This window comes from Sylvia atricapilla, chromosome 2, assembly GCF_009819655.1.
Source record: "Sylvia atricapilla isolate bSylAtr1 chromosome 2, bSylAtr1.pri, whole genome shotgun sequence".
NCBI lineage: Eukaryota > Metazoa > Chordata > Aves > Passeriformes > Sylviidae > Sylvia > Sylvia atricapilla.
Window position 1 is genome coordinate 52,036,799 of NC_089141.1, and position 259,847 is coordinate 52,296,645.

Sequence of the window (259,847 nt, forward strand, 5' to 3'; positions counted from 1 at the left end):
AAGTGCAAAGACTGAGGCACAGGGCTCTTGCTGGGTGAGCTGACACAGCCATATGTTCATCCCACGGGGTTTGTGACCCACATCTCACTACTTCAAGTTTCAGCTGATGTTTGCACAACCTCTGACAGAGAAGGGGATGCCTTGCTTCTTAGAACTAGCTAAAAGGTTACTCCTCATAATTTCAACACCTAAAGTCCACTTCTAAGACCCAGAGAGTTAGTGGACCTACGAAAAAGCATGAATACTCTCTGATTGTGTCCATATTGCGAAGATAACCACTGCCTGGAAGAAGTCCTGTGTCCTGGGAAGAGGGATCATCCTTACTGTTAAGCTGTGGAGTGACCCAATTACAGCACAGTTTGGGCCAGCACCGGTTAGAGTGTCCCCCTGCAGCTTCCAGGCACTGTTTGGAAGCCAGAGGGTGTCAAGGAGTGGGTGGTCCACAGGCAGCCACCCTGCTCTGAGTGCTGAGCTCCTCTGCCTGCCCATGCACTGTGTGTTTGGCCTCCTGAGGGTCAGACCCAAGCACATTTCATGGATTAACACAGACAGAGCTTCAACTGCCAGAAGAAAAAGCTGGCTTAAAGCTGTCAGAAGATATGAGAAAAGAGCAAACATGTTTAGTACTTGATGATTAAAAAAAAATAAAAAAGTTAAATAAAACACTTTCCAAAGCTAAAGAGTAGACTTCACTGAGAACAGAAAATTGTCTTTATTGAAATGCTACTAAATTATTTTTCTGTACAGATACGTAAAAGTAATTTTATCTTGATTTCAAAAGGATTTTTTTTTGGTTGGTTTGTTGGTTGATTGATTTTTGTTTTCAGAAGCAAGTATGGTTTTGCTTTCACATTCTCCATTTCTCTCTGCTCTGCCTTTCCCCATTGAAATAAAAAACAGGGAACTGGACTGAAGGGAAGGGGAGACCTTTGGGATTCTGCTGTAATTTGTTATTCTCCAGAAGATGGTAGGGAGGAATAAAGCACTTCTCCTGCCAAAGAATAAACAGCCACACAATCTAGCTGCTCAAAAGAAGATGGAAAATAAGAATGAGAATTTCTGGAAAAGAATTCTAATAGGCATAGGACATGGGCAGAGGGAGGTAAGGCATTGGAAGCAGGGTTGCATGTAATGGTTGACTGGAGATGAAATCCACCTGGAGCTGACCAGCTGCTTTGAGTGTTTGCTCAAGCTGTACCAACATGACTTGAACAATGAGTCTTCTGCTAGTGCAGGTCCAACATCCATTCTATAGCTCAGTCTGCATGCTCTGGACGTCTCCACCTTTAACAAAAAAATAATCATCAAGATGAAAAGAAAGGTTTAATTTGGCATATGGGACCTTCAAATGGGAAGCATGGAGACAGAGCCTTCTTTCTATAGCAAGGAGTTTTGTTTCATTTCCTTGGGTAAAAGACATGTGCACTGTATAGCAAAAAAAAAAATAGGAAATAATGTGATGTTGGTCAATAAAGCAAAGAGGAAAATCCTGACAGCCAAGAAAGGGAGGATAAATAGTACATGATACTAATCAAATCAATTAAGATCCATTGAATCAATGAAGTCACATGCTTGAGATTTATTTCATTTGCTAACTAAATCCTGGCACGATCAGGAGTGACCAAGTTTGTATACAGACAATTTTCTAGGGAAATCAGAAGTACTAAACACAGTCTCAGGCCAGTTCCTCTCTATTTGCATTTCATATGGGAGAAGATGCAACATAATATGTCACTTGCATAATTTGGTTCACTGGTAGAATTCTAGATCCCGTTTGTTCTGATCATTAACTAATTTCATTTGGTATTGCACTAATTTGACAAATTGAAGGGTAATTCACTTCAGAAAAAGAAAGAAATTTTTAAATGTAAAGATAACTGTTAAGTTCCCCAGGGCTTTGCAAAGCATAAAATTGAGTCCATTTCTCCCATTTGTAATTTGCAAATTCATCTCTGTATTTAGCCCAGCAGCATTGCTATGCAAACACTTACACAGGGGCACTAAAAGCCATAGGCCTGAACAAAAAGCCCTGGAGACAGTGCCCTGAAGCTGAGACATTGTTCAGCATTTTGCCATTTGTGGCTGGTTGTGCTCACATGGTGCACTGTTCCAGTTATTCAACTGGAATCACCAACTGAGACTGAAACCCTGGTTGCTATGTGGCCTGCATGCTGAGAGAATAGAGGATTTCATACCACACTGCATTTTGTAAACATTAATTTGTTGCATACAAAAAAAAAGCATTATTTTTCTTCATGTAGGTTTTAGAGTGTCAAAGAGCCAGAGCTAATTAAGGTTCAATGACAGATTTGATAATTTCAAGTTTGATTGTTTTTGTTTCTTTTTCTGTTGTACTTTAAAGAAGAAAAGCGATGGCCATTAGTTCCTAATTTGTAAACACTTTATTTGATGGTCGAGACTGGAAAGTATGTTAGTGTTGTTTGTCCTGTCAAAGGCTTTGGAATTGTTTGAAGTCTATTGAGTTACATCTGCTGCTATTTATCAGGGGTGGAGGAGTTACCCTGTTTCTAGCACAGTTTATAAAAGGAAGAAAAATTTTAAACTCTGCAGTAAGAATTTAATTAGGGGGCTTTTCCCTCCTAACAAAAATTATTTAAGCCTTTCTTTGAACTTCCAAAAAAAAATATGTATCTTCTAACCCAGAAACCCAAAGTGTTCTTTAGTCTTGCGTCTTGCTTGTGGCTGCAAATTCTTGCAGATGTTCAAGTTCAGAAGTGGACTAGCAGCAGGAAAGCTAAGCTTGGAGGCCACATTTCTGTCCTTTGCACGTTCTTGCACCATGTAGGCGCCCAAATGTCCTCTCAAGAACACCCACTGGGGCAGTGAGCTGCTTCCTATATCTGCTGCTCACAGGACAGCACCCAAACCCAACACACAGATCTGTTCTGTGGCAGTTTTAAGCACAGAGCTGGAAAACCACAGTCTGCCCATCACCCCACAGACGCCAGCAATCCACAATTATTAACTTGGTTTTACTCTCACAACACCTTAGAGAGGAAGGAAAATTTCATACCTGTTGTACTGGAAACTGAGCCAAGGATTGAAACCAGGTTTTCTGAATACCATCTTAATACTTTGCCCTGTCTGCTGTTTGTCAGCTTTGACGGCACACCTGCTGCTGTGCCAAAGCCAGGACTAAAGGGAAATTTTCTCCTCCCATCTTCCTTCCCTGCAGAACAGACACAAAAAGGGGGAACCCACCATCTGTGCTTGTGAGCTCTTCACAGGCCTGCCAGCACTGGAATTTTAGTGTGCAGTTAAATAAGATGGAGTCTTCTCAGGGAAAAAAAAAAAAAAAAAAAGAAAAAAAAAAAAAAAAGTGTTGGAAGTTACTCCATTCTTAAAGGATAACCAAGAAAGAGGCAGAGAAGACAGAGCACAAAGCAGGCACTGAAGAGACCACTGAGACTGGTACCAGCAGCAGAGCTGAAAGAGTTATAGGATGTATAAGGAGGAGAGCTTTTCTTCCAGTATTTAAAGAAAGCACGCCCTCAGAATAAAAATGACAATTTAACAGTCAGAGCCATAGGCAGGGGATATATACTAAGCAATCATGTGGGAACATCACACAAAGAGACTCAGGGATAAAGAAAACAGCAGTAGATGGTCATCACAAACCTTAATCTCTTTCCAAGTGGGAAAAACTTGGCTATAAAGGAAGGAGAGTGTCAGCTTAGGGAGGTGAGACACAAATTATGAAGTCATGTCTCTTCAGTGTCGCTGCCTCAGCTTCCTAAGATTATGGGGGAAAATTCTTCTGTGATATTCAGACTTTATTGAGAAACATAGAGCTGTGCTTTCATCACATCATTGTGAAACACCTCTTCTAAAATGTACAACAGTGCAGATAAATTTTAAAATTATCTGCAGCAAAATTCATGCAGATCACATATTTGTTGTCTTTGAAACCAGTAGGGATCCAGCCTCCTGATCAAACCTAGAAGTCAATATTTATAGCAATAACAGTACAAGTCAAATTCATTTTATTCTAGCAAAAAGCAAGTCCTGGGGGGGAAAAATAATTAAAGAAATCATGGGAAAAAATATGCTGTAGTAGTATTTTGTGGGAGCCATAATACAGGTCTTCTGTGACTCTTTCCTCTTCTGCACTCTGAATTCCCTTATTATTCTGCATTTCACATACACCAGAGAATTTGCTCTTGCAGATAGGAAAAGGAAATCCCCTGTGGTCCATTATACAGGAGGAAATTCTCCCTACTATTTTCATCTTTGATAGAACTAATTCAGAATACAATGAAAAATTATTTTTAAAAATTTGGTTTTACTAACCTGAATTACAGCAGTATTATTTTTTATCTGAAATCATGTCAGTCCTCATCAATGCACTTTGGCATTCTAACAGAATAATAAATAGGAAGTTCACATAGAAAACTGGTGTTTTCAAAAGAATGGATTCACTGAAACACCAGCATTATGGGAGTGGCCCTTGTGAAGTGCCAACAAACACTGGTAAGTATTTTTCTTTTAGCATTACTGTCAGATGAAGATATGTGAGAGGAATCCAGCCCACCACCTCTAAAAAACAACCTGAGCTGTCCTTAAAAACATTTTGTATTAGTTGTTATACCAATGGGCAATTTAGTTGTTACAGTATGAGAAGTGATTACAATTCAATTTCCTTTTAACATTGTTTTTGCCTCTTTTAGTTCAATTTATAATCATTGCAGCAGTAATGCTGGTCAGCACTCACACTGGTAATAGTTTAAAAAATATTCCCCTGTTTTCCAGATTCTCAGCCTTTCCTTGGTCTTTCCTTGGCCTTCATGCAATTGGTGGCATAAAAATCTCTAAAAACCTATTGCAAGAGCTACTACAAGCCATTCATCTTCCACGCCACATGAGAAATATCTGTAGGACACAGGAGGTAGGTGGGATGTGTCACAAAAATGAAGTTCAACTTCCAACAAGCTTTAGGAAGCCTTTAGGAAATTACAGACTCCAGGAAAAGCAATGGGTGGCATGAAGCCTTGCTTACCTCATTTCCTCACCTAGCCCCTGCATTACTTTGGGTAAAACCATAGTATCCACCAGCCACACTTGAAAACTCCTACATTAAACTCTTAACAGACTCAGAATTTTAAAGAGATTCCTCTTGAAGAGCTGCTGGGCACAGCCCAAACAGCCCAGGAAACCAAGTCAAAAATACATTTATTTCTTGCTGAAATTAGCATCCCTGATACGTTTTTAGGAACCATCAGAAAATACTGCTTTCTGAACGGCATTCCTTGAAAACAGTGCTTTATTTTTAGAGGGTTTTCAAATCTTAAATGTGCTCAAATATACCCAAACAGCTTGCAAAAATCAAGACAGAACATCACAGCAGTTTATTAGAGAAGGTGATGAGTGTTAGATAACAAGTGATCCATTAAATATTTTGGTCTTCAGTGTAATGAATACTTCAAAACAGTCACATGAAAGTTAACAGTCACCATAGAAAGTGGCATATGCTTACACAGGAGGAACAACAGGAAATACATTTAACACACTTTATTAGTAAAATCAAAAAGACATTGAAATTCCAGCATGTTAGCATACTCACAAACTGAGTGACTTTGCAAGAATCAAATGTCTTATTAAAAACTCAGCTCTTGCAGAAACAGCTCCTTCTTTAACCATTTGTGTTCTTTTTAGTTTTAAAAACCTTCTCATCCATGTAGTCTATATAACAACCTTGAAATCCCTTTTTCTCTTGAGCAATCCCAGATTTGCTTCATTTCTGCATCATAGTGTCATCTTAGCCACAGGCCTGCCAAGTGTTCCCTTTGTAAGGATCTCATAACTAATGGACTAACCAGAAGACTTGCAACTCCAGCATCTCATCCACTTCATTAGTGTACAAAATAATAAACTTGTGTGTTAAAGAATTAATGCACTCACCTTCACAAAGAGCCATGGACCTTCCTCTCAAAATTTATCATTAGAGCTTTGGCTCCAGAATCAGTCCTGTTATTCCAGATATACCTATGTCTGTTAAAGAAATTAAGAAATATTTTTTGACAGGCATCTCAGAATCATGTTCCTGGGTTAATAATTCAGCATTAAGTGTTGTGATGCAACACACACTGTCACATAATCGTCAAAGGTCATGGTCCCACGGTGATTTAGAGCCTTTAAGTGAGACAGGATATCACTTTTAGGAAACTTGCCGATATGCTTTGTTTCAGTTTTATGTAGAAACTCTCCAATCTGTGATGGCTGTGACAACTTATTTTGTACCAGTGGATGTAAGCTTTTCTCTCTCACCCATCCCTTCTGGAGATTGAGGATTCTTGTGATGTACATAAGGATAGCAATCATTAGCTCCACATTAGGATAACAACCACAACTAAATCTCCTCCTTCAAACTTCACTTGTATTTATCAAGTGCCTTCATAGGCTTTGGCTCAACAGCTTTGAGGACTGGACAGGATTTCCTCTGGCCATGCTGAGAGAAGTTTGCTCTCCCTGCTTCCCCTGGCGCAGTGCACCAATACCCATCAACCTTAAGCTGTACAATCACAGCAGACAAGAAGCTTCCCATTCTCTTCCAACAGCACTGAGTTTTGACAAGAGGACTATTCCTTCTCATCCTGGAAAGTGATTAAAATGTGTCAGTGATGAACAGGAGATTGAGCATAATCTCTGTGAAATCTATGAAAAGTGTCATGGCTCTGGAATCCAAGTGCATTTCTTTGAAGAGTTTGGTTACTGCCATCTCAGTCACTGATCACTAATTAACAGGGCAAATGTGACAATTGGCTCCTACTGCACTTGTTTGAAGACAACACCTCTTGGAAAGGATCAGTTACATTTATTACCAAGGGACAGTTGGATCAGGTACATTGGGTCTGGCTGAAATGGAGTGCATTTTCCCATGGTATCCTCACAGGGCTGTGCTTTCTATTTGTAACTGAAAAGGTGTTGATAACACACCAGTGTTTTGGCTTCTGCTGAGCAGTGCTGGCACAGCATCAGCGCTGTCTCTCCAACATTCTGCCTCCCATCAGTAGGCTGGGAGTGGCAAGATCTTGGGAACAGACACAGCCAGGACAGCTGACCCCAAACCACCAGAGATATTCTATATCATGTGACATTGGCTCGGCAATAAAAACTAAAAGAGAGGAGGAGAAGGAGGCAGGGCATTCATTATTACAGTGCTCTGTCTTACAGGGCAATCAGGGCACATGGTGAAGACCTACTTCCCAGGAAGTGGTTGGGCATCGCCTGCTTATTGGAAGCAGAGAATAAATCTCCTGTATTCCTTTGCTTCTGCATACAACCTTTGCTTTGGCTTTTATTAAACTGCCTTTATCTTAACCAATAAATTTTTTTCCATCTTACTTTCTTCCTTCTCCTCCTTCCTGCTAAGGGCAGAGTATGATAGAGCGACTTGGTGGTGTCCAGCCAAAGTCAGCCCACCGCATCAGGAAATCTGGTTTGCTTTGTGAGAGGTATGAGACTGTAGGCTGAGGAAGTTAGAGGCTGTTATACATCTCTCTTGGTTTAAACTAAAAGCTGAGTTTTTAGCCGTGTTTCTACAGTCTCATGTCACAGCATCATTCCTTTGAATCCATCATAGAAAATAAGGAAATATTGCCTCATACTGGATCTTTGTTGTAGGTGATAACACGGGATGAGGTAACATCACAGAATGGCACAGGCAATGGCACCTCTGCAAAGAAGCACTTCATTTGTGGGATTATGTAACAATAATTTAGGTCCTACTTGACTTTCTCTTTTCTCTATTTTTATTATGTCCTTATCCTCATAATTTCTTGCACTTCTAGTTTTCCTCCTACATTAATAAAACTGTGCTTTCAGTTTACTCATGACTTGTCAATTTTTCTAGGACCTAATGGACAAACATGACCAACCCAACACTTCCCCAAATATCTATGGCACTGTTCTAACATTTGAGGATTCAAATTCCCCAGAGAAATCATGGGTTCTGTGGGTACCTCCTTTTAGGTAGTTGTAGGGAGCAATATGGTCCTCCTGAGCCTTTTTTTCTCTCTAGGCTAAATAACCCCAGTTCCTTCAGTAGCTCCTCATCAGGCTTGTGCTCCGGACCCTTCCCCAACACCATTGCCCTTCTCAAGACATGCTCCAGCACCCCTATGTCCTTTTTTAGTGAGGGAGCCAAAACTGAACACGGTGCTCAAGGTGTGGCCTCACCAGTGCCATGTACAGCAGCCAATGCCTGCCTTGGTCACTCACGCATATAAGTACACAGAGCAGTTTTTCAAAGAAATACAAGGCCAGGTTCATAAAAAGCTGCCTTAATGCTCTTTCCGTCTCTGCAGTTATTTTACAGAAAAATGTATAAGGCTGAGGTATGGAAAAGATATTACAGAGTCCAGTAAAATTTTGGACAAGACATCCATTACATCTGAAATATATGTACTTCTATTCTGTTCTTTGTCATTTCACTGCTATCCATAGCGATGTGCTAAGCACAAGTTCAATGTTCATTGACATTCAACAATGAAAAACCATTAATCAAACCTTATAAAGAAATAGGGAAAATCTAGAAGACATTAAAAAGACAAGTTTGACTTCTCCAAATTTATTTTCTTCCTCTATATAAATCAGAGTTCCATTTACACTAATTGTTGTGGGCTGAATGTAAAAGGTATGGCTAAGCAGCCATTGAATGTTTGAGCTTATTTCAAATATTTGGACATATTTGGTAAGATTTTCAGACCCTGCTCATTCTCTGTCTCTTCTGCTCTGTGGGAAGGCTGTTTCTTAACAGCTTGACAGCCCTCTTCAGATTTCCCCTGCATTGAGTTGAAGTGGGTACAGGACACAGCTGGGGCTCTAAGCCAGCCTTACACTTTCAGGACTTCAGTTAATCATTTTCCTTCCCTTTCCTCTTATCCAGATGGCTCATAAATGACAGAGAAGTGATATTTAATATCTTATCTGCATTCTTTATAAGTAGTAGATTGGGAGTTCCTGGTGTCATTCCCAACAGAAGAAAGGAATCCACATAGTAAATCCTTTTCCATCACTAGGACTATATTTTTAAGTTGAAGAACATTGTGTTATCCACATCATCTCTAAGATATCTTTCATCAATATTTCTTCAGTTTTGCCCTCAGCTCAAGCTGACTTAATGCAGAAGTTAAGAAAGTTTCTTCTAGCCAGTGATATGTCTGCTAGGGGAAGACATGAAGGATTTTAATTTCCAATGCTATTAGAGCAACTTCTGAGGGGTGCTAGATGAGGTAACTAGGAAAGAAACAACAGGATTATCTTCACCCAGACAAAAACTATTGCCTAATCACAGGAAGGTCTAAATCCATCCCTGATGGACAGGCAGAAGGGAAGAGCATCTGATCCTCACGTCACAGAGGGTAGCCAGCTCAGTGGCTTCTTCCACAGAAACAAAAGATTATTTCACTGTGGCAATGTGTATCTTGCAATAAATGAATACACCAAAACAGAGGCAGCTTGGGTAGGGAAGGTTCCTGTGCCATATGAGACCATTTATTCATCCCTTCAGCTGGTGCCTTTTTTTGTTGCTGCCTTTCTTTCTGCGTCATCTCAGCCAGGGAATGGGTGTGGGTGAGGAGGATGGAAAGCCCCATGGATGTGCCATTGTCCAAAGGAAGTGAGAAGAAAGCAAAAAGGAAAACAGCTGAGCCTGGTGGACCTCTCCATCATCATTACATTTTGACTCAGAGGTCATCCACCCAAATGAACAAAGCCCAAAAAAATATATCTGAGGACCCCATTCCTGCAACTGCAAGTTCACTCCATGAACTTGTGCAATTTATTAAAATACTCTGTATCCAACACACTCTGTTTTTTAAAATGAAGCTAGGAGGTGCTGTCCTTTAGAAAGAATTTTCAAAACCTCATATGGAAAGTACTTAGCTGTATGTCTTATATTTCCCAGTGTAGCTGTCCTGCTCAATTTATTTCTTCCTGGAGAAAGTGGGCTCTACAAAACAAGATAATACATTTTTTGGCTGTGTTCCTCTAACACAGGGATACAGTCTCTAGCTCCACTGAACATTGTAGCAGACATGCAGAAGACATTGTTTGCAAAGTATTTTTGTCTTAGGCAAGCGAAGGAAATTAATTGTTATTCATACAGTCCTTTAGTCAACAGTGAGCTCATGCACAGTATTGAAACCACACCCCTTCATAATATACATATATCATACTTTATCTGTATTTTATCTATCTGCACTTCAGCAGCCCACTCTAAAGCCCTTCAAGAGTCACAGATTTTGACTGCCTTTGGATTAGAACATAGATATCTTAGCTATTATTGCTTAGTCACTCAACTGCATGAATTTCCATTATTATCTGAAAACAAGAGCTTCACTTGGAAATGGGAAAAAAATTCATACCTTATTCTCTAGCTCTGTTCTCCAGATCCATGCACATCTGCCCACAAAGAGCAGGTTACACATCTCACAGCGAATATACAGTGCCCACCTGAAGTTTTTGGCTTCTAGCAAAATATTGTTAAGAGACAACATAAAATGTAGTCAAGAAGAACTCTCTGCAGCTCACAGTGAACTCCACTGGTCTTACAAAATCCAGAGACCACTTTACTTGTACTTGACCACTCACATCTCGTACCTGACTGGCAATTCGAGTCTAGATCCGGCAGCTGAAAAATGGTAGATAATGATGGGCTGTTCCATATTGCCACAGAAGCATCCCAAGAGGGAAAAGGCAGAGAACAGAATGGGAGGGGGGGTTACAAAACCCATCCCTGGATCTCATAATGTAATGTGTTCTGGCTATCACAATCTTGATACAGAACTCTGCTATACCACAATGTCCACAGCACTGAATTCTCCTAAGCCTTCAGTCCCATCAACACGTGATGAAAGCAACAAATTTCCCTTGAAATCAATACACATAAATAGCTGCTTGTGGTTAACCATGCTGCCACAGTTTCTTGTACCTCAATGAGGAATTGCTTTTTCTGTAAGCATAGGAAAATACCAGGTGAAATTTTAAAACCTCGTGCCACAGTGAGATATGAGAGGTCTTTTCCAAAGAAACCAAACTTTTTCAGAGCTCATCAGCATTTCTGCAACCTGACACTGTCCAAGGGCACCAACTTGAAAAGCAGACTCCTCTTGGTAAAGTGGGATGCGTAGGGAGTGTTCAAAAAAGTAAGACTGCAGTCCAAGAATTAGGCACTAATTTAGGCTCTGCAATATTAATTAAATCCTTTTGTGACACAGGCAGTCACAGACACTGGAATTTGTCTAAGAAACCTCTCTTAAAGATGGTGCTAAAGTTTCTAGACTACTTTTGTTTGTGGAGGCTCCAGGTCCATGTAGTATTCCATGAGGATAGCTCCAATACTTTATTTAATGTGGATGCTGTGGCAGAACAGCTATTGCAAAGATGAATTATTTTTTTGTTCTTTTGGAGAGTGTTTGTGTTTCTTTTGAATGTGCCTTTGAATACTTGAGGTTCCTATGTCAATGCCAAACTTCAGCATACCCAGTACCAAAAGATTTACATAGACCTGGTACATAGTGGGAAAAGAAGGTGGACCTTTAAAGGCAATGGATTTTTGCCCTACTAGTAAAGGCAGAACAAACCACAGCCTGCTGTATGGAGCTGGTCTTTTGCATGCTGGCTTTGGGATTTTTTAGTGAATAAAATGGAATTTCTTTACATAAGACAAAAGCAGAGGGCATGATCTGGTAGCCACACAGTAAACGCAAAAGCAAATCACAGAGGAAACCCTATTCAAAACTGTTGGGCACATTACAAGGGCTGTGCCCTTTGCTTCCTTGCATCTCATCAATCTCTGAAGAAGCAGGCAGAGAAGGAAAACTGGGTGTGATATGCTCTTTCAGACAGAAGAGAAGAACTATCAGGATATGGAAGTGGAAAGTGACTGACCCACCATCCCAGCCCTCCAGCAGCTCCAACAGCTGATTACCTTCTTTGTGATGAAACAGCCACTGTGTGCACGGGAAGAACACCATGGCCCAGAAATGCCTGGCATACAGACCTGTGCATCACCCTTGCAGAACCACCCTGGCCCCATTCCCTAACCTCTCCTCAGCTCCCAGCACCAAAAAGATTGCATCATCACAGTTTGGTGCAAATCACACCTTCAATATTTTGGCCTGCTACTGAGGGATGTGTTACCATTAGTTTTCAGATACCAGGCATTGTGGGAGTAGTTATCAAGAAGCTGGCACAGTGGGAAAGCTGCCATTTTCCCTGGAGTTTAATGCAAGAAAGGATTTTCTGCTTTCACCTTTAACTTTTCTGCTTTTCTTTGCTTCACTGCAAAACCACGTGAATGCCAGACACAATAACCACAGTTTAAGCAGTACTTGCCAATCCAATTTCTCCTTCCAATTTTTCACTTGCCTTAAATTCTAGAGATTTTATCTAACCCTGATACAGGTTTAAACCATGGAGAGCAGTTCGGAGAGACACTTTGTTATTTGTTTTTCTTACTTCACCTCCCTCTGAAAGGGGAGGAAAGGGCATAGGAAAAGGATGGAACACTGTACAACTTTAACTATAGCTAAGGCAGATGCAGTCCGTCTCATATAGCTTATACACATGTAATTGGTAACAGTGCTTGGACCTTGGACTAAAACTACAAATTTCCTCTTATTTAGCCAGTCCTTTGCCCCCCCACACACACCCGCCCAAAAGGCCCTAATCTAAATCAGATCTGGGTATTCAGGAAACATACAGGCCACTACAATGAGCAAAGCATTTGCGAGTCATCCAGAAACTCAATTTCCTTCCTAAAGGAGTAGCACAACAGGGTTTATTTTGTAAGGAGAAAAAAATTCCTTTTTGGTTGCCTATACTAAGTTTTCTGTCTCTTTGGCTGAGCCCCTCTGAAGTGTCCAGGAGCTGAGGACAACCGGCTCATTTTTTAATGATTTTTTTATCACTACCTTGTTCACTTCCAAATGTGGAAAAAAATCTAGCATCACACTGCTAACACCAAATAAAAACTTTAGTCATTTCCACCCTCTCAACAATAAAGAGAGAAAAGTGATGATAGTAGAATTTTATTGGCTTTATTTAAACAGGCTTCTTCTCCCCCAACAATACTGTGCTGCTACTATAAAACTTTTCTGACACATTACTTTAAACATTAGCGCATGGACATGCCAGCTCTGCACTTCAGGAGCTACAGCTCAATGCCAAGAGCTATTAGTCACATTAAGAAGTCTCCTCACAATACGACAGACAGAGACAACAGTGTCTGAGTCGTCCTGCCTTTGGTGCCACCCTGTGCCCTGTCACCCCCCTGGCTGTGGCCAGCTTGTACAGGGCAGCTCAGAGAGGTTTTCTGCCAGCAGTTGGGAGCGTGAGAGGTTTTGGGGAGCAGGAACTTTCTTTCCCCTGGCCTCAAGGTAGATGCTGCTGCAGAGCTCCACAGGGATTGCTGCAGCCAGCTGAGGACAAGTGCTGAGAGAAGAGAAGAACAATGAAGCTAAGCAAACAAATGTCTCGTTTAGGTCTGGGGAACTTCTAGTCTAAATACATCACTATCCTCCTTCGGTATACATGTGTGTGCTGCTCCTAAGGACAAATGGGGCCTTTCTTTTCCAGCCCTTTGACTTCAGCAAGGATTGCACAGCTGGGATGATGACTTGTCTCCTCTTATTAAAACCACTTCTTACAAGTGTCGGCTGTGTCTCTGTGTTCCACTGAGTCACTTCTTCAGAGGAAAGAGAAAAACAGAAAATATTTTAAGACCTGATCTATCATCTTCATGCACTTTTATCTATATTTAACTGGGTATGGGGTGAGAAAAATATATCCAATGTTATTAAAAATTGTGATTTATTAAGTAACTATTCTGGGTGTTTATCATCTACATTTTTCCCCATGTATGGGTAAAAGCAGGAGAATCTGAAATGGCCAGAGCACTCCTAAGCAAAGACAAAGCAGAATATTCCAGAAAAGACAGAGAAGGAGGCAGCATCCAGAGGGAATCAAACAAACCACATATATGACTGAAGAGAAATCTTAATCATACCTATAAAAATAGTGATATCAGTGGGTTGATTTTTGTTTGTTTCTTTTACTTTTGCATTTAAAACAAGCACATTCTCCTGCTGATCTAAGGCAGTACCAGTGTGTAACACACACATGCTGAAATACAAGATGGAAAATGTGTGCACACACTGCATAAGAGAAGCTACAACCTGCAAAAGTGAATGTTGCATCCATATATCAATTGAAATGACCGACAATTCAGGGAGTAATTGTTTTGAAACAATCTCACATGAATTCACCTTCACAAGATTAGAGGCTGATGTCACCAGGAGGGTGAAGTCATCAGCAATGACTTAAGCTAATGGGATAATGCCAGAAAAACTCGATCAGTCTGTTGAGAACAGCTTAACTCCTTCCAAGCAACAAGGAATGCTGAGAACTATTTACCTCTTTTGTTTGCAGCATTTCCTGAGTAGGTTTTAGCACAGGAAAGCTCACGGTTGACTAATGGGGACAGGGAATGAAATCTCCTTCCTACAGTGTAGCTGGTGATCGCTGTTTGGAAATTTTAAAGCCATATGTCTGAATTCAAGTCAAACTTCAAGACAGAGAAAACTGGCAGTAAGCTGTGGGGATATATTTGTGATGTACAATCGATTCCAGCAACACTAACTCATGGGAGTAGTCCCTGCTCGTTTTAGGTCACCGACACAGCAGGATTCGGCAAGGGGACGTGGGCTCAGCTTTACACTCATTAGAGAAAAGGATTTAGAACAGAGACATGGCCTGTGGTGACCATGGCAAGCTTTTCCCAGGCATCACAAGCAAACCGAGCTGCCCATAGCTGCACGCGGCGTGGCTGACACCAGGTCATACCAGCCAGCAGTGCCAGCTCAACACGTGTTGGGTGTCTTCCTGAGGTAATAGCAGAGCACATGACTGAGAGTCAGTGGCATTAAAAACGATTGGAGTCATCGCGGAAAGTACAGATATTTTTGTTAGGCTGTGTAATGCGTGCCTGTGTGGGAGTGGTGTGAGCTTGTTCTATTTCCAGCCTGTGAATACCGAGGTGTGACAAGCCCGCTCCACTGCTCCTTCTGCAAATGGTGCCGGCAGTGCCACTCCCTGGCGACTGCAAGGAGCTCGGGCACAGCACAAACCATCTGAAAGGGTGCTGAAACCTGGAGGTGGGCCTGACCCTGGGTGCTGCAAAGCTCACTGGCTCCTTGCACTTGGATTCAGTGCCCCAAGCAGAGCATACAGGAGGGGTTTGCTGGTGTGGTCAAGTGGCCTTTGCCAAGCTGGTGTGAAGGCTGCCTTCACTCCTGATGTGGATATTCTCAATGCACGCAGTCGATGTGGCACAGGCAGCTCATTAACAGCATTTAAGAGAGCCCGCAAGTCCCACCTTGGCAAGCTACAGCTCCACACACAGCTGCAGAACCCAGGTGGGCTCCAACTCTAATGAAGCAAACTCTGCTCTGCTCTTCTCTGATTCCCTGGAAATAAGACTAGAGCTTGGCCCTCTGTCTATCTGAGATGTTTTTCATGTTTTAAAGCCAAATGTTTTCTTTAACCCTGTATTACTCTGCAGGACTCTTATACCTCTTTTACTTTATAAAGCTTGAAAGAGAAAAGCATTCTTTTACAAAACAAGTCTACACTTTGAGTTGAAATGCTGAAGGTTAAATGTTGAAAAGTCCTCTAACAATACATGCTGATTGAATTATAAATATGGAGATGCACAAGTCCAGCCAATATGACATATTAATCCTAAAAGAACTTAAGTTATGATATTTCCAGAATGGTTCAGCTGGTAGCCTGTAGGCCAGATGTTGTTAAGTAGGTTAGCCCATCATCTTTTTCCACAAAAGGGTTAAAGGGCGGCTAGCTGGACAACAGGCAGAGGCAAATGCCCCCTGTGCCTGCCCAGCTCTCAGATCTGCCACCGACACAGATACGTGGGACTCCAGCCTGCTCCTGAAGACAGGCAGAGAAGACAGGCCCGCCAGTCCCTCTGGCCAGGTCACTTTAGCTTGGAAGGAGAAGGAGATCCCAGAAATAATTTGCAGCCCTTTTTGCTGGCACTTAAAAGATCTATGCTTTTGCTTCAAATGGCCTCATGTTTAACAGCATGTTTTCCCAAGCAGCAAGTATTTGTTCAAGAAAAAAATCTACAACTGCAGACAAAAAGGACTCTACAGGATTTTAGGGCCAGGTTATTGTTTTTTCACACGACCCACACTGCACCAGACAGAGAAATACTGAGTGGTTCAGCAGCATACAGCAGACAAATATAATATCCTTCCTCTTTTCCTTTTCCACTTCACTCTCCATCCTGGCAGATCAGTTTCAAAGCAATCTCTCCACCCTGAAAATGGTTGACTATGTATGAACTGGCCATAGTCATTTGCGCAGTAGTAGAAGACATCTTCCACACACATAATTCATGCCTGTTTTAAAGAAATTAAGAATCCATGGACTGGGGTGTAGCTCAGTTTTTGCACTTTCTATTTTGGCCTTACATTGTCTACATTTGCTTCTTACCCAGGCAAAGAATATGTTTTCCTGGTGGCACTGATGGGAAGACAAATTACTTAGTGTCCGAGAGGCAAATTTTGAGCTGCATAACATGCTTACAGTGAAACAGATCAGGGCAGAGCTAAGAGTACTGCTGAGGTTTCCAAGGAGCAGGAACTACTATGCCTTCATCCCAAACCCATCCTGACTCCTGATCCAAAGGAAACGGTTCCTGAACTGACACAGTTGGATGCTTCATCTACCAATCTCTTCTTAGGACCCCACTTGATTAGGGCAAAGCAGCTAGCACACACTGTACTCGCACAGACTGGGTCAAGGGAGTGTGATTGCCAGTTCCTCAGGAGACACTCTGAGCTTTCCCTTCTGATAGAGAACTCTGTTGGGACAATCTACCTCCTGGGGTGAAGGGAAGAGAGGAGGTAATTCTACCTCTCTCATTTACCCTGCTGTGCCTTATGTAGTGAACCATACTGGAAGCTTATAAAAAATATCAAGACCTTATATTCTGTAAACCAAGCCCCAAAAAGGGAAATTTCTACAATCTTAATTACAATTTGCTGCAGGAGGTCCAATTCCAGCCAGTTTTCCAAAGCTTGTGGCAGCTGACTTATTATTCTAGCACGCTTGATGGAAATACAAAATTGCAAATCCTTCTTTGTAAGATGACTTCTCGGGCTCTGGCGCTCACTGGCTGTCAGTGGATTATATATTGGATTTTTCTGTCAGCATGTAATAAAAAGGAAGTTTTAAAAAAAATTAAAGCAATACATGAAAATAATTCCATTCATATTAGGTATTTTAAAGACAGTTTTGGGCTGCCCATGTATGGATAACTGAATGAAAACTACGAAGTCTTCAGCCCCTCACAGAGCTATGCAAGAGCTGGCCATTAATTTCATTTTTATGCTACCAGGGAGAACTGGGGATTTCCTGCTACCAGCAGTGCTTACACTCTGTAAAGGATCGGCTCTAGATCTTGGCCACCTTAAATACACAGAGTTAGGGTAACTGGCAGGAGGAGCTTACACTGTGTTTTCTCCCACTGCATCCATCAGAAGGCTTTCCCCATTTTGACTGGATGAGATTAGCCAGAGAAGCACCAGGAAATTACTGTGGGGATGTCTTCGCCTTCCTCTTTCTTCTTCCCCACTACCTCAAGCTTCATGTAGCAGAGCAGAGCCATAAAAGTCTGTCCTAAATGCTTTGGCAGTGTCTTTCTCAGAGCTTTCTACCCACCACATCAGGCTATCTAACCTACCAATAGATGACACTATCACCTCTTTACCAAACAAAACCCCCATAAGCAAATCCAGCTATTCTGGTCTCTGATGGATCCAACAGGATGCAGTGCACATCGCTGCACATTATGCAGCACATAACATTTTTTTGACTACTGCAATCATCTCATTCCCAGTCCCCACATCATACAGGAAACAGCTTTCACACAACTAGTGGAACTGATAATTTATCTGCTTGAGAAGGCAGCACCAAAGTGGTTAAGCAAGTCAACAGAGCTACTCTGATGGTAGGATTTTAGAGAACTGGAAAGGGTAGAAGAGTTAGCCCAGCCAGATGTATCTATGCTCTGACTCAGGAGAAGATTTACAATTATATTACTAGAACAGGGCTGAATTAAGAGCTACTTAAAAATTATCCATAGCTCATATTGTATCTAGATCTGTACAAATAATCTGTTCTTCAGTCCATTGACAAATGACAATGAACAGGAACAAAATCATTTTGAGTGAAAAATTATTAATTTTAAAGTGCAATTTAATCCCTGTATTTAAAGTTAGATACTTTTATATGCAAAATACCATTTTGGAAACAAGAATACATTTTATTTAGAAAACAACCTTTCAATTTTTTTAAGGAATCAGCTGTTTTTTAGCCGAAATAATTTGATGAGTTCAAAACAAATTTTGCCGGCAGATTCAAGAACCCAAATCTGTTTTTTTCAGGGGGGGTGGTGTTGGTTTTTTGGTTTTCTGGGTTTTTTTGGGTTTTTTGCATATATATTGAATGGCCAAAACATTTCCCTCAACCCTGGTTGCAGCTTTAGTCCTAAAAGACATCCATTTCTCACTTCCCTGTGTTGGACGTGGCATATTTTTCTTTACTTGCTCTTTATATCTTTCATGATATTAGGGAATTTGAATGTAAACACTGAAAAGAAAAGCTTGCTATTTGTTATCTGATCTTTAATCCCAGCTTTCCCCTTTGTACATTTTGTCTAGGGAGCTATGTTTTTCAAAAACATAAGGGAAACTCATCTGCTAATCTGTCAACAAGCCATTCATCTGTAATGTCTGCTCTACATTTGTTTTGCTATGTCTCTATGCACCGAATGTTTGATGCAGATGTTTTGACACAAGTGATAGAGCAAAATGAAATTTGTTGTTTCCTGATGCCACCACCCTCAAAAGATTTTTTAAGGAACAAAATCTGTCCTATTTTTTAAAAATAACAGAGTACTCCATGATGATGTGTGGCTTCCCAATACCTCACATCAAGGTGTTGTCTTGCTTTTTCAAGGAAATTACACCAGCAAATCTTTTATACCTTCTAAAAAGATACAAAAGAATTATTTCACTCTGATTTCCACATATATGGTGGAATCCAATGCACAGCTTCTGTTAAAGAAAAGTAGAAAAGATAGTTTGCAACAGGCACCTCCCAGATGAGAACTAGTCCAAACACTCAAAGCCAGAACTGAAACGCTCCTGTCTGTTCCCATATGTTGCAGCAGTAATTGTGCCAGACATCTCACCACCTGAGAACGGATGGAAAGACATCTGCTTCCTTTCAGACAGCACCTTAACACCGAGCTCTGGGCTCCTGCTCACTCAGTCCACTTTCTTTAACTGCTTCCACTTCAGGAGAGAGGAAGGAAAAAAAAACAAATCCCTCTTTCCAGCAAATATTACATGGACAGTGTGACTCATGTAGGAATGGTTGGTGGGACACTCAAAACCAAAGTTTCAGATTCAGATTACATTTTCAACAGGTCAGTATATATTCTAAGGGATATGTAAAGGCACATAAAGCCAAATCACCCAGATTAGGCTGGGTGGCTGGGCAACCTGATGTGGATTTTATTTGAGACACCCTAATATATGTGTAAGAAATGGGCCATGGCCACATCACCTGCCAGTGGGTGAGATCGTGGCATTCACATGCACTGTGGAAGGGGTGGACGGGTGCATGTGCCTGACCCAAGACCCCAAGCCAGCCTGTCTTCTTTCCTTCCATGCAGTTCCCAGGGCAAAAGCCATGTCTGAGGGCTGTGCTCAGGAGCCCCCACTTACAGCAGGGCTGGCAGGTGAGTTTGGACTCAAATCTAACTCAACCCCCCTGCTTATATGTTTGCACAAGCACATCATAAGGTTAATTCACCCTGTTGGCTTTTACTTACAGGCCCCCTAAAGTCACTGGGTTGAGACAGGCTCCCCCTGGGAGCAATGCCTTGCCTTAGGGGCCTAATTTTAAAGTAGATCACATCCTAAAGGATCTCTTTCTCTGCAGGCTCTTGAAAACCCCTACCAACTGTCTTAGACCAGGTGTGAAGATGTAGATGGAATCAGCTCAACCGTAGTGCCAGCACTAGTAATATATATATGTGTGTGTGCATGCGTGTGTCTGTGTGTGTGTGTGCATCTCTGTGTGTGTGTGCATGTGCATTTCTAACCATCTTCACACAAAAGGATCCTCAAAAATATTTTGGTTTAAATTTGCAGTGGAGAGAACTATGTCACAGTCACACTACAAAGCCTGGATGAGGTGCCCTCAGAAGCCATAGAGGAAAGGGTCTCTAGGCATGAGAAAACCCTCAACCTGTAGAGGCATAAAATGAATTCACAACTGTGAAGATGATGCCACCTGGACTACTTCCAAAGGCATGAGGACCATTATAAATTACCATGTGGCTGCCAGCCAAGAGCTTGCAGCTGAAGCAGGTTTTCTGCTATCCAGCTGGGAGGATGAAGCACATCAGGAGAGGCAGACTGGGAGCCAGGGAAACAAGGAGAAAAAAACAGGAGAGCAAAGGACTAATATCTTCTAGCACTGAGTCTCATTGTATGACTAGATTCAGTAGCTAGAAAACGTAACAATACTTTTACCACTTTACACCACTTCATCCTCTGATTCAGTTCAGCTTTTCATTGCACCTCTGCATTTCTGTAAGCGTGACTATGCTTGACTCTGTTTCATATCCTATTTTTACATCCACATTTTCTTAGTGTGTTCATCACATGAAAAAAATAATATTAAGCCAAAAAGCCATTTTCTGGAACAACCATGTAAGAGTTGAGGAGAATGAGACTGCCTTTGTTTACTTCTTCTTGAGCTAGGTCACTACAAGGATAGAGAGCAATATGTCTCTTGAGAGGAACCACTTAAGAGGTTTTTACTCTAAAAATATATTATGAGACCTTGAAGGAAGAACTGTCAGCTTTCTAGCTGCCTTACCTGCTCTTGTGCCAGCTACTCTTGCGATTTATATGTATGATACACGAGTGGTGATGATATCAAATATGTCCATCCTCTTCATACAACTGTACTGATTGCAGCTTAGCCAAGAAGTGTACATGAACAGGGGAAGAAACCATGATTATCTGAAATGTGATAGCAAGCACACCTTTTCTGTTCAGGGATTTTTAGTTATTTCCCCATCCCTAAATCTGCTCATGTAATTTTGGAGAGCTCTGTGGATTTTCAGTTCCCTGCCATACTTGCACAGCCAGTTCAAGGTAGCAAAATTAAAGAAGTGCTCTGGCTGCTTCAGCCATTTCAGTCTGAGAAACATTTCGTTTCAAATCAGAAAAATCAACACAGATCCATTAAAGAGAACCCTCCATGTGACTGCTAAATAACTTAAAGAGGAAATTAAGAACTAGCAGATGGCACAAGAAGTTGTATATGGCTTCATAAGCACCAATTTAATCTGCCTAACTTTCCCCAAAATTTGTAAAGACACCAATCATGTAAATCAAGATTAAGTTGTTCTGCACTAATCAGCCCTTTCCTGGATGTGTTTTAAGTTTGAACTGTTTGAATTGCTTTGCATCTCTGGGACTTGTCTGGGAAGGAAGTATTAAGCCCCAGGAAAAAAAAAAAAAAGCAGTGTCCAGGTGCATTTTCAGCAGTCTAGAGATTGCTGTGCGTGGCACAATGTTTTTCTATGGGCCAAATAATGCTGATCTTTTTTCTTATTGCCATTGTGCATTGTAAACTCCTGTCTACTGTGTCGTTGTCTGACATGTCCTTCAGCACTTCACCTCACCATGGAAACCTGCATTTGCAGTCCTTTTTCAGTGGCTGCTGCCCAGAATTCATTCCATTTCAATATTCCCTCTCCATGCATCAGTGGATGCCAAGGATCATCCTTCTACATCCATGGGTCCAGGGAGTTTTTAATTCTTCTGACTGAATGGGTGTACGTCTAGGTTAGGGTTTCAGTTTGGACTGGGAGCAGGCTTTGAGGTGAATCTCCAGGCTGTCCCCACATGATGTGCCTTGGTTTGCATCACAGAATGGGCTCAGGGCACATGAACTGGATTCCTTTCAAACAAAGCTTGCTGAAATTGTGCCTATGGAGCTAACCTGCTCCATCAGCAAATGGATGTGCTGTGAATGGCCCAGACTAGAGCCAGCATGGAGTAAACTTCCCTGGAGCATGTCTGGTGTGGGTGTCAGAACCTCAGCCACAATTCTTTTGCTTTACAAACCTTGTTTTGGTCTGCACTGCCTGCTAATACAGATACAGTCAGCAAATGCTATAGGAAGTCTAGGCCAAATTCTGAGCCTAAAATCTATGAAATGAGTGAAAAAAACTTCCTTAAAGCAATAGAAAAGACATCTGGCTGTTGATAAATAAATCTTATCTTTGTGCGAATACAGTTAACCTGCAATAAAGCGTTCCCAGAAGTACAGCTTATTTCTGCTGTAACCTGAGTTTACATTTGGTCTTTTACTAGTATAAATATTTTAGTAAAACAGGCCAGATCACAACTGGCACAGTTCTTATGGTAAACTTTTAAGTCTAAACTGTTTTCAAAATGAGTGAGATTCAGTCCTTCATCCACAGTCCAAGTGACTGGCATGAGACTGCTGGAAAACTGGAGCCGGAGATCAAGGCTGGGCAGAACATCAGAAGGATGCTCCTCTCTGGAGGAGGGACAAATCTGTGACCTTTCCTCAGGACCTCTAAAACTATGGTGATTACAGAACAGGTGATTTTTATGGTAAATGTTTAAGTGTAAATGTTGCTCTCCTAGGAGCTAGCAGAAAACTCAGCACGAAGAAAATTTTCCCTTTGCCTTTGGGGAAACCAGTAAGTGTGATAATTCCACAAAATTAGCATGTAATGAAATATTTACTTGTAAGACACAAGAAACATTGTCATGTACAACATTTTGGGGTTAGGCTTGCTTACCTTTTCATTAGTTTTATGCTGATGTGATGCTAGCTTACTATAATAACAGCTACTTCTGATTTGCAGTACTTCAAGTGTTAAGTCTGGCTTCTTAGGTGTATGGATATTTCAAAAGGCATGAGGCCAGTGAGTAAACAGATTTACTCAAGGACAACACTGATCTCTTTGAAACATAGCGTGCTTCATCCCATTTCTGTTATAAAATGAAAGTTACAAAGAAAATAAAAGAAACAGCTCCATCTCCATTTACAGGAAAATATTTTACATGATGTGACACCACTGGGAACTGGCAACCCTCTCTGTTCAAATCCATCAATCTAATACCTTTTCAAAATCATTCCCTGTATTACTGCTACCACACCTTCTATTCCAAGCAACTAACGCTTTGATCTAAGAACAAATTCCTCTTGAAAAAGCCTGCTGTTAATGTGTAAGCTCATATGTTGATGTTGTGCTTAAACACTTTCTTAAACTGGTCCCTGGAACTGGTGAAACATGGCACAGAAAGTTCTGTGCATTAATTTCTAGAGCAGAAGTCCTCATTGCAGACATTAGCACACATAGTTCCCCATCAGCACCATTCACACAAATTAATTCCTTCAATTCGGTGTCATTATTTATGCCGGTGCTCCTACAAGCCCCTGGCCAGTTACCTTCCTTTGCTCTTCACCTCAGACCAGCTTCTTTGCCTCATATTTTTATTTGATAATCAGAGGACTGAAATAATAACTGATGGTCATCTGCACTGTACAAATGAAGAAGATCAAAATGCCACATAGAATAAAATTAATAGTGCATTCCTTGAAAGCAATACCCAAAACACTTGAAAGATGCTTGCTCTACTGAAAATTACTGTGAATTTCCAACGCATTTTCAAGCAGACAGAGGGTGTATGTAAATGTAATTTAGTGATGAAAAACCATTTAGCTGTTCTGCTAAGGATGAATTGCTGTGAATACTGCAGAAGACTTCTGAATTTTGAAACAACTTTCATATAACTTTGAGACTGCTGAGAGGGCCTTGTCTGCTGTAACAACTTTACACAGTGAGTTTGCATGTCCTTATATGACTTTTGTTTTGTATTATTATTATGAATTATTTGTGTTTTGGTGATTTCAGAAAGCCCCAGGAATGGTCTAAGACCCCATTATGTGAGGATTATACAGGCACAGAAGAACACGCACAGCAGTGTTAAAAGTAATCCACAAGTTGCACTTTGTCTGAATATGCTGTATTTGGAGATTACTTTGTAAGCATTTTTTCCAAGCATCTACCACTCGGATAATGCACTGAAATACCTTCAGGGAGTCTCTGCATGACAATATGCATTCGTGTTAGACACAGTAAATTTAAAGGTCTGTCTTATATTACACAATAGTATTAGGGCCTTTGGGTTCTGTTAAAATAAAAATATCTCAGGACTGTTGTACTTCCACTAAGCACATTTTAAAGCTAAATAAAATAAAATTATATAGTGAACTACATACTCTTATCATTTAATTATGTAGTTGTGTCATATTAAACTATGAGCAGGATTTCTGAAAAAATCAGACCGAAATAATTCTCCATTTATGATTCACACTAGCATGTTTTATCATTAGCAGTGCAGATCAAAGAAAGAACATGTAGAAAAGCTGGAGAGTGTTTCTTTGCCCACTAGAATGAGAGTTTTGTGAACATAAAGCACAGAGAAGCCTCTTTATTTAGATGCCTATTTAGTAGCTGAGTCACGTACATATTGTTGGACATGAAGGAAAGTTTTAGAACAGCCTCACAAAATCTTACCTCCCTGGGGTATTTTTCTAATTGAAAATATCAGCAGTGTTTTCATTATCATAGCAAAGGACAGGCAGTGAATTCTGTACCTTGGCCAGCTTATGACCATGATAATTTTGCAGAAATACTTTAAGATATCAAACAGAAAACAAGCAATTGACTAGCTCTTCCAATTTTTACTCAAGTATGTGCCTGCAGTGCTCTCTGCCAGCATGTCTGAGCCCCTCTCTGCCTCATATGTGCCTTTCCCCTGCACAAGAGGCAGCAGTGCTATTGCACACATCACCAGCACAGAGAGGCAGACAAAGCACAACAGCACGGGATGCCAAGAGCCATACCTGCATCCAGAACAAGGACAGGAGTCTCCACTCCTTCCACTGTCTCCCCCCTCTTCGCAGCTGTCATCCTCCTAGAAAAGCATGAATGTCCTCAATTCTGGGGACAATGCCTGTCTCCCCTCAATCTGTGAGAGGATGGGGCTGCAGCAGCAGGGAGGGAAACCAGCTCCAGCTCAAAATGTTGACACCTTCAGGAGCTCATGTCAGTGAGACATGGGGAATGAGGGGCCACTATGAGGTGAGGGCAGCTCTAGGATGCTGAACTTCCCAGGATCCTATCCCCACAGTGGGACCCATCCAAAAAGACCCTGACTCAACTGGGACAGATGCTGCCAGACTAATAAAAAAGAATTGTATTTGTAACAATTTCTTCTTACCTCTGTAGCATAAGAAGAGCTTCAAGGACTCAGGCCAACAGGAGCAGTGACTCCAGCACGGACAGGGTGAAACTTCCTTTGCCGTGGGACATCTGAGTCTGCAGCTTTCCCCATCCCATCTTGGTCACCAGGGGACTAGGTCTGCATGGACACCTCAAGATGTGGGAGCCCTGAGGGTTTATACAGGAGGACAATGACAGATTGACCTTTATTATGTACATCTTTTGAAATAACACTTAATGCACCCTTTGTCTTCCTGACCACTAATAAGCAGGGAGCTAATGTCAGCTTTCTCTGGAGAGGTAGAAGTTAAGTACAGACATTTTGTTGTGCACGTGTACATAGCTGACCTTATTTTTCCTCTTGTGCCTCACCTTGCAGTGAATTCCTGGTCCCTGTGTGTCTGATCTTCTGCAAGCATTGCCTTATTCATGTCTCAGTCCCCCACATTTTAAAATCTTCATGCAAGTCTCCTCAGCTTCCTTTAGTTTTACTATCTTATATAATCTTAATTCACTCATAAACGTTGATACCTTGTACCAGAACTTTTATTAGATCATCTATGAAGATGATGATTTACACAAGTGCCTATGGATACCTTCAGGTGGTCTTTCTCCCTCGTGTAAACAAATAACTTTTTCCTTGTCCCCTTTCTCAACTTTTAATCAAACTTCAACCTCGGTCCCCACTTGATTCCATTACAGCTCTGAGAGTTGTGAATTAAAGTTTTTGAAAAATTCAATCCACTATTTTAATCATACAGGATTTACCTGCTGCCTGCCTGTTGGCAAGAAACCCTAAATTTTAGGTTTGGCTCTAGCCAGAGTCTTGAAAGAAATTGCATATTTAAAGCAAATGTTTTTTTAAATTTTCTGTCTTCATATGGTCCCTGGGGGAATCATAACGATAAACAAGCAAAGCATAATTTTCACTTTGGCCTGAAGAATGACTTTCAACTTTACATGTGCCAAGCTTTGTGAACAAGTTTATTCTCCCAGTTATGTCAGCATGCAGCATAGATGTCTAGTTACCTGATTTGTGGGGGTAATCGGGTACTCAAATGACCTAAACTGTGCAATTGCTGGTGCTGGCAGATTACATATGGAAAACTAAGACCAGGCCATAAAAATTTAATCTATTGTGTCCATAGTCATAATAAAGCCGTTATGGTTGGTGATTGATTATAGGAATATTAAAATGCAGAAAAAGAGAAAAAAAAGCTGCTTTAAATTGCATTGTATTCTCGTGTTCAGGGAAAAAATGATTGCTGTTATCTTGACATGTTTATCACTTTGAGGCTGAGCCAGTCACTATCGTGTGAGTTCATTCTGTCCCAAAGCTGACAAATTCTATCATGTACTATAAAAATCATTATGGCTCACTTTTGCAGCTGCAATAAAACAGGAAAGCAAATGCAGTAATTATTTATGTTTAGGACTTTAGTTCTAATGCACATCCAGCAAAACTGACTTAAAAGTTTAGACAGAAAACAAAATAGATCCTCAACCTGGATTCACAGATTTTATTCCAGAACTGGTCTCAATGGCAATCATTGAAATTTCTGCAAGAAAAAGAGCAAACAGAAACAGAGGCAATATATTGACATCATGTATTGCTGATCTCATTTGTTTCCAGGGAATCCTCTGTATTTTTTAGCATTTTTGCTTCTTTCCTTTGGAGGGAGTTTGGAGGTATGAAAATGTCCCCTGGCTGCACCTCCTATGTGAATTTTCTCACCATCGCACATTTTGCAGTTACACTTTCTGCAGAGGTGTTCTTCCTCAGGGCCTTCTTCCCCAAGCACTGTTCTGTGGGTTACGTGCCGGTTGCTGCCCCACCACCAGTGCCATGCTCAAACCCCAACCCCTAGCTGTCCCCATAACCTGAGTTGTGCTCTACCACGCACCAGCTGCTCCCTCACCAGAGGATGCCAGGGTACATTTGGATACTTCAGCCAGGGGTAGGACATAGTGGTTTTGGAGATGCCCAGTCCTTGTACATTTTCCCTGGAGACATGCATCAATCCAGTGGTATGGTCAATCGTACCAACAACAACTCCCACTTTTGTGGAAGTGATGTGGGGTTTGTTATATACCTCAGTTATGCTCCTCAACCAGGACCAGATGTACATCATTTTGGTGCCAATTTGCACCTTCCCTTAGCAGCCTGCTGTCATACTCCCACCCTTTAGACTGAGGGACTGAAACAGTTGAGCAATCTCCCATACCCCACTTTTAGCTTTTTTCCTCCTTCATCGTGCTTTAAAGTGCTTGAAATATCTCTTGGGTTTGATCACAGAAACTAAATCAGGAATATTTCACACTCCTCATTTAGCTTTCTCAGAAAAAAAAGTCAGATCAAAACTGTAACGTGGCCATGGACACCTGCAGCATTAGAAGATGCAGATGGCCTTGCTTGCATTTATAAATACACAGGTGTGCTTCAAGAAGAACTATGGGTTTCATGTGTTTTTCTCAGTTCAGGATGTTGTAATTTCCAACCTCTAAAAGCATGCCAAGCAAACAGTGAAGATAAATACACAACATTGGACTACAACACGGGACTTCAGGGTCCATCTCAACACTTCACACCAGTGTCTTCATGGACTCACATCCCATCAAGGGTATATGTGAGGACTGGTTTGGTCAGATGACCAAATTCGGCACCATGCAATCAGGATCAGTCATGAGACACCATCTTTGGAAGACCCAACTTCATTTATGATGGGCTGGAAAATAAAAGATATATATTGTACCGAGGACACTTCTTCCATGCTTAAACACACCCTCCAGATGATTCACCGTAGCCTGTATCAGTCAAATTCTCTTAAAGCCACTATTCATGTTGATGTTAACAGTCCGTAAATATTACCAGTTCAGGAGCCTGAGTACTGAGATATGTGTAGGTAGGCTGAGTTAATACATTGCCACAAAGTACTGAAGGTTCATCTGAAAAACAGAAAAGAATCCCGCCTCAGGAGAAATAAAGACATTTATGGCCTAATCCATCAAGCAATACCAGAAAACCTAGCAAGGATCAACTCCCGGCATCTCATCCAGCAACCATTTTTTCAGAACAGCTTTTAACCAGAACAAAACAAAAAGTACTTCTATGCCCTTTTCCCTCTTTTTTTCTGGGAGCCTCAGGAATATAACTGCATGAAATGCTTCAGCATTGATTGGCAACTTTCTGTATTGATTGGCTTCAGAGGCTGATTAGATAAGACAGAGTCAACTAATGAGAGCCACTACAAATCTACTGGAGTGTTATCTACAGAGATAAACTCCCCAAACTCCCAAGCCAGTCTATTTTGTAGATCTTTTATCTAAACATATCCTGATATTGTTGACAGTATTATGCACAAACAAAACATGGGGCACTAACAAAAGGGCTTTGTTTAAAAAGGGTAACTACTATCCTGGAGAAAAAAGAAAGCAAATAGCCTGGATTTTAAACCCAGAAGTAAGAAGGAGGAGATTGGTATGAACACCTGCCATCCCTTATCTGTAATTCAAACTCTCCTTCACCCTCAAAACATAAAAAGTAAACTCTAGGATAGTTTTGTGAAATGCCTCACATCTCATCATACTGACCATGTTAGCCATAACCCCCTTCAGAGGAGCAGCTGGATACTGGATGCCCTGACTAGAAAAAAATGCTTTTCTTAAGCTCTGTGCGCTGCTTATCTTACTTCTTTTTACTTTGTCATGTTATTTTTTAGCTATTGTACTGGATCTGCCTGAAGCCCTCCCTCAGTTTTCACACAGCTCTTCTGGAAGTGAAAAATCTTGCTGACTCGGTAGGGGGTTTGACTGATTAAAACCCAAGTAAGGGAGGCAGGGCAAAGCCCAGACTTTGTCTTCAGCTTTCCCTGCTCAGTCCTGCTCAGCTTTGGGACCCACCGTTCCAAATCTCTGTATTTTCCATAGTGTGGAAACACCAGTTGTTGGAAGTGATTTGTGGGTATACAGGACATGAGGGGAACGTCCTGTGATACATGACCTGTTGGGATCTGTCAGATGCACAGCGCTCATTTAAGGCAGATGTCCAGGAAAGAATCCAGCCCAGCCTTGGGCTTTTGCATCAACCTGAAATAAATAATAAGTCTAAAGAGGAAAAAAGGAGTTTGAACACACTATGTGCTCTGAATTTCCTCAGAGGGGTTCGCCTGGGAAAAGCAAGGAGCATTCCTCACCCTGCTCTGGCTCACACTGACAGGAGGTTAAGCTGCAGGGATGTTCCAGTATACTGAACTAGGCAAGGGGTTTTCAGAGCTGTTATCTATTTTAAAATAAACATTCCAGTATGTATTGTTATCATATTTTGTCGTGCTCTCATAATTTAGGAAAAAATAAATAAAGGCTTCTGAATATCGATTTCAGGGTGTATTTGTATAGAATCTGGCTCACACACCAAAAAAATTCTTTTTCTGTTCACTCTTCTATTCAGCTTTTTATCTAAAAAAAAAATCTTTAGATCCCAAGAATACAGCTTCTTCTTGAGATTCATGCAAAAGGTTTATTATTAAGCATACTTGGTGAGGCAGATGGAAGCCACATCTAGTATTCTTCCTTTTAGGGTTGTCATTGCAAAAAATAAAGGTCTTTCACCTATTATCTTAAGTATAGAAAGTCCAAACTACACAAGAAAAATTTCAAATTGTTTCACGCAGTCTTTCCCTTCATTTATGGTACCGTTTGCCAAAAAATACAGTTTTCTGTGCATCCCAGAATCTGCTCACAGGCCTTATGGCACCAGATCTGGAATGCTGATGTTCCCTGCAGAGCTCACACGGTAGAGTCATGGTTTGGGTTTTTATGGAGATTAAGTAGTATATGAATTCCTTAGATAACAAAGCAGCAGCAAAGCCGACTGAACTTCAACTGTCTCGAAAGAAAAATGCCAGGAAACAACAAGCTGGCTGTGTAAGAGCTTCCTACCCTTGGCCACTGCAAAAATCCAGGTAGCTGAGCAGATTAGCAGAGTTTTGTTACTATTTAGCTCTTAGCAAAACAGCAGTACACATTCAAAGCTGTTGTTATCTCAACAATCCTATAATAGAAGTTCTGCCTTCCAAGGCAGTGCAAAGGTTATCAGCTTGTTTCTGAAACACAAATTTGCTATAAATCATCAAGAGACCTGGAACAACTGAAGTGTCACTTTCACAGGTGCCGAAGGGAGAGGAGGGCTAGGAGCTAGTGAAGGGGCCAAATTCCATCTTCATGTTCCCTTCAGAGGGAGAAACGTTGACTTACGTGTGCCATTTCACATAAGTTATCACATCAAAAGGAGAAAGCCTATTGGAAATCTCAGGGATTTGTGTCTTTGCTTGGATATTTCTCAGACTTAAAAATGGGAGCTCCTTTGGGGGTTCATGTATAGATAAGTCACTAATATAAATTTATCCTGGATTTTGGTCTTCATTTTGTCTTCTCCTGCCTAGAGGATGTGCAGGTTTTAAAGGGCTTAGTGCCTAGGTAGGGGTAAAGAAAAGGTGTATCCAAGAGCTAAGAGGACTTCACAAACCAGTATGTGGATTTGCCTACTAACTTTGGGGCTTTGGCAGGAGTTGGGCAATTCTGAATACCTGCAAACAGTTGTGTACTCTGAGTCCTTTAGGAAAACCTGTCCCTTAACACTTTGTGATTGCCGAATGTTTTATAATTATCCCCTGCTTTAAATTGTGATTAATGAATAAAACTAAGAATTTCCTGGGCTGCTGAACTTTGAAAGCTGCAATATTTTTTTTTCTAATTACTTATTTATATCCAAGTTGCAAGGTTCAGTTATCTGTGCATATGATTTATTATTGAGACAAAAAAATTTCAAATACAAATTTAAGTGAAACCCAAGAACATATAATATAGTTTTTCTAAAATTTAAAGCAATTGCTTAAGCACTCAAGGACTTTGCACCTTCGATATGGATTAGTCAGTTCTAACACAATGCATTAGCAAAGATTAGTTTCATATGCTAAAAGTGAGTCACACACTACAAAAATGAAAAACACCCTATATTTTGTGTCCAGGAGTGCTTCGCATCCTGAGTTGGACAGAACAAATGAAGATGAGAGTCTGTCTGCAATCTTTACTCAAAAGAAACAGAGCTGAAGTTGAAATTGGCTCAGCAGATAGCAGCTAGTAGTAGGAGAATGGGAATTACATCAGGTCATATTTAAACCATGTATCCCATGATGAATTTATTCACAGCCAACAAAAACAAGATTCTTACATTTTGTTCTCATATGGACTGTGTGCTTTAAGGGAGACTGAAAATCCATCTCTTGAAGAAGCAAGGCACCACTGGACTTTGTTTTCTTTCCAGACCTGCATTCTTGCCTTAAAGTAATTGTATTCATTAACCCATATTCATGAGTTGTTTCATTTGGGCATACTGAAAAAAATTAAATGAACACTTCTGCTACCGAGTGTGTCCTTTCTGTGTGGAAAATCATTAAAAGCTCAGAGACATTTCAGGCCTGATGGGATGTGTCTTTCACTAAGTTTAATCAAACCATACATATAAGGAAATGTTGACAGAATGTTTCTCAGCTGTAAATTACCTACAAATGTGAAATTGTGTTGTGTTTAAGGTGGTGCTGCTAAAAAAAGTTTTACTGATGATTTATCTCCTGATGTCACATAGATAATGATACTGTTTCCCTCATTTCTGCATCCTCTTTGTACAATAAATATTTTCCCCTAGAAATTTTGCTGTATTGCATCGTGTCTTTTCTTACAATACTGCTTATATCTCTGTTCATTGACGCACTAATTCTCATTGGAAACAATTAAATTAACATTTGATTATGAGTTCTCTTGGCATCTAGTATAGATCTCTTATATACATAAAAGATGCAACGAAGAGTGCATATTCACATGCTGCTTGCTGTATTCAAATACAATAATTAAGGTGCACTACCACTGTGACATGCAGTTGTGTGGATATCCATTGTAGGATATGATAGAACAGGGGGAGATGGCTTCAAACTGAAAGACAAAAGCATTAGATTAGATATTAGGAAGAAATTCTTAATTGTGCAGGTGATTGGGCACAGGCTGTCCAGAGAAGCTATGGGTGCTCCATCCCTGGCAGTATTAAAGGTCAGGTTGGATGAAGGTTGGAATTAGATAATCTTTAAGATTCCTTCCAACCTAAACCATTATATGATTCTACCTTTGCTCCTACACTGATTCTGGAGCTAAACTGCTCACATGAGAGGTAAAAGATGGGCCCTATATATTATAATGCTGTAAGGTGGAAAAAAGGAATAATCAGTGTGGACTTCAATTATGGTATGGAGGTTTTGATTGAGAATAATTTGTTTTGATAAGAAAGAAGGAATTTCTTAAGCATGCCCCATTCCATAATGGGCTTGCAAGATAGGAGTTAACCTGAATAAATTTGCTCAGCATGAGCAGCAATCCTCCTGGAACAACAGGAACACTTTTTGCACTAGAGGTTGTATAAAAGCACCCAACAATGAAAGGAAAAAGCAAGAATCACATCAGTGAGTCTCTTGCATTTAGACTGCTAGGGGTATGGAATATTTCCAGAACTCTGTCTGAATCTGAGAGTAGTTGCCTAATTTTTGCTGAGTTCTTGCTGAAGCAAATTCTGTTTGCACTAGAACAGAGTTCATTATGTCAGCTGTGCACATCACACACACAGCTGTGTATCCCACCTCTGCAGGGACAAGCTGTCAGCAAGCACCTGAAGATGAAGCTCTGTCTTTCTACACCTATTTCTGTATTTTATTAATAATGTTGTGCTGTGGCCAACAAAATGGGAAACAGACTGGAGGACAGCTTTGATGGCTAGTCATCTGGTGGAATTTGGGTTAAACCCTTTGCAGCTTCTGGAGGCAAGAGAAAAAAAAGATGGTCTCACAGCTCAGGCTATTAAACTCAGCTTTGAAAATCTATACCTATCCCTGCTGCTGCTGCAGGTTTTCTGTGCAATGTCAAATCAACAAGACCAAACCTGTCACTCGAGTTCACTAATGACTTGCACCTTTTTTTTCTGCAGACAGAGTTTGGTAATCAGAAGTCCAAAACATTAAGCACTCACAAATGCAAATGAAGCCAGCAGAAAGATGCCTGAATATACCTGCACAATGTAATGCTGGCCACAGCAAAGGTAGGCTGGAGCATACATTGCAGAAGACACAGAGTCACACCTCAATTGGTGGGGGTGAAACAGCTCACACAAAAGCAGTTGTTTCTTGAGGAAGGGGGCCAAAGAAGAGTCATCACCTGATCCAATGGGGGTCACCACCAGTGACCAACATTAGAGGCAGTGATTGTGCAAGAGCAGCAAAAGACCTTTTTATCTGCTTTTAATACACTATGGCCTCTGTGCATTTGAGTCCATCAGCTGAGTATTTCTCTCTCCTCAGCACAAAGACTGCCATAGAGACTGCAAAAAGCAACAGATGGAGAAGTTGTATTTTGCTATGTAAGGAAAATTCAGACTCCTTTATGACCCTTGCAAATACTGTCTATGTTAAACTCAAAATGCCCTTACCAAAGATCAAACTGAGCTCCTCTCATGCACTACCTCTGTTTTTTTCCTGAAGGAGCAAGCCATAGGAAAATCAGCTCAGGGCTCAGAAGAGGAATTCAAATTGTACTGGTGTAGGAGGGACCATTATTCATAAAGGCCCAGCATCTAATCAATATAGCAACAGTTGTCTCCAAGCTGTAATAGCTTATGTAGCATGGAAAAAAAGTAGTCAAATTCCCAAGGGATTCAGGCTTTGAGAGTGGCTTACACTGAACCTCCAGGGCTTCCACAGCTCTCAAATCTTTGCCAGTGCCTGATCAAGGCCTTTATCTTAATCAACAAAGCCACCAATGGATTAAAACCAAACATCTCCATGACAGGCTGAGGCAAGTCTCATTTACTTGGGCATGCAATAACAATGCCAAAACTTTTCTGCCATAACCAGAAGCAGGAAGCAGTACATAAAAGCTCAGATTTTAAAAGGATATTAGCATAAATATGGAAAATAAAATTTAAACACCCAATAAGAGCAGCTCCATAAGTCCCGAAGCAGTGAGAGCCACAGCTCCCTAGTCTGTGTGCACTGTCTCTGAAAGTAACATTGCCTCGTTCTCACTGAAAAACATCAAAGAAGGTCAGAACAGAAGAAAAGAAGATGCAAAGTTTACATTTTTCTAGTGAGTCAATTGATCAATAAAATCAAAATGTCACAAAAATACAATTCCCTAGGCTTCCCCAGCACAATTTCTGTGTTAGAGTCAAAGCAGGGTCTCATCTTGGCATTTAGGAAGACACTAAAAATGATAGTCCTGGTATCTACTCATACATCAAGGAGAACATCTAAAGGGTGTTTCAGCAGCACTTTGGTGAAACAGCCAGTACTTGACATCGCGCTGAGAACTCTCAGCTGCACTATTTAGCCCCAGGACTTTTTTAAAACTGCATAAATTAGCAGGGTGTAATTGCAAATATGATCCAAGAACAGTCTGAAATTAATTCTTGCTGAGTCTGAAGTGGGGTTAGGATGACATGTTTTCTTGACTTCTGGAAACAAGGAGAAAATTTAATCTTTTTTTCCCCTGGCCAGATTGTCCTAACCTAGGATTTAATAATTTTCCTACACTTCCCTGAGACCTGAAAATCTTTATGCAGAAAAACACTTCAATACACTTCTTTTGCTTTCTTTCAGAAGAATGTCTGTTCAGCCTCTAGCAGCCCATTAGAGAACCAGGCCCTGCACAGGGAAGGAAAGATTAGGCCTTTAATGAGTGCTTTGTCCCAGGGATTGATTTTTGGTAATGGAATCTCTTTTGGTTATTTTTTATTTCCTTTCCCTTGTTATTTCTGTATTTTTATCCTTTTTAATTTTTTTTTGCTCTTTTGGTATGTATTCCAGACCCTGGATCCCATATTTAGTTTGCTGAACTTCTCCAATATTTGTTCTAGCCATCCTGCTTGTCTGCCATGAGTATCAGTTTCCTTCCTCCTAGTTAAGAGGGCAAGGAGGGAGGAAAACTGTTCCCAGGCCAAGCAGCAGTGCCACTCTGGAGATCATTTGGTGGGTTGTGCAGCCTGAGAATGAATCATTGCTTGCAACACTTAAATCTTCCTCCATTTCTCACTTTCCCTTTCCTAGGGAGCAAGGAAGAGGTGATGCCAGAGGCTGCTACATTTAGTAATGCATGAAGTAGAAGCAAACAGTTAAGAATAAAATTGTCTTGATTGTTATTTAATACCCAGGAAGATGGTATGATATAATGCTGGTCAATTACAGGAATTACTCATTTTTAGCAGTACTTGCTAATTTTTAGTAGATTTGAAGTGAATCAAACCACCTAACCTATGAAGCAGCTGCAGCCTGCTTCCCACAAGGTGCCTCCACTTCTCTACTGTACCCCTAAATGACTAATGGTGATTACTGAGATTTCCTCTGTTAGTCCATACTTGCTCTAACTTCTTCATTCTCCATCTGCATCCACTGCTTGGTGTTTTTTCCCAAGAAGGTGTCTTTTCTGAAAATGGCTTAATAACCCCCTCTTCCAGCTTGAGTTTGTGCTCACAAGCTCATCAGTTTTCTTTCAGGTTATGCTCCCAATCTCACTGTAGACCCTTACACAACCACCTTAAATACATGGAAATCACAGGCAGCGCCTTAATATTTCACTTGGAGTTAGTCCTTCATAGGAACCCTTTCTTCACCCCTAAAGGTGTAAATTTAGGAACAGGGTGATGTAATGCTCACAGCCACTGCTGCAGAGGTACCACCAGAACACAGGCTTTCAGGCCAAGTACAGACAATGCTCATAGCCAGTTTGTCTGTGGTACCACTGCTCACAGGGCCTTTGCACTTCCCAGCACAGGCTCAGTCCTGCCCCCACTGACTCTTGGAGGAAGAGGGTAGAGTCCCAAAGGAAGCAAGTATGTTCCATGTCTCATCTTTCAAGGGTCAGCGCTTAAAACTCACAAATCCGTCCTCTCTGACATTCTAATCTCTGGTTGTAAAATGGATTTAGTGGTTTAACATTAAAATTTCAGGAGCAGTTAAGGAAGGGATTGCAAAAGAGTCAATAAGCAAAATAGTCTAACAAACTTTGGCAGAGAAAATTGAAAAGCTCAAACGTGTCCTGACCAAAAGAGTTTAGCCCTGGATTTACCAGTGCTTCCAGCCCAGCACCTGGACGCATCAAGCTATCATGAAGAAAGTGACACAAGGTTCCTCTTTTGTCCCTTGTCACTCTATTTTTTGTTAAATGTAATGAACAGGCCCATTACACCAAAAAAAGCTGTCGTTCATTACCACCTGTTGAGTGGGCACCTGGCCTCAACATCCCCCTGTTGCTCTGCAGTGACTGCTTGAAAGATTGTGTTTATTGTTCCACACCACCCTAGACCTACCTGCACGCATCCACACACCCTCTGCACATCATCATACTGCATTACAGGAAACAACAATAAAAGAGATAATGCCCTACCAAACCCCCTCCAAAGTGACTGGAGTCTTCACATACCACCAGGTGTACTTAGGTACGTGAAGAATGCCCATGCACGACCTTTGGCAACAGTTATAGATGGTTAACAAAACAAACAAAAGAATATGACCTCCTTCAGGAGATTGAAAACTTTAAATATTTTAAACTTACAGAAGTAAAACAAAATCTCATTTTTGAATGCAGAGATATTGCAGGTCGAACACTGCCAGCAAGGAGATTTTTTGATCTGGACAAACAGCAAGAAGTGGATGTGCATCTGCTCTATTAAGCAAGACAGTAGACGCATTGCTACATCCACCATTCACTTTTTTGGTTCCGAGGCACAGGAGATAATTTTGTTCTTGCAAGCACACACTCCCACAACTTGTTCACCCTAATAGCCATGTTCAGGATTGCAAGTGAGAGCACTGATTGAATCAGGTTGATTAACTCACTGGTGGCACAATGCTAAGTGTTGAAACCAGGCGACAAGTCACACATTCAGTGGCACAATGAGAGGGCAGTGTTACCCTGTACTCAGCTCATGCATGTTTGCACTAGGGTGACTCCTACTCCTCTGCTCCATTCTATGTCAATTAATAAAATAAAATAGGGGTGGGGAAAAGAAAAAAAAAAAAAAAAGGAAATATTATGGGAAAGAAAGAAGATACAATGGATAAAGACAACAATATTGTGCTAAGCCCAGGGCACTGCAGCACAGGTTGAGGTATACTTAAGACACAAAGACATGCCATGGAAGGAAGGAAAGCAGAAGGAAGGAAGGAAGCTAACACAGTTTGTGGCAAATACTGTTTCTGAATGACTCATCTTTCATGTCCAAATGTGAAGCCTCTTAAAAGGCCTCGCTTTCAAAATGCATGAAAAATTTCTTTTATTCAAAGCGTGTGTCATGATGGGCTCTTGGGTGTGGTAAGTTCTTAAATCACCAAACCATCCCATCTGAGAATCTTTTGTCTATATACTTTTCAACATCAGAAAGAGGCCACTCATTCCTGCTATGTCCCACAGTAAATAATTTCTCTTTTATTTTTTAAGGTTTTTTTCTAATGCTATGGAGTTTGAAGAAATTAAAATCCTGTTAAATAGCCTGCTCTCTGCCATGTATAATATCACTCATGCACTGGAAAAATAAAAATCCATCATCCTGTATCTACACCATATCCTGCCTTTCTTGGCAAAAGAAAAAATCTGACTGGCATGTATCTGCAGCCAAAGATGACAGACACCACTGCCACCCCATCCAATGTCAAGGGCCTGATGAAGCCTTGGGGAGACGGCAACCAGTAAATCAGATGGGCCTTTTCCAACAATTGGAGACAATTAAAGATGGAGGTGTTTTGGGGGAGGTGCGCAGAGTGAAGTGGGAAAGAGACAGGAAGGAATGAGAGCCAGAGTAATTGTTTAGGGAAAAAAAGAAGGAGAGAAAAATTATTATTTTACTGTTTCATGAGGTGAGTTGGTGGGTGTGAGTGCACATGTGCCTCTATCCACTCCTGGAAAGCGAAGGAACTGCTGACCTTGGCCTGCTACAGCAAGAGCAAAAAACAGCTCCTTACAATCAGCCCATTACACCGGGCAAACCAACAGACTGCTCAGCTGGTAGTGTGCAAGCTGGAACACCCACCTTCCTGTACTGCCTGGGTGCCAGCCTGTGGTGTGCTTTTGATGCCTCTGGGAAACCCTGTTTCCCAATTTTTTAGTCCCTTTTTTCCCAAGGTTCCCCTGGTCCTGTCCTAGTGCACTAGGCAGACACATAGAACTAGCAGTACCATCTCTCTGCCACGGGTCAAAAAGGAGGCATTTGAGGGGGATGAAAAGGGTGCTCATTACAGCAGGTTGTGCCTGTGCCCTTGTGCATCTCTGAAACTGTAAACCAGAGGGAAAGCAAAAAGGACTGTGATGTCAACTAAAAACCGTGTTCAGAAGGGCAAGGGGTAGAAGGGGCTCTCAGTGTCCTAAAGCAGTTCTGCACCTCTAAGGAGATGAACAGCCAAGACCTTCTCTCCCAGAGGACAAGAGCCACTGACAGCTCTTGTCTAGAATGCTGAATATCCAAATATCACCATGTAGTAGAAAATAAAGCTGTACATTATCTCAGTTTACACATGGGATGTTTCTGGAAGAAGTATGGCATCAGCCTTGCCTCACTGGGGGAGCAAGCACAGCAAGAAGAAGGGTGACAAATGTTACATGTGCAGGGAGAGGAGAAGACAAGAAAGAGTGAGCACAGTGAGTTTTAAATAGAATATTTGTGTCTGAGTTTCAGTTCTGAGGCGTATCCCTGGTAAGTGGCTGCCACACCAGTGTTTATACCAGTGGTTCATTTAGCCTCTGATCTAAATGCAGTGTGCTCTATTTTCTTAGTAAATATATCTTGCATTATGGCATATCTGCTTACATTTTAAAACTACCTAAGGAGTAAATAATTTGCTCTTTTCTACAGGCATTCTGGGAGTTTCAGTCTGTTACCCATTTGCTTTAAATATCAGGCTGTAAAACTGTGCTTGTGTTTTTGGCTGACATCATTGTTAATGATGCGCTGTGCCTATTCTCTGGTTATGGAGGAATTCTCACATTATTTCTGGGGTAAGCTAATAATGAATGTTACTCAGAACAAATCTTATGTTTGTGGTTGACTTGCTGCCAGTGTAGGAAATAACGTTACGACCATTATCTCACTCTACCTCCTCCCTCTAAAGTGCAAAGTTTTAATATTCTTTCCAATGCAATCTGTATCTAAAGAAGCAGTGCCTATTTGGTGTGCAGTATACTGCACCAATTCCATTCAATAGTGTAAATGTGTCATTCATACTGGGGGGAAACCATCCTGGCAACTCATCTTCCCAGGTTTTCTGGGGGCAGCACTTCATTTTTTATGTTCAGCTCTATACTCTTCTCTGCTTTGCAAAATTTCCTTCAGCAATTCGGATCCAATGAACATACCTTAAATGTGATCACTTAAGTTAGTTGCACCTATTTAGCATCAGAACAAGGAGAAAACAACATAGACATCACCTAGGTTATACTTGTCACGCTGCAAACACCGCAGTAGAGCAAAACAGAGCTGTTCACTTCCAAGTCTTTAAAAACAGAGCCTTCAGGAACAACAAAATATGTCTGGAATCGGAGTGTTGCAATTAAGGTCTTGTTCACACTAATGGTTGGAATGGCATTGAAAAACAGTCTACCAGACTGCATTCAAGCTCTGTTAAGTGGTTGCCTTCACATTTGGTATCCAACCCGCCAGGGCCTTCAGAGCTTGACTTTTCTCTGATGTGGTTGCTGAACAGTGGAACATTTCTAGCATGACCAAAACTTAGTCATGCCTCAGTAACTTAACTCAGATTCCACATCTTCAAGCCTGAAAGTAGTTTGAGGGGCACAGTTTCATCCATGCCATCCATAAAACGTAATCTAACCCTGCTTTCAGATTGCCTTGGATGTTGTGGTATGCATACATCACCTACCCTGCTTATGTGCACCGTGCTGTCAAAGAGGCCATAAATCCTGTGACTGCAGCCATCCAGTTATGGCATGTGAGAATTTTCCTTTAAAAAACCCTTTTTAGTGTTAGCACAGTCAAACTTGTATTCTCCCCGTTGTTAGGATCAAGGCTTTCAAACAGCTACATAATACAAGTAACAGGGGCAAAACCACTATCTACTTTTACGATGGAACGTGATCGGTGTGTGGAAGGTCTGTATGATGTGGTGACGACAGCAGAAGGAGACAGGACTGAGTGACTCAAGCTTTCCTTCCAGGTCCCTGTTAGTGTGAGGGTTCCCATGGGTTCTTCTCCTGCTATAAGATAGCACAGTTCTTTCCACTGACGTGTAGTTATATCCAGCTCAGTGAAAACTGAGCTTGTTCCTTGATTTGCTTCTCTCTGAACATCAGGTGAGTTATGGCAGGGGAAAAAAAAGACATTTCCTTTCCTCCTCATCTCATTGCCTACATGCCAGTGGCAATATTCAAGTCCAGAAAACTGTTTCTTGATGACTTAGAGTGGCAAGACCTCAAAAGAAAAAGACAGACAGTAAAAGAATATCTGTCCAAATATGATCCAAGGATTTTTTTTCCATCTACACTTTTCCCTTTCTCTAACTTAGGTCCAGGTTTCCCTCACACCTAAAATGGGTGTGCTGCTTGAGGGGGGTTGAAGCAACGTTTTTCTCTAGTTAGAAAACAGAGCAGGTCAAGAAGTAACAGACTTAAGTGAGAATCTTGTTGGCATCACAACACCTTCTCAACTAGCAGACCTCCTCCACGACTGTCGTTGGAGCCTCTTCATGTTTCTTCTTGGGTTTTAAAACCCTGGTCCCTGGTATACATCCAAAGAAAATAGGAGGCTAAACCAGATTCAAACGTGTTGGTTGAACTCTGCATCAGCACGTACAGAATCATGCTTTAAACAACTGTCACGGAGGTCACTGCCTACAAGTGGCACCATTCTGTCAGTAAAAAGCCAGTTCATTGTGACACAGTAGATGGCATAAAAGAAGGAAAAAAAAATTAAATTTTAAAAAACCCTTGAAGTCTTATTTTACAATTTCAGGCTGTTTCATGGACCACTGGTTTTAAAAAGTGTGTGATTGTGGGAAGTGAGGTGTGGAGAGGGATGACTGTTTTTATAGCCAAGCACAATGCAGAGTGGTCTTGAGAAACAGAAGATGTGATTCCACAATGGATTAAGCAGAGAAAATTTTACACACAGCAAGTTTTGGAGGGCTGAGCCATAAAAAGAGAGAATTTAGTGAGTTACAACATTTTCTTGAATATTAACTACTTACAGGCCAGTAATACACAAGCTTTCCTTTGGTATGTTAAAAGTGTACCACTTCCACATACAAGATGAACAGACATCAGAGAAGATATCCATGACCAGCCAGAGTAATTTCAGGGTTGGTTTTTTTTTAAATATGTGCACAGGAGAGGCCTCATTGAAGTTCTAGACAGTCCATTGGAGAAAAGATTTTTCTGGAGAGTAATACATTTTTGTGTGTGGCATGCCAGCACTTAATCCACTTTCTTTTCCTCAAAATGAGTGTTCTCTGGGAGTTTTCTCTTGGGATGTCTAGCAGCACAGAACCAGAAATCTCTTCTGTCTCAGCACCCTGATGCAGCTCCATGCTGCCCATCCTCCCTTACTGTGTTTCTCCAGCTCCTCATGCTCTTGTGCCTTTATCTCGTTATCCAACTTGCTCTATCTGCCCACGGAATTCTCTGCCTGATGAAAACCTCCTGCGTGCAGCTTTTCCTGGTCTTGACGCTTGTCTCCTCTCAGACATGTAGACATAATATGGTCTGAGGAGATCAATTTCTTCTTTGAGGTCCAGTCTTATCTCCCAGACAGTGGTTTATGCAGTGAGTTCCCTGGGGAACTTTCCTCTTTGCACATGGAGCCATTCCCTTGGCCAAAAGCTAATGAATGTGGCGCGTCTCCAGACCACACCGTGAAGACAGGCAGGAAGGATGCACAGCCAGGAGGGCTTCTTGTGCACTTAGGCATCTACTCTGAAGCATGGAGAGGCACTTCACTTCCCAAACTGGTGGAATATCCCAGTCCCTCAGCAAGGACCTCTCACGCAGACAGTTTGCCTCTCCCACATATCTTCAAGGTGCACTGGGGTGTTTCATGGCTCAAGTCCAAAGCCTGTATTTCTCCCTCATCAGCATCATGCTGCTATCACCAAACCCTCAGCACTGTTCCCGTTGTGGGTGGTGTTAATGACCCATTGACTGCAATTAAAAACCACCAACAATTTGTTCCTAGGTTTTCAGGGAAGGGAACCAGGCAGGAGATATTGTGCTTTGGCCTAGCTTGGGGTGGCTTGCTCCATTCTTCAGAGACATTGGCCCTTTTGTGCAAGTTTCCCATGGCTTTTGGAGGGCTCTGGGGGTAGTTTGGACTCCAGTTGTTCACAGCTTTTTTCTCCCACAGTTTTGTGAGATCAGTCTCTACAGTAGCTCTGAGGAAGCCAGCACCCTGTTTTTGCAGAAAGCAGCATGAGCTGGAAAGTTCAGGCCAGACATAAACCTCTTCCAGTTTGGAAACATCCACATATGGGGTTTGATTAAGGGCCATTTCCTGCTATTAGCTGCCCTTGGCTGTACTCATACAGGCTTGGCAACAAGCTGTCTCTGCCAGGGAAGCAGAGCAGCTCAGTGGTGGTTTCTGTGTGGACACAGGGACTGCTAGCGTAGGGTTGTCCTAGTGAGGACTGGATAGAATATCTGGAGACATCAGATGCTGCATGAAGAACCTTCAGGGTGTGGATCCAAAGCCAGCTGCATCAGTTTATCTTGCCTATTTACATATGTCCCAAGCCAAATAAATACCTTCCCTGTTGCACTCTCCTCTCACGCTGCCCAGCACAAGATCCTCCTTCTTGATACAGAATTATGTGGTGGCAGCAAGTCCCCTAAACCACCTGCTGGGTCATCTGGCCCTCTCTGGACAGAGACACTACACCCATGGCTCAGGACTCCAACTGCTCTTCAGGGTACTTCCTCCTGCTACCTGGCCCAGCAAGACGCATAAACTACGCACAAACCCCAAATTATTATCATCACCCTCCCCCTTTCCAGATAACATGCCTGTTTCCCCAGGAATTCAGCTGCAGAGTTATTATCTTTTCCTAGATTTCTTCTAGAGGGACCCTTACCTTGATTTTAATTTTATTAGCTCTGATTGAAACACATTTAATTATAAAGAAGCCTCACTAAAACCAAGTGCTAACCCTACAGAGGTGGCAGACTAACCATTCCTACCACAGGCTGTATTAAAACCAAGGGGAGTCCTGGGTGTGTGAGGAATCAAGACAGGACTGCTGCAGTGCAACTACTAAGTTTTAATGAACTATACAAAGCAAATATATTTGTGTGTTTAGTCTTAAATGTAATTAAATGTTTCAGTAGCAAATTAAGTGAAGAAAACAAATCAACCACATGTTTCCAGATAGTGGGTACATAAATATTAAATCATTATAAAAGGCATATGAAAAGGAAAATGCAAACATTATGCTGATTTTAATTTACTCAATTATTTCTAATTCCCCCAGAGCCCTACATTCATTCCCAGTGATTGCAGACAGACTAATCACTCAAAGCAGGACACCATTTAATTGGATGCAGCAGCTGAAACTCAGAGTTTGTCACCGGCCCATCTTGGCACTGTCAACACGGTGGCACTGTCGCCTTGATCAAGCTCCTCAGCCACAGGGGCCCATGGTTTGTGACTCCTGTGGCTGTAGGTATGTAGGTGATGTGCATTTCACACTGCTCTGCAGTCTATCTGGGGAGATCTATCCATCAGCATCTGCCTTCAAAAGCCTACAGAGATCTATTTATGTAACTCCCTCTCCGGAGGAAAGGTGCTGGGAAAGCAGCCAACAATAAATGGAGTGGGTGTGGGAAAACGAAAAATAAGCAAGCAGAAATACTACATAAAAGAATGACCATATGGCTTAAGCCACAAGCTATGTAAGTCACAACTATAAAATTGTGTCTGATAACAAATTCAGCAGAGACATGCATACAGCCAGAAGCTTTGCGACGAGGGTCCCTTTGGGGGGTCAGGTGTGGGAAACAGATGCAGGCTCAGAGACCTCTGAGAAGCACAAAAGAAGTCAGAGTGAGCCCAGAAGCAGCTCTGCCTTTTCCCAGGCAGTCATAGGCCTGCTTTACCCATCCACAGACACATCTGCCATGGCATCCAGTGTGGATGAAGAAAACAAACAACATTCAAACCTGTGTACTGCTCCTCTTCGAGGAGGGGTGTTGAGTAGACCAAAGTGTTGATTCTAGATCAAGAAAACCATGCACACTCTCCTGAATTCTTCCCAGTCTTGATAAGGTCATTCCAGTGATGTCCAAAGTGACTGTCCAGTCAGATGAAGATAAAGCCTTTTGTGTAACTCTGCTCTCTTTCAGTATAATGTAATGCACAGACTGGGACAGAATTTAATGGGCACCAACTGTATTGCAGAAAGCAAATTAAAGTCTTTGCTCTTCCAACTAATCTTTAAAACAACATCTCCAAAGCAGTTCACTGTTCTGCTGCATAACACTGGAACACAAGTGTGGGAAGGATTCCAGCTCACAGAACATACAGCCCCACTAGTAACTTGGTGTTCAGCACCCGGTGCCTATCAGGGCGCTGGAAATGCTCGCATAAACCAAAGCAGGAACATTTGAAATGGGTGAAGTAATCAGTTTCTGTGGAAAAAGGGAATTGGTTGTCCCTTCTTAGACTGCACTGAGATGAAACCATATGGATTAGCTCTCTGTTAAATCTGGCACCTTAATTAGTTCCAGCAAGCCAATCCTCCAACCTGGTGACAATAGGGACTCCAGAGATGGATGTCAGCAGTCACTTTCCAGTGGGAAGGTCAGCTGCTTCAAAGGAAAAGCTGCTTCTTTTTTCTCAAGACAAGGCACTGAAATACTATTAAAATACCACCTTAGAAAGCTACTGCAGGGTGAGATACACTGATCCAGAAGAGCCAGTTTCCCTCCACTGACTGTAAAAGGACCTCAGATTTTGACCTTACATTGGATCAAGGTAAAACCCACATCTTCACAGGAGAGCACAGCCCCAAAGCACTCATACTGTGCATGGAGTCCCACTGGCAGGAGGCTGTCTCTCATGTAAAGACACTTCTTTATGATCTCAAGCCATGTTTCAAAATCGACTCCTAATGTTGCCTTATTCCCCCAACCCACAGAGCTGAATCAGAATTCAAAAGGCCATTTCAAAAATCCTCATTTGCTTCCCACTCAGCTTAGACAGGCACATCTGCAGAGAGTCTTCTCCAACTCAGCAGTGGTGCTGGAGGTGAGAGCAAGGTGGGCAGACTTCATCTCACGTCCCAGCAGTTCTGTCAAGGAAGTGTGAAAAGGATGAAAAGGGAAACATTTTGTCTGTGTCTGTTTGCGTCCATGGGAACAGTGTGTATAAGCAAGTCATTTATCCTCTTCAAGCTTCCTGTGGCAACTAGCAACCAGAGAGTTTGGCAGATGACAACAAAATGAGCACAGGGCAGATCAGACTCCAGGGCACTGTTACGTGCACAGCACAGTCCAGCACAGTCTGCAAAGCAATACTACATTCAGAAGGAATAAAAAAAGCTGAAGAAATTGCTCATCAAGCTGAGAAAAGGGGTGACTGACAAAATGAATGTCACTTTGCAAAGGCCATTTCTTCTCCTGCCACCCCCACAAATGAGCTCCAAAACTGATGTAAGCAGTAGTAACAATTTCTAAAGCAGGCAGCAGCTCAGGCACTTGCAAAGATGGGTCAGAGAATGGAAATCTGACATTGATGCAACCATTATATACTCAATACTCCCCAGGGTGTTTGTGCAAGCATTTTTTTCTTTTGTATGTCCTCTTTTTTTGTCAGAGAAGAAGACTTCTTATTTTCAGGATTAAGTGCAATTCTTGTTGGATAGTTTTTCAGCAGGAAATGGAATTTTTAGTTGTGGTTGTTCAGTTCTATTTTTCCTCTAAAAGCGATTGTTTCCCAGACTAAATTTCAACTTTTCGTCTAAAAAAAATCCTTAAACCCATAGCATTTTAGTGGGTTTGGTCCAAATCCAGCTCAAATTCAGTATACTTTGAATATGATTCTCTCTGAGATGGGCTAACCTATTTCAAGCCACCTCTTACCCAGTGTAAGGTGACTTTTAATGTAGGGAGACACCAAGGCACCCTGGGATCTGTGGCATGGCAGGGTTGTCTGACCCTAATGGAAAAGTGATACATCATAGCTTCAGCACTATGTCTTTAACCACACCATAATTCCCAGGAGGCACCAACATGCTGTGCCACAAACCAGAGCTATCATTTGCAGCTGAAAATAGTCACATCTTGATTTTTCACACCTAGTGAGGTTCTCTAGAGGGAAGATGATGCAGCCCCATGTAAGGGAAGATGATGCAGCCCCATGTGTAATTCAGTGAAATGTTTGAGTTGGTCCAGCCAGAGTGACTTTGTTTAAGGTCACTGGTGGTGGGACAGAGAAGAGGAGGAAAACATATCTGCTCACAGTGGAGATCATCCCGGGACAGCTGCAGGGTCTTAGAGAGAAAAATGGGCAGGAAGTGGATGCTGACTGAGGAGGCTGCGGGGAAGTGCCTCACACGATGAAGATGTGGCCACCAGCGAGCAACTTGCATGATGAGCCATCAGACTTCTCCCTGTGGCAGGGCTGCTCTTCCTATCCTCTCTGTACTCCTGCAAGCATCCTGCTCTCCCAGTGGAGACCTTTGTCATCCATTTGGGGTTTCCATATAGATCATCACTGAAATCCCAGCATGCCATTCAGCTCAAGGGTAAAAGGCTGCACTCCACTCACTGCTCCTCAGAGGCCAGACACACACCCTGCCAAGTCAAAATCCAGAACACCAGGATTACTTCTGGCTCAAGGTCCTACACATGGCAGCAGAAAGTTTCACCTTTCCACTGCAAGATTTCTTTTCCTGTGCCAAGCCTGTGACAGACACCACATCAAACCTCTAAATTCTCCTTTAGGAGTTTCCCTTTTAAAAAAAAAAAAAAAGGTGCCATTTCTAGGAGGTAGGAAGCTACAGACTGTTGTCTGGTTTGCTCTGTGTATATTTTTTGAAACTGAATGAAAAATGTTCTGGATGGATACAGAGTAACAATATGTAAGCCTGAGGCATCAGATGGTTAGAAAGCTGTATTCTGTGTGTGTGCACAGATGTAATTCACTGCAAGGAATATGTGACACCACACAGCAGTTCAAAGTAGCAGGCTGGTACTAATTACCATGCTCTTAATGACTTCATCCATCAAACCGTAACATATTCTATAATTATACAACTCAGCCATATGACAACCAAATGCCCAGCCACTCTTTCATAGGAGATAGTTACACAGCAAAATTCTCTGTTGATTACAAGCAGAAAACTTCAAAAGTAAGTGCACTTGAAGTTATCTGAGACCTCAGAATTGTTTTATTATACCCTTTTGTGAGGGGAGGAAAAGGTAGAACATTGAAGGTTTGTGATGAGAGAGGTTACACAGATAAGACAGAGAGGCTCTGGGGGTTTTGCCATTTTTCATGCAGGTCTGGAATGTCCACAGACTGTGACTTGGCCCACTTAAGGGCAAGAAGTGGACCTTCCTTGGCCTAAGAGAATTGTGTTTCCCTACCAGGACAGCTCAGTGGTATGAGTAGCAGATGCTGCAGCCAGAACAGCTGTCCCACAGGCCAGCTGTGGCCTCAGCATCTTCAGAGGGCACAGTAGTGGAGAAGATGAAGTTTGTATATGACAGGTCCTGAAATTCCCTGCAGCTGTGTCAGGGTGCCCAGGGTCTGGGCACCATCGCTGTTCACACCAGCTCCACCTGCATGAATACATCCCATGTCTTGGCTCTTTCCCTCTCTAGTATGATCACATTTAGCACAGCTACTGTCAACAGCCACCCTCGTCCCCAGCAAAACAACACACTCCAGTGCACACGCTTCTCCCCTGGGCAGAGGGCATGAGATTAAGCTCTGCAACAGATCCTGTTCTCACTGCTGCCTGAACTATAAAAAGGTGCTCTGGTCCTTACAACAGAGGAAAGCAGGGCCTGGTCCCTAGTTTTCTGCAGTCTTTACTTCATTCCCTCACGAGATCCAGTCCCTTCATCACTTCTGCCCACACAGTAGCACCCTGCTCAATAGTGCAGAATAGATGGAGGTAAGTATAGTTCATCCACTCATTATTTGTGTAATGCTGATTTCACTCATTTCCTGTATGCATTTAAAAAATGAGTTTCCCATATTTTTGTTTGCTATTTCACCACTGCTTTTCTTCCAGAATTGCTGTGGAAGGTGTTATACACCAACATAAACAATAAAACTACAGATAATACGGAATTTATGAGGATGAACAACTTATTTCCAAGCTAACAAATGGTGAAGTTAACATGGCACAGATACCCTCCAACAGACACCCACAAGCCATAGAGTGGAGTGCTGGCTTGCTGATGGGCTGATGGAGGCTGTGGTGGGTCCAGATGCACTGAGCTCTCCTGTCCTCTGTCCATCAGAACAAAGCAGGCTTGTCCCCACTTTTCAAGCCAAACTTGCATGTCAGATCCAGTGGGCTAATGTCGCTAGAGCTTCTCTGTAGAGCTGAATGAGGGAAAATTGAATAGGTGACCCAGCTACCTCTCCTATGCAGCACTAAGCCATGGACTACGTGTGCTTATTTGCAAGATGTACTGGCACAGGGATGTAAAGCATCATATTTATTAATAGCATGAGAAAACAACAGGTTTAGAAAAATGTGGTCAGGAGAAGACCAGAATGCATCAGATCTGTTATGTCCCAGCTCAGCAAAAAATTACTGAACTTCAGTGGCCAGGTTTTGTCCCCAGCTTGAGAGATTCGGCTTCTGGGAAGGGCATGACAGCGACCAGTCAGGCAAGCTGAACAGGTAGTCTCCAGAAAGCATTAAAAAATACAGCTGTCTTGCAGGGTACTTCAGTCTTCAGCATGATCTATGCAACATATCATCAAGGTCATAGGCACAACACTAATTCAACAAACTTTATCAATCAATTGCTTACTTTTCCAATCCATGGGTTTTTACACAGATATTGATGTTTTTTCAGATACGTTACCCAATCTGCACTCCTGATTCAGAGATGCAATTTCCTCATCACACAGAAACAATCAAATGCCTGTATCAGTATAAAACAGAGCTTTATTCCAGGAAAAACAGAAATAATATTTTGTCCTAAAAGTGAACAAAATGTACAGCACTTGTTCCTGTAAGAGTTTCCTAAATCTTCAGAGTATTTCACAATTTAATTATTGGTATAAAACTTGTACTTTCTAAGTCTGGAAACAAAAATTTTAAGTGTCTTTATTTTAGCAGTAGATAGTGGGAGTGCTTACCTCTATAGGGCTTTTTTGCAAGATTAAGATAACTGCTGAGAAAGACCAACAAAAAAGAATTTTACTAAATCAGTTTTTACATTTTCTCTAAGTGTGACAAGGTCCAATACTCATCTTGGTGGCATTTCTGCAGTGATGTATGACACAAGGCCTTCAGAGTGCTGTCACTGTGCTTTCCTTTCCTATCTCCATGTGCCTTCTGGCAGCATTAACTGCAGACCCTCTTGGAGCTCCTTGAGCACAGCGACCATACCCTCTCCTCTTGTCTCCTGGCTGTCTGGAGCTTCATCAGGATGGTTGCATATCCCAGACATCCTCTCCTCCTTTTGACGGCCAGGTATTTTCTGTGGTTGTGGGGCACAAAGGCTGTTGGAGCGCTGTTACCGTAAGAGTCTTGTAGCACCTTGGGTTTGTCCACAGGGTCCAAGGCCACTGCATAGTTTGCTTATGGCTCTCCTGGTCAAAACATGTGGGGCAGCACAGGCATCTCACAGAGCTGTTGAAAAGGTCTGGTAATGAAACAACACATCAAAAATATTTCCTTTTCTCTTTATTTATTTTGCCCCCACCCCAAGCCATGCCCTACACAGAGCAGGGCACTTCTAGAGCCTCATCATTTGCTGTCTGTCAAGTGGCCATTTATTGCCACATGTCAATTTCCCTGTAGCAGCTTCTCACTCCTGTACCCACAGATCCTATGCGGGATTTTGTCAGAAGTTCAAATGACTGAAGTCAGCATATCTCTCCTCCTACGTACAGTCCTGTTGGTGTCACAGAGCAGATCAATTCATACAAGCTCAGGAAGAGCTGCTTGCACCTAAAGGAGTCAGCATGGTTAACCACAGTGACCTGTTTCTGCACAGGAACAAAGAGCTGCCGTCTCACACCAGGCCACCAGCCAGCCCGGCAAGGTGACACACTGCCACCCCAGACACTGCAGTCCAGGCAGTGCTGGCTCTGAAAGGAAGGAGAAAAGTTGCACTTGCAGTATATGGAGGCCACTGGCACCTGAAGAGACACTGCCAGGTGCCCCCAGCTTCCTCCTGCCTAACTGTAGATCTGAAGCCTCTGAGAAGGTTGCATCAATTGCTCTTCTCTGACATGAGGAATTTCACATTTGAATTGGATTTTTCCTAGGCTTACCCTGCATCTTGACTCTTTTTGCATTCTGTGCTTGAGCAGTAGCAAGCAGAACAGGGGTCTCTTAATACTGGGGTCTCTTCTGCCTGTGCCAACTCACTGGAGCTATGAGCTCTCTCTGACGATTTGCACCAGGCCAGCACAGCCAGGGGTTCACTGCTATGTGGTCTATGTGGTTTTTGACATGAAAGGAGATGGTTAAGGTCAAGATCTCCATCAGTCAGTGGTTTATATTTCATATTATGCCATGGGGTTGGTTTTTACTCCCTAAGGCCTTGTACACTGTTGAAAATTGTATTGTAGTGTCACCTCTTTAGCTGACTCTGGCAACAGGCTGGGCACAAATCACATTCAGCACCTCCCCAGACGTAGTCTGTGTCACTCAAAGCCTTACAGGTTGTTCTGCTCCCCCAGCATTTTCCTCTTGTCTCTGCCAATTGCTCATCTATGTCCTGTCTTTACCTCAAACAGTGCCGCTTGGCTCATTTACATCTACTCTCATTTTCTAATGAATAGATGAACAGAAAGAGGAAAGTGCTCATAGATGGTCCCTCTAGCTAAATATTCTTTATTGCTCCCATTCAGAAAAACCCAATTTACCCTGGAAGTTTTTCACAGCTTGCTTTGGTGGGGTTTGGTTTCATTTGTTTCATAAATCATTAATCCAAGGTAGTAAGTCTCTCCGTCTACAAGGAAAGCAGCAGATTTCTTTGTAGACCCCTGAGACTGCTGCCCTCCACCGTGGTTTTTTATCTGAAAAAAAGGAGGAAAAGAGTTTGAAGGAAGAGACTGCTACTGGGAAAGCACCAAGATAAAAAAGGAGGACCAAGGACAACTGGAAAGAATTACCTCATCCTGCATCCTGCATGTATCATCCCTCTCCACACCTCACCTCTTGTTGCAGGCTTCACACCAACCTTTTCCTCTTGCTCTCAGTACCAGTGACTGCCTCCACTCTGCTGACATGAACAAACCTTTCTATATTTTCCCTAAATCAACCAACAAAGCTTCCCCCTAAGAGCCCATGAGGACACACAGTGTTAAGGACATTTCTCAGTTCCCAATGTCTTCCTTCCCAAGGCACTCTCAAACACTTTCTGCCCAGGTTGATAGTGAGTAAGTGGTCAGAAGAGTACAGAAATTGTGAAGTAAGCTGGAAACCCATGAACTGGACCAGGAGGGTGAAAGATGACTCATTAGTGAAACTGGATATAGCTCTCCTTGTTTTTCAAAAAAGAGATTAGTGGGAGTGCTCTCAACACTTTCAGTCAGTCTTAAAGAAGGGCATCACAATATTACATCAGCCACATGTTTACTTTCTTTTCATTATCACTACCCAAAAAATAGTTAATCACACACGGGAAGACTGTGTCAGAGAGAAATCATCTTCTATAAAAAGCCTGTTTCATAATAGGTGACTGTATTATCTTTCCTGCCTTTGGAAGATGATGAAAAGGAGGCTCATCACCAGCCACACTGCCTCGAGCACGACAAGTCAATGTACAGGTGGTATTTCACTCCACTTAGGAAAAAAATCCACATTCCTCTCTAACATAGAAGGACATAAAAGAACTCTGGAGGAAGTTCATAGAATGCCAGGCAATGATATCATGGCCCCAAGGAAGGGGCATTTTTAAGACTAAAAGCAATAGACTCAAAGGATCAGAAAACACTTAGCAGTCTGCCCTGCTTCCTCACCTTGGAAGCTCTTGTTCTTGATCCACGGGCCATTCCTTCTTTCCTTGCCCTCATATCACAGTGGCATCTTCTCTCTGTCCTCTCCCATGAAGACACAAAGCCTCATTGGATTGTGCAGGACTAGAAGGAAGTGTATGATCTGTAATTAGTGCTCCCTGTTTTCAAAAGTTCAAAGGGTATTTTAAGGATCTTAGTGGGTGTCCTGCACTTTAGAAAATGGTTCCTTTCAGAGTAATTCAAACAGGAAATTGTATCATCCAATGGATCTGGACCGGAGACTAAGATTCAGCAGACCTGAACGTCATAATTAATTTACTAATTACCAAGCATCAACTCTGGAGCTCAGTTTCTTTGTCTAAAAACTGTGACTCATGACTATGTGTTCAAAATGTTTTGAGTACTGTTAATAAAAGGTTACATTAGGGAAGCATTTGCTGTTCTTAGATCCAAATCCATTTCCCCTCCTCACCCTTCCCCCTACCCCCAACATTTCTTTCAAATTAACACATTTTCCAGACTTCATTGAGTAACATTTTGGAGTGGGTTAGTAGGGAACTCGACAAGAAGGAAGCAGAGAACCTACTGCCATAAAACACAGCAGGAGAAAAGAGGATATGTGCTCTTTTTGGTCTCTTTCTTCCTGACTCAGTTACTTATGGAAAAATGTGATGTGGTTTGCAGGTGATCTGAAGAGAGAAAAAAGTCATCATGAAATGACAATACTCCTGAACAGGAATAGCACTGTGGTATTTTATTTAATCGAATCTGTAGGCAAATGCAGATTCTGAAGAAACAGGAACCACAGACTTGATGTGGTCTTGAAAATTTTAAAACTCTTGCTGGTAAATAAGTTTGAGGGATGGTTTGGGTTTTTTCATTTGGAGGGTTTTTTTTTTTAGCATTAACTTAGTCTCACAATCAGTGGTGTGGTAAAAATAATTGCTGAAGAATCTCAGTTTTGTCTTCTTTTGTTTTACATGCATAATGCAAAACGAGGAGCTGTGTGCTGTGATAAATGCCTCATGTATGCCAGCTGACTTAGAAAAGGTGACTTGGAATTTTTCAAGTTCAGTATTTTTATTCTTTTTACAGTTCTCTGTTCTTATCTCCTCCCCCTCAGCGTATTTCCTGTTTCCTCATCCTGTAATAGTTATGCACCCTCAAACGGTGGATCAAACACCTTTTGAGCTGTTGTTGTCAAGTTTCATTAACATTTCTCACATCATTTCCTGTTTTCATACTGATACCCTGGCAAAGTCTGCACAAGTGGGCAACGTGGCTGATCAATACCTTTTCTGAACTGCTGGCAGATCATTCTCTTCATAGAGCATCATCCATTCCCAAACCTATTAAAATGCTGGTGCTGCAGCCATAAACTCAGTAGACATTGGAGGAAGAATGTTCCCAACCAACAGAATTCAGACAGCTTTGAGAGAGATGCAATAAACTTTAAATATATAAATATTAAAAGACTGAACATGGACCTAGGCCAGGCAGTAGCAAAGAAAGTTGCATGTGCCTGAAAACACAGGGGATTTGTATGTTGGTAGAAAGATGCTTCTCATCCTGGTGTAGGCATGATGCCTCCCACTGAAAACAAAGACAAAAAAAATGCCATTATGCTGTGTAGGCTGCAGCACCTCAATACCAAGCCCCTTTTCTGAGGTTACACTTCTAGTAGTACTGTGTCCCAAAGAGCACTGAAGACAGGCACTAATAAATTTAAGAGAAAAAAATAAATTTTCCACTGACTTCAAAGCCACAACTGCAAAAACAAGCCTTTTGCTTGCAAGCATCAAGGTCTAGTAGCACAATACTTGGCATGCAAGATCCCCCAGTCTGTGAGCATGCAATGCCACAGTAAAACTGACTGACTAAGTCAGCACCAAGCAGTGGCTTTATGGAGGTTTTTACATTGCTCTTACATATAATCCCCCTGCAAAATACAGCAATATTTTACTACAGAAATAAAAAAATATGTGTGCCGGTAGGAGGAAACAAATCTGTGCTCTTTGTTAGCCAGCAATATTAAAAGCAGCGGACACATCAAGGCACATTCAGAATATGTCAGACAGTGACTGAAAGCAGTAGGGGAAAAAAGCTTGTGCTCTCCCACATCAAGCTTCAACAGGGTTTGAGGGAGGGGAGTGGAACTTTAAATGGTTTGAGGATTAAAAAGAAGCCAAATCACAAGAGAAAGCCATTTCAGATGCAGTATATTTGTGTTTCTAACCAAAAGTCTGTGTTAGAAAAAAGGAACAGAGAAGTGTGTTTTTCACAATTTTCTCTTTGGTGTTTTGCCAAGTCTGTTACTTCACAGGATGTTCTATTGTCTTCACTGCCACGATGCACAGAAATACTCTGCAAGCCACTGTGGGCTCTGATACAATGTCTGGGGACATGAAAGGAGTGCTTTGCTTTTAATACTGACAGACTAAAAATCAATATTTCAGAGCTTTGCCACTCACACCTGTCAGGCAACTTCCCCAGTTCAATCAGATTTAAACGTTAAGGAGAAAAGTCAGTAAGTCCTCTGCATCCAGCTGCAGGTTAGACTCCTGAAATCTGCTTCCTAAAGAAATTCTAAGATTCAACTGCAATTGTGCTCTTTTTTCGTTCTTTCTATGAACCTGAGGGGGTTGGAAGGACGGTCACTAACTTTTCATGCTTTTATTTACCCTGCTGGAGCCAATCTATTTTTCAAAAAATATTCACAGACAGGGTTACTGTGTAGTCAGCTTCTAGGACTACATGAAAAAGCAGTTAAGCTTTTTTTGAAAAGTTGTCAGCACATACCTGGGACTCAACCAAGATCCACAGCAATCATGTCTTGGCTCCAGTAACCTGAAATGAAGGCCCAGCATCAGAGAGAGGGAAGCCCAGACCCTGTACCATAGAAATCAAGATCTCTTTTTTCTCCTTAACTCAATAGGACCTGCATTTCCCCATTCCCACAGAAGCAAGGTCCTGAAGCAGTGGTAAGTAGGAATGGGAAAAAGTTGATGTCCAAAGATGTGGAACTAGGCTGCAAGAGAAGGAGCAGACTTAGGGTGACTTACCTCCATGGAGACCTTTGGCCACCATCTGTCTGCACATTTATAGCAAAGGGCACCTTAGATCAAAGTGGGCATTTCCACCTGGGTGGCTTTGGGAAGGTAAGAGCAGCAAATTCTGCTCATATAAGGTTCCCTCTGGAGCCAAAAGCAAAAGGCCCTTGTGAAGAATAACTTCAATAGCCCCTTGAAGATCCAAATCTATGTCCATGGACATGTCCTTTTCCCTTCCAACTGGCCCATGGGTCGGCTGGGATAAATCCTGCCCAGAGATTCCCCAAGGTGCAGGACCCTGAAAGGGCCCGGCTGGGCAGCCCAAGAGGAAGTTCAGGAACACCTTGGCTTCTTGGAGACACCAGGATGAAAATGAGACAGGGCGGGGGCTCCAGACCTCTGCACTAACAGCAGGGTCACCACACCTCAGTTTCACTGTGGAAAGGAGCCAGCCAGTCTGAAGAGGAAGTTCTGGAGAAGACCATCTGTCACCACCTCAACCCATCCATTACCATCATGCAAATGTGCTTCTCCTCACACAAATCTGTCCCAGAGCACACTTTCTCACGAGCCCAGAATCCCCATCAGTCCACTGACCCTAATTTCCACCTGCAGCAGACCCCATTGCAGAGCAGAGTGTGCAAATCTGTCCTTCCCCAGCATTTGAACCCAGTGTAGGGTTTGCCTCAGGTTTCAAAGGCCTGTGATGCTTAGTGTTTCGCAGATGATTTGTGGTGTGTATCCCAGAAGAGCTGTTGGACTTGTCTGCTTGCCCTCTTCCCTGGCCATGGCCATCTACACTACAGCACACTCCAGTTTGGAACACTGAAGGTACAACAAAATCCCTCAAAGAGAGGTGAACTGAGCCAAAGTGCCAAAATAAGATCTCTGTGTGAGCGTGATAGCACCCAGCTTTGAGGCAGTTAGGTTTGGCAAGGGAGGGTTAAAGGTATGGGAGGAGGTTAGTCCGTGTCATGAAATGTCAGTAAGCTTTTTATACAACCACCAGAAAAAGCCTTTTTGGGTTTGTTGTTTTTTTTTTTTTTTTTTTTACACCTACTGAGTCTTGTACATTGTCTTTCAGACACCCCAAAAATTCCCCTTAGCACTTTTATCATTCAACATCACTCCAGAGTTTAGTCAGCCAAACCATACTCTTTCCCAGTGTTAGATAAATTGCATCTTGAAAACAGCACAGACACTAATATCACATCATCCTAGAGCTGAGCCACATGTGAAATCTCTATCCTGTTTTTCTACAGAGATGAGTAAGATTTTCCTGTGTAATTAATATGTAATATCTTTCTGTGCATTTGTGTAAATATATAGAGCAAAGATACCACTGCAAAGATAACAATTTGCCAAGGCGCTTTTTGCATTCTTTCAAATGTTGTTATTTTACTTGCAGTTTACTGCATTTTAGTCATGTTTTGACATTTGAAGAATTTTCACTGAAAACAGACCTTTTACCAATAACAGAACCAGACATAAAACTCATAGTAATAAGGAGCAGCAGGAAACAACAGATGCATTATTTATTGCATGCATTTATTATGTATTAATGAAATAGAGTATTTAAGTAAAATTGTAATATTTCTAGTGTTGAATTAATGCGGCTAAAATACACTATTTAAGTAACTTGCACGTGTTTGACAGCGAGAGTAATCATTGATACATATTTTTGGTCGAATTTTGCCATTTTTAGACGTATCACCTTCTTAAAGACAAGACGCCTACTTCTCAAAGACCCTCATATTGTGAAGAAGACTGCAAATTCTCTAATAATATCAAGATACAAAAAAAAATTACAAAAACAAAAGAAAACAAAATCCAGATTGAAAGAAGCCCCTTGTTGTCAGAACTACAAAGAATTGGGAATTTTGGCATTTTGGGATTCAATCCTTATTTAATAATTTCACAATTATATTGAAATTATCAAGCAGATGAAAATATTCAATTTATCAAAGGTTTGTACAGAATAAGAGTTTCTTCATGATAAGCTCAGATATGGGGACTTATGAAACAGCATGTACTTGAGAAAAAGCAGGAAAAAATTCATGAGTCACTGATTCATGAGCAACAAACAGGGGGCATGGAAAGACCAGACTATGCCTAAGATGGACAACCAGCCCTACCTACACTTGTTGGATTTGGACAGAAATCAATTTTTCAAATGCATTCATGTTTAGTGGGAGGCTTTTCATGTTACTTTTCCTTGGACTCTCCCAGAAATGTGATGCTTCCAGTATTTTGCAGGGGTAGAAGTAGTTTTTATGCACCATCTGAAGCACTGGAGGAGGGAAGGTGACAAGGTGGCAGGGAGGCTGTTGGCTGCTTGACATGACCAAGCCATGCTCACACAGAAAAACATTAACTCAGCTCCACTTCTTTGAGCACACCTAACACAGGCCTTCCTCCTCTTCCTTCCCCCTTTTAGCTGCCCTTGTCCCTCCCAGCTTGAAGTTTTCATATTCAAAACAAGGCTGCTTGCAGTCGCAGCTGCATCTGCAGTAACCGTGACACCTGCTCGCAGCAGTGCCAGCCCTTTGCCTTCTGTCCTTTGGGTGGCCTTCTGCAAAGCTGTACAGCTCCAGCTTTTATTTACCACCATTTACATGCTAACTGTGGGGCACATTAAGGTGGTAGGATTTACAAAGCACAGCTTTCTGCTTTGCTCTAAAATCTGAGCAATTACAGCAAGGAAAAGAGTTCAGCAACGTACTATTGCCTTGGTTCTTGCCCTCTGTTCCCACCTTTTTAGGATTCTTTTAATTTCTGAACAGACTCAGGCACAAAACTGCCTATGTGCCCTATGGCTGCAACCCACATGTACCAGCAGGTCACCATGTCCCACGGCACACTGCGGCTGAGAATGCCCCAACAAGGGCATGTTCCGGCATGAAGTCTGACCAGATAGATTGGAGCAGGAAGATGTGGAAAAGAAAAGGGAAAAGGCATTTCCCAGGAAAGGCTTGGCAGTTTGACTTTTTGCCAGCTTTGCTTTGAAGAATTAGTAATGCTAGGGAATGCAGCCCTTGCCATCAGTCTGTAAGGCGTTGTCTGGTTATTCACTCTGAGGTTGTCTCCACATCTCCAGCATCATCCAAGATCCCAATGCAAAGTGCTGTTCTCTCACACAGCGTGGGGCTGTGGCTCCTCTGTGAGGCCAGGCCCTGCCCCGGGACTGGGCAAAAGTGCACAGCTCCCCAGGCAGGGCAGAGGGCAGGGAATAGGCAGGCACATGGAGTGCCACTGCCCTCATGGCACCGGCATCTGTTGTCTCATCTTACAAACTTTGCTGTGCAGAGAGGTTGAATTCAGAGGCTAAAGCAAAAACTACCCAATAACTTAATTCAGAAACACCTTTCTAAATGTTTCCTGTTCTCCTTCCCCACCTCAGTAGAGCCCCATCTTAAGAACACGGGTGTGAGGAAAGGTCCCGTTCAGTGGGATGTGCTGCAAACACAGGCACAACACAAACGTCTTCTCAATGAACAGCATCTGCCCTACTTGCACCACAATGTCACACAGTCAGAAGTGTCTGTGTCATACAGAAACTAGGTTAAATGGAAAGGGTGTAGCTTTGTGAACCTTAATTTCAGCATTGTTTTGTACCTTCTGGGTCAGGATCTGAAATTTTTTATCCGTTCTTGAACAGATAGGAGTAGATCTGTAGGAGGTTTGCCTGAGTAAGAGCTAAGGCAGGAAATAGGGATTTAAGCTGGCTGCTGTGAGGGGAAAAAGACACCATCCTGAAAAATAAGCCTCATCAGCCTCTGACCGCTACTGTGTGTGCATGTTTTATTGTGTTTTTAGCTGCCCCACTGAGCCCAGCCTTCCCAAAGGATGCATCGGAATGTCAAGCTGTGAAGCTGCCAATACCCCACCTTTCCAACTACTCCAAATCTCCCTGTCAAAATAATAAATACTTGAAATGATAACCAAGGTAGCACATTGTGCTGGGGGCAGGTAATTCCCCCGCTGGTATGGACACACTCCCCATCCCCTGTGCCCCAACTCTCATAAGCCCTCTCTGCCCAGGAACAGGGATCACCTTCCCAAAAGCTGCTATTCACAACCTCCAGGGACAAGACACACTGACAATAAAAAAAACCTGTTGTGTTAGAAGATGTGGGAGAGCCATGAGGAACTTGAAGCATAACTCTGGGCAGGTTACTCATGACTAACTCCTGCATGGGCCACATCTTACTCTGCAAACATGGGACAGAGACCCAGGCTGTGCTTTCACAAGCAGTTCAGCTCAGCAAGAGTGAGAAAGTCTGCTTTACTCCTCATGTCAACAAATCAGTGCACAGCTTTTCCAGGTAATGTCATACCACTCATGCTTTCAGCAATTGCCATTTACAGTGGGAGAGAAGGAAGAGGTGGCTCATGCAGTCCTGGGCTTGTCTTTAAAGGGGATATTGACCTCAAAAGGTGATCTAAAGTTTAGCTTTAATTTCATCTGTAAAGCATCTGGGACATACTCTCCCAAAGAACTTTCAGGTGGTGGATGTGAGTCAGGTCAGTAAGTTGGTTTACATTGTCTGTAAACTCAGGTTTTATTACAGGTAAGATATTTAAATGCTGCTTGTTCATGTTGAATGCCAATGATACTGTGCTGCAGTACTTGTTTTTCCATATGTATCCATAACGTGGCCATCAGCACCAATTGTGGTTTTCATGGCCTGGGTTACAGCTTGTCTTTCCTCCTCCAAACTGTACTCACTAGTACTGGCTACTGAAAAACAAGCCCATTAGCAGATTCAGAACATCCTCTCATCTCTGTACCTTCTTTTCCTTCCTGGAAACCTCCTGCTAAAATGTTGCTTAATAAATACATCTGGACAACAAGAGGAAATCAACATCGTACAATTGTGTTTTAAGCCCAAAGACCAACCAGAAAGATTCTGCAATATTAAAAACTATGTTTACAATGTGATAACAGCATTTTCTCAGAGTGAATGGTACAGGCAATCATAAAAGCAAACACCTTAGACCATGTCTACTGAGCGCAGCTTAAGGTATTGGTCCTGGGGGAGCACAAGTCATCCTATGCTCAGCAGAGGAGCTCCGGTATAACATATCCACTGACCTGCACTTGAACCTGCCACTTGCTGTTTTCCCCTTATAATCTAAATCTGGAAATGCGCTGTCTGGTCAGTAGCGTACTACCAAACCATTCAGCGAAATGCTCTGGATGCCATAAAAGCGTGCCTGTGCTTGCAGCGCCGTGGCAAACAAACTTGTAAAATATAGCCCGAGCACGGCTCACAGCCACTGGCATCGCATGTGCTGCTGCGAGGCACCTTTGTAATGCAGCCAGGCAGCAGCTGTGTGCATTGCAGACATTGTGGGTGGGTGGCTGTCTGAGAGCCCAACAGCTGTCCCCGCCACCACGCCGGGCCAGCCCCGGCCTCCCTGGAGAGTGCCCTGCGCCGCTCTGCCAGAGACCGACTTCAGAGCACCCCGTGAGAGCAGTGCTGCCGCTCACACCCCTTCTCCTCCGTGGAGTTTTGAGGGGTGTGACTGCCCCAGTCACAGGGAGAGCCTGGGCAGCCTGGGCACAGGGTTCAGCTCTGAGTAATTCAATTGGCTCCTGTGTCCATCTTCACAAAAACTGACTGCAGACACCAACTCTTTGATGGATATATTTGTGTTAAAAAATACCAGGCAGTAAACTGCAGCTTTGTAATTTGGCTTGTTTTTATTCCCCAGCCCTGAAGTTCAGTCAAATCCATGCATTTCGGTGAGCCTGCATGCTTGCTGCCTTTCAGTAAATCCTGTGTGTGGACCCTGGTTGCACTAAAGCCATGCACGTGTTCATGACTGCAGCTTTTGTAAAAGTTACAGTTAATCCTTCTTACCTTATGCCATTGAGTAAGAAAAGCAGCCCTTAGATTTTGTTACCCAAAGAAGTTCAAAAGCCTTAATTTCCAAGTCTACTTGATCTGCCATGACCTGAGGGATGATCTCAGCCACATTTGTGGAAGCCCCTGTCTTGCAGTGCGAGGGGGCTGGGGCAGGCCAGCATTTCAGAAACGTGCACCTCCAGAACTGCATCTTCTCACTGAAATTCAGAAACTGGTGCAGCAGCTGTAAAGGCTGCCATAGGCTTGGATAGCAGTGAACCCCAGGGATAATGGCAGTCAGAGAGAGAAAAGTGCATGACCTCACCTAAAACCGCCTGAAATCACTGCATCTTTCTGTTGACTTCAGTGATCTTTGCCTCCCTCCCTGAATGAGTAACAAGGATCCCCACACATTAGGCAAGTGAGAGGCATGAACAGACAGCAATAACAGCTTTGAAAGCGCTTACTTATATTTAGATACTTTTACCTCTCTACAAAAGTCTGACAGTCTCCACGAGTCATCACAGGTTGGCTTCCAGTTTCGTAGCATAATCCCTACCAGCCATTTTAACTGATCCTGTGAGCATAGAGCATCTTTCACTGTGAAATGGGGGTTTTTCAGGCTATATTTTGCACTGACACTTGAATAACATCAAGCAAACTGCTGACTCTTTTTAAGTTGTAATGTGTCACTTAGAAAGCCTTTAAGCAGGACCATACACTTGGTTCATTCCGATTAAAACGCTTGAGTTTTTAAAGCTGCACAATATGCAGGAAAGCACCAATTGTGCAAGCAAACTCTTCTTTTTCCTTCGAAGAGTAACTGGTAACTGAGCTCTACTGGATTTTCCATTCTGGTGATTTGCTCTGGCCACACAGGCAGGGTAGGGGCTGGCAGGGCTGGGCACACAGAGATCTGAATCTTCAGTAGTATTTAGGGAGTGCACAAAATATGAATGTGAAAACACAACAGATTTTAAAAATGGCATCTTCCTTGCAATTTTTGATACTGAAGCTCCAGCTCAGAACACTGGGATCACAATGATGTGAGTGAAGGCAAAGCAGCTTCAGTGCAGGACTGGGAGCCCATAGCTCTAAATCCTTCTTCAACATCTGACTAAAAAAAGAGAAGAGGACTTCTAACAGGCTTGATGTCATACTGAAGGGATTTTTTCTGGGCTTAGAAGAGCAAGGGAAGATGGAAAAATGAACAAGATTTTTTTAAATCCTTCTCTGATTTCTTTTTATTTTTTCACATCAGAATATTTGTTTCTTTTTTCCTCTCTCTTCATACGGCAAAGCAGCTGTGCTGTTCCCAAAGTAGGCAGGGACAGATCAGGTATTGTGGCCAGTTGGTCGAGCCTTTCTCATTGCCTGGCTGAGGTTCTCTCTCAGCCACGAGTCTGCTCTACCCTACCTAGAAACGCCTTCTAAAAGCAAATTGAAAAGGGAAAACGAAAATGGAGTTACTTAAAGGATTTCTGTCCTGCTTGCTCCTCCTGACCTAACAGAGAGGAGAGGAAGGCAGAAGAGGAAACAAGCTCAGAGGAGTCCGAGTAGATGCTTTTGTGCTGCCTCGAAGCCCTCAAAGCGCACTGGAGATATCTCAGAGCCCAGAGCCAGTGGCAGCACAGACACCCCAGGTCTCATCAAGCCTGACACCACACACAGCTTTGTGATGCTGGAGTTGCTACACTTAGATAACAGTGAACAATAAGCACCGGTGCCCACACTTCTCAGCAGGCCTCCGGGGCCTGCTAAAGGGGGCACAGCTCCATTTTGGGGACCTCTTTGTCCCTTGAAGAAACCAACTTACGAGCCAAAGGGGAGAGGTAGATCTGTGGTTTCCAATGAGGCCGATGGACCAATGCCAGAAGAAAACGAAATGATAGATTACATATTGTATGAAATTATCAAATCTTAAACTGTGTGTTAAGAAGTGTCCAGAAACAGTTATTTTCATTACTCACTGAGGACCATCTATCTAGCAACAGATAGAGTTGGAAATTGTTTCATCAGTGCTTGCCAGACACCCACTTCTCTTATCAGACCTTTGCTCCCAGGGAGCACCAGGCTGGGAGAGCCCTCCTATGCTCACAACTTCTTCTTGGATCATCATGAATTCTTTGTATTTACAAAATCTTTATTAGCCCCCAGAGGCACAAGATAAAGACAAAAGACCATAAAAATGTCCTTAGGAGGTCAGACTAAAGGTCCCTCTAGCCCAATATCCTGTCTCTAAATCTGACAATGGGGAAGAGTACAGGACTAGGGCAAGCCTATATAGTAAAACTACCATGATATACTCTGTCAACCTCCAGTGATTTGGAGGTCAGGGACTTCCTGACCCAGAAATGGTATGTTTGTGTTCGAAGGCAGAGAAGGATTTGAACCTCTAGTCCAAGCATTTGAATGCTACAGGAAAAAAACACTTAACTCAGCTGGTGAGAGAAATAAAAGTTCAGTATAAAACAAAGCTGGTGGAAGCAGACCAAAAGTTCATTTCAAAGCCCATGACATTATCTCCAAGAACAGACTTAGCTTTCTGAGGCCAAGAAGCATATTTTAGCCTGAGAGGCTCTGACTGCTCAGTATTCCTGAAGCAGCACTCACCCAGACCTCTTCATTTCATCTGATCCTTCAAGAGAAAAGGAGGATGAGGAGCTCTTAGCATATGGGGCTGCAGAATTTGAAGCCTTCCTCTTCAATAATTCAGTCAAATGCTAAAGGTTCTTCTCAGCATAAATAGCAGGTTAGGTAGGTGTTTCCTTCAGGCATCAGACCAAAACAGTATCTCATACTGGACTGTGGTGGGCAAGTGAATTTTTTACTGGCCAGAGCACAGCTATCCCAGCTGCAGCGAGTGCAAGGAAGTAGTACAGATGTTGAAGTCAAAGGGTTATCACAGTGGCCCAGACTCAGGCCAGACCACTGAGCAATGCCTACACAAGTGCGCAAGTGCGTGCCAACAGCACCTCAGACCACAGCTCCAGCAAAATGCTGCCACACCACAACCAGCAGTGTTCAGACCCAGGTCACAAGGACAGCCACCACAATGGGTCTCAGCAGCAGCAAGAACAAAAACAGGCACAGGTCCCTCTGCCACATGAAAGGCTGCACAAACATTCGTTCCCTTGCAACCTTTATGCAGGGCCCCGGTGCTCACATGAAAGAACAACGGCGCTTCAGACCTACCCCACTTCTCTCTGTCAGCCACCACATCCCCCTATTGAAATCATTTCCTGTTTTATTTTTAAGATTGCTGCTGTCATAAGCTGTTGCTGGCATGGGGGTGGGGATGGGAAGGTGGTGTCCATCCAGTGAGCACAATAGCCAGCTGTCACCTCCTTCCCAAGATAGCTTTTACTGCTGCTGCTCTGCGAGATGGCATGGTGGTAGGGGGAACACCGAGAGGAGCAAAGACAGTGGTGCTTGTCACTTTGTAGCACATCTCCTGGAAAATCAAGGGAAACAGGCTTGATAGGACAAGAAGAAAGAGCAGATTCGATGTTTCAGATCCTTATGGTGCAAGAACATAAAATCTGCAAGGGACAAGAGTATCTCTTTGAGGGTGAGTCTTTGTAATTGGAACAGAGATGCAACACAAAAATCCAAATTCTAGCTAGTGAGAGCGGCAGCTGGCGTAATTGTCCCCTCTCCTTATAGCATGCATAGCAGAAAAAATAAAATAAAATAAAATAAAATTCAAACTGAAAATGGTGCTTAGTTATATTGTTAAGCTGCATTATTCCTAGCATTACCTTTGCCTCTGGGTCCCAGGTTCGTGCTGAGTTTACACTGGGACAAGTCTCTTGGTCCATCATGTCTTCCCATGGGGGTTTTTTGTCTTAAAAATATACACAGCAAGTGGCATAGTTTGAGTGAGATGAGGGTCAGATCGGAAGGCAGAACTGAAATTAGTAACAAACCAGCTGCTGGAAATTATTTCACAGACTCTGGAACAAACTACTCAGTTTCACTAGGGGCCACTGTGCAGCACAGGATCGGCCATTTCCACAGGGCTGGTGAGAAGGGCCAGTCACATCGTGGGCACCAATCTGGAGAGGTGGGTATGTTTTGGTGCAACAAATTGATTTGAAGATAGCCAAGATTTTTTTTCTCAAAGCAACTTCTTAAAAATTCACCAGCAATCCCCTTCTAAAGCCATAGTAACTGCGAAATTTAGCTGCTTTTTAATTTATTTTTTTAAATGCCAGAAGTCATGTAATTTTCATGGCTGTAAATCAGAACATCTTCATTCTTGTGGCATGTTTTTCACTTTTATGAACACTAATTTCACTACATTTTTAGAGTGGTGACTTTAGCCACAGCATGGCTGCTGCTAAGTTCCCACGGCTACCAGTAGGACTTTTATGTGGGAAATCTGTGGGCAGCAGGGAGCCTCCCTGTTTGTATCAATATGAACTTCCCAAGAACATCAGACTGACATTTTCTCAGCCCCAGTAAGAGCACACATGCTCTCACTTAGAGCTCTCTTTTCCTAAGCTGAAGGACATGTGTGATCATTTTAATTTCATCAGTTTTCTAGCAGGCCTTTTGCATACACAAAAATGCTGCACAAATGAGGTTTTTTCCCTCTCCAGCCAGCAGAAGCCAAATCCTACAAACTGCCGAGTGCCAGTTGTAAGGCCCTAGGGGACTCAAGCAAACACCAGGAGATCCTGGTATGGGACATCCTTCCAGCTTTCACGCTCCCAGCATTCTGGAAACCCTCAGTGCTGCAGAGACACCCATGATCCGTCTCCACCATCAGAGGCCAGGCTGTCAGTGCTGGCGGGTCACCACTGGCACAGCCGTCCACAAGAGTTTCCCAGCCATTCGCTCGGCGGCTACGCATTCCAGAGATGAGCAGACACAAACACATCTCCTGCACTTGCATGCTGGAGCACTTTCTGCAGCTGGGTAATGAGTTGAAGAGCATATCAGAAGCATATATACTGTCTCTCCCAGCTGAAAAGAAAAAAGCTGGGGGGGGGAGGGTGGTTCTTGGTTTTTTTCTTTTTTCTTTTTTTTTTTCTCTCTCAGAACATAAAAATGTAGTGGAAGGGCAAAGGGTGAATTGAATGGCTTCAGCTTTCTTAGAGATAATATATTGCAGGGAAGAATTAGCCATGGTTCAGTCTACCTTTAGAAAAGCTCATAGACACAACAGGACCACACTTAGTGATCATACCTAACTATTGTTTCCTATTTGCAGATCTACAGACCTGTGGAAAGGTTTCAGGTTCATAATCACTGATAAGAGGCATCCATACTCAGGAGTGTGAGGCACTGGGAAGCAGGGAAGCAGAAATACTCAATCAACTGTTTATCACTTTGGTCAAAAAGGCTGATTTCTTTGTCAGTGAGAAATGCTCCACCTTTGCATGAAGCTGAAGCCAAGAGAAATCCTTAAACCCTGCTCCTTCAAAACAGTCACAGTTCCCCCTTTTTAATTCAGTGTTCAGCTCTTTTATGAACCTGTCCTTTGGAAGCTGCTGCAACCATCAATCTTTGTACCTGGCAGCAGGTGAAGTCCACAACACACTGCTCTGGGCATATACTTCAACATCATGCCACATATCCCACATGAAAACAGCAATATTGTGAGATATGCTGCTATTCAGCTAGCAGTGAGAATGTCAACATATAATTGAGAGGGCTTGAAATGGAAAATATAAAGTTGAAGGTAGTTTTTATTGTTGTTGCAGCCAAGATAGACTAGGACTGTAAATGTGGTGAGGTTTGGAAAGAGGCCATATCTTTCCCAAGACCAACAGGCATATTTTGGGGAAAAACAAGATAACCTTCCTCTAGCTCAAAACTGTCACTTCTGGGCTTTTAAGTTTTGCATATTTCACTGCAAAAACCTGGAAACTCTTTTGCCAAGCACAACTGTCTTGCTGCTGTGCTCATTGTAGGCTTACAGCAGAAAAAGGAGCACGTGCTCAGCTGCTGAGCACTGCACAGAGTTATGCTGTTGCTTCATGATCAGAGGGAGCCTTGGGCATGTCAAACATCCACAACTCAGAGTGGCAGTGGGGAGAGAAAAGGTGTCTCCAACCCATTGCTAAATGGTGACATGTTTTGGCAGTACTTTATTTAAAAGGCTCAGGATAATGAGGGTTTTTTAGGAGTAGAAGCATTGGAGAGTATACATAAAAATTCAGAAGCTGTGAGGTGCACCAGGAAGATTTATCACAGAGGGTTTTTGTACTTCTCTGACATCAGGACAACGTTTTAATAAACTTGTTATGAGATGCATTGAGCCATTTGCAATCTCCCTTATTCTCTATCTCAGATAATGACACTGGTAGCACATTCCAGGCCTGTTTGAAATATCTTTCAGTGAAAGTCAGGAAGTGAAACATTTAGACGCACTACAGCTAGATCAAATTTCCCAGTGAAAATCCTCACCAAGGGCTAGTGCAACCACTAGTGCAAGAATGCCAAAAAGATTTCTCTGCTGTCTATAACTTAGGCCTGTTTTGAAGGCAGTGGCAGCGTCTGCATGTGCACATCTGTGTCTTTTCTCTTTGAAAAGCTGCTGAGCTTGGCCAGAGAAGCCAAATGAGATAAAGATCTCAAAGTTACCAACTTTTCTAAAAGCCACATGAAAATAATCTGCCAAATAGAAAAGAGGAGACCCATACATAACCTGTACAAGAACTCAGGCTGAAAGTAGGACTGTGGTATGAACCTCCATGTTACTATGTCCCCTGACACCCACCCTAGGGGGAAGAAGCTGTAACACTTCAAGAGGGAGAATGGCTTCAACACCTCATTGTGCTCACCCAAGCACAAATCCACCTGCTCTTAGCAGCCCTGATGTTCGAGTGATTCCTTATGGACATTAGGAGCGAGCTCATTTTCAGGGCATGGATCTACAGATGGGGTTTTTCTAGGGACCTCAGGGCTTCATCCCTTTGAGTCAGCAGCCAGCTAACCACATTCATTGTGTGGTCACAACTCCCTGACCTCAAATGCCCCCAGGGCAATCCTACCCAGCATCTGCAGGGAGAAGGCACATGTAGACGTGAGCCGAGTGTTGGGCTAGTGAGAGGGGCTGGAAAATGAGAAATGTCCAGAAGAATAAATGAGAGCAATGAAAACAGGGCACAAAAGAAGGTCAAAACTTTGGTCACCCTCTGAAAAACTTGTAAGAACTTTCTGGTATCGAGTCATATGAAGGGAAAGTGGGTGGCTCTTGAGACACAGTAAAAATGAGATTAACTCACCTACTACATTCTCAGTCATCCTCCTCTTATAACCACTGCCAGGAAGTATGAATAACCAATCTAAATTTAAATAGAACAAAAAAGAAAATACTATACAATATGACTAGTCCACAAAGAAACCATGAATTTGCTCTTTTAATAATTAAAAGCAATCCAACAAGTTTTCCAAAGTATTCATCTCTTGTCATGAAATAAAAGACTATCTTCACTGCCCATGTATGCCAAATGTGCTGCATTATCTGCCCAGATAATTGCATTATTTTTCCCATTTGGATGAAATTGCATTTTGTGAGAGTGACAAAGTAATTCCCCAAGTGCCAGTTATTTCTCTGCTTAGAAAATACCATGTACAATTATCCCATTCATGGAAGAATTGAAATGCTTTAACTACCTACTTGCTCATATTTTGTAAATTATGGAAGAAAAAAAATGTTCATTGCCACTACCAGCATGAGACAAATGTTTTACTGCATATGACCAGAGCTGACAAAATTTCCACCCCAAGCCAATTTGAGTTCAACTTGGGACAAGCCTTACAGATGGTTTTTGGGGGTTTTTTTTACTTCTTGCTTTGCAGAACCAGTATACTTCTACAGCTCAGCTAACAGGCTATGTGCTTTGACCTTCAAATCCAGATTTACAGATATCTTCACACTTGGATATTTCTAATGTGTTTACTTCACTGAACATTAGAAATATTATTAATATTTTTAAATCCCAAGAGCTCCCCTCCAGATGCTGCCTGCAATGTAGCTCTCTGGGAGCCATTTGGAGAGAGAACATTTTTAATCCCTTTCCAGCAGAACTTTTCACTCAAGTCAGTGAGTGTTGATATTATGCAAAATAAGTAAAGGTGGTAGGAATGAGTTCACAGGCAAAACTCTCCATGAGTCAAACTGTGCCCCAGCTACCACATTAAACTGTGCTGATAAGAGGTGAGATTGCCAAATGCCATGAAGAGGGCTTTGGCACATTAGCATCTGAGAGCGTTTTTTCCCAGACATGAGTGTGGTCCCAGATCTGAAGTCCATTAAAGCCTTTTAATCACTCTGGATTTGGCTTTAGGGAAGAAGGGCAGTTTCTGGCGTTGTTGAGTTAGAGTGAGTGTATCGAAACAACTCGAGTCGTTGAACGGCCGGTGCCGCTGCAATGGAAACAAAGGAGGAAGCGGAGCTGAAGGGATTTCTGAGAAACGTCGCAAACCAGTTAAGTGGGCAGGAATTGGACAACCTATCAAGGCATGTGGAAAGAGGCTGCTTTCTAGAGATATGCCACCTACAGCCATTTTGTCTTTCAGTGCTCCAGTAATCAGATCCATACATACGGACACATACTACTGGGCAAGAAAAAATATATCATTCAACAATGTTCATAAATTACAGACATAATCAAAGTAAAAAAAAAATGCATCTGTTTCTGCACCACTATGCACAGCAACTCCTGACTAAAAATTAATAGCGTATTGCTTACTGTGCCTATATACTCAACAAGTCTAATTTCATATTAAAATCACAAATCTTTGCCTTTTATCAGAGAGAAAAAAGAGAAATTAGAATTCTCTTTTTCATGTTTCAGAACAGAAGTATGAGCTTTGAAGTCCTGTATTTGTGAAAGAAACCATCATAGCCTGTTAAAATGAGGTTTTGGTAGTGAGAAGGTTAACTAATTTGGTTTCCCCGATAAGTTTATCTGTGATCAAAACTGAGTCATACAGAAAATACTCCTACAAGATTTGACCTTTTACTTGTATCCCACACTGAGATAATATACTTAAAATGGATATCAATAAGAACTTTGTTTTTAAAAGCATATTTAAAATAAATTACTTTTAAATAACAGAAACTGTTTTCAATTAGCCCTGTTAAAGGAAATCAACTAGAAAGTTATGTATGCTTTTTTATTTTCTTTATATAAATTATACCCAGGAGTCCTATGATAGCAGCACTGTACAAACTATGCACTACCTTTATATTTATTTCTTATCAAAATAAACTTAACAAATTAGATTTGTTTTCACAGCACTTTATATCCAATAATGACAATGTTGTATTGGTCCCAGGACAAAAACAATGAAAGTAGCAGCTGAATGGTATTTTTATTAAGAGTTAACAAAAATGTCTTGTGCAAACAGAGTATATAAAGAAAATTAATTCCATAATTCCTCATGATGAAGGCGTTCTTCTTTTTTTCTTTTTTTCTCACAATATCAATCTCATTTGGAAAGACCATTTTGAGGGGAAAACTTAAGTTTTAGCATGACTTACTCAGCAAAATGATATGGCTGAACTTAAACATTGCTGACTGTTAGGATTTAATATTAGGACCTGGCAAATGTTTTGATAACTTAATACTTTTTAAGAGAAAACTTGTTTGTTACTGAAGATTTTGGGAGCCCAGAAGAAATAGAATCTGAAAAATAACAGAACTGAAGATCCAAAGAGATGTTTCTTATTTTTCCCTTTTTTCCATTTCCTCTACCTTAAACTGGTTCCTCCATGCTAGCGTTTTAGAAGCTTTTTTACGGGTGATAGATTCTGATATATCCAAGATATTTGCCATACAGCTCAGCAAGAGTCCACGTTTTCCTCCAGCAGTGGAAAAATGGCAGGGCTAATAGTCTGGGGTTTGTTACTAAAAATGAGTCCTTATACAAAAAAAAAAAAAAAATAATAATAATTAGAACATTGTTTAGAACATGTGGTTTGCTGCTATTAAGTTAACAGTGGAAAATCTCATTACTTTTAAAGTTAATTTTATTTTGTGGTGGGATTGTTCTCTAGACTGAAGCAGATGTTGTCTTAAACAGAGACTCTAATCCTACCTTACAGTCTTCAGTTCAGCAAGTCACTCTCTGCATAGCTTGGCTAGATGCATGTTTAAAGTCAAGGGATGAATTAAAAGGTAAAAAGGAAGAAAAATAACTTTTCCCCACATGTGCCCCTGGGGCTGCTAGCAGGCAATTGTGTGCCACCTTTTCCAGCTCTTTCTTTAACTACAGGAGTTGTCCAATAAAGATCTTGGGTTAAAGATGCTCTTTTAACAGTGCTAACAATGTTTCTGCTTCTAATCCAAGATTAGAGTGCTCTGCTGGGACAAATTAGAGGTTGGGCAAATTCAAACACCAGCTCCATGCAGGAAACACAGTGGAGAAGAAGGGTGTAAGAAAAATGTAAAGTGGTCTGATGGCCCAAGAGCTCTGAAAATCAAAGGGATGCAACAGAGAAGAAAGTAGTAGCCTGTGAAGATTTCTATTCCAGGTTTGTTTTGAAATTTTGGAAGCAACTAAGTTGACTTCCGACTTTTGATAGAGGCTATAATAATTTACAGTAACAGATAATGAAATCTGCACTTTGAGGGGAAAATGACCCCAAGACAGAAGACTTGTTTATCACCTGCATGCCATATATGCAGACATATACATATATGTCTCCTACTCACAAGTTATGATGACTCAGATCTAAACTCTCCTGGTTTAAAATACCAAGTGAGATTCAGAGTCACATAATATTTGCGTTCCACCAACAGTCCAATGTTTTGGGGCTTTTTTTGGTAACATATGATCAGACTATATAAAAATCACTCTTGTGCAAAGGTGAGCCATTACATTGTAAACTTCATTCACAATAACTCTTGTGTAGCTCAAGTTTGTGAGCTATATTTCAAGATGCCCACAAAATTTTGTACTCAGCCATTTCCCTTGCACTTTTCTCTAGAAGTTCACCATGAAAATTTGACAAATGAATAACCAAATTACATGTACACAAGATCACTGATTATTTTATATTATTTTTTTTCTGAGCATCACTCTAGCTCTTCTTAACCAAGTTGCCAAAGTGTGAGAGCTGCACCTAGAAGCTGACTACCTTAGCCTCACTGCTACTGAGGTCTTGCTTCTCCATCAGTGATAATTTCAAAAACTCAGGAGTTCAGTCTCTCAGTATCTTTGGGGAAAGAAAATGGACCAGCTGCCCAGCAAACAAAGGAGTTCTGACTTGTCTGAACTCATAAGTACTCAGCAATGCTCTGTTGAAAATGTTTCTGTCTCTCACGGTTTATCCCCAGATGGCAATCAAGTACCACACAGCCACTTGCTCACTTCCCCACCTACACAGATGGCAAGGCAAATACAAAGAAAAAGTAAACCCCTTGTGTTGAGATGAGCAATGATTGAAATAAAAGAAAATGTTAAGGTAATAACAATTGTAATGAGAAACGTTGGCAAGCTATGGAGTGTGTATATAAAACCCAGCAGAAACAAGTGATGTTCAATACATTTGTTCACCACACACTGCTCAGCCCACCCCCAAGCACTGATAGGAGCTCCCAGCCAAACTCCAGAAGTTTGTATACTGGGCATGATTCTGTGATATGGAATATCCCTTTGGCTACTTCAGGTCAACTGTCCTGGCCATGCTCCCTCCAGATTCTTGTGCACTTGCCCACTGGCAGAGCATGAGACACTGAAAAGTCCTTGATTCAGAGTAAGCACCACTTAGCAACAACTAAAACATCAGTGTGTTATCAACATAATCCTCATACTAAACCCAAAACACAGCACTGCACCAGCCAGATGAAACCAGTTCAATATCAGTACAGCATCAGTTTGTTGAGTTACACTAAAATTTTACAAAAACTGAAAACAGAGCAGAAGACTGCTCACTGTCCCACTGTGAATAAGAGCACATCAAGATGAGGGGTCTGATCTTCACAAGGGCATGGGTTCCTGCAGCTCCCATACCAGCTAGGAAGAGCAGCAGGTGTTCAGCACCCCTGAAATACCAGATTTTGAACTTAAAGCACATGAATCCTTGCATGACCTCCAAGTGGGGAAGTGTCTACTCTCATTTTGGGACTAGGAGCCATTTAGAGCATTGATAAAGATTTGGGAAATGAGTTCACAGTGCTGGATACAACTGTAAAAAACATACAGACTGAATTTGGGTCTTATCACAAATTCCTTATTTTACAGATGAACAAAATCTCAGTGTAACTAACCTAGAACTGAGAAAATTTCATCTGTTAGCAAATGTCAAAAATATAAGCCAAGACAGAGAATGAGAGCAAGACCTTGCTTGAACAGAAGGTGAAGCTTTAGAGTTATGGCGTTTATCTGTGCCATGGAGTTGTGAAACCAACACATTTTTGACATCTCACACATGTGCAACTGAAAAGTGAACTTGCAGAAAGGGGTTATTTCAAGAGCTGAGTGAAACTAGCTTGCTCAGTTTGCAGAGCTTTAGTGCTAACTTTCTTATGTTTTGCTTCATACAGTTCTATACTCCAGGAGTTTTGTTTTGAGTTTTAGCTTCAAACAAAGCAAAACTGATTGTAAACCGCTTATTTTGACTTTTCACGTTGAAACTATATCTCACACGGAAAGTTTCAAAAGCCAGTGCACAGGACTGGTAGCCTGGGCTAGTTCAACCTGTATTCAAGCTGACTGACTGAGGGTCAGAGACAAGATCTCCCTACATGCAGTGTTGCTGATACCTGGCTTTTCTGTGCAGTCCCATGTCTGTATGAAACTATCCAAACCCATCCAATTTTATGTAGTTTTCTTCCAGGAATAATAGAAGAAGCTTATAGACAGAGTTGTCAGATTAAACTAACATTATGTAGTGGCAAATTAGTAATTTTTTTTAATTATTAGATTTGTTTCTAGCTAGATCCAATAGGACTATTATAAAGGCATTATTTTTTTAAACAGAAATCCAGACATATGGATAGCACTATTTTCTGCTAATTGAGTGCTGGTTGTTTACCTGTATCTTATTAGATATGATTTGCCAGGAACAGCATGGCAGTGTCCAGATACACCTTCTTGACAGAAGCTTTTCTTTATTTTGCACATTTATGTTCTCAGCAGACCTTCAGCCCAACTAACACATTGGGATATCTTAAACAGACACAGAAAATAATTTTGGTCTGATTTCAAACAGCACTTAGTATCCTATTTCTATTATCATAATTTAACTTTCCACTATATTAATAACTAAGACAATTTTTACCTAGCAAGCAGCAATCTAAAGCCTCTAACTTGAGAAAAATATCCTGTGCTTATTTGTCTTTCTAACCATCAAAGAAAGACACTACAACAAACCTGGGTACCAGCATTTTTCCTGTGTGATTCACTTACACCAAGCAAACCCTCTAGACCTACAGTTTTCCTTTTATGAATTTCTGCTTAACCAATATGATCAACAGGTCCCCTTCTCTGTGGGTGGTGATAATGTCAGTATACCACTGTCCAAATCACCTTTCCCTATAGGGAAATGTTAACATTTAACTCTTGAAATTTAAACCACATGTATTATGGTCTCATAACTGCACTCTGTATTAACTGACTCTTGTTATTAATTTGTATCTCTAAAAATCTTAATGAAACCAGTTATTGGAAATGTTAAGTACAGTAGACATCTAAGATTTGCGTATGAGCTAACATATTTAAATGGTGACTAAATATTTTCCCCAATCATTACAAACATGTTTTCAGAATTGCTGATGACACTACTGTACGTATGTTCAGTGTAAAGCTGTGTCTCAGGAGGGCTGTTCTTTCCAGCCCATTCCAGGGAACAGAAGCAATGGCTTTCCAGTGGTTTCAATCTCTTACCTTCACCTTATCCAGAAACATAAAGTGTCATTCAAGTGCTGCCTACATGAGACCTGCACCAAGAAGAGCAAATTCTATGTGCATTTATCACTTCCAGTTTTCCTCTTGGTATTCCCTGTGAGAGGCACTGCTGCTGCACAGGGTCTTTGCATGCATTGCCATCAGGTGACCACAAATTTGTAGCTGCCAGTGTAGGAAAAATATTGGTATTTGGGACAAATACTCGGGGACTTCTTGTTCAAACAACACAAACCACAGATTCGACTGTTTCTCCAAACTAAAGTGTTCCTCAGTAAAATTTAACACAACTGCAAATGTTAAAAATCTGGACACTAGCTAATACATGGATTAGCTGATCTAAAACTGCAATTATATTAAAAACTAGTTGGGGGAGAGGCGGAAAGACTGTATAAAACCTTACAGTGCTTTCTGTAACTTCTAGAAATGAAACAGCTTATTTAATGTTTACACATATGATTTAGGTAGTACTTACACAGTCCTGTAATTATAGCCATTGTTTTAATTATACATTTCATGTTTCATCATAGAGACATGTTATTTAATACATATAAAAATGTAAAAAATTATCTTCAGAACAGCATTTTTTTAAATAGATATCAACTCCCAGATACAAATTTGCACTGCCTTTTTTTTTTTTTTTTAATAACTGAATTGTGTAGCCAATCTCATAAACTGTATGTTTCACTGCCCAGAATACTCTCCAGTCCCCTGGAGTAATATTGATAAAAGGAATGTATTTTCCCCATCTGTCTGGGGAAGGGTACCGGGGCTTGCAAATTGTATTTTAAAACAACAGTCATCTGAGATAGTTCCGTCACCTCAAGATATCCTGTGGGCTTGGTCACAAATTTCAGAGTGCTTAGGTTGTAGCTCTCCAGCTCTTCCCATATTGTGCATTCTTTCCCATTTCATAATCTTTCAATTAATTCCCAATCCATAAACTCTTAACACATGTCCTGATATTTGGTAAAAGCTTTAAAAATGTATTTATACTCCTCTTAAGAGACAAACCATTCCCAGTTCTCTGTAGTTTTCTTTCACCTTCATTCAAGATCCAATTCCCAGTGATCAGAGAAGAATGACACCAAGAGGGTATCTGTTTCTTATTTCAAATAACCATTGCAGCCATGCCTTGGGAGTCCATCCTGAAAAAGATTGATAAAAATTTTTTAAAAAACCCAACAAAATACATGGAAACAGTTCTTTCTTTCACTACCAAACTATAAAATTAATATTACACATCATTAAATCAAATTTTATGATTGCTTTGTAAGTCACTGTCCGTCACAACTTTTTATATAACAATTAATTTCTTTAACTTTACAAAAGTAGTCTAAATTCCTATCAAGCATAATGCTAGTGACTGATTTTAAAAAGTTCACAAGAAAGTGTTCTCTGTCTACACAATCCTAATTAATGCCTGTGGTGGATTTTATCCAGAATTCACTACATTCCATTAGCTTTAATTTTATTTTAGGATTAGTTATGTATTTTATACATATACAATATATAATTTTATGCATCATATACAACAAATTGCTGCTGTTATAACATAACAATTCAGCAATTCTCAACCCCACATTGTGCAATTTATATATAACTAAACTGACTACAATAGTCTAAATTTTTAACTTCTGTCTTATTCAACAGACCATCAAAACTGGACCTGATTAACAAAAATTTCTAATTGTGTATGCAATTAATGCATTCTTTAACATAATTTCTTTAATTTAAAAGGTTTTTTTAAATTAAATACATGTTTCTTGTGTCTATCTGAGTGTCATGCTACCTGAAATTACCACTTTCTTCCGGAAAATTAGTTTGCTGCATCAATCCCAAAACTGGGAATTAAGCTTCCTTTAGCCAAACTCAAACCACTAGAGCCCTGACGAGAAGCCCCAGGCTCCTAGCCAAGACCTTCCGTGGTGCATTTGCTCAACAAGAGCCACTCCCAACTCACACACAGGTTCAGTTCAGCCACCGGAATTCAAAACAGACCCTTGACAGCATCACACTGAATACAGCAACTCTGTCCTTGTTAGATATGAAAGTACTCTCCTGCCTCTATGTCTTGTTAACCTGAAATAAAACATCTTAGAGGGAATTGCCTTTCCAGACCTGATATCTTTCATTTTCTTAAGCATTTGCAGAGGCGTAATACCTTTTACGGCAGTTTTCTAATGGGGAATTTCATGTTCCTGAAAGAAGATATCTAATGCCTCCTAGGATACCCTGGACTATTCAGGATATATGTGCAGGGTTGGCATGTTGTGGGACCTACAGAAGACTTTTGACCTTTGACAAAATCCCACACCTTTGAACTGGCAGTGAGAGGCCAGATGGGATTCCTACAGGCTCTAAAATGCACAGGCCTATGTTTAGGCACATGAGTTTTTTCTAAAACTAGTAAAATAAACCACTAAAATTAAAAACCAGAAGAGACTAAACATAATTTTATACTATTTCACTTAATTAAAAACCTGAAAAAAATAGCAAAAACTTTAAAGAAATAGCTTTGTCTAAATCTGATCCTTTACTGTACAAAAACCTGCTGGAGATTATCATTGCTTGTTATATTGATCCTATAAAGGCCACAATGAACTAGTCATATTCACAATACTTTTATACTTTCTGACTTCAAATTTTAGAATAGCACTACATTTTCAAAGTTAAATACTTAAAATGTCAGAAAGCATTAATACAGTCTTCATGTAAACCCAAGAATACTGCCTTTAGCTATTTTGGAGCGAAGTTTTTAATTCAGTGTTTATATACTATTTTTTCTCACTCAGCAACTGAGTGCTTGATACTGTTTATAAGAAAAGTGTTGTTACATTTGTAATTAAATAACATCTTGGAAAAGACATGGATGCCAACAGGACAACTATTTTACATCCCTTCACTGAAAATAAAAATTCTAAAAATGTAAAATCAATTCCCACTTTAATGTGCTCCTGGCAGCCAAGCCTTGGAACTTGTTTTCCTGTTTTCCCTCAAGCAAATTTCCCTTTGATTCCAGGAAGAGTTTTGGCGGGCCATTGTGTCACAGCAGCACACAGTCCTTTGTAGTCCTTCTAGAATTGGCTGAGGAGAAGGTAAACGGGGCTGGACTAGTCAGAGAGAAGATGACTATGATGAAGTTACAAGAAAGAAATTAGATACAGGGCTAAGATGTAGCAGAAGTATTTCTAGAAGGGTGTGGAAGCGCTTGCATTTATGTTGCAGGCAAGGCAGCAAGGAAGGGTGCACACTTCTTTGTGCTTTTGTTTAAAGCAGATTCATTTAACTTAAAGTAATGCCAGGAGATTGGAAAGGTAAACTTCTAGAAGAAAACAATGCAAATTGCAAATGCAAATAGTAGAGGGGAAAATATTTAATATAAAAGGGACAATAGCAATACAGGGTATCTGGATAAATGCAAAAGACAGAAAGATAGAAAAATATTTATAATCATCAGAGCTGTGATGGGTTGGAACAAACTTTCAGTAGCATGTAGGGTGGTCAAGGCAGCTCCGGCAAGGATTTCACAGTAAGTTTGGTTTTAACAGCTGAAGACTAGACTTGATAGACCAGAAGCCCTCAGCAATGAACTAGCAGGGTCTTGGTTCTTTACAACTCTGCCACAGCTTTCTCACTGTGATCATGAGACATCAAAAACAGTCTCTGCATATTAAAGGAGGTTGCAGCTAACACCCAGATGAACACTTAAAAGAAAACATAAACACTATAAGAGACATTAAAATTATTATGAGATTATTTACTGCCCGAGGCTTATTTATGGAGTAGAAAGTTAAATACTATTTTTGGTACTTTCAGACTAAATTCCAAACATCTCTGTTTTCTGTTATTTCAATGAGATTATTTAAAATTTACCTTGAAGTAAATAAGATATGAATTCACATCTTAATTCTTTGTTTCTCGTGGGGAGATGGATGAATATTGCTGATTTCATAGTCATGGAAGGGGACAGTGAATAAGCAGTGGTAAACATGTCACAGAAAACAGTAAAAAGCAGAAGACAGTTTTAAGTGGACATTGATTTACCTTATCAATTGTCTGCCCTTTCCTAATTATAGGTGAAGATTACACACTGCACAAAGATTATTAAAAAATGCAGACCAAACAGCTTTCTCTTGGTTTTAGTTTGGAGTAAAGTATCCTTCAAAAGCTATATTTTAAGCAAACTTTTTTTCTTCTTCTTTTTTGTCACAGCCAAATTCTCCAGTTCAGGAATTTACAATATTTTCCTTTTTCCAGAATGACACCTGCTGGTGGGAGAAGCATGGATGAATTGCAGATATTTTGAAGGTTTGATTGTTGTTAACCAGACATATTCTCTGAGCATGATCATCACCTGTGCTCAGGCCAACAGTGGAAAATAAAGATTTGGAAACTGTAAAGGTACTATAAGGAGTTGATTTTAGAAGTAATACCATTTTCCAATATGATTTAATATTTGCTCTTAATAAACCACAAAGCTACCAACTACTAAGACAGTGCTTCCATAGTGTTTCAGTGCTGGACACTCACCCTATTTTGGGAAGCCCAAAGAGTCATTCTGTCACACAGAGGTAACAGTCAGAAAGAAACCCTCCCTACCCAATGCAAAAAGCTGCTGGGCTGCTTCAGACTCTCAACTGCAAGTAAAACCAGCTGCTAATTCAACTATTTATGCTTACCACCCCGAAAGATTATATCTCAAAGACAAGTATTGTGCACATGTTCCCAACTCAGTATGGGAAGACGCAACTATGAGAGACAGAAAGCAAGATGTACTTTTGCCAAGACTGTGACAGATTGCACTGCTCAGTGCACCAGGCAGCATTAGGCTCTACAGTGGGCTTCCTTACTCACAGCTCCTCTCCGTCTGTTGTCACAGCCTCCCCAGCAGCTAAACCAGAGGCAGACCTGAGCTTTTGAGACTTTCAACGCATTTACAGCAATATTTCTAAAAGTGATTTTGAATGCTAAAAACAATATATAACTCTGTTTCCTTTTTCTGAGCTGCAAACTATCTACTGTCTTTTGTAAAGGCAGGCTGAAGTGTAAGGTGCTCAGGACCCTGAAGAAGACTCTGAAGTCAGATTGCAAACTGTATGTTTTAAATAAAATTCATGAAGAAATTGGTGCAGGAAAAAAAAAAAACATTTAGGATTTTTTTTCCTGCAACTATATAATAAATTTCCTCCTACTATATAATCAATTCCGGACTGGAATTCAAAGAAATCTTTCAAAGTATTTACAAGAACATAGGCAAATATACACATTTAAATGTGTTCCCCTTGGATAAATACCTAGGTGTCGTTATGGCATACCTCATTGTAACATCAGAAAGTAAACTTCTCTTAATTACACTGGCTTGTTAATGGCATTAGATGGCAATTTAGGAGATTTGGCTTCTACACCTGGATTTATCATTGTCCTCTTTTATGGCTTTGAACAAGTAACTTCAGAGATCTGTTCCTTTATTTCTCCCATCTGTGAAAAGAAAGTAGCATTGCAAGATTCTGATGGTTAAAGATTGATTTCCAAAAATTGATTTTATTTTGGTAAATGCAAACACATGAAAAGGGGATACCTTTCTACAAACTCACTCGTAAATATGAGACACATGAGACTTCAATAGATAGTTTAGTTCTGGAGAGCTTTTTGAACATCTTTTTAGAAAAGTTGATCACAGTTTCAGTCCTACACATGATTGTGCATATCTCTGTTTCTAATGTCCTTGTTTGTCACACATATAATTATGACTATCAAATTCTGGAAACATGGTTACTGCAGTTTACCATTCTTAACCTCCTTAACAAAGCAATGACTTCACAAAGAGCCCAGCTGCATCTCAATGCTTTCAGAATAGCCCAGGGTAAGCACTTTGCTGTGAACAGTAGCAGGCTGGAAGCACAGAGACTGATCTGACACCAAACCTGTGATAGCCTGGACATCCCTACAAGGTTCGAGCTAGCTGAAAAGCAAAGAGGAAATAGCAGAAATAAAATGCTTGTGCAAATATGTTCCTACTTTTTAGAGATGGAGCCTGAGGAGGTTTAGTGAAACAGGTTTTCTAGCCGCTTCCACTTAGCTCAGTGAGTCTCCCTGAGCACATCATAATCAAGATTGACCATGACCATCTCCGTTCCATGCCAGAATCAGCAAAAAGACACTTCTAATCCCAAAGGGATAACACAGCTTTTTGTGCCAGATTAGAGGTCAGCTTGAGTTTGAGCTCAGTTTACTGCTCACCCTTAAGCAGTCATTCCAGTTTTTATTGCCATACACGGGGACTGAAATGCATGCACGGGATACAAATAGCCTGGGATTCAAATAAACCTCTGCACAAGGAGAAGAACTCTGAATTTTGCACACATTTTCCTCCTCTCTACTCTCTACCTATCAAACTCACATTGTCTGGAATAAACCTGGAGTAGGAAATACTTTCATATCCCATTCTCTTTATTTCACCTAAGACGCTCTTAACTTCAAGCCTTTAACTCTTGCTCTCTGAGATGTTTGTGATTGATATAGACCCATCCAGCTTCTTGCTCAGCAGCTATTGGGAATCTGGTTTGGACCAGAGCACTGCAATGTTTTTAAGCACTCTTATCACTTCTGGCAATGTGTTTCTAGCACTATTTCCCATAGAAGTCCTTCCATCCCTTCCCCCCAACCACACAGCCTATGCCCCTTGATGAAACACAGCTCATCCAAACTCCCTTAGCTGCTAAACCACACTATGACCAAGAAGTTCTTCCTCAAAGGCATCTTGGCTCTAGCTGACCTCCTCAGGGACAGGCACAGGCTTTGCAGAAGTGACCTCTAACATCGAAGTTAAACATTACTTCAAACTGATACACATAGAACAAGACATAACCATATATGAAGCCATGGTTTCATTTTCTCACTAGTTTTGCATGTGTAGCTTTTTTTGTGCCTGATGGACACACTTTTCTTCCCCCTGTAAGCAGCTTCCTCCAACTTTAGTTGGTTCTGTACTTCTAAGAGTACTTTCTTCCCTTCAAAAAATATGTCCTTACCTTCCTCTCTTTTGTCTCAAGGTTTCTTTACTTGTCTTACCCACATAATTTCTGTATTTGTATGGATCAGCATGTACTTTTTCATTTGCCTCAGAGAAATTTCTCTCCTTCTAACCATAGGCCCATGCAGTCAAGTCAGAGGGAACTGATTATCTGTAGGGTGCAGTAGCCACTTCTCAGTGATCAGGCATTTGTTCCACAAGGATGAATGCCAGGTAACATATAAGTTTTGGGAATGTCACTCTACATTGGCCTGAAGAGGTTTGAAAGACCCAGGTTTACAACTCGGGAAGTAAGTCCATTTCTTCAGAGTACTAAAGGCTGGTGAATGCTGGGAGTCTCCAGGGTGCAAGGGGATGCAGCATCAGTATTGGGAAGTGAAATACTGTGTAGGGAACCAGAGTTCTCAAAAACCTGAACCAACTCATCTGTCTGCATGTCTGTTTGCAGGTCTGATCTGATTGCAGACACAAGTATGTGCTACCCTCACCACCCCTGAGGAAAGCTTACTGTGCTTTTTCCTGGGCAGAGTCTCCCTGTCCAGACCACAGGGCAGTGGATGAGATGCACACCACTGTTTCCTTCCCCTTGAGAATTTTAGAGCTATATGGGTATTTGACTGCCAAAAGTGATACAGATCCAGAATCTCAATAGTTCCCCGATGGTAGAAGTTGAAAAGTTCCTGAGTGTTGCATATTTTTGTATTTCTGCTTTTTGCATTGTCTTTTCCTTCTTTCCACACTGTTTCCCTTTCTCAGAGTTGTTTGTCATTTTACAATCCTACCCTGAACACCAGAATGACACTTACGGTTTTCCATCTAAAGACAAATACTTTCAGCCAAAATGTCACATATTTTAAACTCTGCTAAGAGCAAAGCAAGAGAGAATCCACACTGTGAGTACCTTCTGCATCTGCACAAGATGGCTAAATACTACAGACTGCACAGGTCATAATGTCTGTCCATGGGGGGGAAAGCACAATTTCCTGACCCAAACCAGCTGATAAGCTCAGAGAATTCTATTTCCTACTTTTCTCCAGCTTACATTTCCTCTACTTCCATATTTGTCTCTTTCTTCTCAGAGGTATATTTTATGAGAATGTATCGAACATATTCCTGTACCACAGAAACTCTTCACTGAGATCCAGAAAGGTTAGCTTTTACAAGATGTCACTTTTCCAGTAAATCAAAGTACCTGACTGGCATACCATGGACAAGGTAGGGGCTTTTTTTAAATGAATTTTCCCCATCCTACCTCACATTTGCTATACAGAAATTTCTTTCTTTCAATATCTCTTTTAAAGCTTTGCACCCCTGAGGTCAGAATAATAGTCAAATCTTCACACCAATCTTTCCTCCCTTCTTACACAGAGGAACTGTCTTGTCAGATGGTCCCCTTTCCTCTTCACGAGATATTCACACATATGGTTTCATAAACCTGTTCTGGCTGAATTTTGAACAACAGTTATCCAGCTACCCTGACTGGAGCCCATGAACTGTCCTAAGCTTTGTTCCCTCTTTAGCTGGTCATCTGCCATTTCCACACCCTCAGTAAGCCTCCAGACTTTGCCCTGTTGCTAGATCATCATTAGTTTATCCCACACAGATTATAGCTCCTCTTCACAGCACAAGTGTCTTTCCCTTTCCCACATTTTTACTAGATAAGGACTTTTTTTTCTCAAATGCTGCCTGAATATTTTTCTCAAGCTCCTCTGACTTGTTTTTACTTTATTCCTGCATATCCTGCCTCTGGGATACAACTTTCTATTCTGATCTCTCTTTTTCCTCTGTCCTTGTATTACCTACCAACATCTTTTCTGTGATGATTACCCATCAAATTACACAAGGTACTTTTCCAGCTCTCTTTTGTTTGGGGTATAAGCTCCAGGTGGCTTTCACATCTGAGACCTTAAAAATTTTACACCTCCTCCACATTTCAAGCCCAAGGCTGCTCAGTCTGGATGACTCGAGTAATTAAATCATATAGTTTATGAAATTTTTCCTCTTTAAAATCAGGAGGCTAAATTACAGTCCTGTTTCTATTTAGACTTATATTTAGTATAAACACAGTAGACCTGTGAACACTTGAAATTTCTTTTTTTTTTTATTCTTCCACAGAAGCCATGGTAGCCCTCAAAACTAAGGCAAATTGGACTGGATGAGAGGTCATTTGATGAAGCATCTAATCTACTATGTTCATAGGTTCCTTAAGAAATAGATCTCTAATTCTGCATACCTTCCTCCAACCTCCATCTAGCAAGTCTAAGTCTCACTTTGACACATAATTTCCAGTTGTCATTAATTTCTCCAATTACACTACAGAGATCTGTGTCCATGTCTAGACTATAAAGATGAACTAAGGGCTACAGCAGCCATCTGGAATGATTTCTACAGGTTCTCTTTTACTAACTTTTACGGAAGTAGTTTTGACACATAAAAATTTTGTCTTCGGCCAGCAACAAATACTAATATTTTTTTCTTTCCTTTTTTTTTTTCTTCCTTTTTTTTTTTTTTCCTGAAGAATAATTTATGACACATTTATGATTTATGGGGTTTTTGAGAAAGACAGTATACAATATTTCCAGGTCATTCCCAAAACAATTGCATCATTGGGCAGTAAAAACCCCAGGGCTGCTGGACTCCTGGCTGCCCTCACACTGGGATACCTCAAAAAAAACAATCTCCAGTGAAGCCTTGGGGAAGAATAACCAGAAGTGGCAGCAGCCCGAGGACTCAGTAGGCTTGAGGGGGCAGATCACAAAGGTCTGATCTGCCACCAATCTAGCAGCAGGCAAGGGGAGGAAGCCAGAGAGCTGCTAGCCTACTGCATGGACAAGGTAGGCGGGGGCTGTGCTAGGGAAGGGAAGACTTAGGGGATGGAGGGAAGAGGTGACTCTATTTATTTATTTATTACCATGCCATCAGTGTGATCTGCCCAGCAAAGAGCCCAGGGCTGGCTGTGGGGAGCAGTGAAGGCCAGGCAGCAGCCACTCAGCTCAGCTCTCTCTGAAGCTTCAGTGGAGTCGATGCAGCCCAGAGACAGTGTTTCCATCCTGCACAAGTTGCATCTTTCAACCGAGCATGGCCCCAACCAAACACTTGTGGCAAACTCTTATCTGCAGTTCTACCAACTCCAGTTACCAAGAAAATATCTAAATCTTTCACAAGTATCAAAAGTGTGAGCAAGACTGGTATTTAAGCCACCATATGAGTAATATCTGAAGCAGATTCAGCAAGAAGATTGTGGGAATTTTTGTCCAGCATTATTAACTACTACAAATTACTTACAATATCTAGCCAGTTCAGACTGCTGTGATTGTTACACTAACACAAAAAAAATCTGAATTCTGGGAGTTTTTTTTTTGTTGTTTTTTTTTTTTTTGCTGTGGTGTACTGTCACTCTCTTTCACTAACATAATAAAATATGATGCCTGGAATTACAATAGCGTGGTGGAAACTTCCTACTACACTGCAGTGAACCTTAGGGGAAAACACATACATATGTGCTACAGATATTAGGTGCATTTCCAGGAACCTTGTCAAAATGGATCACATATAAAAAAACAAAATAATTAGAAGGAAAACTGCTTCATCAACTTCTTCCATTACTCATACCATAGGGCAGATGTAAGATCAAAATCAAAAGTGTAATTTTCAAGAGCCTTTTGAAAATTTGAACATTTTGGCTGGATTTTTTTACCTTCTCACCTCCATGAACCCCAGAGAAAACAAGCAATCTATGATCTTTTGAGAAGGGAAACGCAATGTTAAGTACGAACATGGTTCAAGATTAGGTCCAAACACTGAATTGTTTCGTTCAAGAAAAAATCACACTATACTTCACAAATGCATCTACAAACAGAATTAGGATATGATGAAAAAGAAAATTCTCCTTGTGGTTTTGTATATATCATCCTTGCCACTTTCATAATTAGAGGACATAGGCTACCATTAATGGCAATTGCCAAGCTCCCATTGACTTCAGTAGATGTAAACCAGGCTTTAATATTATGCTTTTCAGTTTTCTTGAGGTTTAAACACCTCATAAAATAAATTCACAGATGAACTAGTAAATGTACACTTACAAAGAAACCTCCTGAGGAGTCCCTGAAGCCATATTTTTAAATGCTGCTATTCATTCAGGTTATATCAGGCAGATTAAGGGACTGTCAAACATAGATCAAGAACAGCAATAAGAAATGCTGAAAATATACTCCAGAAATATAATTCTAAAAATATTATTTTATACATTTGACAAAACAGACCTAGAAAAGGGTTTTATATTACACTACATTTCACAATCTCAGAAAACCATCTATTAATCTGCCTATCCATTTCAGTGATCTGTAAATGAAAACATGTACCACATAAACAGCAAGTTCTAAGAACCATAAAAAAAAAAAAAAAAAGAAAAAACCACACATAAAAATGCAAGAAAAGCTAATTGAGAAAGAGAGAAATAGTGTGGGAGTAGAGAGAGTCTAACCGATGAGAAGTCAGAAATACTACCATCCAGAGCTGACATTTTCTACTATAAAGCTATGTGCCCATTGGGCATAATTTTTGGTCTTGCAGACTTTCCACAAGTAAGACTCCAATTGACTTCAGTGCAAATGAATGAGCTGCAGGATCTAATTAACCCTGCTGAGGTTTGAAAAACAATCTCATATGCTGCCTGAAGATCTCAGTGAGTTTCAGAGATTTTCAACTTGGTTTGCCAAATTCATTGACAAATAATTATTTATAAATATTTGTAAGTATAAAGTAGAAATACAAATAGAAGGCAAACATTAGATAAACAGATATAAGGAAGTAATAATTACCTAACCCGACTTGATGAAGGCTTTATTAGATGGAACATCATAGACAACATTACCAAAGAAAGAGTTCTGATTGCTGGATGACATTTGAACAGTCATCTTGTTCCAGATACTACTGGAACAAGCAGAAAGGCTCTTCTAGCAATTAATAACCACTGGGGAAAAGTCTGTCCATTACCACACAGGAAGACAGTAGAAGAGGCAAGAATACCATCCATCTCTCCAGAACAGACTTCAAATACTTAAAACTGGATATCTTGTTTTCCCTTTCTTACTATGTCATTTTTTCATTCAGAAAATACCTTGCACCTTCTCAACAAATAAGCTAGAGTTCTTCAGGCAGTATCTACCAACCCTCCTCAAAGCTGCTTCATCTCCAGAGCAGATCTGTGCTAGATACAGAGATGAAGTCATATGAGTGAAAACATGGTGCTATCACAAAACTAGAGTCAGTGTTTCCAGACAAAGACATGTTGGAAGTGTACTGAGGTTGCTGAGATCATTTTTTTAAATCTTAATTTTAGGATACCTGTCCATGCATCTTGAATATTATCTTAATGAGGTGTTTTGAATACCCTTGTTTGTAAAAATAAAGTAATAAATACTATTTTCACTCTGTGTACCATACCTACAGAAACCCACCAACTGGGATGTTGCTTTTAGGCCTACACACATTAGTAGAGAAATGGTCAGTAAAAAATCACAGAGCCACGGACTCATTCAAGATGTGAAGGACCCTCAGGATGTTGTCTATTCCCACCCCCTGCTCAAAGCAGGACTCATTTCACCATGAGATGTGGTTGCTCAGGGTCTTGTTGAAGTTGTCCAACTCTTTATGTGCGTTCAGGCTAGTAGCAAAGAGAAACTATGCTGGAGGCTTGCCAACAGCATACAAACTAAAATTTGGGAGCCCTAAGATGCATTCCAGCTCAGAAGAGACTGGCTCCCTAATCCCAGTTCCACTGCAGAGCATCACTGCGGCTCAAAGTAACGCCCAGGGACAACACTACAGGGGTTGCCTCAGTTTTGGCCTCTGGTGCCCCCAGCTAGTGACTGTTCAGTCATCCTGTGAGGATGGTGTATGGAAAGTCTGATCATGGGAAGGAGCTGTGCAAGGCGGAGAAGATGAAATCTCTGGAAATATTTGCTGTTAGGCTTTAGTAAACCTCTATGGGATATTTGGTAACTGTGTTTTTTTCCATGTCTTAAAACAGTCAAACAAACTTGAAGGGCTTTGTGAGGATGGCAAAAGGCACATACCTGATTCAAGGAAGAAAAAGGCCTGTCTTTGCTCAAAAATACAGGGGGCAGTTATTATTTTTTTAAAAGGGCAAAAATCTAGCCTTCTTCTTATAAATAGTTCAACCACTTTTCAATTCAAAAACTTGAAAATCTGGAGACTGGCATTGGATAAAAAAAAAAAATTGCCCAAATACCTTCACATTGGCAGAGCTTTGGAAAAAACAAAACAAAACAAAACAAAAACCAAAAAAGAAACAAAACAAAACAGACAAACAAACAAAAAAAATAACCAAAAAAAAAAAAAAAAAAAAAAAAAGCCACCACCAAACCAAACACTAAAACAGACTATTAAAACAGGAAGCACTAGAAGACCTTCAAAATGGCCAGAGCTGCCCATCCTGCCTGCAATATTGTTTTTTAAGCACTTTGGAATCCTTAGAAGTGAACAAAATCATATCTCTAAAGCTACTGGACTGCATTTCTCTGCTCCCCATTTTTCTGCTGCTGTATCTTGCTGTTAATTATTGTTGTTATAAACCACAGCTGGCTAGTGGGAGCACCAGTCAAGTATGTTTTCCTCTGAAACTAAACTCCAGGAAAATAAAAAACTCTGAATATGCATTGCACCAGGATTAAAGACAAATTTTGAAGTTTGCTTCCAGAGAAAATGCTGGTGCATTTAAACTGTATTAATGTACATGGGAGCCAGTGCCAAAGGACAAGAGCACTCCACAAATACAGCTGCAATTCCATGAAGTCAGAGCAAGCAGCTCCTTGCCCACAAGATGAGGTAAGTAAGGGATGTAGCCTACAGAACACAAACGGATTTTGCAATTCTATCTCAGTTGTGAGGCCCCAAAACTAACAATGTTAAATACATCATATATACAGTTTCTGTATTCAGCTTGGGTTTTATTTGACAGTCCTAAATATTGACTTTTTAAAGAGTGTTATTTCTATCATTATTATTATTAAGGGTTGTTTTTTTCTGAACTTCCAGTGTGCAATGTCACTAGCTGGTGAGGGATCACTGATGGACTCTCCATCCTGTCAGACATAGCCGAGTGGTTGCTACTGGTTTCAGAGGAGCAAGATTTCATCCCACAGGAAATCAAGGCAAGTGGGAAATAATACTCATTTCATTCAATTAAATAGTAAAGCTCACACATTTTCAGGATCTCAGTTCACAGACATTTCCTTCTTCTGTCACAAAAATGCAGTTGGGAGGATATGTAACATAAAGTACAAAAAATGGTGTTTTAACACAGAATGAGACAAGGGGGCCAAAGCTGTAAATTCCTTCCATCGACATGGTAATCTATATTTGTAAAAGGCCAATATTGAGCGGGCAATGAAAACAGAAATGCATAACCACATCACATCGTTCCACTGCCAGAAACATTCATACTAATTTCCACCATCAAACACACAGTATGATTACTTAAAAGCATTTTTAACTTATAAAAACAAAATTCTCAAGATGGTATAACTTCTCATTTTCATATTCTGTAACATGAATATACATCAAATTGGCAACAATCTATACCTTGTGTACAAGCCTCCTTTAGGGTCATTAACATGGAATCAACTCCTTGCAGTAAGTAAACACTTCTTTTTCTTGGGTTTTATGTTAAAAATTGAAAATTAATCTTGCAAGTCATTTTGAGCCAGCAAAACAGGATTGACAAAGCAAGCACTGTAGTATGATATCTTTTATTAGGCCAACTCAGAGTTCAAAAGTATGCAAGTCTCCTTGACCACACACAGGTTCCTGTATGCAGAACTCCAGGCTGGAGCCATAAAATGTATTAAACTACTTGCTTTGTCACTACCTATATATATATTATATGTATGTATATAATGCATATGCATACACATTTGAAATGCTTCAGAATAAACTGTTCATTGTTAAAATAAGAACTCTGAAGGATTTCTGTGGTTGGTACTCTTGCTATGTATTACTGGGTTTAATAATTTATCAGTACACACAACAAATCCTGCTTCTGATTTCTAATGAGGTCTAATTCCTACAAAAAAAAAAAAAAAAAAAAGTCATAGAAATAATGTTAGCAAACAGACATTATTTGCTGTTTATAATAATAACAATGAGAACACCTGGCAAAGATACAGCACAGTGTTTCACATCAAGCGTTTTACAAGGAATAATACAATAATACAGCATCACTAACCTTGTAGTAGCTATGATACTTCAGGATGCTTTATGCAGGTAAGACCCATTCTAAATAGAAATCTCTTCTGCATACGAATTCAAATGTTTCTAATGCTGTTGTGTACCCCAGCAAGGTGTGTGCATTACCTGCTCAGCTCTGCTCTCCATCCCATAAGCACATAGATAGACACCGTCATGTTATTCAGCAGCTCTCAGTCCTCATGACAAGCCTTCCTCCCCCGGAACAGAGGAGCCAGTGGGGGAGCTATATACAAAGAATGTATCAAAGAACGGTGACAGAAGCAACCCCTCTTCTTCCTTCAATTTCTGGCACCTGTGAAGCTCGTCCTGGGTATACTGCTGTCACACCAGTAAATGAAAGCCAGTCATTGTTACAAAGACTGAAGAACTGGTGTCTCTCAAGCCTTTGGGCTACCAGCACATGTAACATTTCATAAATATGAGTATCAATTGACACTGACTGCACGGTGTCTCTACAGCCCTCAGCTACTGTAACTCTGCCAGCACAGGCTGTGGCAGTGCCTTGTGCTCCAGTTGTACATGCCTTGGATGGGTTGGTGATTCTGACAGCATCAAATGTGCCTCTGATAAAGTCTGCTAACTCACTCTGAATGAGCCTGAAATTTACGCTATATTTTCTTAGATTTGATCCTGAACAACAAAGGCTGTTTAAGACCAAAGAACATCACAGATTTGCAGAAGAACTTTGGCTACAGCAGTATGCTCACAAAGATCCTTCTGCTTGTGAACTGGGTCATGGGGAAAAATAGTGGTAAGTAGATATACTGATTAATAAGAAATCTGAAACTACCTTTACAATAAATTTAAGATGTGGCCTCAGTGTTATGCTATCCACCTGAAAATAATATGGAGGATTAGACATGAAAGCTAGAACGTCATTTATCCCTGAGCTGAGGTAATGGCTACTAAAAATGTGGATTTCATTGACAGATGATTTAGTGAACATGATGACAGGCACTCAAACATGGACCCATTAAAGATAAAAGCAACATACTTAAATCTCATGAGGAGGGATTTTTTCTTATTGGTAGAAAATGTATGTCAAGACCTTTAGAAACTTAGGAACCACATAACGAGAAAATAACAAAGAATCAGCACTCATAAGTGTCTGGCTGAAGTTCCCACTAAATGAGCTTTGATAGATCATTTTTTCCTGACAACAAAGGCATCAGAGGGATTGGCTGGATTCTAGTTCTCCACTACAACCTATGATGAGAAATACTTCCTGTGGCCAAACGAAAAGACAAGAACAATTTCTCCCTGAAAATGTTGATTTGTTTGCACTTCTAGAGTGAATCTAGTCCAGGGATATCATCCAAGAACATCAATACCATCAGGGCCAAAGAGGGAGATGTAGGTATGAAAGTGTCTCAAATATTGGGGACATTGTGTTCTTTGAAGATGAGAGTTTAATCAATGATTGAGAAGATACTGAAAATCTAGAAACTAAAGTTAGTTATTCTTTTGCTTCTGAGAGTTTAAACTCCACTGCCAGCTGTATTGCAGTGCCTCAATGTCAATAAGGTGGGTTCAAAGGCTAGCCCAGAGCTGTCCTTTCCCTGCGGGCCTCAGTGACAGCTGACTGCTGCTACAGCACTGATCTTCTGGAAACACAGGTCGTGAGTGCAGCTGAGGACAGTGGGTGGCCTCTGCCCTCTCGTCAACAGGACACAAGAAGACAGAAACAGACTCTTCTGACATGGTTCTTCCCACCAAAAAGGAAATGTCAAAAGTAAGTAAGATGAATAATATCCGCAGAAGTACCCACTTCTCTCCTAAGGTGGCATGCTTAGATACAAAGATTCACATTGCAGACATCTACAATTAGACTAGAAGAATCCCACCTCAGACATCTGCTTTTCAGAAGAGGAAAACATTGGAGCCTTATGGCACAAATGCAACTAAGAGATTATATTATCATCATAGTGTTTTATATCACGAAGACAAAAATTCTGACTCCCAAGTCTTCTCTTGGCCTTCACAAAGAATATCAAACTGCACATTTGAAAGGAATGTGGCCTGTGTCTCAAGAGGAGAACATGGATTATGTCCATCATGTCATACACCTTTCACATATGGCTTAAAGCCTGAGGATTTCATAAAGTTGACCATTAAAGAAAATTACACATATATTGACTACTATTTTACTTATTTGTCGAAAAACACCTAAGACAAAAATATGTAGTAACTATGAATTAAAGTAATAATAAACTACTCCTAATTAATATATCCAAGCAAACACTAGGGGTTAACTACTACTTTGCCAAGGAACAAAAAAGTAAAGATTTGTAAAGTTTCGGGCTGCTTTTCACCTTTGGATAGAGTCCTTGTAGAGAAAGTATACATTTTGTGATTTAAAAGACTCAAAAAAAAAAAAAAAAAAAAAAAAAAAAAAAAAAAAAAGCTTTTCATCTTACTCTATAACAAGATTCCTCCATAATATTTTCATAATTAAAAACTAGGAGTAGGCAGGTGAGAGGCAGAGCTGTTCCATGTGAACAAAGAGATGCGAAAGAAAGGCATAATTGGGGCTCCTACTTCCAGTTCCTACTGTTCAAGCTATAAAATTGCTGTAATGTCTTCCTAAGAGAGCTTTATGATGTTTTTTCATAATGTCTTCTGAGCTAGAGTAGATATACAGGCTTCCTTTGATATATTTACATTGAATTAACATTGATTAGAGATAAAGAGGAAAATGAATTATCTGTTCAGCTGACCAAATATGAATGTCCAAATAAGAGTGAGATCTCTTAAAGAGTCTTTAAGCTCCATTGAATCTACCAACTAATCTAAGTACCTCAGGGGAGGTTCAGGTTGGATATTAGGAAAAATTTCCTCACTGAAAGATATGTTAAGTATTGAAACAGGCTGCCCAAAGTAGCACTGGAGTCACCATCTGTGGAAGTGCCAAAAAAATGACTGGAAGTGGCACTTTGTGATATGGTTTAGTGGGCATGGTGACATTAGATGTTGGGCTTGATCTTGCAGGTCTTTCCCAACCTTAATGATTCAGTGATCTATGATTATATGACTACAAAGGGCATTTAGACACTCAAGTCACTTGTAGACATCTACAGTTACCCAAAAGGTGAACATCTAACATCTCTCCCAGGCCTCACAACTCTCACTGACAGGCGAATATTCCAGACTAGCTTAGTGATTGAAATTACCCTAAAAAAAAGAAAATGGAAATGGTCTTAAAATAGGAGACAATTCTATCAAAACAAGAATAAAATTCTGCACTTGGACAGCCCTTGGAGGATATTAGGCTAAGGAAAAAATCTAAGAAAATAAAATTAATAAACTGAAGATTAATCAACAGGGTTAATTGGTTATAAAAAACAAAATAGTCATAATATGACAGGATGCACAGCTGACAAGGCATATGAAGGGATCCTTCATTTTCTTTGTCACGTCTAGGAATGCATGAGGAAAGATGGAAAATAAAGTAAAGCTACAAGAATGGCTGGAAATCAAGAAAAATAAGTTATCTTCAACCATTTTCAAAGCAAGATCCAGAAAAGGTAGCAGTCGGCTTAACTTGCAGTGAAAGAGACTCAGGTTGCAGATCAGGCTTGTATTTGCACATGTCAGAAAGGACAGTATTTTAAAATTAATAAACACTGGATTTAACTACCTTGAGAGATTCTGCAATCTCCATCCTTTGCAGTCTTGGAAAGAAGGTTGGTCAAATATCTGTTAAAGAGAAAATAGAATATTTAATGTGACTTGATCAGAAGGAAGGAGTAGATGACCTCATATCTGCTCTAGTGCTGCTTTCTGTAATTCTGTGGTAACAAGTCACTTTAGAGATTTGTCTTTGACTGCAACACTGTCATATCCAGGATTAGGACACTATCTTTTCTCTTTCTTTTAAATAACACCAGCCAGTAATATTTGCCTAGTCTTCAGAAAAAAAATAAAAAAAAAAAATCTCTTTTAAACAGGCATATAAACAGGTAATAAAAACATTCAATAGTTTGTATTGGAAGGAATCTTCAAAGACCATGTAGTCCAATCTCCCTGTCATGAGCAGGGGCTTCTTCTACTAATCAAGTTGCTCAAAGGCCCATGCAACATGACCTTGAACATTTCCAATGATGGTGTATTCACAGCTTCTCAAGTAAACCTGTGCCATTATCTCACCACCTTTATTAAAACTTTATTCTTTATGTCTAATTCAGCCTGTCCTCTTCAGTTAAAAACCACTGCCCTTTTTTCTTGTCACTAGAGTCCCTCTGTGTTTCTTAGAAGTTCTCTTTCTATACTGAAAGGCCACAATAAGGTCTATCCAGAACCTTCTCTTCTCCAGACTGAACAACCTCAACTCTCTCAGTCTCTCCTAATCTCAGAAGTTTTTCAACCTTTTGATCTTTTTTGGGACCCTCCTCTGGACCCACTCAAACAGGTCTTGTCCTGTACTGGGGAGTCCAGAACTGGTTGGTTACTGCCAGCATCCTCCTTCTTACCACTCTAAAAATGGGGATGATATTTCCCTTTTTCCAGTCACTGGTGACTTCACAGGCTTGCCATAACTTTTCAAGAATGATGGAAATCAGTTTGGCAACTACATCAATCAATTTCCTCAGGACTCTGGGATGCACCTCATCAGGTCCCACAAGCTTGTGTTCAGGTTCCTCAGGTGGTCAAGAACCCACTCTTCTCTTACAGTGGGAGGGACTTTGCTACCCTAGGCCCTGTCTTGAAGTTCAGGGTTTTGGAGACATGGGAAGGAACATTACCATTGGAAACTGAGCCAAAAAAAAGCAGAGGAGGAACTGAACCTTCTCCATGTCTTCTGTCACTAGTCTTCCTGTTTATCAGGGCAGATGTTGGTGGTGTAAACCTCGCAAATTTAGAGAAGTGCATGACTACATTATTGTTGAATCTTTAAATTCAAACTGAGCAATTTCATCACTGTTATGTCTAAAAAATCACACTCACATTTACAGCCACATCAATTACATAGCACAATAAACATATTATGTAGTAGATACAAAACTGAGCATGCAATGCAGTACTTTTGCACCTTTCCATGTTCTCTGTAAAATCCCTGAAACAAAGACACCAAACAAAACTCTGAAGACTCTGTCATATATAAACACTGTCATATATAAATATCACTTTCATTTTCTTCAGCAATTTCCTTGCAGAAAAATGTTACCACAGACCCAGAAATATGACGTCGCTCTTTGAGCTTTTTGAAACAGATGGGTTGGGGGATCACCATGAAAACTGCAATTTCATAATCTTCTAACATAACTGTTAAAACCCTGTTCCTTCTCAGAAATATGCTGTTCATTTGCACTGAGTTAAGGCAATTTTCTGCCATTATATTTTAATGACCTTATCCCCGGGGCTGAAAAGGTACTTTGTCATTTGTTCTAGATGGTCCAAGCTTACACCCACCACTTCTGTGAGGCCCTACAGCAATAGCACAGTGTCTTCCAACAAAAGGATGTTTGGGAGGAGAAGTATGGCAATTAGGATTTTAAAGCCAAGTGTTCTTTTACATTTGTGGCATCACCTGCCTATGCTTCTTCATTCCTGAAATTAATGATCATGTTACTGCTATCTGTTTCTTAGGAGTTTTAACCAAATTTTAGAACTGATTTTCCCACTTCTGTTTCAGGACGAACATTCTTATTTGCATCACTGAACACTGGGGGAAATTAATGCATAAATGTCTCATGCTCTGCATACCACTATAAATGAATTCATAAAATGTCTCTTCTTTGTGCCTTGGCAAAATCACCCTAAAAACTGCTGTTCAGCATTTTGGTTGTTTATATACCAAGCTTAAAAAAGTAGAAAATGTGCTACCAACATTTAATACTGTGACCCTATATATTAAAAAAAAAGTTATCAGATCTATCAGTTTACAATAAAATTCCAATGCCATTATTTTGCTTCTATAACCCCTCAAGCAGAAATCTAGAAGCCAGTGGCTCTGGGACAGGCACTGTCCTCTAAAACTCCACCAGTGACACTTGCCACCAAGATCCACAGACACTGTAGCACCAAGAGTTTATCTTTGTCAGCAGATCAGAGACACACTCAGGATTTGTCTAGACACTTTGAGAAAACCAATCTGGATCAACCAAAGTGAACTGTATATTGGATTTAAACTCTAAGTATCTGCACAAGTGTTTATTACTATCCAGTAAATCTGCATTAGAAATCTATTGAGACTAACTTCCATGTCTCACAGATAACACAGTGGCAGTCTCTTAACAGGAACTCCCTAACGTGAGCCATAAAGCCATCCTCTTTCTTAAGACTTTTTCAGCCAGGAGAGACTCTAAACCTGCAGCTCTTAACCAGGCAACAAGAGGAATGATGGCAGCTATGTCAGAAGTGATCTATCAAGCTGCCTAGAAGTATTTGGTATTATGATCGGATCATTTAGATATTCTATATTTAAACAGTGCCCTTCTGCAATCAAGTTTTTCTAAAATTCAAACTAATGGCACATTCCAAATGTGGAGATATTGCCCCTCTTTCCATAAGAATTGAGAGAATCAAAGTGATTTATTACGCACCTGACACAAAGAAAACAAAAAAAACTCCACATGACTTAACATTAGACACATAAAATACATATGTCTACATCTTACCTGTCAGATCATGCACTGCACAATTGGATATTTATGGGTGCATCTCCTCTCTAAAGTAGACGAGATGAGTTATATATTTAAAGTACCTACTTCTCTCTACTGAGTGTAAAGAAATGTAATGCAACCTGGTATACACTGTATACCTCTAAACTACATTAATGTGTATCAAGTTTTCCCTAATATTTGTTTCATCTTGGCATGCCCTGCTAAAGACGATCAAGTTAATGACTGCAGGTTTCAGATCTCTGGCTGCAAGCTTCCCTTCTGGCTGTATCTTCCCTTCTCCTCTGCAGGTCGTCTTCTGTGCATTTTCATTTTATGTCTGAATGAAAGTCATATTTCAGTGTTGGTGGGGTTTTTTGGTGCGTTCCAATGATCCAGTTATTTTGCTACAAATAGCACCTGAATGTTACTTGGTTCGAGCACTAGTGCTTTAAGACACCATGCTCACCTGTAGAAAAGACAGATGGAAAATGCTCAAGGGCATTGCCTCACATCAGATTGCTCTAGCAGTCCTGCTGCTGAGACTATGACACCACAGTAACCCTGGCAGAGGTACTTCCACCTGTCAGCCCCACTTCAGTCTGATTCCAGGCAGGTTAGTGCTACCTCTCAAAGGCCTGGCCTTCACTTGATGCCACAGTTTGGAAACTGGTGCTCCAGGCCTCATAAAGGCTTGAATTAAGCATATACGGGATTTTCTGGATAAGACTGGGTGGAATCTAGTTTCCTTCTGTGGCAGGATAACAGATGGGAGAAGCAGGAGGTGTCATATCTTGACTGTTTTTGACACTGACATGTATTAATCTTCTACCTCAGACACAGAAACACGCTTTAGAGGAACCTGATATAGGACGAGTAAAACTGACTGGAAAATGATTCACTAGAAGCATTTATCAGTCACTAGTCATTGAAATGGAAGCATATATAGAGTGGAATTCCTCAGGAATCCATGCTAAATTTGGGGCTTCTCAGGATTTCCATTAACAACCTGAATGAAAGAAGACAAGATATGCTTATTCATTACGGATAATCCCATAGAGGCCACCAGCTCAATGGAAAATACAACTGAAATTCAGATTATCCTGACAAGTTGGAGAAATAGTCTTAAAAATAGATGGCTTATTGTAAGGACATATGGAAAGTCCTGAACTTTCACACTGCACAAATAAAGGCTGGGCAAGAAGTGGTAAGACAGCAGCCCCATAGAAAGAAGCTAGGGGAGAACAGCCAGAGTTTAATTAACAGTGCTGCTGCAATTTAAAAAAAAAATAATGAAGAGTAAACCCCACAGTGGGATAGTAAGAGTAAAAAGTAAGATAGCCTTGGGAGACTTGAATTGTGGCAAGGTCCTAGATGAAATACCAAGTCTAATTTGAGATACAGCAACAGAGAAATTGGACAGAGTTCAGAAAAGAGAGAGAAGAATTGTGAGAGGTAAAAAAAAAAGATAGCACATCAGTGAAGAAAATGCGAAAGGACTGGCATGGTTTAGTCCACAGATGACTACAGAAGATGTACCAAGAAAACACTTCCAGCATGAGAGGTGGTTAAACACTGGCAGAGATTGCACGAGGAGTGTGTGAAATCTCCATCCATGGATATCTTTAGGAACAGGCTAGACAAATGGAAAAGACAAAGGGTATCAGATCATCAGGGCATAGGGAGAGGTTCAGGGATCTCTGGGGTCCCTTTTACCTCTATTTTCTAGGATGCAGTCATTCTGCATCTTCTAAACTTTTTGTTGTGAGCAGTTATGTTGTGAGTAATTGTGCAAAGACCAGCATTTCTCATTCAGCATCCTTGGAGCTGAATGAACCTGAGCTTTTTACTTGTTATAAATTCAGTGAGTCCGCTACTGCTCAGAGTTCACTGCACTAAAGCTAAGGCAGTTAGACAGCCTGCTTTTATAATGCTTTCAGTGAATAAATTTGCACAGCTGCTACCTACAGTCTACATTATTGCTCAGCACCACTTTGTTAATTTGGAATCCAGATCTGGTGACTGATTTAGGAAAACAGTTCAGCTAATCCCTAGTGAATAGAAATCCTCAGCCTAAGATTGTACGGCTCACCAGATTCCCACACGTGCAAAGGCAGCAGCTGCCTTGCAAAGGGAAGTTAAAATATCAAGCACAAACTTTAGGGGGTTTTCATATGACGTGCTTATTTTCCTTCCTCAGAGACCCAGTGCTGCAAAAGGAAGGAGCAGAGACAATCACAAACTTTCCCAGTAGATGACTTTCACAGTAAGGTGGAAAGTGCATGTATGTGTTCTAGAGAGCTCTGTGAGGGCAATGATCCTGGCAGGACAATGTTTAGGGCTAGTGTTAAAAAAAATAAATTCTGCTAATTAGCCTTGTCTTGTTTCTTCAATCAGCCAATAAAATTAGTGTGCATAGCCATGTGATATCGATATCCCCTACATTTTAAACTATCTCCACGTAATTGCCTTCTGCATGATAAAACACATTCAGGCACAGTACTGTGAATTACAGTTCCTTGGTGAGAGTTTCTGGGCTAGAATTCATTGTTATGGGAAGGCTCCTGTGCATCCTTCATGCCTGATAGGAATCCCTTGACTGACCCACAATCTGTTGAGCTTTGGGAGACCACATAAGACCCATTATTTCACTCAAACTTGGCATGTGGTGGGCAAGCAGCTGGGATGTTGGCCACTCAGTCAGACATATGTTATGTGCCATACCTGTTCCTGCAGCAGCCATCCCAATTTAGAAATAAATTAAAAAATATAACAAACCCAACTATTTTAATTACAACAATGAAAAGTCATTTCTTCCTCGAAATTACTGTTATAAAGACATAATAACTGTTCTCACATAAATCCTTCTGAGTGGCACTGCATAGTGAATGGTTCTACTGCAGCTGGAACTGGCTCCTATTAAGCATACAACTTCCACCTACCCATATTCAGGAGAATATCCTCCAACTATGATTCTCTCTATTCTCATATTTATAACACAAGCTTCGAGAACATTATGTAAGTTGTCTAGCTATATATTGATTTATATATGCCCCTGGATATCTCAAGCACATGCCTCCCTTTTCTCATTCTTGCTTTGTTCTTGCACTGATTTTTTTTTCATTGCCCCCCCATACTTTCTTCCGCTGTTTCTGAGATTTCCTTTCTTTCCCTTCCAAATTAAGATGTATGGAATTAACCTTAGAAAGTCCTTTTCAATAGTCTTATGCTTCTCCTGTTCTCAAGAGCAAAGAGATTTACTGATTAAATACTCTCATCTCCTGCCAATTACAAAATTGAGCTCAGTTCTCTAACAGTGAAGTGCAGGCCACTAGAGTAGCAGAGCTGAACTCTGCTCATTAAAAGTAGGATATTCTTGCCCAGGTTATTTTCTAGCAAGTGTACATTTACAGGTGCAATGAGAGATCTCTGATATAATGCCAAAGAAAAAAAAATGAGGCTCAGGATCTAAAGCTATTCAGATACTTACCTTCTACTGCTCAGCAAAAAATATTTAATCAGGAGTCAGATGCCCAAGGACTCCAGATGAGTTCTGGGGGTCCAGGCCTATGGTCCCATCTAAGTTACTCAAGCATCAAACAATTCAAGATGCTCTCAGGTGAATAAGAGTTTCATGTGGAAAACTTTGCTAAAGTTTCTGAACTAAATATGCTTCTGGGAAGTGAATTAGGTGTTGCTGGTCTGTTTTCTGAGATCTGTACTACAGATAGCAAACCTGTACCAGAAATAGTTCTGTGCAAACCATATGTTGATTGTGTTAACTTACAGTTTTGGTAGTGTTACACACAGCTGAGCCACTCAGTTGACCTGTTTAAAAAAAAAAAAAAAAGAAAAGAAAAAGAAGCCAAGCTGTATTTACTAAAATTATGTAACTAGCTTTTGATTAGCAAATACTTTCTGAGTATCATTTTAGACTGATAAGACTTCTTCTTTTTCATATAACATTTTAAAATTTTTACCTTTAGCTAGATGCTAACATACCAGATCAGGGATCTGGCCTCTAAGGTAGGATACACACTTCCAAATAAAGTGCTTCAATTTACTGTGAAATACATGAGAAAATCTGGACTCTCAGAAGAGTGATAAATACACAGTTGCACAGTAAACCATGTAGAGTCAGGTAATACAACAGGCCAGACATGTGAAGCTGCTGAAATATCATTTCTCTCTGGAGTTTGCATACCTTGAAGCAACAATTCAAAACTAGTTTGAATTCTAAACCAGCACCTAGCATCGTCCGGAAGCACTGAGCATTGCTAGTATGACTGAGCACTTCAACAGGAGCAGTACTATTACATTTGCACGTTGCAAATCTCCAAAGCCACAAGCACACACATTTCATCACCAGATGCTTTCATGTCTAGTTATGCAAGTATACATTAGAGATACTGAGGTTTCTCCATACATTAGCCATTTAATGCACTAATCATTTAGGTTAGTCTTCCTTCAGTTCACTCTAGAACACTTAGTAATTTATGACTGAGAAGTAATATTACTTAATTTATTAAAAGGAGGAAATATACATTCAGATGTATGCAGGGAAATATTTTTTCTCTGTTTACCCTTAATTTACATCTTGATGAGTCAAATCCCCACTGTTACACTGCCAAGTCAAATAACATTTCATCGTCGATTAAAACTGTCCCACGGGATTGTAGAACGCAAACCTCTTTAATGAATTTGGTCCGCCAAATTCTAATGGCCAAAGGAAAAAAAAAAACTGTATTTTAAATCTCTAAGCAAAAGTAATGAAGAAGACATCTTTTCAGAGCCACTAGCTCTTGAGAGGGCAAACCATTTGCAGTTTCAATAGAGGAGTATCGGAGGAGCAGCCCCACGGAGCTGGAGGCGGAGCGGCCGGCGGTGCCTCCCCGGGTGACCCGCACGGGTGCAGCGGCGCGGGCGGCGGCCCGGGACCTCCAAGCGAGCAGGCTAAAGAAAAATCCAACGAGGTGGGGAACAACAAGGTGCAGCTGAACAGAAGCCAGAAGAGACTGATGTTATCTACAACCTTTTCGAGCTTTGAGCTAACCATCTAGTTTTACAGCGAAGAGATGCCGACGCGGACACTTCTTGAATGCCGCATGTCGGCAGCCCCGTGTTAGCGAAGAGCCCGGGGGAGGGCTCTCCCGGCTAGAACGAGCCCTGGGCGAGCTGAGCGGAGAGGCCGGGGCCAGCTCCGCAGGCCAGCCCTTTCCCGCACGGCCCCTTGGCCGCGGCCGCAGAGGCCGGGCCGCGAGTGTCCCGGGGCGGTCTCCGCTGCGAGCGGCAGAAAGCGAGGCCGAGGCTCAGCCCCTCGGCGGCCCGGCCCCGAGGTGTGGCGGCGGTGGCACAGGCAGCTCCCTCCTCCCGCGTGTCCTGCCCGGTTCGGCCTCGGCGCGACCCGGCGCCTCTCGGCCCTGCCCTCCCCCAACACGGACTGCTCCGGCTGTGCCGGCACCGTCCCAAGAGGCACCAGCACGGTCCTGTGCCAGCACTATTCCAGCCCCGTCCCGGTCTGTGCAAGGACTGTCCCAAGGCAGTTCCAGACTGTACAGCACGGTCCCAGATGTTTCAGCACTGTCTCGAACGTTGCCAGTGCAGTTCCAGTCTAACCCAGCTTTGTGCCAGCACCGTTCCAGGATGTCCCAACACTATCGCAACTGATCCAATACTGTACCCTACCCTGTCCCAGGCTCTCTCCAACTGTCCCAGCACTATCCGACCAGTCACAGAATGTCCCAGCGCTGTCCCAGACTTTTCCAGTGAGCTGCCATGAACAGTCCCAACACAGTGCCAGAACTGTGCCGGCACTGCCACAGCTCCTCCGCGGGTACCCATCCCACCTGTTCCCCGGGGTGCCCTAGGGCGAAGCTCGTCCCCTGTGTACCGGCACGAAACAGAGGCACCTTGCGAGTGCAGCCCTCGGCCACCGTTCCAGGGCCACGGGAATCGTCAATCGTGCCCCGGGATAGTACATAGTCACTGTTGGAGAGACAAGCACGGGAAAAAGAGCCAGAGACTCTACCGATGGGACGCACGAGCTGCTTTGCTGTGCTGTTTGCAGTTACTGTGCTCAGGGAAAGATCAGCAACGCTTCAGCTCCTCAGGAAAGTCCGAGCACGGACAAACCCGCAGTTCGAGTGTCAAGTTTGCAGAAAATGGCCGAAGATACTTTTTTCTTTTTGTGGCTTTTTGGGGGGTTGGGCGGGGGGGGGGGTGTTTGGTTTTGTTTGTTTGCTTGTTTTCTCTTTGCGTTTTCTTCCCGGAAATAAAAACAATAAGCTGAACGCGGGAGATAAACGACTGCCTGGTGGTAAATACTGACCCTGGAGCCGGATCACCAGCACTGCCAGCGTGTTAACGGCAGCGTTCAGAGGAGAGCAGGAGAAAGGTGAGAGCTCCGGGCTGCCGCAGCTGTCTGCACGCCCGCTGCCTTCATTGGCTCGAGTGTCTGCCAGAAAAGAGGCTGGTACACAGAAATAATAACAAAACAAACAAACAAACTATATTTATGGGGTTATATATATATGTATATATAAAAAATTTTTAGGGGAAAGAAAACAACAAAACACTAATCATTTGGAAGTAACTGCATGCAGAACCACTGTCCCCGGCCGGGGCGCGCAGGGTAGGTGGCCGCGGGTGCCGGGGGCGGTGCAGCCACCGGCCGTAAGCGATCCCTCTGTCCCGCACAGGCCAGTCAAAGGGGGAAAGGGGGGAGCAGGGATAATGAACCCTGTCCGAAGGGAGACTCCGCTGCCCCGCTTGGAAACCTGCGGGAAATGGACAGGGCGCTCCGTAGCATGGATGGTAGGACAGGCGGTGATAAAGGATTCCCCCACTCCCCAGAGGTAAAGGAAAAGGAAAGTCTAAATCTCCCCCACGCATACAAGTTTCAGTTTCAGCGGAGCGGTATGGAAATGACTGTCATTCTCTAACAGGTCCCGAAGGTTTCTAGGGAGTCAAAAGCTACGTTTCGAAGCGGTGTCACTGTCATTTCTGTCTTTACATATTTCCAACACAACCGGAAAGTTTCCATCCGAGCAATTTGAACATTTTACAGTAGCCACTCTTTTTTTTTTTCCGGAAGCCAAAGCCAGCCTGGAAAGCAGATCTGCAGCAGGCAGGCAGCTGCTCTTCGCCTCGCTTCGCCTGGCCAAGACGTGATGGTAAGGACGGCTGCACTGCCAGGACCCCCCGGCCCCTGGCTGCCCTACCGTCCCACTGAGAACTGCCCCGGGACCAGAATCGGGACCCTCAGCAGCTCGGCGTCTTCCCCGAACGAGTAAATAACCCAGAAGCAACAGCTAAGCTCAAGTCCAAAAGGTCACGTTTGGGGGGCGGGGGGAACCCTAAACAGTTGTTGCTTTTTATATTTTTTTTTATAGCGACATTTCAGCTTTTCCCGATCCTCTGAACTTTTTTGCTTACTTGCACCGCTTGACCTTCTGCTAAAAAGAAGCGATCCTTCGCTTTTTCCTACATGTTAAATAACTCCTGATGTGCCAGCAGAAATAAGAATACCACCAGACACCCAAGCTGTCGAGTATTTGCATTTGGTATTTTTACGACGAGATTTTAAATTACATAATTTAATTACGCCAAATAGGAAGATAACATACTCGTCTGTAGAGCTCAAATACCTGAATTTATACACAAGTCTGTGTAAAGTTTGACAAGAGATGAAACCCCGCCTCAATGCCACTGGAGCGGGAGAGGGACGGGGAACATACAAAAACATGAGCTTGGGGACATCTCTGCGGAAAAGTGTTCGAAAATGGGACGCTGAGAAAGCTGACATCGAGGGGATGAGCAGGATGTTGAGCCTGGCACGAAAGCGAGCCGCTATTTTGATATTTTGTTATCATCGCAGAAATCTTTGGACTGGGGAACGAAAAGGAGGGAGCATCTTAACGTTTGCGGAAGGGAGAAGTGATGTCCCCATGCCCACGGTGCCGGTGTCCGGCAGCCCCTCTCCGGCCAGAGGCGGCTACGCTGCCATGGGGGACATTTATGAAATTACACTCCCTGCTCCTGGCCACAGCTCGGAAATCACGGAAGTTAGAATAAAATAAAATAAATAAATAAGGGGGGTGGGGGGGAAACCCAAAGGAAAAGGCACGTGCTAGCTGGGACACTGGTCATTCAAACCCAGGCTACTGCATTTCTTTTGCTAAGAGCTGTCATTCTTGCTGTATGTATCGTCCCACCGACCAATCGTGACGAGAACGTGTTAAAGATCCCAATAATTTACACAGAACAAAGACACTTTCTAGCTACGCTAGGAAAGAAAAAGAAGAAAGGAGGGAGGGAAAAAAAAAAAAAAAAAAAAAAAAAAAAAAAAAAAAACCCAAACCTCGACTCAATTGAAAATAACGATTTTGTTCTTGGACGGCTACCAGATTTTCGCTCTTACCGTCCCAGGACTTTGATTTAACCTCAGTAACATCCTGAAAGGCTACAGTCACTTTGCATACATTGCATCGTACCTTTTCGGTCCTGCAACAGAGAGCAGTACTGAGCTGACGGCAGGCACTCCAGAAAGGTACTTTTTTCGGTAAAAGAAACGTGTTGAGCCGCACGGGGTTAAATTCAACCTCGCAGAAATCCAGTTTGTATAAACAAAAATCGCCCATTCTTTAACAACCTGGTCACACACGCTGGACATTGACAACGGTGTCTGAAAAATTATTACGAAATTACGCGGGTCTAGACACACCCAAAAAAATTAAAAAAAAAAAAAAAAAAAAGGCGCCCCAAAAATCTCGGTAGAAGTGACCGGTGTTAACTGCGGTTACTGATACTTCAGTCTCGCCTCGACAAGCAGATCACGTCCATTCTGTCCACAGGTTTCCCAAAATCTCGCCCTCCCAGCCCGTTCTGTGGGCTTGACCGTACGGAAAGCGATCTCAGAAAGCGGAGGGGGCTCCGCCGCCCGCCCTCGTCCCGCTGGGGGCTGCCCGAGCCCCCTGGAGGCGTTTGAGCGAGGGGCAAGGGGAGGTCACGGGGTCCCGGGGCTGCCTCGCAGAGCCCGGGGAGTGCAGCCCGGGACAAACCGCGGTGCTCCCGCAGAATTCCCAAGAAAACCGCCGAGGAAGAAAGTGGGATGCCGGAGTCGCTCCCGCTTCGCTGATAGTGCAGACTCACCGTGTCAGCCTCGATACAGCTGAAGCCCACCCTTCTCACTCCCTCTTCCCTCACTTCTCACTCCTCCCCAGCTGTATCTGGGGCTTTTATTGTTGGGCTTGGATTTTTTGCTTTTAGGTTTAAGAGAGGGTTTTTTTTCACTTTTTCCTCCCTTAAGCGCAAATACCTTCTCCCCTTTGCCTTTGACATTTGGAGCTTGTGAGCAAGAAGAGCTCTCTCTTTCCATGACACCACGGGGGAATTTTAGGGGTTCTTTGAAAAATGAGATATCAGGCAGGCGAAGGCGTTGACTTTATTTGGTGGTGGCTGGCAGCACCCGCCGAGCGCAGAGCCGGAGGTGGCTGAGCGACAGCGGGGCATCCCCACGGTGAGGCAGCAGGGACGAACCCCCGTGTCCAGCTGCAAACCCATCTGTTGGGAAACGGGGCTTGGGGAAGTGCCACTACCACACGGAGAAACAACTCTTTCCCGACACCCCAAACCGCAGGAGGCATTTTCCTCCTCCCCCTCTCCGGTTAGGGGCACGGGGAGCTGCTTTCAGTCTCTGCCTCCGAATTTCGCTGTTTTCTTAAGAGGAGACACTGAACTATCATTATTGCAAGAAACTCACAGCTGCTACAAGTTGTCTCTAAAGAGCATCGAATCAAGTCTCTATCACTGTTGTGATACTGTCTTTTAAAAAATAAATAACGGAAAGGAAATTAGATTTTCCCGTCCTATTATAAAATGCAGCAGTTTGCCATACTCGAACAATAAAACCCTAAAAGTTTATAAAAATGTATCAGTAATAATGACAATAATACCAAAAGCAGCTCTCGAAGCGGTGTGCAAACCTGGCAAACGCCTGACCGGAAAACCAAGGCGTTTGGAGCTAAGTTTTGCCGTTTCAGTTCTCCTGCTGGTGGCAACGACGTGTCGATAAACAAAAAGTGAGAATTGAGGGGGAACGGCGGGGGGCAAGGGAGAGGCGGCAAGAGCGGTTTTTTCCAAAGGCGGAGTTTTCTGAGGTCATTTCATCTCGAGTCTTTCGTCATTTTGAATATCGAAGAAAGCTGACTGGGTGATTTTCGCCGTCCCTCGCCTAGCCGGGGTGATGTGGTACCTACGCACACAGATTACTTTAATCAAGATGTTAAAACATTCTGGGTTGTTCCTCTGACGCCGACGGTGCGTTTAACAAACGCTCGGCTCAACTGTCCGAGCTCTCTGCAAACTGGATTCAACTATGAATCCTGACAGTGAGGACATTTGAAGTTTAATCGTTGCTACTTTTACTTTACATTACAGAAGAAATACGGAAAGTTGTTTGGTAAGTTTTTGATTGGAATTTCAGAGTTTCCTTCTCTATCCTAAGAGCAAAGCAGTGTGCAACACGTAGTAACTTTTCCCTATAAGGCATCTATTTGTCGGTGCAGAAAACAATCAGTATCCCTTCGGAAAATAAAGTACAGCGCTTAAAAACTTGGGGAAAAGACCTTTTCCTCCGCTTAAGCTCTTTCCCCTTCAAAAACCAGCCGGTAAATCAGCGCTGAGGCAGGCAAGCTGCTCTGTCCGCAAACCTGGGAGAGGAAAAAAAAAAAAAAAAAAAAAAAAAAAAAAAAAAGAGCGGCGGAGGCATTCCTTAGAGCAGAAGTGAAACCGTCTCGATCCAGGCGAGTTTGTTTGTAAACCCGGGAAGCAGCGAGGCCGGGCGGCGGCGGGGGGGGGGCGGCTCCGCCCAAGGGGTGCGGGGAGCGCGGCGGCGGGACCCGCCGGGGCTGGGGCTGCAGCTGCTGACTCAGAACAGCAATGTAGGTCATAACGAGTTTCCTTAAGTTACCTAAGTTCCAACAATTCAGCTTTTCTTTAGAGACTTCCAAAGTGCTGTTGCAACATTTTTGAACGCCGTGGCTTCTGCTGAAGCTCAGCCGCCGGCTCCGAGCCACCGGGCTGCGGCGGGGCAGCGCCCGGGGCGGGCATGCCCACTTCGGGAACTATGCCTTTCACATCTCGCTTTTATCATCCCATTTCCACCACAACGCTATTACGCTAATTTTCTTTCTTTACTCTTTTCTCTCAGAACGTAAAAAAAAAAAAAAAAAAAAAAAAAAAAAAAAAAGGTGCCAACGCGTCGCACTCTTTTTTCAGAATAGAAGCGAGAGAATTGCCTACCTACTCTCTACTCACTTCAGTTCTTTCCAAGAAGGCTTATTCACGATTCACAGTTTGGATCTGTCCTTTATTTCCACTGTTTACTAGTTTCCATCACCATTCAATTTTTACACCATCAGTTAAAAGTCTGTTAAAAGAGCTCACTTGTGCCAGAGGTTTTGTACACAAAAAACCAATCCGACACTCAACACCGTCCGTCTTCGAACTACGTAATTTTCGTTATTTTTTTTTTCCTTTCCCATTTACTACTTTTTACTACTTTCTTCTCTCTCTCTCTTTTTTGAGCGAAGAGTAGCCGCAGTCCCCACGGAGAGCCCACGGAAGACGGAAGATGAGCAAGCACTGTGTTCTGTCCCAAGAGCAGCGATGTGGGACGGAGATCTGGCGGCAAAGTTGTAGAGGAGAGAAAAGCCCGGCACTCAGGGGACGCCACAAGAAAGGCACCACACTAACGGAATTTATTTTATTCGCTTGGAGCTTTCCTCAGGCATTACCTGCTCTCCCCGCTCCGCAGGGAGCTCCCCCGCAAGCAGGGACCGTGCGTGGGTTGGGCGGAGCAGGAGGGGGAGAGTTCCGAGGGAATAGCACTCTCCCCCAGAAAATCATCATCGCGAAAGCATCTGTTGTCCGAAGCATAAGATGAGAACTCGTTTGCCCATAGAACTCATGAAAACAAGGAGCGGGGGGAAACCCCCAAACGTCGCCCGGTTCGACGGCTGTGTTTCTGCTGGGCAAGAATCGCCCACGGGTCCATCGGAGGTATTTTTAGGGCGATCACGTAACGGGTGTCACTGTCATGCAAGTCTCCAGCCTTCCTCCTTTCCTCCAGCTTCTCTCTAACCCCGTGGTGACAACCTACCGGCCTGTGCGTGATAGCAAGGAAGGATTTTCTCGTCTAAACATAGAAAGATTTGCTCAACCGAGCAAGAACCCTGTGGATGTTTCCCCGAGCATGTTACCAATAACAGCACCAGCAGCTCCAGGGAGCCCCGAGGCCGGAGCCGGGAGCACTCGGCAGGCTCGGGCAAGCCCGGTCCCGGCCTCCGCCCGCCCGGGGCACAGCGGCTCTGCCTCCCGGGGAGGGACGAGGCCTCGCTCTTAAAGAAGAAAAAGGGGGGGAAACAAAAAAACCCACCAAAAAACAAAACACCAAACCCAAAAAAACAAAACCACTCCCCTACCCCCACCTCCCCCCCCAAAAAAACCACAAAACAACAAACTCCAAAAAACAAGTCGAAAGGAAACAAACAAAACAACAACAAAAAGGAGCACACTTGTTTTGGTTTTTTTCCAGGCTACCCTGCGCCGTCCCCGCCGGCAGAAAGCTCCCCCCCGTCCCGCGGCAGCCGAGGGCGGTGGCCGGGGTGACCGTGGGCGTTCGGAACCCGGAGGGAAAGGAGGCGTGGGCAAAGCTCGGCACCCCTTTGGGAACACGTCCCCCCAGCCTTGGCGGCGGTGGAAGGCCCTCCTCTGGTGTTTGCAGTTTTCTTTGTTTACATTCAATTTAGAAACATTGGCCTACGGCCATAAAAACTGCGGTTCCCCTTCTCTCTCCCCGCTTCTGCCCCCTTCCCCCTGCTTTTTCTTCGGTGGCGGAGAAAATACTTAAGTTTCACGTCCTCAGGTTCTAAAATGTTTTCCCCTCGGCTCCCCGTATTAACCCTTCGGCGCTACCTCGTAAAGAAAACGGAGCCGGGTGGTGCGTGCACCTGCCCTCGGAGCTCCTAGCCGAGGGGTCGCAACAGGTTCTACCGGGAGACGGAGGGTACCGGCGAGCCGATCAGCGCCCAACCGAGCGGCGGGTTCCCCCGTCCCCGTGGCCCCGCCGCTCGGCTCGGCGCGCCTCGCCTCGCCGCCCGCGGGGCGGTGCTGTGCGGCGGCAGCCGGGCGGGGAAGCGGCGCGGTTCTCCCCGCTGCCGCCGCCGCCGCCGCCGCACCGCCCGGTTCCCCCCGTGGCCGCGGCGGCTTCAGCGGCGGGTGGGGGAAAGCGCTGAAGTCGCTTCTACTCGCCGGGCTTGTAGGTTCGCCCCCTCCCCGCCCCGCCTCTCCACCCCGATATCTTCCCCCACCACCCCTCGGCGAGGAGTAAGTGCCACCGCTCCGCCTTCTCCTTTTCGCAATGTTGACGCAATCTATAAATAGTGGAACAAAAGGACCAACTTCCTCGCAGCTTTGCTGAAACTGCACAAAAAAGGCAACCCGGGGTGGGGGGGGGGACGACACACACACACACACAAGCGGTTATTTTTTGATTTTATTTTTCTCCGATTAAAAGGCGAATCCTCCTCCCCCCTTTATCCCTCTCTCCCCTTCCCCCCTCCTCCCCCCTCTCCGCTACTGGAAGATCTTTTTTATTTTCCCTTGCTGCTTCCTAAGCTGGCAACGTCCTGCGAGTGGCTATTTTGCTTTTGCACCGAGAGAAGAGCTTCTTCCCCTCGCCCTCTCTTCTGACAGTAAGTGCCATTTAGCTACTGCCTTTTCGGGGACTGGGGGGGGGGCGCCTGCTCGCCTACCTGCCTGCTGTCCCAGAGAGCGGGCAGCAGGGACCGGCAGCTCCGGGGAAGAGGCGGGGGGGAGCTTTGGAGGCGGTGAGGGGACAGCGCCGCGGAGCGAGCGGGGATGCGCGCAGGGGGGACGGGGCGTGGGGGACCCGTGGATTTGGCCGGGGGGGGGCCGACCGGTGAAATAAGGTGACCGGGAGAGGGGACTGCTGCCGCCGCCCGCCGAACAAAAGCTGACGCTGATATTAAACGGGCTTTTGTTAGGGGGAAGTGAGTGTGCGTGCGTGCGTGCGTGTGTGTGCGGGGGGGACACCCCGCCCGCAGCAAGTTGCCGTGCGGCGGAGGGCACCTCAGACTTGTTTACCGCTCGGCGCGGCGCTCGCTGGCGTGTTTACCCTGCACACACGGCGCGGGGCTCCCCTCCTCCTCCCAGCCCCATCCCTCCTCCGTGCCCCGGGGAGGGGAGGGATGAGCGGAGCGGGGTTTAAAGCGGCATTGGGGGGGGTGCGCCGTGAGGAGATGCTGATACGATCACGGGTAAAACAACCACCTCCCTCCGGTTTGCAAGTCGGCTCGGTGCAAGCGCAGGCAGTCACTGGCCGGAGGGAGAATTACATCATCCCCTGCTCCAGTGATGCTACCTTTCGTGCCGCTACCATGCGCGCAGGGAAACAACCGGGGGCGCGCCTCGCACCCCCCCGGCCGGCTCGGTGCCACCCTGGGGGCGGCGGGGGGGAGCTGGGGGGCGGGGAGGCGCGCCCCCGCGTCACTCACACACACACACACGCCCGCCCGAGTGTTTACAGCGCTCACACAGGCGTATTGTGACGTCGCCTGAGTGACAGCCCGCCCCGCCAACGGGGGGGGCGCGGCCCCCCGACGCCGCGGCAGAGCCCGCCCGGCCCGGCCCCCCCGCGCCCCCGGGACCGGCGCCGGCAGCGGCTCCGCGGGGCCCCGCCGACACCGGGGCCGAACGCCTCCAAAGTTAAACCCGACTCGCGCGCTCCGGTACCGGCGTGGCTTACGCGAGGCCGATCATTTTGAGTTTATGACGTTCTGTGACGTTTTAAGCGCACGCTGTAGAAGGGATTGCTCGTGAGAGAGGCGAGGCGTATTTGCAAGCGTGGGGTGCCCGTGAAGTCACATCGGGGACAAGAGGGCCGGCCTCTTGCCGGGGAGCACGGTCCTGATGGGGCTTTGGGACAGGGATGCCGTCAGCGTAGAGGCTGTCATATCGATGGCCCTGGACACTCCATTGTCCAGCGTGGACAATAAAAATATTACGGGTTTTTGTTTGTTTGTTTGTTTGTTGGGTTTTTAAGGGATATAGACTTGAGTACTGAGGAAAATCTAAGTTTCACACATCATATGCTTTCCCCAGCGTTACAAGTGTAATGTTATAGGGTTAGAAACTTGTTGCGATTTGCTACTGGGTTGGGGAAAAGTGTCTGTGGGGTTTAGTCAGCCTGTGAAAATATTGAAGCAGTACATACCCACTGCAAAGTCAATAAAACTGTATCACACTAAAACTAACAAAAAGTGCTTTACAAATAGACATTTGTCAAGAATTGTCTGCTAGAATGCAGCAGTGTAAAAATTATTACCAAAACACCAGCATCTACTTGCTGCAAAATTCAAGTAACCACGAAGCCCTGTTTAATAGTACACACAGTTTTTAATGTGTTAATGGTTTGGGTTTCTTCAAAGCATATTACTTTTTGAAGTTTGGGTGTTTCTATTTGTGCAGAAAATAGACTGAGAAGCTTTGAGCTCCTACTGTTACAAAAGTTAAAAGGAAACAAAGTTGAGCTGCTAAGTCGGCAGTCTGGAATGAGTCAATAGTATCTCCTTTGTCCTGCTAGCTTTTTCTGCTGTGGTGTATCTTTGCTCTATTTCCTCTGCAAAAGCAAATGAGCATTTCTACCCTCAGCATTTTTAATAGACTTAATAGAACGCCTAGCTTCTAAATATTCTAAACTACTAGTGATATTCCAATGTGTCTGCCTTTCCCAGCTGTATACAGCAGTTGTGATACCGTCAATGACAGTACATTCACTTCTTTAACCACAGTGATACTTCCACATTTTCCATTATCCATAATTAATAGAGCAAATTATTCTTGCTTTGTTGTAGTAAGCCTTCATATGGGAACAAATATGCCTTTTTAAAGTACTCCATTATCTCTTGGGGGTTTTCAGTTGTTTTTGGGGTTGTGGTTTTTTGTTTTTTTTTTTTTTTTAAGGAGAAAAAAAAAAGTGAAGGAGATGTAAATAACTCTCCTCTTCATTTACTTGGGGATTCCCTGAGAGTCTCAGAGGGCAAGGAGGTAACATAGCTGGCTTTTACAACAGGATGACAGGTCCTGACACAGGGTCACAGAGAATCTATGCTTGGCTAGCCCTGTGCTCCAGTTTTGTTTAGCTGGTAGCTAGTCCCTTGAGGGATCAATGTCAACTTAAGCATGCTAACTTCTACAAGCAATGGGCTGGCCAGTGACCGAGGGTTGTGACTGGCTCCTCCAGGGCTCCCTACTTCTGCTGCACTTGGAGCTCAAGTGCTGCTGCCAGGTTGCTTCTGTGGCTCTGCAGCTTGTCACAGAGAGAATTAAAGTGGCAACAGTACAAAGCAAGCCCCAACACTGCCTGTTCTCTGAAAACAAAAACTGGCTAGATGTATTAGGTGGACAGGAAAAGCAGCTTCGGTAGGGACATAGCTTAATGACTGAGGCACAGAAACTGGAGTCAACTCCCATCACCATGAGCTGTTTCTGCTTACCTTAAACCCACTTTGCCTTTAAATTCTGGCCTTGAATTGGTATTAGTTGTTCCACAGATCTGTCATACTCCCAGAGATAATAAACAAATGTAATTCAAAATTCCACATATAAAGGTATTCTATATCAACCTACTTTCTCTTTTAAGGTATGTGTATCTAAAATTTATCAATTAGGGAACAAGGTATATTATGTGTGTGTGTGAGTATGCACACACATGTAAACACTTCCTCACACCAACAGTCCTTTCTGGTTTAACTTCAAAACCCATTGGAGATTAGAGGTGGGTTACTAGACTTCAAAGAAGAGTGAATTTGTATCAACTCACTGGGATTGAAACCTGTATTTTAATATGTACAGTATGAAGTTTTTATTCAGTTGTGTGTTATAGTATGAAGGCTTTTTAAATCTGGAAGATCATGAAAATTTTTTGTGTTTATAAAAATAAGGCTTGTTTGTTACTAGTTTATCTAACTCTGCTTTTCTTTTGACAATTGAAGTACATAAATGAGTAATTTAGCACATGATTAGCTGAATGACCCTTCTTTCCTTTTTTCGCACTTGAAAAAGATTATCAGTCAACTACTACTGTATTACTGTTTATGTGACCAGTCTGTAACATTTGATGTCTGATACTTTTAAATTTTTTTTGTAGTCCTATCCTGTACATAAGATCCCAGTGGTTTTTTTGTTTGTTTTGTTTTCTTTTGTTTTAATGCAGCCCTATAATTTCTAATACCAAGCAGTTTTCTCAGATTACCACAAAGGCCTATGCTGTAGATTTCTACAGCTTTAATTTAAAACTCCAGATGCATTTCCATCTTCTCATTTGTAAAGGGTGTTACTAACTTACATTTGGAAATTTGACTGATTCAGACAGTACAGTCTTCCTGGTTCTGCAAGCAGGCAGTTCCAGTGTTTCAGCTTTTGCACAGTAGCACTTTAACAAGCAGCAGCCATGCATAACTAACAAGACTGCAAGCCCAGTTACTGCTTTTTAGAAGCATCTACCCAGCTCTTATGTTATCAAAAATATCTATTTTATGTTGTTGCAGTGTATGACAGTACTATTAACAGCAGGGAAGTGCAGTAGTTATTTACAATGGATAAGACACAGGGGGAGAAAAAAAAGTTTTTAAAAACGGAGCCTGAGGCGCAGGAAGAAAGAAGAACAGCTCCAGCTATCCTTTTATAGTAACTGGTGTTTTATGGAAAGTGGTTAAGAAAGGAAAATTCTCTCTTCCTTCCAGCAGTTAGCCAGTGATGGCATGATACTTTCAACTGAAGACTAATAGCATTCTTGGATAAACCCTTATTTCATTTCTAGTATCTGGAAACAAGCAGTATTGTTTTCCTCAGCTCCATCTCTTGAACCTACTTTTATATTCTGGGTTTTACCCTCTAACTATATTGATGGATGTCTAATAGAACAATTTTCAAGTTTGGCATTAATGCTTCATAAAAAGTAATATATTCTTATGAATATTTTGAAAGTACTGTAATAGTTTTCATTAGTATTTTTTGCACATATAGTTAGTATTCTGAATACAACATATGAATAGATCATATTCGCTACTCAGGGCATCACTTCAAAATTTGTACATCATGTGCACACAACATACACCTAACACAGACTAAAAAAAGTGTTCTTAGCATGGATTACAGGTACAAATGAATACTTTGATGAATGGAAACTAGGAATTCAGTAGTAGTTCACTAGATGAGAAATACACATTTAGACTCCACGAAGAAGTAATAAATAAATATGCTGAAAACTAGGCAACACTAGGTAGAAAAACATTACTGACACCACTGTACTTTTTATAGTATCCTCGTTTCTGTCTGAATGTGTTATTTACATAAACATCCTTTTTTTATAAAACAATAAATTTCACAAAGATTTCACTGTACAACACTGTATTGATTGGTTGTCACAACAACTGACTATTAATTTTGGTAGTCTTTCTAAGTTAAATCTATAAACTCCTATATCTGGATAACTTTTAAAACTTTACACACAAGTGAAACTCTCAACAAAACAATTTCCTGACTTACACATTGTCCATCCTCGTTTTTAAAGATGTGGTTAGTAATTTACATTTGTTAGGCAATTTTATTTTTATTAGATAGAGAAAAATTAGGTGGTTTCTTTTGTTTTGAAGAGTATTTCATCTTAGTTTTATTACACTAAGGAGAGCAATAAACACTGCAGGCTAGCTAGAAGGAGCTCCACATTAGTGCAATCACTTTGGTTTCATAACTCCTACAGATCTTTATCCCTTACAAGCAATAATTTGCATACCATTGAGGGAAAATGAAAATGAGGGGGAATCTCATTATGACACTGCAAAGTGTACTTAGTTTCTCCTAACATGGACTAGATTAAATCTGGCCTATGTCATAAGAAATGTGAAGGGTGAGAGCAAAGGGTCCTTTCTCATAATAGTCATTCACAATTAATGTTCCCTTCACTCCCTTTCTCAATAGAGAAAACCAGACCCAAAATGAGGAGGAGGAGTATATGGACTCCTATTCTTTCACCTTCGTTCCCCACCCCCACCCTCTGAACTGTAAAGAAAGGATCAGGTTGCACTATTTTAAAAACTGGTGCAGTATGCACACTTCCTCACTATATTGGCAAGTACTGGGAGAAAATCTCTCTCAGAGCTCCCTGCAGGAGTTCTTGCTGCTTCGTAACATTCTTTATTCAGGACTGTGACTTCTCAACAGAGCTGAATCTTCAATAAGGTGATGAAAACTTCTCCCATAAACATACAATATTTTTAAGGACATATAAAAACAACAGTATTCTTGAAATAACTTACCTTTCACACATGGCTTTGAATGCTTCACGCTTGATGCAAATCATAAAAAAATATCACAATAGCTCAGCACTACAGGCAAAGCAGACCTGTAAATAAATTAAAAGAGATGTTAAGGAACTTATCATAATTTCCTGAATATGCTTAAATAAACAGGATTGAGTAACACATTAAAGAATATAATTGCTCTGTCTTTCATCTTACCATCTGAGCAGATTTCTGGTTACTGTTCCTAGACACTTCATGATGTTAAATATATATCAAGATGGAAGATGGATGGTGCTTTGACCAAAGTTTGGCACAGGAGTCTAAATAAGGACCAAAATCCTGTCCTTAACTCAGAATTTCACCAATGACTTTTCGATTCTAAGATAGGGACAATTAAAACTGTCCTACATCTTGCTGAATCCAAGAGATAAAAAAATGCTTACAGGATGTGCCAATGCTACAGATACTAGGGTGAAAAAAGTCTAAAATAAGATCTGAAAAAAGTGTTTAGCAATATTTCCTTTACCTGTACATTTGTCTTTTTCAAAATATAAAACACAGTTCCCAAGGCAAGGTGCCTAGCTATCAATGCCAGATGGATTTCAAGAGGTTAATCCATCTAGGAAGGTCTCTCTTAAGAGGAGTTCCTGTGCCATATAATATCTGCCACATAAAAAAAGAAACCCAAAGTTATGGTGATTGAAATTCTCACTGGTCTTCCACTCTCTTTACACTAGATATGAAGCCCTGACTGGGAAAGGGCACTAGAAGCCTCATATCTCAGCCAGGGATCCTCCTGCAGGAACTGTAAAAGGAAGCCATAAGCCACCTCCTGTTGGAATAGGGCAAGTTTTGCATTGGGAGAAAGAGTCTGCACAAAGCACTGCATAAATACTAGGCTGAGCCACTGGCACTCAGAGACTAGAAGATCTGTATCAATCTGTCAAGTGGCCTAACAGTGAGAAGGAATAAATCCTGTTTAGTCTTGCCTCAGCCATTATTACCTGAGAGTTTTAAAGGAACAAAATCTCATTCCAGGCTTAAAAGAAGCTTGAGGTCTATAGATAAAAAGCTGTATACTACATCTAGGTACTACAATTGTAGTTTTTTAATAATACACAATTTCAACATTCAGACTGGCAGATATCTCAATTGAAAGCAATAATGAAAATAATGACAGGTTGTATGACATCATACGACAATAAATTTACAAATAATAGCAAAACTGTCCTTTTCTTATGCATAAGAGTTATCATTCTAGAGGGAGAGCCTGATGGAAATACAGGCTGAAAATACGAAAGAGGCGCATGAAAATGGAAGGAAGGATAAGAAGTTCGGTGGAAGATACTGATCTGGATGACTGAAGTCTTCATCAAATAAGAAAGCAGTCTCCTATTTACTTTCTGATGCTGTGTAAATGAGTGAATCAAAGCCCACACATTCTCTTGCAAATCATGTCACAAGGATTCTACATCTCTATGCCCCTGAGGTCATGAGTGACCATGTACTGACCCCTGACAGACTCCTGCCGCCTTTCCTTTAAAACACCTCCCTAAGCACTTGAGCCCCTATGAGTGCTATACATTGCATGCTTCCTACCCTTCTTTTCTTTTATTTTAGCAATCTTTACACCACAAAAATTTCCTATAATCTTGTGTGTTTCTCTACAACCTTACTTGTACTGAGAAGTTTCACAATACTTAAGCAGACATGTTAAGGAATAAAGAAAAACATGAAAGATAAGATATTTTCAGGGAGACTCAGCAAGTTTTCAGAAAAAGGAATACTGTATTTCAAATAAAATAAGATTGTTTTCATTGGGAAGAGGCTTACATTTATATTACCAATGAAACTTCTGCTGAAAGGGGAGGAAACAGTAACTGTAGACAGTAGTTCAAAAGGAAGTTCTGTTACAGTACGGACCAAAAATATTACCTTCTTCTTACCGGGTATAAAATATGTAATTAATGCTGAAATTCTGTATATGCCTTAAATACTGAGCTGTGACTATGGATTGCTCTTTAATGTGTCCAACAGCCTTAATGCTAAAACCTATACAGGGAAATAATTATGACAATAGCATTCACCAAAACTGAGATATTCTTTCATTGAAACTCCTCCAGCTCTAACAAAGGCAGCATTAAAAAAAAAAAAAAAAAAAAAAAAAAAAAAAAACACCCAAAAAAACAACCCAGCATTCCAAAGACCACTGTAGATGCTAGACATACTGGACATAAACTGATTCTTGAGTTAAAGACAGACATCCACTAGCCAAAAGTAGTAACTCCAACAAAGAAGAGATTTGAAGTTTCAGACTTTAAAGTTTCAGACCTCTAGTTTGAACTTATCTATGTTTTCAAACATCAGTAGGTTCAGTGGAGTTAGAAATATCCAGTATGTGTAATGAAAACAATCTCTATCAGCAGATACAGCATGAACATGATAACGTGTGTTTTCCAAGCCTAGAGCAATTGTCAAGCAATTACTGTTTGTCAAGACAACCCACTTGACAGTCAGGGTCACCTAACCCCAGGTCATCTCTTTCTACCTTACAGCGAGGCAGGTCTCAGTAACTCAGCTGCCCAGCTTTCTTTAATTTGCTCTGAACCCAAGCTGCAGACGCAGGTTTCCCTCGCTGCACGCAGCCAGAGATGAGGGAGGCGGCGGTGACAGGGCTCAGCTCCTGCGCCGCGATGGCTCAAACTGGCAACAGATGCTGGGGTTTTGTTCCGAGGGAAGGAGGGCCCGCAAGGGTCAGAGGGGACTCCTGACAACTGATTATTAACCAGGCCTTTCTAAAGCACTTGCAAGGCCCATATTGTGTTTGTTTAGGACCCAGAACTACAAGTGCATGTTATCAGCAGACTGGGTGAATTGGTTTGTGTCTCTGAGTTCAATTATCAATTCTAGGTACCTTTTAAAACAGAAAAGAGAATAGCCTTGTCTTACGCAGTCTATTTTGGTCCAGTTTTATATTTACTTTTTTTTTTTTTTTCATTTTAAAGACCCTTATTCAATTAAATATATCCTCTTTCTAAGATATTATTCTTTTTGGTATCTAGATTGTGATTTCATCCTGCACAATTTTTATTTGGTCATCTATATAAGAAACTTCTTATTCTTAATTTTCACATCTTATGATAGAAAATTTAATTACTTCTCTTTACCATTACATTGTCTTCCAATTATAATCTATAAAAGTGTGTATTCAGATGGAAAATGGATTCAGTTGAAATGTAGCAAAAGAGCCCTTCATTTTTTTCTCAGTTAAATTAATTAGCTATGACTGTAGACAACATGTAAGAAAAAAACCTTATCAGATCATACCGTATGGAAAATTGATGTATTCAACAAGGATGAATCTTTGCTAGTTGGTGAACTTAAATGATTGTTTCTAGTTAGCATGACCTTCAAGACTGTACAACTAGTACATCTCATCCTCTTACAGATTTCATTCATGGACCTAATGAGAAAAAATGAAATTACCTGCTTTTTCATCTCCCAGTGGATTTTTCAGTTTTGAACATACTAGTCATTAATATAAAGTAAATTAAAAGAAAAAAAGAAAAGCTATCAGAAGCTGGTTTCACATTCTGCAGGTTATAATTCCAAATTCTCTGCCAGTGATTTCCATCCCTTCAGTGGTTTGACTTTATCTAAAACTTTGGCATAAAAAATGTGTTGGCATGCTATTTTTATTGTGTTATTTTAAAATACTATACTAGCTTTAACCTTAATGCTGGCTGCCCTAATTTCATAATTAATTTTAAGTGGTCTTGTTAAAAAAAAATAAACTTCTAATTTAAACAACGCATTCATAAAGAACTCATTAAACACATATTAATCATTCCAGGAGGCCACACAAGCGACAGAAAATGTGATTTCCCTCCTTTCTCTTATAGCCATTTAGACTACAGTGTGTTCAAACCAGCATGGGTCCATACTGTGCCTGCTGGTGTACATTCAAAGCTAAGGAGACAGAGCCCTGGCACAGAGGTTTGCCTTCATTTCCTCCATACCTGAGGCATTAGAAGTAAGAAGCCAAACAGGATAGGCTTTTTCTTTAATGCACTGGCTGCTCAGGTGCAGATTTACCAGCAGCAGAAGGGAAAGGGTGAAAGGATGCTATGAAAAACTCTAGATCCTTCCATTCTTTTCCTCCTCAAGCTATGGCTGCACCTGTGCCTGTCTACTGAAAACTGAACAGGATTTGGGCTAACCAGGGAACTGAACATAAAAGTTCACAATCTTAATCTCTGCTGAAAACAGATTCCCCATTAAACTTCCTTGTCCTTGCAAAGTGACTTAGAAGGATAAACCTTCTGTCAGGACAATTTCCCAAGTTTAAAGGGAAAGGAAAATTATTTCTGTGAATTTTCTATAGTTGCAAACCTGGCTTGCTGCATTTTGGACTATGACTTACAGATTTGGTACTATAGATCTGTGGATTTGATCTACTTACTCAAGATGGATTAGAATGAAATTCCTCCTCCTCCCAAATTACTGTGATGGAAACAACACTATCCCATGGATTTTCTATTATTTTTCTTGCACTTTTCTTTGCCAGACTCAAAGATTTCCTCTGTGTAAGTCACTACTCAGAATTACAATAGTAGCAACAAGTTTCTAGAGAGAGAAAGATGAATAAAGTTTGATTTAAGGAAGGGCAAGATTAGATGAGAAAAAAGGAGAGGTAGAGGCATTTCATTAACATATGCAATAAAATCTTTGAAATACTACAGACTGGGAAGTTAGCAAAGTTGACAGTGCAGTAAATGGAATCAGAATGACTAAGGTTGACTCTAGTTGATTGAATTTAAAGAGGGGAAAGTCTTGAAAGTATTTTGTTTCATTTTTGCAAAAACTGTGAGTAGGTCATGATTCATAAACAAACTTTAAGAATACTAGAGAGGTCAGACTGGTTCAGGCCAGGCATACACTTGGCCCATTTACCCATCTCCAACAGCTGACAAAAGCCAATTCTTATCCAAATATTCCCTCAGAGAACAGCAGGACCAGGACAAGCACATTTGATAATACCCGTACATTCCAGTATCCAACTTTGTTTTAGCTTGGAGGGTTTCTGAACCTGATGAGGTTCAGGTGACCTTCACCAGATCTCTTCCATGGCCTTGTGCAGTCTCTCCTCAGATTGTTGCAAACTTGGGTAATCTATACTGTCTTTAGTAAAAGAATCTTGTGACTATAGTACCCATGAACATATAAAATAATATAATTTATTGTACTATATACTTTGAACAGGCCTACTGCTCTCCTCTGATTTTTTTTTTTTATTGATAGAGAAAGTGAAAAGTTGATCGCTGTCCATCCTTCTTGTTTGTGGCTTTAAAACATTTATTGCTGTTTTGAAAACACAACTTTTGCTATTTGTTAGAGGGGTGCTGTAGTTACAGTCTCTGAAGAAGACTGCATTGCCCCAGGGCTGGAAATCTATTTCTTCTTAGCTCTGCCAATCAACCATCAGTCTGCCTGCTATCTGTGGCAGATGCTGAAGCTGCTATTGCAAGGAAGTCCTTCCAAGATCCTGGGGAACTGGAAGCCTAGATGAGCACATTCTGAGAGAGTCATTCTTTTCCACTGTTAGGGGAGATGCATTAGAGGAAAAGACGCAGTCATGCATATTGTGCTCTTAAAGCCCTGCTGGTCTTTCTGCAAGCAGAATCTAAAAGAATTGTAGGGAGTGGAAATAAAGAGGATAAAATTTGCCAATCCACAGAAATCAGCCCTGTTCCAAGAAAATTACTTGCTAATAACTAGAGCTCAAAGTATCAATATAAACTTTATCTAAAATCTGAAGCAGAAAACTGAAGCTAAAGTAGTTCAAGCCTCCTCCAAAGGATGAGGACATTGTTTCTAGAGTAGACCTTAAGTGGGCACAGTTAACAACATAATGAAAACCACAGAAGCTTGTGAGATTTTCCTATTATTTCAGTAGGAGATTCTTAATTCATACGGTATTCTCCAATTTTCTCTGCCATGTGTTTTACAAGATACAGAAATATTTCTCAGGCAGACAGGAAAGCACAGTTTCTGTAAGTAAAAAATTATACAGACAGGTAAGACAGGTCTCTATTGTTAGGTAAAAAACCAGAAGCCTTTCCTAAATCCTACTACAAGTTAAGGTATATTGTATCACTGTGCAGAGGAAGGTAAGCAGCTATTGCAGAATAATGCACTTTAAGAGAAATGATATAAACTCCACTTAGTGTCAAAATTATTAAACAGTCCTGTACTATTGAAGTAGAAGAGGTTCAGGGAGACTGACCATGCCAGGACACTCAAACAGAAAGTCTTTTCATTCGGGTTTGTGAGTAACTCTAGTTAAAGTGACTCTATTTGACACAAAATGATCTGTACTGTTGCAAAATAGTTTCTGTCAGCAGATTTCACTTGGGCAACGCCCTGTCTATCAGCTGTAATCACACTGGGTTTGGCAGTAGGATCTGATTATTATGTCAGAAGGGTATGTCTGGCTAAGCAGGTAAAGAGAATGTACTGAAAGTTTCACAAGACACAAAGAAAGATTTTTAAAAGGCACACAAAGCCCGTGTTATAAACAGGTAAACAAAACATTTTTTTCAGGAGCTCTCAGCATCCCTCTAGTTAGAACAGGACACATATTTGTATCTGTTATGAACAAGCACACATTTAGAAGTCCCCATTTGAAAAATGTGACTCTGGAAGACAGGTCAGTGCTATTGACTCCCTGATATGATGGCTAGATATGCTGAAGGTTAGAAAGGCTCAAGGCTCTAAAGTTATCAGCTCTAATCCCAAATGTTTCCTAGTTCTGACTGGCTTAACTTAGAGCTGTATGTCACTTAAAAGCTCCTAAGGATGGTCTTGACACTCACTGGCTTGTTGACAAAAATACATGATTAATTACCCTGTTGTTTATTGGGAAGTCCCTGAAAAACAACCCCGAATTTATTTATTGTTCAAGGCAGAGAGTACTGACTGAAATATTTATATGGAGAGCAGGCATCTCCTGAACATCACAAAGATTTTGAATATGAGCAAATCCCTGTCTCTGAATAGATCTGGCTGTCCCCCAGACCCTTGCTACTTCAAGGTATGAAGGCGACACCTTAATGAGTATCGTTTGTTCAAAGTTTGATGAGGAGAGGACTCCTTTGTGTACCCCAGACACCTGATGCAGCAAGTATCAGGTCACTGCAAGGCTGTGCTTTCAGAATGTATCTCAAGTACAAAATGTTTTGGGAGAGACTCTAAATGCTGAGAGGTTTTCACTGATCTTGAAAGATGACCTAGAAGCTGATTTAATTGACCAGTTGCTGTCTACAATCTCTCCTCTGGGAAGTAGAAAGCTCTTGATAATATGATGTATAACAGTAAAACCATAGTAAAATGTTTTACATTGGTGTTGTTTCTGTAAGTCTGAGAATTGTTGATGATATAGTTTTAGACCTGTGTGAACTGAATCAACGAGCTGTTGTGGTACTACACCTCAAAGCTTTATTTTCTGGAACAGGCTGTGGTGATGGCTGCTTTTTCTGGGAGGAGGCAGGGTGAACACCAAGAAAACAGAAAATTCCTGTTCTGTTCATGACAAAGACTCAAGGGTAGCAGTCTGTAATGTAATCCAGAGTTCCTATGAGGAATCTAATGTCTTTTCTCCGCTGCATGGATCCCTATGTAAAAATAGACATCTTGCAGGCTGGCAGTTCAAAATCCCTGAGGATTAGTGATTGGTTAGGAGATTATGGATACTACTCCAATCTGAATTTGAAATAGCAAATGAAATTGCTGAGGCACTGATAGTTGACACTGAACTGCTAGCCCACTCACCCTTCCTGTAGAGATAGAAGGCTCTGTCACTGATTTGGAATGGTACATTTTCTTCTGCAATCAGTCGTAGAAGGCATTCTGTTTCTGGTGTTTATTGTTTCTAATAAGCTGGACAGCTTGTAAGAGAATGAGAGAGAAAAGCCACAAGGCCAACAAGTCACTCAGCACTATGTATGACACCATGCTGAAATACAAAGACAATCACTACTATTTGGGCTATAAATACATAAGGCACTTAACACAAAGCCAGCCACTATCAAGGTCCCTGCAGAGAGTATGCAAATAATAAAATTAGTCTTTTCAGAACCTGAACTTTAAAATACATGAACCAAAGACATGTCATATTGCTGAGGGATATTTTATGCCTTCTACATGCATGGGCAGCAACTTGTACTGAGAATCAGGTTCCTCTTGCCTCCATCAGACTTCCCTGCCAATACAAGTGGATCCTGCTAATGGATATGTCCCAGAAGATCAGAATTCCAGACTTTAGGACACTGAACAAGAGATAATGTCTTCAATCATAACTATAGCTTTACTTGTAAAATTTAGAAATAAATTTATCTCTGTTTAAGAGAAGTCTTCTCCCCTCCTTCCCTCTCTCTCTTCCCTGCTCAATGTTTCATCTCAGAAAGAGGAAATGTTACTTTGGGATATGTTGCTCTCCGAAGAATTACACTAGGGAAAATCTTAAACACCAGTAACCTATGACTCCTTTATCCATATACAGAGATATACATCTAGTATATTAACTCAAACTGTATTTTGCTAATGATCATTAGGGGACTTAATTTATTGTATGAAATTAATTAGACTATTACAACTAAAGTTAAGTAAATCATGCAGCACATGTGCTGCATGATTTCCATCTCTGTGGTATGATGGAAGTAATTAAATCATCCATGTTTGTATTCATGTGACTATTTAATGCCCTGAGGTCAGTGGACATGGGGGTGCTCCACGGATCTGCTGATACTGTTTATTGCACCTTTTCATTCAAATAATTTGTCCTCGCACTCATGGGGCACATGCTTATATGCAGTGAAACACATCTACACAACCACTCAAAGAAGCATCCAAGAGTGTCCCAGAAAAGTTATTCACATTCTGTATAAAAACTGGGCAATTAAAGGAACTGTCTGTGTTTTGGACAATTTAGATGGAAAACTGGGCTATATAAATTAACACACAAATTAATAAAGTAACTATCTCTTTATGCTGTTGTTGTACCTCACACTACTAGTCTAGAGAGCCCAAAGCTCCATAGATATGCAATTTCTAGTTCTCCAAATATATTTTTCTTAATTCTGACATTTTATTTATTTCTCAAAACTCGCCAAAAACAAATCACCTCTAAATATTAACACTTTCCAATCTACATCTTTCTGATGTGCAGTTTGTGCTACTTCATTCAGTCCAAATGCAGTTACATTAAATAAGATTACATTATTAAATTTGCTAAAATAGAATAACTCAGAATAACTGCACACCATGTTTTACCAATTCTACCTCCAATCATATGTTCTTCTGCCAACTGAAATAAATATTATATCATTCTATTTTCCTTGTATGTGGCTGTTTACCTCACTTAATCAAATTGCATATATTTTTTCTTCCCAACTACCCTTTAATTATTCTGGTTTTGGATGTCCTTATTTAATCTGTAAGTGATGTTTTCAAAATTCTTGAATGATAATTTCATTAACACCTTTCAAAATGGGGGTTAGATACATTTATATATTATTAACTGTATATGTTTCTGAGTACCATACTATTCAATATAGATACAGTCATCTTGCTGGGGATTGATTTCTGTAGTAGTAGCGCTGGGCCTCATGCAGGAAAACTAAATTTCTCATACTAATAAATCCCCTCTCATTGCATAAATACCTTCTTTAGTCAGCTTTTTTTTTAAATGGTTCAATAAAATATTACATGGGAAAGCTTAAAAATATTATTTGCATTTGCAACTTCAAACTGTAAAGGCAAATGTTCCATTACAAAAACTCTTAAATTAATATTTAAGAATATTAAATGTCGAGAAGTAAGGTACTCTCATGAGTAAAACCAGACAACCATAGGTTTCAATTGTAAGTAAAAGGCACTTCAGTATTTTTTCTCAATTTGTTTAATTGATTAAGGCATCTTGCAATTTAAAACCATTATTCTCTCTTCAAGAAACACCTTGGATCAAAAATTCCTTTTCTGACTTACATAAGAAGTCAAGTCACACAATTTTCAGAGGCCTTTTAAAAGCAGTATTTACTTCTATCCAGAAATTTTATTTTCCTATTCTTGTAAAAAACTGTAAGTTAAGCATTGTAAAGTTATTTGCTAGATATGTTCCTCTAAAAACTTCTCTGACCTACTGTTTTTCTTCTATATAAACTGTATTAATATAAAGATGCAGTGTTATGTGAGTCATACTTTTGAATAATTCTATTCAAGCTGACAACAATCTTTCTTCAAGTTGGCTTGTATCACAACGGTTTTAAGACTTTGGGGGTCTCTTTCTAAATTAATTCTCAAATCTGCATAAGCAGATGCCTCCTACTTCAAAAAGAAACAAGAAAAAAAAAACCAAAAAACCAACCTCCCCCCAAAAAAACCCCACAAAACCAAAAAAAACCAAACCAATGAACCAACCAACCAAACCAAACCAAACAAAACAAAAAAAGCCCAAACAAAAACAAACCAAAAAGCCCAACAACCAAGCAACAAACCATAAACTAGGTAAATCTAAATGGTTCTGGTGCAGTATTAACAAAAAAAAGTCATACTGGAACCCCTTGGTTCCTTATCAAGATAACAAGATACAATGAGCCATGAAAGTGAGGGTGTGCTACTTTTCTTTTTTCCTCTCTGAGGTGTTAACGGAGTGAAAACTATTTGATTAAAATAGCTGCATCTAATAACTGAGACTTTTCTAACGCAATTTGAGGGAAGAAGGTAGATTAAAATGTCCATTTGCAAATGTTCACAGCCTTTCTTGTTGCAGACCCAATACAAGAAAAACCACTGGAAGATGAACACTTTAATTTGAAGATTTTAATTACTGTTTGATATAAACACATAAGTCCTCAAGCATCTAACAGAGTACAACAGAGTAGTAATTATTAATGGGTTTTTTTTGTCATCCTTCAAGTTGAATTTTTAAGAGAGAACAGATATACTAGCCAGTATTCTGAATGGACTGAATTCTGTCAGTATTATGAATAGTTAAATGATCTTCTTTCCTTCAGTATTCTTATGTTACATATTTTATGCTCTAACAAAAGCATGTACATGGATTATTCCCATTTTAATCAAGGCTGTGAATGTTGGTAACATGAACCATACATTTTCTTTAATATTATTTTTAAGCACAGGAAAATAAAATAACTTGAGGTTTGGAGCAGAAATACAAGTGATACTTTCTAATATCACTAACTAATTTCACTTTAGGGTTCCATTATCACAGCATAGATACTAGGTTTCATTTTTATTACTAACAGACTTCATCACTGTAAAAATAGCCTGTTAACCACAGAAAGTAAAATTCACCATCAAAGTTCTGGTTTTGTTTAGGAATCAGACCTTTTCAGATATTCTGTCAAGTAGTAAACCCTAGTTATCTATATGTGACTTAAAAGAAACTACATATGTTCTGAATTCAGAATATTTCCCTGTAATATCTACAAAGCTATCAAAGCTATACATACCTGAAGAACATGTGCTACAGAGAATTAGAAGACAAGAAAAAAGGGCATTGGCAATGCTGGAATCGGCTTCCTGACCAGAGAACCAGAGAAGCAGAATAATAGCACTGCTTGCATGAACAGGTAACATGCTTTACCCTAACTGATGATATGTAAATAGAAATAAACTTTAAAATTAAATAAGTGAAAATTAAAATCTACAAAGGCATGAAAAATTCAAGAATACGTCAAAAAAAAAAAAAAAAAAGAGAGAAACCTGCATTCATGATGGTTTATCATGTATTCAGACTATACAATTTTATCTCCACATTCCAAATTTTTTTTTCAAGTTACAACTTAATATTCTGGGTTATCTATTGTGTGGAGCCAACAATTATGGAAGAAAACATATGTAAGAGCATTATTATGACAGAAACATTTTGTATAATCTGTTCTAAATTGTCAGTGAGGAAGATGCTGCAGCATTACCAGATAACTTGGTTCCAGTCTTTAACTGTCCTTGTGCTTCAAAGGATATTCCAAATATGTAACCTGTTCTTTTTGACTGTAAATTAAGATTTTTTTTCTTGTCCTTCTGCAACTGGGTACAAAAGATCATTGGTGACCATCTTCTTCACCATCATCTTCAGATGTCCTACTATTTTTCCCAGTCTTCTCTTCCCTAGACTAAACAAATACAACGTTTTTGAAATATGTCTTATAAATCTTGCTTTCCAAAAATTTTTCACTCCTGTGTTCTCCTACAGATTCCCCTTCACCTGAAAATTGAGATAACTTTCTTTTTTTAGACTTTATTTTAACACAGAGATCAAATAATTTAATTTACTGGTTTTTATTCTAGTAATTTTGCAAGCATGTTCTTTGATTTTGCTTCATCTGTAAAACTAGGTAGTATCCATGTTACTTGAAATTTTATGGAACTGAAGAGCAGTAGGCTCCACAGACCATTGAAACAAAATACACCTCTACATCTCTTCAGCAACTTTTTTTGGAAACCAGTAATGACAATTTTCTTTGAACACAAATTAAGTCACTTTTTCTAATTTTTTTCCTTTACTTCAAAAAATTTGGCACACCAGGGATTTTGTATATCTTCTTAGTTTTACATTCAACAGCTAAAAAAGGAATTATAATATACTTAATAAATAAGCAAACGGATGGATGGACAGGCATAAATCCAGTTTTTCTTTGAGAATTAAGCATAATAGAAGGAAGATTTGACTAAGAGTTCATATCTCTATTGTCTCAAAATAGGTAATGTCTGAACTGGATGAACAGAGTTAGAAGGATGTTGGTAGCTGAAGTACACTAGAAATCTCTTTTTGATGGTTACACAACTACTAGTTCGTGGTAAAAATATGTCATATTTTGCATTATTTTTAGTGAGTTTTTCCTGAACGAAGAAGAAATATTGTGGACCAAGAAAAGTAAAACAAAGTACTTAAGATAATAATGTATCAATTCTGCAGCAACTGTCTGTATTCATATTTATTCTCAAATGCCTGCCTTTAGAGGATCCAGTCTCTTTACTTTTTTTTTACCACAGATAGCTTATTCCAGGAATCTTCAAATTATTTCCTTGGAAAGCAGGCAGCAGGGAGGGGAGACAAGGGGAGAGGGAGAAGAAGTGATAAACTGCAGAGCAGTTTATGACATTTAGCCCAGATTTTCCATTTCTTTGCTCTACTTCACTTGTGCAGACTATGCAACTACACCATAATCACATATGAAAGTTCTTCTCAGAAGTGGTTTCTACAGTTTGGTTTTGCTTTTTACTATTCATATAGCTTATGCATAGGGTACTTTCATAATGAATTTCTGAAATGTAGTAGTTGTTCTTTGTAATCTAGTTAATCTATCAATGGGCAAAATACCCCTCATACCTAGGTGGCTCTCAAAAGGCTAAATGAGTAAACAGCCTGAAGGACTCCTCGCAGCACTATACTCCTGCTCAGATCCACCCAATCTCAGTCTCCAGAAAAGCCTCTACCCTTCAGCCAAACTTCTGAATGCAGTTATCTCCTCCTTCCCACACTTCAATTCAGCTTCAGAAGCTCCTAAAAACTATGTCCCCCACTTCCTCAGGAAACATAGACAGGCAATCCTTCAACAAGGACTATTTAAACAGGAGTGATGTGCGCAGAATGTAATCACAATGAAGAGAGAAGCAGTCTATGAAGACTTAGCTAGCTGACCTGTCCTATCTGCCCTAAGATTTTTCAGAATCTCTTTTTGCAGAATTCTTGAAGCAACTCTTTTCCTCAAAACGGGAACTACCAGTTCTGGCAGTTCAGACATTAGGTTTAGCATATATAATGTACTCCAGAGAGAAGTGGATGACTTCAAATATTTTGTTTGGCTGTTTCATATAATTTTCTTAAACTATACTCAAGGGCTTCACAGTACTGTGATTTTACATAATTCACTTGCATTTCCAAAATACAAGGTCATTATAAGAAAGAAAACTTCTTTTTATGCAGCTAGGTTTATAATATGTGTGACAGATTTGCTTTATGTTATTCTCCATCTATGTGCACCTAATTCCAGTTTCTTATGTTCTTCATTGATATTCTCTACATTCTTTTAATGCAGCTTCTAGTATTGGCAAAAACATAATCCTACTGATGTAAAGCAAGCCAAATGTACAGATTCATACATTCATACTACAAAAGCGATTTTTCACAATGCGGTTCCCTACTGTGCTGCACATCCGGTCGATGGCAATATGGTAAAGCCAGAATAGCTGGTTTGTTCCTCCAGAAAAGCTGCCTGCATTTCTGCAAAACAGCTCCTACAAATGCTAAATCTACAGGCAAATTTACACTGAATCGTTGTTATGATGGTCTATTTTCTTAGTGTTACATTTAGAATAATTTCATATTAAGAACTGTTTCTAAATCCCTACTCCTAATCTTACTTCTCAGACTCTTGGATATTTTCCTTTGATCTATAGCACCCTACAATTTCACCCAATTTCTTGCATTTATGTACTTTATGTCCTCAGCACTCATCAGGGTAGCTGACCGCTTTCAGAACCTGTATTTGTTTTTATTTGAGCAGTTTATTTCCTCTCTTTACCTCTAAATGACTTAAAAGACAACACTCAACTGAATGATAATTGATCATGTTCCAGCATTGTCTGATGTGCCACATTTTCCTTTCCTTTTTTATTTTCTGTCTTCAGACTTAAGCAGTTAATCCCAGGTCACAAAGTTGTCTATGAAAGTAATTTCATTTTCCCTTTTTGTGCAGTTTTTTCCTGCACATAGTTTTCTACAACCTGTAAAATTAGAAATTATCATGGAAATAACTGGTGACCTCACAGGTCAAAAGGTGACCAAGAACCTAATGGTAATTATATCACATACTGAACACCTGTCCAAGTAATACAGAGATTGCACTCATTCCAACACATTACTGCATATTGGGTTTTTTTAAAAACTGTATAAATATTCAGTAGAGCCCTTATCCCATCTCGTGCATGATGAGGCGACTAATTTATATTGAAGCATGCTCACTTCAGCATCAGGTCCTTCTCAAAAGTCTCAGAATAAATTACCTCAAGCATATTTAAGGCTTTTATCCTACAAGGTAGATGGGACCCAAACTGCATTTTAATAATGAACTATATCTATTTATCCAAATGGTCCTATGCTGAGTTCTTTATTATAAGCTTGCTTATCTTGAAAAGAATATTCAGTCATCTAACTGACTTTCAAGTTTCCATGTTAAAATACTTCCACTTCAGGTAAGTACTGTTTTCCCTTCTATTGTCCTCTGACTTTCTTAAATTGCCAATTTTTCAAATTTTCTGTGGTTCCTTCCCTTTTAATTGTCACATATTATATCTAAATATAATACATTAATTCACATTTCTAGTCAAGAAATAGTAGTCTGTAAGATTGCTGGTTTTCATGCCATTGCATTTTTGATTTAGAGCAAGCTAGTACAGTTGTAATTACTGCCAACTGGATGTAGTTCTTAAGGTTATATCTGTGTTACTGAGCTGAAGACGGCTCAGGCACATACTTGAGCTCTACCATGTGATAATCCACACCCCCTAACTGATAGCCTGCTCTTTGGTGTGCTTTCAGCCAAGGCTGGTAAGCATTCAGGTATAATACTGCAGAATCTGAAGAATAGCATAGGTTAGGGAATCTTCTAATAGGCAGTACAAATGAGGCTACCCTGGCTCAGGAGAGCAGGTGGGTCATTCAGCCAAATGTGAGCTGTAGTATGCTACTGGCTCTTGACTAGGTTGTGGTGCATTTTCTTTTCTATGTGACGTAAGAAATTAAATGCGGCAAAAAACTGGTAGAGAGAAACCTTCATAAGATGCTGGTCCCAAACCCACACAGAGGACGTGAGCTGTTGGTGTGGGAGGGCAGACCAGCGTTAGGCAAACTGTGACTTCCCCAGGGCAGGCAAATTCTCAGCCTGTGAGGAGGAATGGATCTTGGCTACCTTCTGCTCCCTCCAGTGAGCAGAACAGGGGTACACAATATGAGACATTTCATATTTTCAGATACTTTTCTATATTCTCAATTACCATTTTTGTTCGCTGTTTCTTCAACTGTCTTTTACAATAAATGATCCGATTCGTAGACAGTTGGTCTTAAGACTTCCCTTTATTCAGTATTATTCTATGGGAGAAAAGAAGAAAAAAAATCAACTGCTCAAGAAACTTGAAAAAAATCTGCTTTCTTGGGTTAAGATTTTCACATACTTTCAGAATATATTAGCAAAATTATACTAATTAAGTGGATAATTAGGCTTTCTTAGATAGCATCACAAGGTCTGAGCTCTCTTTCTGTTCTTTCTTTGCATGATAGCAAGTTTAAAGTTCTCCTTTCCAGTTCCGTTTCCTTTTCTCCCACTTCATACTTCGCTAAACATTTTTTTACAGTGGAAACTCTCTTATTCTACTGCAATTCTGCTCTGAACCAGATTTTTGCTATTACTCTTCAACTTACTATCTTTCTGTCAATGATTTTCACAGTATGTTTACACTTTTTCTAGTCTTTTATTAAACCAGAAGTATTGTACAGCCATAAGGTCTTAATTTTAGATCTAGTGTCTCCTTTTTTCCTGATCACTATCAGATCCAGTACTGAATTAACTCTCATTACTTCTTCCAGTTGTTTTAAGTACTATACAAAAATCCTGTAACCTATTTTAAAGTGCCTCTTGCATGTAACTCAAATTCCTCTTTACCAGCTTTTCACATATTTTCATATATATAGCAATATATGTATGTATAATATGAATATGCCTGTATATATATATATATATGATAATCATGGAGACCCTCATAAACCTAGAGAAAGTCAAACAAATCAAACCTTCAGTACCATCTTCATGGATTCAGCTTCTTTCATATTAATTTCTGAAATTATTTCTGTGACTGCCAGCCATGTGATCTGCAGAATCTGCAAGCAGGGTGGTTGTTTTATAAATTATGTTTCCCTCACTTTATATTCCTTATATAGCTACGGATAGTTATATTCTATTTATGTCTTAGCCAGTCCTGTTTCTAATGCAATCAAAGAACAATTCTTGGAATTTGTAGTGGTATTGCATCTTTCAAGACCACCTGCACCTAAGCTGTATTTATGAACAGAAAGATCTATTTTTTCATTATTATTTCCTGCAGGACTTTATAGATTAAGTATGTTTTCATATCCCAATGTAGCAATCCATTCAACTTTATTCTTCTCTGGCGAATGTTTCCCTATGGTTACACTTATTCATTTGCTGAAATATCTTTCCTGTTTCATTAGTATTCCCAGATATGCTTTCCTTACTGTTCCTAATAGATGTAAAAATAAAGACATTTTAACTGATTTTTAAAACTGAGATTTATCACTCAAAAATTGCAAATCAAAAATACACAAAGTTGAGTGTAAAAGAATTTATCAAACTGCAAGTCTGAATTTTAGATTAGGAGTATTATCAAAAAAGCAATCATTTTGTAACCTAAACTACACCAATACAGTACTCTCAAAACTAGTTTTCTAAAACTAAGTTAGTTTGATGTACTTCTGTCTAACAATAATTTGCCAGTGTTAGAATTGTATTGTTTTCATGATAAGCAATGCCTTAGTCCATAACAACTCTGCTGTAAAGTGAATACAGGTATTCACTTATTAAGCCACAGATTATTTTTTGATTTGTATTGCCTTACATTGTTAATAGAAAGGTTAAATCTTCAGCAACGAGTAGTGACTTAACTGCTATCAATGTGCATCATTTGAAGATATACTGCAAGTTATACTTGGGGTTTTAATATTCTTTTGTTTTCTATGGATAATTTTCATACAGTTTTTCTTTATGAACTTAGTTGCAGTCAGTGCAACTTAATTTTAGCAAAAAACTTACTGCTTCTACTATTCAACACAAACTCCTCATTGGTGTAACCATTTTAGAGATTCTGAATTTCCTTTGCTTTGTAATCGTTGTCTGTAATGTCATTGTCATGGTCAGTAGGTACATCTGACCAAGCAAAGGTGCTTTGTTAATGGCCTCAAAATTGTGCAAAGTCCTGCAGATAACTACATTAGTTAAAACTTTTAGGCACCATAAATTACATTCTCAATCACACCTCCATTTTCTGGTATATTGCTATTATTAGTGCCATTATTGTTGCCAATCATTGTAGGTATCAGAAGAGGCTACAGAATAATATCTTACACATAAAAAGCAAAAGTTCTGAACATCACTGTTTATGTTTTATCATGGCATTCCTTTTACTGCAATCCAAATAATTTAGATTATCTAAGGAACATTTAGTATACCTAAAGATAGATATGTAGGTATCTATCCCATAAAAAAATTAACTATTACTCAATATTTCTGCTACAACAGAGCATGGTTTTCAAAAATTCTCCTGATTTTATGTATGTATAACTTTTAGTTGTCTTTTTCAAAAATATCTATCTCCTTATATTACTATCAATACAAACCACCCTTTCCAATAGCAGTTTTCTTTATGTGCAAACAAAACTGAAAACATTTGCCATACCATTTATGAACACAGCATGGTTTCATTCAGATGCTCTTTTAAAGTTAGCATTCCTGTATTAAACTCAAGTACCATAAGTCTTTATTTTTACAGGGATGTTTATCTCTGTCTGTAGTTACTATGCCATTGATGTATGAAGCAAGGTACTTTGATCCTCTGAAGGCACATGTATTATAAAAAAAACCTAAAATGCTGTCACGAGTTTTTAAGTTTCTTCTCTGCATTATTGGAAGTCCTAAAATAGCAGATCTATCCAGCATTTAGAAGTAAATATATTCTTGAGTATATGTGATCATGCTCAGGCAATAATCTAGGAAAATGGATGCAAACATATGAGAAAAAAGGGATCAGTATTGGACCAAAGGAGTTAGGAGAGTGCAGTGCAGAAACAACCCACAACTTAGGTTAACAAAAGGAACAAAGAAAAAAAAAAAAAAAAAAGAAGACAGAACTCAAGAGAAGAAGAGAGAGATCTTCAACAGGTATAAACGAAGAAAATATTACCAGAGGGAGAAACAAAATAATTTGACCTTTTAATAATTACTGAACAGAAAAAGAAATTCCACCTTTTAATAAGTCAGTCTTTATCAGTACGCAACTTTGTAAGTCTACCCCACTTTTTGCAACTGAGTCATGTAGGACTCAGTTGTTAAAATAAAGACTAATGCTATATTTTATTAAACTTTATGTCTTTAATATGGATTTTATACCTTTCACATTTTGTTTTACATTTCTACAAACATGTTTAAGTTACCATTACATTGGGAAACCAACACATTTTATATGAAGGCAAGAGAATAATATTTTTTGACTACTCAAACCAGAAAAAAATTATGAGTGCCATAGTCTTCTTTTTCTATGTCTTCATTACAATACTATCAGTCAAGAAAATAGTGGCATCAGCATCAAAGGAAGGGTCAGCAATCTTCCACATCAGAAGTTAGGACAATGCTTTCAACATGGTAGGAAAGTAGGATTGTCAGAGAGGTAGCAAGTGAAAAGCTTCAGACAGGATGGCAGCTGTAAAGAGTCAGGAAAAAACAAACAAACAAAAAAAACAAACAAAAACAAAACAGGGAGAGATAAGATAACAAGATTGAAAAGGACAGGAAAAAACCATACACAGGAAATGGCAACAGCAACAATCGTGTTTATTCATATTGGAAATAGTACAAGAACACAGACAGAAAAGGTGAGGAATAAGGCAGCCATTTTAAAGGGGTCTAAAGAGAAGATCTACTATGGTATGAAATGCTCAGTTATTTTTCAATGCAGATTACAGGCCAGTCACTTAACTTTTAGTTTGAACTGTTTGGTTCAGAGCAGGATTCCCATGAAGTCGGCAAACTAAAATGGGCACCTCCAGAGGGCGATTCATCCCATCCTAAGGTCTGAATCTTAGACTCTGAATCACATATTTGAAATGTAATTAATTTTGTGAAGTTCTAAGTATTTATGAAGCTAGCATCTGATCTTCAAGATGAATATTTATGGGTAACATCTGGATTAAAATAATAAGTGATTCAGCATATTTTCAACTTCCTTTAATGTGAACAAAGAAAATTTACTAATGACTTTCATCTGCACAGAACATGTAATAGGTTTGTGCTGCATAATATTTTTTACTACCAAACAGTACTTGTGTGCACTACACTGAGCACAAAAATAAAGTCTGACCCAAATAAAAGGAAGTTTGTTTTTCTGTTAGAACCGATTATGTGCTACTGAGCTTTAAGTTAATGTGTTGTAAATAAAAATTTAACTTTAACATCACTAGAATTCTCTATTCCAAACTTTAAGACACAATTCATTAAATTTATCACATTTAACTGATACTTAATATGGCACAGCTGATATTTCATTTATTTGTTACTACATACAGTAAATACCACTGTGAAAAAATGCTGAAATCCAATGTCATGGTCATGGACACATATTATAATGGTTATTTTAAATGAACTATAATTAAATAAAAGAGTCATGGGTGAAGGGCTGGTTTTAGAGTTGGTATACAGCCCAGTCTGTGCAGGAAACTTCAGTGTGGAACTGGTCTGTGGAAACCACCTTCTTCATACCACCTTCACCAGCTTGCCTGCCCAGATGCAAAGCCAAGACTGTGTGCTTACAGAACACCAATACCAAAGCATAAAAAATCAGAGAAAGGGATGGGAAACTGAGGATTCCCCCTGGGCAGTGATCTGGGGGCTGGAAGACACCAAAGGGACAGCTCACTGTTGGCACTCCCTTGTCAATGTGGAAAGTCTGAGAGACATAGTCCTGGGACTGGAGTGGTCTTCCACTAATGACAATTTCAGAATACCGTCATCTTGATATGGCCTATTACATGAGGACAACCCAGAGCTGCCAGTTACAATGCAATTAAAAAGACATCTTTAAAATCTAAATATACTTGAAATGGGATTTTCCACTGAACATTTTACATGACCTAAACCATTCTTGAATCATTAGACACGAAATACTGTAACATCAATGCAAAACAATGTAACAGCAAGGGCTTAACTATAAAGTAGACTAAAAAGTTCCTTATTTAGAACTTCTAAAAGTTTTATCTCAATTTAATTTAATTTTCCTTTTAGAATGAACATGAAGAGTACAGTTATGTTAGTTTTCTTGTATTCATATCTTTACTGGGTGCCCTTAAAAACTGCTGCCCAGTGACACAGACATGGCACAGGAATGGGAACCCTATCACACAGCAATTTATAGCATAGTTCTTATGCTGACCTATCTCTATCAGCAGAAATTAATACACTACATTCCAAAAAGTAGATGTTACCATTCCAAAATTAATTGTGAACTGGCACCATAAGACCTCTCCCTGCCCCACCCATTTTTACTCTCTGTCCCCTTTTAGAGGGGCTGTTATTCTGCCATACATCAGCTCAGGGCTCAGTTAAACTGAAGTGTAGCTCAGGTGAACAGTTAAAATGTTTTATGCGTACCAAGAGTGTATGTAGTCTCTGTAGTTAAATGGCTTTTTTGCATGGTAATTCATGAAGACCAGTTATAGTCACTGTATGAATATTTAGTAATTGCTCAGTTAAAAAAATACGGGATCTTCCTAAACATATACTCCTGCTATAATATTATATATATTTATGGGAATCATGCAAAACTAATCACATCTATGAACAAATTACTGAATTAAACTTTTTTATGCAATTTCCTAATTTATTTTCTTTTATTACAGCTTATGGATGAAAGCCACACTGATGTCTAACCTGTAATGAGTGCCAATGTAAGTAATCCATTATTCTACAGCTACATTGATTATGTATTGATTATTATTATGATTATTCATTGATATGAATTGGTCATGAATTGATTGACTTTACTCCTGCTGAGTAACAGTTAATTAGCAGTTTCTATTTGCAATTTCAGTACTATTACAATTAGATTTTACACAGAAATCCTGACACTCTTAACTGTCATTGCATGCCTGCTTCTGCCTTTTCCCAAATGCTAGCAACTAGAATTAACAGAAATATGTATTTTTACAATGGTTTTGGTTTTTTTTCATGTCTAATAGTGGGGTTTTTAAGAGCTAACTTGGGAAGACAAACATCGGGGTAGTCATCATTTCAGCCGCATAATGAATTTTGTTGACTGTGATTCAGGTTGGCACTGAAAATCAATTTAAAGCTTTCCTTAGAAGTGACTGTGCTAAAATAAAAATGCACAGTGAGTAAATTACAGCTCAGAACAGCCGTTAGAAAGCTGAAGCCTCACTCTGCTTTCCATGCAAGCATAAAGCATAATGTATCTGAGCAGGGTATTAAAAAAATTACTGGAAATACTCACCCGACTCCTCTCTTTCATCCTATTACTTCTCATATGCTCATTAAGTTTTTTCTTTTTCATCTTTCCTTCTGTAAAGGAGAATAATTTCCTTCTCCCCATTTCAATTTCCTCCTTTGCTTTTTCCTACTCACCTGCACAGTTTCTGGAATTCCAGAATTTAAAAGAGCTGTGGATCCAATCCTGGGGTTAAATACCAAGTTCTGAAAGCTTTAAAATGTCTGAAGATCAATAACTTAAATTGTAAGTGTTTGTGTTCTCTTATTTCCAGGAAAGATATAGAAACACTAGAATAAAGTTCAGCAATGAATCTATTTAAACAACTGTAACCTTAGAATGAGATCACCATTCTGTAAGAGCTATGCTCATACAGCAAAACATAATGATTTTCATAAATTTGAACTATATTGTTATCTCTGATAACTTATTTTCATGTTTAGCTGTTATGAGAAGGGCATGTCCACTTCTCTCCTTTAGTAGCCATTCTAAATAATGCATACAATGCTTCAACCAATAAAATTATTCATAATCTTTAAGTATTTATAACTAATTAGGAAATAAAAATAGCAAGAGTTAGACTAGCATATTCTATATAAATGCAAGTAGTTTCTATCCTCTAACAATTCGTAAACAATATTTATTACCTGCATCCATGACATACATTTTTAAATGCCAGGTCTTGTAATCACAAAATCCATCTGTATAGCATTTTTTCAAGTAGCTTAATAGCCATAATATCAAATGTTGTTTCACACATAGTATCAACATTTGATGTTTCATTGACACAGTAACAGGAAGCCAGCTCAGTGTAAGTTACTTTGTAGAAGATAGTGCCAGAACTTCAAGGTGTTACTTCTCAGGAATCATGAACTCCGGCAGTCTTTAAAGATAAAATGACATATGACAAACAATAAAAGTAAAGCAAATTTTAGGGACCAGTGTCGACTATCCAAAGGAATGATCTCTATATCCAGTATAGAAACCTGACCAAGAGAGAAACACAAAAATAGTTTCCTTTTAAAATAAAGTACCCTCTTAGAAAAAAACCCAAAACAACCAACACCCCCCCCACCCCAAAAGTATGCTTTTTTACTATTGTTATGGTGATCTTGGTACATAATCTATTTGTACAGTCATGTGCTGACAGGATTATTAATTACCGAGTTCCAAACTTGAGCAGAAATCTTGTATCTCATTAGCTAAGTTTAATCACAGACATAAGTATGCAATCATAATCAATATTGAGAAAGTAAACTGTTAAAGCTTAAGACTTTTGAAAATATCTGTGCCAAAAAAAACCCCATTGCATGCAAAAAAACCCTCTTTCATTTAAGGGGATGTCCTATGACATTGCTTTCAGTCTTTCTCCAGACTCTTTAATCTTTATAAACAACTTTTTAGGGATCTGCAAAATAATTAAAAAAACAATCCCACTGTCCATAAGTTTCAGTTTGACACCAGTAGGTATAATAATCCACTATGCTAATTTATTTTTAGGAAGATCTTAGATCACAGGAAAATGCAAATCAAGAGACCAGGCTTTAGAAATCCAAGACTTTTTTCCGCTGTTCAGTAAGACAAACATTATCTAAAAGTCATAACTCATCATGTGAAAAAAAACTCTATTGGATTCTTATGAGTGCTGCAGGAAGGGGGAAAAGGAATAAATGAATCCATCTTCACTCTGCAGATTTCAAAAGATGGGACATGTTCCACTTGGAGAAGATGCCAACTGTACATTGTAAAGGAGAAGCATTACTATTGTGCAGCCAGCATCTCATTTGAGTCCTTTGTATTCACTGGTGAGGCGGTGCTGTCAGTAATGTGTTCAGTCTGGGGATCCTGAAGAAGGACATGGAGGTGCTGGAGCATTAGAGAAGGGAAACGGAGCTAGTGAAGGGTCTGGATCTCAACTCCTATGAGAAGCAGCTGAGGGAGCTGAGGTTGTTCAGCCTGGAGAAAAGGAGGCTCAGGGGGGACTTTCTCTCTTTCTACAACCGGCCTGAAAGGAGGGTGGAGCCAGGTGGGGTCAGCCTCTTCTCCCAAGGTAACCAGTGACAGGACAAGAGGCAATGGCCTCAAGTTGTTCCAGAGAAGGTTTAGATTGGATATTAGGAAACATTTCTTCACTGAGAGGGTTGTTAAGCACTAGAACAGGGTGTCCAGGGCATTTAAAAGACATGTGCATATGGCACTTAGGGACACAGTTTAGTGGTGGACTTTTACTATTAGGGTTATAGTTACCTTGATGATCTTACGGGTCTTTTCCAATCTAAATGATTCTATTCTGTGATTCATCTGTCTGCATCTGCAGTACAAAACTCCACAGACAGGAGGCTGAAGAAAGTATAGTGGGACAAATACAAGCTTTAGATGTAAAAGATTTATAGGACCATTTGTACCTTTGCATGTAATTGTTCCTGGAGTAAGCAGGAAAGTAAGTTTTCCACTTAAAAGGGTCATGTGCAGAAAATGGAGAAGAAGCTGAGGTTCCAGAAGATAGGTAAGGGTGTAGCTAGGACAAGTGTGGCGTTTGCTAGAGTCAGATAGAGAGCGGTAGCCATATTCTCTAGTGAAGTGACTTTCAACTGACCCCAGTGTATTTATCCAACTGTGATTTTTTCAACTCTTATTGAAACTCCTTCTTTGAAACTTATTCCAAATTCCTCATTCAAGTGCACTTATCCTCAGACTGAACAATACACCCCATCATGGCTTCTATACCCATATGCCTTGTCTGGACTCATAAATCACTCTCTCCTGTCCCTCACAGGTCAACTCAGGAAACCACCTTTTTCCATAGTATAGTAGAAGTCACTCTCCCCTCCCTTACAAGCTGCCTTCTGATACAAGACAGAGATTCCCCTCAATCTCATATTCAGCTTGTAGCTCAAGCATGACCAAGGACAACATCATAATCATGTGAGCTAGCAACACATATTTAGCAAGATAATACAAAAATAAGCACAACCTCCCTCATTTTCACATTTGTATCAAAAGACATGAGTAAGAAGAATGGAACACAAAAAGGTTAAACAAAGCACCTGTCAGCTTGCTTTATCCTTCAAAAAAACACAACTATTGTCAGTATTTGTTTCTACTATTTTGTTTAAATTTCATAAAATACATTATAGTAATTTTACATCAGACAAATTATTTCTTTAACATATTTAAGATAAACACATTTATACCACTTGAATATGGCTTATAGTTTGGTGTACCTCAAATTCTGACACTGCCACAATTCCTAACAAAATATGCACAGAGGGTTGGAAAAGCTAACATCTCTACAAATTACTTATGGATGTGCTTGTATGGTACTCTGGACAATGGGAAGTAAACTATGTCAAGGACAACTAAAAGCACTGCTAATATAAATATTTTATAACACTGGAAGTTTTCAATAGCAAGAATAAGGTAGTAAGAGACATAATATAAGGATGTACAATGTAGAATTATCATTCAGGGAAATAAATTAAAAGAAGTTGGTCAAATACAACTGGCATTTTGAAAAAGTAACAAATGGGTAATAAGACATTAATAATTGTAAGGAAAGTTTATGCCAATTAATAATGACAGAATGGAAAATTCTAAAATCTGTTTTTCTGGCAATGAGAAATCAGGCTTTAATTCAAAGGCGGATATATATTGTCATCTAGAGGAGCTGACAAGTGTATTTTTGTCAGATGGGGACCCAAGACTTGAAAAATCAAACTCACTTATCAGAAAACTAAACCTACTAATTGGGAGTATATATAAAAAGTAGGACTAGTGAAGAATTTTAGAGATACTCAAGGATGATACAATGACTCAGAACCCGTATTTCTGTGACTGGGAACAGTGTAATGGGGACAGAAGGATTAATGCTGCCAGACTACTTCTGTCTCCTTTCTGGGCACCTCTTGCTGTTGCTCCTTGTGGAGAGGCACACAATTTACCTAAAACTGGGAAGGTAGGGAGAGCTCTCTACTTTTTCATATGCTCCAGAACATCAGTTCCCACTTTGTTTGAGCAACAGATCACTATCAGTCCTCAGCAATTTTCAAAAGCCACCACACACCCATCTGATCAAACTTTTAATTGGAAAGACTATTTAAAGGACTGTTATGGTTTAGCCAACAGATGTTCAATTCACCATAGCCTTGGAGTCCACTAGGGATTTGCAGACAACAGCTCGGAAACCATTCCAGCTGTTACAAAGGTACAGTGATATCTTCTACTCCATTCCTCCCTCCAGACCTTCTGGTTTCTGCATAAAACATTTCTGCTTCTTTATCTGATTTCTCCTGGGATCAATTTAGGGCCTGCAAGTCCTTTTAGCTTCTGAAGTAGCAGCAACTGACATTTGCCATTGTCCACTGGTTTGTGAACAACAGAAGTAAAATTGATCTGCCCATCCATAATATTGCTACTGCTAGAAAAAGGAACAATAAAAAAAATCTACAGATTTAAGGAAATAGGAACAGTATACCCTTGATACATGTTTAAAAGTTTAAAATGAGGATAAGACTCTTATTTACAGATCCAGAATGATTTTAAGAAATTAACAGAAGCTGCTAAAAATCCTTGCAAACACCAGTAAGGTGGCTTGAGAGCCCTGGCTTTTCCCAGCAGCAAGACATTACCTATCACTTTAACAGTGATTCCAACCCTGTAGCAGGCAGGAACTCCAAGTTCAAAACATGTACTTTAAGCTCGCTGGGGTTATGAAACTCAGAAAACTGGGAGAAAGAATCTTCTCTTCATTTTGCAGCCCCTGCTGTTAAAAAGAACAGCTACAAGTCCCTGCGTTCCTGAGTGGCAGGACTGGTCACAGCCTGCTGAGCTCACGTTTACGGGCTGATGGCTGCTGTAATCCAACAGCCACTGCCTCTCTCTGATGATGGATTTGGCTGAACAGTGGGGTCAGCGATATCTGGCCACTGTGACAGCCATGGCTCCTGGATCACCACAGGTCCTGCTGTGAGATCCTTCTACAGCTCTTCAGGGTCAACATTAGGTCTGCTTCCAACTGTGAATATTTTCCCTTTATCATCTGCAATCTTAAATTGCACTTTTCCAGACTATTTAGGAACAGGTGGACCAGCAAAGGTGCCAGTACACACCTCTCTGACGGGGTAGTGTTAAAACTCTCGATTAGTCACTATACTGTTCCCTATCTCTAACCCTTTACTAATCCATACAGGATTTAAGTGACTCCTTACTTCATTTTCTAAACAGTCTTCAGTTACAAAACTTTAAAAAAATTTTGGGTCACTTTTTCCTGCGCATCTGGAAATTACTCCTTCAAATAACTAGCAAAGCCTGTAAGAACAAAACTACTTGTACAAAAGCCATGATGGTTGCTATTACACCTATCCATGTCCTATTAACTGTATACTTTATCACAATCACTGGCATTTTGTCTGTCAGGTAGCCTGACTTTTTAGTTCATCAGTCCATGACCATCCCTAAAACCCTTTCTAAAACTAGGGCCACATTTGTTACTTCCATTCCTTGCTCTCAAGGCTAATTTAAGTACCAGATTACACAAACACAGTAATGGATTGCTTACGAATTAATTTCTGAATTTTTCTAAAGACTACTAAATGAACAGCATTTTATTGGGCAATTTATTAATGTTATTCAGTCAACTGTTTAAAAACCTTTTACTGAGACATCATATCTGAAACTATTCCCTATTAAAACAACTCCTGTTTGGGGAGTCCCTAATCATTCTGTCATAAACCTTGCCCGTGCAATGAGTTCAATTTCTTTCTGTAAGGGCTTTGTCTTTTTCCTTAACCACAACTATCTATTAAACTCACCTCTCTACTAGCAAAATTTACACAGGAAAAAGATGGGGTTTGCCTTTTAGAATTTTAGCCCATTGCATTTCAAAACCTTTTTGTTCTGCCTCATATTAGGTCTACACATGCCAGAATTGTGCTCTTTTCTGCTTTGTTTGCTTGAATTTTGCTTTTTTAAAAGTCTGTATTATTCTAGTAGCTTCTTTTTCTGCTGAAGTGTGTTGGAAAAGTGTTACTTAATCAGGTTAGAATCAGAAAACTAAGTCCCGATGTATTTTTAATATTTATTTAAACTGTGTCTTCATTAGTATGCAATTCTTTTTTAAACAAGACTTGACTTTTTAAATTTTATTTTAATCTTTTTTCTCCTACAAGTGAGACAAACTTCAGTATGATATCTTACTACTGAATGGTTCTTCCACAGTCATTTGTTGTATGGTGATCTAGATTAAATCAAGGGCTGTCTCTCTCCTTCTGGATTCCCTATCTTGTTTGCTCAAAAAGTTAGTGCTCAATAATATCTAAATGCACAGCCTGTGATGGCTAACATTAAGTTTACCTAGTCTATACATATAAAACCAAGAACTGTTGCTATGATCAAGCTTTTGGGTTGCACACACTCCCCAGTCTCCCACAGTATTTCACAGCAATTGCGTCCATCTCACCAACTAGGCCAGAGCTCTTACTAAGGTTCTCCTATTCAGCAATAGAACCATACATTTTGTGGTTTATTCTGATAAAATGATTTTCTGACAATATTTTTTTTGGTACATACTGGACTGTTTGTCTGCACAGTCCCAATTCTACCATCTCTGTAATCAGCCAGCACTCAACATTACATCATCTCTGCACAATCTAAACACTGACATTTCAGTGTGCCTTTAAAAGAAGGGGTTACATGCAGACCCATTTACAGAAAGAGGGTGACATACCTGGGGAATTCCCGACTGAATTCATCCTTACCACTTTTCTGAAGACTCATTACTTTGAGGCACAATGGAAGCAGAGCACTATGAGATAGGAATGTGCCGAGATACCATATAAAACCTAGTATAGGTTCCTTCCCAGCAAAGATCAAATGGCATTTGAAAAAGAACTGATGAATGGCACAGTTGTGGTTATCAAGATTTCTGTACCAAGAGATGCTGTGTCATGAATAGAATACATGAAGGAGGCTACAGAAGTATAAGAAGTCCTTCTGAATACTCTGCAGACGTTGTGATATTTGCATTTACTTCCTTATATGAGAAGTGAGAATGTGGTCTTACTTGCTGTGTAGAACAGAAGAGAGAGATGCTTTCAGGACATAACGCCAGTAGCTACAGACCTGAGTTTGACAGCTGAGGTGGCCCGTCTGGGGCTAGCATTTTTTCTGTGGCTTCAAACTCACTTCTTTTTCCTTTTGTGAGGCCCTCTGGCTGGAGCTAACCTTTCTTTCTGCATTAAATTAATGACATGGAAATTAGGCACATGGAATCCAGCAGTCACTGCCGCATTCAATGAGATTTCAATTATTATTTATCTGGTACTACCATAAATCTTGGAGGCCTCACCATGGGCCCCTTCATATACGCTGGCTGGGCCATGAGATTAAACAACACAACAAAATATAGATATGCTTAAATTCTACACAAAGAGACAAAGGAGGGAGATTAATGGCATAGTCCAAATGCAGTACTACTGTGATATGCCTTTGCTATAATACACCTGCAATATAACTGTTTGTCCTAGTGTTGGATTGCTTTAAGCTCCACAGTAACATAAACTCTAAGAAAAAATTTAGAGGAAGATAGTGAACACTTCTGCTGATGAGGAAGTGAACAAATACATGAAGACAGCTGAGGAGAAATATTCTGTGTGACTGAAAATTTAATGACTGAATGTTGGAAGTTGCATCGTATGTTGATCAAAACAGAGTCAATCGCTTGATACTGAGGAGCGGTATCACATAGACGCTAGTCCTGATGAGTTTGAAAATAAAGACAGATCTTTATTGCTTTAAAATGAAGCAGGAAATTGAAAATAGCAAAGGAGTAGGTTTGGAAAATGGTATTTACAGTAGAGCAGCAGTTTGACTAGCTAATGAGCCAAGGCAAGGCTGCATTTTGTCAAGGCCAAGTAAAAGATTTTCTAATAAGAATTGATCCATGAAAAACATAGTGACAGAGAAGAATGATCATCCTTTAAAGACTGGAAAAAAGATTCCCAAAATGCAGGTTTACACTAGATTTGATGACAAAACAAATGACCGCATGATGGTATCACTCATAAAAAGTCCAGAGAGGTTTTGAGAGGGCATCAACCTAAATACAAAAAAACTACTAACAAAAGACAATAGTTGTAACTGGAAATAAGGAACTAAGGGCATTGCTGAAGAAAATTTTCATGGCATTAATCTGTCCTTAGGATTGGAAGAGAGGTCTATGAAATGGCATAACAACATTGTTTTTCCTAGAAATACTTGTGAAATGAGAAAATCTTTCATGTCACATTATTACTAAATTGTTACAGCTATTTCTGCTACATGTTTTGACTTTCAAGGGTTGAAGAGAAACAAGGTTCATGATGCTACCAATGTGAGGAGTGCCTCTTTCGACACAAATAACGACATGCTACATTCAGGACAGTCACCATACAAGCAGAGTGCAAACAGCAATAGAGGAAAAGATCTCAGAGACTTACAGCTAACATGCTGACTTGTTCAGGCACATTCCTTTCCTCTTCCTTCTTAGTGCACAGAAGGAAACTAACTCTGTTGCTGTAGATTGGTATTTCAGCTCTTGAGGTATTCTCAAGAGCTGACATATGTAGCTGTGCAGCAAATGCCCACTCTCTACATTCCAAAAACATCATCTCCTTCTCTTGATGTTTTCTTGCTTTTGTTCTGGTTTCAGCCATTTGCAGCATCACAGCACGAGTTAAACCAAAGAAACAATCAGATCAGGTACTCAAATAATCGGGGTAAGCAGCAGTGAGTGTTGGAGAGTTGGTTATAGCACAGCACAATCAGACTTCCTTTTTTCCAAACATTTGTAGCAGCACGCTGCAGGCAGGAGAGAGCTATGCCCAACATATCTCCTTCAAAGTAATGGGAAGTTGCGATCACAGGAAGGGGAAGCAGTCCCACCCAGGTGATCTCAGTGGTGATGAGAGAAAAATCAGAAGAGATGAAACATGCAAGACCAATTCCTCATACCCAACTCACTGGCATGCCACTTTCCTTCCTTTCCTCCTCTGTAACTAGATCTGAGCACTTGTTTTCTAAAGGCACAGCTAGAAGACTGTGTTTCGGTGGTTTTTGCAATCCCCTAATCTTCCTCTGCTTTTTTTTCTTTTACCCAACCTTACTGCAAATAAAAACATAAATGGCAAATAGGACTAAAGGTGACAACAGAAACATATAGATCTAAGTACAATAAAAAAAAAACACTGAGCAGGATTTTTTAATGCAAAATTAAACATTCAGTGTTCTGAAACATTCAGTATCTGAAAATAAAATCCTGATTTCATTTCATATGAAAAATCTCTATTTCATTTTATATTGCAAAATCTCAAAAGAATAAGTGCTCAGATTTTTAAACAAGAACTATGACAATATCCATCCCCTAATGAACATAATAAAGTTGTGGCTTGAGCACTGTTGAAGGTGATGCATTTCAAAATCATTAAGTTTTGTGTGTTGAACAGAAAATTTAGCTTCTGCTTGACACTAATTTTATTTAGCAACCATTGTCTCCTCTTCTTAGGTGTAACTGTCATCTTGAATCCCCCATTCATACCATTATTCACAAGTAGTCACAGAGTCTTCTTTAACGCCTCAAAGTTCTTATACTCCTCTCCAGCAGAAGAAAACCAAAAAACTTCAAGAAAAGCATTTACTAAAAGTTTTAAACTTAAATGTATCATACATTTAGTGCAATGAAAAGTACCAATAGCTAGCCATTTTTTCTCCTCTCAGGTATATTTTTCAACCCATATAAGGGTTTTGGTTTTGTTTTGGGGGGTTTTGTTTGATGATTTGGTTTTTTTAACTGTGCTCTCTAGTCTACTCTGATCTGAGTTTGATTTCTTTTTTGAACTTGCTCTTTCTTCAAATTACTTTCATTTCATGCTGCTCTTGTGCCAGCAATAGAAATAATCCTGTGCTCCTTAACCTTTACTCATCAAAATACTGTGTCCTTGCTTCATGAGGAAGAATCTCTAATTGTCCTTACACACAATTCCTCCAGACCTTACAGCCCCTTGATAATTATCCACAAATTCAGTAACATTTCCAGTTCTTCCATTTTTTTTGATATTAAGACACAGCTGAAAACATCCTTGAATTTAAATACCAGAAAGGAAATACAACATCATAAAAAGGGGCACAGAGTGTTACAATGCCCCTTTTGTATACAGGGAAAACACCCTACATGTAGCTTTTGCTCATTTGTATATAAAAATAGGAGTCAAAGCAATGACTGTACCCATAGCTACAGGAAAAGAACTTCCTCCTTAACCCAAGCATAGATATTTATAGCTATTTTTTGAGTGAATTCACTGACATATGATATGGGTAATATGTAGTTCCTGCCTAAGACTATAGCTAATCAGCAATTATGATCAAATTCACTCATGATGCCAGCTCAGTTTCAATTTAACCAAGGTACACTGACACAAATAAAAGTGCATATTTCTTAACATTTCAGTATTCAACCCAGCAAGACAATTACGTTAGTAATCAGTTTGCAATATCTATACAAACAATACTGGTGGTATAAAGAGTTTTTACACATCTATAGATTTCAAAAGGTTTATCGGTCAAAACACAGAGCAAGTCAGAGACACACCATTCTGAAAAGGAAGAAAATGAACCACTTAGAACTGCCTACCTAATTGCAGTAGAGAAGACTTCAGGGTCCCATGGTGAATTACCTAAGAATAATAAATTCCTTAACGGGGTAGTATACTGTATATATTTCTTAAAAGAACTGAAGTAATTTGACGTAGGTCAAACCTCTTGTTTTACATTTTTATCACTGTTAGTTTGCCAACATCAGTAACGACTAACTATTGAAAAAGTCAATCATTTTGATGTACTTACAGCTGAATTTTCTCATCATGTGACCAACTATCCACAAAGCCTCAGTGCCATAAAGAAGTTTTGAGGAATATAGTATTTGGTACTGCCAAAAAACATAATTAAACGAATGTATGTAAATTATACTAATTTTCTAATTAGAAATGCTTTATGATTAATTCACATCTAAAGTACAAGTGGGGGAAAAAGCAGCACTTACATTATCCCATGGGCAGGTTCCAGTACAATCAATGAGACAGTGACAGAACGCACAGTAAGGAGTCACAGTAGGGTCCTGATCTTGCAACTGAACTTTCACAAAAAGAACCCCGCGCTACTGCAGAATCTCCTGAATTTCAATAGGGCCCTACCCACACATAATCAATTACAGAGTCTGTCTATGTGGGAGTAACAACAGCGAGAACAGGACCTGTTCCTCACACACCTGCAAAAATACCAAGATTTAAAAAATAAAATAGTAACATGCAGCAAAATCTACTGATAGCCTGTTTTATTACAGCATTTAGCACATAATAAAGGAGTTCCATACCTCTTCAAGTTGCATATTATTTACAGGAATTTTTAGCTTCTTCTTTAAAGAATGTTGGTTTAAAATTGCTTATGAATTTTACATGTAGTGGCAGCACATTATGGAAGCTTTTACTGATATTACTTGAAATATAATTTTTAAATTATCATTTTCTAAAATTCATTATCCTAGTTTCTTTGGTCTGTGGTGCAATAGTCACTTTTTAGTGCTTCAACCTTTTTAAAATCTGTCCCACAACATCCATTTTATGGACACAGCCTAGGCCTGTGAATTTATTGAGGTCTTCATGACTGTGGAAGTAGCTGACCACATATAGTAGCAACCACAACTGAAGTCTTCAAAATACATAATGAAAAGCAGTTTAGAAATAGTCTTTTTTAGACAAAAAAGTGGCAGCTTTTTAAAACAAAAAAATCCTTATGAAAAATTTTGCCAAGTTAAAGGACTTTGTGAACACCATTTAAAACACAGGAAGAACACAACATAGTGTTAAACAAGAATACACCACCAAACTGTTCACACAAAACTTAAAATCCATTATTTGACCTTACTTTTCTTAAACAGAAAATGTTATAAATTACAGTATCTTTATATACTATAACCATTTAAAAGCCAGTTAGCCATATGTTCCATTAAGTAATATTTAACTGGTGACACTAGGCAAGACCACTATTGATAAAGGTTTTAAGAACTAATAGATCCTGGAAACATGCACAAAAACATTTCTTCATTCCTTTAATACAGATAGCTCTACAGAAACAACAATCCTTTAAAACAAATAAACAAAAAAGTTGGGACAAATTGAAAGGATTTGAGAATCTGACAACCCAAAAGTTGCATAAAATGGAATGCAGTTTGTTTGAGGGTTTTTTTGTTTTTTTGTAATGACTAATTGTTCTCTTCTTGGCTTTGATTTTGTGGGGGGAAAAAAAAAAAAAAAAAAACAAAAAAACACATGAAAATTAGCAGAAAATGGAAATAGAGTATCACAAGTTTTGTTTCTTGCTGCCAGGTTGATGGTTTCAAATGGACAAACAAAATTTGACATTTCAAGACAGTTACCTTATGATACTGAATGAAAGTCTTCTTTCATGTTACTTCTTTCAAATTTTACATTTCATATGCATGACTCTTGGGCATCTGTTATTCTGAGACATTTAACTGTTTTAAAAGAATATGCCACAGCACTGAATTCTGTTTAAGAGGTGTTGTATCTTGACCCATGTCTAACATTACACAGAAAATTTTAAAATATCAGACATATGTCAAGTTAGTATGCCTACCTGAGTTTGTACAGTGAGTGACACAGCACCTCTGGCCAGTGTAATCTGCCCATTTCTCACTGACTGAGATGAATGGTCAGACAAGACCTTTCAGCACAATTTGGTGACAAAATCATGCAGCTACAGATTTAGCATTTCCAAGTTGCAGTTGTGGTACATGATGAAGCCTGATCCTAACAGTTTTCTCCCCCTGTATCTAGCTCCACATCTTCTTCACAAAGGGTTAATTGGAATACAATGCATATTTTCTGCACTGTTCCAAAAGAGTAGGTTGTAGGATGGGTCAGGGACACATAGCTGCAGTTTAAATTACAGCCAGTTTCTGGAGAGAGCTGAAAACAGAGTTTTACAATTTTGACAGCCTAAGGAATAGCTCAGAGCTAACATCCAAACAACCAAAGAAATGAAATACTGAAGCTGTCTCACAGTTCCCTTCTCTGACACAGACAAGAAAACATTTTTCTAATCCAGATATAGAAAACACCGTATCATGGAATGATTCACAGTGTTTGGGAGACTAGAAGGCCCTGGCAAAACCAAGGTTTTTTTCATGACTAGCAGAAGTAACGAAGCCTAGTTACCTACCTGCATACTTATAGGTGCCACCAACACATTTGTGCTGAAGCTAGCCTGGCTGTTCTCCCATCCTTCTGAACAGATTACTCTAAAATTCAGCTTCTGATGTTTAGGAGAACAGGAGGCAGCTCACATGTGGCCAGGTCTGAGCTACACGTGTTGACTGGCAGACCAACCAAGCATGCTGACTACAAGGCAACAGTGAACAGAACAGAAAATTTCTGAGTCCATGCTGTGGCTTTTTCTACCTGGGGGCACTAATTGAGTCCTTTCTCAACTCACAGCTGCTAAATTTCATCAAACTGCAGAAAACTTGACTTGTGACCCCTACCTATATCCAAATGAAGCTGAAATTAAGCAGGGATTTGAAAGTTATTAGGAGATAACAGGATCCTATATATCTGTTTTGCTCAGAACCTAGGCATGAAAACACTATAGCATAATCACTGTGAAAATAATGATTTTTATGTCACTTATTGTTTTCATTCAGGAGTTACACACATGAAGCAGATACAACAGAGCACAATTGTTACACAATGATAGCATAAATTAATTCAGAGAATGTAGAGACTTTCAATAAAACTGGCGTCATTTTGCAAGAACAGGGCCCTGAATACAGGTGCTTCGTAAAGGTGAAAATTTAACAGAAATAAAAATTCTTTTCTTTTCTTTTTTTTTTTTTTACATACCATGACTATAACTGACTGCCCTCACGGAGATCCTTGTTTCTCTTCCAACTCCATACTGTCTTTCCTAGGACTTAAAAAGTTCAATGACATACAGTCCAGTAAAACAGCCCCATCGACTCTAATCAGTCTATTCAGTATACCTGTACTTTTGTGGGTTTTTTCATTGAGTGGTTGGGTGTGGTGGTTTTTTGTTGAAGGTGTTTTGGTTTGTGTATGTTTTGGTTTGGGTTTGTCTGTTTTTGGGGTGGTGGGTTTTGGTGGTTTGTGTTGTGTTGTTTAATAACTGCCTAAGATTTTTAAACGCAGCATCACCTTAAATCCTGATCTTACTGCCCGGATTTCCCGACATCCCAAATTAGGGGAATAGTTTTATAATAATATAAAACCAGTTCCTTTCTATCAATAGCATCCACAATGCTCGTTACCCTTCTATTGATATAGAACTACATTTCTGACTTGTGTATCTCACTAAAAAGGCAAACTTGAAACCAGAGGGGTGATTTGTTGCGGTATTCTAGCAATTGATGAAGGAAGGAAAGAACTGAAAAAGTATAATGACCTCTAAAACTCAGTAAAAAAGAAGAGAGCCAAGAATAATCAGTGTGCACAAAGCGTAATAGAAAAAGGACATTAGAGGAAAGGTTAGCAGGACACACAGGTGTAAGAGTCAGGGAAGTGAAGTGATTCAACCAAAAGAGGATGGAACAAAAGAAACAAAGTTATATTCTAAGCAGGGTAATGAAGACAAGCTTTTCAAAACTGTTTGACATGGGCCTACTGTCTTCTGTTGATGAAAGAATTACATCAATTTGAAAAATGCCTTAAGAAAACCTTAAAACCATTTAACTTTAAGCACTTGGAGTAGCTAAACTCTGCTCAGCTGATCAACCAAAGAAGCACTTAAATTTGTAAACCAGTTTACATCTCATTGTTATCTTTCACTAAGGCTGTAGTATCCAAAACACATTCAAAACTGAGCCTCAGCTCCTTACCCTAATAACATTCAGACTCACACTTTGGTGCTAGTCAGGATTCAGCCCATTGGTTACCAGATGGGCAAAGTCAAATACAAGATGCAAGGGACTAATGTGGATTTAGGCTCTTCTCTCCCACACTCATGCAAGTATTTTTACTCAAATGCAAGATTGTTTGATAAAGAGAATGCAGATAGTTAAATGCTCAAAGTTAATTCAAGAATCAGCTCTCTAAAAGAAAAATAAAGAAAAAATGGCTGAGAAAGAACAAAGAAACAGATTGTTGAATCTGTATTAAAAATAAACGACCCCTGGGTTACATCTCAATGCAATGTGCCTGAAAACTTCTGCTTCCTTCTGGTTTAAGTATTAAACCTTGTTTTTAAAACATGAAATGGTAAAGAACCCTGGCAAAGATTAAATAAGTTTAGTGGTTGAAAACAGTACTCAAAGTAATTCTTAACACAGGGTGTAGCTCAGATGCTGGCATAAAGGGTTCAGCATCTGTCTTGGCTATTTAAACACATTTCTGCTTCCAAACCCAGTTTGGTAAAGAGCTGAGACAGGGTTAATATCCCATATTCCAAGAGGATAAACTGCGGAAATCATAAGCCACTAATAGAGTTCTGTCCCTTCTACGGTACAGTCACTAAAGGAGAACAGGAATTGAGCCATTTGTTGAGATACCAAAAAAGGTCTGGGGCATCTCTCAGCATTCTCTGAACTTCTGGTCACCGTGATCCATCTCCTGAGCTATGGATCATTCTGTGCACCATTATTTTAAATTGTCACCTATCTAAATTACCAGGAAGTCAACAACAACATGTAACAACTACATTCTCATGCAAGCAAGCCCCTGCTACCAATATTCCATCCTTTATTTATATGTCTAAAAGAAAGGAAACTTCTCGTTTTTTTAGAGCTGTGCTTAATAAATCCATACATATAAAAATCACTACCTAGTGATTCTTATGAGTAGGATTAAAGACCTGATTAGGGCAGTGAAATAAGAGAGAAACAGTATATATTCTATATTCAGTCACCTTTCACAAAACAGCTAAACAAAACAATGTTTTGTTCTTCTCAGGAGAATTATGAGCACTACTAAAATTTTATAAATGTTGTGAAGCTCAGAGTTAAAAATTTCCCAGAAACTGGAAAGTAGAGAAGCAAATTAACATCTTGCATCAGTCTTAAAAGAAAAAAAAAATTGTATGGCAAAAAAGCAAACAAACTAATACTAGCTAAAAGCACTTTCAGATCCTCCATGCTTGCCTTGATTTCAGTAGCATTTAATTTAGTTGCAAGCATACACATCTGCAAAATTTAAACTTTAGTCTTTCAAATATTCATATATCCTGAAGTTCACTCCCCTAAGAAGTGCTACTAATAAAACTATTCATGTGAACAGAGTTAAGGACATGCATGGGACTAAAGTTAAAGAAAGTAATACAGAAATTAACTAATGAATTCAGTGTGCCACTAACAATTATTTTTGAAGTTAAAGACAGCAAAGAATAAAGCAAAGCTTGAAAAATTAACAGCTGAAATATGGGTGTGGAGGAGAAATTTGGTTATGGTCTCAGAAATTACCCTACAAAAATCTAACTTCAATATCTATAAAATAACAGAATCAGTGCTAAACGGGAAAAAATAATAGAGCATCCCTAACTCAACAGTCATGACAACCACACTCTTTTCTCACCATTGGATGAGTCTTCTTTGGTTCAAGGTTGAAGTTCATGGGTGCTGTGAAGATCGCTTGGCCACTGTTCTGCTGTAATTAATCCACGAATAAAGAAAGGGCTTCAGTTTTCACAGATACCAAGCCAGAACTTTTCACAACATTAAATCCACAAAAATATTAAAACATTTAGAAGTTACAGTTAGACCATCTATGCAAAACTTTAGATCCTAAGTTTAATACCAAATCTTTTCTTAAATGCTCAGGGATACATTTGTTATTATGAGTCAGGCCTACAGATATGTTGGAGTCAATACTAGAAGATGTTAACAAAATACAAAAATCCAACCTTTCAATGACTATGCCACCAGTCTTTATGCTATATTGAGCATTTTAGAGACTCAAAAAATCCAAATTGAATGTTTGCTATTGAAAACTCAGGAGGTAAAAGGAAAAAAAAACCTAGTTTTATTTTTCATATGGAAGTTCATAGGAAATCTAAGAAAATATATGCATGCCCTAAGCCAGCACATACTTCTTGCAGTCCTTACAGTCTACAGAAGAATCCTTAGATCAGATTTATTCTGGCAAATTCAAAACTCTGTTTTCATTGTACGATAACAAATGCTATCCACTTTAGTCCTTTCTAGATTACAACCTCTATCATTGCAAGCAGACTAAAATCGCAAAAGCAATGAATTCCAAATCCTGTATTTGTCAGGGTAATTAGAGACTGAATGGCTACAGCAAGAAAGCAAAACACACTTGAAGGAAGATGCCCAACTACAGTTACTACGTTATTAAACTGAAACTTTAAACTTCAAGTGATACAAAATTTACAAGGGAAGCCTGAAGAGAGGCTTAGATTAACCTATAACAAGGATCTAGAAGGCTGGATGAGCATCAGGGGCAAGGCAGGGCTCAAATTAGAAAATTAAGTAGGAAAAAAATTAAAATTTCCACTGGCTCTATGTCCATATACTATACAAACACTGAATACCAAAATAATATGTAGGTGTGCAATTATTATAATCTTGTGGGTGAAACTTAGTGCCCCCCAATTGGTCTAACTTACCTAGGAACTTTCCAGATGAAATGGAATAATATGCAAGAACCCAGGCAAGCCAAATAACCTAACTAAAAAGTTACATATTAATGACACAATGCCAGTTTTCATTACAACAAATTCCTCTAATCCTCACAGTTGTAAAATAAATCTTAAAAACACATAGCAAGGTAATTTGTAAAGTAATGCATGCCTGAGCCAGAAGACAGCCTCCAGCTTTCTAATCATCCCTAGTTATGAGCTTCTGTGTCATTTTAGCAGACAAGTGCCTTGCTTTGGGTTTGCCACCTCTCAACTGGTTCTAAGCAATCCAGTATCCATGCACAAAGCCTGCTGCATATAGGAAACTCCAAGTACAGGAAGCTGGGAGGATGTCATCTCAGCAATGTAGGTTATTATAAGCCCCTCTTTATACTGATTTTGTGACTTTTAATTTACAAATTCAGGATCTCAAGATTTTCCATGGCATAAACCCGGGATTCCTAAAGTGGTGCCTTCAAGGTCTCTAGACTGGATCCAGTTGTCAGCAGTTTCTCTTGTCTGACATAAGAGGATCTGTGCAAGAAGTGAGAAAAAAAGCTGAAAGTTCTACAGACAGAACTTTCTCGGGATGGTGAAAGTCTAAGGAATGAAACTGCCTAAGAGCTATCAGCTAAGGGCCATCAGAAATTTACCTGCACCTTGCTTGAAGAACAAAACACCTAACTTCAGCCTTACCTCACTAACATAAAGACATAACTAGTTTGGAAGGAAAGACGCATACAATAAACTGAAAACATTCAATTGCACATGCTCCTTCCCTTGGCAACAAAAGAACAGATAACATGACAAATGCTGGTCATGTCACTTATTACCGTATGAGGAGATTCTCTGATAATTTAATGGCAGTCTCTGAAGAGAAGAACACAGGAGAGACACTATGAGGAAGTGTTCAGATAGTACTGTAATGAGAACTGCATGAAGAAAGGAGTTGATTACAGAAACTGCAGCTTAACCTCATATCTGCTACCACAGCAGATAAGACATCCACCACTCCGATGAGTCCAGTTGGACTCGGATGAGTTCAATTTGTTTGGGATGAAAATTTGATCTAAAGGATTGACATCACTTTTTGGTGAGGCTCAAAATCCTTTTCCTTTCCTTCTGTCCTCAGCTGTGTTCCTGCTGTGACTTTTTGGCTTGGCCAGTCACTGAGGAAACACACTGATGATCCTCTCCCAGATGCTACAGCTAAAGAATGCAATAGCCACCTCCTCCTACATGGATTTTTACCCTACAGCAATTGCCTTTCTCCCTCGTTCTAATTCTCTGTTAAATATTTACCCATTCTGATCCACAAATTATTATAATTGTCCATTATTTAAGTTAAGAGATATGGATAGATAGAAGGTGTAAACTAAGATTATTACATTAGGTTTAAGCTTTATGCAGTCCTAAGTAATTCTGAGAATAATGATTGTGTAATGTCACTATTAGCTTTGTAAGTCCAAAACACAAGAGCATAATAATGAAGGGAACTACTCAGTGTGCTTACACATAATAATATACATTTCAGTCTGTGCAGAACTGGGGCCTATGTGCATTAAGAATGGAACCTGAAAGCAAGATATTAGGGGATGTAAAAATTTCACTTTCATCAAAAAATCTTAATGGAATGGTATCCGAAAGGACAGTATTGTCCTATTCATATTAGAGAATACCATGTATCATAGAAACAGTGTATCACAGAAAACTGACATACTATTTTCTATATCTTTTTTTATATTAGGTTGGAAAAACGGGTGAAAAATAATAACTAGAATTATTTTAGGGCAAAACTCTACATAATCTAAGTACAGAGAAGTGTTATCAGCAACACCATAATTTTATATTTTCCTTAACTGTTTTCCCTGCCTATTTCTACTGCAAAGTTCTCTGTTCACAGGCACATAACCTTCAGGACAAAAAAAATAGGAAACAGGTACTATCATTCTTTTCAGTTGAAATGCACACTTTTTGAAAATTTTGCTCAGAATAATTTTAATAAAAGAAGAGCAAAAAAGTAAATATACTGCAAATCATCTATATTTCCTCCTTTTTATAGAATGCCTTTACGATCTGAAGTTTTGTCATCTGGCTCATTTTCACTGAGAACCTAGTTTAAAAAAATTAGGAATCAGTTTTTTTAGCAGCACTAAACTTTAATTCAGACAAAATATAATAACATAAATGCATAATATTAGCTTTGTGATTACTTACATGTTGCATGGCACTACTTTTTTCCTTAAGGTACTCCAGAATTACATACTCTCTGAGCAGCAGTAGTTTTCGTAGCCATGATGGTCTAAGTTTTTTGAGCCCAAAAGCCTGGTGTCTTGTACTGTAGCAGTGGTTAAAAAAAAAAAAAAAAAAAAAAAAAAGCGAGAAAAATTACCTCTCTTTCAAAACTTGTTCAGCTTATATTTTGTCAATGCAGCTCTAGCAGGAGCAGTAGAATCATGAAAAGCATTAGGCCCTGAGCCTGCTACCGCTCGTCTGCCAGCAGTCCAACCGAGTTCAAGAGGACTTGCTCACAGACGTGAGGGAAGATTTTGAAAGTCAGTGGGAGCAGAGCTCCCAGATTCCCATTATGTACTTTTGAAAAATCTTCCCCTAAGTCATGAGAACAACAGTTTGCAGGTCTGAGGTCCCTGCTTTCTTTTCCCTTTCTAAAAAGTGCATCGGCTTAGGAAAAAAACCCCGCAAGGCTGAAGGCAGAAAGCCCGAGGAGCGGCTGGCACGGATGCGCTGGGTCTCCCAGCCGAGGCAGGGTCCGCGGAGCTCCCAGGGAAGGACCTTCATGAGGCACAAGTCAAGTGCAGGCAGCGAGTGGCTCGGGCGGCACTGTAGCCTGCCTTCTTCCCCCCGCGGCTTTCGGCAGCTCGCTAACCTCCATCTCGGCTTCCCCATCCCTGAAACGCGGGTGGGAGCACTAACCCGGCCATCAGGTACCTTACAAGTCACAGCTTGGTGCGGAGGGGAGGATGCGGCGTGAAAATGAAAGTTCGCCTTTTCTCCGAGCGCTCTGCGCGCAGCCGAGGCGAGAGCGCTGCCCGAGTTGAACCTCGCTCCGTCAGGTTCCTCCGAAAGGGCTTTTTGCCTTTTTTTTTTCTTTCTTTTCTTTTTTTTTTTTTTTCTTTTGGTGTGGGGCTTTTTTTGTTGGTTTGGGTTTTTGGGTTTTTTTTTTTTGTTTTTTGTTTTTGCAATGACCAGTGTAATGCGCTCCGGGCCCGCTCTGCCCCGGGATGAGCCCACGCAGCCCCGCTGCGCCACCCGGGGGCTGCTCGCAAGCCCGGCCGGGGGTGGCCGGGGGGCGCCCCGGGGCGCTGCCGCCCGGAGCCGGTGCGGCGGCAGGAGGGGGATGGGGAGCGGCGGCTGCCAGTCGGGATCCGGGATCGGGATCGGGCCCGCGCGCTGCGGGCAAGCGCCGAGCGCTCCGAGCCCTCCTCTGGCTGCGGCGGGGTGCGCGGCCATGGGGGGGACAAGGGGGGTCAGGCTGCAACCTGAGAGCAGCGGGAGCCGCGGGGTCCTTAGAGGCGCGGGAGGGAGGCGCTGTTCATATTTTCCTCAGGTCCTCTTGGCGCACATCCCCCTCCCCAGCCGGGCTTCCTTTCCCTACCTTCCCAAAATCCGCTGTCGTGCCCCCCTATCCACCCCCCTCCCTTCCACCGGCGCCTTTACCTTGACAAGTTCGCGGGGCCAGCGGAGGTCTCGCTCCCCCTCTCTCTCTCTCTCTCTCTCTCTCTCCCTCTCGCTCCCTCTCTCCCACACATCTCTAACGCGCCACCTCTCCCCCGCGGGCCCGGGCTCCGGGTGACATTTCCCTCTCTCTCCCTCTCTCTTTCTCCTCCCTCCTTCCCTCTCTTCCCCCCCCAGCCCCCCCTTTCCCCATTAGCGGCGGTTGGGTCGGGAGCGCGCGGGAGCGGGGAGGGCGTGGAGAGCGCGCGCGGGCGGCGGGAGCGGCGGGGGGGGAGGGGCGGCATTGACAGCGAGCGCCGTGTCCGTGCGGCGCTGCCGCCTCAGCCCCCGCGCGCCCCCCCCCGTTCCCGGCATGCCCCGGGCGGCGGGGCTGGCGCTAACGAATTTGAATGAAGAGCCCTCCGCTCTTTCGGCGCCATTTTCGAGTGATGCCCGATCGCATCGCTGCTGCCGCCGCCGCGGGGAGGCGCGGGGGCCGCCCGCCCTCCCGCCCCGCGAAACTCACCTCCCTTTCCCTCCGCTACCCCGCTTCCACCCTCACCGTCGCGCTTCGGAGCGAGTGCCGCCGCTGCCGCCGCCCGCACAGGCGGTAAGAGCCGGAGGGAGCGGGCGCGGCTGGGGCAGAGGGAGCTGGGCGGGCGGGCGGGGGAAGAGCGTCTTTGGAAAACGGGGGCAACCTGCACCCCGCCGCCGGGAAAGTCACCTCGGGAACCCGGCAGGCAGCAGGCGAGAGGCTCCGGGAGGCGGCGGCAGGTCCCGGGCGGATCTGTCACTCGCTTCCCTCAGCCTTAGCGGTCGGGAGCGGCCGTCTCCTTCGGCAGGTAACCCGCTTGCTCCCCCGGGGCGGCACCGCGCCCGGGCGGGGATCCCGGGAGCGCCGCTTACACCCGGCCCGGGGAGAGCGGCGCGGAGGCGGGCGGGGGGCGGGCGGGAGCCGCGGGACAGCTGAAGCTCCAGAGGGTCCCGGTGCCCCGTACTCCCGGGACATGACAGGACGGGCTTCCCCCTCATCTCCCCTCCTCCGCTCCCTACCATCCCCCCCCTCCGCGCCAGCGGATCCCTCCCCCGCCCTCTCTCCCCGCTCTCCGCCGTGGAAATTTCGGGGCAGCGCCCGGGACACGGAGGCTCCTGCTTCCCGGCTCCGCAGCAGCAGCAGACAGGATGACTTCCACACTTACATGCACATCTCCCTTTCTCACCCCGCCGCCCCCAACCCCCCCCCCCCGCCTCCTCCTTCCTCTCTCCCCGTGTTTTCGTAAGCTGGATTAATGCCCCTTCGCTCTTTCTCTTCCCTTTCCCTTCTCCTCCCCGCACCCCCCCACCCCCCCCAAAAAAAAGAAAAAATAGAGGACAACCTTCGGGGTTTTTTTGTCCGTTTGTTTCCTCTCCATGTTAGCAGATTAACTTCTCCGTTTAAGCGCTTTCTCCACCTCCCACTCAATCGGTTAGTTTCCCGTGTCGCGATACGGAGCCGCCTTTTGCAGGAACCCGGGTGACGGTCGTGCTGCCACATGCTGTCACATTTATCATCTCTGCCCCTTTGGGTATTAACGAATGACCAAAGTGCTCTTCATCCCCTATTGCACAGAGCTATTTTTTCCCCCTCGTAGCGTTAAAACGCGAGTTTCCTTCCTGGACTGGAGGGGGGAAATATAATCCGAGACCATTTGAATCGTGCCAGCTATTTGTAGGTGTTTTTCCTCTCCTCCCACTCACCCCCAAACCGAGCAAATACCCTCCCCACAGATAGCCCAGCCTAATACTGTGATCAGAGCTGGCCATTCACCTCCTCTTCTCCGCCTACAAAATTCTCTGTCTCTGTCACCCGGGTCGCTATTTGTCATTGGCTTAGCTATTTTTTGGTGGTTGTTTCTATGTCATTTCTCGGTGGCCCCAGCAGCCCTCGGTCTCTCGTAGCTGTATGAGAGCGATCGTGCTTATTGTGATAGGCTCCGAGATCTCTCGCAGCCTGAGCGCTGGGCGATTCCCCCTCCACACATACACACACATACACACATAATATGTGACACGGTGCCTTTTTCTCCACGACGCCGTTTAACCCCCTCGGGGCCGGCTCTGGGGGGCGCTCGCGTTTCGGAGTTGCGCACACAGGCTCACAAGGCATCTTTTTGTGGCGGGAGCGCCGGCGGGGACAGCACCGTGCGGCGGGGCAGAGAGGGAGCTCGGGCGCTGCCAGGCCAGCGGGCTCCTTCCCAGCCACAATTTCTAAGCGTTACTTTTTATTCCTCTTCCTACTTCCCTCTTCACTTTCGCCCGACCTTTTGTTTTGCTTTTTTTTTTTTTTTTTTTTATCATTATTATTTTAATTTTTTTTCCCGGAGGCAGGAAGGCGTATGGATATTTCCCCGATGCCGTATGAGCGGCGGGCGCCCGGGGCTGCCGTCGAGCTGGCGGGCGCGCAGGATGCGCAGCGAATGCAGCATCGGGCCCCCCGTTCAGGCGCCCGTTCAGCGGAGGCTGGACCGGTTGCTGCCCCCCTGGCTGCCTGCGGGGACGCGGGGCTGGGGCCGGGAGGTTGGACCGGGTCACAGCCTTTCCCCGCTCCTCTTCCTCCCCCCCACTGCCCCCCCTCCGTCCGCCCGCTGCCCCCCCCCGCGCATCCCTCCGCGGCGTTCAAAGCCGGGAGCGGCCGCCTTGCGCTTAGCACCCTGGCCACCGAAAATAACGAGTTAACCGAGGGACGTAGGAGGGACGTAGAGAAGAGTTGGGGTGCAGAAGTGCTGTACAAAAGATTTCTGTGTACATGGCTGAGAGCGTGTATTCTTAAAGCGAAATGCAAAACTTAGCGTTTCCAGCATGGCAACTGGGTTGTGATTCAAGGTATTTTCTGTGTAATGCAGAAATCCAAGAGTTCAAGGCGATTTTTGTGTCTCGAATCCCCAGATTCCCTGGATTCTTTTAATCTAGTACATAAATTACACTTTTCCAGTTATTTTTTTCCTGGGAATAGCTGCTTAGTTTGTCTCTGCAATTCATACCTTTGTGCCCTGGTAGAAAATTCTGTTTAGTCCTTGAAATTGAGATACTAGTAAGATCCTATTGAGATTTAGCACTCATTTCTTTAGCTCTGCATCATTACTTTCAGAGTGTTTTCAGAAACGTTTTTAGCAGTCAGTATGGGAATGTGCACAAAGCTGTTTCAACTGTAGCTGTGTATACTTCGAAATATCAGGATTTGAAGAGATTTACACTACTCAGCTTTGGAAGTGCACTTACAAATACTGACTTTCACTTTCAATGAAATAACTGTCCTGACTCATAGCTAATTTACAAAAAACCCTATAATTCAGTATTGTACAGGTGCGTGTGCACTTTCCCCACAATTTGATAGTCATGTTCGGTAGCATGCATTTTTTACCTATTTTTCATTTTAATTAAAATCTCTGCCTAGCACATTTGACTATACGAAGCAACTGTTCTTTTAAGCTTTCTTATTTCTCAGCTGCACTGTTCTCATATTTTACAATTACATAAAGGTGGGTGTGGCTAAAATGAAAGCAGTAAGCAATCTATATGAATATATAGTGTATTTTAAGTAACTTTTCCTTTCTTATATTTGATGTACTCCTTATTTTGAGATATTTTAGGGGGGTAGATCTTGTAGCCTAAATAGACCCTTGTAGAGCTGCTTGCATTTTTACCTCAGTTAAATGTCAACATTAACTGGGATTACTGGCCCTAAATATTACATTTGGAGGAAATATCAATTGAACTTAAATATGTAAAAGTATATGTTTATATTTTATCAATAAGTTCTATGCTTAATTAAACCTTGCTTAGGTGTAACATGTAGCATAGTGGGGGGGGGTTTTCTTTGGTGGGGTTTTTTTTCGTGTTTTTTTTTTTTTTTTTTTTTTTTTTTTTTTTTTTTTTTTTTTTTTTTTTTTTTTTTTTTTTTTTTTTTTTTTTTTTTTTTTTTTTTTTTTTTTTTTTTTTTTTTTTTTTTTTTTTTTTTTTTTTTTTTTTTGTTTTTAAATTTTGTCCTTTGTTTTTTGAGTCTAATCCTTTATCTCTTGTTCTTAGGAAAAACATCCAATAAGCTTTATTTTGGTTGGGGGCTTGGTTTTTTTTTCTCTTTCTCCTCTGAAGTTAACCCAAGCTTCCAAGTTACCCTCTCATTTTATAGATACAATCTACTGGCAAGCTTGAAGTAACCTCTGAGATTTTTAGTTTTTCAGAAATAACAGTAATTTGAAAGTGTGACTGTGTACTGTTTACTTTAATGTGTTAGCTAGTACTTTATAGGAAGCTCCTTGTAGTAACATTTTAAAGCAGACTACATATATGATACCAAGATATCATGGGGTTCCTTTTCTGTTTAGTTCTTTGTTTAGGGTATTTTATCCTTAACTTCTGGAATTCTGAACCTATTGCTGTTCCATCCAAAAGATAATGTCATGGAAGGAAAAATAAATTGGAGTCTTTAATTCCTCGATTATTTTTAGACTAATAAGTTAAATTCTGCAGTGAGTACAACTGGAATGCATACAAACTACCTGGCTCGTATAGCCTGCCTGTGAGCACTGTGTGAAGGTGCACATCTCGCCCACCCTGAGTGTCAGTCAGCCATCCTAGCAGGTGTACCATTGCTTTTCTGATACACTCGACACATGTAAAAGCACATGAGCCTCTTTAGAGGAAAAGTAGATACATACCAGTTCGTGGTCCTTACTGGGTTTTGTTACCTGCTCTGGGGAGCAGTTAACTACTGAATGTGTAAGGGAGAACCAAGAAGCTTATTGCTGTATTCTATGAATATGCTGCAGGTATTCTGCTTGTGTAGATCATCATCCACCCACACCCAAGGCCCATTGCAAGTTATTAAGTTATTTGAGTAATTCACATTCATTACAAACTGTCAAGGGTAGAGCGCATCTTGGGCTAGTTTTGCCTGTCTGTGAAAGAAATAGGGAGTGAAATGGTAGGCTTCTGTGTAGAAACAAAAAATATTTTTATCAGAAAGTTTTTAAAACTAAAAATAACTTTATATACATACCAATGAGTGTTCGTTCATGTTTTTGGTGTGTTGTTTTTTTTTTTTTTTGTTTTTTTTTTTTTTCCCCACTTATTTATTATTATAAGTTCTAAACATTTAATATCTAGCACTGGAACCTGATCTCAAAAAATATTTTTCTCTATTATCAGTATACTTGGAAAATTTGTTTGAACCAGCTGCCCAAATTGTTTTGAACTTAGTCCCCTAACTCTGACTCTTCTCACAGCCATCTATTTTTTAATAGAGCTAGTAATACATTGTAAAGATAGGAAAAAAGGGTGATATGTCCCTCAAAAGAAAGGGGACGTCAGACAGAGCAGAGAGGTGTAGCCACAGATTTCCAGTAACCTCATTTAGTTGGTGAAAATGTTGCTTTGCAATTTTTAAATTTTTTTTTGTGCATTATTGGCAGGAATTTGAGTATGTCAAATTTTTAGTATTACTGGTGTATTAATACATAAGTTGGATTTCAAAGGACTTGTTTAGTGAAAAATGTCTTAATTATGGATACTGGACAATTTCAGCAATATTCAGAGTAAGCTAGGTGTAAAAATTTTGCCCATAAGTGTATAAGGCAATATCTGTACTGATTATTTTTTTTAACCCTTTCCTGTAAGTTTTTAAAACATTTATTAGCATAAGGAAACTTTGGGATACAGTTGATATTACCACAATTGTGGAATAATTCTGATCTTAGCTTCGAATGTTGTGTGAGAAACCTCAGAAGATTTGTTTGAGTATTAGAGGAGGGAGCACAACTTGAGCTCTAGTCCAGCTAACATTAAAGGTGGTCAATTCTTTATTCTAGTATTTGTATATAATAATATTTTTAGTGAATCATTAAAATCAAAAAAAATGTTCTTTTTTACAGGGAATACTAAATTTTAAAACTTTATCTAATTCTTAACACTTTCCAAAGCTCGATAATGGACAGTTGCTACTGTATAAGGATGACATCACACACACATATTTATTACCATATGCATACAACAGAAGCAAATGTCAATTATGGACATTTCGCTTTTATTTTGTTAAAGGTTTCCAAGATGTCTTCTAAACTGAAGGCGATATTGTTCTATTGCCTCAAACTGAAACATAGGAGGTGACTTTCAGTGATCGTTATTAATGTCTAAAGGAAACCACTGTTAGAAATAGGACCCCCCTGCCCCGTGACTATTTAGTTTGTTTTCCGACACTGCAGTGAGTGTATCTGCAGTAAATAGATTATTAATAAACTTTTCAACATTGAATCTGGTTACAACTAGTTATTTTATTTAGCATGAACTGAAATTCACTTGAAGATTTGGTCTGAGAAAAAGATAATTACACATCGTACAGGGCTTAGGCTGTATTTTCATTTTAAATAGCTTTATGTAAGTCCAGTTTCAATATAATCTTCAAGTATGTTAAATCTCAATATAGCACAGAGGGGGACCACAATTTTGGTGGGTTTGGTTTAAGAACAAAAACTTTTTTTACAAAAAGTGAAATAGATGATGTGTGGAATACATGAAAATACCAATTCATTTTTCTTGCTAAAGTAGGGTGATAATATAATTCCCTAGCTGTGAGGGGGTTGTAATATTTTCTGGAATACACTTAAAGAATAAGAATACATTTATGAAGTATTTGTAAGCAGGTGACCTGATTTATGGCATCAGCTACCATTTATTAGCCATAGGATGTGTCTTGTTATGGTGTCTACAATGAAAAAGTTCAAATAAGTCAAAACAGATTTAAGATTTTGGCTGTGTGAATGTAATATTTCCTCCAGTAGCTATTTGCTATAGGTTACTTGCATCTGTCAAGTTATACTTGTTCTTACCTGATCAGGGCTGCTGCTTTTTTTTAAATTTTTTTTATATTTTTATTTTATTTTTTTTTAATTGAGTCTTAAAATTCTATTTCATTTCTCAGAATGTATTATATCACTGTAATTTTCCATTATATATTTTCAAGTAGCAAATATTCTAGGCTGAGTTTTAATAAAGGCAATAATGGTACTGCCTTGAAGAGAAAAAAAATTCTATCTCCTGAAGTGAAACACTAGAATTTAAATACTTAACAGTCAATAGTATATTTTAGGATATGGAACATGACAGTAGTAATGCATAAGTAGTTTACTTACTAAAAAGCTTACCTGTTTTGTTGTTTGAGAGTGGAGGGAGGGATTGGTGGTGGGTAGGAAGGGAGAACAACACCCCTTACTCTTTTTTTTTTTTTTTTTCTTTTTTTTTTTTCTTTTTTTTTTTTTTTCTCTCCTCCTTCCTCTTACTTTCATCTTAAAATGCTGCTGGGAAGATGAAAGCAGGAACATGCTAATCTGATTTGTTTCAGGAGGCTTCTGATAATAAAGAGGCATATCACAGGTGTTCCTAATCAAGTCAGTTTGGCTTAAAAAAAAAGTATTTTTTAAAATTAGGATTTCCTGTAACATAGACAACGTGAGGGTCAAGCTGATGACCTACATCTATGTTTGGGGATCAACCATGAAACTGTGGGTGTTGGAAATATGTTATAATACATGACATTTTTATTGCAGGTTTTGACCTTCATAGAGAGCTGATTTTGGAGAACGGCTTACTCCTGTGATTGAAAAACTCTCTGGAAGGTTGATGGAGCATGAGCATGGTATATATTATATTAACATTTCTCTTATTACATATGTTCTTTATTTTTAAAAATGTACACAGTAGTATAACTTATTCAGATTATTCAAATAGGCTATGTCTGATGGGATTGTTTCAAGAATTTATTATTTGTTTAAATAATTCTTCTTTACACTCCTGTAAAATTATAAAATACTAAGTAAAAGTATTAACACAGGCTGTGCTCAGAAGGAAATGAAGTGGCCAAAAATATGTATAAAAAGCTGAGTTTGCAATAGCCTTGATCTGTTTGAGCTGTAAATTCTCCATATAGTATTGTTTCTCATATTCTTGTCTTGGGAGTTACTCCAACTGAAATGTTGCTAATCCAAAAACAAAGTATAGATGATGTAAAAAAATATATTTTTCAATAACTTTTTTTGTTGTTGTCGTTTGGAGGGTGTGTTAAATAATATAATAGAATAGAGACCTAGCTGAGTGTATTTCTATGTAGTGTGTAAAATTTGGTTTTAAAGGCATTAATAAACTAGCTACCTGACAAGCAAAGAAGCAGAAAACAGGAAAAAAAATAGGTCTTCAGAGCCCTCCATCTGTACCAGAATAGTCAGAAATTTTATTTCTCTTATTGTTGGCAAACAGATATAATAGGAAAACACTGAACAATTAAGAGGAATTAATATGGACTGTGCTACACTCATATTGCAAGTCCTGCTATGCACTAGAAGTACTCATTTGGCTGAAACTGAGAAATCCATTCAGAGTAATCATAACCTATCTAGTCTATACAAATAGTCTTAACTAACCATTTATGCAGACAATTGAAATTAAAATAGTAACTGGTCTTGGATTGAGTAGATTTGTTTAAATACTAAATGGAGTAGTAAAATCTGTAAGGCTTTATCATTTGCAGAATGTATTACACTACAACAAATTTTATGAACATGTTGTGACTTTAGCAATTCCAAATTTCAGCTGGAATTCGTTTTTATCCCTAATCAAATCTGTCTGCCTTTGAGAGCACATTTTTTTTGTAGGAAGTAATTGTTCCAGAAAATCAGAGAAGTTTTAAACCCCCAAAATTTCAGTTTATCTCAGTAACTCCTAATTTTTACCAAGCAAATCCATTGAGGTGTAAATTTCATATTTCCTCATTGTTGTAACTCATGGCTGGTAGAACTGAAGAATTATTGGAATTTACCAGTTATACACCTCCTGTTCCAGAAGTATTTGAGGCAGATGGGTTCTGAATATATTTTTTTCATTCAATATTATGATTTTAGGGTAGTTAAGGCCTTCTAGAGAAAATTATCAGTTGAGTTAGAAAACTTTGAATACAGAAAGTATAGGAAGTAAACCTTAACTTTATATAAGCTTTGAAGTTTGTGATTAATGAGTAGGTAATTATTTCAGTTTTAATCCTTTATGTGAATTAAACACACAGTGAAAGTACTTCTGTTAATGCTGTAACCGTTTTGGGTTACATGCCTAATATGCTCCCAAATAAATAAATATGTCAGTCTGTCCAGAACTGCTTTGGAGGTACTGCATTGCTGTTGCTTCTTTTTTTTCCCCTTTTTTTCTTTTTTTTTTTTTTTTTTTTTTTTTTTTTTTCTTTCTTTCTCTTCTTTTTCCTTTTTTTTTTCTCTTCCCCACCTTTTTTTTTTCCTACTAGCTTTCTTATGAAAATAAGGATTTTAGGATTTCACTGAAGAGTTTGTACAATTTTTTTTTCCCTGTACAAAAGCAGTTACATTCTTGTTAATGAAAATCAGGATTATATTGCAAGGCAAAGGTATCTAAGGCTCCCTTGTGAGATATTTAAAAGGTGAAAGTTTGATGGAGTGTTCCTTGGTCTGACACAGGTTCAGAGTATTTCTCATAGATTCTTATTCAGCAAAAAAGGTGGTTTCTGGTTCACAACTGTAAATCAAAGGGACTTTACATTTAGGGCCTAATCCTACAAACTTTAATATACACAAGTAGTTCTAATGACTCACGACCATGAATAAGGATTTGCAGAATGTTATTCTCATTAGATGCACACCTTCTTTCCTTTTACAAATTTAGTATATATTAAAGTATTTAGAACTTTAAGACAAGTCTGATGTTTTTTTAGAAAGTGCAGAGAGTTTTGCAGTAATGCAGTAAGTGAGTCTTATCCATTTACAGGCTCTGGTATCTTTTAAGGGTGCTGCAGTTGTCATTTATGATTAGAGTTCACTTAAGATTTTGATTTTTCTGCTGAATTTTGGCCCATATTAATTTTTAATTTTTTTTTCTTGAGTTATTTTGTACTTGGTAGTCACATGAATGTTTCTTGACCCAAAGAGTTGGTGAAACTTGCAAGGAAGGTAGCGGGGGGTGTGTGTTTTATTTTCATACTCTTAGCGTCTCCTGTTGTAGTTCTTATTTAGCAAAACAACCACTGATTTTGTTGGAAGTTCAGCCTGAATTAAGGACCTGCAGTGCTTGCCCCTTAAAAAATTGCTGGTGTGGCTATTGCAGGCTGTGTGCTTAACTTTGTAAACTGTTTTGCAATATCTAATTGTAATGAGGTTGGAAAGATAAAAATGTGCAGACTTCTTTACTGAAGTGCTTCAGATGTGGAACTTTCCATGGCCGCTTTTGCTGTTCCTGCTGTAGGTATAACACTTGAGGCTCTACAAGCTTTGTTAACTAAATCATCATTTAAAAGCTGACAATGCATGCTTATTGCTCATCTAAAAGGAACTGTTGCAGATTACTTTTACAATTCATTTATTATTTCTTTAAGGACTTCTCTTGCTTTACAAAGGCAACTGAAATAATTTTCCTGAAAGAGATTTGTAGTTATAAATGCAACCCATTCCTAGTTACTACAAGGCATGTAAAATCAGCCATTGTTTGATATCTAAGGAATGAGTGTTTTAAGTTTTAAATCTGAAGCAATTGAATTTTCTGGGTTTTCTTAGTTTAAACTAAATCCAGCCCTACATTATTTTAAAATGGAGTTTGTGTAGTATTATATTGAAATAGACATAAATTTTTATTATTACTTCAGATATTCAATGAAATATAGATAGGAAGGATTTAAGACTGACATACTTATGCATCATTTTTCCTTGTCTGTTGATAAAATGGTCTTGCTAGGCAATAGGAAAAGAAAAGCAAATGACATACAAATTCTTCAGGAAAAATAGTTAAAATATGCTATCTGGGATATTTAAATGCTTATTCTTATCATTCAAATGCAAATATATGTAAGTAAGTGTTTTTTAGTGTTATTTTTGTTTAATTTCAACAGACATCTAAGGAGGAATTTATGTAGACCCATGCACTGAAGGCTTCAGTGAGGGAAAGAGCAATGTAATCAAAGTTGTTAAATGTTCATATAGTGTATTAATGGCTTGTTAATACACCTTGGTTTAGACTGCTCTTTGCACACTAAAAGCAGGGCATGTATGAAATTGCATGTATGCAATTGCTAATTGAGTAGGGTATTTGAATAAACCATTGTTTCTAGCTTTGTTAATTTTGAATTTCTTTCAAACACATGGATATTCATGGTAACTTTTTTTCTGAGTTTGTTTGTGCCAGAATTTTTTTTTTCCTCCAGAAAATAAGAGGGGTTTTGTTTTTCTAAATTTTAGACCACTGTTATAAGATAATTAGTTTCTTTTTATTGAAATACATTATCAAGATAATCTGGTCAAAGAAAGGTATCAGCAATATCTGTTTTTAATTGTGGGTACTTAGAAATCTTAGTGATGTGCAAATACCTCTGAAGTATTTACACCTTTTCTTTAACCCACTAAATTTAAGAGGTTGCTTTTATTTCCTGTGAGTGTCCCTATGGTTTTTTTTTTTGGTTTTTTGTGTGTTTTTTTTTTTCTTCTTTGTGATGGTTTAGGTTGTTTGGTTTATTGGTGGGTTTTTTGAGCCTTTGCTAAAAAAAAAAAAAAAAAAAAGTGATTTTTATGCTTCCACTTTCTAGTTGACATGAAGAACAATTTGATTTTTTAGATTTTTTTTTTTTTTTTAAACTGCCCTTTCTCCCCCCGAAGGAAATAGATTTTAGTATTCATGTGGAAGTTAGCTTTGACATTTAGATAGTAGTGTTATTATGAACACGACTATGATCTTCCCAACTCTAATGGATCATTTCCTACTTCAAAATAGATATATTATCATATAAGTCACTTCTGGATTTAACAAGACTTCCAGGGGTCGGATAAGGAAAACTTTTGCTTTATAATTTCTGGTCTTCTTTTGGAGCAAAGTTTTCTCTTGGTAGAATGGGTAGATACTATGGTCTTATGAATGTTGTCACTTTATTCTGAAAACACCTCACTTTCTCTTGTTGCAAGTTAGTCCATATTTTAGTCAAGCTTAAAAATTAGACAAAGATGCTCCATCTGGTGTGAAACACTGCAACAGCTCTTATAAGAAAGTGAAAATATATTGAGAAATTTATTGTGGAACAGAGTTCCCTTTTGATACTCAAACACTTACTGTCAGCATTTTCCACAGGCAAAACCGACTCCTGATCAAAATAATTATGTACCGGTTACCCTGTCCCTATGCTCCCTAACACCAGAAGATTTTTTTTCCAGGTTCTCAGGAGAAGGGAAAATGCTGCTTTTAATGCCAAGCATAGGAGTTATAAAAGCAGCACCCAAATCTGTACTTTTCTTCATCTGTGTTAACACCTAATTCTAAAAATATTTTTTCAGCTCTCATTCAGAGTGAGGGATTGTAGTTCTGCATGACCCAAGTATTTTTAAACAAAGGGTCATAGGCTCATTTTTAATGCTATGAATGTGGAAATCCACAGCCTGTATGACATTGCCTGTATGGCAAGTGTTACTAATATATTCTCCATACTTCTTTAAGTCCCAGATTCATGACCTCTCTAAAGAATTCTAGAGCAGATAAAACATGGTTTGAAGTAAAATCAGACAAAATGCTTGCCTTTTCTTCCTAGTATTACTAGGTTTAAAATCTGGTTCTTCATGGTGCCTGTGTTTTTCATCTGGGTTTAGGGTATAACGAGGAGATTCCTGAATTAGCAGTGAGAGAATAATTCCTTCTGGGGTATTGGTACTGCTAAACTGTGTTCTGTTGACACCAGCAACTCCTCGGGGCTTTTTATGTTTTGATCTCACCATAATGACAGTGAATTTGGCTGTGAATATCAGAAATTGATATTTTTGTGAAACCGCATAAGAAACTCACTGAAATGTAAAATACAATGTTCATAAGTTCTCTCATAAATTTGTTGTCCTTGATTTTTTTTTTCCCCATTTAGGTATATAGACTTCTTGTATTTTTGTATTTTGATGTGTAATACTTAATTTGTCAACCTCGCAGTCTTCTGACCTGAAAACAAATTTGAAACACTGTTCAAATTTTAATTTTTTAGCTTAATATAACTTATGTTGCTGACCCACTTTCCGTTATTAAAAACCTGAATAGGATTTGTCATTGAGGTAGGAATTAATGAAGGCTAACACTAGAGGGCAATTCAAAGCAGCAGCCTACCCCAGAACAGCTATGAGTGCCTGTGGCCCTGAGATGAAAAAGAGGGAGCCAATGGAGACCTTCCCAGGGTCTCCCCCAGGCAAAAGCTGCTCTTTGTGATTACCCTCCTAAATGGTTTATTTAACTCACTTTTCCTATATTGGAGTGCTCCACTGAATGAGAAAGAAGTTAAGCCAGTTCTTATGCTTTGCTGAATTACAAGTTAAGAAACGTCTTCCACAGTGTCTTTCCTCATTCATTCTTGCCATTGTCAAAAAGGCATAACTTTCTTGGTGGCGGGTTTTGTTTGGTTTTTATTTGTGTCTTGTGCTACATCAAACTCTTGGAAAGATCCTGGGGTTTAGGGGGTAACATAACATCGCAGAAAAGTTTGAATGTCTTTTGGGTACCAAGAAAAATGGAATATATGGTGAGTAAAATGTTTCCTTATAAAATACTACAAAGTTAGTCAAATTAAAATGACAATGTGAATATTTAATTTCATATTTTAAAAAACACAAAAACCAAACCACATCATAACCAGGATAAGGCATCAGATAGGTACTTTGTGTCTATAATTTTATCAAGTAAAATATATTATTGTATAGAATGGAAAAAAAACAGTTGAAGATGAGCAATAAAGTGGTATATTTAATATTTAACTGAGTAGAAGAGATCATCTGTGTATGTTGTACACAATTTAAACAATTTATATAACAGTGCATTACATAATAAATTATAGTTTTCACTGTTACAGTGTTCTTTATAGATTTACAGAACATCTTATATACTTGTAAATAATAACCTGTAATGCAAATGATGGTGTCATGGTTCTTGAAAAGCACTCTAGTATTCTTATTTTAGCAATGCAAATTTTCTCATTATATTGAAATGTATGCACCCCGCCATGTAAATGATTGTGGCACAGTACAAATTTGAAAACAAAAGGCATTTTATATAAGAGTGTATGTGTGTGTGTTTATACCTGTCTTTCTATCTAACTTTATGTGCATATATATATAAAATACCTTATATATTTTGTGTGCTTGTATATAAAAAAGCTGATCTATGATTAAAATGGCATGTTTGTTTCTACACTCTGGATCAATTTGTCTAGTTGTATTTTCTTTGCATTCTTTTGCACAACTTACTATTAGTGTCTAAAATTTGCTTTAGCCCTTTTCAAGTTGTTTTTTTTTATAAAGAGCATTTCCTTGCAGTCACTCTGGCAGTGCCACAGATGAATATAAATACTGCAGTGCATTATTACAACAAAATTTTACACCTCTTTTCTGCAGGTCTGATCAGCAACTCTAGTGCAATTTGAAAATATGTAATCAGCTGGCAATGATGTGCCCAACCTTAACTGGTGCTGGTGCCTTTGAAAGAGAGAGATTGTCATAACACAGCATAGATAGTCCAACAATGAGTGGCCTTGATCAGTCTGTCCAGGAAGAAATGAGGTTTCTTGGTTCTTAATTTGCAAAATGCACGACAGAGGGGGAAAAGAGCATGTGAAATTTAATCTTCAAAAAATCATAAGGTTCTCTGGGGTTTAGGGGAGATTTTTGGTTTAACTGGGGAAGTGGGTTTGATGAATTATATGGCAGCCATGTACAGTGGCCGTGTACAGAGGTCTTAATCACACAGATGAACTCGTGGTTTTGGAATGTATGTCTATGAAATCTGTCTGATTCTAGGTGATTAAACCACGCACGCATGTAAGCTTTTAAGAAACTGCACCCTTAGTCTTTTGCAGGTAAGACACTACCATTTTAAGAGTAAGCACTTTCGTGCCAATGACTGTTCTCTTTTTTTTCTTTCTGTTTTGGTTGGGTTTTTTTTTTCCTTTTACCAGCTTGATTTTTGGCCCTAAATCAAAGAGATAAGTTCTGTCATTAACATTAAAGCTGTCTTCAGAACTTTGTTTATTTGAACAAAGCAAGAACAAATGTGTAAGTACCAGCAATGTGCAGACCAGTATTGCAATATTGGTCTGCTCTGTCTTTAAGCAGGTGGTTTCATGTGGCAGGCTGGAAGAGAGACTCTTTTTCTTCCCAGCTTTTGACAAAAAGATGACGCATATGACTCAGAATTAGAAGGGGAAATCTGCCAGTTTGCATCAGTTCCTTAACTTGTGGGCTGCTATTCACCACAAGAAAAATCGGTACACTCGCACCAGTGCTTCTTGAGAGATGAGGAGTAATCGTTTCCTTCAAAAAGTGTAGGATGATTGGAGTAGGCCTTTCATATGTTACACTAGGTTTTTTCTATATTAAGGTATTTTTTAAATGATATTAAATTTTTAGAAAGGAAAAAAAAAAACAGATCATTTTATTAAATGCTACATTTAATAATTATTATAGAAATCAGATATGTAGATTTATGTAGATCAAAAGCAAAGCAATTTCTTTAATGAAACTTCTGTTTTGTTGGCACTGAAACTCAGCTGTTACAGATCTCCAGAGTCAAAAGGTAAGGGGGATTTTTTTGTGTATTTTTTAACTAATTCTGCATATCTGAATCTCCAGTTCCAGCTTTTAGGTAAGTTAGTAGGACTAAAAAAAAAAGAAAAAAAAATTAAAATAGTAACTTTGAAGACAGAAGCCATCTATTTTGAAGGGGAAAATAATCACTTGAAGTATGGACAATCTTTGTTTTCAAAATGTCTTGCCTTAGACCAGCTATTAAAAATAATGCAGATAATTCTGGTTCTTTCATATAGGTTTGGATTACGATGGAGACACTTCTTGCAATACTGATACTGCTCAAAGAGCATACTGTCAAGTAACTTTTTATTTTTTAAAAAAATTGAAATTCTGGTTTTCAGAGATTTAACATCTTTTAGGTTTGTGGGTATTAGTTTGAGACTACAATTTAGATTTTTTTTTCTTTTTGTTTAGCTACTTGTGTGCTTTAAGTATTGAATTATAAATCTTTTTTCTTAATATATTAACACCTAGTTAATTCAGCATGGTTTTACTTTAAGCTTGTTAGTGAAATATTGAAAATCTAGCTTAATATAAAGCCATAAGAAGCACCCAGCATCCTTATCTCTTGTATTTTTTTTCAGGTGCATAAAGTTCCTGTAATTGGTAAAAACTGTTGTTAATGTTTTGGAAAGGCATGTTCTAAGTGAAGTTTGTTTTCTAGCTGGAAAAATTAAATTCACTGGTTATCAATCTGTGTCAGCCTTAGAAAGCACAATTTTATTTTGTATTGGCTCAATTCTGTGAGTAGTGGGTTTCATTGATGGAAAGGGGAACCAAACCAGAAATTTTTTTGAAAAGGAGTACACAGATCTGTGTGTTAGATGTTATCTATTAAGATTAACAGTATTCTAATACTATTTTATGGAGAAGTGGGGGAAAGATTGCTACTCCAGCTACCACTGAGTAAACAATAAAATAATATGACCAGGAATCTGCACCCCAAAGGTGTTGTGGACACCTGAAGCTTCTGCTGAAGTGACTAATTAAATAATGAAGTTGTAGAAGTACAGCTAACAACTGGAAAAGTAGCAGTTGCTAGAAGGTGTTTCTCTGCTATTAACTAGTGGATTCCTTTAATAGTTGAGTTGAGCTGATTCAAACAGGTCAGACTCACCTTTCATAAGTCATGCTGTTGTCTGGCATTTTATAGAAGTCATGTAGTGATGATGTTAAGAAAAGACAAATTTACTGCCTGAGCCAGAAGGCAGGCTTACAAAAAGCAACTTCTTTCACGACACGAAAAGCTCTTTGTTCTGTGGCCTTGGTCTTTTTGTGCTTTGACCCTTATTTTATAGCATTGTCACTCTGACCTTAAATCTTTGAAAGCAGACAAGCAGCAAATTTAGCTCTTTACAAGTGGGGTTTCGTTCTGAGCTATGAGCCTGGTTTTTATCTTCAGGCATTATAGTCCCATACAATACTGAGATGTAACAAAATCTCTGTCTATGATTTGTGGTTTGGCATAGTGTAAATAGTTATTATTTATATATAAAGGCAAATTTTAAAAAAAAGTGTGTTGCTCTGTTACCGTCCTATGATTTGTAGTTATTTAGCAATTTGAGATAAGACAGCAGCTAGGAAGGCAGTCTGGCTAATATTGACCAATATATTTTTCCTACAAGTACTTTGGAAATTGACCCTGTGCGCAGACCACCAGGGTTTCTGCAAAAGCGACTTGAATATTCTGTTGAGGACAAGAAATGCTTTGCTGTACATTCTAGAGTTAGAAGATTTAAACAGCAATACTTGCATGGCCTTCTTTCATAAAAGGCTATGCCAGCTTAGGGGAGCACAAAATTTTACACGAGGCCTGTGACTGTTACATGAGCAAGTCTTCTGAGAACTTCATTAAACTATTTTTTTTCTTTCTTTCTTTTTTTTTTTTTTTCTTTTTCTTTTTCTTTTTTTTTCTGGTAAGAAAAACAGAAGTTAATGATTGTAATACAGAACCAATAGTTGATAGATGTTAAAGTTTTGGTTTTTTTTTTTTTATTTAGTATGTTTAAAAGGAGAACTTATTTCCCTGTCTTAATAACTTCACATTATGTAGCTGGTTTGTATTGTACAGTTATTATTGTTTGGAGAGGGACTGTCACATTTTCTTTTGTCACTAATGATTCTATATACTTCAGGTTTTAGAAACTTTAGCTATTATAATAGGATAATATTTTCTGAATGTAATAGTGTAATAATCTAAGTCTTCGTGTGTTGGAGAATCTCAAAATATTTATCTTTTTAAATTTTTTTTTTAATCTGAAAAGCTGATAGAAATTTTTTTAATACTCATACAGAAACTGAAGATTTTATTTTAAGGCAGATCTGGCTTTATTTTTGATAAATCCACTATATTTAGTTTTAATATTTTTTGTGATAAAATTGGAGGGGGGGGGAAGAACATTTTAATTACTACTCTAATGAAATTTAAAACTTACTTTGTAGAACTTTAGAAAATAGCTTCTTCGTTTTTCTTAATTTTGTATGTGTCCTTTCAAGCAGAAAAAATGCTGGTACAGATTGAAAGTGTTCACACAGTTTTTCTTCCTGTGTGCTTGCCAAAGGTGCAGAGAAGACAGATTTTTAAAAGTTGTGTGCAAGCTATACCAATGCAGTCAAGAGGGACCTGGAAAGCTTTTCTGAAATGCAACTTTTACAAACTCAGCTAGAACTTGGAGCTTGTTACACTTTACAAGTTCCCTGTAAAGTGTTTCATATAGCAATCTAGTTAATGCATCAACTCCAGACAAAACACTTTTTAGAAGCTGGGAATAGAGGTGGGGTTAGTCTTACTCAGTTTTATTTTTGAGCTACAGTTGATTCTAAAATACACTCCTAATATACCAAACTATCTATTGGTAATTTTTTTGTGTCCTGTATCAGCTTCCCATAGTTATGCTTTTTTTATCTAGCAAGCCATCAAAATTGATATAGTGTACTTGTTCAAATCAGAACTGATTATCTTTAGTTTCTTGCCTTTCACAGAAATCCACTGTTTGTACTCTGTTTGCTATTCATCACTCCAACAGAAGCATCAATATTGCAGAAGCAAGTAACAGTCTTCCTTTTGGTTTGTCTTCCTGAGTGCAGTCGGCAGGGGGGTGCACCTCATACAAATTAATACATGAGTCAAGCTAGTGTTAGCAGTAGTGGGAGCCTTAGATTAAGTCAAAAGGGTGTAAAATGAAATTTTATTATGAGAATCCTTAACTGCACTTCTAAATTTCCAGGTATTTTTATACTTCTGAATTTCTCAATGGTTTTACTTCCTGGTTTTTATTTTTAGCTGGCTTTGTTATTTCATGTTTATCTTATGCAGTAGTTCTCGAGCTAGTCTAAATCTGTTTGTTCATGATCCTTGGAGAGATGGCTGGACACATGATATAGATTCTCCAAATTTAGTAGCAGTAAATTTCAGTAATCAGCAGTCATCTGCTTTACTTTAGTTATTAATACTTCACATTGCAAAAAATGTAGTTCTCCCTGTGTTTTGCCATGGTTCTGTAGGGTGTATTGTTGACATAATCAGGAAATAGTGAACGTGGTTTTTTTCTTTATGTCAAAGTTTGTGCTACCAAAACTCTAAACTAGTGTTAGTTATTTCTGTTCAAATATTCATCTTTTTTGTTCAAAGAATTATTTAAATCATTATTTTTGATTTTTTTTTTTTACACAACTTTGTAATAGTCTTAGAAATATTCAGCTACTTGCTAGAAGGTATGGGAGGACCTATTGTGCATAGATAGTGTGTATATAAGCTTGGTTCTGGATTACTGCATCTCTTTGAGGTGAAGTGAGGCAAATTTATTGCTGTGTTTAAGTTATTTAATTAAAAAACCACCAAACACATGCAATGAAATTGCTAGTTTAGAGACAGATTTTTTAAAAAAATTATTTAATTTTATTTTTCCTTTTTAGAACTGCAGTCTTAAACAGTAATTAAAAATCTCACTTTTACTTCCAGAGAAGAGTAATCAAGGTATATAGTTTATAGTTTAGTGTGTCTTAATTCTTCTTCCTCTGACCAGAAAGTAACCTCAATTGAGTGAATTAACTGAGTGTTGTAGGTTATGCCTGAACCAAATAATAATGGAACAGTAGCTGAAAGTACACTGATGCCTTTGAAGTTAATATTCTGAAATATTTCAGTGGAACCTTTTCTTCTTTTAAAAAATACATGCATATCACTTTAAAGGCTGCTGACACCACAAATTAGATGGAAAGATGGTTCCTTAACAAAGAAACAAGAAGGCAGGAGTAAAATAACATACTTCTAAATCTTAGATTTAAGAATGAGCAAGAGTTATAAATTATGTTTGCAGTGTAAATGCAGCAGTGTTTAGTAAGCATATGACAAAAATAAAACGAAACTATTGTTTTAACTTGGAGGGAGGGGTGTAAACAGTGTATGAGAAAGATACAGCTACATATACTTTGAGATCTTAGAATTCTAGAGAATGGAAGTGTTCAGATTTCTTGGTGTAGTGAACAGTGAGATTTTCTAATTCTTTTTCCCAGATTAATTCAATAAAACCCTAAAAATATTTTCCAGTGTTGAACTGACATTGTATTTATTCATATTTAGTGGTGTGTTAGTGGCACTGAACTGTGAGAGGAGAGCTTGGCAAATTCACCAGCAGTTGTCCAAAAAGCTACACTGCAAAATGTCCTGTCTAACATAGGAGTAACTTACTCCATTAATGGAATGCACAGATTAGGACACACTTGTCAAACATGCTGCACTTCATGCTGTGCTATCTCAGTGCAAACCAGGACTCATTTCTGGTTAAACTAAGCTAACCTAGGAAAACTGAGATATGGACATGTAATTGCTGATGTCAGGGCTGTGGAGGACAGTAGCACTGGTGGACAAATGTAATGCTTTTAGACTGTGGAATACTTGAGTCTTTCTGGTTCACATTCACTTTTCTGTTTTAATCAGTTTTCTAATTTTAATCAGAAATAAGGTTGGGAAAGGGTCACAATGAAGAGTGAAGCAATAGCCTTGCTTTCATACTGGATCTGTGTTTTGCATTAATGAGTAAGGAACAAAAGCAATGGAATATGGTTGTGAGCAATGGTGTATAACACTATCAATGAGGAAAAGGTTTTGGCCAAGAAGTATCAAGAGAGTGCTTTTTTTGCGTGACCAAAAGGCACGAGGTAAATGTTTAATTTTTACATCATGTTCTTGGGTATTAGAGACAACATACAGTGTTTAACACAAAGACCTTGGTGTGTTTTACTCCAAGTCACTGACCTGTCAGTCAGATTGCAGGCCTAGTGGTACCTTCTGGATATAATATGTTACATAGATGTTTAAGGAGGTTATTAGTAGTTATAGTTGCATTTAAGGAGCTTATTAGTATGTATAGTAGCCAGAAATTGACTTGTAGCTGGGTTTCATAGGGTCAGAAGAGATTGAGTTTGGCTTGGCATTGTCATAAACTCTTAACTATAAACAATAAAAACTGAAAATTATATTTTATATTGGGCTTGGTCTTTGATAAATCAACTAAGAAATACTGAAATCAAGGAAAGGCTCCTTTATTGCTTGGGAACACTCCAGCTGCTAAAACAAGCCCAAATACGTATACACACACACACACACACACACACTCTCTCTCACTCTCTCTCTTTTTTTTTTTTTTTTTTTTTTTTTTTTTTTTTTTTTTTTTTTCCCTCTCCTCCCTGTTTTTTAACAGTTCCAGTACTTTTTTTTTCAAAGGGCATTCCTGACTGGTGTATGTGAGCAGCTTCTGTGGAATTTCAGTTTTGCATCTTCAGAATCCTTCTTCCTCAGCAGAGCTCTTGCTTTTAGGGACTTGGGAAATGTAGTGGATCTGCTTGCATACATGATTGCCAGCTTTTATTGAGGTCTCCTTTGTCTGTCTCTCATCCATAGACTTAAGACAGAAGGATGGAGGTAGGAGAGGAACTCTTGGTAACTACTACATAGACTTTATGACCAAAACTATGGTAAATAGCTTTGTGCAGACACTCCTGGATTTCAGTAGATTCCTGGCTCAGCTATCAGTATACTTCTTATCTTAGACTTCCTCCTTTCATCCCTTTCCTGTTCCACAACCCCATCTCTCGCACACACTGCCTTCAATTTTATGTGATAATTTGCTTATTCTCCTTGCAAATGATACCTATTTTAATAGCTATGTAGAAAACATATAAGTCACATTGTGTTGAATTTTGGATTGGCTGGTTTGTTTTGGGGCATTTTGTAGTAAAGTTTAAAAAAAACCCAGCAAAACACCTCAAGATCATTATTAAAAAAAATAAAAAAAAAAAGCCCCAAAAACAAACAAAAAACCTCCAACGGCCCAGAATCCTGTAATTCATACAAGGTTTTTTGTTCATGTTTTGTATGGGTTGGTGGAATTAACTGCAAGTTTTCTTACTAATATACTTACTGTAGAAAACAGCATAATAGTTCTGCCAAGACTTTATTTCATAGTGTGTATAGTTTAATTTTAGAGGGATTTAGTTATGCAGAAAAAAAAACCTCTGTACTTAAGCTAGAACCTGAAATCAACCAGGCAATGAAAGAATAGTATCAGTTAAACACATGGAGTTTCAAATGAAGAATTTGGCCCAAGTGTAAAAATGAGAAATGCACTTCCATAGGTATTAAATGTTGCAGCTGTCTTATTTAAATAATTTTCTTTCAAGATTTTAAGGTAAATCTGCAAGTACCAAGCAGTATTTTTCTTGCTAGAGAATATTCTTCATACTCTTTCTCTTACTCTTTAAGTTGGAGTAAATCTCTTACTGCTGGTTAGTGTTTTTGCTCACATCTATCTTTATCTATGCCTTCCACATTACATATATGTGTGTGTGTGTATATATATGGTGGAGATTTGTCTTTACTTTTTCTTCTCTTGGCTTATGCCTAGCACAGTTTCTTCAAGGGGGAGACCAACTGTCACCATACATTTACAGTATAGGTTTATTTTGACTTTGCACTCCTGCTTTAATTCACCATGGTAAGTTGGGTAAGTCGTGCCTGTTTGATTTAGTTTGCCTATTTTAGCTATCTGTTTTAAAAACAAACATAGGTAGTAAGAGGTGGGGTAGGTCAAGTGTAAATATAGCTGTGCATGTATAAAATATACTGAAAATAGCTCTTTGATGCAGTTCCTAAATATAGCATTCCTACCTAGATAAACTTTATAAAGTGTTGGTGCTGTTATCTGCAAATTTACACTGCCAATTCCACTTTAATTGGCATGTTTGTGGCAATGGACTCTTCTAGCAGATACTGCCCTGCTGTATTAGTGTAGGAACAAAAATAGGAAAGGAGCAAAGAAAAACTCCCCAATCTTTCCCCCAAATGGCCTGCCAAATCTCTTCTTGTGCTTCCAGATAGGCCTGTTAATTTCCAGAAGTTGTCTGTCATGACCTGACTAGAAGGCTTATTGCAATAGAGTGGCGTGTTTGGGTCCATGCTGTGTAAGTAGCTTTTGTCTTAACAGTTTAGTATAAAAACATTATAGAAAGTATCATTCATGTTATCTAGGGGACCAGTAAAAGGACTATACACACTTAAATCTCTGGCATTCTTTAGTGTAAGAAAATGATATTGAGCAGGGACATTCCACATCTCTTGCCTACTTCAAGTAAAGTGGCACGGTCATTCTAGGCTGGGGGCAGATGAGCTCCTCCTCATAATAACAGATAAGTTACTATTCATGCTAACAATTGTTGTGGGGTTTTTAATATTTTTTTTCCTCTGAAATTAATTAAGACTCTTTTGAGTCATGTCTGCCCAAAAATTGCAGTAAGGGTAAGCTGCAGAGCTAACAAATGGCTTGAGGACTGATAGAGTAGTTGACAGCTTATTTTAAAATTAGCTCTTATTCTCTTACATATGAAAGTTGTTAAGTTTTCTTTTCACATCTGAGTTTCCAGATGACAAAAAATTAGATTAGAAAATAACCCAGATTTTTTTGTTTTCTTTTGAAATAAACATCTGCATAATCTTTAGTTCCTCTAATCAGACACACAATTGTTCAGTTTGTGGTTCATGTCCCATTAAGATATTTTGCTCAGGTGACAGTAAAGTCTAGAGCTTCACTGTAAATAAACAGTCAGCTTGGCAATGAACAGATGTTTTCTAAATACTTTGTAGTTCATTGATACAATTGATGTTACTACATGAAAGCCAAAGTTCAATAAGAAAATAATGCATTCAGCTCTGAGAGTATGTTTCTGTTTCTTTGAAGCATGGTAGACACCTTGGCATAACGTAGCAGCACATAATGGTTTGTGGGTTTTGAAAAGGTGCAGGCCATATTGTGCTGCCTCAAAAATACAAGGATTTCATCACCCTGAAGAGACATACCACTCACTTATGAATTAGTCAATCTTGTGATGCTAATGTCTGTCATACTTTAGCAGCACGTAAATATTGGTGTTAAGACTGTAAATATCTCCAGTATTAACTGTGCTGCTGAAGTAAGGCTAGCCACTTCTGCACGTGAGTCATGGAACAGGACATTGCATGTATTTCCTATGCGTTTTTATTTCTATAAATTTATATATTGGTTGTATATGAATGCTTTCTTAGCTTTTTTTTTGGTTTTTTTTTTTTTCTGTATTTTCATTTATTTAGAAACTATTAGAGATTCATAGTATCTGATGTTAAATGTAGAATAGACATATATATAATTTTGCCTTGGTTTATGTGAAAACTGAACTTTTTAAAGGACGCATCTCAAGCTACACCTGTCTAACAATGCTTTGGTAAGTGTGTTTGTTTATATATTTAAAAACTATAAACATTATGTTACTTTAATTTACGGCACATTTCTTTATTAAAACTCTTAAAACTGTGTTCATTTTTACAACCTTTTCTAAATTAGTGGAACTGGGAAGTTTTTGATGCTTTTAACAAAGAAAAAGTGCCTTCCAATTTTTTTAACTAAACTTATTAACCACTTCATTTCTTAAACCACTTGGCTATAGACAGGTAACAGTTTTATGGTTAGAAGTCTAAATTCTGTATCTGACTGTGAATTTACTAATTTTTTTTTCATCTTCCACTAAGATTTTTCTCTTGCAGGAGAATCTTTTCATTGAGAGGAGTGAAATTGCTGCAGTGAGAATGGAAATTACTTGAGCTTTTTTCCTTTTAAAAGCTGCATGCAAGAACTGTGTGGTGAGTCAAATGTAGACTAATGGTTATGTAAATGTCACTAATTTTAGATACAGATCTGAAAGTGTGTTTCCTTTTAAGATTTTATTTTCTTCACTATCATGACTCAGTATCACTTGCTAATCTAATTTTATTAGCCCTGTTGTATTTTACCATTTAAAATACACATACCTTATTCAAATAGTTGTTCACAGAGTCAAGTTAATATATCATATACATGGTTTAAAAGGAGGAAAGAAAGCTTATCCGCACTCAAGATTTGTTTTGATTTTAGTCTTCACAGGCCTACTGCGGGTGCAGTTGCACAGGTACAAACATGATGTAGATGAATATGAATCCAAATGGTTATAATTCTTAAGTTTGCGTTATTTGACCATATTTCAGAATTTCAGACTGGTAAAAATCATACTCTTGCTGTCTACTACTGCTATGGATTTGAACTGGCAAAATTACTAATGACTAAAATTCCCAATTTAGTTCAGACCTGAGCAGGTCTCAATAGCACAGCTATGTAGAATTAGATAGCCTATGGCTTTTCATCAAGAACACTTGTGTGAACATTAACCTACTACATTTCTCTTAAGATACATGACCAAAATGAGGTTGACTACTTAGAAAAAATATACTATCTGGATCAAAGTTGGATAGCTTTCTATTTGAGTTTCTTCAAGTAGCACTATGTAACTGCTAAATACTAAAGACATGCACATACACTTCAGTCATTTGAACACAGAGAATGTTTGGAAAGACCTTAAAGGTCACTGATTTTTTTTTGAGCATGCTGCAGACTGGTGCTTGCAGCAGGCCATCCACCCAGTTGCTCTTGTAGATCTAGTGTTTTAATGTACCCAGGATTTTTCCCAGGGACTTCTATGAGTAGATGTGAATCTAAAGAGCTGATCAGAAACTTGAGAGCATACAAGTTTATTTGCATGGCTTTGTCAAAGTCCAGTGGCCAAACTGTTTGTTCCTGACTACTTCATTGTGCTTGTGTTGGCCTTTGTGAGAAGAGTGAAACAGTCTGTGCTTCCTTCTGGTTCACCATGCAAACTCCTATCACTGGCACAAGGGCAGGAAATAGCAGGGAGCAGGAAGAAGCAGAAGGGCAAAGGTTGGAGCGCCTCATTTGGTGGCCCTAGCAGCTTAGAATAGTTCAGTGACATGGTGAAAACACAGTTTGAGCATTTGCAGAACCGGAGTTCAACCAGAGTCCTGTCTGGATTAAGAAAACCTTCAAGTGCTTATGAAGGCCTACTCAAATGATTTAGTTCCTAAACCTTTGAAAAGGATGCTACATTTCTCACATGGTTCACAGGTGGCTTAATATTAGCAGTTATACGTTCCAGAGGTTTGCCTGTATAGGTGCTGCTGTAGACTGTGGCTGGATTGAACTCAATTCATTTTGCAGCTCTGGGGTCCTCGGGACTGTGCCTGATGTAAGAAAGGAAGGCTCACTGTTTTCAGCTCAGGTGCTTATTTTCTGCTAGGCTTAGGAACTGTATGGGAAAAAGACGCTTAATTAACATAAAAAGGCAAGAAAAGATAGGCCTGCTTGAAAATAAACTGAGACTAATAGATGTATATGAGTGAAGAGAACTAAGGTTAGGATCATGTCTAAAAATGTGATGTTAAAAGGTTGGAGCTGAGAACAGATACAGGAAGCACAGATGTGATGAACAGGAAAATCAGAAGGATTGAAATACATTGGGCAAAGATTTGGGGGTTTCTTTGTTAATTAAAATTGGAAGATGCAGCAGCCTGACAGAGGGGTCTGGCTTGAGGCAAAGAGACCAAGTCAGGCTTAGGGAAAGGGGCTTGCACTCCTCAGATGAATCCTAACATTCACTGGAGTGCTCTGCACTTTGGATCCAGAAAGGAATGCAGACTCTTAAGTAGTAGCTTTTGCTGTCATATGGGAAATCACTGTCAATTTCATCCCCCTCATCGTGTTCCACAGAGAAGAGGGCAAGCCTGTTAGTACCCTCAGCTACTTCGTGGATTTTGGTCCAGAAAAGTAATCCCAAAGTAAGAGCAGTTGACGTTGTAAGGGAGATTTCTAGTGCAAACAGAGTAGTTTCTTTAAGGTTATGTGCAGTCAATTTTGAATATATTCAAGGATGGTGACTCTGCGGCCTGTCCTGTTCAGCTAGAATTTCATGCAGTTCATTTCTTACCTGTTGCATCTTGTCCTGTCTCTGAATACAACTGAGAAGAGCCTGGCTATATCTTTACTCTCCTGTACCCCCACCAGCAGGCATTTAGAAACATTGCTGAGATCACGCAAACACAAGCCTTTTCTCCTCCAGACTGGAGTTTCAGCTCACTCAGCCTTTTTTCATGTGAACGATTCTTCAGTTCTCTAATCATCTTTGTGGAAGTAAATAAAATGCTTCATCTAATAAGGGAAATTAGAATTCAAAGGAGGAAATTTTTTGTGAGGGGAAAAAAACCCACCAAAAAACAAAGCACAAGCTAATAACTGTTAAAAGAACAAGAAGATCGCAAAATGAAATATTAACAAGTTAGATAACTCTTGCTTTAAGATTCTGCAATCTTCATTTGCCCCCTTGTGTCAGTATACTATAAAGCAATCTTCATGATCACACAATGTTTAATCTATTGATAGGGGGGGTCAGCCTGTTGTGGTGCTGGGCCAGGGAAGATGTCTGTGGGCTGTGCAAGCAAGAAGCCTGATGTTGCTGCAGATGCTGCAGAAATTAGTAAAAATTCTGTAGGCAATGGAACAAATGGCTTCAAATAAAGGAAACCATGTCTTCTGTGGTTATGTCAAGTGAGAATTCCTAAGAATTGGATGTGAAGTTCATTTTTCTGCCTTTATTCTCACGTGATGCTGGACAAGTAACCAGGCCATTGTTTCTGTAATGTGTATATTGTGCTTTATTTTAGAGGTATCTGATTTAAGATTCTCATGTCAGAAAGAAACACTGGTGGTACACATTAGTAGCTGAGCTTCTTAGGAGTTGTCATTTGAATTGAAATGGTGTGTGAAGTTATCTCCGCTGAAAGTCTGGCCTTCTTAAAGGGAACTTGAAACTGTTGCATACTATGACAGTTTCTCCACATCCTGGTCACATTTAAAATAGGGGTAATCGACACATACCTTGAAGGGCTGTTGGCTACGTTTGTTTAGTAGCTGTACTACAGTAATGCATTTCCTCATGGAATTTTCTATGGCATTTGCTAATTCTGATTTTGGAGGAAAAGTAGTGAGTAGGTGTGTATTACAGGTGAGTACTGTGCATCTTTAAACACCAGATCTGCAATCAACTTTCCTTGTTATCAGCTCAGGCTGGGAAGCAGTGTTTCCATGCTGTCTATTCATGGTCTATTTCTGCAGTCCTGTGAACTCCAAAATACTGATTTGTGTCCTGTCTTGTCACTGATTCATTTTACAAATAGAACTTATTAAACACTTGTATGTGGCACTTTTTGCTTGTCATTTTTATAAGTAACATCGTCAACGTTCTGCAGAATCTTCTATATACTAAAGGTAATGTATGTGTTTGAACGTCAGCATATTTGACAATAAATTTACCTGTGAAGATCTATTTTCCAGAAAGAATGAACTAGTTAAATTGTAACAATTTCTTAATGTACAGTGGTAAACACTGCATTTCTAAAAATGTAAAATTACTTATATTAATTGGCCAGCTAGGACAGTCAACAATAATATAAGACTATGGTTCTACAGCCTTGTGATTCTTGAATCAGACAAGTTTGGGAATTAGTCTTCTTGTTTCTTTCACTATTAGCCTGGCTCTCATATGCCTTTGGTGGTTTCACTGAATGACTTTAGGTTAGTTTTTGGTAGGCTCAGCCAGCTGAATGTGCTTACTTTAAGCAACAGTGCCAGCACTGAGAAAATACCCCTCAGTCCTGAAACTGGCACTCCAGTTTTAAAGTCCCTTTTGTTGCTGAAATCACTAAGGAATATTCAGGGCCTTATTCTTCATTTCTTGACACTAGTACAGACAGACTTTGCCTACCTGCTCTTTAAATCAATATCAAAGGGTCTAGAAACATTTTGGTCTATCTCTTTTCATGCACAGAAGATTAGTATCAACATATGAAGCCAGTACAAAAATGCTCATATAGATATAGCTTCTTAGCATTTGGAAGAAGCTGTAATATGCCTTTCCTATTATCAAGACAATGTGAAAGTCTCCCCCTTTTCCAACAAGCATATCTGTTGTTTTCAGACACATAAATACATCAAAGCTGTATTATCCATCTATAATGGAACTTTCAGATCAAAAATACAAGATTTCCAGTAGTATGATATAAAGATGGACAAGAAATCTGTTTTGAAGGTATGAAATCTGTTAAATTACTTGTTGTTCAACCAGTTTTAGGAAGTGTGCATGAATGGTAGGTTGTACAGTCAGGAAAAGGATTTCACTGCAGATTTGATAACACTGTGTAGCCAGACAGCCCCCTGTTGGTTGTAGTGCTGTGGAGGTTCTAGAAAGAAATTGTATTTGAGTTCAGCTGTTCATTGCACTCAGCAAGCAATTTTTTTCAATCCCATATCACAAATGGAAAAAGTGGAGGGAGAAGAATAATGTGTGTGTTTGTAAAAACTACCTTTGAATCAAGTTTTATCTCTTGTGTATAAGAAATGTTAAAGCTCGATTAAATAGAAGGCCTGCACACAGTTTCTTAATGCCTTTATGGAAGTTTACTTTTAAATTGCTGTAGTAAAAATGTAGAGCAGTACTTCATCCTTGTGATAAAACTTAAGACTAGCATGCCTTAATATCACATTACAGCCTGACTAAGGCAAAGTATTTAGATAAAGTTCTGTCAAAAATGCAGGGTTTTAAAACATTCTTTTGTAAGCTGGCAGTGAACTAACCAGGTACAGTCTAATTTAATGACTGAGACTCTCTTGCAGGCACATCTGTGAGAGCTTCTGCTATTTAACAAGGTGTGGTTTTATCAAGAGCAAGTCTCGGATGTTTTTTAATCACATTTGCTCTGCTTTAAGATGTTTTTTGTATGTGTTTTAAGTTGCTACCAATGCAACTAGCTGTATACTCTGTGTTTTCTCATATGTTGAGATATAGAAGAAGTTCTTATTCAAAATTAAATTAATGTCTCATGCTGATGATTGCAGGACACTTAGTAGGCATTTTGGCTTTTTTTTTCTTCAAAGTGTTTGTAAAGAGAACCTAAAATCTCCCTTGTAATGGTCACTGTATATCCATGTAGTGATGGAATACTGTAGATATGAAATGTAGTACTGGGTGATGCAAGGATTCCAGAAAGAACTGTCACAGAGGTATAGAATCTTCTGCTCTGAATTAAACAATGTATAAGTTATCTCTTTCTGCATCAGGTATGGCCGAGGTTATAACATTTCATCTTCATTTAAGGAATTGGATTTGTGGCTCAAAATCCATAGCTGCAACAGTGCTAGAGAAACTGATGTGACAATTAGTTTCCTACTACAGCACAGAAGACTAGCATGATGCCAAGAAAGCCAGAGTGCTACAGAACTTTTTCTCACTCTTAGAACTCATTAAAAAAATCAATGATCATATATCTTGGAGCAGCTGGCAAAAGCAAGAGGGTAAGGCTACTTGCTGTGATTGAAAAGAGGGAATGGGAAAGATTGGAACAGAACAAAGCTGGTTTAAAATTGTCATGACTTGCTAAAATCCCTCGGAAGAGTTTTAAGAAACTAGCTGAAACAATCTGAAGGCAAGGGGACTCCTCCATGAAACAGAAAACCTGGGTTTCAGGAGCTTGAGGAGATTCAAGTTTACATCTCCAGCTTCTGAAAAAATACTCAGTGGAAGTTGCCCACAGATGTTCCCCATCTTTCTTGTTAAATCAAGGATATGCACAAAAAAGTCACAAAATTATTTTGTTCAAAGGTTGTTGGCAGTGATAACTATTGCTGTTAGCAGATGAAAGCAAGCTGCAGGTAGGATTTCAAAGGGTAGTGGAATTTGTTTTTATTGGACTAACTGTGCAGTTCCTTGCATGTTCCATATTCTTTTCCTAAGATGTTTCCTGAAGTAATGGTAAAGTCAGCATACAATAAATATAAGTAACCATTAAAGCACACTAAAAGGAATACCTTATGTTTCCAGTAGATGAACATTGAGATAACGAAGTCTTTATGAATCGCATCACAGTCCTCTATTATGCCAGAGTTCTGGGGTTTATTGCTTGAAGAGAGCACCAGTAAAGGTGGCTTTAAACTGCTTCTGTTCCTACATTCTCTAAATCTGCTGAAGATGGAAAGCAGGGAGCAGCATTAAAGAACTTCATAGCTGTTCAGCAGCCAGCAAGGGGATTCACCTCTTCCCTCCTGCAATCTATCCTCAAACTGCTGCTTTCTGTGTTGGAAGCAGCTTTTTGAGTCTTTGAGTTTGAGAGTTTTTTTTGGTTTGGGTTGGGGTTTTTTCCGCGGGAGAGTTTACAATCCTCCTCATAAATAAACAGCATAGGTAAGAGCATGTTCTAGATCGAAGAAGATTCAAATAACTTACCCTATTCAGAAAATTTAAAATATTATTCTTCTGAGGAGTGGTTACTCCATTCCTAAATTAGGATTGAACTTCAGGACTTCCTCATGGTTCTTGGAGTATCTTTAATTTTTAGTTTGTTTAAGTAATTCTAGTTACTTAGAACATACAGATAACTTGCAGAGCTGTTATACTGTGATCCCATTTTTTTATGCTTATTCAGGCATAAAGTAACTAGCCTGAGAAAAGCACCACCTTTTGCTATGAATGTATCTCAGTTTCCTCCAAAACTGCAGGGTTTTTTTTAGCTGTAAACATTTGTCCAGGCCAGTGGACATAATTTTCAATCATAATTGACGGAATCCTAACTTTATCTCTAGGGGTTTTTTATGTTTGCTGCAGGATTCTTTTAAAAACAGGACCTGGTCCTGGTGATTTATAGTGTTTGAGTTTTTCAGGCTTTCAATAGGCTCTTCTTTTGAGACACCTGGGCCTGGGGAAACTACTGTGAATCTCCATAAGGCACATCCTTGAGATAGGAATCTCCGTCACCCTTTATGTTAAAACAAATTAATTTATATTGAACTTCTTTACCTGTGACATTTCCTTTCATCTGCTTCTGGATATTACATTGACAAAACCAAAAAATATCCTACTGAATTCTAACATCTTTAAGAATATTTGTAATTCTCCTGTTTGTGTGTGTGTGTTGTGTGTTGATACAGGGGCGCTGCATGCAGCCATGAGTACCAACACAGCAGAACATTCTTCAGCAGCACCTGTGAAAGCAATAACTGCATTTCTTTGTGCAAGAGTAGTGTTAATACATCCCCTCATTCTTGAGACTACCAGTTAAAGTTAGGGTCCCTTTGAGAGGTCGGACCGAGCTATGACACGTCCACACTGATGCAGTGATAAATGCCGTACTGACGTTTATTGTTTGTGCATTTGTATTTATCCTCTTACAACTTTATTGACATTACAAGGCACACAAAGAATGTACACATTTGCCGCCTTAAGGTGGCTACTGTATTAGCACCATACATCTACATGTGAACACCCATTAGTACCCGAAATACCTTAAGAAAGAGAGGTGAATTTTTGCTGTGCCACAACCTGAATTCCCACTGCACCACAAAGGCCCACAGGTCCCGCAGGCCAAGGGGCCCAGTCTGGAATTGCTCACACCTCATTCCAAATACAAATCATGGCACCATCTCTTAGAAACTCCACTACAACCAGTGGCTACAGAGAGCTTTTCATTAGCTAATGGTAGTAGTATTTTTATTTTTCACCAATCTTCATTAGGTTTTTCTTACTTTACTTTCTTACTTGTTTATATTAACACTTAAACAGCTGTTAAGATGTGGTTTAGTTAAGAAACTAGCATTTCTGGTTTGTTTGGTTTGGGTTTTTTCTGCTTTGGTTGGAGAAATTGCTTCAGCCTAGAAAGAATTCCGTGTCTTTGCATACCCCATGAATGAGCACAACCTCCCTAGCATTCAGACATTTGCTGTGTAATGTAGTGGTGTCATTAAGTGCTATCTACATAAGATACACTATTTGAGTTGATGAGCATCACATGAAACTTCTATGAAGGCTGAACAAGTGAAACATCTTGCCTCAAGATGTCACAAGTGATACAGGCACCTGGCCTCTGGTTCTAGTTTGCCTGAGCAGAAACACTTGAGAAAGACCAGAGCTCTTCTGCTTTTCTAACTTCTTTTCCTAGGCTGTCAGCACATCTCCTAACATGGCCAGACCTTGATTAGATGGAGACAAGGAACAAAACATTTGCAAAACAGATCCTGATTTTATCCTACATAAATTCTGAAGAAAAAGTTAAGCACAGCTCAGACCTGGGAATACCAAGCAGTCCAATGATGCAGAGCTGGAATTTTCATGACACAGTGGTCTACAGTTCTTGGATTCCTTGGCAGCCATAATTCTAGAGAAATTATCAGTAACAGTATGGCACCAAGAACTGATTATAGGAAGGTTGAATCACTTTTGAATCCTTGAGCTTTATCAGAGAAATCCAGCTCCTTGCTGTCAAATGAGGCTCAGAATCACCCCTCGTAAACTTCAATGGGTGTCTGGCCTTCAGTATTGATTTGAACATTCTCTACTTTGCTGGTACTCAGAGGTCGTTTTTTATAAGCTTCTGGTGTCCTGTAGGACTAGTTCCAATAAAATACTCATGTGCTTAGTCAGAACCAGAAGACTGAAAGGTTCTCTACAGTTCTGTTTAGCTGGACATCCTACACCAGTAGAGAGGCAGGTGTGGTTCACACTAGGGCAGCTTATAGAGATGGGAACTTCCTGTATTTTTCAGCATCTCACAGATTCAGAAGTGTTAAGGTTGGAAAAGACCTCTAGTCCAACCATTAACTCAGAACCACCATGCTTACCACTAAACCATATCCCACACCCCATGTGCCTTTTGAGCCTCCCCAGGGATGGTGATTTTCCCTGGGTAGCCTGTTGTAATGCTTAACTACCCTTTCAGTGAAGAAAGTTTTCATACTATCCAATTTCCTAGTATCCAACACTAAACCTATGCTAGCACAACTTGAGGCCATTTCCTTTCATCTTGTCACTTCTTACCTGGGAGAAAAGACCCACCTTGCTTCAACATCCTTTTAGGTAATCGCAGAGAGCTTGCTTGTTTGTTCTTCCAGGTAACAAGTGACAAGATGAGAGGAAATTGCCTCAAACTGTACCAGGGGAAATTTAGGTTGGATGTTAGGAGGAATTTCTTCTCAGAAAGGGTGATTAGATATTGGAATGGGCTGCCCAGGGCAGTGGTGGAGTCACCATCCCTGAAGGTGTTTAAGAAAAGATGATGTGGCATTTGGTGCCATCGTCCAGTTGACAAGGTGATGTTCAGTTGGTCATAGGTTGGACATGATCTGAGAGGGCTTTCCCAAGCTAATTGATTCTGTGAAAACTGCCACCAATGACAGGAAATACTGACAACTAGAGCAAAAAGATGCTGCAGGTTTGTCTCTGCTGCAGAAAGAATTACCTTCTGAAAATGAGGGTCTCGAGTATTATTAGTTAATATTGCAAATGCTAATTTGAAATGGTAAGCATTGCCACAGACATCTAGAAAGGAATTTAGATACAGTGCAGTAGAGAGCCTTTATGGCAGTAGAGATATTTCCAGAGACAGACATCTTGACAAAAAAGTATTTATGGGTTTTCTGAAGCACAAGGATCTATTCAATGCTTTGCATTCTCTTTCATAGACAGGCTTGTACCACGCTCTTCTTAGATCCCCAAGACAAGTAAACACCAGTTGCCAAGTACAGGCATCACAAGAGTGTAGGATTTCCAATCCTGCAGGTCTACATGCCCTCCAGCAAAGCAGCACAAAACTTAAAGAAGGAAAAAAAGACAACTGCCTCTTTCAGAAGAACAAAAACCCACATACGTATGCATGTCCTGAAGACTCCCTAAGTGATCTAAGAACTGTCATTACATCCTTCACTCTGGGTGTTGTTTGGGTCCTGAGGGTAGACAAGCAGTCAGCAGAGATCCCTCCGCAGAAGAGATGATCCAAAGCATAGTGGTCTGAAGTTCCATTAGCCTTCTGTGACTTCACATAACATTCAGCTTTTCTATTCAATCTCAGAGCCTACCTCAGAAGCTCATTGAGATCATTGGGTCAGAGGGGGGTGAGGCACTGGCACAGGTTGCCCAGAGAAGCTGTGGAAGCCCCATTCCTGGAATTGTTCAAGAGCAGGTTGAATGGGGCTTGAAGCAACTTGGTCTAGCCAATGGCATTCCTGCCCACAGCAGAGGGGTTGGAACCAGATAGTCTTTAAGGTTCCTTCCAACCCAAACCATTCTGTGATTCTAGGGGTAAGACTTTCAATAGCTTAGCACAAGACACTGTTGCAGCACAGCTTATGAGGGTAAACTATAGCCAACAGAGGAGCTGCTCAAGTGTTCCTGTGCCTGCTTGGGCATTTTACAGCAGGGAATCTCCAAAAGATGAATCTTACAAAAAGATCATTTGCCCATCATTTTTCCAACGTGTATTCATAGAGATTTTGGGACTGTATATGGACACCAGTGAAGTCTAGATTGCACTATCACACTTCACACTATCACACTTCAATTGTCAAAGAAATCTTATAAAATAGGGGCAGAAGGCAGTATTAGCCTAACCAATGATGGAAGAAACTTCTGTTACATCGGGGGCCATGCAGATACAATTTTTCATTTACATTCTTGACACAGCTATATTTATCTATTGATGTGTTCTGGGGATCCGCAGTTTACTGAGCCAGCTTGAGAAGATAATGTTTTGAACAACTATCGGTAGCAAATGAATATATGGCTTAAGGATAGAATTGCAAATGGAGAAAACAAAAGGTAAACTAGTCTGTTCCAGGGGATACCTCTCCAGTTTATGGAAAATTAGGAACTTACCAACAAGGTTTAGTGCTCACCATAGTGAAACTGGCATTGAAACAAAAGCCACCAAAGGACACATCCAGCTTAGCTTCTGTTTCCAAATGTGAGGTATCAACATGACTAATCCATCTGATGTCTGGATCCTGCAGGGTTTCACTTCACAGTACATATGCAGAAATTACCTCCTAAAGAGAAATTTTCTTCTTCAGGTATGCGAACTATTACTGGAAGATATTCTATACGTGCATTAACCTAACATATTGGAAAAAATAAAAACATCCCTATAGTCTTGTGAACATTTAAGTCTCCTGTCCATGTTGTTCTGTACCATTTCCAGGTTCGTACAGCAGCTATTACCCACCTATTTGTTCACCCCTGTGAGATCTGCTTTTCCTTGTCCAGTAGCATTGACATTTCTGGCAGCTCTGTCCTCTCCTCAGCAGAGTAAGTTGTGTCTCTTTGGTCCCACAAAGGCCATGACTCTTTCCAGCCTAATTTTCTTCCTTTACTTCCTCTGGGTAATGAGAAAGAAGTGAGTTTACTGCCTTCTCTGAGCTCTGCCTGCCCTTACAATGTAGTCGCTTCCTCTGTTCCACCAGGACCTGGCTGAGGAGCAGGCTGAAGACATAGTAAAAACACAAAGATTAAAGGATGGAAGGATCAGCATGCCTTCTGTTTATTGTTGAATACAACATGGTAAATAAACCAGTATGTCAGCAATTACTTTATTACTCAGTTTAGATATCACTGGGGAACAAAAACCAAAAACCATAAACCAGCCTTTTCAGAAGGCCCTCAATGAAAGCTACAAACTGCCTTTAAAATTCAAAGAAAACTCAGCTCCTGACTCCAAAGTACTAGTAAAATCCCAGACTTGATGTTTCCAATCTATTGCCTTTTTTTTTTCCAATGGAGAATCAGGATGGAACAATGTTGCAATGTTTAATTCTTCGCAGTTTCAGCAAGCACTCAGCTGACTGCTGTAACAGTAACTTGCTTAGAAAGCAAAGCCCTAAATTAATCTTCTACAGCAGACTTGTACACATTACTGTTTCCAGCCTTTAGGGCTACATTCATCATCCTGCTGACCAAAAAGAAGACACCAATTATTGAACCATTCCACTAGAATGAAAAGAGAGTAAAAAAGGAGGAAGGATTCTTGGAAAAAATTACACATCAGCTCACACTTCAGGAGGTTTTTTCAGCAGAAACTACACAATGATCTAAAAATCTGACTTTTTTTTAATGTAAGTCAGATTTATTTGTATTTTATATGATGACCAGTGATTTACATCTTATCCACCCATTTGTGAATATTCAGGGCTCTAGGCATATCTCCAACCAGAACCAGAATATTCAAATCATTATTGGTCCATCCACTTACTAGTTACAAGAATGCCTTCTGTGACTAATTATGGTCTGACTGCAGCAGGAGAGGCAGCTTCAAAGAATGGAAATCTTCAGACACACTAGCAGTTCCCTTGGTTCCCAAATTTGTTATTTATGTGGATTACATTGAGCTGACAGATTTAACTGGGCTGTTGAAGATATGGTCAAAGAAGCAGAGTCACTCCCTTCCCTTTTATTGTCTTCTGAAGACATAACAGTCATATGCATCTGTCACTAGAGAGAGGAAGTTCTCCATCACTGGACTTCATTTGGGGTTTTATAGACTGTTTCAGTAGCATTTGGGAATAGATCAATATAATATTTGGTAAGGAGTTGTATTTCTTCGTGATGCACTGTAAATCTTTTATTGAAGATACTCCCACTGTTTATTGTTGAAAATCGATAAAAATAAACCTTGTAAAGTCAAATCCTGGCAATGGTTCAGCACAAATCAGAGGGAAGGAGTAAGAGGCAATGAGCCTCCCTCCACTTCTTGGATAATTCCCAGCTTGTTTCTCAGTGAATATTTAGTAACACTTTCCAGCAATCTAGGAACAAATAATAATTAAAAAAAAGTATTCAAAGTTATGAATGCTTCATTGTGAACTCAAACAGGACTTTTGATCCACTCTGGTAGCTTTCTGGTACTGAATTCAGCTGTGGATCAAAACAAAGTATCACCCAGGTTGTGCTGGATGTACCTGAGACCCATTCAAGAGACTGATAAAAGCACATCAGCCTTGCTTGGGTCAGATTAAGGGAGTTGGTTTTGAGCACTGGAAAGCTGGAAACCAACCAAAATAGGTAGAAACTGGGAAGAGTTCACTGGGCAGAAGTTTCTCCGAAGTTAACAGAAGTTACTATCACTGGGAATGATGCAATTACTCCAGCATCACTGTTTTACCCTATGGCTATTAATTCCTCATACACAGCATTGTAGGGAGGATCTTCTACTACTTCCATGAAATTCACTTTTGAAGTGAAAAATTGTTTGGAATTATTTAGTAAAGAGAGAAATTTCCAGTACTATGGCCAGCATAAAGAGATCAGTCTTAGTCTAAACAGCATCTTAGTCTATTGTATCAATTTCTAGATCTTTATTTAAACATCTATTCTTAATCATTTATACAATCACGTGAATGCTGACTTCAGAACCTATAAAATGCAGTAACTGCATTTCCCAAAGAAACGAAAACCCTCATGAACTGTCACTGAAATCAATACCCAACGAACAAGAAGATATTTCACAAGACTGTCCTTCCTGGTATCAACAAGATACTGAACAATTCAAGTGGTAAATACATGACATGTCCCTGAAAGAGACAATAACAATGACACAAGAGACTTCCTAGTGTATGAAGAAGCAGGCAAAAAGTTAAAAGCACAAAAAATGTCACAAATCACTAGAAGAGGACATCAGCATGGTGCAATAACGGGGATGCAAAGTGTGGTACCTCTATCCTGTTGGGACATCCAACAAGCACCACAAGATTGTACTGGCAAAGCCCTTGACAGTCTTGCATATAGAAACACAGGATGAAACCCAGCTATAAAGGAAAGAAAAGTGATTAAAATGAGAAAGTGTAGAGCAAATGAGGCGTTCCTTTTCTGAATCATCTGCCTTTTGTAAATCCCACAAGCTATCACCGCATTTCGGATGATCTCCTTCTGCCAATGTTCACTGCAGTCCCCACGGGTGGGGCAGGATAATGGTGCTGCCTCACCGTTTAATTTCTTTTTCCCCTAGGGCCCTTTCTGCTTGCCTGTTACAAAGCACAGAGCTCACTGTGAGAGTGAGTGAGTGAGTGAGTGAGTGAGTGAGTGAGTGAGTGAGTGAGTGAGCTGTCCCAGTCCATTTCTAGCATCACAGGCAATAGAACAGTTTCCACATTTCTGCTGAATCCAGGGAAGATTAAAAAGGCAAATACAGCACTGGAATCAGCAAATTTTGCATCTTCACAGGGAAAAAAAGGAATTCTCTTGAGAAAGCTGGCAATGACTTGAAGTGGATTATGTCAGGGATAACAAATTACTTTATTGGAAAATAAAAGTCAAGATGTCTCAAAATCCATTTCCATGTAATCAAAAATAGAGCTAGATGTGAGCAATCAAGAGCTGCTGGTTCTGTCACAAGTAGAAGCACAACCAAGTCACCTACAACACACTGCTAGTCTAGCAGAGATTGTGTCGTGAGAAACCAGAGCTGAATTGCCTGCCAAGGTTTGGGTGCAAGTACTCGGTTTAGCACATAATGTGGTTTTGACAAAGCAGCTTTTAAAATCACTCAGACTCATAGTTCCTATCAGCCAAATTCACTTGTACAGCTGTTTTCTGTGTGAACAACTCTGCTGAGCACACACCACACAGTGTGCTCTCTGCTGCATCTCTGCTTGTTTAGGGCTTCAGAAGGGAAGGTGCAGTAAAAACATTGTCCACTACTGAATTCCTGCCTTGGTGCCTGCAGGTTACACTGCATACCACTTCAAAGAGAACACAGAATCCTGGCTCAGTAACACTTTACAGTAGCTTAAATAACTTCACAAGGTGGAGGCCAGCTGAAGATCCTCCTAGTAAATCAGTGCCATTTTTATTTTAGTTTGTCCATGAATGAAATTAATTTCACCTGTTCCTCCATAATTACTGCTATTTAGTTGTAGCTTCAAGCTACACAACACCTGTAGCTCTACCACCACTGCTTCCTTCTTCTGTATAAAGAAATCCAGTCAGGTGCTTTCCTTGAAGAATCAGCTTCAATTAATTAATCTTCCATTTAATTAATTAATCTTCCATTAAAGTCATGGGTATCTTATTGGTATCAGTCAGACACTTGCAACAGATTTCTATCAGGTTGTTCACACACGTGCTGTCAAACTTATTTAAGGAACTACCAGTTAAAACAACAAAAACAAACCAACAACAACAAAACAACAAAATGAAAGCCTTGTGTAAGAAAGAGCCTAGTCATGTTCTCTGCAGGAACACAAAATGACAGAAGGTGACACTTGTCAGTTCAGAGCTAAGTAAGAATAAATGCTGGAAGAACTCTGGGAACCCAAGCTTGTTGATGGTCATGTGCTTTGCTTCCAAAAGAAGCACAGAATCATAATACACTGTTACCCATGGGCAAGTTAAAGCACATATGGTTCTTTACATGACAGCAACTTGCACTGGTATATTTTCTAGAGCCAAATATTGTATTCATAGAATGATGCTGGTGTTAAATAAAAATTAACCCATGAAAGGAATCAGAAAGTGCTCAGTCCATCATAAAGTGTTACTGAAATGGTTGTATCAAACATTCATTTTGCCAAAGGGATGGAACATGGATGATGGCATAGGTAAAAGCTTTGTGGCTCTTAGAATTTGAAGTATTTTGTCTTTTCTTTCCCTTTATTAACAACAAAAAAAATTGGAATCCAAACTTCAAAGTGGCTGCTGCAGCAAGGAACAAAAAGTCCTTATTTCTGTGGTACCTGAAACACTGTAATTGTTACTATGAGGGGTTCTGAAACTTGTCTCAGCTTACATCACTGCAATTGGTGATCATTTAGGGCAAAATATCAAAATACAGCCTCAAGTCTATTTTTTAACTTTCCCTGTAAAAAGTTGCCTTTTTTTTTTTTTTTTTTTTGTCTTGTGCTTTACATTGCTATTGGCTAGTCCCTCCACCTACAATATCCACAGTCGATGATTCACCCAATAATCAACATCATAGCTTCCAAAAAAGGAGTGTTGTCTAGAGTGCAGCAACTTGTGTGGGGACAGTCATCCCAGACAGCTTGTCTGCTTTGTCACCCAACATGCTCGAAGCCCACTACGACAGGCTTGCTAGAACAGACCTTCACAGGTCTCCACAGAAGCATGGAACAGGCCAGGCTGGAAGGGAACTCAAAAGATCATCTGCCCCAGTCTTTCATGTGAAACGCAGCTACCATGAAATCATTTAGCATCCTCTTCAAGACTTCTAACAACGGAGACTCCACCACATCTGTGGAGAGGATGTTCAGTGAATGATGGTTCTCAATTTAACAAATATCTTACTTCAAGACAAATATGAACATTTTGGCATTATTGACCAAAAAAAAAAGCCATTTGAAGTGAAAGCATTCACTCTCACATTCCTATTTATTACATTATATAACCTGTAAGCAGCTTAGATGTAGTCCCATAATCACATTCTCAACCCAAACAGCTCTAGAACAAGCGAAGAGGACCTCACCGATTCTGCTGAGCTTCTGAACCTGGCTGAAGCTGAAATGCCTGAGAAGTAGCCAAAGAAAAGAGGTGTCTGATAGTGGCACCACCAGTCTGGGAAGATCCATTTCACTGAAACTCCTTAGGGCAAGAAATAGATGGCTGAGTCCCACCCCCATTATCAAGTGCTGCAAATAAAGTAATGCATTCACATTTTAAAACTAATGAAAAGCCAGATCTAATTGGTCAGTCAAGAAAGCTCAAGGTGGTTCTCCTGGGCTGTTCCAAACCTTAGGAAGATGGTGTTTTACCAGCAACAAAACTGGGATGCAACTCATGAATCCTTGAAGTTATTGGTATCTTCTTTCCCTGCCTTGATGGAAGGACAAAAGATTCTTAATTTATAAAGCTTCATTAATTTACCTCTCTCAATACCTGAGCTAATTCTGGCATCTTTACAAAGCTTTGTACAGGACTAATGTTCCTGAGACTCTTAAAGACACTTCTGCTAAGCCTTCCAACTGTGTTGTACTTAACAAGTGCTAAAAAATCCTTTGCACGATTTTGTTTGAAATTATACAAACTCTTTCATCTGAAGGGCTGTTTATCACATTTTCATCCTTTTTATGGTGAAAGCACTAAAAATTAACTGACCTTCTGTTCACAAAGATCTTTATAATTTAATTCTCAAAACCAAAGAGCATCATAATGCCCCCAGAGTGGGAGGACAGAGGAATGTTCTGCAACAGACAGTCACATATTATTTCACAGACCTCAGTGATAGCTTTCACAAAGCTACACAGCAGCACAGCTCAGGATGTTCTCCTTACACTGCTCTCAGCCAACTGCAAGAGAGTCAGTGAATGGAAGCACTAATCAATCGTTGGGGTTTGCATTCCTCCTCCAGCCACTTCTCCAGACTGTTGGGATAACAGTTGCATCAAGAAGTTATTTCTTCATGTATGACCATGTTTTTAAAATCTACTTGCAGATCAGCACAGAACATAAAAACAATTTTCTAGAAGAGATGGGTGATGCTTTGCAAGTCCTCATGTTAATTTTAGCCACAGAGAAAAAAAACAAAAACAACTCTTGGAAATACTGAAATCTGGTCCACAAACCCAGTATTGAATCCGGGCTTCTTTTACTTAAAGAGGGTAGAGCGGTAAAAGGCAAGAAAGCATTTTTTCCCCTAAATACTTGAAAGAAAATGTGTTTGTTACTTCCCTCAATAGCTGCAGTTTCAAACAAGCCAAAACAACAACAAAAAGGCTACCAGTGCTGACACATTGCTCTTCTACGTTCAAAAGATGGAAGGAAAAGCCTTTATTTTCCTTTCTGCACTTGGCTTCTCCTTGCCTGTGCCACCCCAGAGCTCCCTGGGGTTTGGTTCACCATGATGGCAAGGCCTGCTGTTCTCTTCATCCTCTCAAAAGTGTAGCATTCAACCTTCTCTTCACTGGTGACTGTCCTGGTGCTTATGAGGCGAAATCCATCTTTGAGTAAAGTGTCAAACAGCAGGCCTAGCACATTAGTACCATTAATCAGCTTTCTATTATCAGGCTTTATGGAAACATACCTAAAATCAGGAAAAAAAACAACCAGTTACAACACACTTTAACTACTTCTTGACAGTGTAGATCAGCACAGCTGCACTGTGTTTACAGCAACCAAGGCTCCAGATATTTTTTTCCTCTTTTAAGGACAACCGGACTCTTTCCTTCATTATGAGTAATTCTCAGTTCATCAAGTTACGTGCTGAGGAAGAAGTGCTTCTCTTTCACACCCTCCCCCGCCACAAAACATATTTTCTTAAGAAATATCTGTGACAATCCTCATCTTGTCTCACTTAACGGGGGAGAAGGGAGCAGCAGGCTCTGCAATGCTCTGCAACAGTTTTTCAGGTAAGAGTAAATGATGGACAGCAGAGTCATGTTCACCTCAAAAGCATCACTCTCCAACATACAGAATCTCTCTCTACAAACAGTGACATTTATTGCAAAGTTACCTTGTACAGCAGGTCGTGTGGTAACAAATATGAAAATCATTTTCACATGGCCTCAAATTGATTTGATATAAAGTACAGTGTAAGAATCTATCCAGACATTCTGAAGAGCAGAAGTCAGGTAAAAATACTATTACAAAATATATAAACTGACGGGTGAAATTGTTCCACAGCTCACAGAAAAGTACACCAAATGTTCAGGGAAAGCACAAGAAAGGCAAAAAGTCACCACCAAAGATTAAGAAGACAGAAATTCAGCAAGGCAACATAATCAAATTTTACTAGTTTCATTGCTCAAGATAAGCTTTTTTATTGATCTGCAGAGGGAAATTTTTACCAAGTCTGACGAAATAAATGAAAAAAATCAGAAATATTTTCCACTACTTAAGTTGCCATAACCCACTCAACCAATTGCTAGTTCATTAAAATTAGTAATATGTTAAAAATAAAAGGTTTGGCAAATAAACATACATTGCTTCACAAATGCAAGTAGTTTTTATTCTACTTTCTTAGCCAAAGAAAGCTGGAAGAAAGATAAACTTTATTTTCTTAAAAAAAACAATCAAAAGACTGCTGTGTTGGTTCATATATTCAAATAGAATAACCCTTTTGGAAATATTTCAATGACATTTCCATAAAATTCCAGATGTTCTAACAGCCACAGTGGACAAATTAGGTTAACATTTTCTTATACAGTAAGAACATGTCTCCATACAATAGAGACATCCAGCAAAGATAGTTTAAAAAACCTAAAAAGTCAGTAGAATATGATACTGCTATCACAGAAAATACTGATACACAGTTATCTTAATAAAAACAGAACCTGGCTCTGAATTCAAAGAAAACCCACTGTGAAACATATAGTTAATAATCTGTCTCTTCTCCCTCCTCCTAATAAAAAGCACTACAAAAGCTTTCCCCAAAATGCTGTCTCAGTCCCACTGGAGTTTTTAACCCTTCTTGCCATTCTGTTTCCTGTTTTCTACATGAAAGCCTTTTGCACCATAAGATAGTGGAGATTTTAGGCTTTCCCCCAGTACTTCTGTACTTTGTTTCCTTTGCTTCATTTTACTGTATTTTTCATGTTCTCTAGAAGGTGATACTGTGAAATTCTAAAATGAGTGAGGAGAAAATGGCAGAGAGAGAGAATAACCCAAGAGAGCTCATAAACAAACATCAAGAACAGTATTTTAGAAAGCCAAAGAACAGGCAAATCAGTGTAACAAATTAAACTGGGTGTTTCAGAACTAGAAAAAAGATTACATTGAATGGAAAAAAAGGAAAAATATTTCTTTCCTTTCAGTTTCTTTAAAATGAACTTTGCTACCATGTAGCATGCACTTCATGAACTGGAAGTCACAAAGACATACTCATAATGAGAAGTCACTCTAGGAACAGTACCTGGCCATGAACTGGTCACCAGCAGAATACTCAGTACCACAGAGAAAAACCAGATCGTGATGAGAGGGTCTTTCTAAAGGAAGTGGAACGAGTGGTTTCTGAGAAGGAAAAGGGCTGTTCCAGCCCTGTCCTGACTGCTGCCCTGTAAACACAGTGATCTGCTCAGCTAGTGCCCCAATGGTGGTACTGCAAGAACCAAAGATCCGGAAAAAAGTCTGCATTTCTCGGAGAGAAAAACGCACTTCCAAGATCTCCAGCCTCGGCTTCAGCAAATGTTCTTGGCTCAGGAGGTTGGCCAGGGGGTAGAGTTCATAGAATTCCGCTTCTCTCTGCAGCCTCTGATAGTCTGAGAAATCAGTTGGTAAGGACACCTGGAGAGTCCTCAAGAAGTCCATGATGTAACTAAACAAAGCTCCATCTCTGTCCACAAAAACCTCTCCATTCACCAGTTTAAATTCCCGGTTATCGTCATTCACCATCCGTGCCAGCCTGGACTCAGGGAACTGCTGCAAGGTAGAAGCCCGGGTTACAAATCTCACACCTCCCACATTCAGAACGATCACCTCTCGACTACTCATGGCTACCTCAGCCACTCAGGAATTGCAGCTCTCTCATCTTCATGTCTGTGACTTGATCCTTCCTAAACTGCAATGCAGCTGCAAGAACCCTTGCGTGCTTTAAGCAAGCATTTGGAGTGAGGTGTGGAGCAGCAACAGGATTCCCAGGCAACAACTATGTAAATATCATGTACAATAGTTTTGTTTGCTGGGTTTGGTTGCTTGGAAACTTTGATTCTTGGAATTTAATGTTTTATTTTTGAAATTAACAGCTTGCAAGGACTACCAGAATACAGTGAACTGACTGTCACAACTTATGAAACCTTGAGAGAGGCCAACAAATATTCTTAAAGTATGGCACATATTATGTTTGTTTTCAAGAAATGTCAGTTCAACTTTTTCATTCCATACGCTGCTGTTCATAGGACCACTGCAAAAAGAGGTTAGATGTGCTTCAGGCAAGTACCATATGCTCCGAAAGAAGGGCACTTCAGAGAACTCAACCTTAAGGTTCCCTTTAAATCACTGTTATCTAAGGCCAAGTCCATACAACCAGAAAATTCAATTAGCTCCTGAAATGAGATACACAAAAACACAGTAACAGCAGGAGAAAACCTATACAAGGTTCTTCAAACACAACCACATCCATACACCTGCTGCTGCATCACACAACCTGTTCCAGGAATCATTGAATCATTTTTCCTGGCTTTTGGAATTGCAATCTGGAAGGGCAGAGGGAGACAGGAGAGCGGTTCTTATACCTGCCACCTCTGCAGAGCTAGACCCTAGGCTGCCTTCCTGAGGCAGACCCCTGCATGCCTTTGACTGCACTAAGTTCTTCATGTTAAGGCCGGTTTTTAAGAAAGTGTGGCTTCAGAGAAACATGGATCTAACAAAACAGCTCAGCTACCCAAACAATTTGATGTTGGAAAAGTAAACTGCAAAGTATGAACTATCTGCAAAGTACATACCATCTTGCAGCCTGTGCTTATCATAACCTCTAGAATTCATGTTTGCCCTGAAGATACATTTTTGTATAGAACACATACAGAACGCATAATCTGAATGCACAGGGTAATTACAACATTTGGTTATAAAAAAAAACCCCACCACAAAACCAAACCAAAACATATAGCTATTTCAGAGAGAAGTAATATCATCAGATAGAAGCTGGTTCCAGAACATGAATGATGCACACTGCATTTTGCAGTGGAAGGCCAGTCCTCAGCAAACCTGTCAGCACAGTGCTCACCTCAATCACAACTCTCCTTCCTCTTTCCAAACAATCTTCTCAGTTAGGATTTTTTTTTAAACTACAATCTCTTATCTTATTCTACAATTACATTAACATTAAACTAAAGATACAATTTGGCCCTATATTTTGGTAAGAATAATGATTTACAGTGAGTAATATTCCCATAATCACCACTGAAAGAAGAATCCACAAAGTGTATTTCAAAGCTCCATTTCACTTTCTGTTTAAGCAGTGTTCAAACTATGTGAACATTATTAATGTTCTGGAATAATTTTGAATCTTTGAACGTTTTCACTGGAAGTCTGAAAAGACCAATTAATTTAAGAAGTTCCATGTTTTCTTCCCCAGATCTCTCTTAGTTCTTATATTCCAGCAGACACCTCACAACAGTTTATATTTGCACACAAACTGTGCAACGTTATCCAGTACAACCAACGTATAGTTTTTACACTTTTCTCTTAAAAGTGAAGCTCCATCTGTCATCTGTTCCCAGTAAAAGACTGCATGATCTGCTATCTCCACGGTATCTGCCAAATAGGACAAGCAAACTGTAAGGAACTGAGATTTCCAGCACTGCAGATTGTCAGTGACTGACTCCACAAAGGACATTCTGGTGATGGCAAGAATGAGCAAGAAAATAAGAGAGTTCACTATAAATCTGCGTGAAAAGACTGAGGGAATCTTGAATTTAAAAGAGTTGCTTTCCTGAGGCAAGGAAAGTTTGTCCACATCAACAAGTTTTATTCCATTCCACTGGCTGGTATCAAAGCTCTTCATTGTGGGACTGATGTCCACAGTGGAACAAGGTAAAGGGGTTTCTTTGAGCACCTTGATTTTTTCCCTGAACTCCTGCATCTGTTGCAGAAATATAATGGGTTCAGACACATCTTTGAAGGCCTCTGCAATGTTAAAAGCCATCCGCTGCTCTTGCAGAATCGTGTTCAGTTTATTGATTTCTGGATCGTAGGCCTGCATCACTGCAAGCTTCATGGTCTCAAAGTCAGACAGAATCTCATTTCGCTTCTGCTCCAGCGTGTGCTGCAGCTTCTCAAAGAACTCCTTCACTTTGTCAGAATCTTTTGTCAGCATCTGCAGAGCTTTCCTCTTACTGGTTTCTAAGGTATCCAGCCGTGAGAGGGCATCTCCACAACGCCAAGTTTCAAAGCCCTGAAACAAGGTTTCAAAAGCCCGCTTCTCCTGGGAATAAGCTTCTTCAATGGAACAGAAAACGTGCTTTGTGTGGTCACCACGGGTGGCACAAACCCCACAGATCAGCTGCATGTCTGTCCGGCAAAAAATGTTAAGGGGTTGTCCACTGTGCACTTTGCACACAGGCATTTTTGGAGTTACCTTGATTTTGTTGTACTTCTCCACGATACCTTTCAAGGAATAGTTGACCTGCAAGCTGTTGACTCCAGTGACAGGAGTCTCCTTCCTGCATGTAGGGCACTTGAAAGGGGATGGCCTCCAAAGCACATTCCGCACATTTCCCTCAAGAATTCCTTCCAGACACTTTCTGCAGAAATTATGTGAACAGGGCAGGACACGAGGATCATCAAACAGGCTACAGCAAATGGGACAGGTCAGATCTTCCTCTAGGAGCTCCATCATATCCTAGGAAAGAGAAAAAAGATGGTGACAGAACTTACAAAACTTATTTCTCCCTCAAGGAGACCATACAAAAACCAATCTTCATCTGAGACAGTGAGATGTATTTTTTTTCCTCCAGTATTCTGAAGACAGTGCCTCAGCTGGCTTTCTGCAGCCAGTACCCCTTGGCTGTGGTATCTGGCCAACAAATGGCAGGCACAAGAATCGTGCAATGTTCAGGCAGAACCACTTTTTTGGATTCACAACTAGAAATGCTGGAAAAGAGCACTTGCCAATCCCAGCAAGAATTCTGAAAGAAAATAACTCATGTACTCATAGTAACAGTACAAGGCTTACATCTTTCCTTGCTGATGCAATATACAGAAATGGGATTTGCACAGAAGATACCCAGCCAATACACTCTGCTAGGATTTGATTACTTTCTACTTGCTCTACTCATGCAAATCTTCCAGTTTCAAACCCCACACACTGGTACTGTAGACAATACTAAAAGTGACTGAAAAAGCCCAGCTGCAGTATTTCTGCTGCCTCAGAATACATTATGTGTCTTTGTGCTCTACTTGCAAGGCCAAAGGAAAGTCACCACTCACTTTAAGAACCAGCTTTTCTCTTGCTCCTGCAATATTTTTAAATAACCAACTGAATATGTTACTATTGAGCTATTCAGCATAAAACTAAAATACTTCAAATAACAGCTGCCCATAATCCTTTATAATTCATCATGAAACAAAACTGTTAAAACATTTTTACTCATCTGCAATCTCTATTTCCAATTCCATTCTCACAGCATTCATGCCTCAGTAATTTGTTTCTGTAGAGAGAACCTACAGGAAGAATATTTATCATGTAATGCTTCCTACTGTAAAGTCTCAGTGAAGGGACCCAGCACACTACCCTCCTCCTGCCTCTAACTAAAGCCAAGTTCTCAGATGCAGACACTTTGTAACTTGCAGCATGCTCTAAGAAAACAAATAGCTAATAAAGACCAAAATAGGTGACAGTCTGTATCATCCAAAGCTCTCGAACACTTAGTTTTGAGCTATAATTAGAAAGATGCTTCCCTTGCATAAATTCCTTCCATATTATACAACATATATTCATACATATGAAATAAAATTCCTTTTATAAATTGAAAGACATCACAGAAAAGTGCATCAAAGTACTGCTGTGACATCAAGGCATGTGAATGAGCTCTTAAGTAGTTTTGATGTAATTTCTAAGGCTTCTGTCCCATCAAAGGAATATGAAGTGGAAAATATGGAAGCCAAGAAGAGAGGTGCAAGAGAAAATCCATGCTGCAAAGGACAAGAAGAGCAATAAAATCAATGCCACTGATTCAAGGAAAGCAAAATTCACTATCAGGAAGAAAGGTGAGGTCAGTCCTGCCTTTCTTCACAAAAGGACCAATAGTCCCAGTAAGACTTCACAGTAAAAGTCATTCTTGGGAAGTGCAAGCAAACCTCCCATGTTTTCAAGTGAGGAGGAGGGATCGTCACAACCCGGAAATTCAGTAGAAAGTCTCGGTGGGCTGAACAAAGACAGCAGTGCCAGGGAACTCTTACCCTTTATTATATAGCTACCTTAACTCCAACAGCCATCACACTATTTAGTCGTAGAAGTGTTGGCTAACAAGCTCTTAACTATTACAATGAACTTTACCAAGCAGCCAACTCTGCCTGTAAACTTCAGCACAGAGCAAGGGGTAAAATCTGATTGCCACACTTGCTGGGACAGAACAAGACAGAAGATAGTAAAGATGGAAAATAGAGAAAGTGAAAAGACCACCAGTTCTTAGATCTCTCATCGGTCCTGCAACTGTGTACGGTCCAGATCTGGGATCAACAGAAGCCCGGGACGGATCCCCTCCCTTTTACAGTTTCCCATGGGCACATCCCCTCGTTTTTTGCGCCATTTCCTGCTGCTGGCGGACGCGCAGTGTGCCCTCGGAGCGCCGCGGGGAATGAGCGGGGTCCGGGAGCTCCCTTTAGCGAGGTGCCCGGCACCTGGCGCTTCTCTTGCCGCGGGCACACGAAACGTGAGCCTCCAGGCTGACTGCCCAGCCCAGCAATGAGGGAAGCTGCCTCAGAACAGCGCTGCCCTGCCTCAGCGGGACCCTCCCTCCCAATCCCAACTCTCCTGTCACAACACGACAACGATGCTTATGTGCTTATGCCCCTCCACATATTCTCTGTGCTTGCTGGAAAAGAGACTTCGGAAAAGTTGCCAGCTTTTTTACTCAGAACTAAAGTCAGGAGGCAAAAGAAGCCACCACTACAACTAAGGACCAAGTCCCAGAGAAAAGGTCTAATAACTCTAACTTATGGGTTTCCTGGAAGCTCACAGATCCCATTTAGAAACCTCATTTTCTAGGAGGAGAATGTAGGTGTAGAAGCACCTCTCATGCTCTCAAAGCAAGGCTTCTCTTCTGTCTTTTTCCTAGTGTTAAAAATAATGGGATGACAGGAAGATGATAATTTCATCCCTCCACTCCTGAGTCTTCCTTTATGTGAGCAGCTCCCTCTTTCCAACTTGAACTCATAGCTTTTTAGCCACAGTAGCAACACAAAGATCAGTTCTGCTCATGTGTTAAGAGGATAATAACTACAAGACTAAAATGACAGTTTTCCATCTCTTAGTAAATGGAAATGCACAGGGCAGAAAATATTTGCTCTGGTCCATCTCCTTTACCCTTACCCTTTACAAGGGAGGATTTTACATCCCACGTAGGGAGCTGGAAAAGCACCTTTGCATGCCTGACAGCAAAAACTGCAAACCAATTCAGAAAATGCTTACTGTAACACTTTCCATCAAAACTGCACAATAAACGCTGAAGATTTTCACATTCCTAAAAATACAAAAAACATACACAAAAAGGCTTCGTGATCCAACTAAAACTGTCCTGTTGCATTCAACCCCACTTACCCAATTACATAATTATTATTTATAAATAAAACTAAATTTCAAAACAACAGCATTAAAAACATTGGATTTAAAAAACTAAATGGGCATGTCTACAAATTTCTCCTCCTCCCCCTCTTACAACCACCAGAAATACCAAACCAAAAATACTGAAGACTTGTATGACTGGTTGGACAGATTAACTTCAGTCTGCTTTAGGATATTAATTTCAGACAGTAAATCATCTGTGGATTGAAACATCCCTTAGCAACCTGGTATTTGTGTGATGAACTACAGAGACATTTCAATTTTTCCACTGGGAATTTCTCTGTGTAACTTCTCACCCAGGTTTGGGTGGTCCTGGAATTCTCCACTTGGAGCACACAGACCAAAAGCATCTCTGGGTACAAACCCAACAGCTGTCATCCATCAGAAATAGCAACTTGCACAGATTTATCATTATAAAGAAGAAGGGCAAACAACATCAAACCATAAAAGCAAAACCAGTCACAGTAGCTTTTTCCCACACTCCAGAGAGAAATTCATTTAGCATGCTTCTCAGCACAGAAGCTGGGTTTATCGGCCAGCAGCATGCTGAAAGCAAAACCAGAATTTCACCAGGCTTCAAACAAAACAAAAAGGTAAATCCTGAATTACAAGTTTCCTGCAATGAGATGTAGCTGTTCTAAATGAGAACTGACCAAGTCAAGCTACATTTCAATAAGCAGTTGAGCTAGTCAGGAGAGGTCTCATCTCCCTTCCTTGGCAAGGACCCTGGTCTGTGTCAGGACCCCCATGAGCAATTTCACCAGCCTTCTGTCAGACTAGTGTGTTGAATCAGTGCTAAAAAAGAGTCCCACACAGAAGGGAAGGGAGATGGAAGATCCTCCTTCCAGCAGCAACGACCTTAATCCTGTTCACTCTGCTGAGAGAAACTGCAATCTAACGGAGGGCATTGTATACATTTTAATGTGGAACAACTGACTTCCAGGAGCAGTAGGTAACACAGGATTATAGAATGTTAAGGGTCTGAAAAGGACTGAAGATTATCTAGTCCCAACTCCCCCTGCCACGGGCAGGGACACCAACCACTAGACCAGGTTGCCCAAGGCCTTACCTAACCTGGCCAACCGCCCTGGGCAACCTGTTCCAGCGCCACCACCCTCACAGTAAAGAATTTCTTCCCAATATCTAAACAAAAATTTCCCTCTTCCCTTTCAGCTACTGGAAGGTTGCTATTCAGACAGCCAAAAAGACCTGGGTAAATTGCCCATGCTTTAAACCTGGCATTTCATGGTCAAAAGTTTTTCCAGGAGCACCAGGCAGATCCAAGCCGTTCAGATTCTAGAAAGGCAGGGAGGCCTGGAGAAATAAGCAATCTGTGCTCAGTGCATTCACAGCCCCATGAACAGCGTTTCACCCCCAGCGCCGGACGATCAGTCGAGCCCAGGGGCTACCCCAACGCTGGCCCCGGCGCTCACCCCCACGGTCCCTTCACCTGGCAGATGTTCCATTTTACATGGAACTGTTACAACGCCCCTCTCCAGTTCCAGCGGGGAATGGCCCCTAGGCGATGGCAGTGCAGCCAGCCGCCGGCCCTGGCCTCCGCGGGGTCACAGCGCTCCGCCGGGCAGCGCAGCCCGGGGCAGGGAGGCCCAGCCGTCCGCCCGCGCCCCGCCAAGCACAGCGCGGCTCACGGCGGATGGCGGCTCCGGCCGCAGCGGCCCCCGGGCCGGGCGCTGCCGCCGCCCCTCACAAAGCGCGGCCTGCGCTCGCCCTGCCGCCCCCGGGCCCCGCTACTCACCATGGCGGGCCGGGGAGCCCGCGGCGGGCGGGGGACCGGCCCCCTCGGTCACTCGCACGACTGGCCCCCGCTCCCGCCCCGGCCGCCGCCCGCCTTCCGGGCCTGCCGCTCCCGCCCCGCCGCCCGGCCACGGCCCGCCGCGGCCATCGCACGGGAGCCGCTGCCCGCCGTCCCACCCACCTTGGCCCGCGGCCGCCGAGCCGGCCCCAGGGCAGGAGCTGCTGCGGCTCTTCCCTTCCTCCACTTGCCTGTGAGCGGCCGGGAAAGCCTCCGGAGCTGCCGGGAGAGAGGGCCGGCGGTGGATGCTGCTTGCCTAAGGCGGCGGCCGTGGCTGCAGCCTGTGCCTCCGCCGAGATGTATACGGGCTTCTGTTGTCTGTTAACTCTCTTAAATTACACTTGAGCCCGCAGCTCACAGGCGCACGTTGCACAGCCTAAGGAGGGGCGCTGCCGGGTGACAATCCTGCTGGGCATCTGCCACCTTCCGAAAGCGCTTTTAAAAAACAAACAAAACAAACATAATTTGAGACGGATAGCCTTATGTGCTTCATAAAAGGATAGCGACTCATTCCTATTTGCTTGAACACACTGGTTATACCGTTTCCAACTGGTGAATCTCCTGGCCTGTTAACGTGCCTCTAAAACCTCTACAGGTTTTCCACAGTAACACTGACTAGTCCCAGGGAGATAGAGCAGAAGAGATCCCATGGCCACTTGAAGGGACATTCCAGTTACAGGACTATGAAACTGAGTCTGGAAGTTCTGAAATATCACAGGATCTTTGTATTGGGCATCTGTAATAAGTAATCAGCCCAATTTCATCAATGCCATTTTATTAAGAAATATTGAGAAATAGAAATTCGAAAAAAGCCACTAGCAATGGACAGCATCGAGCCCAGGATGGATGCTGTGTGAACCTTAGAACCAGCAGCGTGCAGTACCCCCATTCACAAAGTCTGCTTTTGCAGGGCTGACTTATATACATTTTTCAGCCAGAAAGAAGGTTGCCTCATCCCATTGTCCACTCAGTTGTTGTTTCATATTCATATTTCTTTTCTCTCCAGTCTGCTGGTCCGAGGGCAGGGATGGGCGTCCGATTGCATTTATGGGAACCCGGCATTGGCACACACACCCAGGCCGATGTAGATACGATTTTTCTCAGGTGTTGATCACCGACCGACTGGGTGGTTGACAATTTCATCTCCTGAGAGGACCCATCTCCTGGTGGAGACACCCTTCTTTCTGTTGCAAATGCATTGCTTCCCCTGTTCCCAGCAGAGGCTTGCAATTTCACAATTACTTTTATTTGGTGGAATTAAAATGATTCAATACCTTATATTTCTATCAAACACGAATTAATTCTCCAATACTTATAACAGTATCTCTTCTGCAGTTCTGTTAGTTCTCAGTCAACAGAACATGTCTCACATCGAAGTCATACTGAACTTATTTTCAAGTTAGATTTTGTGAAATACTACATCAAAAGCTGTTCCCAAATGTACATACTCTACCTCCTGCATCCCTTCACTCCCCTACTCTGCACCCAGTGCAGTCACATCACTCATCAGCACAGGGGAGACTCTTCACGACCAGGATTACCCACACAAAGAACATCACGAATCAGACTGTATTTCTATCGAATGAAGCTCCCTTGCACATCTGATATTTTTCTTTTGATAATTTAGGGATCTGGATCTTAAAAGCCATTCAATAACATGCCAAGGTTATGCTTCCCCAATTTACTGCAGTTACTCCTCACCTGCTCTCCTTGATGCCCCACACAAGTTGGCCTGCCCGATCAGCTGAACTCAATGGGAACAGTTTGACCAAGGACAAGCAATTTTGAAAATTCCTTTCAGAGTGGCTACACACTGAGTCATTTCTTCCACTGTCCACTGGAGAACAGCCCCAGGAGGTAGAGTTGCTGCACAAAAGCAACTGAGACCTTCAGATGTATTTCAACATCCTGCTTGTTTCTTCTTAATTGTCCAGCATGTTGTTTGCTGTTTATTAAAAACAAGTCATTCCAGGTAGTTTCCCTCAGCCACCTAAACTGCTTTCAAGTGATATCCCAATGCTCGTGCATTTACATTTGCTGAGTACTCCTTGTCTACACTTTCCCAACAGCCACTTTTATATAAAGAATTTCTGGGTCCTATTAATCTTCTCCGTAATTTTATGGTTAAAGATTAACAACAACATGGCATTTTAGATTTCTCACTAGTTTTTTCCATATATTTCTCATACAACATTTTCCCCTGATATATTTTTAGACTATATTTTGTTCTCTATTAATTCTTTGGGCTGGGCCAACTCTGTCTCCTTATAAATGAAGAAGGAGCTGAATGGGTGGAAGAGTGGTTGCCTGACCACCTGGGATAATGCCTCTTCATTAGGTCCACCTGAAAATGTTCTTGTCCCTCTTTGCCTTTAATTTGTTCTGTCAAAGAGGAAAGCTTAAACTTCTGGGAAAACACGCAGCAGGATTTCTGTGCTTGGTGCAGAGAAACACTGCCTAGCCAGCACCCTACTTAAGTGTCCCATGGCTGTCCTGAGCATGATCAAACAGAATTCGGGCACTCTTCTACTTCTTATCTGACTGATGGAGTCACACACAACCATTTTGCACACAAGTCCTTCTTTCTATACTTTCAACTCTGCTTCAAACTTTCAAGCACTTTCAATAGCAGTTTGTTTATGAGCTGCAATCCTTCATCCAAGAGCATAGTGTCTTCCCAAGGCAGCATCAAAGGCTGGTTGTGGAAGCTTCAGAGAAAAGCTCTGGCTGATAGAAAAGAACATTTGTAGATCTGTGGAGTAGTAAATAAACAAAACCAAGGGAAATCTTCGTTCAAAGGAGAGGCCCAGCTTGAAAGGAGTTGTTAGGATAAATGCCACTTAGTTATGGGAGGGTTTAAAATACAGGGGTAGAAATTTGGAAGAAATTATACGATACTGGCAATTTCCAGATTCTGAAGACAAGCACCATATTTGTTGTAAGACAACGGGCAATCCTCTACTGTCATCTTTAAACTACAGAGAACCCAGATCATGGCTCTGCTAATAAGCACTATGCCAGGAGATTTCTGAGACTAAAGCTCTCTGTTGTGGTTCAGTCAGCGACCTCAGAGCTCACAGCTACTACTCCCCTTGTCTGTCCCAACTCTGCCAGCCTCTGCAGATGCTTTACCGAGCTGATTCCACCCACTCAGCCAGCAGAACGTTATCCCCTCTTCTTTGTCGAGGTGAGTTTTGTGTTGATTCAACAAGTTAAATCAGTCCAATTAGACCAAGATTAGACAATCACCAGGTCTAACATCAAAAGGATGAGAAAAAGAGGAACAAGAGTTTTCTCATTCAGTGGAAGCAATCCATTAACGTGACTCAAGCTGTAACAGGTAGCTACCCTGACAGGCAGATTCTCAGGGGGTTAAGCCAAGACAAGACTGTGCTACTGGCAGAAGTCATCATTCCATCCTTTCCCCTTTCCTTGTTCATGCTTTCCTGATGCCTCCTCTCCGCTGGCTCCAACACTCATGCAGCTACACATCAAGCCAGATGGGCTTGCCAACAGAGCTAAAAGCTAATCCAGTTTACAAAAAAAAAAAAAAAAAAAAAAAAAAAAAAAAAAAAAAAGCTTCCAGCAGGATCCATTTTGGCAGCTAGCTTATCCTGCAGCCAAACAAACACCAGTGCCAGGATGAGCCAGTGAGAGGGCCTCTTTCGGTGGCAGCCTGCACACACGTCAGCATAAACCAGAAGTGCCCCCACAGGCCATAATTTCACAAATGCTTCCAGCCTGCCATTGCCAGCACTGCTGCCAAAAGTAACACAGCCTTGCCCTCGACCACACCAGCTGCTCATTCCAGGCTCCAGGTACCCTCTGTGCTTTTCTGGAGAAGAACTGATTGATAAATATAGCTGGAGTTAAAAGCAGCATTTTTTTTTTCCTCCCAGATTTGTATCCCACATCAGTAAAGGACCTCTGAACCTGTTGGATTGTAATTGTCTCCTGGGGCAAAGCTCTGGGGAGAAGAGGTCAGTTGAGGGCATTTTACAGTCTTATCCTTGGCTGCAAACCTGCCTTCCCACTAAGGCTAAGGCTTCACATCCCATTACAGAGGTGTCAGAGCACACACAGAATACACTCCAGCTTCAGGACAGAGACTTCTTGAAGGACTCTGCTTTACTCAACTGTGCTGGGGTGAGCATACTCTCAATCTGAGCTGAATAATGCAGTCGCTGTGAGGACCTAAACAGATATAAATCTGCAAGAGCTTTAGAGCAGCTTGATAAGAAGACACCATAAGATAACACAAATAAATAAATTATTCAAAACAGCTCCATATATCAAACACTTTACTGATATATAAATGTTTCACAACTATATTGTATCTGATTACATTTCTTTTCAACAGATACATCTGGACTGTATTAAACATTCCAAACAAGGGATCAGAGAAAGTGGTTTCTTGTTATTGTTCCATAAAACCTACTTTTAATATGGATTGTAGAAATACCAGGCATTAAAAATCCATGAAGGATCATCAGTGATTGAAATGATCAACTGCTGTTTTGAGGTCTGAATTTCAGAGACGGCCTTGATATCTGCAGGGTCTCTGGTGACTATTTTAGCAGTACTGAAAAGCTCTGTAGTTTTGCATACAGAACTTTGACCCACAGAGTTAACTAATATTCAGCACTTTGCCAGATTTTTCTGTGGAGGGACGTGGGGGGGAATCGATGATGAGTTCAGTCAGCTCCTTAGTGAAATCGTATTTATTTACAAAGAATGTACAGCCACGTCCCATTTCCTTGCATGCAGAGGAAGCAAATGGGAGGGAGAACTGTGCAGCAGTCCAAGTTTGCTGCTCCAGCCAGGATGCTTGCCCAGAAGAAGCTGTCCCTTGGCTTTTTCTCAGGGCCATACACCACTGCTTCTCCCACTGTCTGCTGGCTCTTGCGTGGTGTTTCCGGTCCCAGACATGCACACAGGCAAACACAGCTGCAACCAATATGTGCTCTTGCTGCTGCGTTCGCAAGCAGTGCCTAGAAAATTCTCCCTGACGTTCCCCAAATTAGTGCTTGCTCATAGAAGTTAGCTCATCTTAGCACTTGGCCATGCACCCCTGTGCCATCCATGGGCAGCTGTTTCTCGTTTTTAGCTATCTTACGCCATAAAAGAACTTAATTGCTCCTTCCTGAACAAAGCATGGCCAGTGTGCCTGTCAGTTTTAATGAGGTTTGGGATTGCCTATAGATCAAAGTTCTGCTCTAGTGGGTTTTGCTTGTATTGCATAAAGAGGAAAGAAGTGACCTCCAAAGCAAACAGAACAACAAAGAACAAAATTAATTTCCATATGTAGTTTCTTCTATGATTTGGCAAGCATCAGATTAACTGTGTGAAACAGAGGACTTCCTACAGAATGTTAATCCTCACAAGAACTACATTATGGTGAACATTTCAAAAGTACAAGCACAACCTGTTTTTCATCTGAGACCTTGTCTGTATAATCTTCCAAACCACAGACCTGACCCTGGGAGTGGAAGGACTGCTTTCAATAAACAAACCTTGATTTTCCAGTCCTGTACCATCATTTACTTCTGTGCAAGTTGCATGGAGACATTACTAAATCCATTCCAACATACATAATAACTACCTTTTTTCTTTGGTTTTCACAGGTGTAAATGCCTCTACAAAGCATATGACAGCTGAGAAGCAAGTCTGATTGGTTTTTGCTTGCAGGGCAAAGAGGAACTATTTTTCTGAGAAGGGATTAGTCGTGTATAACATTGTTGTAACGTGTGCTGCCACAATGGGAGAGAGCTGCCCTGTCCTGCAAATTTGGCAAATTTGGCATATCAGGGAACCTTTCTGAAACATACTTGTTTGAAGCCAGTAGACGTCCTTTGGAGGGCTAATGAGAGACAGTTGTATTTTGTGAATGAAGCTGTAAGCCAGAGAATGAAACAAGTCAATGACCATCATTTCCCTTCAGCAGGTCCTCCAAATAAGTCTGCGTTTGAGAAATGGATGGGAGTGGTCGTGTTCTGCTAGCATGATTCCCAGACAAAATGTCTCTGCTGCTACTGTTCAAGGAAATAAAATTAAAACACTGCAAGCAGCAAACATGTCTAGGCATGCTGAGCATAATTTTGCATCCAGTGTGGGAGGGTCCAAAATACTTGGCCTCCCCAGTGAAAGAAATGAACATTCCAGTAAGCAGAAGCTGAATTAACCCTTAAGCACCAAGCACAATTACACTTCAAAATTTGAAGGCAAGATCTTAATTTCTTTGGGGCAGTTCTTTGTGCACTGTAAAGCTTCTGGTGTTCACACACTCTATAAACAGGCTGATAAACTCTATAAACAGTGCTATCCTGCTGCAACTGTTCACCTCATCCTCCAAGAAAGGCATATGAGTAAGCCACGTTTCTTACCAGCTGACTTTTGCCTTACTTCCACCACACCAGCGTATATTCTGCTTGACTGTGTCCAGCGCCAGAGCCTTCATTCACGGCACACAAATGCCTCTGCCGCCGCTGCCAGCGTGCTCAGGAGCTGAGCTCTGCATCTGCAGGGAGACAGGATGGGCGCAAAGATGAGTCGGTCCCCGAGGCTTCGTGCCTGCCAAGCACACAGCGCTGGAATGAACGTGCTCCAAAGCAGCACCGGCAGCTTTTCCAAGCTGCGGCGTGTGCTTTGCAGCACGAGGGCTGCAGTCTGCTGGCCTGTAAAACCAGCCTCTCCAGTTAAGAGCAGTGGAGCAGGAAACTGGCAGCGAGCCACAGCCATACACTGCTCCCCAAAGCTTCATCCCCTTGAGTCCAACAGATTTGGCAATGCTGACTTCATGTGGTGAGATGTGTTTGTATTCCCAGGGCTCACTTTGGAGAAGGACATAGTGGGGCACAGAAAAACATGGGACAGGGACTCATTAAGAGCTTAAGTCTCTATCTAAGTTTTCTTTTTCTTTTTCTTTTTTAAACTATACTACCATTTATCTTTTAGCATTTACTGTAACAAACCCACAGGCAATAAAATTCCCACAGTGACTTAAATGAGACTAAATTTGTGAACAACAAGCTACCAATAAGGATCCCAATGCCCTTCCTATGAAATAAATAAACATCAGTTTCCACCTAATATTTACTTCTTGGAAGTTCAAGACTAATCCCATTTGGCATATTTTAAGGAAGTGAGCTCTTGACCCCAAATGTTTATGGGCTATAACAGTAAGTCCAATAAAAAAAAGAAAAAGGAAGCACATTTTAAAGCTGCTCTTAAAATCAGATTGGTTTTAGCCACCATTTTCAGAAAGACAGCACTTCACCTCATGTTTCAAGTAAAAGGGGGTAAGTGTGACTGATACAGGCCATCCAGACCAGTTAGATATTTGTGGCTATGAAAGTTTCTTTTAACAAGGATTTCTGAATATCTGTATTAACCCCCTGGCCCCCACAAGACAGATAACATAGTACCACATGGGTTATATTACTTACATCATACTTCATACTGTAATAAAATGTTAAGAGAGTCTTCTAGGTGAAATGTCACAAAATAATACAGTAACTGAAATAATGAGAAAAAAAAAATCCATCCCAAACAGGTTTGGAGAAAAATAAGCCCTCAGTTGCAAGTGGTCAAATTACCTGCTGTCTGCAAAACATTCTCCATCAGCAGCTCATGGCACAACATTTATTTGATATTTTTCTGTAGATAAATAAAAATCTGAAGTGGGCACAGGTAGGCTTCTGTAAGTCACGTTATCAATATTTACTGTGTTTGTTGGAGCCCAGTTTGTGGATCCTGCTCTGGATGCTTTGTGTGCTGTAGGAATGCAGAAACAGAGGTAACCCAAGGTAACAAGGTAACCCAAAGACCACAAGTCGTGTTACAGCTCTTTTAATTACATGGTATTCTGCCTCTGTGAAAGGGACACAACGCTGGCCCCAAACTGTGCTTTGCAAAACAAAATTGTAAGTGATAGCACACTGTAGCTGACTTTGCAGTTGAATTCAACTGAGTAAATTAGGAGAAATTTTGAACACATGAAGAAGTACTCCAGAAGCAAAGACTCAACCTTCAAACACTCCGGGTTAAGATTCAGAGATGGACAGGTCTGGAAAATTAGGAGACAGAGCAACTCACAGATGCACCTGGCAGCCCCGGCTGTGTGAACCTTTCATTTCAGTGAGCCACGTCTGAGTTTTCCAGGAATTAAAAACGAGAGAGGTGGAGGGGAGGAAAAAAGGAAAAGGAAATAAAATTAACGGGGTTCTCGTTACTTGGCGCCAGGAACAGCTGAGCAGTAAATTTCCATGGAGTCCCTTCTTACGTGTCAGGCTTCTTGATGCCATACCTACCACCTGCTCATTATAATCAGTGTCCTCTTTATACATATGTATGTGTGTGTGTATATATATATGTGGATATATACATGAATTATCCTTTATATGCACGTTACATACGTACAATACATCCCTTAGGAGGCTGCGCCGGTCGCCTCACGCCACGGCGACAACTGCGGAAAAAGAGCAGCAGGGGCTGCCCTCACTGTCCACTAGATTTTAATTTCCAGAAGAAAGATGGAGCATTAATGTTGACTGTTTTTTTAAATTTAGTTTTATTGCAGCTCAGCCCGCGCTCGGCGCGGCGGTGCCCGCCATGTCGCGGCGGGGCGGGGCCGTGCGGCGGCGGCCGTTGCGCCTGCGCGGTGGGGGGGGTGCGGCCGGCAATGGCCGCCTCCGTGTTCTGCTGCTTCTCCTGGTGCCGGGATGGCGGCGCCGGGCACATCCCGCTCAAGGAGATGCCGGCCGTGCACCTGGACACGCAGCGCATGGGTGAGCGGGGCAGGGCCGCTGCCGCCGGCGGGCGGCTCCCCGGCGGCCAGGGCCGCAGCCCCGGGGCGCGGCACGGGGTAACCGCTGGGAAAGTCGCTTTGGGGCTGCTTCTTTAGCCGGAATTGGCAGTTTTCAGGGAGGGAAAAAAAAGAAAAAAAAAAAAGGAAAAAGAGGCTTGGTTTGAGAAGTGGTGTCAAGCAGTTTGGGGTAACTGAAGTTAACAATGAGTATGTGAGGTGCCCCAGGGGGCAGGCTGTCGTGCTCAGGATGGGCGCGGGTGGTTCAGAGCCGAGGGGCTGAGTTCACAGAACCACAGAATCTGTGAGGCTGGGAAAGACTTCTGAGATCATCCATGCCAGCCCGACCAGGGCACTTAATGCCACGTCCAGCCTTTTCCTTACACATCTCCAGGGACGGAGACTCCACCTCCGCTTACGGCAGTGGAGATGAAGAAGGAGCCAGGCCGTGCGGATCCTGTCCGTGCTGCTCTTTTGAGGATTCCCCTCAGCACGAGCTATCCGCACAACCCTGCCCGGGCTTTGTGGGGGAGAGAAGGGACCTGGGCCGGCAGCTGCTGAGCCGGGGGAGAGCTGGGGAGGAATAGGTACGGCCCAGTGCTCGAGCACAAGTGTGAGCTCACACAAGTGTGAGCCTCCCGTGTGCTTGGCCATGGCAACAGTGCCTAAAGGTGAAGTCGGCCACTGCAGGAGGAAAACTTAGCGGATTTTTTTTACCTCTGTATTGGCAGGCCCATTGCTAATAGAAGGACTATTTCAGAAACTAACTAAACACCTTACAATTCCATCAAACATTTCTACCCGATATGCTTTTCCTTCTTGTTGCAGAGTGCTTTTTCTCCGATGTTAGAGAACTGAGTACAGGGCTTTGGTCTCACAGTGAACCCTTTCTGACTAAATTGTAAGTTATGCTTCTGATGTGGCTAAGAAAAGGTTGTAATCAGCATGGTGCCATAAAGCCCGAGAGGTGAAAATTAGATCAGCTTACATATTTTAAATAAATAATCCCTAGTGGAAAGATGAACTAGCTTGTAAACAATCTTGCTTCAAAGCACGGCCCATCATCATATTTATCACAGACTAATGAAGCTTTTACTTGGGGCAGAAGTAACAAAAACTGGTCTCAATGTTTAGGGCTTTTGGGGGCTGCTTTCAGATTTCTGAAAATGTTTTGAAGTTCTATGGGTTTGGTTTTTTTTCTTCTTGCAGGAACAGATGTCGTCATTGTTAAAAACGGCAGAAGAATATGTGGTACGGGAGGCTGCTTAGCCAATGCACCTTTGCATCAGAACAAGAGCTATTTTGAGTTTAAAATCCAGTCCACAGGTTAGTCAGCAAAAAATATACTACTTTAAATTTGGGAGGTATGTTACATTCCCTGCTGGTGGCAGTATCTCAAATGCTCAGCACATGCATCTTTCTAATTGCATCCTTGAACTTGTGAACATTGGAGAAATTTATAAGTTACTGTGTGAAAAGAAAATTCTTTTTTTTTTCTTGTTTTAGTTTTTATTCCAAAATATTAAAAATAATAGTAAGTGTATTACTAGAGGAGTGCAAATACTAAGCCCCCTCATTGTTTTGTGTGCTGTTATAGGTGTGTTTTTCAGGTGGCATATTTTAGGAATTATTTTTGCTCAGTAAATGCTTATGACCAAATAAAACACTGTAGCTATGAAGTATTTTTTAAGGAGTGCCGTTCATCCAATGATATTTGTATTTATTTGTCATCCCTTCTTTGCCTTCCCTTGTTGCCCAAGCAAGGATAACAGTCTTTGTATAACCCTTTGCTATTCAGATCAAGTGTGTGGCACTTACACTGCCTTATCCAGGGGAGCCTTTCAGCACCTTTTTCCTTTATTTACTCCTACAAATACAAGTAGCTGCACTACTACAGAGAGCACTCCAGGCTTGCCTGTATTCTACCATGAAAAGTCAGCCTGTATTTTTAAAAGCTGCTAGCAGACACTCAGAAAATGAAGCTGTGCTTTCCATAAGTGTGTGTGGGAGGGAAGAAGTAGGGAAGTGTTAGTCCAGAACAGGCCTTATGTACCAGCTGGACCTTGATGTTGACACTTTTTGGGTAAGAATTGTTTGCCTTCTGGTGGGTCGGAGTGCAGGCAGCACGGACACAGATCTGCTCAGGACACGATGCAGTCCAACTAGTTGGTTAGTTTTAAGATACATGTAAGCCCATATCCATCTTAACTTGGCAATTTTATTATCCTTTATGTTGGAAAGAATCCATTGCAGATGTTGTTCATACAGGGTCCTTATTCACACAGATAGTGTATCCATGTTCTTACACTTGAGAAACACAGGAAATAAACTCTTCTGGTCCCTGTGAGCCTTTTTTCCTCTCTTCCTGTGCTCCAAGGCAGCAGAACTGTAGAAGACTTAAAGTAAATCTTTGATTTCCAGAAGTGTCCCTCCAGAGTCAACTAGAGTTTATCTGTGGGGTCATTCTGACTATTGTAAAGTTCTCTGAAGTCAAATCACGCTCTTGTCCTTTTCATTGTTGGCGTTGGAATAAATTATTCTACAGTTTCTTCTTTTGAAAATAAGTTTCTTACATTTTTGCCTCATTTTAGTCTTCTCTAGACTAAACAGTCCCAGTTTATTGGGTTTTTTTCATTGTCTCCTTATAGATGAAATTTTTACACTTTTGATTGGTTTTGTTGTTTCTTCTACAGTATCCCTGGTCAGCCTAATTTGTGTTGAAGTACGGTGCTTAAAATGAATGCTCTGCTTCAGCTGGAGCAGCAGTAAATTACCTCATCTGTTTTATACATGCCACACATCCAGAAGTTTTCCACAGCAGCAGGGCACACTCACACTCAGCAAGTGGTCTGTGGACTGGTTACCAAGCCACTACTGTATTTGTGCCACTTACTGTTCCTACTTACCTGCTCTTCTTCAGGATTTAGTAAAAACAAATGCGCTTTCTTTATTTCTAACCAGTTAGTCAGGATCACTTCAAACTTGAGGGGCCTCTCAAGACCTTGCAGTCCTGTCAGGTTGGGATTGGCAGCACATTTAATCAACACATTGTCATGTTATTCAGGTAATTGGTGGGAATATAGAACAGTATCTGACCTTGTGCCTTCAATGCCAAACCTCAAACCCCACTCTAGTCATCTTTTTTGATTTGACAGGGTGCAACTGATGAGTAATCCTGGAATAGTTTTCTAACCACTTGTGCCTTTGTATTGCTGTAACTGTCTAGACCATGTTTTCATCATTTGACTATTTCAGTGCTGTATGAGTTTCAAAAATATTACCCAATCAAGGTCAGTAATATTAGCACTTCCTTTTTTTTTTTTTTTTTTTTTTTTTTTTTTTCCGTAAGACTAGTCTAACCTGCTGAAAAAGGAAAATTTGTTGTTTATAAATCCATGCTAGTTTGATTTTTTTTGTATACTCTTACAGTCTCAGAGTTTGTTTTCAGTATTTTTCTGGGAATAAAAGTTGAGCTGAGTGGTTACAATTCTCTTTTTCAGAGATCCTTCTTTTTCAAGATAGATGCTGTTTGTGTTCAGTCTCTTGTGGCTACTTGTGCTGGGTCTGGTCAGGATGAAGTTAATTATCTTCATAGCAGCGGCTGTGGTTCTGTGTTTTAGATTTGTAATCAAAGCAATACTGATAACAAAACAATACTGATAACACACCAGTATTTTAGCTGTTGCTGAGCAGGGCCTGCACAGCATCAAAACCTCCTCTGTTTCTCACTCTGTCCCTCCAGTGAATACGATTAGGGTTGCATAGGGCTTGTGAGGGTACCTAAGCAGGTGGATGGCCCAAATTAACCCAAGAGATATTCCATACCACATACCTCCTGTCTTGTTCAGGAATAAATGGGAGAGGAGGGGATTTAGGGAGATTAGCCATCTTTTGCTTGAGAATTGGCTGGGCATCAATCTACTCATGGGAGGTAGTGAGCGATTGCCATTGCATCTCTTTGTTTTGTTGTCTCTTTCACTTCTGCTTCACTTACTAAACCATTTTTATCTTCAGCCACAAGTTGTCTTGGTTTTACTCTTCCTTTCCTCTTTCTCCATTCCATGAGGGCCTGGTGGGGAAGAGAATGACTGCCTGGACAGTGCTCAGCTACCAGAGCTAACCTACAATAGTTCTGGTATTTCCAGGAGATATTTACTCGTAGTACCATCATGGCATTACTTAAAAAACAAATTATTTATGCTTTCCTGCTTCAGTCAGTCTTCAAAATAACATGGGGTTTTTTTCTTACTCTGTTAATGACACATTTTAGGGATTTGGGGTATTGGAGTTGCAACCCAGAAAGCAAACTTGAATCAAATTCCGCTTGGTCGAGATGTCCACAGCCTGGTGATGAGAAATGATGGAGCTCTCTACTATAACAATGAGGAGAAAAACAGGTTACCAGCAAACAGCCTTCCTCAGGAGGGTGATGTGGTGGTGAGTTTCTTAAGGCTTTCTTATTTCCTCACCTCTTCCCAAATACCTCTTATTTATAGCTCTGTGGTAGACTGACTGTTTTAAGTCAGATTTTTCAGTTTGTATCTCCCAGTTTGGAGGGTGCTGGGATATAAATTCCTGCTGTCATTGAATGGATCAGCAGCCTGGATATGGGTGGACTTCATTCTTGGTATTAATAGGTTCTTAATGAGGCATGGACTTGACCAGAGTTTGAGAAATAGTTTATAATGCTCTATTGCAGTATCTACCTGACTGAAAACTCCCATCACAAGGATCTTACACTGTTTGAGATGGGACCTGCCTGAACAAATAACGTGCTGGAATGCATTACATAGCTGTGTACCATGCCCAGCTGAACTTGAGATCCCTTAGCCGACTGGTTAATGATTAGAAGGACAGAGGGGAGCAGAGATGGGTCCTGGGTGATAGGTGATAAATTAGTTGTATTTTTAGCCAAACTTTTGTAGTTTGTGGGGATATTAAATGGGGAGGGCACTAATGTTCACTGGAATATGATTGAGAGAAAATTTCTTTTTTGTTGTACCTTACTATTTCAGGTTTCTCAAAGTATCCTTAAGTGACTTTGTTCAAAGTGTTGGTTTTTTAGTACTGTCATTTTCTCCATGTCTTCTTTCATGTTTTCAAAAGTGCAAGAAAGCAATGCAATGAAATGGAGACCATTTATCACCCCTACTTTTTCATGCTGGTAACTTGCCTCTTTATAGCCATGGCTAGAAATGCCATCTTTAGAAGCCCCAAACAGCTAAGGTACAATACTGTTCTTTTAATCCCCTTCTGAAACTGTTTTTTGAAGGGTTGCAGACTGTTTCAGGGTTTGGTGAACTAGTATGGTCTGAACAGCTTCAACTAATCACAAAAAAAACTCCCCCTGATGTGTTACTGCTAGCTCCCCCATTTCCATAAATATCAACTTATTTTGTTCTGTCATGAAAACAAATTTTTGAAATCCTGCATGAGCACACAAATTGTCACACTCAGACATACTGAAGGAGTGAGAAAAGTCCTTTATCTAACAGATAAGTAAGTTGCTATCTTGTTAGTGCTGTCAGTTTGCTTTCTGCTCTGTGGTCAGAATATTTTTAGCAATGTGTGTGAAACCACAGTCTGTTGCTGCCAGCAGAGTAAATGGAACTGAGAGAGGTTTCCATATGGAGGTATGGAAGGATGAACTTGGTTCATAGCATCATTATTTATTAAAGTTATTTCCATGAGAAGATACAAACAAGAGGATTGCAAACCACCTCGTATTAAAAATCATTGAACATCTTGTATTTTAATGTGGTGAAGTCTGAAAATTTGTTCTGTAAACTCAGGAAGGTGCAAAGTGTATTGTGCAGTACTGTGCTGCATCCCAGTTGAATGGGTGGTAAAGAATCCTGAATATTTGAAAATACAGATGTTATTGGTCATTTATTAACTTCTAGTCCTTGGCAGGAATATGTCAAGTGAGATTTTCTAGGATGCTGTAGTTTGCATAATGGTGTTAAAATCTGCCTGTGGCTAAGAAAGCTAAGTTAAGCAGCAGTCTTATGCATATAAACTTGTTGATGCTTTTTTTTTTTTTTTGTTAATTTTCTGTACTTTGTAGGGCATTACATATGACCATGTAGAATTAAATGTATATTTAAATGGCAAGAACATGCATTGTCCAGCTTCAGGAATCAGGGGGACTGTCTATCCAGTGGTCTATGGTAAGTCAGAGATTTTAAAACTGTTTCACATTATGGAAAATATTTTTATTCCAGTTCTGTTTTGTGAGCTGTGTATTCTACTCACATGAATGGAATACACATCAATCATTTATTCTTGGCAACTACAACAATTAATTACATGAAAATGCAAACCAAGCCTAGGAAATTACAAAATAACATTTTTGCCTCGTTTTTAATGCTGCTTGATAGGAAAAAAAGCACTGCTTACTGACTGCTTACAGTGTCCACATCCAGCAAGCTGGGGAGTTGCTGCACTCAGTCTAAAAGTTGTGAGGTAGAAAAAAAAGAAAAATTAAGCAGATGGCTGACATATGGGTTAATCTGACTTATCTGTGGAGCTTGATATTTATGCCTTGTAATTTCACATACTTCATAAATGCTCTCAGTGTTACATAGCAATAGAATTGTTGTTTGTATTTTCTTGAACTTCCTGTGCAGTTTCTGCCCATTTCCACTTGTCCTACTGCTCAGCACCACCGAGCAATGCCTGGATCCATCCTCTTGGCACCCTCCCTTCCGATACTCATGGATACTGATGAGTTCCCTTCTCAGTCGTCTCTTCTCAAGACTGAATAGGCCCAGCTCTCTCAGCCTTTTCATATAGGAGAGATGCTCCAGTTCCCCTCATCATCTTTGACACCATCCTCTGGACCTGCTCCAGGAGCTCCATCTTCAGTTTATCTGAGCCTCATCTAAGTTGTAGCCAAAATCATTCTGGCCTTAAGGATAACCCTTAGCTACATGATAGGGATAATTTTTAATTTCATGCTGGGTCCCTAATGAACTGTTGACATGTTTCCATTTGTATCTTGATACATTTCGATTGATACGGAATTTTATGAACCGGAAGAAAATACTCCAGGTGTGTTGTGGAGTCTTTGAAGTCTATAAATGTAGCTGGTGAATTACTTGCTTCCAAGCCTTAAGAGTGGACTCGTTTCATGTGGTCGGGTTGCGTTTCCGCCACGCGATGGCGCTGCTAAAATGCTGTGGCGGCTCTGCGGGGTCTCCTCGTGCAAAATCCTCAGGAGCAGCAGCAGGAGAGTTTCTGTGTGGCTGCATCTTCCCCTGATTTTGGAAGGGGTCTTACATAGCGTGAAAAATGAAAGTTGCTTTCAGAAAATACTTGGTGGCATGTTAGCCTACTGTTAATCTTTTTTCTCTGACTAAAAAAGTTCCATGCCTGGGGAATGCAGTGACCTTTTATTGCCGGGCTCTTTTTTGTCCTCTTCCACAAGTGGACATAATTTCATCATAATTATCATGTCTTCTACATAAAGCTATAACTTGAAGCCTGCAGGTTCATTTTGTACACGACTTATTTGGTATAAACTTCAACTACAAGTGTCCTTAATTTAATGTCAACTTCTAGTCCTGTGGAAGGATTTGGCTATACAGAAGAGAGTTGCTCAAACATTTACCCTATTCAGACTAGAACTATAGATATCTTTTTTAAAGGAACATGATAGATCAGGCAAAAACAGTGCCAAGCTTGAGAAGATAAAACAGAAAAGTAGACCTAAAGATTATTCCCTACAGCAGCTGTACCTCAAGCACTTTAATGGAAGCAAGACATAAACACTGTGTAAGTACTAGAAAACTGTATGAACACACTGATAGGAGTTTTCACAAAGCCCAGGAGGGAAAAATTCTGACCGTGTCTCTGAGATAGCTAAATTCCAAAATATGGAGATGAAGCTTTTCTTGTTTGAACTAATGTTTATAATCTGCCGGGTTCTTCTCAGTTGTCTTTGAAAGAGACCTTGCTTTTCTGACTAGGTGGATGTTTCAGTTTGCTAGTGAAGTACACAGAAGCGTTACTCTGAAAATACTCAGCAGTTTCTTTTTTATATTCTACATTGAAAGTACGGTTGCAGGTGGATAGATTATGCAGAGGATCAAAAACTGGGAGAAGTTCTGTAAAAAAAACACATTAACTTCCAACTTCAAGAAGCAGTCAAAGGAGCTCTCTTTGGATCATATGCTAAAACTGTTGGTTTGATACCAACCACTGCAGACATATGAAACCTTGTAAACCTTCAAAAATACACTGTAGACAGCTGAAACTCCAGCAGAATTAGGAACAGAAAAATATGCACATGAAGAGGTGACATCCCTGCTAGGTTTATCTGATAGCATCCTTAATCTGTAGATTTCTGGAGAAATGGAGTGGAAAATTTGGAATCAATAGCCTGAAGCTGTGTTAACACTCCCAGTGAAATTAGACATTCTCAGTGATTTCACCAAGGAACCTTTACTGAGTAAACAGCAGAAAAGAGAGATGGTTTGCTCTCCTGGCATAAGGCCTTACCAAATTAATTGAAAAGATTTCTTTTAATTGTGTATGTGTTATGGATGTATTGAAGAAATTCTTTGTGGTTTGAGCACAGTCTACAGTCTATTAAGATGGTGTAAAAGAGGATCAAACTGTAAGTGTTCCTTCTCTAATTCCTTCTTTTTGGTTCTCTTCTGCAGTTGATGACAGTGCCATTCTGGATTGTCAGTTCAGTGAATTTTATCATACACCTCCACCCGGGTTTGAAAAGATCCTCTTTGAGCAGCAAATCTTCTGAATGTCTTCATACTGAGAATTTGCACCCTGCACTGTTACAGAAGCTTTGTCATCTTGAAGCCTCACTTTACTTTTAGGAAACATATCTGTATTTTTAGTAAGTACTTGTGACTGTTGTCTGCGGAATAAATATGTTAATTGCAACACCAGGTAAATGTGTTGCAAATAAGAGTTTTCTGGCATTGTTTTGTCATTGAAAATGAGTGTTTTGGGGCAGGGTTTTTCTCTGATTTGATGCATAAGGAGATGTACTTGATGCATAAGGAGACTAAGGGATATTACTGTTGTCACTATTCAGTATTTTGAATAAACTGGAGCTCTGTAAGGCAAATAGTTCTTATGCATATGATAGCTATGGAGATGGGTAGGGTATCATGATTTCCCCCGTCCCCCCCCCCGCCAGCTTTTTTCTCACAGAAATTGTGTAATTTCTTTAAGGGATGCACTGTGTTTCTAGTCTGTGATTTGGAGTTGTGGTGTCCCAGTTCTGCACAATGACCAATAATACAATGGCATAACTAGCAGCTAGATACTTTTTTTTTTTTTTTTTTTTTTTTTTGCAAGGTGTAGGTTACTCCATTCCCTCAATCTTAGACCAGCAAATACAGCTTATTTGTTTCTTCTAGCTTTTAATTTTCTTTTATTGTGACCAAAAATAAAAAGTAGAATATTTTATAGTAATACTTTTTTGTTGAACCTTAAGAAGTAAACCTGAACACTGCCTGTGTGTTTGAGGACCACCATGCTCTGTTACTCTGGTAAGAGAGTAAGTACAGATCACTCAACTTGGGTAAGCAAAGATCCAGGTGAAGGATATGAGATGTTATGGTGAAGCATTACATCTAAACTGTAAATTAGATTATTCTCTTATGGAATAGCATATTTAATTTCTTCGTGAATCATTTATAAATGGCTAAGACATTGTTCTAAAATGTGATGCCCTTGAATATACATTGTGAGATGCTATTTTTTCCCCTCTTGTCATATTTAATATAATTCCTAGAAGAATTTTTATTGTAAAAGAAACCCTTCATACTGAATGTTTGTGTTTTGGTTTTGGCTTTTCCTGGGTTAATGTGTTTGCATAAATGATTTTATTTAAATATTTTTAGAAATTATCTTATTCTGAAATTTTCAAATACAAACAGCTTTCTCAAAGCCTTTCACCTTAGGATTTACTGCATCTGTCTTTATTCTGTGGCCCATGTTTTCCTTCCTTTTAGCCTTGCTGTCACGTGACAGTATTGAGTGGAACTTTTCAACCTTATCAGCATTATGGTGTAAACCTTGGGAGATTAGACTGCAATTCTATCATTTCCCTTTGAAATCTGCTCAAATCAGAGTAGTGTAATGAGAAATAAAACCTAAATCCTAAAACTCCTTCCACCCCACCCCTCGCTTCTTTCTGGGCTTAAATTTTTTCCCAATTTGCTCTACCTTGTTCCCCCAGCAGCACAGAAGGACAAGGAATGGGGGCTGTGATCAGTTCCTCACATGTTGTCTCTGCTGCTCCTTTTTCCTCAGGGGAAGGGCTCCTCACATCCTTTCTCTGCTCCAGCACGGGACCCTCCCTTGGGAGGCAGCTCTCCAGAACTTCTCCACTGGGAGTCCTTTCCATAGGCTGCATTTCTTCATGACCTGCTCCAGCATGGGTCCCTTACACTGGGTGCAATCCTGGAACAGACAGCTCCAGCATGGGTCCCCATAGGACCTGTTCTGTGTCTCAGCCTCCTTCAGGCATCCCCGTGCTCTGGCTGGGGTCCTTCACAGGCTGCAGGTGGATCTCTGCTCCCCCATGGGCTATACCAGGGGCTGCAGGGGAATCTCTTGCCCCTCCAGTGACCTTGGTGTGTGTGGGGCTGTTTCTCTCATGTTCTCACCCCTCTCTCTGGCTGAAATGGTGCCGTTTTCCCCTCTACTCCTTCTTAATCTGTTATCCCAGGAGCCCTACCACTGTCTCTGCTAGGCTTGATCTTGGGCAGCAGTGAGTCCGTCTTGGACCCAGCTGGCCTTGGATCTGTCAGAAATGGGGGAAGCTTCTGGCATCTGTAGCCCCCTGCTGCCAGAACCTTGCCATGCAAACCCAATACAGCTTCCACACAGTCTAGACTTCAGATGTCTGATGCAGCCCTCCAAGTCCCAGGTTGCAGGGATTACCTGTGACCTCTGTCTGAGGCCAAGACAAATGGCCCTCTGTCTTTGCAGAAGTATGCTGCCTTGGAGAAGCTGTGCTGCCAACTGGGTGAGTTCAGGAGGCAGTGAGCAGGTGGCACATCAGAGAACATGAAAGGGGGACAGACAGCTGGAGTCTTAACAGCTTGAAAGAGCCTCAGACCCCATCTGTAACAAGGAAGACAGCAATGTGTCTGCCTTGCACTATCAAGGTAAGCAAAACCTCTGGAGAAAAGGATGGATGGAAGCTGATGACTTCTGGTACCAAGAGGAGTGTTCTTGCCACAGCTATGGGTTTACAGCTGCAAAACAGGTTCATTGCTCTGTTAGTTGAAGAGAAGGTAGATGAGCATGGGGACCCAGGTGGTGGACGATACCTTGCTGCTGAGAGGAAAGAGGGTGAGAAGGAGAAGGCACAAATAGGACAAGTCAGTAATTAACTGTAGATCTAGTGTTAGGAGCATCCTGTAAGTTCCTAATAGACAGGTTGTGGTAAGAGCCAACAGTGAGGTGGACTGAAAACTGGATGAATGGCCAGGTCCAGAGGAGGTCAGTGGCACTAAGTTTAGTTGGAGGCCAGGAACCAGCACTCTACTCCAGGGTCAGTAGTGGCTCTGGTCCTCTTTAACATCCTCATTAACATTCTGGATGATGGTGCAGAGTGTACCTTCAGTGAGTTTGCAGCTGACACAAACTTGAAAGGATTGGCTGATATGCCAGAGGGTTGTGCTGCCATCAGAGGGACCACAATGAGTTGGAGAAATGGGCTGATGGGAAACTTGTTAAGTTCAACAAAGATAAGTGTAAAGTCCTGCAGTTGGGAAGAAACAACCCCATCTGAACAGGCTGAGGGCTATCCATCTAGGATGCAGCTTGGCAGAAAGGAACCTGTGGGTTCTGGTGGACAGCAGGAACTGAGCCAACAATGTGCCCTTGCAGCAAAGAAAGTGAATGGTATCTATGGCTGCGTTAGCCAAAGTATTGCCAGCAGGTTAATGGAGGTGATCCTTTGCCTTTACTCAGCCCTGGTGGGGCCACATTTGGACTGCTGTGTCCAGTCCCGGACTCCTTGGTACAAAAGAGACAGAGATACACTGGAAAAAGACTGAAGAAGGGCCATAAAACTGATTAAGGGTGAAGCATCTTCCCTATGAGGTGAGGCTGGGAAAGCTCAGACTGTTCAGCCTGAAGAGAAGGCTCAGGGGGATTTGATCAGTGCATGTAAGACACCTGAAGGGAGGGTGAAAGGAAGGCAGAGCCAGGCTCTTTGCAGAAGATCACAGTGACAGGACTAAAGGCAATGGGCAGAAACATGTAGGAGACTCCCTCTGAACATCAGGAAACGTTTTACTGTCAGGATAACTGAGCACTGGCATAGCTTGGCCAGACTGGTTGTGGAGTCATCATCCTTGGAGACATACAAAAGCCAACTGGACAGGGTCCTGGGTAACTGCGTCTAGGTGGCCCTGCATGAGCAGGACCAGATGATGTCTGGAGATCCTTTCCCAGGTCATCCATCCTGTGTTCATTCAAATGCTTCACCTGGAATTGTATTTCTCATGTTCATGGGTAAAGGGGGAAGTATTTAAAGAAATTCTAATAACTGTATCCAACTACATCCAGCAAACAACTCTCTCTGGAGACTGCTGTGGTTAAGAATATTTAGCAGTAGGAGCTGCTACCTTGACCTTAATGTAGACTTGCTTTAAAATAGAGAGGAGGCTATCTTCATCAAAGTGGTATTTGAAATGGAAAACATTTTGGTAAATATAAAATACTCAAAATACCTGCTATGTTCACCAAAAATGTGGAAAGAGCCTGCTTTTGTGGCTTAAATTTGCTCATTTCTCATCTTAAACAGAATAAGATGCATTTGTGATACTGCACAATGTAACTGCATTTCTTCTGTAAAAGACAGAAAACTTGTTTTATAATTGGCGCCACAGGAAAACGCCACCAAAAAAAAAGGTGAATAAAATCTTATAAAATCTTATTATGAAATCTTACTATAATCTATTCATCAAAATGGAAAGAAAGACCAAATTTCGCCTGAAAATAAGTTTTTTGATGAGAGTTCTTAAAAGAAGCAAGGCTAGATTTAACTCCATTTGCCACAGAAATCGAATGTGATTGAATCGAATGAATCTGTGTCTCAGACTGTCATATTAGCACTTTGCAAAGAGTCCAGATGTTTTCCCAGAAATGTTCCCAGTCCCAGCTTTGCCCAAAGAAATGAGATGTAATACCCATTTCCAAAAGTTGCATTTCAGTAAAAAGTAAATTTCAGTTAAGATTTAGCAGTATATTTACTAGTAGCAAATTTATTTTTACAAGAATGAATCATATTTCCCAGTGAAATGGTTGAGGTATTTCCACTAATTGTTTATACCTAAAATGTTTTCTTAATCTTTGAATGTTACAGTTTTGACACCCTGTGTCTTTGAGTACAAAACTTTGTATTAACTAATGTTTCCTGATTCCTTCTGACATTATACTGTGGCAGCAAGATATGAAATCTGGAAAAGACTTTATTATTGCATCCACAAATCAATAGAAGTGACAGGACACATAATACAGGTTACATATAGATCAGAAGAATTGTTATTTTTATAATACTGGAACTGCCTGTGGTGCTTCTGGGGTAAATGAAATCAGGTAGTACTATTCCAACAAGATTAAAATCCTAATTAGATACTAGAAGGCTAGAAACACCTGCTCAGGATTTCCTGAAAAGGTGCTCTTCCACAAAAAATCAGGATCCAGTACCATGCATTCTCTGCAAAGAGAAACTTCATGCTGTGCATTGGGTCTCTTAAATGCCATCCAGCACAGTTCTAATCCCACGCTCCAAAAGAGCATTCAGAGATGGCAGGACATGGTATTCAGGTGCAGATGTTCATGAGAATACAGACTTCCATGAATATTCAGGCTGTTTTTCCTTTCCTTAGGCTTTCTTGGGAGTGCACTGCTGTTCGTACAGCTGTGTGCAAAAACAGCAGAAGGAACCATGTTCTATAGTGGGAATTTCTTTACTTCATCTGAGTTCTTAGATTATTTTTGTGTCCTCACCCATCTTTCTTACCAGTTTGTTGATGTGGCCTTTTATACTGGCAACCAATTGAGCTCCTGGCTGAGATAAGATTCCACAGAGGTCCACAAGTAAATCAGTAAAACATTGTTTCATACCTTTCTCTGAATCCAGGCTTTAAGGCCTAAGCATCCAGCCCCTAAGGTGTTCAAAACCACTGTTGCTTCTTAAAATGAAATACCTCTTGCTTTAGTGAAGAACTGCTTGCATAAATTTGTCCAAAACTAAGCCACTAAGGTACTTAAAGGAAGCCTGTGATGGAATCACAAATCTAAGTGCCTCTTCACTCCCCTTCGCTGTTCTTTCCCTGGCCCAGTTCTGCAATAAAATAGTTTTCAGTATAAATGTCTTGGACTTCATAGAATTACAGAGTCACTTAGGTTGGAAGAGACTTCTAAGATACTCAAGCTCAACCAGCACTGCCAAGTCCACCTCTAAACCTTGTCCCCATGTGCCACATCTATATGTTCTACCTGCAGGATAGAGGACTCCACCACTTCCCTAAGCAGTCTGTTCCAAATGTTGACAACCTTTTCAGGGAAGAAATTTTTCCTAGTATCCAATCTAAACCTCCCCTGGTACAACTGGAGGACATTTCCTCTTGTCCTGTCACTTGTTACATAGGAGAAGAGACTGACCCCCATGTGGCTCCATCCTCCTTTCAGGCACTTGTAGAGAGCGGCAAGGTCCCCCCTGAGCCTCCTTTTCTCAGATAAACACCCCCAGCTGCCCCAGACACTGCTCGAAAGACTTGTCCTCCAGACCCTACAACACAGCTATGTTGCCCTGCTTTGGATGCACTCCAGCACTTCAGTCATAGAGATTTCTAGACAAAAGTGCAAAGGATTAGGGACAGTTCTCAGGTGTATACAGTGGTTTGTACCTTTGCTTTTCTTGAGTGCTTCATGTGTAAGCTCTCTGTTGAGATAAATCTTGATGGCTTGAATGTTGAATATTCGTAAAAACTAAGAGTTAGAAGTACCATTTCCCACCTCATCTGGCTTGTGCAAGAGCCCTTTATTATTTTCTTTATTTTAGTTTCCCATCCAGACATTTCAGTTTTTCCTAGCTCTTTTTCTAGCTCTGTGTTGGAGCTAAGAAAGCTGATCTGATCTGGCTGCCAAGATGAGTCAGCAGAAGAGCTCTATGTCCCTTCACATAGTCCTAACGTCTGACACTTCCTGGGAAGAGGAATAATTTCTTAAACACTGGAATTTCCTTTGCTGCAGTCAAGAGAGGTGGGCTGGGGATTAAATGAGATTGAAAGAACATTCTGATGGGGAATAAAATAAATAAAATGGGGGGAAAAGCAAAACTGCTAAAATACCAGAAATTCAGTGTGAAATGTGTAAATAAAACTAAGGTCACTATTCCTTAATTCCAGAGCATGCCAAGAATTGATATCTTTGTGTATATGTCTTTAGGTTGCATTGTGCCTGCAATTTAATTCAAGATAATATAGGGAGAGCAAAAATTGAAGCCAAGTCACATCTGTGGAAAACTCTGGCATGTTTAGTAGACAAGACACTTCGTAGCTTCAAATGTGAAAACTTGAGTCATTTTTCTTGGATGTGCTCATTTTATTGGCAAGCAGTACATGTTAAAATCCCCATTGTTGAGAAATCTAAATTCCCTTTTCCCCTAAAATATCTGTGTTCAGTATAGTAAGGCTTATGACCTTTTCATAAGTGAGCAAGTATTATACTGAATAATGGTTGCAGTAGCTCAGTGAGGATTTTGTGTGGAAAAAGTGCTGCTCTTGGCCAAAGTAAATGCTGGCAAAATCGAGATAAGCTGGTGGAAGAGGCATTTTTCATGCAAATTGATAGCTTGCTCCAGACAAAGTCATCTTTTCCTGTGTTTAGGATGGAAGTAGCGCTTCCCTCTTCAGAGGATTGTCAGGAGAACACATTGAAGGAAGGTGAGGCAGTCAAGGCCATGTTCAGACTGCTTTTACCCTAATGCCTGTCACAACTCCATCTCTCCATTGTCTGAGGAATCAAGTCTGAGCAGTCTGAGTCACTCATGACTAATTTGAGTGTAGTAGTTAAAACTCCTAAATTAAGCTCCCGGAGTAGGGAGTGTGAACACACCTTCAGATGTTACAGTAAAGGGAGGGCCATCTAAATTATCTTAAGAGTCTGTATTTTCCCAGAGATTTCTTTAGGAAAGGATTGGGTTGCTTGTAGTTCATTTCTTCAGTTCTCTTGCAATTCGTGATCTTTTTTTCATCTGCTCTAAACCCCCATTTTCCCGCTAGTGTTAAAATAAGTGATACACTAGCCATTTATTTGTTGCAGGCTGACAGATTCCAAATTCTGGGAAACTTTGTCTCTATTCAGAAAGCGATGGTCAACATAATCCTGTCAGCTAAAGTCCCTTTGGGAGATGCATGCCACACGGCAAGAGATCTCTGCTGATGCTGCTTGAATTATTTCCTCAGACAGAGTGAGCAGTAGTGACAGATGGCCTTTTTTCCTATTCTCCATGTATTGCTGGAGGTTTGCCTTGCACAGCTATGCTGGTTGGGATAAGGAGGCAAACAGACCTGCCTCAAGGCTTCTCAATGACATAAGCACATTGAAAGTTGGGGCTCTGGGGAAAGGAGCTAGAACTAGACCAAATGGTGAGAACAAAACCAAAATCCTCTGCATTTTCTTTGTTTGCTGGTGCTGCTGCTGTCACGGTGGGGTGGGAAAGAAAGAGGTGGTGACTGTAGCTGGTGTGAAAGCACACCTTGCCCACACCAGCAAGGCTCTGGTAAAACTCTATGATAAGTATTTTGTCCGAGGTCACACAAGAAGTCTCAATCGGGTGAAGCAGGCCAGCTCTGTCGGTGAGGAGAGAGGAGAGCTGATATCCCCAGCTAACACAGCCGTGCAAGTGGGAAGGAGCTTCTGAGCTAGTGAGTGTTAAACTGTCAGAAACATTGCTTGTAGCTGCATCACTGCTCACTGCATTCAGGAGGGTGTTACACTGCTAAAAAAACCCAAAAAACAAACCAGTTCTACTGAAATAGCCCTGTCCTTGCTAGACGTGTTTTTCAGGATAGCACACTGCTATTCCAGAGCTGATAAGGCCGCCCTGTCGTGCAGATAGCCTTGATGATGCTGCTATTCGTTCTCCTCTGTGGAATGGCAATCATAATATTTCACGCTTTGTCTACATCCTAAGAGCCAGAGATGTCAGATCCATCCTGGGGAAACAGCCAGATCCCCCAGGTTTGGCTGTCAATTCAGCTCTGCATCCGTCACTCCACAATGAGCCTCCCACTGTGGGCGGTTGTGGGGGAAGGTAAACTGTGACCTTGTGTAGCAATGAACTGCATAGCTGAGCCTTGTTGTCAGTGCCTGACTGTTGCTTTCAGGATTGGTCCATAAGAAACTTCCCTTTTAGAGCCATCTCTGTTCCTGCCCTTTGTTTCTCTTCTTTTCGTATTTGCCTGTGTCTGAATCTAGTGACACACATGATTTTTACCAGCACAAGCCCTGTTGCATTGATGTGGAAGGATCTGCAGCTGATGGTGTTAGCTTGGCTGGTGAATTGCTCAGTGGCTTGGACTCCTCCTAGAGCCTGGAGTCATTCTGCAACTCGACTAAGTTAAGCTTCAGCAATTGCTGCCCAGTTCCTCTCTTGGGCTGCATGATCTTGTCATCATATGGAGTTGTGCCGGCCAGCAGCCAGACTGCACTTCTTTGTGTCCACGTGCTCCAGAAAACATATCTAACACATTCCCTTAGTTAGCTGGATGCCCTACCTAGGCCCAGTGCTTGCTTTCGCCTGGCTCTGGCTTTTTATCCTCTAAGGAGAGGAGTAAGCATAAATCCTGATCTCCCACCAAGTTGCTTTGGCCATCTACAAAGATGTCCAGACCAGTCCAGTAAAATCATGGAAAAGATTATTCTGGGAGGTTTTGAAAAACACCTGGATGACGCAGTCATTGATCATAGCCAACATGAGGGGTAAAGTCCTGCTTATCAAACCTAATGTCGTTCTACAACAGGGTAACCCACCCAGCTGATCTTGAAAAGCCAGTGTGTGTAATCTTGGACTTCAGCAAATCCTTCGATACTGTGTCTCACAGTATCCTTCTGGATAAAATATCTGGCACACAGCTGCATAAACACACGATGCAATGGGTGGGCAGCTGGCTCATGGGTCAGGTACACAGGTTGTAGTAAATGGGGTGACATCAGAGTGGAAACCTGTCACTAGTGGGCCTCCACAAGGCTCCATCCTCAGCCCTGTGCTCTTCAACATATTTGTTAATTACTTGGATGCAGGACTGGAAGGGATACTAAGTTTTATGACAGCACTAAATTGGGAGGAGCTGTTGACTCCCTTGAGGATTGAGAGGCCCAGCAGGGAGACCTTGACAAATCAGAGGTCTGAGCAGTCACCAACCACAGGAAGTTCAACAAAGGAAAGTGCTGGATTCTGCGCCTGGGATGGGACAGCCCTGGATGTACAGACAGACGGGATTGAGAGGCCGGAGAGCAGCACTGAGGAAAGGGACCAGCGGATTCTTCTGATCAGTGGCAAGTTGAACATGAACCAGCAGTGCCCTGGGAGCCAGGAGGGACAGCCTTGTCCTGAGGTGCATCAGGCACAGCATCACCAGCCGGGCAAGGGAGGGGATGGTCCTGCTCTGCCCTGCACTGAGGCAGCCTCACCTCGAGTGCTGGTGGCAATTTTGGATGCTGCAATATAAAACAGACATTAAGCTATTAGGAGTGTCCAAAAGAGGGCTATGAATGTAGTGAAGGTGCTTGAGAGGAAGCTGTATGAGGAGTGGCTGAGGTCACTTGGTCTGTTCAGCCTGGAAAAGGGAGACTGTGGGGAGAGCTCCTCCCAGTCTGCAGCTTCCTCATGAGGGAAGTGGAGGGGCAGTTGCTGATCTCTTCACTCTCATGACCAGTGTCAGGACCTGAGGGAGTGGCCTGAATTTGTGTCAGGGGAGGTTTAGGTTGGAGATTAGAGAAAGGTTCTTCAGCCAGAGAGTGGCTGGGCACTGGAACAGCTCCCCAAGGAAGTTGTCACAGCACCAGCCTGTTCAAGAAGCATTTGGACAGTGCTCTCAGGCACGTGGTGTGACTCTTGGGGTGTCCTGTGCAGGGCTCAGTGATCTTTGTGGGTCCCTTCCAACTCCATATTCTGTGATTCTATGATTCTATTATTAGTTATAGCTCAAAGTTCGTTAAAACTTGGGACCAAAACTTATACGTTTTTTCAGTCTGAACACCGGGGTTGTGCAGGATATGTGACAATTGAGCTCTGTGGACCATGTCCAGTCCTGTAGCTAGAAAGGAGCTGATCTTGGTAGTGATTTTCTGGACCAAACAGTCACCTGTACAATGACAGCAAGCCTTTTTCCTGCAGTGCAGGCAGAGGCCAGCCTGGGAGTTATCTGGAAATATGATTCTTCGTTTCTTCGCCAGCTTCACAACAGGATAGGGAGTGACAGCAACCAGCAGAAACTTTCTTCTCCAGCACTTTGCTACTATATGAGGCTGCATCAACCAAATAGCATAAGTCCCAAGGTTCATCTGTTCTCCAGGCAGTGCTCCTCCAAGGCACACCTTCCTCCATGACATCTTCTTGTGGGGCCACAGCAGCATCCCCTACCCATAATAAAGGCATTATTCTAAATAATATTTAATAGTCATAAATGTTATTGCACATGGGTACACTTTGTGCCATTTGGATATGTCTCTGTTGAAATATTTCCTGATACCCTTAATGATATTAATGAGGAAAAAGCTCTCTTTTTGTTTTGTTTTGGATTTTTTTAATTGCAGGAAACAAAAAGCAATCCTGATGCTTTCAGGTAGGTTGTAAGACCTGCAAAATTAGCTACTAGTGACAGTCTTTGCATTTTCAAAAGGCATTCCTGCTTTTTTCCCCCCAGTATATTCTACTGATTTTTTTTTTTTAATAATTGTGACCACTTCATAAGTATCCCACAGCACGGTGATGGCATTTTAGTCAGCAAACTTTAGTGGGATGTATTCTAGGGAATAGGTTGTTTTGGAACAGGGTGACCTTCACAAACACATTTTTAGATGACCCTTGTGAAAACCGTTTTTAAAACCTGTGTAAATTAAATGAGCTAATGCAGCAGTCTGCAGGAAACGATGGACTCACAGTCAGATGGGAACAAAGGCCACATGAGAGGAAATTCAACTTAGAGGGTGCTAATTCACACCTATAAACTACTGTGCACAAAAGCAGCTGGGATAGAATTCCCTGTTCCTCTTTGGACGTTAAAGACACAACAAAAAATTTGTAGCAATAATGGTTTAATCACCCTTCAGGAAAGGCTCTCGGGGGAAATGGAATGGGGGCAGGGAGAGAAGAGGAGAGTCAGGTTTAAGTTCGGCAGCAGCACCAAGAAGTCTGGCCGTAGATGCTCAGAAAGGTGCCACTGCCTCTGCTTCTCCTCCCAGTAGTACTATGGTAGTGCAACTGCTGAATAGTGGCTGAATCTGCTTCTGCTCCGGGGATGAAATGGAACATTTGAGGAAGCGAGCAGTGAGAAATCTTGCTAAAAATCCATATTATTATTATTATTATTATTATTATTATTATTATTATTATTATTATTATTATTATTATTGCTCTCTAATAAATCATAAGCATGCCCAGTGAATGCAGTTGATGTTAATCTTAATTGATACATTCCTGAGTGTGCTTCAGCCTCCACACCAGCATTTTGCTTGGAAAGGAGCAGGGTGCTTGAGAGAGGGTCTAACTGCAGCCTGTCCCAACCTCTCACAAAGCTCAGAGGACTTGTGGTGCAGGGGTGCTTACCAGTGACCTGTAGGCTGGCTCAACAATTCCTCATCCCTTCTAAAATCTCACTCATCCAATCCATCCTTTCCATTTTTTTTCCTTGAGAGATTCCCTGTAGCTGCTTCAGAGCTTCGATGCAAACACCTTTGTTTGAAATACAAAATGACAGCAGCAGATGCCTTCATAGACAGCAAAAGGCTTGGAGAAGGGCAGAGTAAATAAACAGCAAAAATTAAAATATATGATATTGCCACACAGAGAGGAGTTTTCTCCTCAAAATGAAGCCATTAACATGTACGGACTCCTTCTGCCGGGCTGGGAGGAAGCAGGAGGCACGTTATTTAAACAAATTGCCATGTAGCCCGTGATTATCATTAGGATTCATTCAGACCCAGGCATTCAGTAAAGCTTCTGCTCTGCGGCTGGCTCTGTGCTGCCTCTCTATCAGTACCTATTGTTTCATAATCTCGCCATACTCGATGCTTTTTTTATCCCAACCAAGTCTGCCTTGTTTATTACCCTCCCCACTGACTAAGCCGGAGCACATTAACAATGCAGGGTTTCATTCGGCTCTTTTTCTCCTGTTAGCTGAAAGAGGGATGTCTTCTCCCCTAATTGCAGAGGATCTCTTCAGCTTTGCAATTTCTGCATTGAAGCTTGTTTAGGGGAAGGCATGGGGCTATACATAAACCTGAGAACTCACTGGCAGGACAGATAATTGCTCTTTCCTTCCAAGCTCGGCAAAGCCCTCCTAAACAGCTCTGCACAGCCAATCTTCTGCATGGCAGACAGGAACCTCACATGTGGCACAGCAACCACAGGCTCTCTCCCTCTGTCCCAGCCAGATGGCTTCTGTCTGCTTACAGCAGCACAGCTCAGGTGGGCTATTCAGGACCAGATCTGGCCCTTCCTGACCATGCTTTGCCCAGGGGCAGATCCCACCTGGGGTGTGAAGCTGAGTGGGACAAGGATGTGCTGCTGAGCGTGCCTCTTGCCCAGGCACCACCACCACATGCTTCCCTCTGGGAAGGGAATCACTTCCCTTGCAAGAACAGGGGGCTTGTCACAAGTATTTCCAGGTTCTAAATTCTTTTCCTCCCTCTGTTCTGATCCACAACAAAACCATTTTTGTTGCTTTAGGAGTGTTTACCTGACTGAGGAGAGATCTCTCTTCCCGGATGCCAGTGGGAGCAGCCTGGTCATCTCCAAGGTGCTCCAAACTTTGCATGGTCATTTTCCCCTTGGCACATCTACCAAGTCCCCAGTGCCCACAGTGTCCTGTGGCAGATGACCTGTTGCTAAAGGTCGAGGAATCCATCCCTGCCCAAGCCTCAGCATGCACAAACCTCCCTTGGCATCTTCCCTCACCCTTTCTCCTCTTCATGAGTATCTGTGCCTCCCAGTGTGGGTTGAGCACATCCAGCATCCAGGACTTCACTGCACAGACATGCAGACTTACCATCGCGCTCTTCTCTCCTTCTGCCAGGAACACATTGCAAAACCACCAGTCCCTTCTGCAAGAAAGTGGTCCCTTCTTCCACAAACCTCTGCCTCTCTCCTATCAGAGCCTCAAAGTGATGTTTACAGGAGGAATTTGAAGCATCACTCAGGGTGGATTAATCCAGTCGGAACTGGGCTGCGTTTCCCTTTCTGCATGCTGTGTTCCAAAGATGCACCCAGCACAGCATCAAAGCCTCTCCACCCACAACTGAAGGAAAAGAGCAACACTAGGTACATAAAATGCAAAAGCTACCATAGACAAATACATATTTTACATATGATGTGTCCACATAAACAAAATTTATAAAGATTATATAAATATATATATATACACATGTAGAGCATTTATATATGAAACAGATATTAATACTACATAAAGAACACAAATCTATATTTCTATACTATATGCATTTATTTACATTTATAAAGATATATTGTGGCTATACAATGTAATTGAGCCATTGTTTTCAGCTCAAATAAGACATTTTTCAGAACTAACATGTCCAAGTAGAAAAGGCTATGCCTGTGGTTCAGGTACTGCAGATAGGGATGGAGAGGGGGTCTCAGAGAAGCTTCAGTACAATGAGCCAGGAGACCTTTAGCAAACACAAGCTCAGGGCTTTGCTTTAAATTGCACCTCTTTCATGAGGGGAGAAGGTGCTTCCTCAGCTCACCCCCCTTGCTGCTGTCTGAAGCTGTTCCTCTGCAGTTTAGAGTAACCTTCTGGTTGTCCAGGCCTGGTCATGACAGGAGGAAGACTGCGCTCAGTGGGACAAGAAGCTATGCTCAGCATCACCCAAAGCAGGTCTCCAACAGCACCCATGTAGGGAGGGCTTGGCTGGGCTGCAGGTCACTGACTCCTGATGCCTCTGCTTTCAAGGTGTGACATGCACTGAGGCCATGATCACAAGTCTGGACCCTCTCCAAGCTTCAGCATCAGCTTGCACAGGATTTTGAGGTTCACATTTATTTAGGCTCAGGAACTGTGGGCTGAGCTAACCATAGCCACTAAATCCCCTTCTGGACCAGAACCTTGGTGTGGTGCAGCCTCAAAAGGACCTTTCCATTGCAAAACAATGACTGGCTGCTATGGGATCCTGAAGGGACCTGGGACTGTGCATGGCATGGCACCTGGAGAAAAGGAGGCTCAGGAGAGATCTTATTACTCTCTGCAGCTACCTGAAAGTATGATGTAGTCACGTGGGGGTCAATCTCTTCTCCCAAGCAATTAGTGAAGGAAAAAGAGGAAATGGCCTCAAGTTGCACAAGGAGAGGTTTAGATTGGATACTAGAAAAAAATTTTTTCCTGAAAAGGTTGTCAGGCATTGGAACAGGCTGCCTAGGGAAGTGGTGGAGTCCCCATTCCTGGAGGTATTTAAAAGATGTGCAGATGTGGCAAATGGGGACATGGTTTAGTGTTGTACTTGGTAGTACTGGATTAACAGTTGATCTTAAAGGCCTTTTCCAAGACAGACATCTCTGTGATTCTGTGTGCTCACCTGTGCTAAATCAGTAAAAAAATGCTGTGCTGTAAGAAGCAAGACTAAATCCAGGTATCTAAGAAGGGTCTCTACCTTCAGTTTGAGCCTTGAGAGGGCAGCGAGCTATGCCCAGCTAACCCTCCTGTCCTAAGGCTGCTCAAGATAGTACAGGCAGATAAAAAGAGTGAGAGAGGAAAACGTAAGAATCAAATCAAAAGTGTTTTGCAATTTCTGCTTTCTGAAGCATGCAGACATACTAACAAGGACATCTAAAGTCTGTACTCTGTCCAGAATGGAAAGTCACAATAAAATACTAACAGAAGTGTCTTATCATCACCAAATGTTGATGTGCCCACTCCACATTTTCTTATCTTTATCCCTCGTTAATTTTGAAGTTATTTGTCATATTTTCTGAAATTCCTGCACATCACCTGCAACTGAACTTCATATAGCAGTTAACTCCTCAGGACATGTCAATTTTGTAAGGGAAGCCTGAGAAATGAGCTCTGGGCATTCCTGAAGATGAAGATTGAGCAGCTAATTATTAACCATAATATGCACAATAATGAGAATGGTGGTGGCCATTTGGAGACTAATATATGACAAGTGATAGTGTAAATATTCTTCACTCAACGTTTTTGCTTTTTGTCTTGATACTTGTTTTGCTTCTTGGAATGTTAATATTGAGAAAGAATTAACTAACAGTTGTTTAAATTACAACTCCATCAGTGCAAAAGTGTTATGTTCCTGCAATTTGGATGTGCGAAAGATACAAATAACTTCCTAGCTAGTTCTTTTAAAATATTTAAAGTAAAATAGTAAACAGGTATTGAATCAAGCACTCCAGTACTGATTGATGTTATGTTATCCAGGCTCAAAGAGATTTTTCTTCCTTGGATGAAATGAGCACTGCAGTGTGGTGTTGCTGAAATGAGGGCTGGCTACAGTTCCTTTGGCACCACTGATTCCATCTGAGATTAGCTTTCAGCTTCCCAAATAACTTGTGCAATCTCAGCTCCCACAATGGATTAAACTGCCACTCCACAGCTCAACACCTTGCTTGGAGCTGGCTCTTAGCATGAAACCCACAGCCCTACACGAGCAGTGATGTTCCTCATACCTGCACAAACCTGTCAGATCTCACCCAGCCCAACATCTCAGGACCTGGCATGACCCATGACATCATGTCAGGAATCCATGTTTTCCCGTAAGACTAGAGCTCTGCCCATCGTCTCCCTTTGCAGCAGGCCATAGCAGTGCCCTTTGGGGACAGCAGCATGGCACTTTGCTGCCAACATGACACATCCCAGTCTACCTTGTTGGCCCAAAACTGGCCACCCCAGACGGTTAGCCCCCTTCCCTGACACACTGGAGAGGACAAGACAGTACTGTAAATCCTTGGGGTGGAGGTGGCCTGCTCTGGGGCAATGCTCTATTGCATCCAAATAACTGTGATTTGTTTTATAACTGGGACAGGATGGGGGGATTGGCCATGGGAACAAGCAAGGCAGTGCAGGGCAGTAGCTGCCCTCCTAGCAAGTACTGGATGTCTGTTGTAAACATCAGCTAGGGAGGAGTTGCTCCAGGCTCCCTGTGATGGCAGAGGCTTTGGAAACCCTCCTCCAGCTTAAACCAGATTTTCTTCCTTCAGCACAAGCCTAATGGGATTGTAAGCAGTTAAATCCCTGTGACATTCTTAGACAGTGTAATTTTACACAGCCTTGCCCTCTCCTCCTCCTTTCTACACTACAGCCTTAAGATTGGACAGTTTTCTTCCATTTCAACTTGGGTTGATTAAAAAAAAACCCAATTACTCTCTAGCCAGTTTAAACAATTGTCAAATTACCTGCTGTGACCAGACAGAGAGAAAAAGAGTGAGGGAAAAATACCCTGCCTTGCCTGCCAAGTCACCTTCCAAAGCAGTATCTGCTCCTCCAGCCAATTACAGGTCTCAGGCTGCCTCAGGATCTCTGGGTGATTTTACAGTGATCCATCAAGGAAACACATTACACGACTCTGAGCTGATAGGGTTACCCAGGCAGCTGAGAGATACATGCATGCAGAGACACAGCCCAGGCCATGGCCCTCCTTCTGATGGCAGGGTGATTTTGCTGGGGACCTGGGATGGGCTCCATGATCCATGTCCTGCCTGGTGACCTGGGCAGTTGGAGCCATTGCCTAGGCAGAGGCACCCGTGCTCATGGGGAGAAAACTTGAGAGGAGAAGGTAATGTTTTCTAGGGCAGCATCTGAAGAAGGACGTTAATCCATGGCAGTGTGGAAACCTGGAGAAGATCCTTTTCTTTTGGATAAACCACGATTTCTCAGCTTATTGAATACAAGAGAAACCATACAGTTATCAAATTACGGTAAATGGGTGTCATTTTTGTATAACTTCAGTGTTTGTCACCCAAAGAAGAGGTGGAAACATACTGTGGCTTTTCCTGCTTTCTATCCCAGACATGCTGATGTTTGCTGTGCACCAGAAACAAGATCTGCTTCCCAATGTCTTCCTTGAGATCAGCTCATCTGGCTGAAGCATGGCACTAATAACTCCAAGGCTGTGGATTTGACCCCCATACAGGTCATTCTCTTAAAAGCTGGACTCAGTGATCCTTGTGGGCTCCTTCCAGCTCAGAATATTTTGTGATTCTGTAACTCTGAGCTCACCTCAAGTCTGATGTGGTTAGCAGTTTTCTGTGTCTGTCACCAGGAGACACTCAGGCACTGAGGCAGTGATGCTGTTGGAAGCTGGTGTATTTTCTGGTGTATAACTCAGTGAGCATCGCAGCTCCTGTCACCTTTTCATCCTGTGTTGCGCCAAGAGCTGTGGAGAATTTTGAGAGTATGGCTTGCGTCCCTCAGCAATTTCCAAGGACACTGGTCTTTCCAATAACGGATTTGTGATTTATGGCCAGTGGTTGATGTGTGCTTTTCTGCTGGTTCAAGGATATTTAAAAAGTCTCTGACCCCAGAGTGTGTGTGTCCATGTTAAGAGGCTGAAGGTGATGGGTGCAGCCCATACCACCCAACCTCCTTGCTCAAGCAGGCTGGCAGTGGGTAAAAAAGACCATTTAATCTTTAGTCTTCCTACTTTCTCCCCAGTTTAAATCAATACCAAAACCAGAGGGGATACTCTTGTGATTTGGCTTAAATCTGCTTCTGATCTGGGTAAGCTGAGTTGAGATCAGGCATTTTTACGCCAAAGCATGTGATTTCTTACATATAGCCCCCTTCATTTCAAGGAGAAGTTGGAGAAAGGAAAGGTTCGCAAGGGAAAAGCAACAATCCAGTAGTGACAAAGCCATTCCTGTATTTCCTGGGGAAATTTGCTATGGGGACTCATCAGAGTGGTCCATAAAAAACCCCACACCAGCCAAACTTGTCTTGGAGAGACCCGAGTGCGACTAAACTGGCTGCCCATGCCCTTTACAAGGTCTGGAAAATTTAAAGACAAAAGAAGATGTTTGGAAAATTAATTACTTGTTCCCTAATTGGGTTCTGTGCACTTTCCTGTGTTGGTTTCCTGCTCCTTGAAAAGCAATTTGTAGGACCAGGGCATGAGTTTGCTGAATGTTGCAAAAAACCCCACTGTAGATGAGAATGGTAAGTGTGTGGGGTCTGACAAAGTGACAAAAAAGGGTCCCTGGTGTCACCAAGTTCACGGCAGATCAAGGAGCAGAGCAGACACTGTGCTTTCAGAGGCAAACTGTAATTAAAACCCATGGGGCAGCGTTCAGAAAGAGACTGACACAGCATTAGCCATTATTTTTGAAGGGTATGTAGGAAAAGAAAGGTGGCAGCCAATTTAGGTCTGAAGCAGTCCAACTTGTGGCCCCTGCTTTGTTAGCAGCAGGCATCTACTGTGGTTCTTCTCCCATTTTTTAGCTTCTCACAGGTGAGTTAAAAAGCTGTTCCTTGGGCCGTGGGCATGGCTGGCACTTTGAAAAATCACTGCTGCAATAAACTGGTTTGGACCTGTGCTTGTGACAGTTATCCAGGTTGCTGCTGATGTTTCACCTGCCCATCACTGTGGCATCTTTCATCACCATGACTGTCTTTTGCAGAGGGCTCCTGCTGATCTGCCAGAAATGCAACCTGGGTAGCAATTAAGGACACTTGATGAAAAGCATCTGCCCTCTCATTCATTGTTTCACTTCTTGGCATCCTTTTGCCGAGTGACCTGAAATACAGATGCTAAATAATATTCATTAGGAGGGATTTATTACTTTTTTAATGCTATAGGTAACATTCAGAAACTGTTGCTCAAAATAACTTGCATATTGGTCAAATATGTCTAAGAGATGCAGTTTTAATAGCTGCATTTGTCTTACTGTATTGCATTTCTGCTATATTTTAAAAATGTAATCGTGTTTTACTCTGGTCCCTATCAATATAGATTTCTAATGGACTGCACAGAAATCTTAAAATTTCTGCCTGAACTGTTAAATGTAAAAGTTAAATGTAAAAGGAAGGTGAAGAGTGTGTGGTCCTCTTTTCTCCTCATACATAATCTGCAAGGATTTCCCCTCCAGCTTTCGAACCCAAATGTATCTCCCCACATTTGATACCACTCAAAAATGTCACTGTAATTATTAGCAAACCTAGTGATTGTTTGAACAGAACCCCAAATGTATTATCTGCCAAACCAGGTGTTTACATCTGACTGCATCTCTGACTTCTGAGATTCTGTAGTAAGCAAAAGATGCTTATTCTGGCACTTTCCCCAAAGCAACCTACCAGGTTTCAGATATTACAGCCATCAGTCAATGCAGGTTGAGCATATTTGCAGCAGAGACCCCCTGCACTGTTGTCATGGCTGTAAGATTAAATTAAAAAGCACAGTTATCTTTTGTAGCCTGAAGCACTGTTATCTCTACAAACACAAGGAAGCCCTATTCCTTTTACACTGACAGAGCAATGCCAGAGACTCACCAAGTATGCTCTATGAGGCACTGTTAAAAAAAAATTAAAATCTGTGCCACCGAGATAATTATCTGAACTCTCATTTATTATGTGGAAGAAGAGAAATCTGGCGGGAATTTTGGTCGCTCTGGCACTGATTTCTGCCAGGGAAGGAATTCCCCATAGCCAGCAGGGAGGCTTTCAGTTTCTCATCCACTTGGCCTCCCTCTTGTTTTAATATGAGCTTGCTGAGTGCTGACAAGGGACATGGTGATGTGCAGCTCAGCATTTCACAAAGCCAGCAGCGCTCCGGCCGAGGAGGAGGAGGGAGCACGTGGGTCTGCTGAGGGGGTCCCTGAGGGGACCCACCCAGCATTCCCCCCAAACAGAGGCCCCTGTCACTACTATTTGTCAAAGTGGATGAAGGGAGCTTGCAGGGTTTTGGGGTTTACCGCTGTTGTTTTCCCTCGCTGCTTGTATTTACCTTGGCAGCTGGGGAAATACTGATCCGTGTTGCTGAAGGTTTGCTGGACGGCTTCTGGGAGGCCCTGGTGGTTTCTCAGTAGCTAGCTGAGGGCAGGAAAAACAGCCTGGGAAAGGAAAGAAGACCACCACAAACACTTCCCTCCATTTTTCTCTTTTTCCCACAGATCAGTTCTCTGACCTGATTCATGACAAGCCTGGCGACCACCTGTACTGGCACATGGCAGGGGCCTTGGGGAGCAGAACCAGCTCTTGTGCCCGGGGCTGGCAGTAGGGATACCAGCTCAAAAGGCAGCACCCCTCTCCTCACCTAATGCAATTGATAGTAATACCAATTCCAGCTAAATTTTAATAGCCACACCAGGCTGGCTGACACCCAGTTCAACGGAGACAAATTTTACATCAACTGCATTGAATCATCATAAAACTATCTGCAAACAATTGCTTACAAAAGGCTTCTTTCCCTCTCAGTTAGTCCACACTCATATTTTTTGCTCCTGCTATGTTTTCATCATCATGTTTTAGCTTTAGATAGAGCATTGCCAACACTCATACTGCTTGAGGTTGCACTTTAAATCCACTCTTTGAGGCAAGCAGTGAAGTAAGTACTAGAGTGCTCATTAGTTTTCTTTTGCCCTTTTTCATCTCCTCTCCTCTCCTCTCCTCTCCTCTCCTCTCCTCTCCTCTCCTCTCCTCTCCTCTCCTCTCCTCTCCTCTCCTCTCCTCTCCTCTCCTCTCCTCTCCTCTCCTCTCCTCTCCTCTCCTCTCCTCTCCTCTCCTCTCCTCTCCTCTCCTCTCCTCTCCTCTCCTCTCCTCTCCTCTCCTCTCCTCTCCTCTCCTCTCCTCTCCTCTCCTCTTCCCTTGCCTATTATTTTCCTGCCTTTTTTTGCCTCAGCCTGCTTTTTCTTTTGCCTTGACTTTCATTCCTCCTTGCTTGCCCCATCTCCCTTTTCCTTGAATTGCTGAAGAAAGCTTAAAAATCCTTCCTGGGCTCACCACAAAGACAAAGCCAAACTCAGGACTGGCTTAGCTCAATCCCTGATGCTGGAAAACAGCAGCTGGTGAATCTGTTTTATCAGTGGGTTGGATGTCCCTGCCCAGGGTGACAGCATCCATTGGTGGATGCTGGAGGCAGGCATGGCAGTCGTCTGCCATGTGTCCCAGCTGCTGCCAGATGCCGGATGCCCCATGCTGAGCTTGGAGTTAACGGGCCTCAATCTCCTCCAGCAGGGGCCTGGCAAGTCCAGTGCAGCACCTGGCATTGCCCCATCCTGGCCAGTGAGCCATGAGGCCTCAGTCACCTCATCCAAGTCCCATGGGATGTTTGGGATGCCCTTGTTCCAGCTGGCCTGTGAGACTCAAGCAAGGGGCCGAGGGCACTTGCCTTTCAGCGAGCTCGCTCGCAGCTGGCGGGATGTCATCGTAGTGAGTGGTTGTCATCACCCGCTCTGCTGGTTGTGATAATAAAAAGAGACAATTTAGAGTTGTGCAGCTCCAAATGGGAGTGTTTCCCAGCTGTGTGTGCTTCTCAGCCATGCCACAGCTTTGCCCTGGGTTGAGCAGAGCCTGAAGTGCCTGTGTGACATGAAAAGCTCTTGTCTGAAGCTCTGCAGACTCCTTACTGCATCCTTCCATGTTGCTGGAATCTCTTGGGCCCCCATGCAATTCATGTTGGTTTTGTATTACTGCCACAGCCCTGCACCTGCAAGCCCTGTTATTACAGTCTGTCATGAAAAGTAATGGCCACCAGTGTGAGAATCACCTTCCTTTCCCATCTCTCTTCCTATTCCTAGGCTGTTGCTCTCAACTTAGATTAGAGAACACAACAAAATCATAGAATCATATAATCATTCACAGAATCATAAAATCAGTTAGATTGGAAAAAACTTCTATGATCATTGAGTCCAACCAGCAGTAAGTTTGAGTGGGTCAAAAAAAACCCCAAACCTAAACCCCCTATATACTTACCATGGGAAATTTGTCTGCAGAGAGGATGCTTAGGGGAGGACTCTCCTCTAAAGATCTCCTGTACCTTCTCCTCACAGATGGTCATGGGAGTGAGCTTTCTTTTTCTTTTCCCTTCTGTTTCTCTCCTTTCATTTTTTTACTTTTCCCAAAGAGTAGCTGCTATCTCTGAAGTCAATGCACATCACCAGCTACAGACCCTGTGAATAAAGCTTTGTGTTGGACCAGCTATCTCAACATCCTCCACACAACCTGGGTGAGACTGTGAGCAGCTGAATATCAGCCAGAGCAGGTGAGCCCCAATGGTAAAAGGCGACCAAGTTCCTGAGGAACTCTGTGTCTGCCAGCTCCTGGCATTCCTGCATAGGGATCACACAGGAAGTAGGCTCCAGAAGTGATGCAGAGTTGGGCAACCAGGAGAGAAAGTCCATGCGTTACCTGGTGGCCTGCACGGGGAGATTCATCCAGTCACAGTCCTGATGGAACACCCTCAAAGGACTAAATGAAGGTCCCTCAGAATGGCAGAAAGCCGTTCTTTACTCAAAGTGAGTAAAGAAACTCACTATGTAGTTGATTCTTCCTTCATCGCACATTATCTTCCAGTACCTAAGGCAGCACCAAAGATGAAAATAGATTTCTATTCTTAACCAAAACAACTCACAAGGCTTCCCATTTTGATTAGCAGCTCCAGTTCAAAGGGGGAACATGTGATTATCCAAAATTAAGCTAGAATGTATTTTTCTCCCTCTCCTCTTCTGTGGCACCATTCCAGTGGTTTTTTTTTGCTGGAAAGAGTGATGCCTTAGAGGTTCCCAGTGCATGTATGCCACATCAGGTATCATAAGAAAGCCGTTCAAAGGGGGGAATGCAGATCTGGTTTAAAAAGTGACAATATAAAAATGTCACTCTCTCACTTGACACACCTGACCAAGCAGAGTGTATCTGTATGTGGACTTGGGAAATTGCTGTTTACTTTCATGGCTGAAATGAAACCCTCACCCCACAAGCACACACTGTTAGGCTTAGCCTTATGCATACATGGCATCTGGTTTATTCAGTCAAAATAGCTGTGCACATTGTTATTTTCAGGCTTTGAGAAGCTATTGCCATGGGGACTGAAGATCCAAATAGATCCTGAGATCAGATCACAGGAGGTTTTAAAATAATATTGCCACTTTTGCCAATAATCATGTGAAACCAGCTTCAATGTGGAAGCACAGAGACTCACCACCTGGGTGACCCCTTACAAATCATAGTTACTGAAACAAAAAGGATATTCTATATTGTTCATAGCAGCCTGGTACCAAATGTATTTTCAGGATTTAAATATACAGAATGTCTCCTCAAAGGAGAAGGAGATGGTGGCAGCCAGCTGTAGAGGGTTTGTGTTGGTACCATAATTCCAGCTGGATTTTACTTCCATCAAGGAACATGAAAGCAAGTGTCTCTTGTTCCAGAGTCACATAGGACTGCACTTGTGACTTTCTTGTCTCTTCAGGAAGACAGGCTATTATACAGAGAGAGAGAGAAAATAGATGTAAATATATATATGTATAAAACTATGTATAAATTATATATATATAAATTTACAGTAAGACAGAAACTAGAACTTGTTTTGCAGAATGAAAGTCACTGGAATCTGCCTCTACTTTTGTGTAGTCTCTGCAGTGAAGCAATCTCAAGCTGTGCTATCAGCTCTGGCAAATGAAGCGATGTCAGAGCAGGTTAATACTTGGATATGAGAATGTGAAAGAAAATCCGCCTTTCTAAGGATGCTGTAATCAGAGCTGCATTAACCAGGAACAGAAACAGCCTGCTCTGGCTGGGTGCACGGAGGCACTGGTTGCACAACATGCACACAGTGTGCAAATGCATGTTGTGTTGCTGGGATCAACGGAGGGGGCTTGGGGTGGGGTGGAACCAGAAGCCCCCTAGATCTACCTCAGTAAATCTTTGCCTTTTTTGTCATAATTATTCTCATTAAATTGCCTTTACTTACACACAAAAAATCCCTAATCTGAGTTAGTGAAATCAGATCAAATCCAAGTGAAGGCTTTGGTGTCACTGCAATTCCACTTTGAGATATTTCTGCTTTTTTTCTGCAGCACAGATATAAGTCCTTCAGCTCTCAGCAACTGTATTTAGGGGAAAGAGTGTCTTGCTAACATGTACCAAAATCTGAAACAGGTCATCATGCTTTGTGATGGTGTGGTGAGTTGACCCTGGCTGGACCCCCAGTGCCCACCAAGTCACTTTATTACTCTCCCTTCTCAGCAGAATATGGGGAGAAAAACAGGACAAATGCTCATGTTTTGAACTAAGGACAGGAGGGGATCACTCACCAATTACTGTTGAAGGCAAACCATACTCAACTCAGAAAAAATTAATTTATTTCAAATCAAAGCAGAGTAATGAGAAACAAAACCAAATCTTTAAACACCTTCCCCACACCCTGCCCTTGTCTGTTGGGTTTGTCTTGGAGCTGGCTGGCATTGGCTCTGCAGGACACGAGGGAAGCTTCTGGCAGCTTCTCACAGCAGCCACCCCTGTAGCCCCTCTGCTGCCAGAATCTTGCCATGGAAGCCCATCACAGATGGTAATGTGCTGGCTCTTCACATCTGTGCTAACTAAACACATCTGACTATGGCTGATCAAGCTACTTGTTCCTCTTCAAAGCACCAGTGTCCCCAGCACCATGGTGTTTAGGAAGCTGTCAGTATGGCTCCTCATTATTGTTCTGGAGCTGATGGAGGTCACCCCAACCACAGAGCTCCAAACCTGCAGTTAGGTTATTTCAGAAGTGATCCTCCAGTGCCACCAAATCAAGAGGCTAGTAGAGAAAAAATATCCTTTTCCCTCGTGCTGCCAAAATACAAGATCTTGTCTGATGAGCAGGGCCAAGAGTTGGACTTGATGATACTTGTGAGCCTGTTCCGACTCAGGACGTTCCATGGTTCTATGAAACTTCTCATTGCTTTGGGTTGTCAGCATAAGGGAGTTTGCAAGTTGAGATCTGACCTTGTAGTCTACCAGAACCCCAGAGACTCTAGAAGTGTTCACTAAAATGATGTTGTCCTGTCTGGATCCTCTTTGAGAGACCAACCAAAGCCAACCAGTGCTCTCCTGTGTTTCATGGTCCAGCTGAAGCCCTGAGGTGGTACACAGGCTGGTTTGCAGAAGCTCCAATAGTTCTGGGGAGGACAGGCCATGGGCATGTGTCCTGCCAGCCGTCAGGAGTGGGCTGTGACAGCAGAGCTGCCTGTCCCTGCTTTACCTCACCAACACCAGGCCTGGGCAGCGCACCCTGCTCTGAACTGTCCATCTTGAGCACACGCTGTGGCCACACAGATGAGTGCAACACCAGCACCCTGCTGCAAGTGATGCTGACAGTTGTCTCCATGACCCCAGTGGTCACCTCCTCATAGAGGGAGAGCAGTAACCTCCATCTGGCCCATGACTCTTGCAGGATGCAGTACAGGGGCTTTGAGTAGCTGATGTGCATCTCACAGCTCCTAGGACAGGCTTTCCCTCAACCACTGTGAGGAGTTCTCCACTTGACACAGTCTCCATAGCTTGCATGAAAACTTTGAGGAGCCCTTCTGCCTAGAAGAAGCAGTGAGGCAGGGAATAGGAAGAGAGATGGCAAAAGACAGTGATTCTCACACTGGTGGCCATTATGTCTCATGGGAGAACATCATAGCACAGCTTGCAGGTGCAGGGCCATGACAATAAGACAAAACACCCAATTATTCCAATTGAATTATCCACTTTGAAATATAAATTAAGAGTCATCCTGCGGACAGTCCCTCCCAGGTCCTCAGGGACCTTTCCTGTAAATTGCATTTCTTTAATATCTCCTTCAGTTACAACATTACCTGTGCCAGAGATTTCTTGGCCATTTTTGGCTCTGAAATTGGGCTTCAACCAGTGCATTTTCAGACTGCCTGTGCCAAAGGCTCTGGGCCGTGGGGAAGACTGCCCACAGCCATTTCTACAAAATGTTTTTATAGAAAAAAACAGCAAGCCCATCAGGCTTTGCTGTTTGTGGCACAGCCCAGCCCAACCTCCTGAGCACCTGCATCTCAAGGCCAAAGCCAGGAGGGTGGTGGATCCATGGTTCTGCAAACAGTATCTCAGAGTCCTCTGGGGAGGATGACATTCTGGCTCCTGATCATCATCTACCTTAGATTTGGAAAAGCTGATGTGAATACCCTTGACCTGTCAAGTTTCTGTGGCTGCCTGGAGCTCAGACATCAGGAGAAAGGGATGCCTTCATCTCTCGGTGGGTGCCCGGGCCCTCAGCACATCCCCCTCCTCCTGGGGCTTGGGCTGCCTGGGCCCAGGGCCAGCTTTGACAGTGCAGCTGCCTGGCCTTGAATCAAAGAGCTGTTTGAGAACAAGCTGTGAGGAGCCTTGGCAAGGACTCACTCCCCTTATCTCAGGCACTGTTTTTAAGTAGGGCTTTTGTCCTTGGTCTCTGCCCGAGCTACATTGCAGCTATCCTTGTACCTGGCCATATAACTCCCTGGTATGGACCTGGACATGACCTGGGACCTGCCTCAGCTCTTCTTACTTGGGTACCATAGCAGAAGATCCTTGCCCGGATCCTTGCCTGTGAAGCCCCTATTTCATGCCCGCCTTGCTGTCACCCCCAACAGCAGCTCACCAGCTCTTGTGTGAGCTGCCTAAAACCAGGAAACTACAGAAGATGAGGAAATATTGCATACTCTGAGAACAGCAGAGAAGGAAAGCAATGTTTTGAACCAGAAGGAGCAGAACCTAATTTTCCCAGTTAAAACATGGACAAAGATGCTGAGACAGCAACTTGGCTCAGACGGAACACAGAGAACCTATGAATAACCAGAGGTTTTACAGTTCCTCCTTCACTAACAATGTCTCCCAGATTCTGAAAATGCTAGCAGACTATCCAGCTGCTCCCTCAACGCTTCTGTTCCTCGTCTGCAGATAATGAGGCATTTGTAAATCCTGACCCTGGGCTGTTCGCTGCTTCTCCCAAAGCCAGCCTCATGCCAGCTCCCTCACCAGCTCTTTGTGCTGCCCTCAGAAGTGACTTCTTCCAGCAGAAAGGGCAGATCTCTGGGACTGGTCCTGGCACAGGGATACTGAGGAGGGCCCACAATTCCCTGAGACCTTTGCCAGTCTGCACAGCTCCTGAGAGCCCACTGAAGGTGCTTGTTTTTGCAAGGTGCCATTGACCATGCGGCCTGTGGGCAGCAGGATAAGGTGCTCTGCTCCAGAGAAGTATTTCAGACTGCCAGATCTGCTGAGACACCGTTGAAAGTCTGGGAAACAACATCGGAGAGCCAATTTGATGAGGTGCACAGCCTCACTGAAGCCAGAGAGTGTTGCCCTGTGCGCATCATCCAAACCTGTGGCTGGAGTTTTCTTCCAAAAAAGCAGGTGTTTTCACCCCAGACTGGAGTCTGGCACAAGGTGAGCTGCCTCCAGGGTGAGTGACCAGAGAAGGGACAAAGCAGCAACAGGACAACCAGATGACACCCATAACCTACTGCTTTGAAACTGGAGGACCACACTGCACTCTGGGGCTACTTGGGTGTCAAATTTACACTGACACAGTTCACTGAGCACTAATTTTCTGCTGTGAATATAGGGACTATTGTGGGTCAGACCAAAAGCATGTGTGAATAAGAATTCAGTAGGACTGTTGCATCTCCAACAGTCAGCAGTAAATGGATGTATTAAGAAATGCATAAGAACAAGAAAAAAAGTGATGCTCCCCCCAGCACTTTCCCAGTGTTTCAACTGTTTTCAGCTCAGGACTTTCCTGACCTGAGTGTTGTCTCAAGTTTACCTGCTTTTTACTGTTTGCATTTTGTTCTCATGCAGCTTCAAGTAAACTATGTATGTTTTTTAAAAATTATATCTTTGTTTACATTCTTCTCCTCTAGGAGGAGAAAGATGATTGATAGTGATGTTCACCAATGAAGTAAAAAAAGTGGCTACCTGTGTAGCCAATCTTGGCCTGTTTATAAAATTGTTATATAGAGAGAGTCAAAAAATAGAGAAAGCTTTCCTGCTTGACTTCCTGCTACCTGCTTCGTCCTTTGGTACACGTAACAACAATCACACCTGAGGGTTGTGGATCTTTCTACACAGCAACTTACCATGGGCTTCTCTTCAGTGAATCTATCTCACATCTCCTGGTGTGCACATTAGCTCACACAGCATTTGTTGGCAGCATTTGACAAAGCTGGAGTGTCTACTAGGATTTAGCTCACTGTCATTACTAAGCCATAGTGCAATGAGGTAAGAACATAATTCTTTTCTTATGAAGACAAATTTTTTTACCTCAGTGATGGAGAGAACTGCAAACATGCATTAATGGTCTCACCAAAACAGTACATATACCTTAAGAGAAAATGAGTGTCAGAGGCGTTGCTGTAATTTACTTCATGTGTTACTCATCCCTTTTTGTAAGAGAGCAACACCCAACCAGACACTGCTCAGCTAGTTGCTAGAGG

General features: G+C 40.9%; 3 protein-coding genes and 5 long non-coding RNA genes across 8 annotated transcripts; 2 read left to right on the forward strand and 6 right to left on the reverse strand.

Annotated features, from left to right (window-relative positions):
* Nucleotides 1–1,237: 1,237 nt before the first annotated feature.
* Nucleotides 1,238–213,370, reverse strand: TRIM13 (tripartite motif containing 13). The gene is made up of 3 exons (XM_066313248.1): nucleotides 213,337–213,370; nucleotides 206,422–208,637; nucleotides 1,238–1,249 (listed from the first exon to the last, which is right to left on the reverse strand). Exons 1-2 carry the CDS (start codon nucleotides 213,337–213,339, stop codon nucleotides 207,405–207,407), a joined length of 1,236 nt encoding a protein of 411 aa, XP_066169345.1. The 5' UTR covers nucleotides 213,340–213,370; the 3' UTR covers nucleotides 1,238–1,249; nucleotides 206,422–207,404.
* Nucleotides 66,529–76,648, reverse strand: LOC136357721 (uncharacterized). The gene is made up of 4 exons (XR_010742934.1): nucleotides 76,489–76,648; nucleotides 71,322–71,487; nucleotides 68,844–68,903; nucleotides 66,529–66,897 (listed from the first exon to the last, which is right to left on the reverse strand). It is a non-coding gene; the product is annotated as an uncharacterized lncRNA (long non-coding RNA).
* On the forward strand, nucleotides 110,523–188,746 carry LOC136357726 (uncharacterized). Its single transcript, XR_010742936.1, has 7 exons — nucleotides 110,523–110,698; nucleotides 111,058–111,134; nucleotides 138,526–138,573; nucleotides 157,250–159,791; nucleotides 168,100–168,168; nucleotides 185,193–185,300; nucleotides 187,927–188,746. It is a non-coding gene; the product is annotated as an uncharacterized lncRNA (long non-coding RNA).
* LOC136357722 (uncharacterized) lies at nucleotides 149,678–151,084 on the reverse strand. The gene is made up of 2 exons (XR_010742935.1): nucleotides 150,006–151,084; nucleotides 149,678–149,836 (listed from the first exon to the last, which is right to left on the reverse strand). It is a non-coding gene; the product is annotated as an uncharacterized lncRNA (long non-coding RNA).
* On the reverse strand, nucleotides 199,051–205,793 carry KCNRG (potassium channel regulator). Its single transcript, XM_066313249.1, has 2 exons — nucleotides 205,212–205,793; nucleotides 199,051–203,384 (listed from the first exon to the last, which is right to left on the reverse strand). The coding sequence occupies exons 1-2, from the start codon at nucleotides 205,787–205,789 to the stop codon at nucleotides 203,132–203,134; spliced, it is 831 nt and encodes a 276-aa protein (XP_066169346.1). The 5' UTR covers nucleotides 205,790–205,793; the 3' UTR covers nucleotides 199,051–203,131.
* Nucleotides 213,371–219,986: 6,616 nt separating the features above from the next.
* On the reverse strand, nucleotides 219,987–221,587 carry LOC136374261 (uncharacterized). The gene is made up of 3 exons (XR_010745864.1): nucleotides 221,488–221,587; nucleotides 220,989–221,166; nucleotides 219,987–220,219 (listed from the first exon to the last, which is right to left on the reverse strand). It is a non-coding gene; the product is annotated as an uncharacterized lncRNA (long non-coding RNA).
* Nucleotides 221,588–222,050: 463 nt separating this feature from the next.
* Nucleotides 222,051–231,130, forward strand: SPRYD7 (SPRY domain containing 7). The gene is made up of 5 exons (XM_066313250.1): nucleotides 222,051–222,179; nucleotides 223,406–223,522; nucleotides 226,467–226,633; nucleotides 228,264–228,366; nucleotides 230,863–231,130. The coding sequence occupies exons 1-5, from the start codon at nucleotides 222,074–222,076 to the stop codon at nucleotides 230,958–230,960; spliced, it is 591 nt and encodes a 196-aa protein (XP_066169347.1). The 5' UTR covers nucleotides 222,051–222,073; the 3' UTR covers nucleotides 230,961–231,130.
* Nucleotides 231,131–246,846: 15,716 nt separating this feature from the next.
* LOC136374265 (uncharacterized) lies at nucleotides 246,847–252,433 on the reverse strand. The gene is made up of 3 exons (XR_010745865.1): nucleotides 252,376–252,433; nucleotides 251,381–251,486; nucleotides 246,847–250,810 (listed from the first exon to the last, which is right to left on the reverse strand). It is a non-coding gene; the product is annotated as an uncharacterized lncRNA (long non-coding RNA).
* Between the last annotated feature and the right edge of the window lie 7,414 nt (nucleotides 252,434–259,847).

What these genes read in the sequence shown, in the direction of transcription:
- SPRYD7 (XM_066313250.1), top strand. Translation starts at nt 222,074, where the DNA reads ATGGCCGCCTCCGTGTTCTGCTGCTTCTCCTGGTGCCGGGATGGCGGC. An exon ending in CTCAGGAGGGTGATGTGGTG is followed by an intron (nt 226,634 to 228,263) that starts GTGAGTTTCTTA and finishes TGTACTTTGTAG; the next exon opens with GGCATTACATATGACCATGT. An exon ending in TGTCTATCCAGTGGTCTATG is followed by an intron (nt 228,367 to 230,862) that starts GTAAGTCAGAGA and finishes TCTCTTCTGCAG; the next exon opens with TTGATGACAGTGCCATTCTG.
- KCNRG (XM_066313249.1), bottom strand. Translation starts at nt 205,789, where the DNA reads ATGAGTAGTCGAGAGGTGATCGTTCTGAATGTGGGAGGTGTGAGATTT. An exon ending in GGTGACCAGTTCATGGCCAG is followed by an intron (nt 203,385 to 205,211) that starts GTACTGTTCCTA and finishes TCCTGATTTTAG; the next exon opens with GTATGTTTCCATAAAGCCTG.